Source organism: Vanessa cardui, chromosome 21, assembly GCF_905220365.1.
Source record: "Vanessa cardui chromosome 21, ilVanCard2.1, whole genome shotgun sequence".
Classification (NCBI taxonomy): Eukaryota; Metazoa; Arthropoda; class Insecta; order Lepidoptera; family Nymphalidae; genus Vanessa; species Vanessa cardui.
Window position 1 is genome coordinate 6,268,931 of NC_061143.1, and position 288,358 is coordinate 6,557,288.

The 288,358-nt window shown below is 32.3% G+C and overlaps 18 protein-coding genes across 28 annotated transcripts in view; 11 read left to right on the forward strand and 7 right to left on the reverse strand.

The window, feature by feature from the left end:
* Nucleotides 1-16,999: 16,999 nt before the first annotated feature.
* Nucleotides 17,000-116,103, forward strand: LOC124539044. The gene is made up of 8 exons (XM_047116366.1): nucleotides 17,000-17,281; nucleotides 97,563-97,798; nucleotides 101,677-101,888; nucleotides 110,724-110,899; nucleotides 111,937-112,043; nucleotides 112,474-112,661; nucleotides 114,475-114,587; nucleotides 115,089-116,103. Exons 2-8 carry the CDS (start codon nucleotides 97,596-97,598, stop codon nucleotides 115,311-115,313), a joined length of 1,224 nt encoding a protein of 407 aa, XP_046972322.1. The 5' UTR covers nucleotides 17,000-17,281; nucleotides 97,563-97,595; the 3' UTR covers nucleotides 115,314-116,103.
* Nucleotides 116,104-120,183: 4,080 nt separating this feature from the next.
* LOC124539092 (copper homeostasis protein cutC homolog) lies at nucleotides 120,184-121,367 on the reverse strand. Its single transcript, XM_047116415.1, has 3 exons — nucleotides 121,349-121,367; nucleotides 120,987-121,132; nucleotides 120,184-120,750 (listed from the first exon to the last, which is right to left on the reverse strand). The coding sequence occupies exons 1-3, from the start codon at nucleotides 121,365-121,367 to the stop codon at nucleotides 120,187-120,189; spliced, it is 729 nt and encodes a 242-aa protein (XP_046972371.1). The 3' UTR covers nucleotides 120,184-120,186.
* Nucleotides 121,368-124,729: 3,362 nt separating this feature from the next.
* On the forward strand, nucleotides 124,730-132,214 carry LOC124538754 (protein Pixie). The gene is made up of 12 exons (XM_047115936.1): nucleotides 124,730-124,851; nucleotides 125,081-125,295; nucleotides 125,604-125,819; nucleotides 126,405-126,612; nucleotides 126,916-127,102; nucleotides 127,509-127,630; nucleotides 127,746-127,846; nucleotides 127,973-128,150; nucleotides 129,343-129,464; nucleotides 130,187-130,383; nucleotides 131,103-131,337; nucleotides 132,048-132,214. The coding sequence occupies exons 2-12, from the start codon at nucleotides 125,083-125,085 to the stop codon at nucleotides 132,093-132,095; spliced, it is 1,827 nt and encodes a 608-aa protein (XP_046971892.1). The 5' UTR covers nucleotides 124,730-124,851; nucleotides 125,081-125,082; the 3' UTR covers nucleotides 132,096-132,214.
* A 3,665-nt stretch (nucleotides 132,215-135,879) lies between these two features.
* On the forward strand, nucleotides 135,880-162,684 carry LOC124538697 (annexin B9). 4 transcript variants are annotated; one of them, XM_047115840.1, is made up of 8 exons: nucleotides 135,880-136,040; nucleotides 136,297-136,334; nucleotides 137,088-137,264; nucleotides 153,534-153,738; nucleotides 157,040-157,269; nucleotides 159,073-159,169; nucleotides 160,217-160,398; nucleotides 161,468-162,684. In XM_047115840.1, exons 2-8 carry the CDS (start codon nucleotides 136,305-136,307, stop codon nucleotides 161,516-161,518), a joined length of 972 nt encoding a protein of 323 aa, XP_046971796.1. In that variant the 5' UTR covers nucleotides 135,880-136,040; nucleotides 136,297-136,304; the 3' UTR covers nucleotides 161,519-162,684. The 4 variants fall into 4 exon arrangements, with proteins under 4 accessions (XP_046971796.1, XP_046971793.1, XP_046971794.1 ...); XM_047115837.1 differs by having other exon boundaries at nucleotides 135,963-136,040; nucleotides 161,893-162,684; XM_047115838.1 differs by having other exon boundaries at nucleotides 135,963-136,040; nucleotides 162,247-162,684.
* On the reverse strand, nucleotides 162,223-165,577 carry LOC124538699 (DNA repair protein RAD51 homolog 3). Of its 2 annotated transcripts, XM_047115841.1 has the most exons (7): nucleotides 165,437-165,577; nucleotides 165,190-165,320; nucleotides 164,898-165,004; nucleotides 164,664-164,830; nucleotides 164,218-164,346; nucleotides 163,605-163,796; nucleotides 162,223-162,724 (listed from the first exon to the last, which is right to left on the reverse strand). In XM_047115841.1, the coding sequence occupies exons 1-7, from the start codon at nucleotides 165,479-165,481 to the stop codon at nucleotides 162,692-162,694; spliced, it is 804 nt and encodes a 267-aa protein (XP_046971797.1). In that variant the 5' UTR covers nucleotides 165,482-165,577; the 3' UTR covers nucleotides 162,223-162,691. The 2 variants fall into 2 exon arrangements, with proteins under 2 accessions (XP_046971797.1, XP_046971798.1); XM_047115842.1 differs by lacking the exon at nucleotides 165,190-165,320 and having other exon boundaries at nucleotides 165,437-165,546.
* A 287-nt stretch (nucleotides 165,578-165,864) lies between these two features.
* Nucleotides 165,865-174,395, forward strand: LOC124538742 (mediator of RNA polymerase II transcription subunit 29). Its single transcript, XM_047115922.1, has 5 exons — nucleotides 165,865-166,171; nucleotides 166,553-166,614; nucleotides 166,745-166,829; nucleotides 170,209-170,307; nucleotides 174,176-174,395. The coding sequence occupies exons 1-5, from the start codon at nucleotides 165,971-165,973 to the stop codon at nucleotides 174,290-174,292; spliced, it is 564 nt and encodes a 187-aa protein (XP_046971878.1). The 5' UTR covers nucleotides 165,865-165,970; the 3' UTR covers nucleotides 174,293-174,395.
* A 62-nt stretch (nucleotides 174,396-174,457) lies between these two features.
* On the reverse strand, nucleotides 174,458-186,253 carry LOC124538741. The gene is made up of 8 exons (XM_047115921.1): nucleotides 186,096-186,253; nucleotides 183,397-183,452; nucleotides 183,182-183,316; nucleotides 180,796-180,934; nucleotides 180,159-180,220; nucleotides 179,516-179,650; nucleotides 178,856-178,995; nucleotides 174,458-174,909 (listed from the first exon to the last, which is right to left on the reverse strand). Exons 1-7 carry the CDS (start codon nucleotides 186,178-186,180, stop codon nucleotides 178,864-178,866), a joined length of 744 nt encoding a protein of 247 aa, XP_046971877.1. The 5' UTR covers nucleotides 186,181-186,253; the 3' UTR covers nucleotides 174,458-174,909; nucleotides 178,856-178,863.
* A 91-nt stretch (nucleotides 186,254-186,344) lies between these two features.
* On the forward strand, nucleotides 186,345-189,243 carry LOC124538743 (E3 SUMO-protein ligase ZBED1-like). The gene is made up of 5 exons (XM_047115923.1): nucleotides 186,345-187,060; nucleotides 187,270-187,357; nucleotides 187,444-187,592; nucleotides 187,673-187,888; nucleotides 187,994-189,243. The coding sequence occupies exons 1-5, from the start codon at nucleotides 186,746-186,748 to the stop codon at nucleotides 189,221-189,223; spliced, it is 1,998 nt and encodes a 665-aa protein (XP_046971879.1). The 5' UTR covers nucleotides 186,345-186,745; the 3' UTR covers nucleotides 189,224-189,243.
* A 6,529-nt stretch (nucleotides 189,244-195,772) lies between these two features.
* Nucleotides 195,773-211,593, forward strand: LOC124538847 (biotin--protein ligase). Its single transcript, XM_047116079.1, has 14 exons — nucleotides 195,773-196,818; nucleotides 196,977-197,236; nucleotides 197,424-197,577; nucleotides 199,269-200,121; nucleotides 201,160-201,355; nucleotides 202,044-202,168; nucleotides 203,503-203,635; nucleotides 204,711-204,887; nucleotides 207,299-207,484; nucleotides 208,360-208,545; nucleotides 209,153-209,259; nucleotides 209,781-209,881; nucleotides 210,503-210,719; nucleotides 211,259-211,593. The coding sequence occupies exons 1-14, from the start codon at nucleotides 196,683-196,685 to the stop codon at nucleotides 211,431-211,433; spliced, it is 3,006 nt and encodes a 1,001-aa protein (XP_046972035.1). The 5' UTR covers nucleotides 195,773-196,682; the 3' UTR covers nucleotides 211,434-211,593.
* Nucleotides 211,594-217,023: 5,430 nt separating this feature from the next.
* LOC124538836 (regucalcin-like) lies at nucleotides 217,024-221,776 on the reverse strand. The gene is made up of 6 exons (XM_047116059.1): nucleotides 221,562-221,776; nucleotides 220,774-220,930; nucleotides 220,108-220,305; nucleotides 219,133-219,351; nucleotides 217,757-217,872; nucleotides 217,024-217,270 (listed from the first exon to the last, which is right to left on the reverse strand). The coding sequence occupies exons 1-6, from the start codon at nucleotides 221,643-221,645 to the stop codon at nucleotides 217,034-217,036; spliced, it is 1,011 nt and encodes a 336-aa protein (XP_046972015.1). The 5' UTR covers nucleotides 221,646-221,776; the 3' UTR covers nucleotides 217,024-217,033.
* Nucleotides 221,777-223,272: 1,496 nt separating this feature from the next.
* LOC124538805 (SWI/SNF complex subunit SMARCC2) lies at nucleotides 223,273-240,048 on the reverse strand. Its single transcript, XM_047116010.1, is given in 20 exon segments — nucleotides 223,273-223,809; nucleotides 223,886-223,988; nucleotides 224,069-224,278; nucleotides 225,428-225,578; nucleotides 226,541-226,648; nucleotides 227,579-227,733; nucleotides 228,226-228,415; nucleotides 229,105-229,244; nucleotides 229,649-229,769; nucleotides 230,201-230,342; nucleotides 230,886-231,067; nucleotides 231,556-231,677; nucleotides 232,207-232,364; nucleotides 233,602-233,726; nucleotides 234,776-234,919; nucleotides 235,550-235,704; nucleotides 235,853-236,021; nucleotides 238,217-238,330; nucleotides 239,505-239,624; nucleotides 239,837-240,048. Coding segments are annotated over 20 exon segments (2,835 nt in total). The 5' UTR covers nucleotides 239,954-240,048; the 3' UTR covers nucleotides 223,273-223,700.
* A 4,282-nt stretch (nucleotides 240,049-244,330) lies between these two features.
* Nucleotides 244,331-249,232, forward strand: LOC124538755 (regucalcin-like). The gene is made up of 6 exons (XM_047115937.1): nucleotides 244,331-244,502; nucleotides 245,044-245,179; nucleotides 246,706-246,909; nucleotides 247,705-247,923; nucleotides 248,620-248,732; nucleotides 248,970-249,232. The coding sequence occupies exons 1-6, from the start codon at nucleotides 244,416-244,418 to the stop codon at nucleotides 249,216-249,218; spliced, it is 1,008 nt and encodes a 335-aa protein (XP_046971893.1). The 5' UTR covers nucleotides 244,331-244,415; the 3' UTR covers nucleotides 249,219-249,232.
* LOC124538756 (mitochondrial glutamate carrier 1-like) lies at nucleotides 249,229-268,299 on the reverse strand. The gene is made up of 8 exons (XM_047115938.1): nucleotides 268,131-268,299; nucleotides 267,462-267,522; nucleotides 263,125-263,259; nucleotides 261,776-261,925; nucleotides 255,865-255,998; nucleotides 254,486-254,684; nucleotides 253,347-253,487; nucleotides 249,229-252,265 (listed from the first exon to the last, which is right to left on the reverse strand). Exons 2-8 carry the CDS (start codon nucleotides 267,503-267,505, stop codon nucleotides 252,127-252,129), a joined length of 942 nt encoding a protein of 313 aa, XP_046971894.1. The 5' UTR covers nucleotides 267,506-267,522; nucleotides 268,131-268,299; the 3' UTR covers nucleotides 249,229-252,126.
* Nucleotides 268,300-270,583: 2,284 nt separating this feature from the next.
* LOC124538974 (translation initiation factor IF-2-like) lies at nucleotides 270,584-271,479 on the forward strand. The gene is made up of 3 exons (XM_047116266.1): nucleotides 270,584-270,753; nucleotides 270,839-271,032; nucleotides 271,267-271,479. Exons 1-3 carry the CDS (start codon nucleotides 270,650-270,652, stop codon nucleotides 271,434-271,436), a joined length of 468 nt encoding a protein of 155 aa, XP_046972222.1. The 5' UTR covers nucleotides 270,584-270,649; the 3' UTR covers nucleotides 271,437-271,479.
* Nucleotides 271,480-271,858: 379 nt separating this feature from the next.
* Nucleotides 271,859-278,108, forward strand: LOC124538844 (glutamate [NMDA] receptor subunit 1). Its single transcript, XM_047116076.1, has 17 exons — nucleotides 271,859-271,964; nucleotides 272,228-272,387; nucleotides 272,673-272,795; nucleotides 272,897-273,168; nucleotides 273,244-273,396; nucleotides 273,832-274,005; nucleotides 274,388-274,649; nucleotides 274,734-274,835; nucleotides 274,920-275,031; nucleotides 275,315-275,482; nucleotides 275,638-275,762; nucleotides 275,841-276,075; nucleotides 276,314-276,462; nucleotides 276,693-276,850; nucleotides 277,042-277,214; nucleotides 277,291-277,544; nucleotides 277,815-278,108. Exons 1-17 carry the CDS (start codon nucleotides 271,951-271,953, stop codon nucleotides 277,992-277,994), a joined length of 2,814 nt encoding a protein of 937 aa, XP_046972032.1. The 5' UTR covers nucleotides 271,859-271,950; the 3' UTR covers nucleotides 277,995-278,108.
* A 3,353-nt stretch (nucleotides 278,109-281,461) lies between these two features.
* On the forward strand, nucleotides 281,462-282,936 carry LOC124538786 (pseudouridine-5'-phosphatase-like). The gene is made up of 4 exons (XM_047115983.1): nucleotides 281,462-281,771; nucleotides 281,855-282,073; nucleotides 282,241-282,476; nucleotides 282,594-282,936. The coding sequence occupies exons 1-4, from the start codon at nucleotides 281,720-281,722 to the stop codon at nucleotides 282,771-282,773; spliced, it is 687 nt and encodes a 228-aa protein (XP_046971939.1). The 5' UTR covers nucleotides 281,462-281,719; the 3' UTR covers nucleotides 282,774-282,936.
* A 585-nt stretch (nucleotides 282,937-283,521) lies between these two features.
* On the reverse strand, nucleotides 283,522-286,501 carry LOC124538818 (V-type proton ATPase subunit E). Its single transcript, XM_047116025.1, has 5 exons — nucleotides 286,302-286,501; nucleotides 285,929-286,104; nucleotides 285,028-285,196; nucleotides 284,589-284,783; nucleotides 283,522-284,494 (listed from the first exon to the last, which is right to left on the reverse strand). The coding sequence occupies exons 1-5, from the start codon at nucleotides 286,332-286,334 to the stop codon at nucleotides 284,387-284,389; spliced, it is 681 nt and encodes a 226-aa protein (XP_046971981.1). The 5' UTR covers nucleotides 286,335-286,501; the 3' UTR covers nucleotides 283,522-284,386.
* An 877-nt stretch (nucleotides 286,502-287,378) lies between these two features.
* LOC124538884 (regulator of gene activity) overlaps nucleotides 287,379-288,358 on the forward strand; it is a 6,941-nt gene continuing 5,961 nt past the window's right edge. The window contains exons 1-2 of one of the 7 annotated variants that reach the window (XM_047116131.1): nucleotides 287,379-287,795; nucleotides 288,129-288,199. The gene's annotated coding sequence lies outside the window, so the exon portion shown is untranslated. Of the gene's footprint in view, nucleotides 287,796-287,877; nucleotides 287,994-288,128; nucleotides 288,200-288,358 lie in introns of those variants that run through there. The other 6 variants (XM_047116129.1, XM_047116132.1, XM_047116128.1 and 3 more) reach the window with 6 other exon arrangements.

Genomic DNA, 288,358 nt, shown 5'->3' on the forward strand with positions numbered 1-288,358 from the left:
AATTTCGTAACAGTTTTAGGATTTCCTTCACATTAAACTTATGGATACTTCCTGGGATAGTTATAAATATGTCGTCATTGTGTATAATGAGTCGAGATGGCCCAGTGGTTAGAACGCGCGCATCTTAACCGATGATTGCGGGTTCAAACCCAGGCAAGCACCGCTGATTCATGTGATTAATTTGTCTTTATAATTCATCTCGTGCTCAGCGGTGAAGGAAAACATCCTGAGGAAACCTGCATGTGGCAAGTTTCAAAGAAATTTTGCCACATGTGTATTCCACCAACCCGCATTGGAACAGCGTGGTGGAATATGTTCCAAGCCTTCTCCTCAAAGAGAGAGGAGGCCTTTAGCCCAGCAGTGGGAATCTACAGGCTGTTGTTGTGTATAATTGTATAAATCTCATTTTTTATATTTAATTGTGTATCGATAGTATCAGTTATTCGCCTATCTGACTGGCGAGATCTTCTCAGGGTTTCTTGTATGCGGTTTCTAGTAGAGTGAACTGACACTCTACTCTACTCAACTTAACTCTTTTTCTTTCTCTTTGTCTCATTCTCTTATACGCAATCTTATATGCAATTATTTAAACGTACTTCTATTATTATTTTAACTGACACAGGTTTTTATAAACATTTTTTTTCTTGTCATTTAACTATTCCCAAACATTGTTGAATTGTTAGTTATTTAATACATGATATATAGCGAAAACAATTGCGATCCAACATGTTGTTCTAAGATACAACTTGATTATTTTTCTTTAATAACTCTATAGTAACAAAGGATGTTTCGTAAAGCTATGCTGAAAGAAAAAACAAAAAATAATCCATATCAGAAAATGATATACGACAGTTAATAACTTCACGAATGAAAAACAAAGTAATTTCTAAGAGAATAACACTCTTTGTTTATGCATGTTTCAGATGAGAAAATACGTGATCATGATGTGAGATGACTATGATCAGATATAACTGCTTCTTGTTTTTTTAATTGTACGCCGTATTTACTAATAAATAGGGTTTATGTATATTTAGCAGATTCTCGAAATCTTATAGAAGCTAACTGAATCTTGCCCGAGTAAGAATCGACTTTGCAGAAACGACAATTTAGTGATACAAGTTTTTCTTCCTGTTAATTCAATGACTGCCTCTATGAACGGAGTCTAGAAGCCCACACTTATAAATGAGCTGTAAAGCTATTTCATACATAAAAAAAACATGGTAAATTTAATATTTAAGTTGTTTCCAAGCAAAGGCGTATCGAATAGCAATTGTAAAAACTAGAAACAAATACATGCTTTGATAAATTAAACAAAATAATTTTCTTTTATCAAAGGAACTAATTACGAAACTGAACGTGAACACATCTGGAGACTAGTTAGGAACCCACAAATCTAGCAATTAGAAACTGGAACGCAACTGCAGAATATAAACAGCGAAATTAGCATGGAAACATTCTGTAAATACTCGTACTAGTGTGAAAGCGCCTAATACACATTCTGTCATAGACCAGTTAATTTACTTATTCGTTTATTTATAGTAAAACTTATAACAGCTAATTTTATGCGACATATCTTGATTATATAGAAATATACTCACAAGACTGATCTTAATACATTATTTGAGCCCTAGTAGGAGCCGTTTCCGAGATGCACAAAAAACAAATTTACATAGATATACCTATATTTCTTTTTGTGATATGTATATCAAACTATAGATGCCTCACCTGATGGATAGTGAGTACCGCCGGAGAACTGTAACACCGAAGGATTTACAGGTGCGTTGCCTTCTTCAAGGAACGGATATCGATTCGGAAAACCCGAAAGTAAAAGTTTCTTTCATAAAGTGGTTGTGTGGAATTCCGCACGTCGTAGTTGAGTGGATGAAATAAAGAATTCCCACGCAATACCCTATGATTATAATTATATAATTTCAACAATAACAATGTTTATGTACCAAAATATCTAGACAAGTAAAGTTAAGTAACAGCCTGTAAATTTCCCACTGCTGAGATAAGGTCTCCTCTTCAATTAAGGAGAGGGTTTGGAACATATTCCACCACGCTGTTCCAATGCGGGTTGGTGGAATGCACATGTGGCAGAATTTCGATGAAATTAGACACATGCAGGTTTCCTCACGATATTTTCCTTCACCGCCGAGCACGAGATGACTTATAAACACAAATTAAGACAAAAGGACATTAAATAATTCACACAATTAATTTCCTTGTAAAATTTAAAAATATTTCAAGGAACTTCTTGTTTCTGCTTCTCATATTTCGCTCTCGAATATTGCTGAAGCTGTCAAGTTCTTTTAATGAATATTGGCAAATATATTGAAGCACTGCATCAGACTTCCTTCCGATACATGCAGATGCATTCACAGACCGTACAAAATGAAATGCAAATACATAATATTATGAAATATCAAACTAGATTTGCCGAGACATTTCTACGATACGGAAAAATTAAATTAGGTCGAATGTATTTTTTTTTAGTTGGTGGCTTGCAGCAATTGAGCCATAGCGCATAGATATTGGCATCGTAAAAAAACTTAACTGTTTCTTACATCGCTAATGGTAATGTCGTATACTAAGGTTGTTAGCGAAATCGGGAACTGAGATGTCCCTTGTGCCAGTAGTGACAACTGACTCGCTTAACCTTCAAACCAGAAGACAACAATACCACGGTCGTTTTTGCTTCATGCTTGGTAGAATATATTATTTGAGGGTGCTATCCAGTGGGCCTAAATAGAATTATATAATAAACAATGCAATTGGCAAGTTATGATAATCGTCGACTTTCATAGCAAATATAAAAAAATTATATAGCAAAATATTATTTATTCGCCTTTATAAGCACTTTTGAATAGTCTTGTCTTACTCGTTTGAAGCGGTACCCGCTTCGTGTGTTCGAGGGTGGTCACGGGATCGCTTGCGCATGCTAACGTGACGCTCCAACAGATTTCTAAACTAAATTTCTTTTCGGTTTCATATCCTCAATAGATTCTTGAAATATATACTAAATCTTTGGTATAAAAAAATAATTTCTGAGTTAAATCACTTTTTGAATTGTAGTAAACAATCCAATATTTAAAGGGTTATGGTTATTCAACTTTTACCTGGTGGTAGGGCTTTGTGCAAGCCCGTCTGGGTAGGTACCACCCACCCATCAGTTATTCTACCGCCAAATAACAGTACTCAGTATTGTTGTGTTCCGGTTTGAAGGGTGAGTGAGCCAGTGTAACTGCAGGCACAAGGGACATAACAACTTAGTTCCCAAGGTTGATGGCACATTGACGATGTAAGGAACAGTTAATATTTCTTACAGTGTCATTGTCTATGGGTGATGGTGACCACATACCATCAGGTGGCCCATCTGCTCGTCCACCAACCTATACCATAAAAAAAAATAGATTTGGAATTTTTGGAGCGTTTTATTATATTTTTTCAGTTACTACATATTGTAAAGAATAGCAATCGGAATTGCAGATGCTAAATTTATTGGATCGAAATTTCCATTTAATCTTATAAATTGTTTCAAATGTGTGTGATCATATAATTTACTTGTCATTTTAGTTAAGTGTATAAATCATCGAAGTGAGTGTGCATTGAGCCTAATCCTATCTAGTGCAGCTGTCTGCAAAGTACACAATAATAGTTAGTGCTAGTGGCCGGTTGGATTTAGAGAGGTCCAATAGCAACTGTTCAATGTTCTATAAAACGGTTGCTTGCCAGGCTTAACTTAATTTGTAATTTAAATGTTACGAGATAAAAATAATTCTCTTATAACTTTATACCCGACACTAATTGAAATCACTTTTCAAATTATAATAAAGCTTTGATAAATGCTTAATTAGGTAATACTAAATTTTGACATTTTTGCATATGCTGTATATTTATAGAGCAAACTTTTTTATCATCTCGAATCAATGTGCTCTGTTGGTGTATTAAAGGTTAAATGGTAAATAAGGCAAGGTCAATACTTCCACAAAGTAAATAAAATGTTAAATCTTACGGTTAATGGATTATTAATAATGTAAGTGATGATTTATCTTTGTTAACATAGTGATGTATCTTTACATTTTTTTAAATCACGATATTATATGGATGCTTTTTTGATTATTATCAAACAACATTAATTAGATTCAAGAATAGTTTGACATCATGTTCTGAATATGTGTATGGATGAACGTTACCTCTATTAATTAATTGGTCATGTAACACAAATTGCAGAAAAAATGGCCAGATAAAACCAGACGAGGTAAATCTTAGTCATGTGTATCCATTCATGACTAAGATTTTTTTCGGGATTTAATTTGTACGTCAGTGGTCAAATTAAACTTCGTTAAAAGAGCAAAATTATGGCCCCCATGGCCGAATAATAATGTTTATTGTTATAAATATTAATAGAATAGTGTTGTGTTTAATATCTAATTTTTATAAATAATAAGAAAAAAGTAATCTTAATATATACAACAACAACAACAACAACAACCTGTAAATTCCCACTGCTGGGCTATAGGCCTTCTCTCCCTTTGAGGAGAAGGTTTTGGAACATATTCCACCACGCTGTTCCAATGCGCGTTGGTGGAATACACATGTGGCATAATTTCTATGAAATTTGTCACATGCAGGTTTCCTCACGATGTTTTCCTTCACCGCTGAGCACGAGATGAATTATAAAGACAAATTAAGCACATGAATCAGCGGTGCTTGCCTGGGTTTGAACCCGCAATCATCGGTTAAGATGCATGCGTTCTAACCACTGAGCCATCTTGACTCAATCTTAATATATTATCCATTTAAATTTTATACAGTAAAAATAATTAATAACGTATTAAAGAATCAATGCAAGATTATTCAGAAGAAAAAAACTACTGGAATTAAATATAATTTAATTAATTTCGTCAGATCCACAGAGCATCAGCCGTATCATCATGAAACGACTCCTAATACTTCTTTTTGAAAAAAGTAGAGTCATTCATTCCATGCATCCTTGTACCTTAATCCTTCATCACGTACACTAGAATAAAGACTCGGCCACACAGGTTGTTTTTAAAAATATGAAATCACGTTATTTAATAATGATTAAGTCTACACCATTAGCGAGCACATCTTATCCGGTCCGTGACTGGCATTATCAACAATTGATGAAACCAATAAAGTTGATTATAATACATTTTAAAATAAATAAAAGAAAATAGAGTTATAAAAAGAGACAATATGAAACGCTATTATACTAAAAAGCAATCGTATTGTTATATTCTGGTATAAATACAATGAGCGGCTAAGTGTAATTAGAAGCTCTTGTAATAACAACATAGTTCTAGTATCACGGTTGGCGGCGTATTGACTATGTTCACCTCCCATCGTATATATAATATATATAGAAACATATATATTATACACATAATCATTCAGTTAAACTTCACGATGAAGTTTTTGAATCGTCAATATTTAAATACTAATATTGCGATGAATCCAATAATTGAAGGATTATAGACATTACTATCAAAATCATCTTTTATAAGCACTTTTGAATCGTTATTTAATATATTAAGTGAAGCTACTATTGGTTCGAAATGTACATTCTATAACAAAGAACGGTTAAGAAAGTCAGTTTTTTTTTCTTTTCAACATGTAAAAAAAAAAATATTTTAGTTAGTCAGTTAATTAATTATATACAACTTAGCGATTAGCGACCGAAAAAGACTGTATGTTGTGTTTGTACTTAACTTATTTTTTTGATATAGCTATAAAGTTAACGTTGTCTTATACTAAGTATAATTCATCTCTAATTCCAAATTATATATCAGTGTAATTAACAGATTAAGAACTTGGACGTTCAAGTAATATTTGTCACATATTTTTAAAAGATAATGTCGTCTTAATACCTCTGTTAAATACTGTTAAAAAGAGAGCTGATTCATTTTTCGACCTAGAATATATTATGTGTTTAAGCTGAAGCTTGTTGAAAATCAGCTGGTACTTAATTTGTTTTTCTAACTTACCTCAACAGTAACAGCCTTTTTCACAGCTGGGCTAAGGCCTCCTATTATTTGAGAAGTTTGGAACTTATTTCACCACGATGCTCCAATGCGCGTTAGTTAGTTACACTTGAGGTAATTTCGTTGAAATTAGTCATACGTAGGTTTCCTCGCGATGTTTTCCTTCATCACGGAGCACAAAATAACTTATAAACACAAATTTAACATACGAAAATTCAACGGTGACTAACTGGGTTTGAACCAGCAATCATTAATTAACATACACACGTTCTAATCACTGGGCCACCTTGGCTCTTTTTACCTTAAGCTCGCCTTAGCCTCGCGAGGTTTCCCTTGATTACTTTGGTAATCAAGGGAACTCGCGAGGTAACCTGCATTTATTTTAGAAGCGTCAGCCTTATATCTGTGTTAATGTAAACTATTAGAGCAGTGTGGAGGAATTAATTACAAAAGTTTTTTTTTAACAGGAGGCATTTTCCCAGTTACATGATTCTACTGTACTTCCAAAAATACAACACATGGATGGATATACGATGGAAGTTACCTTTGTGCTATTATTATAACAAATTATTATTAAATGTGTATCAAACATAATTACTTCGAATTTTGAGTTCAAAATATCGGTATAATAAGGCTCAATTTTAAATGTTTGGTTCTTTTTTTTGTTCGAATAATGTAATTTGTATACAAACGCGCTTTTCTATTATTTATGTAGTCCAATTAAATTATATCTATTTTATGTAATAAAATGCATTTGAACTATCAAACTGCCTCGCTTATGTAATTAAAATATTTATAATAAAAAGACGCCCTTTTAAGTACATCATACTTTCGTTCGTATTTTTCAATTAAAATATATGAGACGACAGAGACTATTAAATCGAAATTCCCAATACAGTTATTAAAATAGTATCAAGCCTAAAATCAATTTAAAAGTTAAATTAAATACTTTTTATACTCTGTGTTTTATCTGAAGTAAAGTTCTGGTCTCAACCAACCAAAAAGGAAGTCAAACATGCTGTCGACCGATTACGGTGAAGAAGAGGGACCCTAATCTTAACGCATACATACGGTTAACTTAACTACAAGAGATTAACATTAACAAGCGAATACACGAAGCAGAGGCCGCTCTACTGTTTTTGAATTTGTGAAACGGCGAGGATAAGGTCCGGCCCCTCGCCAAGGCCGGTCTTCCCGACAGCATCGGACTCCCCGAGATACTGTTTCGCTAAATAACTTATATACTTATTTATTTAAAAATGTTCATACCGCGATCTAGAACCTGCTTCATGATTGGTCATCAAGTGAATTTGGTTCCAGTCAATGCACTTGAGCAGCAAAAACTGTTGCGTGAGGAACCGTTATTTTGTCCGTTCACTCAGAGAACGTAGCGAGTCGGTGTCTGCAGCAAAAAATAATTTACTATTGTTAACTATAATTGCTCGTTTCAAGTAGAAAAAAACGAAACAAATTATTTTATATAGTTTTAATCATAGTAATGAATTTTAAAAATAATAATCTATTATTTTAGTATCATAAAAAAAATGTTACATATAAAATAGAAAGAATAAGAAAGTTGTCATCAGAATCAAATTGAAAATTTAGTCAAATAGATTTTCTAAAATGCTCTTAAATTGTCAAGCATTGCGCTCAGAATTTCTATTCAGCCGATAACTACAAGCAAGAAACGCTTTTTTTAACATTTAATTAAACAAATATTATTTCTATAAATTGCATGTGTTGATAATCTTTACAAAACTTAGGAAGCATTAACTCTATTCACTATAAAGAGACAAAATGGTCCAGCGGTTAAAACATGTTATGCTAACCGGGTTCAAACTTGGACATACACCACCGATTTTTCAATAATCTTGTTTACTATTTATGTTTTGTAAATGTGGCACATGGTGCTTTGGGAGGTGGTGGAAGAAGCTCCGAAGTTTCATCCCCAAAAACAGAAAGCCCAAGGTTTAAGTCAATATTTTTTTAAAAATACTCTGCGTCAAAAAATTTCCAAATAAAATAAAATACATTGTGCTAAAAAATACAATCGTATCCTGTTATAAGCGGCTTGTTTTGTTTGCCTTTGGTATTACATTCGTATCCCGCAGGCGCCCTTTTCATTTCGCTTCTTGATGTTTTTTCTATTACACAAAACATGTTGTTACTCAACTCTTTCGTTTCATGTTAATTCTATTCTATTTACTTAACCCTACACGTTAACTTGTAGGGTTAAGTAAATAGTACTGACTATAAAAACTACTAAATATATATTAATCCTATCATCATATTGTCACCCAAACCACAGGTTAATATAAATCATATTTATTTTAAGATATTACTACTTTATTTATTTTTACGTTAATTTTTATTCTGTCTATTAAGAATACCCTTTGCCGTTATATTTGGTAAATTAATATTAATAATTGCAGGTACAATAAATCGATACAGACACAAAGGTACAACAAAAATATCTCTTACACTATATGAGGTACAGAGACTACATTACGAAACAGTCTTCGTTCTCAAATTGACTATGAAACTTCTATAAGAGAACTGAACGACAGCGTATCATATGTTGCAATGTCATATTGCACGAAAACCTTCATAACTCAAGGGGTCCACATCGAAGATGTATTGGAGGGATTGGTGCACAAATGGAAACCAATGATATTCTGAATTGCAGTTCAATAATGGTGATCCACAATAGAGATGACTCAATCATCATCTAACTTTTTTTATGTTATAGGGGGGAGGGGGGCAAACGAGCAGGAGGCTCACCTGATGGAAAGTGATAACCACCGCTCATGGACATCTGCAACACCGGGGGGCTTGCAGGTGCGTTGGCGGCCTTTAAGGAGGAGACGCTCTTTTTTGAAGGTTCCCAAATCGTATCGGTTCGGAAAAATCGCTGGCGAAAGCTGGTTCCACAGAGAGGTTGTGGTAGAAAATGTCTTAAAAATTGCGCTGTTGTGGATTTTCGGACATCAAGGTTGTGGGGGTGGAATTATAATTATATAATTAAACTGATAACCCTCCTGACTAGATGGATCCAGAATACCATAAAGATTAACATCAACTCAAAACAAATTCCAAGTCAACGAAGAAATAATGTCTTACAGTTTAATTCAAACTTTTTATCATCCATATACAATCCTAAAATTAAATTGTTATTCTACCGGCATGAAAAAAAATCACCTTAAAATAATAGTATACTAGTTGGAATCTTATTACTGAAACGAATATCGTGTCGGAACCGGAAGGATGTATTTATTAACTTTGCGAAGTCGGAAACTGGGTGTTATTAGTTTACCTTTCCTTCTCGTTTCTATACAATGATTGTCATCAATTCTTTCAAAAAAATGTATATTTTTCTGAATATACATAATATTGTTGTTAACATATTGTGAATTAACTATCAACATCAACATTTGTACCCAGTTTTCGTCTGGGCTGTATTAATAATATTTTATTTTTCATGTTTACATCACGTTAAATTACTTTTTTATGCTTCTATATAGGTGTATAAATTTACATATTTATTTTAGTAAAGCATATATAACATAAACAAATACACCGTCAGTTGTAAGTCAGCTAAGTAAGTCAGCCTTTCAGCCGGTAAATACAGTGTATCACCACGTTTTACGTCCTTAATAATCCGCTAATCTCGGAATCTTAAATGATAATTCCTTGCATCATTTTAATTCATTATTTCCCTTTAAACTTAAATACTATGATGCAAACTTGTATACCATCGAATAACTGATAAAGTGTGATCTAAGTGGTACCCATACGAGTTTGAAAAGGCTCTACCAATCATTTCATTTTGATAAAGTACGTTTATGGGCACACACCGTTTACAAGCGTTTTTTTTTTTATTATACTCCCTTATACTTCCTTGTTTCGTATGATGGATAAGTAATTTAGATTAATTACATACACAATGGACATAGTGGTAGCGCCATGGCGATGAAAAAGCATGAAGATGAAGGGATTTGGTACACTGCCAAATCCTTTGTCCAGGTGAGAAAAAAGAGAAGAAGAAAGAAATCTTAATTAATAAATTAGGTACATTTTAAATAAATACGCTCGCCTTTTAAATACTAGAAACTTATATAAATAGTATTATAAATGCGAAAGTTATTGTCTGTTACGCTTCCACGGCCAAACCACTGAACTGAAATTGATAAAATTTATTTTTAAGCAAGTTTAAGTCCGAGAAATAACATCAGCTACTTTATATATATATATATATATATATATATATATATATATATATATATATATATATATATATATATATATAAACAGGATTTTAAATAATTGCATAGTGAAAAGAGTTTTCCTCAAAAAATTATAGCAAAGACAAACGATATTAATATTGCTTTATAAATTGAACAGGTGTTTCATTTTTATTTAGACCCTTGTATTCTTTTTTCAATACACTTTATTCACATCAAATATACAATTTACTCCACTAAATATATATTTTTATGAGTTTTCCAATAGGCTATACAGTAATAAATAGGCTGACTGTATCCTGTCCAACCCTACATTAAAACATCTTTCGAGATAGGAAGGGTTCGGATCACCTTTAACTCTTGATATAAACTTATCTATCTTTGAATGGCACTCTTTTATCGATTTATAACCATTACCATTGAATATCTCTCGAATTTATTACAACTTTTACCGTATTCTTACTGAATATCTATGGATAAATTATGAAAAGGTTTTTAAAATTATTGGTTTCGGGTCCGAGCTTTGTTCTATATAAAATTTCATCGCTCAGGTAATTCCTTTATATATCGACTTCGATAAAATCATTTTAATGAACGATTTTTTTTATCTCTGTCTCTTTCCTTCCAACACTTAAGGTTTTCTGGGATGGTTGATGATGTTGAGATATCTGTTTTAGCAAAAGGCCGTCTGAAATATTACTTGAATGTGATTTATGCATATTATATTTGTTGTTATATTAACGGGTATATTGATTTGAAATTTTAAACCAATATCGAAAATTTGTTGGATATGTTTTCCGTTTTTTGTTATTAAGTAAAGTACTATTTTAAAAAGAGTAACGGTATTGTGTAATATATGTCTTACTCCTTGATTTCCCATTTCTTGAGAATAAAGTTTGACTTACTTCATCACACTACCTCTCTTGGGTTTGGTGGACGTACGATACGATATATGGTGACTTCCTAACTATTATTCCAGTCACCACCGAGTGTCACGAGTTTCGCAACAGGAATTTTAAACACATATTAAGCAAATGAACCTTTGGGCTACTTCAGCTTATAAAGAGCTATTCAGAAATTTACAGGTAGGTTGAAATTAATGAATTTTGCTCGAAAACTGGGACGTTAAAAGAATTTACACTGACTTACGTCACCACAATCGATCAGAATGTTATAATTATCAAAAAATATTATTTATACATGAAAGAAAACATAGAAGGATACTTATATAAAAATTGTTTTAGAAGATTTATTAACAATTACATAAATTTTTGTTTAATAAAAATAAAATTCAAACACCATAAATGTTGACAAAAAACGTCATATTTTAGTTGAATTATTTAGACTAAACTTTCTACGAAATAAATTTCATTTTAACGATGACTTTTAAAAGATACTTTTACCAAGAAATTGACTCTTCAACTTCCACAAGATCGTTAAAACCGTGTGTCTCTTTATATGAAGTAGTCACGAAGGAAGTCGGAATTACTGCTCACAAATGTCTGTATTGTATATATAGAAGCAGGTTCATATAATAGGAATGCAGTGCTGTGTTATGTGCTTACGAGGAATGCACGCTATTGACAATCTAGAATTTCGTATTAATAAGCAGAAGAATTCCATTAAATCAGTGTTTGTTTAAGTTTCATTTTAAAGTAATTTATACTTAAAATAAAAAGAAGGTTTTATTGGTGTTCATTATTACAGCGTTTGCGTACCAATGTTTATTCAGATAATACTTACTTACATTTTGAAACTCATAAATTGGAAGGCAGTAAACTATACTATTTGAAAAAAAAAGTTTTATTAAATAAATATAAAAAAATAACTTGGTTATTTTAATAAATGTTTAATGGCAAACGCTTAATTTGTGTTTATAATTCATCTCGTGCTTAGCGGTGAAGGAAATCGCAATGAAGCCTGCATGTGTCTAATTTACATTAAATTCTGACAAGTGTTTATCCAACAACCCGCATTGGAGCAATTTGTTGGAATCGAAGGGAGAGGAGGGCCAGCAGTAGGAAATTTACAGGCTTTCTTACTGTTATAAATTAATAAATTTGAATTTCGAACGCTATTAATTGCCTTAATAAGATGCAATGAAATAACAATACAAAATACACATAGTATACTGAATATCCAGATTTATAATATTTATATTTAATTTTGACACCGAAAATTGTATGCATAAAAAAGCAAAATAAATGCACGACCGAAAGCAAATGTATGAAATAATCATGAGATGAGTGAAGTACAATTTCATCTAACCTAAATAAAAACGAATGAAATGAAAAGATGCCTCGAGTATACAGATTTATACGAACTTATCTTTATTAAAAATACGGGCAATTCATTCGTTCTATAAAATTTTGTCTAATTTCTCAGCGATTCGAATTACTTTTTAACTAATAAGACCCTACGATGGTTCTTAGTTCAATTAAAAATCCCAGATCTTGTTCGCAAATTTAATTTTCATTAACATATTTTTATTACGTTAAATTTCATAATTTACTTGAAAAAATAATTGTTCACTGTAAGTAAGCAAGTCCTTAAATATATACTAAAATTATTCAAAAAAAGTTTCAATAGCCGCATTACTATCGCAATTCCAATGTTCTGACCAAAAAACGAACCAGCCTGTCACCGCAGAAGGCGAGGTGTTACGCTTTTATTGAAGCTTTTCACACTACTACTCCAGGATCCAAGTGTTCAAGTTCAAGTGATCCAAGTTCAACAGCAAATGGGACAAAAAAATAATTTGACATAAGACCATTATCTTTGACTCCTTCATGCATTTAAAGCAGATTATTGCGTCATCGTATAATTATACATTTGACATACATACATTGATACTATAACCACACTCTTTTTACATATTATTATTCTGCCAGACAGCAATACGATGTATGATGATGCGTCCCTAGGGGTGTACAAGGGACCCAATAAATAACAATAATAAACTCCTGGTTAACGATGACTATTATAGTAACTAATAACAACACAAATCCAATGGCTTATCGTGTTTTCCGATCAAGATAACACGAACTCTAAGGCTCTATGGATTCGAACTAAATGAACATACCATCACGCGAAAATCAGCTTTAAATACATAAAGTATTTACAGATTATTGTTAACTAGCCTTTATATAATATAATAGATATCATAATTTTCTTTATTTTTTATTAATAAGCTTTTGTAATCGTCTTTTGCTCGGACCTTTCTGGATAGAATTTATGTGTAAACAAAACTGTATGCATATGTTTATATGCATTGCTTAATTATCTCTCTCATTAATGTGTTTCTATAAGGGGCTATAAATGTGACTTCATAAATAAGGACAGGAAATTCACTTGACTTCAACAGTAAAAGCGCTTTAAGAAATGTAAGTAGAAGGATAAGAAAAGGAAATTAATTTTACGAGTAGCCCCTCATCCAAGTTAAAAAGTCCACTTGAAAACACACTCCAAAACTTCAACAACTCTTGAGGTATATAGAATTAAGAGATTAATAAGGATACACTTTAAGAAAGTTTATACGAATTGCGAAATTCGAAAATGTGTTAGATTTTGTAAGCTACCACTATGTATTCATTAATAATTTTAAAACAATATATCATGGCAGCTTAGTCAAAAATCGCTTAAAGACGAGTTTGTACGTAATTTTTTTTTTACAAACAAAAAGTTTCCTCTAATCGCAAATAATTGTTGTACCCAAAAAAGATGTTTAGCCATATAAGTATAGGTACACACTATTAGTACATACGATTTGCATATTATGTAGATAAAAAAAGATATTTTGTACCTACAACATACATTCAAAATTTATATACTGGAAAAGTGTCTACTAAAGAATTAATTTTTATTTAAGCTATCGAAGTACTGAATCATATTTGGGTGAAAAACACAGTATCCCTTACTGAGATATATAGACGTTCTACGTTCCCACGCGTTTGAGGTTTGATGATTAAGTTATATGCAGGGGCGTGGTTCAAGAGACGAAATGTGTTCAGTAAAATCAAAACAAAATTCATGACAGTAAGTTGTGGTAATTATCCGTATATTTAAATCTATGCTAAAGTAAATTAAAGTAACAGCCTGTAAATTTCCCACTGCTGAGATAAGGCCTCCTCTTCCATTAAGGAGAGAGTTTGGAACATATTCACGCTGCTCCAATGCGGGTTGGTGGAATGCACATGTGGCAGAATTTAGATGAAATTAGACACATGCAGATTTCCTCATGATGTTTTCCTTCACCGTCGAGCATGAGATGAATTATATACACAAATTAAGCACATATATATATAGTGGTGCTTGCCTTGGCTTGAACCCGCAATCATCGGTTAAGATGCACGCGTTCTAACTATCTATATGAGCTAAGATGGCCCAGTGGTTATTGCTAATATTATAAGTTTGAAAGTAACTCTGTCTGTCTGTTGCTCTTTAACTGATATACTGATGAACCGAATTTGGCGATTTGGTACCAAGCAAACGTGATCTTCAAGGAAGGACATAGGTTAGTTTTTTTGCCTAACACATGAAAACCAACTCCAACCAACCAAGTTATGTGCATATAAACTTGCTTTTAATCGTCACTCGCATCGATCAAGCATTTAACACTTACTATAAATTTATATTGTAGTTTCAATAAATTAAATTAAGTCATTTTCCTTTTATTTGGAACCTACGCTTCCGTCGTACTTAATGGACGTACTAACATACTTTGTACATATTTATATATCAGCTTATGTTCTATACACAACAAATCTTAAAGTTATTCTTAAGAAAAAGTTTCACAATCATTTATACTATAATATTTAAATCAGGCGAATAAAACCTTTCTTAAGTCACTTTTTTTATTTACGAAGAAAGATTATTGTAATAAGATACAAAAAAAGTCAGTTAATCTACAAGAGTGAAGCCTTAAGGCTCTATTTGCATTTCGTGTTAAATCTTTTATTACTTGGAATACTTATTATAATTTTTATAAATTTAATTACATTTGCTCTATGCTGATAATTATTATACCGTACTGGCTTTTACGTCGCTTTTATTTAGATTTTTCTTTGGCAGAAAACGTATAGATCACACGTCTGCCGTAGAAAGTAAAAATAAAAAAAAAAACACTTTATTCCACGTTTGACGCATCACATGGTTTCACAAGCGTCAAGCGTTACTGTTCTAGTCTCGTAGGTCTTTATATAGGTTTAAATATGATGTAGTTTCGAATCGTTATATAATAATATCAAATAAATTGAAAACTACCGCTACTCCGGACTGTAGTTATGTTACTTGGTGGTAGGCTTAGTGCAGCTCCGAGTGATAGACTATTGTGCTGCTAAACAGAAATATTATTGCTTTGTTCCGGATTGAAGGATGAGTGACCCAGTGCACTTACAGGCACAAGAAACATAACATCCTGATTGATCGGTGACGCACGTGTAAGTAAAGGCTATTTCTTATAGAGCCAATTTCTATGGGCGGTGATGACCGCTTACCAATAAGTGGCCCAGGAGCTAGTCCACCTGAATTTTCCATTCTGGCACAAATAGATCCACCAACCTGAAATGGTGGAGTAACCTCGAAACGATCTCCTCAAAAGGAGAGAAGATATCAGCAATAGTAATAAAACATTTCAAGATTTTTTTTTACTATTATGTTTCCTTCGGGTTCCAGGATTAATCCATGTCAAACATTACCATATATAAAGGTATAGTGGAGACGAGAAACAAAAAGACAAACTTACATTAGATTTCATAATTCATCATATTACTATATGCACACATACATAAATCATCGTTATTATGAAATCCGGGTATAAATTAGTTTCTGGTTGTATGTAGAGGACGGTATAGTTTAAGGACAAAGGATGCCTTCTGAACACGTGATCTTTCACTTGACCCCTCCAACGTCAAGACGACTTATGTTCTTAAAAGGACAAAGGAGTTCTTTGAAATGTTCTCTTAAAATTTATTGTGAAATAACGATGAATAAATATTAAATATTTTAAATGTAAACCAAATTTATTATCATTAAAACAAAGAAACATTTTCGTGTATAAAGAAGAATACATCTATTACATATCATTGTAAATATTATTTTATCATAATCTATTTTTATAAATTAGACTGTTTTTAGGGTTCGACTCCTCTGTCCATCTGTCCGTCCATCGGTCTATATCTCATGAACCATAAGAGTTAGATAATTGAAATTTTCTCAGATGACATCCATATTACAAACATGGTTTTTTGCCGTTTTTATAGATAAGGGTATTGAACCCTTCTTACGCGAATCCGACTCAAACTTGCGGGTCTTTATTTGAATACTTATGATGCAGCGCGTTTCGAAATAAGTTTTAGTACATAATATAATTCTGTAATTAGTTGAATTTTGGAGCTCCTCTCGCTTTAATGTTTAAACTATTAACGTAACAATCGCTAAAGTTTTGTTCTTGTAAAGTAATATTACAGCGTTTATATGAAAACTTCTAACAAACATATATATTATCTACATCTGAAACTTAGCTCGTACTTTAATATTACGTGCTTAAAAACGAAACTCCAAAATGTATCCGTTGATAGTTAGCTGCAGGCAACAGTACAATGATACGCGATATTCAACGACACATTCACGTTCGGAAGTAGAAACACTGCAATAATAACCACAAAGCCGTTTGCAGGCGTTCATGCCTTGCCAGCCTCTTTCAATTTTCAGCGGAGAAATAGTTACTAGCGACAGTTATCGCCAGAACACGGCACGGAACGCACGTGTTCTGAACTGTGATACACGCGGTATTACTAACTTTATAACAACGAATCACGTATAAAAATGATTCTTTATTCAAACATGAACTAATAAATTCGTTTGTAATAATGTTCGATAACATTTTAAGGTGTAAATAAATAATGTATCACGAGAAACATTTTTAGTATTGTGTGTTCGTTTTTTTTATTATAATAATTTCAATTTAAAAATGACCTGTGTGAAGATACCTTGAATGTGCCCCTCGAGGAATTAACCTAGTTTCAGTGTTGAGTAAGTTGCATCTGAATGGCTTTACTTAAGTTTGTTAAACGCGCACAATTTACAATTTATCTTGTACTTTGCATCAGCTTTAATAAATTATAACGCTTTCAACCCATTTAGGTATAGCAAGTCAAGGAATATAGTTTACACAATTCTATTGCAATTTCTGTAAAAAAAGTCGAAAAATGACAGTTGATTTATGATACATTTAAACAAATATTTAAAATAAGAACAAGAAGCAATTCAAATATTATATTATCACAGATATATCTAATTCGAACTTAAATATATAGGTAATAACTTTTGCACAAATAAGACACGAAATTATTAAATGAAAACAATACTCTTTGCTTTTACATTGGCTGAATGAAATCGTTCCCCCGTCAAATTAACCAAAGCTAAATTCAACGTTATAAACGACAATATCACAAGACCGATAATAAATGAATGTATTCGAAAAGTTTAAATTACTCGGAAATAATCTACATTCCAATTTTAAAATTGGATCAATTCGAAATTGGAATGTAGATTACTTGCAATTGGACAAAACAAAATCAACCAAATAAAATATTATTTACTTCTGAACTTTCTTTCAGTTGGAACCGTTGCTGAGTAAAATGCCTATATCGACCGCCCATCACTCGGTCACTAGCCCTACAAGCATAATATTGATCGTTTAACCCCCATACCTCATAGGGTATAATAATAATGGAATACAAGGTCGACTAATTCCCTCTTGTTAGTTACAAAGCTATACTATTATTAAATGCTTAGAATATTAGATTTATTTAAAATTAAAAATACATAATATAATTATACTTATATGACTAGTAAAATTACAAATTTGATCACAAAAAAGCAATGTCATATAATCTTAAACGACTATGACCATATTGGTTTTGTGTCATATCGATTCATTATATTTAAGTTCAGGATAATTATAGAAGTATATTTGGTAACGTTAGTGGTATTGCCTTACCAATTATACTTTGATAATTATCCATTATAAAACAAAAATAAAAAATTAATTAACGGCCAGTGAAGGCACCACTGGTTACTCGGAAACGTTGGACTGTCTTTACCGCTGCTCAGCATATCACAGCTGAGCATAATATAACAGGATATATGTCATACAGCAAGTTTATGTTTTCTCATGAAGTTTTCCGCAAATTAAGTAGACGAAAACTCAATGGTACTTTGATGGGAGAAACAAACAATCTTATATTAATATTAACATTCTATCAGACTGAGCTTGAAATTTCTTATCTCTTTGCCATACAAATATAGCGAAACATTGATAATACTCAATTATTTCAATATTCCCTTTCGAATATATATTACCGGATCATGACAGTACTGACTTCGAACTTAAGGTTTCAAAACAACACCGCCTTTTAAATAAACTTTTATTTATATATATCACTGATAGGCAGACGATTTCGGATGGTTCCACATTTGGGTTCCACAAAAATTGGTTTAAAAAATTCGCTAGTGGAATAGCTATGGAGATTATACACGGATCCAATCAACGTGACTCTGTACCTAACCACAGTTGTAATCATAACGTTAGCTATCACAAATTCGTAGACAGAGAAAATATAAAAGAAGCCAGACCCATCCTGTAATACATATTAATGATGTTACATAGTTCTCTTTTATTAGATACGGAATATTAATTAATGCCGAAAAACTTGGTTGATGGTGGTATGATTTTGTGTAACATTCAGGACAGAAACCACCAAACAGCTATCTATAGTAAGTATTTTAATAGTACGGTTTGATTGTAAACGATCCAGTATAATTACAGGCAATCACAGGATCAAAATCATATCTTAATCTTTGGTCGGCAATACAATGATGCTGAAAGTACAAAACTAAGGCTCGCACAACAAAGCCATTATTGTTATTCAAATTGATACAAATTAATAAAACATTTTTACGATTAGCGGTACATATTTAATGCCACTGATTCGACTCGTTACTAATTACTTCTCAATTACATTATTTTAATACATATAAATAAACTATACAATGTCAATTTCAATGGCAGGAGACTTCTCCTTATACTTTTATTGATGCAAATTACTTAATTATAAAGAAAAATAATTGACCTTGAATTGACATATTGGTGGAGCTAATATGTATAATCGATGGTATTCATTATTATATTAAGTTTCGATATTCGATGGGAACTTTGGGAGTAAAATTATTCTGAAATTAATGAACTGAAAAAATGTAGCATTGTAAAAATATATTTATCAAGAACTTTTGTTGTGAATAATATGCCTCCTGCTATTGAAATATACTATTTATACAATGATGTAGATAACAGAAATAATATAAAAGATAAGGTCTATTGAATATGCTTTGTGATGTGATATAAAGGTATATATTTTTAACGTTAATAATCACTGTTTTACTTACACAGCAGAGGGAACACGAACATACGTATATTGCAAGTAACACGCGATTTTTCGCTTAAACTAAGCCCCAACTAAATTTATGATTAATTAGTCATGGCCTCTTACTATAAATAATATAAAATAGCCGACATGGCCCAGTGGTAAGAACGCGTTCATCTTAAGTGATTATTGCGAGTTCAAATCTAGGCAACCACCGATGTATTTTTATGTGTTTAATTTGTGTTTATAATTTATCTCGTGCTCATCGGTAAAGGAAAAAAATGTGTGAAAACCTGCATGAGCCTAATTTCAACGACATTCTGCCACATGTGAATTCACCAACACACACTGCATGCTTCAAACTTTCCCCTCAGAGAGAGAGGAGGACTTAGCCTAGCAGTGGGAGTGTTACTATTATTATTACAATAATAAACAATTAATTTTGTGAATTATGATTTGTTTTCGATTTATAATTGAAAGCCAAATGAGTATTTGGATATATAAATGCCAGACATCTACTCCATTGACGCTGTAAAATATAAGATATTGCTCACAATGTCAATATGCTAACAATGTCAATGTTTTTAATATATTGGTCGTCAGACGGAGGAATAGGTCATTTGATGGTAAGTGGTCACCATCATCCATAGACGTGATCACTGTAAGGAATATTAATCATATAAAACTAAACAAATGCACCCCCAACCTTGGCGCTAAGACGTTTTGTCCCTTGAGCCAGTTTTAACTTAAAATCAGATCTTAGCAACGTACATTACCATAGAGCTTGCACAAAGCCCTGCTTCCAGATTTATTTCAACCTGCTAAGCTGGATGTACTGCTGACTTAAACCTTTCTCAAGGGACACTACCAAACTTCTTAGATCATATTTTAGTACAGGCGTACATTCGCTCTTTAATGCCATAACTTTCATAATACTATGGCACGGAATATCAGAAACTATTGAAAATAATTCGGACAACGGAACATTTTCGAGTTTCCGGAGCAAGATTGTTTAAACTCTTCAAATACCAGACATCAATGTGGTAAAACTTATTTGTATAAACTCTTATTATTGTTATAAAAAATGTTGAAAAACTTGCATGCGTAATAAGTCCATTTAAATATAATGATGATATTTAATTAAAACTTATATAATTGTTATATTGGAAATCAAAAACCTCTCTGTGGTCAATTGTGTAATACAATAACAGTAACAAATTAACAATAACATTAATATTTAATTCTACGACATAACAAGCGTAAATAATAATATAATATGTTTAATTATCTATTTCATATAATATATTCTATTTTTTTAAAATATTATAAAAGTAACTACTTTTGAAGGGCACATCCTTTAAGATATTATCTCAAGTCATTTTTAACTGGTGTATGTTTACTTAGTAGTAAGCCTTTTTTCAAGCCCGCTTGGTATGATATCATCCATTTACCATGTAATCTATGGCCAAGCAGTAATACTTAATATGGTTAGCTTCTGGCTTAGCTTATAAGTGAGTGAGCCAGGGTAAAAGAGGCATAGCGCCTTAGTTCCAAATATTAGTGGCGCTTTGACGTAAGGAATGCATTAACTTACTGACTATATATATAGTCAATGAAGGAATGCTTAAAATATCTTATTGCACTAATATCTGTTGGCTGTGGTAACTGTTTACCAGATATTTGGTGGTTAAATGTCCGTGTAACTTAGAACTAAGACAAAGAAAATACATGTCTTGCAACATTACAAAATATTGAATATGACGGGGAGCTGGTAAGAGTGTTTGGTTCGGGGTCATCATCTTCGTCATACATATTCACGAAATAATACAACAAATCGATATCTGAATTATCGTATATTACGACACAACTTAGATGGAGCATCGACAAATTCCCATAAAACCGATTACTGCCGATTTAGCTCCTTATCGCGCCATTCGACGATATTCGTCGCTATAGATTCTCGCGTCAGTTCAGCCCGAGAAAGCAAATCAACGTGTCAAATTGACGAATATTTTAAGTCACATGATAGTACCAGTTACTATATTTGTGTAAAGATCATAGTCAAATAAGAAATAATTAATAATTTGGGAGAGCTCAATTCGGATGTGATCGATTTTACGAATTTTGTCAATGCTACATCTAAGTTGTGTCGTACTATACATTGATGTTTACAATATTTCAAGCCGTGACACAATCTGTCATCTTCTTCTTGACAGCTGACATTCCTTGTTTCTTCCAACATAATAAAAAACTTGACCTCACTGACTATCCAGAATCAAATCTGTGATCTAAGTGATTGTAAACAAAGTATATATTTATGTGATGCTGCAACAAATATAAAACAAATATTCATTTGAAAAACATCTTATTTACTTTAATTTGAATGTATTCAAAACTGCTAAATAAGAGAAATAAAAATTTAAATTATTGCTGAAGAGGAAAGTTTCTCTCATCGCAAAGTTCTCTTCAACATTTGAAGAAACTTTTAACAACTGAAACATTCTAATTGGCGTCGAGTTCTTGATTAACCCCAGACGATATTCTTTAACGTTTCAAATGCAAACAATTATTATAATAATAATTAACTTAATGCCATGTAAACTTATATAAATCTAAACATTATAAGGTGAGTCAAGTGGAACTTAAACTCACCACTAAATATCAGTAAATCAACCGCGATGGTATTGATATAGATACATGCAGTATAAGTATCTTTAAATATACTTAACATCACAATCAAAAATATAGAAATCTTAAAATTAAACACAAAAAAATTAAAATGAATAAACTAGAAATAGTTCTTAAAACACAAATATAAACAATTATTTTATGTGTTCTACAATGAGCGGAATTATGGCTAATTAGTCATCTCTTCCAGACATCCCAATCTAAGAGAAGTTTTTTAAACTACAATGGTAGGCGGTGCAGTGCAGTATATTATTAAGCTTGAAAAAAATTCACTAGCATATACTCATACATACATTCTCAAACTTATCAATTTCTAAGTGAGATGTAGCTCTGGTGATTGCATCGATATCATTACACTATACTGTACGGATATATTAAAGAATAAGGTATCTTGATATTCATATAAATACGCATTATGCAAATAAACATAACTACAAATATTATACTACTATACTAGACTTTATGTTACATGGAATAGAAAACAAATATGTTTATACTGTATTATTTTGCTAACAAATCTAATGTCGCCGTCAAAAATATTCGTTGCTAAAAATCAAACTCAATTTTCCTATCACGCTGCACTAGAAAATGTTTTCAGCTGACTTGAATGCACAATCGATAACATCCCTTCGAAATCTTAGTAATATCATAGAATAACTATTTTTATCGTGTACGACATAGAGCTCAATTTAGCAAACACTGTTTTATATCAAATTAATATTGTTATGCGGCTTTCATATTATGTTTGTCGAGTTTTCAAGATTTTTATCCAATAACAGAAATAAGAAATAATAATAAATTTATACACCATCATACCAATATTATAGAGGCAACTCTGTGTGTGTATGATATTCATCGATTTATTTTAGCTTGTAGTTTCTGAATGGATACGGACTAAATGGTAGGTAACTGGGTTATATTATTTTTAAATATAAATTAGTTGATCAGAAATGTTTCCAGGCGTTTTCGAAAATAGTATAAATTCATAAAAACAAACATAAAAGAAAAAAATCAAAAATCGAACAGAAATAAATTCTCATATAACAAATACGAAGTCCGGTGATATAGCTAGTAAATTAAAATAGTAAAAAAATTATAATTAAAGATACCGTCTGTAAAAGTAAGCCTTACTTAGCAATGGGACCATTACCAGTAATGTGGTGGGTAAGGCTTCCTCTCTATTGGAGGACAAGGTTTGGAGCTTATTCAACCACGATGGGTAATAGGACATATGCAGGCTTTCTCACGATATTTTCCTTCGCCTCTGAGTATAAATTGGAATTAAACACAAATTAAGGAGAAGGTAGGATAAGATGATCTCTAATAGTCTTGTTACGACAATCGCCTTTAAAACTCGGAACATTCGATTTACGCATCACCGGTCACACGAGACGGCAAGCTACGTCATAAGTCAAATATCAAAACATAGAGCTAAATCTTTAACATGTATGCTATATAAATATAAATAATTAAATATGTTTTAAAAATAAATAAATCGCGTAATATGCGAATAAAAAAGTTTAGACGAAATATGAACAAATATAATATGTCAAAACTTATCTCGTTTTGAAGATAAGAATTATACCAACGTCCTTTTAAACGCGGCACGTACCCAAGGCCCCCATCCTGAAGAGGCCCACGAAGAACCAGCATTTTCTCTCACAAGTTTGTACGCAAGAGCCAAGCTGAGAGCCCTAGTATAGCTTGAGACGGCTCTGATGATAATATTAGTAGGATAGGAAAAAGATAAATAAATCGTTACACTAGCTTACTTTGAAGCGTGGCACTCGAACGATGCACACGTTGTGGTCTACACGAGCACGGAAGCCAAAATATATACCATGGAAAATTATCAACGTTGTAATATATGCATTATCCTTCATATGCTTATTATCATTATAAATTAAATTCTTGAAATTACCCTTCATATATAAACAATCAATGTAAAAACTTATATAATATAAGTAAAATATAGTATACACAAATCATATAAAAGCGGCTAAGCGGCTAATAAGCGGCGGCGGTAAGACACGGCTTGGCACGGATGGACATAAGTTTTTTTATATATGTATTTACTTTTTATTTATGATTTTTGTTTTTTGTTGCTTTTCTCCCATATGTTTAACAATTGTCATCCTGTTTCAACTTATTTACACATAAACCACAATTATTTATTATATACCTACACCGTCCTTATGAATACCTCTGTCTATTAGTGAAAAAGTAAAGTAAAGTAACAGCCTGTAATTTTCCCACTTCTGGGATAAGGCCTCCTCTTCCATTAAGGAGGGGGCTTGGAACATGTTCCACCACGCTGTTCCATGCGGGTTGGTGGAATGCACATGTGACAGAATCTCGATGAAAGTAGACACATGCACGTTTCCTTACGATGTTTTCCTTCACCTTCGAGCACGAGATGAATTATAAACACAAATTAAGCTCATATATATGTATGTATAGTGGTGCTTGCCTGGGTTTGAACCTGTAATCATCGGTTAAGCTGCACGAGTTCTAACATGCGGTTTTCACTAATAATCTCAGCTTATTAGTGAAAACCGCAAGAAAATCCGGTCAGTACTTTAGGAGTTTATCGCGAACATACATACAGATGTGGCTCTGTTTTATAATATATAGTAATATTAATAACGTTTTATAAGCAAAACAGGGAATTCCTGTGAATAGGACACCTGGATCTTAGGCAATGTCAAACCAACCAACAAGCGAGAACTTCTCAGCATAATATGTGCTTAATTTGTGTTTTCAATTAATCTCACACTCGACTGAACGATAACGTCGTAAGGAAACCTGCAAATTCTGCCAGAAGTGTATCCATAATTTTTCCTACCAGCAGTGGGATTTACTGTTTATATGCCTTGTGCCATAATTCGCGAAGTAAAGCTAAACTGAATAATGGCGGTCACAATTTTTGGCTACATTAGCATTACGCCACTCGTTTGAAGTTCTGGCGGTAAGCCAAACGCCGCTTTGACACCACGTGATAAATACATGTCCCTGAATAAGCACGGTTAAATGTAAATTTTAACGATATGCACTAAGTTACTTAAACTAGACAGATTTGCGTCATTTACGTTACAATGACATTAACATTTTTTTATGTTAATTTAGAGATGGCCCAGTGGTTAGAACGCGTGCATCTTAACCGATGATTAGGGGTTCAAACCCAGGCACCACTGAATTTTCATGTGCTTAATTTATGTTTATGACTCATCTCATGCTCGGTGGTGAAGGAAAACATCATAAGGAGACCTGCATGTATCTAATTTCAATGAAAATCTGCCATATGTGTATCCACCAACCCGTATTAGATCAAAATATACTCAAAAGTTTCTCCTCAAAAGAGAGTGAAGGCCCTACCCTAGCAATGGGAAATTTAAAGGTTGTTAATATAATTTAAAAAAATAAATAACACTTAGTTGTTGTGCTTTATAAGGGTTTGTCTTAGAGGGTACCGTCCGCTCATCACATATTCTACCTCCAAACAGTTTGCTGTGTAAACTTAGACAGTGTATATTATATGGCTGGCATTGTATTATTGTGTCCGATTTGAATGGTGAGTGGCCAGTGTAACTACGGGCACAAGGACATGTTGTTTAAATTAATAAGGTTGGTGGTGCATTGGCGTTATAGTCACGGGTTAACGTTTCTTAATTCCAATATTTATATAGAGTAGCTTATTATATATTGGTCATTTGCTAGTTAACTATTTGTCTCATTTCCATAGAAAATGGTTTTATGTTTTTAAATTTCGAACACTTTAAATGTTTACTCATAATCGTTTTAACGATTCATGTAGATGCAGATGAAAAAGAATCGTTATTTCGCCGTCTTCCTTAGAAGTTTTTAAAACACTTTTGCATATTTATTTGCCTTAAATTTAAATTATTAATACCGAAATATGCGAGCCGTGTCTCTTGGAAAAAAAAGAGATTACATATCTTGTAATCTTATTTGGCTCTGCATGCCCTAAAACCGCTGAACATTCTCTGAGAAGCGGAATTATCATAGCTGACATAAAAAGTAAACAACATGTTCAACTGCCATTAATGTTCTGTAGATAGATTTAACTTTTTGTTATGAATTATAAGCCATGGTGTTTTTATGATGCTAACAATAGTAATTTTGTTCTGTAAACTTTTATGAATGAATAAATTAAAAAAAAATAGTTCAAAGGACAATTATAAAATACATATACAAGCCATTTTACTTACAATAGAGTATGAAACGCTGCATCTGACGTCTGTTAAGTCATTTATTGTATCAAAACAAATTAAATGAAACAACACAAGACAAATAAAATCTCGCCAAAATATTTCCACCAGTGATTCTCAGATGAGTGTATTTTTTTCGGGCTTGTGGTATATTTATCAGGTATTTTAGCGATAAATTCAATCAAGCCTACTATGTCGCGTGTAGACACACCTGTTACGTAACCTAGTTGAATTGTTTGATACATAGTTTAAAATTTCATGCCGGCGCTACACAAACGCCCGTGGAGGTCTGTATGAAGCTTTAGACGTGCGACATGCTCTTGTTTAAATTTAATGTCATGCAGCATCTGTTTTGGTTAACTGAAATTGAGGCTCGCCGTATTAAATAAATTTTCTTACCGTTCTTTTTATATACACTTACAATACTCAAATTTTTATTTTTTTTTTTAATTATATTCTTCGACAATGTGTACACTGATTATAATTATATAATATAACAAAAGTGACTTCAAATCTAAGTGTCACAATTGCTTAAAGAAGAACACAGAATGCACAAAAAGAAAACAGTCAACATAACATATCCACATCAATTGTGCCTGTAATTAAACTGGCGCACTGGCTGTTTCTTTATCATCATCATAATCAGCCTGTATTAGTCAACTGCTGGACAAAGATCACCACTGAGCCGGATCTTCGGCCCTTCTCATAAACTTACCAACCAACTTCCGGACATCATCGCTCTACCGTGCTGTTACATTTATTGCTGGCTGTTTATCAGTAGAATATATGATGAGCGGGTATTATGTGATAGGTACACTTTGATGAGTCCTTTAAATACTCGTATTACTCTTTTAATAGTAAACGTGCACCACTTACTAACATTTCACAATCGTGTTCTACGGTTTGTTGGGTAGGAGTTTGTTCTCACAAAATGGCTTAGCAGAATACAAAACAACATATTAAATATTCATGTTCGTCTCTGAGAATAAGTAAGCAGGTGAAACATTAATAGCTGGCACGATTTGTTTTATAACGTATGAATTTTTAAATAGCATTAAATTCCGATCAAATTCCTTAAATTGTTAACATTATCGTGATATTCTAAGTTATTTGAGTTAGCACATTCTCTCGATGTTCGCTACGTCTAAATGCTAAAACATCACATGATCCCTTGTTTTAAAGGAGGATAAATATTAAAAAAGGCTGCGGGTAACATACATTAAATTTTTAAAACAAATTCCAAGATATGACAACGGCTCCAGAGCTTTATTGCTTCTGTTCGAGTCATAAACTTTTACGCTAGTATGTTTATGGTTTAAACTAGTATATTTTTTGTCTCTTTTCAATTGTAGCGATATACAAAACCAGCCTGGAAATTCCCACTGCTGGGCTAAAAGCCTCCTCTCCCTTTGAGAAGAAGGTTTGGAACATATTCCACCACGCTGTTCCAATACGGATTGGTGGAATGCACATGTGGCAGAATTTCTATGAAATTTGTCACATGCAGGTTTCCTCACGATGTTTTCCTTCGCCGCTGAGCACGAGATGAATTATAAAGACAAATTAAGCACATGAATCAGCGGTGCTTGCCTGAGTTTGAACCCGCAATCATCGGTTAATATGCACGCGTTCTAACCACTGGGCCATCTCGACTCTGTAGCGATATATATAGATCATATGCTAAATACGTATATTTTACATATTATCATTGCGTTCAGTGGATTATACAGAACACTAACCAACCCTTACAACGTCAATACGCAACCAATCCTGAGGCCTAAGATCTAATGTCCCTTGGGCCAATAGTTACATAGGCTCACTGACCCTTCAAACCCAAAGCTAGCAATACTAGGTATTGCTGATAGTTGGTATTATATTTGATAATTAGGTGTTACCTACTTAAATAGGTTTGTAAACAATCCTACCATAAAATAAATTTATCATTGTCTCCTCTTACTTGCCCCTAACAATATTACAAAGTATTAATAATGAAAATAATTTCTTTTAAAACATAATTAAATGGAAATCCTTAAAGAGCCCCATAATACAATTTTCATATAAAAGTATTACACAGCAAAACTTTGACCGACAATACGGGTGTTTTGTTATTAAAATAAATAACATAATGCTATCTGTAGGGAAAGGTCGGAAGGTAAAAAAGGCGCTTTCGGTTATCCAAGCCATTATCATGTTTCAGGAGCGAAACGGAAGGAAATACAGGCGAATAAATAACACCCAGTACGCTTATGTAGATGACACTTTTGTGTGTGTGTGTGTTTAATTGTGTATCAGTGTATGGTATTACACATTTTATATCCTAAACTACTTAAATATTTATGGTTGATTTAACTACGAAACTATCATTATCATTACATAGATTAAAACAAAGTCGTTTACTACTGTCTGTCCCTATGTATGCTTTGGTTTTTTAAATTACGCAACGGATATTGATGCGATGTTCTGTAATAAATAGGGTGATTTGAGAGGAAGGTTTTTGTACTCGCTCGCCTAGGTCGCTAGTTCTATATATATCTTATATATACATGTGTATACTATGTATATTTTTACGTATACATACTTAGTGTTGTCTTAATTAAAATAAAACACAATTATCATTATTTTATTGTAAATATGATGTACAGTCGGGGTAAGAAAAGGTTCGTCACCTAGATCTATTTTCAGTATGAACGATAATCTGCTTTACCGATCGAGCATATATAATAGTGACTTATATGAATATTTTGACAATTCATTTTGATAAAATTAGATGTAGTCCAAAGATGTTACACTATTTTGAACCAAGTTATCATACTATGTGAGTTTAATTTTATATGCAGTTGTCAGTTCAGTGCTTTAGTTTCAAAAGGTACTAAGAGTTTAAGAATTGATAAAGGAAAGAATTTGAAAAGTGACGAAGGCTTTCTTACTCTGACTTTACATTAGTGTATCGTAATTTATAAAGTGGTATCCTACTCCAGAGAAACCCCTCGACTTCAAGTATTTGTTTTGTTCGATAAATATTTCCGTAATTTTATAATAAGGTTCGTATTATATCTTTTCAAATTTGATTAAACGCATTTCTTGTCTACATTGACAGAAAACCGCCGACGATTCATAAGATCTCACTTATATACTTTCTGGTAAGTTTTCAATGAATGCATTTCAATTTAAAAATCGATTCGGATCGCGCTGATTTAAATCCCCCTTTTCTAATAAAGCTCAAGCACTTTCATTTTTTATTTTTAACTTATTCAGTTTATTACTTTGAAATGAATTCCTTTCGTTGAATATCGAGATATAAAAACTATATGCAGGTCTTTGCGAAATGAAAAAAAATATAGGGTTCGTGAAATAACGTTGGAATGAAGTTAAATAATTATTGGACAACACCACATACATTACTGTCAGTAGCTCCAACTGTAAGTAGCTAAAGCAATTGTGTGATTTTCCATCAGAAGTAACAACGGTACCAGAAACACCCCGTTCCAAGACATCATAGAAAACTAATGATTTTTTTCTAAATCGACTCGGCCGGGAATTGAACCCAAGACATCAGAGTGAATCCATGAGAACCGACGTACACACAACTCGACCACGGAGGTCGTCAAAGTTTATATAATCACATAAAAAAATAATGTTTATAAATAATTAAATTCCAATCTAAATTTTTATAAAAATCTTGTGTGAATTAGCATAGAAAGAGACGGAGAGAAAAAGAAAGAGAGAGTACATATGTACATTCAGTCTGGAGGAGCGCACAATGGTTTTTATATTACTTTATACTTTACTGTAAGCCGCAGCGGACATATTAATATTTCTTCAACATTAGTGTTCAGCTACCACGTATTTAATTAGGAATAAGATTTGCGTGTTTACAATAAATATAATACGAAAAATATAAGTTAGTAGAAAAACGAAGCATGCGAAGACGTCAGTATATGCCAAAGGACGGCTGAACTAACTAGCTTTATAACCCTCTTGACATTTCGAAGTTTATGTATAACAGCGCACTTTTACATCATACCTTATTTATATAGTTGTCCTACCTACTGACCAGACCTTTTATTTAGCACAATTAAACTAAATGGAACGGTGATTTAATCTAATGGGTTATATAAGTCGACTGCAGGAATATTCTGTGTAAGCGCGTGCTTTAATACAATTAGTGTTTAGCACCGCAACAAACTCTTTGGCAGGAAACCTACTCACAAAATAATTAGAACGCTCTAAGGGAAATAAAATGTATATACTGGTTATAATACAAATATCCGATTATATGAAAACTTCAGAGTAAATTTATTGTTCTAAATACAAAATATATAGAGGCTAAATTTAATTAATTAAATTGTCCTGAGAATGCCCAGTGGTTAGAACGCGTCCATCTTAACCGATGATTGCGAGTTCAAACCCAGGCAAGCGTATTATGTTTAAGCGTATTATATTTATGTGTATAATTCATCTCGAGCTCGGTGGTGAAGAAAAACATCGTGAGGAAACCTGAATGTGTCTAATTTCATACAAATTTCGCCACATGTATATTCCACCAATCTGCATTGGAACAGCGTAGTGGAATATATTCCTAATCCGGAGAGGGTTTGGAACATATTCCACCACGCTGGAAGAGGAGGCCTTATACCATTAGTGGGAAATTTAGAGGCTGTTACTTTACTTTTTGTTATTAAGTTTAATTCTTATTGGTATAATCGGCACTTTCACATATAGTTTCACAATAGAGATTACAAAGAAATGAAATAAGAAGATATATAACTTGATTATTAATACTATTAAGATCAGAATGAGTTAAAAATAACAAATGGAATACACGTACAAGCGACTGAGTTAGCACATTGAGCTGAATTTCTTAGTGTTCTACAAACTCAGACTTTTGGCACGAGCTTATGTGATTGAACGGTCAACTATTATTCACATGTGAACTGTTTATATTGCAAACATGCAGTTTTTAATTACTGTAATAAAAGTACTATAATAAATTTCAGGAGGCAAAAAAATAACTTTTGTTAATAAAGCGAGTGGTCATCCCATCCCAGTGTCGCTAGATGTAAAGAAAAACGCAGCATCTAAATTTTCTCTGAAGTTCCAATATTTAAACGTTGAACTACTATTTTCTTGGAGATCGCGAATCTTTCAAATTTCTCTACAGAAAATAATATTATTTATTATAAATTATAGTACGACACAACTTAGATGTCGCATCGGCTAAATTCGTAAAACCGATCACATCCGAATTAAGTACGCTATCCCAAATTATCAATATTTATTCCTCGTGCGAATATCATCTTTACACAAACGTAATAACTTGTAATATCATATGACCTAATATATTTGTCAATTTGACGCGTCCGATATACATGCACTTGCTTTCTCTGACGCGTGAATCTATAGCGAACAAATAGCGTCGAATGGCGCGATAGGGAGCTATTTTTATTGGTTGTGTAAATCGGCAATAATCGGTTTTATTTTCATTCCATTGCATTTTCCGATACTACAACTAATTTGTGTCGTATTATACATTATTTATGTTTTTCACGTAGCAAAGTGACACACGCCCCACCTGGCACAAATAACTTTGTGTTCACATTGTTCAACGTGTCCGACTGCATAGGATTGAAACAGTTGGGTGGTCATGCGATATAGCAATAATTGACTAAATCACATATAAACAATTAACAAAGAAAACAGGCTAACATTTTTTTCAATTTTTAATTAATTTCTTGATTATTTGGTAACAAAACATCAATACTATAACGTTACGTCTTTTTTTACACACATTACTCTGATCCCAATGTAAGTAACTTAAGCACTTGTGTTATGGAAGTAACGACGGTACCACAAACACCCAGACCCAAGGCAACATAGAAAACTAATGATAATCTACATCGACTCCGGGAATCGAACCCGGGACCTCGGAGTGGCGTACCCATGAATACCTATGTACACACCACTCAACCACGGATTTCGTCATTACATAAATATCAATCTTCCTTAATCTTTATATTCAGATGAAAACAATGACCATTTAATGATGGAATGAATTAATACGAATGCAAATGTATAAAACTCGTTTAATTATAAGAATTCAAAGTAAATTGAATTTTCTGCCCAAAATTCATAGGAGCTAAGAGCCAGCATTTGCATTTTAATTGAAATTTCCTTCCCAAATAATTTTTATAAGGATTCTTTATGGTTATTAGATTTAAACAAATTATTCCTTATAATTGAAAAGTTCAATTCTGTATAACATTTATATTTTTCATAAGGAAATATATTTGTATATTATTCTGACTTGATAATTAATTTAGCTACCTTTTATTTTAAACAAATTACACTAACTCTTCTTAATTCTTGATAAAAGTTTAAAGTAATTAACGAAACAACTAATACGTCCTTTCGATTGATTTAGAGCAATAAGGTCTTTCCCAAAAAGACTTAGTAAACTAATCAGCAAATCAACGCAAACCATAATTTATTCTTTTGCTTTCATAATTCGATGGGCAAAATCGATACAATTTCTGTTCATGCATAAGAACAACCGCGGATTAACGTGCAGAGTTAAGGTAATGTAACTACAACAACAACAACAACAGCCTGTAAATTCCCACTGCTGGGCTAAAGGCCTCCTCTCCCTTTGAGGAGAAGGGTTGGAACATATTCCACCACGCTGTTCCAATGCGGGTTGGTGGAATACACATGTGGCAGAACTTCTATGAAATTTGTCACATGCAGGTTTCCTCACGATGTTTTCCTTCACCGCCGAGCACGAGATGAATTATAAAGACAAATTAAGCACATGAATCATCGGTGCTTGCCTGGGTTTGAACCCGCAATCATCGGTTAAGATGCACGAGTTCTAACCACTGGGCCATCTCGGCTTAATGTAACTAGTATCAACATCCAATCTCCTTTTCCTTTCGCCTTTGTTGCTATTGAGAATTATTTATTAGCGCGACCTGAGATTTGTTGACAGGACCAACGAAGGCTACAGGCACAAGGGACATAACATTTTAGTTACTTAAGTTGGTGGCCCATTGACGACCCAAGGAATAGTTAATATTTCTTACAGCGTCATTCTATGGGTGATGGTGACCACTTTCCATCAGGTGGCCCATATGCTCGTCCGCCAACCTAAAAAAACATAAAAAAGGCTAACCGAATACTTAACATGAAACAGAAATTAGAAATCCCTCACAGCAGTCAGAGTACCATTGACCGTAATTAATGACACTCACATTGAATTGGCAGAAAATTATGTGACGATTGAGCGTGTGGGTTGCCCCAGTTGGTTTTGGAACTAGCCCTACAAATTGTTGAAAAAATGAACTGATGTGCGTCAGTTGACTCGTACTATTTTGTTCTAGGCATATTAATACTTAGATCTCATATTTTTTGTGAAACAATTGCTTCCCCACTACTATACCTTGGTCCGAGATGTTAGATCCCAGTGGTTAGAACGCGTGCATATTAGCCGATGATTGGGGGTCAAACCCAGACAGGCACCACTGAACATAAAAATCATGACTATGAACGGGATCAACCAGACTACGTGTTAGGTATAAATGTGGTGGAAAACCAATTTTTTTACGGCTACAATTATAGCCCTTCAGGAAATCATTAATGTGCCCTTACGATAAAGACGGCGTTTAGTTTAGAACGCGTGCATCTTAACAGATGATTGAGGGTTCAAACCCAGGTAAGCACCACTATATATATATGTTCTTAATTTGTATTTATAATTCATCTCGTGCTAGGCGGAGAAGGAAAACATCGTGAGAAAAGAGGAGGCCTTATCCCAGCAATGGGAAATTTACAGGCTGTTACTTTACTTTTATTGCTACACGATTTTATTTTTTTACGTGTACAAAAAGCGAGCTTGTGTAATCGTTACAGTAGATTTAAGATACGGATATAATTCCAAATTGTTCCTGCATTGCCTTTTAATTGCACTTGAGTGGAGGCGAGCACGGGGGAAGGTCGATACGTTATAGCCTCTCTGATCTGTGCAGACAAAGGATATCGGAGGGTATTAGTGGGTAGGGTAGGAATGCCACATAATTCAATCCTCCATCCAGAGTGCTTCTAGTAAAGAATACTTTTCTAAAGGTTTCTAGTTATAACAAATTAGCGTTATTCCGCGTTATTTGTATGAAATTACGAATAAGTCCTCAACTTCATACAATTATAGGATCATCATGGTAATTATATTGAATGATATTTTTCATGACAGTGGCTTAAAAGATCCCTTGTTTCGTTATCTATTATTATAAGACATTACGTATGTTTGAGTAAATTAACACACACACATACATTCCTACACAGTTATTGTTGAACATTACATAAATAGCGTATGATTACTTCAAAACACAATACATACGAACATTTTTCCATTTTCGTATCATAATACCCAACATTAATTTACCGAAAGAAAGTATAACAAAACAAAGTTGTAGATGACGTAAAGGGCAGCGATTTGTATTGGAATAGAGATTGGAAATGACATAACGGACCTTCATGAAACGAAAAAAGACGTTAGATTTTAAATACAATTTATCAGGATTTTTTTTGTAAAAAAATTAGCATTTATGGTAAGTGATTGCCTACGCCCATATACAATGTCACTGTCATTGATATTAACTTCTTGCAAACGTTAATGCGTCGCTATTCACGACAAATACAATGTATTTTTTCTTATTTCTGTAATATTTTTAAACCTTCTCTTTCCTAACAGAGCCCTCTATTACACTGTAATATTTTTACATTGTAAACCTAACTATCAATGCCACGATTGGTATTTTTATTGTTAAGAAATATTGTATATTTGATGTTTGTTTGCTGTTTTATTCTTTAACTAATGAATAAATAAGCCTTTCGGACGCCCATTGGGAATGATGTCACATTGGGTATGAGGTCCCTGAGTGCGTATCACGTGTTTCCTTATCGTACAGAGGGCAACGAAGGTACCAACACTGACTTATCACAAAATATTATATTAGCTCTATATGATAAAATTTAAGCAAACGTACGAGAAAGGGGGTAGTCCGAAATGGACACCTTTAACGCCGTCAACATCAACCTGCAAACTTAAGTCTCGTGAACAAGACATTCGTAAATACCGAAATATCGAGCGTCACCAAATAAAAATAAAAAACATACTTCTAGTAATTAAAAAAAATATTTATTTTAAACTAAATTGTAAATGTGTTGATTCCACTTCTGCAATATTCTCGGCTCTGGGCGATAAATCATCTATTTTCCCACAAAGCTTTGATTTATTGATGTGATATGTCAGGAAAAATCTGAGAAAAGAGAGGTATTACTCTCACAATGGTCGGAATATTCCAATCTCGGAGATTGTTTCAGATTTTATTCCTCTTCAGTAATTCTCTACATTTGGTAAACGTGAGCCTTTAAGTTTGTGGAGGTTTCCTTTAAACAATATATTGAGTAAATAGCTTTGAAACAAACAATACCTACTTAACAGCAATGCTTAGTTGTAATACCTTTATTAATTGAAATCAAATACGGTCATACAAGATTATAAAATTCACGATTGTCACATACTAAATCTGATTTTAAAGCGGAAAACCGTGAAGCATCGATACTTATATCCTCTATGATTTTTTAAAACCTTTTCCGAAACGCGCTGCATTTAAATCTTAATTAAATCTTATATTAGAAATAATATAAGATTTATAAATATCCACTTAGTATTTTTGTAGTAAGGCAATAAAATATCATTTATTCGCTTTAATATATATATATATATCCATGGAATTTAAAAAAAATCGTGACTCCAACTATTACTGACAAATTATTTATTTTTGTAATGTTAAAACATATCCAAAACCCACTAACGTTAAAACGCACTTACAACAAAAAACACAATTAAATAATCAATTCAACCTAAAAATAGCGCACATTAAACTAAAAATAAATTTAAATTTTAAAACAAAATAAGAATGAAATAAAAATGAAATAAATTACTTAACGGGAAAATAGCTTTAAAGCTTTAACAAATTTAATTTAGCGTCTGCAACAGTGATGCCAAAAAGATAAACCGCTTATGGCCTATATATTCGGTACAGTACAGTGTAAACAATTAGGTTTGTGTACGCCATGTATTACAGTGAGACCATTTCTTACGCGCCACATGTTCTGGTAATAAGTTTTATGTATATTGGTTTAGTAGTTTTTCAGTTAGGGAACACGACACTCAAAAATATGTATTTATATTGTAAATGAAATAATAATTAAATATTCTGACAAAAAAAATGTTTATGTTTAGCTGTCAGTGTTTCAATCAATGTTTTATATATTTCTCATAATAATCTCTACGAAATGATAAAGTATTATATACATATACTGTTGTATACCTTAACTTGTAGGCCTAATTAAAGCATAATTTATACAGATAATGCTCATGACGCCAATGCAAAACGTATTTAAATTTGTAATATAGAGTAGCAGTGATACCATTCGCACTAAAATTATCTTCATAACCACATGTATACCCATAATTGTTATAACTGTCGGTTTAACGGTATACACGTTGATATATTGGAATCTCTGTCAATATTCATACATATAGTATATATATATAACTTATACGTATGATAAAATTGTTCCAACGGTGACAAAGTCTATAACTGTTGAAAATCTTATCTCTTAACTAAAACATATTTTAATTATTTCAAACAAACAAAAAAAACAAGTCAAAAACATTCTCACTGAAAATGCAACAGAAGTTGCCAAAATATAAAAGCTTTTAGATTAATGCGGGAGTAATTTGTTGTTTTAGTTTGTTTTGTGAAAATAAATGTTTTCAAACACGAGTATTTCTGTTGAAGTAGATTATAGGCCAGCAATAATATTGAATTATTGGTATTCAACTATCCAATTGAAATGTAAATATTTATAGCATACTAGTAGTTGCCCGCAGTTTCGCTCACGTTGTAGGTTGTTAGATGTCGTGTTTTAGGCAAAAAAGTAGTCTTTCTTGGAGTCTTTCTTTCTTGGTCCAAATTTCATCAAATTCGGTTTCGCGGTTTGGTCGTGAAAGAGCGACCGACAGACATTATACAGACAGATACTTTCACATTTATTATATTATCATAGATTAAAATGTATAAAGTATATATAATGCTTTTGGAGTAATTATTGGAAATTAAACATGGAGTTAATAGCAGTTAAGCAGGAAATTATTATAACCACTATAATCTGTAGCACGATATAGGGGTGCTTCGACCAGAGCAACATTGAGAAATCACATGCTTGGTTGGATCAGATCAACGTACATGCACTTAATCTCCGACGCACTAGGGAAGCGTAGCGCTATCTACACACGCTACGAAACATTCTACTGAAACCTAATAGTGCCGTAGACTTGTCTACGAGCTCTAATACATTGCATGTAACGAGAACTAAACCTCTTTCAGGTAAAAATATATTTAACCATTATTTGATATTTTATGTTATTCCTTTGTTGAGGCTTTATATCTGATATTACTATATAAAAGTAACGACATTATTGAGCAGTATTCTTTAAGTGCTATTCGCATCTGTTACAGCCTTATTTTCACCGCAAATACTGCTGAGCTAAGTCATTTCGCCAATTTATTAAGCCAGTGGCAGCTTCATTAAAGTTTTCCATTTATAGTAGAATCGAACAGTGCAGTTGGGATTAAATTTAATAATACGTCGACTATCATTTGCATTTCTGTGTTTTTTATATTAAATTACCTATTATTATATGGATGTATTATATGACATTATTATCAATATGACATTTTGTTATGTTTTTTTTAAATAGTGTAACTTATGGTATATTTTTTAGATATGAATTACAACGAGGCGTTGCAATTTATTTTTTTATTTGGGAGAGAATTAAAACAACGACTTTTTTAAATAAAATTTTATAAGAATAAAATAATACAATTAAGTTACCGCTTACAAATAAATGTCAGCTGGGAACGAAACTAAAAACAGAAAGTACATATTTAATGCTATATATAGTGTAAGCTGAAGAGTAAATAAAAACTATTTTTGTACTTACAAAGCGATACAAAAAAGTGATTGATTTCCCGCGTTGAACTGACGACAAGTATATATTACTTGAGGTACTCTTAGAGTCAACGAGGGTTAAGACGATTTTATATAAAAATAATTGGTCCCGTAAAATTCGAAGCACTTGTAACAGGATGATACGACGCGAAATCTTTATTGCTAGAAGTGTCGGAAAAGCCACTTCTAAAAACGGATATTTTTCAAACTTTAAACTGTTTTTGCATTTCTTTCCATACGTTTTGTAATTAGAGTTACAAATTGAAGAGAAATATTCCAAGATAGACCTAACATAAGTAATTTAAACTAATAAAAAAGTAAAGCTAATAAAGCTTCAGTATCCTTGTAAATGTTATATTTTATTATATTTATGTGTAAAAGGTAATTATTAAATATTTTTCTTATTCTCTTTAAAATAAAATCATCGTTTTATTTAATGGTAATTTAATTTTGGAAGTGGTCTTCTAGTTCATTACTCTTTAATTATGCTGTGACCTGCAATCTTAATCTTGATTAACGACTTAACAAACTTAATATCTTCGTAATAATGTTATCTTGACTTAATTTCTATAGTGGTCATTCTCCAAAGTGACAAGACGACTGTTGAGATATATTATTGTTTGCAAAAGCACAAATAAGGTCACTCTATCCTCTTACTATCATAATCCGAAACGTGAAGATCGGAACTAAGTTCCGAAATACAGTAAACTCTGCAAATTGCCAAACTCTTGGGTGTTACGGATAACTTGACTGAAAAATCAATATGTTTTTTTTTTTATTATTGAACCCAGACGCCAGCTGGCTAAATAAGCAACAAGGCATTCTTCTACAACCAAGGAACCGTTACGATATGACAGTCCATTTCTCTCAAAAGCCAGAGCCTAAAGAATGGCCTAAAAATAGAAAAATAATCCAGATGTTTTTTCAATATCAAGTTGTTTTTCCTTTAGGCAGGTATGAATCCCATCCGTTTCAAATCGTACGTTTCCAACAAGATTAAAGCCCGCATACTTTTTGGCTCGAATTCCATTTTTGTACCCTTTGAAACATGAAGTAGTTTTAAAAGGCTTCATTTGATATATGGAACCAGTAACGAAAGCTGACATCGTGTCGTATAATTTTCGTTGTGAACTACGAAAGCTGGAGATGAAATATTTAAATGAAAAATATTTGAACAAAGAATTTTATGTTACAGAAATAAATTTTGATAAATAGCTTCGCTTTTTCCGAAGTCGCCGTATTGTTGTAAGTAGTTGTTTATGTTTGTTTTTTTTAATTCCGAATATCGATGTTCTCATATATTATGGACGTAGGTTATTATGGTATTATGGTCACTTATCATCAGATGGTTTCAACATTTACCATTAATTTGCTAATACGTTACTAAAATAATTGAAGCAAAGCGGTTTTAGTTAAAAATAACTTATATCGATAAAAAAAAAAATAAATAAATAAATAAATAAATATGGAAATTAGGCGTGTTATACACACGTACACATTATTTACATACTTTTACAATGAAAAATAAATGTGTTACTAAATATTGTTTATATCTTGGTATGAGGTCTTTACCCAGCTGTGCATACATTTTACCAGCTTCTTAAGAATATTTTTTGCAGCTTGTTCAACCAGCTCCAGAGTGAGTGAGGTTTTCGACACGTGCAATTTTTCCACGTGAAAAATTATAAATGCAAGCTGTCACGTGACATTTCACGATCTTGTTCTGCGGCGAATTTTAACGGAATTGCTCTACAATAGTAAAAACTTTATAGACAGATAGAGTACACTCACGGTTCGGTTTTATTTCACATGTGCATGTCAATAACCAAGTTTCCACAGTAAATGTTGCTGTCTTCAGAAGTTATGCGACAGTCATGTAGCATATTGCCGTTTTGATGGAGAACAGTCGCCGTAAAGTTGGAACTGATTTCGGGAAATATAAAGTTTAATGTCGATGTACACCGGATGATATTCTCAGATGGGTCAACGGGGAAAAGCCGTAACTATTGGAGATTGTATTTTATGACAAGATAGAAAAAAACTATATTTTCTATGTATTATTCGATACAATGAACCGAAACAGGCAAGATTAAAGCGTGGAACTTCATGATATCACTTCATTCTTGGAAGATCACGGGAACAACCTTGAACAAGTAAAGTAACAGCCTGTAAATTTCCCACTGCTGGGATAAGGCCTCCTCTTCAATGGTGGAATGCACATGTGTCAGAATTTCGATGAAATTAGATTAATATTTTCCTTCACCGCCGAGCACGACATGAATTATAAACACAAATTAAGTACATATATGTATATAGTGGTGCTTGCCTGGGTTTAAAACCCGCAATCACTGGCACTGGGCCATCTCAGCTCACTAACCTTGAACAAGCACTACCGAATTTGTTTATAGTTCGTTTCGAGCTGGGCAGTGTAAGATTATAAAGTGATGTAACCTGCCTGTATCAGATGAGCTTCATATAAACCCAACTTCTCCTCAAAGGAAGTTGAGAAGCCCAGCAGCTCAGTAATGTATCAACTGGTATTCACATGACTCGACCTCTGTGGTCGATATAGATTATGATTAGTTTTCTATGTTGTCTTGGGTCTGGGTGTTGGTGGTACCTTTGTTACTTCTGATTTTCCATAACACAAGTGTTTTAGCTACTTACATTGAGATCAGAGTAATGTATGTGATGTTGTCTCATATTTATTATTATTATTATTATTATTTATTATTATTCAATAAGCATAGTAGGATAAGGTCTAGGATACTTATAAGCTATTACTTTGTATTTTTATATTTATAAATAAGCTTGACTCAACATTTTCACAATTTTAAATAATTTAAAGTCACACAAAAAATGTTCCTATTAAATTATATCACAGTAACGTTTAATTTAAATCTGAATTAATCTGTTCAGGGATTAAAGTGTCACGCGTAACAATAACAAAAAGGTGAATGAACTTAATTTCGCGTTTATTTAAGGTAAAAGGACACGAGAATATTAAAATTCCTGTCGTTTTTCTGCGTTAAAAAGCGTTGAGAAATATTTAATATGCAACATACTTAGAATATTTTATTTGTATTAAAATTATACCTCAACAAAGCCATGAACACTAAAAATGATTTGAAAATTTAAATTATTGTTAATAGAAAAAGAATGTACTTATCATTGAAATATTAATACAATTTTTGCGTGTATAATAGATACCATGTTGGTATCAATTGCATATTAATAAAATAGGAAAAGGACCGAAAGTTTGTTTAAAATATAAATCGTGAATCTGAAAAACAATTTATACTGAATTTGTCGGACCCAAAATAATTAAATATAGCATCAGTTAAAACTATACATAAAATTTTAATATTCATCAATATGTAATCTAAATGAAAAGCATTTTGTTTTTTCAACAGAAACGTTAGTTTATGTTTTTATACCGTACCAACTTTTTAACCAATTGTGATGTAACTTCCCTCAGTTGTCCTGTGTCAGGCATGAAGGCTCCTAATGGCCTAAAAAGACTTTTTTCTATTTGTTTATCCTTAAATGTTAACGTTTTCTGCAAACCCCTATTATATTTTTGTGAAGCCGAAGCGGATAAATATATAGTATTATATAATAACAACCTTTGTATAGTTGTACCGTATGTTTTCGCACACCGTTCATCCGATTAAGGTAAAACTTTTTACAGTTCTATTCGATAATATTCCCAATTTTAAGTTTTCTCACATTGTACTATCCACTGGGCCGTAACAAATTGTTTAGGTACTATAAAATTTAGGAAGGTATTCCAACGGTCGTTATGAAATATTGCATATTTTCCGATGCTTAGAAGCCACCGGCGCTCTGCTTGACTTTTATGGCGATTTGAATGAACTCATATATTTGACGATGTTAATGCTCGATACATTTGGACAAAATTGAAGTTTCTAATATTCAAATATTAAAATGACTGTATTTGTTCGATTAATAATTTACTTTAGATGTGTCTATGATTTTGGTAATCTTAATTGTTTCTTCATACTGACTGTACCTACCCCAGTCTCAACATATACGTGGGCAAAACTGTGGGCGGAAACAAATTTAATAAAAAATAATACACAACTAAAAATCTGACAATAACACACACTGAAGCGTCAATACCGCAATGGTTTACCGGTCACCTAGTGATGTAAGAGTCGCAGGATCGATCCTGCTGCCTTTGGCTATTTTTATCCCCTCTCCTAACACATGTAATAAGGTTAAAAGGAGCAGTAAATAGGAATATTACTAATTTCCTAATTAATTTAGGGTATTGGTAGTATTCATTAAAAAAAAAACAAGTAAATAAATAAATACAAATTTTAAACAAACAGCATTTGAAGTACAACGATGGAATATAAGCTTTAAACGTAATTAGGTAATACCAGACATTATTACATTCAAAGCGCAAAGCAAGTACACGAGCATGCAGGCAGTAATAAATTCTGTCATCTCTTTACTTAACTGTAGTGGATAAGTTTAATCACATTCGAGAGCCTATTTCATTAGATCTAGAACCAATATGACTTCAGTAAATAGCTTTTAGACGGACTATAAGTTTAGACTCAGCAGTGATTGAATTAGCTGACCTAAATTCATTGATAACACTCTTTAGCGCTTAAAACATTTTAGGCTAATGGATTAATAATTTCTTTGGTGGTAGGGGTTTGTGCTAGCCCATCTGGGTAGGTACCACCATTTAATATTCTAAGGCAAACAGCAGTACCCAATATTATTGTGTTCCAGCTTGAAGGAATGAGTTAGTCAGTGCAATTACACATACATAACATTAATTCCCTAGGTTGGTGGCGATGTAAAAAATGGTTTATATTTCTTACAGCGCTATTGTCTATTGGTAACCACTTACCACTTGTCAGAAACTCGTTGAGAATTATGAGGTTTGACCAATTTCGGCCACGGTGCCCAATCTCAAAGGTGACCAGCCAACGCATACACATGATATATGTATTATAGTGCACAAATGTGATCAACGCCCTCACTCAAAGAATACATCAGAACCCCAAATCTAACACGAGTGGAAAAAGTTCAGGCGCAGTACCTTCATGCTTCTCGTAGCGCGAGAGTGTATACTTCCAACTTTTAGACTCCGAGCTATTAATGAGAATTTTTCGATAGAGAAACCCAATAAATTCTAATGACTCGACTTAGTACTGGTTTTGAGCCCAGGAGCTCGGTATCAGCAGCCTTATATATATCCACTTTACCAATGAGGCAATATATGTAGTCTATGCCATACCGGTGTGATACCAGATGCCAGACCAGTGATGAGACCAGTATATATTTATATATTATTTTATTTATCTATTATTTATGCACTGAGGAACGAAATTGTGATTCAATATTTATATACATTGACTATTTTTAATTTATATTTGTATATATTTAAGACCTTAATGTTAATCCTTTTTTTTCTACTTTTTTAACTGAACTTTAAAGCATTAAGACAATAACATACAAGATTTACGCCAGTACTTATTATATACAAATTTATTATATGCGCACTTCCCGTCGTACAATGTATTCTTAAGTAGAAATTTGAATAAGATTCTAATTTTTCGTTTGCAATATAAAGGTTCGGCAAAAACAACGCGTAATTTCGCAATGCACTAAAAATAAACTTGCACTAAATAAGTTGTAAAAAATTTTTACATTAAATGATGAACTATGAAATTCTTCTCCACAGTAATTGAAAATATTTCAATAATCATTCATAAATATAAAACAAAAAAATGCCAATACATTCAATATTAAATCCGCTCAGCAAATAAATAATAAAAGTTGTGACATTGATAAAAGAGTTATTTTACAAAAAAATACAAATACAGAAAGCAATTTAAAATAATGTCTCCGAAGACAGCGGTATTTCAAGTTTATATATTGAGTACTTTTATTCAAAACGTTTTGGGAAGGCTTTTCTGGCTGTCGTCCATGTTTCGAGTTGGCACAATGTACAGTCATATGTTACCGCCCCAAAAAAACGCCGGTTCAGAGGTTCGCGGGATTGAATATATCTAGTTTCAAAATTCGAAATGTTTTTACAATTTCGAACGAACGAACTTTACTCGTATTTCGCTGCAACTACTGTTGAAATTTTATTATTTTCACACATGTATTTTAAATTTTTAATAAAACAAATTATTATTAATTTAACATATCGTTAACAAAGTTATCTATTAATTCAAAATTTAGAGAAGTATACCGATGGCCTAGTTGTAAAAGGAGCTTGTAACTATTACCATATTTTGAAATATAATTTTTATTTATATTTTGGACATGATATTGTATCTACTGTTGGTTGTCCTAATGAAAATAAAATATGTGATGGCAGAAAAATCTGCCACACGCATATCACTTATAAACCTTTAAGGTTCATACTTTGCTATATGATAAGTTAAAAATGGGTCGTATTAATTAAAAGTATATAAGATAAAACCTCCTTTGACTGAAATCTCCAAGCGCACATTAAATATGTAAAAATGTACCCGAATATTTTTACCACAATATATTACCGGCCTCTTCAAGCACGTAGAGCCCGCACCTAATAATTTTCCCTCCTTGTGACTGTATTATTTTGAGCCTCCAAATAATTCAGGTCACGAGTCGAGTCTTGGAAATAGCGAACTGTATCAATGATCTGATTTAATTTTAGAAAATACAAGAGCTGTCACTTTAAATAACTTCAGAATCATATTACCAAACATTTTTTTTTAAGAAATAATTAAACAGGCAAATGGGCTACCTGATTAGTGGTTAGCACTATTTTAGACGTATTTTTTTTAAACAATTCGTTAAATGTGTCATTGACTTTGAAACTAAGTTATTGTGAATGAGTAACACTCACCTTTAAAACAGGAACACAACAAAGTATTGCTGGTCCACAATAAGTGAGTGGTACAAACCCAGAGGGGCTTGCATAAAGCCGGGCACGGTCTACAACCAAAAACCAAAATTTAATATAAACCTTAGTTAATAATCCATCTCAATAAGACCTAATAACCCTCTAGAGCACAGCCTCGAGAAATCTTTACACAAACGCGACATCAGAGTCGAGTGAACTCTGTCTGATCGAGCGCGAAGCAGAGCTCACTGTATTGCAGAAAAGTTTTTAAAATGTGGGACTAAATTCATACATACGTAACGCAAAATTTTTTATTTAAAAAAAATATTTATAGTCAGTCTGAGCCACGATTTCCAAGAAGATGTCTAGCTCGAAGTTCGTATATATTCCTAGAATATGCTAGAACCGAGCTGGTATTTAACTAGCTGATCGCTTTACCCGCGCAAAAATAAATCAAACTTCCAAACCTCATTTTACCCCCTTAAGGATCGAGTTTCGTAAATTCTTAACGGATATCTACACCTTTACGGAACATACCTTCCGAATTTCAATTTTGTTGTTAGTTTTTAAGATTTTTTAATTAATCAGGGAACGTTATTTTGTATTTCATATAAATAGATTATCTAAAATAAGTAAACTAATCTGTTAATGTCTTAATATTATTCTAAGACCTCATTTTTTTAGTAAGGAGCTTAATGAGACTAACACAGAAGTTCCCATTCGTGAGGCATAAATGTTGTAAAACACGAACTAAGCTCGTTAAACTGCTAACGCAGTCTAACATACTTGTCTTTACTTGAACTCGCAGCCTTCAGTATCTAAGTTATAATAATAAATTATTATTTTATCTATAAGCGAGAAGAACATGAGAACCACTCAAAGCTAAGAGATACGTTGTTTTAGTATTTGTAAGATGTGTAATCTAATCTATTTCATCAATATACTGCTAGTCGTATACGCCAGCCATTGTTACAACTCTGCTGTTTTTTTATATACTGTAAAAGCATATCTCCCACATGAAGCGGGGGTGGTCATGTGGGACTCACCAAGAATACAACAACAACAACAGCCTGTAAATTCCCACGGCTGGGCTAAAGGCCTCCGCTCCGTTTGAGGTTTGGAACATATTCCAAGAATACAATGGAATACAATGGAACTCGTCACTTCTTCGATGGACAACACGGGATTTCTTGTGCATACAACAATTAACTCAAACAAAAAAAAGATTACGACTTAATCATATTTACTTCAAAAACTATATGAGTCTGTTACTTAACAAGTATATTCCCTTATCTTTCATTTCTGTAATTCATTTTCGCTGGATATAAAGCATTCGAATACCAAGTTTCTTCTGTTCAAAACAACGTCAATAGGATGAGCTAAGCTTCCTGTTTCCATGAATGCCAACTTCCTGACATCGGACTGCTGCTGAGAATTTATTTACAGACAAACCCAAAGACATTTACTGAGCCAAAACGGGGTTACTATCCAGATCAAAGAAGCAACAAATCCATTAAAAATTTAATAATTAAATAATCCATCAAATAGATAATAGTTCTATACAAAATTTGAACTCAGTATTTCGGGATCTAAAGACTTAAAAAGCTAGCGAATATAAGAAACTAAACAATTATCTATACTTATAATAAATCTGTAGGGAGGTCAATTCTGTACATGAAATATTTTTCCAATGAGAGAGTTGAATTGAGATGAGAGGTTGAAAAGGGGTCGATACTGATGGCAAAAATACAATCAGTAAAATTTTTGTCTGTCTGTCTGTCTGTCCGTATAACCGTTATAGAAACAAAAACTACTCGACGGATTTTAACGAAACTTGGTACAATTATTTTTCATACTCCTGAGCTGGTTATAGTATACTTTTCATCACGCTACAGTCAATAGGAGCAGAGCAGTGAAGGGAAATGTCAGAAAATGGGAGAAGTTACTCCATATTTTAAGCTTCCGTCGCGTGTCCAACCTTAATGGTTAAAGCTACATAGAAATTGTGTATTACGGAAATGTTCTCCTTAAAATTATGTAAAAAATATCCCATGACAGCCTTCGTCTATCTTTTATGGTTGACACACAATAACACGTGTCACAAATACATAAATAAAAAAATACAAATACATAAATACACTAGTAGTTCGAAGCTTTCTGATTAGATTTGTTTATTCCTGCGTTTATAACACTCACAATCATCCCAATTTAAAAAAGTTAACAGTTTTAACTATTCCCTAAAAAATAAGCATAGAAATCGGTATAGAAACACCAAAGTTATAAATGTAATACGCTAATAATAAAGCTATCGTGCGTGAATACTAAATCTATACTACACTACTATATAAATCTCTAGAGTCTGAAGTATTCTTTTTATAATTGACTGACATAATTTTTACCATTTTTAGCATTTTTGTCTGTCTGTATGTTCTGCTATAATTCGAGAACAGATGCACCGTGCATCTTTATAAAAATTGGTATACAGGTAAAACATGTGCTTGCGCAAATGATAGGCTATCTATATACAAAAGTGGATGTGTTTGTATGTGTGTCATCGATAAACTCAAACTATTTGATCGATCATTAAGATTAAATGAATAAAGAGATTATGCTATCCTCATTAATGTAACTCGCTACCAGGTAGCGCTGCGATATAAATATATCTACACCGTTCAAACGATTGTCATGAAAATGAGTACAAGTATTTTTTCAGGGATAAAGTATCACGATGCATTTCTATGCCGATCAACCGAAAAGTATAAAATATGAAATAAAAAATGAAAATCATTGATCATCATTGAATCAAATAATTTATATAAACAGAAACCACCATGCCATAGAAGAAACAAAAGATCGGAACATCAACAATATATGCGCAGCGTCATCCAAAAGAGCTAAGGAAACAACACACAACAAGAAATACGTTTAAAAACAAATAGAATCCGAATTTCTACTTTGAGAGTTGCCAAAACAGTTAGTCAACGTAATGATCAAATTCCGGATCTTCGAACAAGCAACTCCATCAAGAGTTACTGAAAAACCTGACGAGGGAGCCCAACGACTGGATGATCAACGATTAAAATAGACTTAGTCAAGAACTAGAACCAATCTCCATAAATCCCGATGTGATCATTGGTTCAATGAATATAGTATGCCCATATTGTCACGCTATGATGTTTAAAATAAACTGCTGGTATAGTGCTACTCCACTGACAAAATGTATTTACCACAACTGGTTGAACGACCAGAACTTCTACGTTAGGGGAACTACTGAGGAGTCTGAATATTTCCTTAAGCATATTAGAAATTACAATTCTTGCTTTGAAATGATATTATCTCGGACTGTACCTATCAAAATATTCTCACAACAGGCTCTGTGACATCGAAGAGTCATGAGATGGATTTTTTTGCTATCGTATAATGATTAGAGATAATCAATCTAACCATATTCTGAAGTGTCGTCAACTGTTTTAACAATTCATTGTCGACATGTACGCTATGGTCGAGCACGAAAGATTAAACTACATTCTATACAACCAATCAAAACTCTGAGCCAAAGAGTACATTTATTTACGCAATACATTATCGACTGATAAAGTAGCTGCTGGTGCTGGTTTGATGCAAACTTTTACAGACTATATAAATTTAATTAAAAATTTCATCGTACCTATATAACATCGTATAAGTTTATCTTATATAACATCGTATAAGTTATGACCGATCTGCAGCCTATCGTGAACATCATTGAAGAAGATGAAATAGATGACGAATATTATTTTTTTTTTTTAAGAGTTCGATTAGATCTCGCATGTTTCTTTATTTGTTTCTTTATTATTTATATATTGTTGATGATCAGTAATTAATTAGAAAATGAAAAATTAAAAATTTATTTTTCTGCGACTAATGCCCAGCGAAGCGGGCGGGTATAGCTAGTAAATAAATAATTTTCTGGCTATAAAAATAATAATATTATATACCTGTTTAATATTATAAGACGTTTATGATAATGAAAGTGAGTTCGTTTATTTGTTTGTTTATGAGGGTTTCAAGCCTTAAGTACTCAAGCAATTACCATGAAATTACAGAGGTACCTAACTTTACCTGACCCCTCAAAAGCAGATGAACTTTTGAATAATTCTTCTAATCTAAAAATTACTGCATTAAAATATTATTTAACACGTATAAAATACACAATGCAAATTTGTTCATATCTCAAATATTTTACGTTATAGAACAAACGAACTTTAACAAAAGTTTTCAAATATATTGCAAGTTACATCTCGCTGTACTCGAAATACCGAAATAAGGTCACATGCTAAGCTGAACGGCGACACGCTCTTGAAGATTTCACAACGAAGGTTACATGCGCCTATACACCACTGCCTCTATGCATTTCTATATCCGAATATGAATCGCATTGTATAAGAAACAATCAAATGGAAAACCCAATTTAGTGTTCATATTAATAAGCACCACGCTATTTTATAAAAGGGTATAAGTACACAATTTTGGTCTTTTAGTTTAAACTTTATTAAAAAGATATTAAATTTATTTTTCAGAAACGCGCTTAAATTATTTATAACGAATTGAACCAATATACAAAAGAATATATGATCCACTTATAAAATGAAAGTAAAAAGACATAATATATTGGGTATCTTTTGCAGACCTTGATATATTATATTAAAAAAAATCGATTCGAATTCTCGCTGCACCAATCAGAGTAACCCAATGGCATATCGGGTATGTATTACTTTTCTCGGTATTTTTATACTGAGCAAAACTACATATAATATTATGTATCTTAGCGATTTTTCACGAACCCCGTTGTCGCAATTTAAATGGCCGACAGATATATGGACATTTTGTTTAAGAATAACAGTTTAACGTGAAACATTTGCGTTTTTCTTATAACATTATTCTATTAAAATAAGTGCAATTATTGATATGTTATCTCTTTGATTATTTATATATGGTAATCAATTTCTTGAGCATACATTTTAAGCCATGATGGCCCAGTGGTTAGAACGCGTGCATCTTAACCGATGATTGCGGGGTTCAAACCCAGGCAAGCACCACTATATGTATTTGCTTAATTTGTGTTTATAATTCATCTTGTGCTCGGCGATGAAGGAAAACGTCGTGAGGAAACCTGCATGTGTCTAATTTCATCGAAATTCTGCCACATGTGCATCCAGCAACTCACATGGGAACAGCGTGGTGGAATATGTTCCAAACCCTCTCCTTAATAGAAGAGGAGGCCTTATCCCAACAACAACAACAACAGCCTGTAAATTCCCACTGCTGGGCTAAAAGCCTCCTCTCCCTTTGAGGAGAAGGATTTATCCCAGCAGTGGGAAATTTACAGGCTGTTACTTTAATTTACTTTTTTTACATTTCAAGCAACAATTGATTCGATATCAATCGTGTTTTGACTTTTTAGATATGTTGCCAGAACTTCTTTAAAGCGATACATAATTAATCTGTATTGTAATATTTCGATTTAGCAAGTATGAGATTATTTTATTTATGCGGATACGTTTTTTTATTATACGTTGAATACTTATCACGTTGGCTGCGGCCTTAAATTTTTTTTTTCATTGCTGCACATGCACCGCGTAACGATTAGGAAACTAAAACTCGATAGGATGCAATCGAATATTATTTTATCAGTGCGGTACGTGGTTAAAGAGACCCCGTATGTACACTATAGCATTCAGTTTTAACAAACATTATGATGTTTGTTGATAAATATATCTATCACTTTCCTACATATCAAATAGATGTTACGGCCTCCGCACTACTGAGGAATGTATGTTTTTCTTAACCGCACCGCACAAGACACATACGAGGCGTATTAGACCTCGCTCCCCATTGAACATGTTAATAATAATTATCACATCCGCTGAAATACATTTACATGCAAAAAGTGCAAATCATACGTTTAGCTTCGTAATAACAATGTGCCACAGCTATATTACAGATTTTATGTCCCTTAAGCCCTTTAATTACAATGACGCTTTATGCGGTAATAAAGTTCAGTGTTTACCGGTTGAACAATTGATGGGGGTGTTAACTACTCATATGGGATAAAAATGCTTCACTATTGGTATCGTGTATAGGTACACCGTGTTTGCTCCTACATATATTTCGTCTCTTGGGGGGGATATCACAGGATCGCTTGCGCATACTTCCTAATGTATATATAACGGAGTCAAATGAGAACCTCGTTATTGGTAATTAGATGGAATATTATCTCTTTCAAAACCGATTATTCTCTTTTTATATGTTTGGTAAAACCTTATTTTTTCTAATGACGGCTGTCGACCTGTGACCGACGCTACTCAAGTCGCTGCCGCTCCCTCTACTTTGCTCAAGAGTACCATAGACGACAGCAAGATTCTTGTAAGTATCAGATAATGCAATAGAGGGCACCTGCGACGTATATATACCGTGACGTCGAAATGGTTGGCCCAACTTTGTGAACCAATAGCCTGTAACTGGTTTACGGTCTCTTCTCCTTTAGAGGAAAAGGTTTTGTCACAACGTTCCTCCAACGTACTTTAGTTTCCTCACTATCTTTTTGTAACAAATAATGCATATGAATCTACTATACCTACTAATATTAGAATCGAACTACCAATTATTATCTCTACTGTATTTTAATATCCGAGCAATCTTGACTCATTATTTAAAAACATTCTTAGAACATTCTTCATGAAATATAATAAAAAATGATATAATTAAGCCTTCAAAATACGTATGAAATTATAATAAGCGAGGTGTAGTTGGGCAAAGCCGAGGGAACGAATGTAAATAGTTAATGTAATTAGGGATCAAGTGTCCGACCCAGATAGTGCTTGTTTATTTTACATCGCTTACGTTATGACATTATTAAAACAGTTCATTTTTGTTTACAGCGGTGTGCTAAGACTAGACTGTTTAAATTCGTAGCTTTTTACTAATTACGGCTCTGTAGTATATTAGAGTTGTCTTTATCAATGCAACGCCATAAGGTAAAATAAATATTTAACAGGTCTCACATAATAGATCTGTTCTCGACTTCGCTTTGGCATTTGATTTGACACAACTGGTCACCTCGCCAACGCGAATACCGGACGTGGAGGATCATACACCTTCCCTGTTGGACCTTCTGCTGACTTCGCATCCGGATGGCTATCAGATTATCGTCGAACCCCCTATGAGCTCGTCGGACCACAGTAGTACAGGAGTACAGTGCCTTTTACGGGCACTACAAGTCAGCAGATTGGGATGGGATGCGGTCCTACTTTGCATCTTACCCGTGGGGGCGGGTTTGTTTCTCGAAGGATGATCCGAGCGTTGTTGCTGACTCTGTCGCCGATGTGGTGCTTCAGGGTTTAGAACTTTTCATTCCATATTCTACGGTACCCATTGGTGGCAAGTCCCGGCCCTGGTTCGGTCGTTTCTGTAAAACGGCTTCACGCCGAAAATTGGAACGCTACCAAGACTGGGCTAACGCATCGGCGTCTCGTGATGCAAACACCAGCACATTCCGAAAGGAATATAACTCTGCCTCTAGGTCCTTCAAAAGCGTGATTTCTGAAGCGAAGTCGAAGTACATTGGCAGAATTGGTGAGAGACTGGTGCCCTTCAGGAACACGTGCGTTCTGGTCCTTCGCTAAGGCTATCCTAGGGAATTTCTGTCAGCCTTCCTTTCCATCTCTGCACAGGGATGGTGAGTCATTGGCCCATACCGCGAAGGAGAAGGCCGATCTTTTAGGCTCTCTCTTCGCGTCGAACTCGACTCTGGATGACCAAGGAAAGTCACTACCATCAATTCCGCGGTGTGATACAACGATGCCAGAGTTAAAATTTCGGCAAAGTGTAGTTCGTAAAGCACTTCTTTCCTTGGGCATTCACATAATAAATATAGCAAAGTTTGCTCATTAACCGCTAAAAAAACACCATTTGACGTATTTCCACGATTTGAGAACATCCCGATAGCCGCTACAGGTAGTATCGGAATACTTGGCGTTGATATTTGGAACACCGTTCAGTTCCGTGGTCAAATGGAAGGCAAAGCCAAATTGGCTTCAAAAAAGCTCGATGTGCTCAGCAAGGCGAGACAGTATTTCACGTCGGCCCATCGCCTAAAACTTTACAAGGCGCAAATTCAGCCTCACGTGGAGCACTGCTCTCACCTCTGGGCGGGTGCTCCCCAGTACCAGCTCCTTCTATTTGACCGTATCCAACGTAGAGGGGCTCGAGTTATCGACGATCAAGCCCTTTCCAGCCTCCTTGATCCTTTGACTTTGCGTAGAGATGGATGGATCACTCTGCATCTTCTACCGAATTTTTCACGGGGAATTTTCCGAGAAATTGTTGAGATCAATCCCGGCTGCTGGATTTCACCTTCGGACATCTCGTAAAAATTCAAAGTTTCACCCGCACCACCTTAATAATAATAATCCATTTCTGCCTCCCACAACCACTTTGTGGGACCAGCTTTCGACCGCGGTTTTTCTGAACGGATACGACATGGGAACCTTGAAGAAAAGAGCGTACTCCTTCCTCAAAGGCAAGGTAGTCACTTTCCATCAGGTGAGCCTCCTGCTCACATGAGCCTTTGCCACCTATCACATAAAAAAAGAAACAATGACCCCCCCCCCCCGCTTCTGTCTGTATGTTCGCGATTTTCATGCGGTTTTCACTAAAAGACAGAGGGATTCATAAGGAAGGTTTAGACATATAATTTATTATGGTTTTTTGTAAAACGTTGTAATGGAACGACAAGTGTTAAACTTATCAAAAAGAGAGAAAAAAAGGATTACAATAAAAGGTGAATTTTTAAAAAAAGAACTTCCACCCGTGCGAAGTTAGGACGGGCTGCTAGTAAATAATACCACTATTAATCCATCATAAGCATCAAAGTTTTGGTCCATCTGTTATAAATTCGATTGCCCACGATAATAATTATGGAAACAATGAAAATACTTTTGTTACGAACATAAAAGTTCGAACAGAAACGTCAGAAGTTAGACAAGTTCTATATTTAATCAGCCGGTTACACATCAAACTTGTACAACTTACCCCCTTGCTAGACAGTTCCCTGTGTGTAACTGATGAGGATCATGAAGTAATATAATTATGTATTAACATGATTTTTTTTAAAAAAAACCAGCGACCCGCCCTGACTTCGCACGTGTGCAATACTGATACTAAATATATTACAGGTTTTTTCTTGTTTTTTTTACTAGATTGTCCACGTACGTACATATTATATACAAAAACCATCCTCTTGAATCACTCTATCTATTTAGAAAACCACATCAAAATCCGTTGCGTAATTTTAAAGATAAAAGCACACATAGAGCCAGACAGCGGTAAACGACTTTGTTTTGTACTATGTATGATTCATATAACCAGTATTAAAAAAAGAAAAGTTTGATCTATTCGAAATCTTTCAGAAATTAATTTCATCGAAGCACTGCTAATTTGATATGATGAAAAATGTTTCTTAGAGTATCAACCATCATCTATACTAATATTATAAATGCGAAAGTGATTCTATTTGTCGGTCTGCGTTCCACCACCGGCATTGAACCTACCACAACCGTCGTACAGTCAAATATTGACGATGTCGTCCGGTCGATTTCGGTCACAGCGACCAGTCAATTACACTGGACATATTATAGAGCACGTGTGTGCGTAAACACTCACACAGCTGCATTTTCTATTTCATCACTCTAATCTGATATGATGGCAAACAGGCGTAAGCTGTACGTGCTGTACGATGCACGCACACTTCCAAATTTCAGACTACAGGCTGTTACTGAGAATTCTTCTTCAGAAAAATCCAATAACTTTATATCGGCCTGACTTCGAATTTGAGCCCAAAGCTGGGATCTATTGCTTAAAATTAAGTTACGAGACCAACGAGGCGATCAAAATATTATCTATACTATCAATTCAAATATTGAGACATAGATAATATTACAACTATTTACGAATATGATATATTCCTAAAACCACAAACCTGCTCCTACTTTTACCCCGTATAAATATGAACAATTTCGGAAATGTTTTGCCCCCAAAGCGTGAAAGATAAACACACATTAACCGAGAGCAATATTAGTGTTGCTTATCTGAATTTCAATCTGAACTCTTCATCCACATATTCTTAATTCTAGGCACTATCGTCTATCGAATTGTTTATAAACCACATGAAAAATTAATTGATTTTAATTGCGTCTGTCATTTCATTAAATTGTTTAATTTAATTGAGACAAACGCAAATATATAATATCCAAATACTAAACATTGTGAGTCATAGCGGAAAAACAGTCAAAATTGGGACCGATTTTAAGAAACTAACCGTATATTTGCATTTTTGGAAAATCAATGTTCTTAGCCTTCAAAATTGTCACGTGGTCAGCATGAACTTCCTTCTAATTTATTTGACATCGACAACTCTCAAAAGAAAAATCAAAAAGCCTTTTTTATTATAAATAATTATATATAATTGTTAGTGATTATAATAATGAATAATTTAACTTAAGGTTCAACAATTTTAATTTATGTTAAGTTATGTTTTAATTTCTTTTTGAGAAGCATGGCTTGTGTTCAATGATATGTCCTTCCAAATCTCATACATAATCAAAAGAGCCCTTTTCAACACGGGTTGACAGGGGACCAAATATCATGAACCTAATTTAAATTTTAATGTGCCTTTTTCACTTATTAATTATATTATCCAAGTAGTAACCTACCTGCCTTAGTCAAGGATTTATTCTAAGATATTATACGAGTACATTACGATATTAAAATGAAGCTATAATATTTTCATAATAATGGCAAAGAACATGATTCGATAAATCTTATACAAGACTCTACAGAGGAGTAAAAAGTGTGAAGCCCTTATTTCCGAATAGAGCATTTAAATTTTATCGTTTAATTAATTTTTATATTATTAGTTAGATTAAAATACTAACTAACTCGGTGGTAGGGCTTTGTGCAAGCCCGTCTGGGTAGGTACCACCCACTCATCAGTTATTCTACCGCCAAATAACAGTACTCAATATTGTTGTGTTCCGGTTTGAAAGTGAGTGAGTCAGTGTAACTACAGGCACAAGGGACATAACATTTTAGTTCCCAAGGTTGGTGGCATATTGACGATGTAAGGAATAGTTAATATTTCTTACAGCGTCATTGTCTATGGGTGATGGTGACCACTTACTATCAGGTGGCCCATATGCTCGTCCGCCAACCTATACCATAAAAAATAACTATTGAGAATTCCTGTTCCTCAATAAATCAACGTCCGAAATCCAAATTCGAAATTAGTCACATTAAATATCAAGTTATTTAATTACAACCTGAAATATGTCAATTCCACATTTTAACAGCGTACTTGAAAATGTTATGATATTTTGGTTAATATTAATTTTGCACACGAACAAATCAAATTAAATAGAACACTTTCTATTTTTTATATTCAATTACTATTAGAAATATGCGAATACGATATTTTTTAACCGGCAACACATTTTATTTTAGATCCGTTTAAATAATTCATTCAGAAAGTCGACAATCCTGCATTTCACAAACCATTACGCAGCATAATAACGAGCTAAATTTATCTCCTAACATGAAGTTGGGATGCTGACAACACTGCATTTTGTTGTTTTGAGGCGTCGACATGACCGTAAAAAAAACAAATGACTGGCCAGTTACAACACAAAAAAATATTTCAACTTTAAAAAAAAAAATACGAATACCATAAAATTTATGCAACATAGCAAAATAAATAAATCACGTCAATGTAAAAGCTTTATGCATATACATACATACGTCCTGACTGCAAATCTATAAATTATATCAAGAATAATTAAGCATTTCTAATCATATTATGCTGAATATCGTGATCTGCTTATTAATAAATACATTTTCATTATATTGTAACATTTATTAAGATTATAATATCGATATTATTTGTTTTTTATTTACAAAATATCAATTTAACTAAATTATTATTTACCGTAGACAATTCAAGTTTTTCAGTATAGCTTAATCAAATTTGCTCGAAAATTCAACACATTTAAATTTGTGACACATTTAATGCTTGAAAGCGTCACAAATCCGTTTGGATATGATTTGAATAAAGAATAATCGAACGTTAAATATAGTTACGTATTTCGCATTTCCCGCCAAAACAGTTACAGCATAGATAGACATAACAGAACATAATATGAACAAATAAACGTCAGTATAAAAATGTGTTCTAATTTTGAATTACTGAATTCAAATATTAAATAACGAAATCTTTAAACCAAGGATTTCGTTCACAGACTAAAAATGTGAAATTGTTTGTGAATGTGTCAGTTGCTAGGTTTTTCTCGTTCCTTCGAGAATTTAACCTAGTTTTGAGTGTCGAGTGAGTTGAAATTTTAATGCTTTACTTAAATGTCTAGCGCACTTCTAGAAACTGTAAATTATGCCACTTGAACTCTGTATCCAGTTAAAAAAAAATAACCATCTCAAAAATAAGCTAACTAGCCCGCAGATGTTCCACTACTGGGATGACGATATCTGTTCTTATGAGTATTAGGTTTTTTCGGGCGTTCCAACACCCCGCTTTATGCGGTTTTGACGCATATTTCTGTCCGAAAAATGCAGGTTTCCTTATGTTATTTTCCTTACCGCCAAGCACGAGAATTATTATTAAACATAAAATACAGTTCCGTGTAGGAATTTATTTCGTATTATCCCATTCCTATTATTTCAGATAGTTTCAGTTAAAAATAAATGAATTATATTAATAAGAAATTATAAAAGAAAAAAATGCAAGGTATAAGTTTGCCTTTCTTTATAGGCTATTATTTAGTATTAAGTGTTATTACAACCAACCAATAGTTAATATAATACTTAATTATTACTTTTTGGTTAAGCAAAAACAAAAATTATAATAAACATTAATTTTCTCGGCTTCGATTAGGGTAACGGAGCTCCATAACATTGGTTATTTAGTATTTTTGTGTTCCGGTCTGAAGAGTGATTTAGTCACTATAACAAACGGCATAAGGAACATAATAGCATAGCTCAAAGGTTGATTGTGAATTATTTATCTTTGATAAGAATGGTAAATATAACAGTAGCATCAGATGGCCTGATATCCCGTCCAGCCTTTTGTTTATGCACATACTTGTACCTATTTGGAAAAAGTTGCTCAAACTACACGCGGTTATATTCGCAAAGATCTGTACATCTCATCGTAGATATCTTATTTATTCTAAAACTTTTTATGAATAAACGGATTATCTGAAACAAAAACACATACATACAAATCGGTATGATATATCTTCAAGTTAACGCGCATGAACAAACTTGTCAGCTTTATATAATAATAAAGATTTCTCCTGCAAAACTCTGTTTTGCAAATAAATTATTGTTTATAAACTAATAAATCATAGACTGTTTTGTAATGCTCAACTGAAAAACGATTAAACCGAAGTAGGTACATAAATCTTTAACCAGAAGATGCAGCGCGAACCTACGTAAAATATTATTATAAAAATCGCTTCGCTATCCCACCCAGTTTAAATTCTATAAAAGTTAACAAGCGTGAATATCATGTTCTTGTTGTGTATAAATAAAGTTATCACTTAGTAAAATATATTTTATATTATAATATTTTCTAGAAATTTTGAGATACTATAAATTTATTATATACTTACAGCGCGTTTTTCTATTGATATTCTACGAACAATATCGTTAATTGTAGGATTAAGTTATAAAACTCAATAATACTCAACCACATTGTGATCTGCAAGAAATAACGAGCCACTTGTAATAAAGAACTTACGGCAATACGAATTTATTGTTAAATAAAATAATACAAAAACGAATAACATGAAATATTCTGTTAAAAGTTCAACAAGCAATAAAAATGTATGTTTATGGTTAGATTTAATTTTTTTTTTTTTTGTTCATCAATAAAACTTATTCAGTGTTTTTTATAAATTATGATAAGTACCAGAAATACAAAGATAGAAAAAAATATTAAGAATATTTTTTTTTAATATACGTTTCAAAACTCAAACTAAAATTACTTTATTCAATATAGATTTGTTACACTTTCTTATTGATGGTCAATTGAAACAGTACCACCGGTTCGGAAAAGAAAATACCCTGACTGGAGAAGAACTGGTGTAAGAAACTCAGCGGTTTTTTTTTGTCTCATATATTTGTTTGAGAATGATTTCGTATCAAATTTGTACTGAAAAATTAATTATAATAAATAAACTAAATTTATTAAATCAGTCCTAAACCGAATCTACATATTTCAAATTATATTACAAATATAAACAGAACCGAAGTGTAAAATTTCAGTTCAAATTGTTGTTTGTTACGAATATTAAATTCAATTGCAAGATTTGAGCCACACAAACTGACAGATGTTATATAATCTTGTTTCTGGATATATGACTAGAAAAGCCGCATTTATGGTAACAAATTTTAAAAAAGGAACTTTATGATATATATGTAACTTGAGGAGATTGATAAACATACGCGTTTTTCCAACTTTTTGCACCTTTTTGAAACTCAACTTTTTGAAGTTCAACTTAAAATAAATTTAATTATTATTCATTGAAATAGACTAATACGAGGTCATTTAAATCGATATTTTACTATCAAATTATATTCGACAAGTTATCATCGATAGGCACAAATATTCGACCCGAAAGAAACAACAGAAAATTGTAGTGATTCTTCAGCACCAATTAAATTACATCAAGTAAAAATGTAAAGTAACAGCCTGTAAATTTCCCACTGCTGAGATAAGGTCTTCTCTCCCATTAAGGAGAGGGTTTGGAACAGATTCCACAACGCTGTTCCAATGCGGGTTGGTGGAATGCACATGTGGCAGAATTTCGATGAAATTAGACCCATTCAGGTTTCCTCACGATGTTTTCCTTCACCGTCAGCACGAGATGAATTATAAACACAAATTAAGCACATATATATAGTGGTGCTTGCCTGGATTTGAATCCACAATCATCGGTTAAGATGCACGCGTTCTAACTAATGGGCCATCTCTGCTCTTTAAATTACATAGATATCAAAATCAATATGAGACTTTATGAAATTCGTCTTGCATTTTTTGCAATCAATTCTGTCGATACAATGTCATCTTATGATACAAATTTTACTGTGAGTGTTTTATTGTTAAGATCTTTGAGCTTTGTTCAACAAGAGGGATTGCTTGATTACATATATATGAATTTTAAACCAAATTAGCATTTATCATTTTCATCATGGCCGTACAATAGTTTTTAAATTTAATTATACTTACTATTTAGCTATACTTTACATGTATACATATGCAGTGTTTGTAATATTAAAATAACCACATTTTACACGGTATACATACCAATATTGTATTTTTTTTTGTCTATCTGTCTGTTAAAACTGAATAATCTCTGGAACTACTAGACCTAGACCTAGACTAGACCGATTTTGACGGGACATTCACTTGCAGAAAGCTGATGTAATAAGGAGTAACTTAAGCTACAAAAATAACTTTATGTCAAATTTAAACACGCACAAAGTTGCGGACACAGCTAGTTTGTGGTTATATCCTAAAATGTGTTATTGTTGAGGCCACCAGATGTCAAGCGTCTATCGATTAGGTCCCAACATTCATATTCCCTTATTGTTTAATTAATACAACCTTAAAGTTTAAAGTTACTTGGTAGATCCTTATTAGCAATACCATTGTTAAGTTATTCGCACCTTACTGCCTAATAGTGTAGTTTTGTATTAGCATGTTCGCAAATTGTCATCAGAAATTCTGAAAATATTCGAATGAAATTCTGCAAATTTTTAATGTCAAATAGCTATATTTAGCATGTTTTTGTTCCGGTTTGCATAATGATTGAGTGTTATTTTAAGCGCGAAAAACATCTTTATTTACATGGTTAAAGCAAAATGAACAGCATGTAAGGATGTGGTTAAGTTTCAACCAGATTCCTTTTCATAAAACGATGAACAATTTCTATTCGAAATAAATACAACTTTTTTTTTTAATTTCAAAAGTAAACTTATTCATTACATTAATGTTGTAAGGCAAACCAAATTTAATGAATATCGATCGCCTTTTTCCACCAACTGTAATCGTAGATGTATTGATTTTGTAACCAACAGTAATTTTCGAGGTCAAAGAATTTATTGATTTAACCGGCGACGTCTCTGATTGAATAAATAACAAGAACGCAACGTAATTCCAAAAGACTTACACATTACATTTACACCCTTTTAAAGTGTTGCAATGTCTCTTATATATATATATATATATATATATATATATATATATATATATATATATATATATATATATATATATATATATATATATACATATATATATCATACAAATACCTTCATAAAAACCATGAGAAGTAAAAATAAACTTTACAAGAAAATTATGTCAAAGCAAAGTGGGAATGGTGCTGTTAATTTCTTATACAGAATATCAGAAAGAGAATGAGAGTGAAATTAATAGAAAAAAAATTAGAAATAAATGATAACGTATGATATAATGATTTTGAATGAATATATTATAGTATCTGTGCATCTGGCATCTAGAGTGACACACATTGCGGAGCGCGACAAAATGAAATAAATTTACGCGCGATGAAGATGGTGTATGTGTGTGTGTGTGTGTGTGTGTGTGTGTGTGTGTGTGTGTGTGTGTGTGTGTGTGTGTGTTTGTGTGTGTGTGTGTGTGTGTGTGTGTGTGTGTACAGCCAGCTAATAATTAAAATATAATATTTTTTGTCTTTTTTTTTTTGGCAGACGAGCATATGGGCCACCAGATTAGTAAGGTAAATTAGTAACCCATAGATAATGAAGCTGCAAGAAATATTAACTACTCCTTACATCGTCAATGTGCTACCAACCTTAGGAACTAAGATGTTATGTCCCTTGTGCCTGTAGTTACAGTGGCTCACTCACCCTTCAAACCGGAACACAACATTTGAGAACATTCCGATAGCCGCTACAGGTAGTATCGGAATACTTGGCATTGATATTTCGAGCCTCGTTCAGTTCCGCGGTCAATTGGAAGGCAAAGCCAAATTGGCTTCAAAAAAGCTGGGTGTGCTTAGCAAGGCGAGACAGTATTTCACGTCGGCCCATCGCCTAAAACTTTACAAGGCGCAAATTCGGCCTCACATGGAGTACTGCTCTCACCTCTGGGCGGGTGCTCCCCAGTACCAGCTCCTTCCATTTGACCGCATTCAACGTAGAGCGGCCCGAGTTATCGACGATCAAGCCCTTTCCGATCTCCTTGATCATTTGGCTTTGCGTAGAGATGTTGGATCACTCTGCATCTTCTACCGAATTTTTCACGGGGAATGTTCCGAGGAATTGTTCGGATTAATCCCGGCTGCTGAATTTCACCTTCGGACATCTCGCCAAAATTCTAAGTTTCACCCGCACCACCTTGATGTCCGAAAATCCACAACAGCGTGATTTCTCAGACATTTTCTGCCTCGCACAACTACTATGTGGAACCAGCTTTCGCCGGCGGTTTTTCCGAACCGATACGACTTGGGAACCATCAAGAAAAGAGCGTACTCCTTTCTTAAAGGCCGGTATCGCACCTGCAAGCCGCCTGGTGTTGCAGATGTCCATGGGCGGTGGTAGTCACTTTCCATCAGGTGAGCCTCCTGCTCGTTTGCCACCTATGCCATAAAAAAAAAATTAAAAAAATAAAAATAAATAAAAAAAAAAAAAAAAAAACAATACTGAGTACTGTTATTTGGCGGAAGAATAATTGATGAGTGGGTGGTACCTACTCAGACGGGCTTGCACAAAGCCCTACCACCAAGTAATTTTTCAACGTTTCATCTTACGTTACAACATGAAAATTACAGTAAAAAGAACGAATAATTAACAATCATATTAAACAAATGAAATACTTGGCAATGAAACATTTAATTAAACCACACTAAATTATATTTATCCATTGGTAACATATACCGTAATTTGAATATAGAACAAACGACTGCAAACTGCGATAGGAAGTTCAATGGATAGTAATTAGCGAGAGCACCTCGTGGATGGCGCATCAAACTGATTAGCTGCAGTCAAGTTAAAAGCGGATTCGCTTCGGCTGAATCTTTTTACTATTTCATCTGATCTCAATATCCCCAGAGGATTCCACTAAAGCTAGTAAACTTTTTATTCGAGTCCTAAAAAAAAATATTGTCAGGTTCTTTTTTTAAATTCGTAATCGTCTAAAAATATCAGAACATCGCTGCCTCGCTGGTTCAAAATAAAATAGCATAGAATTTTCTAAGCGGTTAAGGAAGCAAGGAATTTTGGCACATGTTTGCACCAACCGTAGGGCGTGTTATTTATTCCATATTTTATTTTGGCTTGCCTTTAAAATTACCTTATACAAAATTCCATGGCGCAATTCTGGTTTCCTAAGTGCAATTACTTTTACTTTATAGCAGCGATTATATATGTTTTTTTTATCGTAATAGCTAGGCACACTGGCAAGTGGGCCAGCTGATAATAAGTCATAAACATTATGTTAAAAGACTTTCTATTTCGCTCCAAACTACGTAATAACACCTGTAGTATATAATTTCCTTCGTCGTTTAATTTTCCCCTTGAGTTAAGTCCGTATACTTTTGTTGGTTTTTAGTATTTTTTTTCTGTTATAATTAACGTGTTGGTAGGTTTCTGGTAAGTGGAGTTGATATCAAATGACGGACTTTCACGAAATTCCAAAACGAGTTATATGTATATCAAAGCTAAACAAATTACCTCTTATTAGCCAAAAATACTTTTCAAAACGAATAGCAGCCGTTCTTCCATCGGAATAGATAAGACAACCTATATTTATATTAAAAGCACAAAATTGTGACCAACGAAAACCAAAATATATCTACACAATCTTCTGAAATAAGCCCAACGAAAGGATCCGATCTTATTAAACACGTATTACTATAACTGTTGCTAAGGCTGCGTGAAAAGATGCGTTCCTATTACTAGTTATCTACAACCCTGTTTCAAAAGAATATATACATATATCCCCACAGTGGCAAAACAAACCTTAATAATATGAAAGATTTTTTGGATAAATGTAAACAACAACAACAAAAATAGCCTGTGCTTTTCCCACTGCTGGGCTAAAGCCTTCTCTCCCTTTGAGAAGAAGGTTTAGAACATATTCCACTACGCTGATCCAATGCGGGTCGGTGGAATACACATGCGGCAGAATTTCTACGAAATTTGACACATGCAGGTTTCCACACGATGTTCTCCTTAACTGTCGAGAACGAAATGAGTTATAAGCACAAATTAAGCACATGCATATTCAGTGATGATTGATTGAAAACTGTAAAATTCCCATTCCATTCTAATAAAATAATATGGTCAAGTTTACTAGTCACATTTCTTATAAAATTTTGTTATTGCAATATTTGTTAAATACAAAAACAATATTCATAACAATTTAAACCGCTAATCCCCACTTATAAACTTTGTTGAAAATGCCAAGTTTTAACGAGACGATCGTTCGGTCAAACGACGCTGATTATTAAACAAACTTTAGAAATCCCTCAGGAAATTGATGCTAAAGTTTTAAATTTTTAGTGTGACCATATGACAGAAGGCAAGTTTATTTTCAACACGTCCTCATAAAAATATATTAAAAAACCTGTGTGTGTAACAATATTCTCATATTCGTTGTTATTTTAAAGATTAATAATGGCATTTTTACATGTCAGCGACATTAAAAAACCTCTTAGGAAGTACGTTTGGAGGCGCCCTGTACAAAGTATAAGTTACTAGTACTAAGAAAATTTTTGTATGCGAAATTACATAGTGATCAGTTAAGTGGTTAAAACGTGTAAACGTAACATACAAAAAAACTCATTTTTCATTTATACCATTAATTAGGATGTCATAATTTTAGGGTATAGTGCTCAGAAACTCATACAGTAAGCTAATAGAACTCAATGTTTTACGTCATTGAAATAGTTCTAAGCGGTGCAATTCTGTATGAACTCACTTCATAACTAAGTTAGGAAATGTTGAAAACCAAAGTACGCTTCGATTATTTAAATGTCTAAAAATACTGTCAATGCTGATAATGCAAAAATACTGTAAAAGCTGAGAACGCGTATAATAAAAGCGGGTAACATTTATAGAATAAGTTCACGCACGCACACACTAACACGCTAGTAACTGTATGACTTTGGTGTCAAGCGTTGCTACAACGCACACCAACATAATAAAACAGGCACGTTCGTTTTAATTTCCATTGCTTAATTTGTGTTTATATTTCGTCTAGTGCTCGGTTGTGAAGGAAAACATCGCGAGGAAAACTAATGTGAAGTAACAGCCCGTAAATTTTCCACTGCTGGGCTAAAGCCTCCTCTCCCATTAAGGAGAGGGTTTGGAACATATTCCACCACGCTGCGCTGTTACAATGCGATTTGGAGGAAAACAGTAGGTACCTATTTCAACGTAATTCTACCAACCTGCATCGGACCACTGTAGTGGAATATGCTCTAAACCTTATTCTCAAAGGAAGAGGAGGCCCAAAGGCCCAGCAGTGGGAAATTTACAAGCTGTTGTTGTTCGTTTTATTTCTTTTGTAGTACGACACTCTTGATATATAAATAATCTACTAATATACGCTGCTTTCAATCGCATATCCATTATATGCTACAGTTATCGCATATGACTGACTGACTGACATACGTTTAACATATCACTTCCCGACATTTCAATTCACGGTCACCACTGAGTCTTGTATTTGTGTTGACAGACTATAAGGATTAGGTACCTAGATTTATTTTAAGTTTCCCTAAAAGACATATAATCTTCATATCATCATAGAATTGTTTAAAAAAATAGTTTAAATAAAATAAAAAAATCCTATTAAATTGAAGCAGTTGCTCAAAGAATATAATTTCAAATACCTTAATGTAATTATAAATAATGTATACAAAGACTACAGATCATTTAAAAACTCCAATAAGTGTGTATTCAGTATGGAATAGAAACCCTCGAACAATGAAGGGTACAAAGTGCCTTGCTATTTCTACAATCTTAAACGGAAAAATAGATTGCCCTGGCTTATTGTCAATCTTCTCTACAAGTGTCCATAATAATATTCGAGAAAGCGTCACAATCGCCTTCCGCACATACCGAAATACGCACACTATGCTAATAATAATTCTGTAATTCAACGCTTGTCACGATCTTTTTTTTATGATATAGGTTGGTTGGCGGACGAGCATATGGGCCACCTGATGGTAAGTGGTCACCATCACCCATAGACAATGACGCTGTAAGAAATATTATATTATATTATAAATATTAACTATTCCTTACATCGTCAATGCGCCACCAACCTTGGTAACTAAGATGTTATGTCCCATGTGGCTGTAGTTACACTGGCTCACTCACCCTTCAAACCGGAACACAACAATACTGAGTACTGTTATTTGGCGGTAGAATATCTGATGAGTGGGTGGTACCTACCCAGACGGGCTTGCACAAAGCCCTACCACCAGTGAACTGGAATCGTAATAGTAATCTGGACCTCTATGCAAATAAAAATGCATCGCAACACACACATTAGAATTGTAAATACGTTTGATTACTTATATACAAATATATAAAATAAATAAATAAATGAAAGCTATTCACTTAAAATCATTTTGAAAAATTATTAATGTGATTTTTATACGTTATTAAATGTGTAAGGATATTTTGTTACTTTCAACTTTTAAGTAGTAAGTTATTATGAATTTTTGGACATTTTTAAATATAGTCATTACTTTAAAATAACACTGTCAATAGAAATAAATTCGACGTTATTATCTCCTACCCGGTTATCTAAACAAAAGCTATTCACAATTCAAAATAAAAATGTATTGTGTGTAAATAATATAGAATAAAAATGATATTTAAAGTCTCATGCTTACCTAAGGCCATTCTTGTCTATTTATAGAAGCACCTTCCCTAACGTATGTCCCTCTTTTAATGGTTACTCGATATCGGTCTGATATTTATTATGGAACATATTTGTGTTGTATAGCTGGACAGCTTATATGTTTGAATGAGTATCTCAAGAGTACGAAACGAATTTGAATAATTTCAGCATTACATTGTCGGTTCATAATGGAGACTAGGCTGTATAATGTAGGTTATGATCAAATGAGGCGGATCAGAAACCCGAAACATCAATATTGATATAACCATGTGAAATTATATTATTATTCACACTATATTATTATTTGATCTAGTAGGATCTATAGATATAAGGCCGCAGATCTTATAGCTCTGAGTTCAAACCTAGGTTTAGACGATAAAATGTTTTGTTTCTCTTAGAAAAATTCGCAATATCTCCCGTTCCCTATTTGAGTTGGTTTGGTCGGATTTGTCATGGGAATATCAGAGTAAGGGAACAGAGAGTGCACCTGTATTGGCCTATGAACTTGGGCACTATAATAAGCCCTATGTAGGTCTCTATTCTCCCTTGAGATTAGGCACTGTGGCTGAAGTCGGTCATGGCGACATCATCATGTTTAAGAACGCCGAAACTATGGCAACACAGCTTGTAATACATATAAATGGTTATTAGCCAATAATATAAGTGTACACTTCAATTCAAAAACAGCATAACTGAAACATTTTTCTTCGCGTTATTGATAACTATCTTATTAACTATTAATAAAAAACTATTAATAAAAAACATAACTATCTTATTAAACAGAAGACAAAAGAAAATTCGCAAGATTCACTAACTGGTTTTGTAACTGTTATTAGTCTTTACGGTATTTCATGTATCTGGCGCCGCGCCAAAGCTGTGCTTTGATGCCGAGCATTAAACATAATACCGAATTGAACTATGGTTAAACTACCCCCATGTCACATTACAAGTCTAATACTGCAACTGTATAATTTTATTTATAAACGTGTTAGAACAATGATCTAGTATATAATCTGTCAGACCGACGGACAGTTGATTTCTGCTGGGGCATACAAATTTCTCGTGTAATACTACTCTGATGACATGATGCATGACATGATACTACTCTACGAAAGTCATTTTGTCCATATCTGGAACAAAGGTAAAACAGATGATTTTATTTCTACTAAATAGATCAGGCAAAAGATCAACGAATTTCTGTAATGATACGTAATATTTTTAATAGTCCCACTCCAGATCCTGAACAAAGTACCGAAACCTATAAATCCCAGATCATTTTTTTCTCATCATGGAAACCGTCAGACCCTCGGGTTCCAGGAAATGGGTTATGTAGGATTCTTACCCACTGTGAGACAAAACCGATTGCAGTATTTGGCGTGGATAGATGCAATAAATGCATACAAAGCAAGTTTGAATAGACCTACTATTCTATTCTGTTTCGCATACATGGAATGCAAATTAATATAACCCCTAACTACTAACATAAAACGGAATTTGCATGAAGTAAATTCACTTATACGACTATTTGCATTTTATTATTAAGTACATCACTTTACAATATAGAATACTCGTTTATATTTTAATTCATTTAATTAAAAGATATAATGGTTATAGTTACAGCCTGTAAATTTCCCAATTCTGGGTTAAGGCCTCCTCTCCCATTAAAGAGAGGGTTTGGGACATATTCCACCACGCTGTTCCAATGCGTGTTGGTGGATTGCACATGTGGCAGAATTTCGATGAAAATAGACACATGCAGGTTTCCTTAAGATGTTTTCCTTCACCGCCGAACACGAAATGAATTATAAAAATAAACACAAATTAAGCACATATATATAGTGGTGCTTGCCTGGGTTTGAACCTACAATCATCTGTTAGTAGGGTGCACGCATTCTAACAACTGGGCCCTCTCGGCGCTATTATATTTCTTAATATAATATAATTTTGAGATTTTAGTATGAATTTATTTTTCTTTTAGTATTTTTCCATGTCAAATAGCTATTTTTAAAAAAAATTGAATCGTGTGATTGCTTATTTGAAATATCGTAGTAGATTTAATGTATACATTTTAAAGTAAATCAATTTACTAACCAAACTACAAAAATAAATTGAACGACGTACGTAATTTCACTCTTCAAACATAATCAAGATTTCTTTCTCGATTCCAGACTTCATTTCCTTGCAGCAGTGATATCAAATCGAATTGCTACAAGAAAATGACATTTCAGTTTGCAAATATTTATAAACAGAGAAATACTTTAAAATACATATACACTATGATGTTGGTATATTGTATACTGTATTAAAAGAATATTTTTTACATAGTATACAATATACCAACATCATAGTTTTTTTTTTCATTTGAGACAACATCACATACCAATGTAAGTAGCTAAAGCTCTTGTGGTATGGAAAATCAGAAGTAACGACGGTACCACATCACCCAGACCCAAGACCACAAAGCAAACTAATGATATACCAATTAATTATGTTATATGAACCTATGTAGGAGTGGCGTACCCATGAAAACCGGTGTACACACCACTCGACCACGGAGGTCGTCAACAGAAAAATATAAATAACTTTGAAACAGTAACGAATTACTATTAAAGGTGGCACGATACCTGTATTTTTAATTGAGGTTTCTCTCTCTTTGGATGGAGATATAGTTCAACAACTTATTTACGTGCTTTTTAATGTCTCTTGACAATTATCCGTATACAGAAATGATAACGTCTGCTAAGTTTACTTCATTATCTTATAACTATATTAAATTACTTTAACAACAATAAACAAAAGACATATATAATATAACATTTAAAATTTATTAAATCCGACAAACATGTTACAAAGTTGAAACTACTAATTAGTACATACGTTTGTTTTGAATAGCTTGTACTTCATAACATATGTGGTTTATAATTCTTTAAGTAAGGGCGCTGTGGTGAAGTTATAACAATGAATATAAATGTCGAATGAAGCACGGGGTCGAGTGTCTGACCTATATTGCCATAATGTTTCTAAGTTGGATTTAAAATATGTAGTTTTATAAAATATAACTAATATTAATTAAAATTTATTTGAGTGTAATTAAGAGAATCAATTCTATCGTGTCCTGACTATTTGTTCCACTTATTTTTTTTGTTAGTAATGTAAGGTTTTTATTAAGCCTATTTAGATCAAAACATATATACACACATACTAATAGTTCATTTTTTAATTTATGAATGTTAAAAATTTATTGAATACTTTTTATAATTTAATAACTTTTGATTTATTTGTAACGGCGATTTCTTAACATTTCAATATGTTTTCATATTATTATTTTTCAGTCCGTGGTCATTTTATAATAGGCAAATAGGCTTTCAAATAGGTCATCTAATGATAAGTAATGCAACACTACCCACTGATATTGGCAATGGAAGATATATTAACCATCCCTCACATCGCCATTCCGACCTCTAACACAACCAATTACCTAAATTTACGTTGAAATTATTACATAAAGGAAACACCGAACGAGTAATTTCAACTATTTGGATTCAAGAGACATTAGTTTATGTTGTTTTAACTAACAAAGGTCCCTCTTACTCGTAATTTCTGTAGTTGTTACCAAAATAAACAGAACGAACAATTGTCATCACAACTGACACTATTTACATACAATTGGGTACGTTTCATTACAAAGACAAACATCTCCAAGGACCTTATAAGACTCAGGATCTTAGTATAGGTTCATTAGTTCTCGGAGTTTAGTGTAAACGGAACTTTAGGCTCCATATAAAGTCCTCAATTATCGCTAATTATCTTCCCAATGTATATTTGGATTTGAAAAACCTCTTGTAATACCAATTGCCATACAGAAGATTGCCCTTCTTGGAAGTTCTTGATCTTGTCCAACAGTTTACTTCCCTCGATTGTAATGATAATGAAGGCATTTATTCTCTTAGGCGGGTAGGTACAGACAGTTATATCTCTATTTTTATACCTTCCGATACTTCAGCTTTTAAGGGTGAAATTCTCATAAATGAGTCATAATTTTATTTATCTGATACATTGTTTATACATAATCTTTTGAAACGATGTTTTATATTTTGAATACATGAATAAAAATATTTTACATTTTTCAATTAATAGATTAATATTTTTTACACTCAATACAAAACAACCAACTTTAAACAAGTAACAACAAAAAGAGTCCGTGTATTCACATGAAAACGTTTTACCACTTTATTAGAATTTAATCAAATATAATTGTAAAAAGTCGTTGAACCATTTATCTGCCAGTTTTACTGTGGATTCTTGCTTGGTCTGAATGGCGTTCGGCCAGCCTGACCGTGATAACATTTTCTTTCGTATGGATAGCCATTATAAAGTTTTAATTTACAATCTTCTTGATAGTCGCAGTCTGCAGCCACGCTGCGGAGTAAGTAATGAGTAGACGGCAATCCTAGCAGGTTAGAACAAAACCCTACCCCAAAGTAAAAAATATATAAGATAAATTGAGAACCCTATTAATCATAATGTTGGTTATAATTTTCGCAGCTTGTAAACATACATATACATTAGGCTATATTTAGGCCGTCAAATTAGGAAGGGAAACGCGCAAGTTGTTTCACAGGACATTACCCAGCATAATAATGAGATACTGAAATTTATCTTCCGCAAAGGGTTGAGAAACCTTTAGAAACATTTCGCTTTTCAAGGGACTTCACCGCACCATAAACGTTGAAGACATGACCGACTACTTTAAGACTTTCACGTTATTAGACTTGGAAGTTTGAAGTTTTCTCACCGTGACGGAAAGAGTGCTTACACATTTAACGATTTTTTTTAAATAATGTAGTTTCTTATACATTATTTCAAGCAATGTCATATAAAATTCTTTATTCGAAATATGTAACATATTATTTATCTAGTGTAATCCATAGCAAAAGTTGTCACATACTAAAGTAAAGTAACAGCCTGGTAAATTTCCCACAACTGGGGTAAGGCCTCCTCTCGCATCAAGGAGTGGGTTTGGAATATATTCCACCACGCTGTTCCATATAATAATATAATGTCACATACTAACATATACCTATATACTAATATTGTAAATGAGAAAGTAATTACTAAATACTACACTACACTGAACCGATGTTGATGAATTTTTTTTATAAAGCAAACTTGAGCAAGCAAATTTATACGTATATATATGCTATCAGCTGACGGCAAATCCCTAAAACGTAAGTGAATCTGAGGTATAGTTATTCGAATATATTCTGGATTAAATCCAAAACCCTTTGAGTTTACTAACTTTTATATATTAGTAACTGATTTGTAAAGTTATAATATGCTAAAACAAAAAATGATTCTAATTATTGCAATTTAGATTTTGAATTGATTTAGAAACAATTTAAACTTTGAATTAAATTCTGTATGCTGAATTATTGTATACAAGACAGGTACATTTTTAAATTTAAATTATGAAATGTCAGCTGGCGTACAAGACTTTGTTTTGATTGTATTTACTGACTAAGTTTTGCATAATTTTATTTAGCATCATATCAAATTAGCATCATATTCAAGTATTCAGGGTCGCCGGATCTAGTATAAATAAATGGCTATTCTTAGGAAAACTTAAAGTATCGATTAATTCATTAGTCGCAGGTGTAAAATGAACCGTCCAAAACTTATTCATGGTTAATTTCACTTCGTTGCTTAGCGTAAGTTTTAAGTGTTATCGACTTTTTCAAGTTGAGGCACTTGGCTAAAAGAATTTAACTTTAATAAACGATATACTTAGCAACTGTATACAAATAAATAATGTGCATATAAAAAGTGCATGTAATAATCTACTGAAATACTTCCTATTTCTGGAAGAGGAGGATTTAACCCAGTTTTAAGTGTAGGATAAGTTGCGTTGAGGAGAGTTGAAACTTTAAAGGAGTTCACAGTTACTATTTTTCTTGACGAATGTACGTCTATTGTCTAAAAAAAATAATAGAAATGTGTTCAAATATTAAACTTCTGAATAGTCTGACTCTCTGTAAATAACTGGAACTTAAGTATATGAGTCATGTCAGTTGAAAACTATTTTGAAAGTATGCTTTGCTAGTTACTTACAACAAATAATACATTTTTTATGTGCAATATTTAGGAGTACGGGCAAATAGTAATTGGTCATCACTGACAGATATTGACGCCTTAAAAAACCTTACCAGACATTACACCAATGCACTACCAACTCTAGAAACTGAGATATAATGTCTCTTGTGCCAGTAGTTACAATGGCTTACTGTTTCTTCAAATCATTAGACATCCCTACTAAGTTTTTCTGCTTTTCCGTATAATATATTATCACTGGATGGTATTTAACCAGCTGAGTTTGCATAAAGTATATTACCAACCTTCTTGGAAGGAAGTAAAACTTTATATAGGAACATATATAAATATGTATATAAATATTGATTTAGGAGATCGCTCATTTAGATAATACAAAAAAAGTTTCATTATTTATTATGGAGATATAATTGCTCAAAATAACCGATGTGCTGTTTTTATATTATCCGTTTCTGCTGTTATGATACGACAATTTGAAATTAAGAATGTATCACGTCACGTTTTTAATTATATACAGTTTAGTATTAGTTTCATTTCATTTGCGAGATGCTTAATGAGCACTATCATTGCAGTAAATAGTATCAGTATCAAAATATAGTTTAATCGAGAAGTTATATACTACTATTACTATATTAAATGAAAACCTTTCATAGGATGGCAATGTAGATTCTACCGGAAAACCGCAGCAAATATTTAAGTTTACTTAATGCAAAGCATGATAAATAATTGAGAAAATAATTTATTTTCGGATAAACGACGTTGTGTTATCAGTTTAGTAAAAGTAATATTATTTACTTTTTGGCTATCTAGATTTACTTTAGTAAATAGTCGTTTAAAAGCATCGTCTAATTTATAAAGTTTTTTATGACTATACATAACCATTGCTGAGTAATTCAGTTTCAAAAAGCCTCATTCTATTAATAACACTTACAACATATCACACATATACATATGTATAAATTTTGCCTTGATTTGAAGATAAGAGATCTCCGTCAACTCAATGAAGTTGTCGTTACTCGCTGTCGCAGTCTAAAAAGTTTTTATTGGAAAGTTGAAAAATCAATTCAAATCAGATAAAGGTTTATCTGAATTGTTTCAGAAATATTAGGCTTTCTACAGAAAAGATCATTTAAATTGCGTAAAAGATCGTCCTTAAATCAACCGTTTCACTGGAGAAGGTTATATTAATTTATATGTTTATAGCAGGCTGCGACCTTTTGTAGCTTCACGCAACGACTCTAGAGAGCCAAACAATGTACATAAATATCAACCAAACTAAACAGAACCTACATAAAATGAATTCGTGTTTATAAAACGGTCTTGTATTGTCTAAAGCAACGTAGGCGAAACCGCGAGGAAATGTTTGTATTTAAAAAGCTCTTGATCTCGTCGTCCAAATTGAATAATTACGTTTGCATTAAGAAGTTAATTTATAAAAGGAAGTATCAGACTGTTTAACTTAACGCTACGACCCTAAGTTCCTTTATAGTAAACTTACTCGTCAACATGGAAAGTTGGAAGAAATGAGTAAGTATAATTGTGATAATCTTTTTTAATAGAAAACATTAGCTTATATCAAGAATTATCATGTATTATTATTTGAGATGTGAATAGATTTTATTAGATTTTTCTCATAAGAGAATGTCCGGAAGAAAGTAATAAGACTGGCCTCTAATTGTATCTAATATTAATAGTAATTATTTAATAAATTCTACCCTTAAACATAATACATAGATTATATATATCGTCCGTAATACTTATCTTGGATGTATCAAATCATATGCTATATGTATATCGTCACTAGACAATTTCCCCTAACACGAGATGGCCTGGAAGTGATCGCTCTTTTGAGATAAGATCGCCCTTTGTACTATAAATCAACTTATGCGAAATTTCCGCTATTTTTTAGGACGGGCTCATCAGTTCTTGATAGCAGTTGCAATAGTATTCAATATTGGTACTCTAAGAAGCTTTTACCTCTTCTGATTCTCGACTGTGCTGCCTAATACCCATTCTATACCAACTTGTAACTAAAAGAACATAGTCACACTCATATAAAGACGGGAGTGTCTTACTGTCATATTTCTACTTCAGACGCTAAGAAATATCATGACAAATAGCTTACATTCTTCAACTCATTTTTGACTTTTTTAATTTTCGAACACTACAACAAAACAAATCAAAAATAAAATCAGGGTCTAAAAACATTTTCATGAAGATAATACGATGTTCACAATAATACGCTACTTATTATCGCAATTTCTGGAGACTATAAAAAACGGACTAAACCTATAATTCATCCGACTGTACAATATAGAATGCTATACACATCAAGTCATGATGAAGGTTTTACAGGAAAGCCGAAATAATATCCCGCAACAAACAATCGACAAATTGATTGCTCGTCCGCCAATACTCGTTAAAAAGTCATAGCCCATTGCGTAATGGATGATTAATTGATCATTTCGTGTACCACGTATTAAATTTTATTTAATTTGCGTCTACTTTTTATGATAATTAAATCTACTGTCTTAAATTTTGGGTTTATTTATGGTTTCTGTTTAAATGACGATGTCGTTAAATATTTTATAAGATATTGGATTTTCAACGTCTGGAATAGACGAACTAAATTTTAATTATTGTTATATAGAGGAATATTAGTGTTATCTAGAATTACACAGTATACATTTTGAATGGTTCGTGGTATATTATAGTTTGGATATTCAGAAGCTCTGGTATTAACGCAATTTGGATCAATTAAATTGTGGTTAGGAACAATCAATGTCCATTAATTCCTAACCCATATTTAATTGACGCTCAGTATAGTCTATGAATTGGAATAATTTAGTACAAAATCAATATGTATTTAATAGCGTTTATATTTAAGAAAATATTACAAACTGTATTGTATTAAACTGATATAGAAACACAACTAGTTTGTTTTTCCGGACTCACCCATAAACTTCTTATCCAGTAGATTAACCATCTTATTACAAATAATAATAGATGTGGGCAAGTTAGTGTGTCAGATAGTCCTTATAGATATAAAAATCTCTGTCTAATATTCATTACTTATACCTCCTCCAAAATGCACTGGATCTTTGGCTCGAATTTTATGTATATAGGTTAAGAAGTTTTTCAGCCCGAGGAACACAATAATATTAATTTAAACAATAAAGTATCGCCTTTAAGCGCCATTATCGACAAAGTCAAAAAAATAAAGCTAAATAAAAAAATACTGTATTGGTGTCGATGATTTTTAAAACATCTTTAATTTTTAAGCATTACTATTCTGAATAATATTAAGTAATGATAAAGGCCTGCAACGCACTTGCAAGCACCCCGGTGTTGCCGATGTCCATGTGCGGCGGTAATCACTTTCCATCAGCAGAGCCTCCTGCTAGTTTGCCTCCTGTGACATAAGAAAAAATGTTGATCTTTGTCATCATAATCATGTTTTTCCATTCAGTCATGTCCATACCCAGTTAATTATTGTCTGAAGTTTTTTATAATTCTATAGCCAAAAAAACTTGAGAAAACTTTTAGTGATATACCTTTACGACCATAAGATGGTTTAAATGTTTACATGAGACATTGAATGAACTAAAAAAAAACAACAAAAAACTTCGTTAGTTACATTTGTACAACACGTATAGCTCCCAAAACATACTTGATCTTGGTTTTAGATTACTAATATATTAAGACATCAATAAACACCTATTAGTTACTATTATAGAGGGCCATAAACAACAATTACCTAATTAACAAGAATAGCATTATAATTCATAGATATAATTAATCATAGCCCATCTGTTTCCCAATACATTAACGTGTCCTAATAGATCAATGAAGACAATTTAGATTTACTTTAGTGCTATTCGATTTGACGCCAGAACAGACGGGCAGATACGAACTTGTACTAATTGCTTTGAATCGGAATTCAACTGTACTGATTGTATTCGATGCAGTGCATTCAGATCAGTTTCGTAAAATAAATTGGAAACGTTATACACAAGTATTTACCATTTAAGAATCGAGATGTTTCACGTTTATAAAATATGCGATGCGAATCTTAAGCGAAGTTTTAGAGTTAATCTGAACAAACTCAACTGAATTTGATATGTTTAAACTTAGGTTCGTGATTATTTGTCTCATGGATGAAATAAATCTGTATCATAATGATGAAAATTAGCCACATGTGACCATCAACCTGCTGCTTCGAGCTTTTTCAACGATAAGGTGGGGAACTAAGATTGTTAGTTGGACATTTGCAAGTACTTTTACTAAAGCATTAAGTCAAGGATAAAGACACAAATGTTATAAATATTTTTATTAGATAGTTATAGCAGAAAAAACTTACCTACAACACCACATGGTGTACATGGTCTACAATATCACAAGGCATTTATAGAGCTACTTTTTTAAAATGTATTGCCTTACGTAAAATGTAATGTTTATTATTTTTGTATGCAAAAGTTAATTTAAATACTCAATTTCAAAAGGTTACATATATATGGTCATAAATATGCAACATATATGATGAGATTATTAATTAAACAAGAACCGATGAAGCAGACCAACCGCAAATCAATTAGATTTGTACTTGATTGCAATCAATTTCATGCCTGACCACTCAGCGATACACGAAATGCAGGTAAAGCTCTATAGATACCTAGGATCAATCAATACATATGTATGGACTGTAGACATTGTAAATATAAACACAAATTAAACAGATAATCTCAGCAGAGCATGAATGTGGGTTCTTTGGTTAAGATTCTCATGATCTATTGACATTTCCAACTTGACTTATCTTATGCTTGGTAAAACTCACTTTTGCATTTATAGTATTGATTAAGTTTTTGTCGCTTATGCCGGTAGTTATACTGGCTCACTCTAGAGCCTGTAGAGTACTGTTGTTAAGCGGTAGAATCAGATGAGTGGTAGTACCTACCCAGACGGGCTTGCACAAAGCCCTACTACCAAGAGATACAACATAATTTTAGCAAAAAAATGAGGTTCAAGGTAATTAAAATCAACTCTTTTTGTTATCTGGTTTCAATGAACACAGTTGTCGGCAAATACTCCTGCCATGATTATCATGCAAATTTAATTCACACCGACATGATTGATAGATATCTCTAGCTATTATAATTTCAATCAACAACAATAATCATGAAATGAAATCTGCAGATGTTTTGAAATATAATATTTTAAAGTCATCACGTGATTAGGCGTTTTGTTTCTAGTGTAACCCCTAATAAAAATAATTACTTCGAAATATACAAAAGTTCGAAATTATTTATTATTTTTTTTTAGGAAATCCGTTGCTTCGTGAAAAAAAGCAACATAATTATTGGTAGGGATTAATTTCGCGTGTTTATTATCCTGATTGAAATTTTGAAAGCCAATTAGCAGGAATAATAAAATTCTAAAACACTTTCATAGTATAATGAAACATTAATATTTCTACTTCAACCCATATTTCATGAGACTTTGTACTTAAAAAAGTATATATGTTTTTAGTACTCTATAAAGCGTAATACTGTGAATGGGTCAATTGGGATTACAGATTGAGTGCAATGTCCTCGGTTAAAAAGTCGCAATTCCATTCATTATGAATGTATTTACGCCTCCGCATTACGGAACGAATCCTTTTCCAAACTTCATGACTCATTGTATAATAGTATATCGTTGCTCTGGTACTTTACAAAGCTGCAGATTCCGTTCATCTAGGTATGTGAATGGCCATGCCAAGCCATTAAATTTAATTTTAATTTTTACTCTCAGTAATATCTTATTAACTGTTTGACAATTGTCATTGTTATGCCACTTTAAATAATAGCGCGCCTGGTAAGTTTTGTCACGGTGACTATTTCGTCACTCTTGTCATATCCGTGAATATGTATAGATACAGACACAAATGTCACCCAATTGTCACGTCGTAAAGTGCACGCACCTCCATACATATTCATGGACTCGACAAGAGTGACGAAACAGTCACCGTGACAAAAGTTACCAATGCGCGCTAGTGCTTAAGCCTCTGTAAACTCGGAAAGGCGTCCGTTTTGCGTCTGATCACTTCGGTCGTATCGGACTGTCGAATCCAAGACCTTTTGTGAGAGATTAGAGTTTACTAATGGATAATTACTATGCTATTAGGTTTTATTATATACCATTGAGAATTTCCTAAATTCAAAATACATGATCAAGCTCAAAAGCTCAACAGCAGCCTGTAAATTCCCAGTGCTGGGCTAAAGGCCTCCTTTCCCTTCGAGGAGAAGGTTTGGAACATATTCCACCACGCTGTTCCAATGCGGGTTGGTGGAATGCACATGTGGCAGAAATTCTATGAAATTTGTCACATGCAGGTTTCCTTACGATGTTTTTTTTCACCGCTGAGCACGAGATGAATTATAAAGACAAATTAAGCACATAAATCAGCGGTGCTTGCCTGTGTTTGAACCTGCAATCATCGGTAAAGATGCACGTGTTCTAACCACTGGGCCATCTCGACTCTCAGATACATGATCATCATCGTCATAATAATTGTATCTTACAGTTAAGGCTTTACATAGGTTTTATGTATAGATTATTGCAATCATTTGACTTGATAGAAATGAAGATAAGCAACTCTTTCGTTAATAAAAATACATTTTAAATATCAACATTTGTGTAATACTATTTTTCATTCAATTGTACAAAAGTTTCACAGATTTTATTTTAAAAAGAATCTCTCATTTTCCGTCCTCTGTGATAAGGTCGTTATCGAAATGCAACGGTTCGAAACGGGTCGTCGGTGCCCTAGAGGAAATTACATTGTGTCGTCGTGTGAAGTCTCTCAGACTTTGATAGTCCTGGTTGCACCAGTTTCCAAGTTCTTTTTAGTTTATTTAAAATATATCCTCATATAGGCCAACTGATCATAAGTAATCACCATCACCCAGAGACATTGCCGCTAGTAACAATATCAACAACAGCCTGTAATTTTCCCACTCAAAGGCTAAGGCCTCCTTTCCTGCTTCTCGTCAAAGAGATGAGGAGAAGTTTTGGAACACATTCCACCACGCTTTTCCAATGCGGGTTGTTGGAATACACATGTGGCAGAATTTCTATGAAATTAGACACATGCAGGTTTCCGCACTATGTTTTCTTTCACCGCCGAGCACGAGATAAATTATAAATACAAAGTAAGTACATGAATATTCAGTGGTGCTTATCTGGATTTGAACCCGCAATCATCGGATAAGATGCCGCTAGTAACTCTTACTAGCATTTCTTTCCTACTTTATAAATATATTTATTTATATGAATTTAAATTTGTAACCATAGATTAATACAGTAACTATTTTTAATTCTTAGTATTTAAATCTTCATTACAATTAATTGCTGTTGAAACGCTTGGCCCTTGGAGTAGTGGTGCAAAAAGCTTCATCAAAAGTATAACACCTCGCCTCATTGCCTCCACTGGTGACAAGAGGGCTGGTTCGTTTTTTGCCCAGAGGATCGGAATTGCGATTCAACGGGGAAATGCTGCTAGCATTCTTGCCACCATTCCACGCGGTCAAGATTTATACAGTAACTAGTTTTAGTTCATATTTGTATATATATATTTAAGCATTTAATGTTGTTAATTCTTATGTTAATAAAATAAATATATACATTGACATTAAAAAAAAAATTACAATTACATGTATATTCTACAATGTAATTCAGTCATGGACCAATCAGTGATTCAATTTATGGAACTGGTCAATTAAAAATTCATCCGCCAAGCGCTCGGAGTGTTCACCAATTGGGACGAACTTCAATCAATCTATTAAAAGATAGTCTGACCCGGATGGAAACCTTTTATAGCCATCTTCAATAATAGATACTTGTAGCCGATCGATCTGACTCGTAGGTGGAATTGGTCGTATTCAATACCTGCGAATGTAAGGCAACATTTCTGGTGAATTAAGAACATAGAAAATAATTTTCAATGTATGTAATATTCTTTTCTCCGGTCCTGGTCCTTAATATGTATGCACTAGTAAGTGCGTATTCCTTTACTGTGATAATCTGATGGGAAATATCCAACACGAATGGAAAGAGTTCCAGCGCAATTGTTTTACGTGCCGTCTTAAGCACTAAGATGTAAACACTGCTCATTTTCAGGCTCTGACGAGACCAAATAACTATGCAGGACCTAAGAATCTACAGTGCTATAAACCAACAAGATAATAATTTTGCAGTTAATGGATACATAAAAACAAAAATTAATCAGATTTTGAATTCAAATAATTATTAAGAATAACCAATACTTAGTCGCATCACACATACTTTATTAGGGATGATACTTTATTATCAAGTACAAAGTAAATCTCGACAGAAGATTGGGAGGGAGCGCAAACGAAAGCATCACTGAATTCGTGTTCATCTTAAGCATATCCGATAAGTCTTCCAAACCTGTTAAAAAGGCTAATAGGTCGTAAATTACCAGTAGGAAATTTTCAAGCTGTTACTTTTTTACTTTTACATAATCTGTTCTTGTCGCTGCGTTTAATTTATTAATTTATTTATGAACCGATCACATGTAGCTGAATTGTTTTTGGCATGTTTTCAGAAAAGTGATACATTATTGTTAACAATGTGAGTAATTAAATCATAATGAATACATATCCCGTGACAACATAATTGGACTGCGTAAAAACATGTTTACGTTTAATATAAGCGTTAATGATTTTAATTAAAATCATGCATGACAAAAACTTCCCATGTTTGTAGATAAAAGGTGAAGTCAATTTTAATTTATAAATAATTGTAGTACATTTGGAACTTGCTTCTACAGAAACTACTAACTAGCTGCTACTTGCTTGAATAGAAGTATAACATAATATCTCCTGAGAGATTATCTGCATTTCCATAATATGTATGACAACACTAGGATTATGTGTAAGAGGAGCAATGCCAAGTATAAAGAGTACTTATAAGCATTAATCTGAGTCTTAGTCTAAAAACAATACAAAACGTTATATGAATTATGCCGGATTAGAACACAACCACTTCATAAACGAGTACAATGCCATCTTTAGAATATATTGGTAAACAAATATTAACCAAATTAAAGTAAAGTAAAGTAACAGCCTGTAAATTTCCCACTGCTGAGATAAGGCCTCCTCTTCCATTAAGGAGAGGGTTTGGAACATATTCCACCACGCTGTTCCAATGCGGGTTGGTGGAATGCACGTGTGGCAGAATTTCGATGAAATTAGACACATGCAGGTTTCCTCACGATGTTTTCCTTCACCGCCGAGCACGAGATGAATTATAACACAAATTAAGCACATATATAAAGTGGTGCTTGCCTGGGTTTGAACCCGTAATCATCGGTTAAGATGCACGCATTCTAACCACTGGGCCATCTCAGCGCTTTTAATTACATATCTGTAATATAAGTCTGGAAAATTTTGACGAAAAACTTTGATTTATCTCTTTCTCTCATCATATATTTAGCATTCGAAAGAAAAAGACGCATTGTTTAACTAATAATCTCTTTAAAAAAATCTTATCAAAGCCGTAATAAAGCATCACATAAATATATCATTTCTATAAAGCGAAATGAAAACTAAATATAACTTACACGAATACTTGATTTCAATGGAGGTCAAAATAATCGTAAATTAGTAATGATATAGTTTGGGTTGGTAACGAGTACCTTTGAAGGATATTATTCCCAAGGGCTGCGGTAAGGTTCGTTCCTAATAATCTTAAGTGCTATTGAAAAAGAGTAATGTGAATGAATATTAATAAAAAAAAATAACTTTTGTGATAGTATAAAAAATAGTCGCTTATCGCTGTCTGTACCAGTGTATGCTTAGATCTTTAAAATTACGCAACGGATTTTGATGCGGTTTTTTTTTTTGTATAATACATGAACTATATAGTAAAGTAACGCTAATAATTTTAGAAGTTTCTAATATGATGTCGTAAGTAAACAAATTCTTGAGAATTTTAGTACAGATTGTTAGTGTTTAATAAATAATTATTATAGAGACCTAATTTTATTTATATATAAATAATGATAGTGGTCGACAACACTCTTGCAAGCTGGTGATAAATGTATACCAATCAAATAAGTACAAATGCCAATAAAAAAAAATTGCAAGTTCGATCTTGACCGCTTGGGCAATTGTCACCCCCACTCTCTAACAAAAGCTTAAAGCTTAATTGGTGTAGTAAAAGAAATATTAGTAATTCTTTAAAATACGTAGTTTTGTAAAAAAAGGGGCTCTGAATGAAGTACCTATACATCCTGTACTCTTGAAATAAGTATAGTAGGAATACCAATTAAATAACACTATTTCGTTCCAAAATTCTTTATTTAAATAACATTATTGCATAAACACATTAAAAAAATACACAAACACTAAAAATTCTGAAAGTGAACACACGAAAACCGAATAGCGTTCTGAAATTCGACTACCTTCATTGCAATAGTAAAAGCATTCACATTTTACTCACGTGCTCCGTGACTCAGTACGTACTGTTTTGTTCTCACGATACACGATAGCGATATACCAACGTAAGTGTGTAGTTTATACTACCGATTGGTAAAACTACTGGATTTGGGAAGACATTTCACTCCTGTAAAGAAATACTTCGAATAAATAACTAAACGTAAATATAAAACTATTACTTTGATATATCATTAACCTGTCATAACAATCAATAAACTTTTTTTTTATAGTAGTGCAAAGGCTATACTTGGTTGTAATAATTGGTCACTACCGCAATGACGCTGGAAGAAATATTAACCATTTTTTACATAGCTAATACATCAAAAATCTTGAGAGCTAAGGTTATGTCCCTTGTGCCTGTAGTTACACTGTCTCACTCACCCTTTAAACCGGAAAACAACAATACTAAGTATTGCTTTTAAGCGGTATCTATATTATCTGCTAATTGCGTAGTACCTGCTGGGTATGTTACCTACAAGTAGAAATAACTGGAATTTTTTTTTCTATTAAATCAGAGGGTATTGAATTAGGGAAAATGATCATTTGTTAGAACAATGACGACCTCCATGGTCGAGTGGTGTGTATACCAGTTTTCATGGGTACGCCACTCTGAGGTCCCGGGTTCGATTCCCGGCCGAGTCAATGTAGATTACTATTAGTTTTCTATGTTGTCTTGGGTCTGGGTGTTTGTGGTACCATCGTTACTTCTGATTTCCATAACACAAGTGCTTTAGCTACTTACATTGGGATCGGAGTTATGTATGTGATGTTGTCTCATATTTATATTATATAATGTACTTCATAAATACTAACCAATATTATGCGAAAATGAGTCTGTTTATTCATTTCTTTATTCCTCTTTCACTACTGTTTTATCATGAACTGTTAAGTTGGCGTACTGTACTCTATACCCCCTAACAGAAATTGAAAAATGTTTACTACCTGCAAAATTACACCATATTTACAAAAATATTAATCATTTACTGCTACTTTTTAAATTGGCAATTTAATTCTAATCAAGTTTTTGTGTTACGGGAATTGATTGAACATTATGTTTTTATAAAAAAAAAAAAACGTGTTTCCTGAAATCGACGTTCAAAGCAAAATAAAAACCTAGCTCAGTTTTGTTATTCGTTTTTAATAGCTGTACGCTAAACGAGTCCGAAAAGTTATTAACTTTTAAAAAAAAATAACTGCCGTAACAGGCATTTCTATAGATATGTTTTTTGCTATCGAAAAAACAAATCGTTCGCTCAACACCTGACCTATAAACACGAAGCCACAACCTTTGCATATTATATTATTGTCGATCGATTTTTTGTCGTCACGGAAGTATTTCAGGGCTCATAAGGCAGGGGTTACACTGTACGACAGGGTTCGGCAAATGGTGACTGCGGAGGGTAAAATACTGAACACTTTATCTATTTGTTTTTATTGTACTATTGTTAAAACTTGATATTCAATAACATTTTCCACTATATTTCGTCGTCCATTAGAGTCTGGCATATTTTAGAAGCGATTCGTTTTCGTAACATTTAAGAATGTATTGTGTTTAAAATTCATCTCGTGCTTGGCGGTGAACGATAACATCGTGAGGTAATCTACATGTGACTAATTTTATCGAAATTCTGTCATATGTGTGTAGTGCGAGCGTGATGAAATATGTTCCAAGCTTTCTCCTCAAAGGAAGAGGAGGCCTTAGCCCAGCAGTGGGAAATTTACAGGCTGTTGATGTAAAAAAAATATAAATATTTAAGAGAATTGTATACTAGGCGTAATTTAAAACCATAGCAATCGATACGATTCATAAGATAAAGTCCAATTTGAGGTTACTGATAAATAACGTTCCGTTAAATATAATATACCAAACATACTTCACAGTTATTCGAAGTAGGTATATATTATTTTTAGAATAGGGTTTCTCACGTGGGCGGTGATATTGTACAACACACACGCGGCACATTTAGTAAACCTCCATCTGTCTCCGAACAAATGAAATAACAAATTAAGTAAAAGTCCACCGAGCTAATAAAAACCACGAAATAATTTTACTTACACATTGCAGTTATATTTAAGGAGAAAGTAATTCAGGTCACGAATACACTGCAAGGGAGGGTCTTATTAACAATTACTAAAAAGTGCCGCTTATAAGAATATTACAGTAGCGTGTTGCCGTGCTTGAATTTTCCTTAATAATTCCGAACAATATTACACGAGATATGTAGCGGAAACATTATTTCAAATTAGTTTCTGTTGTCCTAGATTGAAACAGTGGTCATTGTACCTAATATAATTACCAATGGACGTGGAACGATTCCCATTCGTTTTAAATATAAATTACGAACAAGATTACTGGTGTGGGGTTTTGTGTAGAACCGCCGGGGTATACAATTCGTCAATAATTCAACTCAGTCATACGTACTTTATATTGCTGTTTTCACTAAATGTGACTGAGTATAAGTAGAGGCAAAAGGAAAACAACATATTACACTTAGCCATATCCCATAGAAGATAACTTACCATCATAAAGTCTTACCTTCCTAAAATATTTATTTCATGCATGCTTTACTATTATAGCAAAAGATGAAAAGGTCATGTTTTTTTTACGATCGACGAGTTTATTCGGATATTATTTCGGTTTCTTAGATTTATTGACATGCACTATGTAATTGAGATTGTGGAAAAGCGTAATTACTGATTTTCTTGTAAGATCTTCGCAGATATATACGATTTGGTTGTTGTCTTTACTTAGTATAAAACAATGTTGCTTTCTCTCCCTACGTATGCTTAAATCTTTAAAACTACGCATCTGATTTTGATGCGGTTTTTTTAATATATAGAGTGATACGAAGGGAAGGTTTTTGTATATAATACATAGATAATATAATTAAATAACACTGATAATTTTAGAAATTGACCCGTGCGAAGCCGGGCCGGGTCGCTAGGTTTATTCTAAATTGCATTCTTTAACATGACGATACGACGTATTTTATCAATCCAAATCTTAAATAAAGAATTGTATTGTTTTATATGTGTTCTTTTTTATCAAAGGTAAATTACACAACTTAAGAGGTCAATGTCCGATAAAATACCGCTCATTCCACTTGCAGAACTATATAAATTCCACCAGTTACTCAACACTTCCCCAACAATTTGAAGGGAGCAATCAATAACATAAACTTAGAAATCAAGTTTCATTAAGTAGCGAAGTTTGTCCAAGTTACCGTTGGGGACGAAATTCCGTTGAATTTTGATCGGCTACTATTTTCTCGTCATTGCATTACAGACCTAAAGCCAATACAATATGTGCTTTCATTGTAAATTTATTACTAAATGTAGTAATAAAAATCTGTAAGGTACTAAAACCCGACCCAACTTATTGCGTTAAATCAATAATAATTTATAAAGGTAAAGAGATTAAGAGAACTTGTAAATTAACGCGCTTATATTAAGAGCTGTGTAAGTCGGATTTGAAAAAAAATATACATATTTGCTGAGATGGCCCAGTGGTTAGAACGCGTGCATCTTAACCGACGATTGCGGGTTCAAACCCAGGCAAGCACCACTATATATATGTGCTTAATTTGTGTTTATAATTCATCTCGTGCTCGACGGTGAAGGAAAACATCGTGAGGAAACCTGCATGTGTCTAATTTCACCGAAATTCTGCCACATTTGTATTCCACCAACCCGCATTGGAACAGCGTGGTGCAATGTGTTCCAAACCCTCTCCTTAATTGAAGATGAGGCCTTATCCCAGCAGTGGGAAATATACAGGCTATTACTTTACTTTACTTTTATACATATGTGAGTGTTTCTAGATAAGCAGCAAGATAATAGTAACCAGCCAACCGTCACTATAGTTTTCATATTTCATTCTCTCCTTCTTCAAGAACTCTTCTTGTTTTATTTTTCACAGATACTGCTATGTTTTTGTCAAATTCAAAACCAAAATATCTATTAAATAGAAATGCATTAAGCTTGATTATTTTATTGTATAAAATCTACCAACTATTCGTATATACATACATACACATCGGACTTAAAAAGAACCGGTGAAAGAAACTTAGTCGACTTTTTTTCATCTCAATTTTAACTGTGGTAAAATACAATAACAAAATACTTTTTTTCTTTATTTGAATTAGCTATGCTATCGTTTCATTCCCGAAGGGTACAAATTTATTACTTTTGTAATCCTTTAGCGTTATCCGTTAACAAACGTTTTTAATGATTATATTGTAGCTCGCTTGAAAAAATAGGACAAATATACTGTGTTTCTTAAGCTTAACAATGCATGATTTTAGCGCGATTCAGTCCAAATATATTTATCTCAAACAGTATTATTAATATTTCTCGCCAATTTCCTACAATATGTCCGCCATTTTAAGTAGTGTTTACTAGATAGATAGGATATATTCAATTTTTTTTTAAATTAAAGAGTAAAAAATAAATCAACAATACCAGATCAAATAACAAGCTCCTTATTATAAAAGATATATATCGCGTTTCATAAAATAATAGACGAACATATTACGTGTGAGAAATGTGTTATTTTACAAGCTGAGTTCTTGAGTTGTGGCCGAAGAAAATGTTGATCCCAAGAGGTATTGAAATTATACCACGCTAAGTTTTACTTCGCTGCAGCTTATCCGACTGCGGCAAAACTAATGATGACATTGCAATATTATTTGTCCGAGTTCCATTTACTTTACCTATTTATATTTTTTATAATATAAACATTCATGTAAATACATATACATTATAATAACATGATAACAAAATAAGTTAAGATAAGGTGGTAACTTAAACTGTCCGAAATAGCACTGCGGGTTAAAGTGAGAGAAGCCTGCTTCCTTCTGCCGTATTCGTAAGAGGAAGAGAAGCAAGATAGACTAGCGGCGTAACGCGTTACGTAACGAAGCGGTACCCACTCATAAGAAGTTAAAAATGAAACATCACAACAATATTTTTTATTTCACTTAAATAGAGTCAGCCATCGTTATTATTTCTTTTTTTATAATTTTATTTATATTACAAGGCACATTACTCTGATCCCAATGTAAGTAGCTAAAGCACTTGTGGTATTGTCGCTTATATGGTATGTCCCTTTTCCCTGAAGTAGCACTGCCTCACTCAACCATCAAATCGGAATTCAACAACCCACAGCATTTAGGTTATAAGGACGATTAAATCAGTGTAACTACCGACACAAGAGTTGTTAATATTTCTTACAGCTCAGATTTCTAAGGACATAAATCATAAATAATAACTTAAATCAACTCTGTCCACCTTTCATCATCATCATTATCAACCGCCTTTTTTCGTCCACTGCTGGACATAGGCCACTCCAATAGCACGCCACTGTCATCGATCTTTGGCTACTCGCATCCAGCTCGTGCCCGCCGCCTTGCGTAAATCGTCACTGCACCATGCCCGAGGACGTCGTGCATTATTTGTCTCTACGAGATCGCATCAGAAATGAGGCGATCCGTCAAAGAACCAAAGTCATCGACATAGCCCACCGGATAAGTAAGGTGAATTGGCAGTGGGCCGGCCATATTTATCGCCGAACTTATAAACGTTGGGTAAAACGTGTTCCAGAGTGTCCACCTTTAAATGAAATTAAAACTTATATACATTATTTGCGTATTGCTATTTTAACAATGCTTATTGGCGTATAACAACGACAAAACAATATCAAAATATTATACAAACGTTTTGCGCTGTAATTAAATGATTACCAATTCAATAATAAACATTTTATAAATTAATTCCCCAAATGTTTTGTGTATTTATTTAAAGCTTAAAACTATTTTCGTGTTAGCTATTTTACATAATTACGACTACTTAAATATGCTAAAATAAATTTGTATGAAAATCACAAGCTTTTCACGTATTACGATTTTTTTCTTAAATAAATCCAAAATGTACTTACTTATAGGTTACATTTTATACATCTTCTGTTATGAATAGTAAGTTTCATCATCATCATCATCAGCCTATTTTTGTCCACTGCTGGACATAGGCCTCTCTTAGTGCACGCCACTGTGGTCTTTCTCCGGCTACTCGCATCCAGCTCCTGCCTGCCGCCTTGCGTATATCGTCACTCCACCGTGCCTGAGGACGTCTTACATAGACTTACTATCGTGTAGGACGATAGTAAGTCTATTCAAAACAAATATAATGCGTTCATTCTACTATAAAAATAGTAAATTATATGCTGGTGTTGATTGAATTAAATGAGTCCCAGTATTGTATCTAAGCTCTCCTTATAATTACTTTAGGTGTCATAAATTTCAACCTGAACAAAAACTAACTCAACCTATTGCTTAGAGTGAACGCTATATAACAAAAATGTCGTCGAGCAAAACGAGTGAACTTATATGTATGTTACATTATACATGAAAAGCTAGTTTAATACAACATATTTCTGTGTTAAGCATCTAACCCTACGGTTTTTTTGGAAGCGTTCGCTTGGAAATCCCGGCAGACAAATTGATATTCAAGTACCATGTATACGACTATAACACACCTACCCTTTTGTACAACAAATATGCAGTATAGGACTATAACAGCTTACATCCTTTCTGAAATAATAATCAATCATAATGTAAATGTTTGGCAATCAGATTAGGATTATTGAGGAAATCTGGTAAAAACTATCAAAAGATGTCAGTAGCTTTTTCATTTATTTGCAATCATGTATTTGCATAAAACCTGAGTCTTAGATAAGTATATAGTAAGAACAATTTAACCAAAAAAATAAACGACTTTAACCAAACTGTAGTATCCCAAAAAAACCATCAGCTCACAAATGACAGAGTTCTGAGGTAATAAGCGTAAAAAAAATACAATGCGGTTATATAAATTTTAGAAACAAGCTTCATTTGAATACTTTATTCATATATTTCGAGAATTTCCCAGTTTAATCGCTATCTCAATTTATTGAGCAAAAAATAAAGCCTCCTGTCTCCTAAAGGAGAGAAAATTCATGTCATTGTTATGTTTATTAGATTTTTAAGAAATTATTTGCATCATTTCACCGTGGTCCATAATAATCACATTAAATGTACACAAAGGACATGCCGGCTCCGTGCTGCATGTCGCTTTTAAATGCAATTAGGTTCCAGTAGGTGTGTGTCAGAGCAATGTGCAGGCGACAGGTAGAACAAACAAACGATATTGAAGTGACGGGTAAATTGATTACCTTCGTAGCGCTACAGCAATTGGGTTAACGTTGTACGAAGCTGTTACTTTATATTGGTGTTAAATTTACCTTATTATAAAAAAATAATGAAATGATTTATTTATAATAATTCTTAGAGAAATATTTTCTTGAGCATGGATGTGGATGGATATAGAGGTAGAGGACGACCAAGAAAACGATGGATGGACTGTGTGAAAGACGATATGGTTAGAAAGAATGTTACTTGTGAGATGACGTCTGACAGAGAAGTATGGAAGGAGAAGACATGCTGCGCCGACCCCAAATAAAATTGGGATAAGGGCAGGATGATGATGATGATGATGATGATCTTAGAGAAATATTTTCATTCAATTATCACGTTCGACTTGATTACTTATAACAAAGTTTTAGTTTACCGTAATGAGAAGTATATTATAGATTATCCAAAATCTTGATCAATGAGATTATGTTACAATCAGCTGTATACTTGTAAAAAGTATTTATTTTAGGTGTGCATGTAAACTGTGCAAGCCACACCACTATAGTTAATTTCTTAAAGAAGTGTGTTTTTCCATAAATTAAATAAAATAGATTAAAAAAACAAGTTTGATGTAAAAACAAACATGACTCTATAAATTCGCTTATACAGTATGTTTTTTAATTTTTAATGTTTTACATGTATAGAATGAAGTATTTAGAGAGTAAATGTGCAAGAATGCAAGATGTTTGACTCTCTAGGGCACTGACCAGTAATGACAAAAACTGGACAAGTGCAAGATTGATTCTTGTTATATATCTCAATAGCACCAAATCTAGGTTTAAGTTGTACTGTTGTGTAATTTTTGAGACTGAATAAGAAACGATACGATGATGGTAAACGGCATATTACACTCTCCTCGTATCTGCTCTCTACTCTCTTATGTTCTCTTGGCGTGTGAACACACATTTCGTTGCTGATGATCGTGACCACATATGATTCGTTTCCATTTGGTGCGGTCATATGCGGAGTGAACCGCACGGTACATGCTCCCGCCTGCCGCGTTCTTACCAAGTCAGACAACCTTATAGACCTATCCTGGGCACGTCTGCCGTCCATTTTGCCAGGGATGTTTTTTTTCTCCAGACTTTGATTTGTAAACCGCACGATGTGTCCAAAGAAACTAAGGGCTCTTCGACGGCAGATTTCAGAAAGCCGTTTTTACGTTAATAGTAATCAAATCATATATTAACAATGCTATTCTTGTTTTAGTATATTAATTACTTTGGATGTTATTTTTAATTACTGAAGAATTATTTACATTAAGGCCTTAATTATGTACAAATAAAAAGTAAAATTTATTTTTGTACAAATAATAACCGCATGGAATGGCCGAAGAATGCTGGAATTTGTTCCCTTTAATTATATATTGTTTTAATAACCATCTACTTCGATATTTAATGACGTAGAAATTATATAAAAATGTGTGGTTCAATAAAATGAATTAATATAATTTAGTTTTGTTAAACGGTAGATAATAAGTAACTTTAATTAGGTTATGAATGTTTTATTTATTCCCTTAGAGATGTATTTATAGAAAGCATAGTGCACTTAGTATGGGTCGTATCACCACATAGTATAAAACAAAGTTGCTTTCTCTGTCCCTATGTCCCTGTGTATACTTAAATCTTTAAAACTACGCAACGGATTTTGATGCGGTTATTTTTATAAGATAGAGTGATTTGAGAGAAAGATTTTTGTATATAATACATAGCCAATATTACTATATTGAAACACTAATCAAGAAACACTAATTATATTAGAAGCTTGTAATGCAATGTCGCAAATAGATAAATTCAGTAGTATATTTAGTATCAGTTGGCGCCCGTGCGAAGCCGGGGCGGGGGGTAGCTATTATAACAATAATCTCGTTTGTTTCAAAGACATCTCATTATGTAAACGGAGCTGCTAGCGTGTCAGTCTGCAGCCTCCGGCACACGACCTCGTTCGAGAAGTTTCGAGAGGCTTCGTGAACTCTTGTTAAAATGTTATGAACTTTTATACCAATGCAAGTGTCACCTTTAATTTCGTTTATTTAGTCCGAATAACTAAGAACGCATAACCAGGTGTTATGGATACGTGGATCTTAACTGAAAATTACTGGTTCATACCGGAATTTACGGGTGCTTTATATATATTTATAAATAACCTTATTCTCGGCAAAAAAGCCTGCAATGTTTGATTAAGTTTTCCCACTTGTATATATGATGGAATATGCTATAAATCTTCTGTAACCCTTAAATTGAAGGAGGTCGTTTCGCAGCGCTAAAACCTCTTTATTGTATATCACAGATATTTTTACGTTATTGATTTTGACAAATTCATAAGGGTGTGGTGTACAATAAAGAATATTATAATTATTATTAACAGATAAGGAGCTCTGTCACAAAGTTTATTAAATTAATGTTTACATTTTTAATTACAACATTTTTTTTTGATTAATCAATTAACAATCAGTTACAAAAATAGTTGAAAAATACAAGAAATGTCAATCCATGGATTCAAATATGGCTTTCATTTCAATGGAGCTTGTTATTAATTTACTTTGTAATATTCTTGATCCATTAGCGCAATGGACGTCTCATTTTATTATTCGCAAGCCAAAGGGCAAATTTTGTAATGGTCCTTTTTTAATGAAAAGATAATATTTACAAACGTAGGCTGTCATTTCTAAAGGCGGTCGCTGTTTTTGTTCTAAGCTCTCTCTCGTCTCCATTACCAAAAAACATAATAAATATAAACGTTTGATGGTACGATATCAAACTATACTAAAGAGAATACTAGAAATTCTAGAATGCCTCATAACTTTAGGATGATTATAACCAAAACTAGGCATTTATTGCTTTTGTTTTGTCATTTATTTCAATTGAAAGTAACTGTGTTTTGAATATTGATTCTAACGAGAAAAACGCAATATAGTACTGTCATTTCGAATCGAATCGTCGAAAAAAAAGCAAATAAATGAAAATGAAATTAACCAGCCATTTTTTTTATATGTTAAAATATATATACCTAGAAAAACTTAACTTGAGTTTTTTTGAATGCATATTTTGTATGTATATGATTGGACTAATAAAAATTTGTTAGTCTTATCAGTCATAAATCTTTGTCATCAGTCATAAACAAAGACAAGGTCTGCTTACTGTAAAAATACTGCCTCAAACGTTTTGATTAATAATAATTTGCAACTGTACATGTACGTTATATTTTATAAATTTAGCAAACGACGAACGTAAGTGGTTATGAACTCACAAACGCGTGTAAATTACTAACACGGGAGTTAAAAAAACGAATTGGTAATATTGGCGAATTTCAAATAAATTAAAATAGTTGGCGTGCATACGTTGAATTCCCAAAACAAGATACGATTGTGAATAAAATACCGAATGGATTGCATGCTCCAATATTAATTACTGTTATTGGTTCTGTTACAAACTCTAATAGAATGTTACGAATTGTTTGTAAAATTATACACACCTCATAAACTAAGTTTAACGCCGTTTAAGGAATTAACAGTAACTATGGCTTAGCTTTTCATAATTCAAAAAAGAGCAAATCAAACTGTTCTAAAAATTGCAAGCACAAGTGCTAATTTAATCGTCATATGATACGGCAAATCCCTGACACATCCTAGATGTTTCAATGATAGAAGCAACGCTTTACATTCTTATCAACATGTACAATGAGGCTTAAGAATATACTTGATGGTAGAGCTTTGTATAAACCCATTTGTCTGATATTCTATCACTAAACAGTAATATAATATTATTCTGCACCGTTTTGAAGGAAGAATGAACGAGTGTAACTACTGGCACGAGGGTTATATCATCTATGGTCCCAAGGTTTCTGGTGCCTGTAGAAGGAATGATTATTATTTCAAACGATGTCTATAATTGGCGTTGGTGACCGCTTACAAGGTGACCTACAACAACAGCCTGTAAATTCCCACTGCTGGGCTAAAGGCCTCCTCTCCCTTTGAGGAGAAGGTTTGGAACACATTCCACCACGCTGTTATTGGAACAACAACAACTACGCTGTTCCAATGCGGGTTGGTGGAATACACATGTGGCAGAATTTCTATGAAATTTGTCTCATGCAGGTTTCCTCACGATGTTTTCCTTCACCGCCGAGCACGAGATGAATTATAAAGACAAATTAAGCACATGAAACAGCGGTACTTGCCTGGGTTTGAACCCGCAATCATCGGTTAAGATGCACGCGTTCTAACCACTGGGCCATCTCGACTCAAGGTGACCTAGTAACGTAAAAAGAAAACACATTAGTTTGGAAGCTGGATTATAAATTAACGACACATAAGGTATTCACGAAATAAGATACAGTTACAAGTGTATCTATATTAAATATTATTACATTGGTTGCCTATTTTCCAAAGTTATGAGAGATACAATTTTTTAAGCTTATCCACCTATCTAGTTAAACGGAGTGCCGTCTACGTAAGTAAACGGATAAACTTTAACAGAAGTCACTATGAACTGAAAATAGAACGCCTAATACACACACGAATGGAACGAGTATTAGATCCTGAACAAAATCGAAAGTTTAATCGACGGAACCATTGTTAAAACTTATCAAGAACTATTCTACTAGAACCAAAGTTTGTTTGTGAGATACTTACTTATAGTTGAGATGCTTATACATATTTGAGGACATATCGTATATATTTATACTTATTGTACAGTCAGAGTAAGAAAACCTTCTTCAGTTTTCAAATTCATTCCTTATCAAGTCGTAAACTCTTAGTACCTTTAGAAACTAAAGAACTAAACTGACATCTGCATATAAAATAAAACTTTAATAGTACGATAACTTGGTTCAAAATAGTGTCACATCTTTGGACTACGTCTAGTTTTAAAGCAATATGAAACCTTTTTAATAGCGTATTTATCATTACGAATTCTACATCAAAATATGTCTGTCAGTGTCATATTTTCTCGATCGGTAAAGCAAATTATCGCTCATATTGAGCACACGAACATAGGTCTTAAGGTGACGAACCTGTTTTTACCCTGACTGTACATAGGGTTTACTTAGATCACATACTTGGATTTGATATGTATTGATAATATAATTTATATATTGATGTATAATTTGTAAATTCTATATTTATATATATTTATTAGTTTTAGTTATAGATTCATATTATTTTACACTAGCCACCTCATATTCTATGAGCTATCCTAACCTGTGAAGTTGCCTGGAAGAGATTTCTAGGTAGCAATAAGTACGCCTAAATAGTATGCTTCTGTTGTTTTTGAGCCATGCTTTATTTATTTATTTTCTCTGTGTAGTGTCTAAATAAAGGATAAACTAAAGTATAGTTTCATACAAGTATCATTAATAGATAAGTCGGCATTTAAATATAGACTCAACAAGCATTAACTTCCACTAAACAAGCAATATATAACTATAACAACGTTTAAAGTGAAATAAAATAGGAGTCACTTTTATAAATCCATTGAGAATAACATAGACTGGAGGCGGGCGTTTTCTAAAAACCCAAGCGACAGTTGAAATGAAAAATTCATATCATAGCACGAGAGTTACAGCTGCGTTAGCATAACTTTGTTTTTTTTTATATTCATTTTTATAAATATATAAGGGGCACGAGATGCGAAGCCTACGACTAAGTTCGTCGGTAGTGTGAAATTTGGTTACGTATTTGTTTCGTAAGCTAAATCCTTAGTCACGTCAATATTTAAGAGAATTTTTAAAAGGTTTTCTTCAAGATTTTATGTCCATACTCATACATTATTTTACAAATATATCTGATGGTTTTAAAATAGCAACAATATCGTATATTTGATTACATATATTATTATTTTTTTGTTTTATTTTAAATTTCGAATTTTATTCGATCGAGTTTTACATGTCATGATCTTGTACGGTTTGTAATGACTGTTCGATTAATGCAAGTATGCAAAGTCACGCGAGGGGCATGGCATTGCATACTAGCATTAATCGAATCGTATTTAAATTATATGTACTTGACTTATACATACATATAAAATAAGTTGATATATAAAATAATTTATGCTCCTGAATAACCTTCATACAAATAAACAAAGTCACGTAGTAATTGAGTTAAAAAACATTCTTGAGAATATTATAGAATAATTTCAATAGTTAGTTGAATGTATAAAATATTCTATAAATTATTTTCCAGAGGCAAACAGCGACGATGACCGTCCACGTTGAAATATGGAGATGAAACGGCATGATAAGCCGGGCAGCTTGTCGCCCGTTAACCCGGCTGTCAAGAAAGACGAGGCAGGCAAGACGTCAAGATCTAGTAGCAGAACGGAAAAGGAAATCAAAGCTGACAAATCGCCCAGTGATGATGGTTTGAAGAGAGAACGGCGACTGTCCAGAGCTAGTGAATCTTCGAGGGACACGCTTGAAAGGTAAACTATTCTGTTCAACAGATTATTAAGATTGCATAAATCAAACCATCATGCAATATTCATGTTCACTCTCACTGGAAAGGCTTTTTTGAATCATTTTTTTTTTAAGATTCAATTAAAATAAAAGTTGCCTCGTGTTTCTTACTTAAATATTAATAGCTATTTCATTTTTTTTTTTTTGCTAAAAAGGGTAAGTTTTATACCAAACTGCTCGAGTAGGTACGGGTTGGTTCCACACGTGGTATAAATTTATCCGATAGATAAACGTTTCCTCACGATGTTTGTCTTCATTACGATCAGGAGAAAAATAAACATACGAAAATTCAGTTATCAGAAGAGATCGTTTAAACAAAGAGATCGTTAAAAATCGTTCTAAACATATATGGATTAGTCTATGTGTTATAATTTTTGGTTTATCCCTTTTATTTATCAAAACGTAATTGATAACTGACAAATACGTTGTATGAAGTATAAATAATAACCAATCACAGAAAAGTTACGAAGAGGTACTTGTACACCCTTCAATGGAAACAGTTGAGGCTCGCAACGGCCACAATTAAAAATGAATACTCTCATAGAAATAGTTCTGAATAAAAAGCACATTTTAATTGCACAAGTTTTTCTATTTTTTTCTAATAGTAAAGTACACTTTTATTTAGCTTTAATTAATCCTTGGTTTATGAAGAAAATAGCTTTTAGGTAATAAAAAATTACTACATATCTTATTATAATAGACATATATAGATATATCTGTGATAACTATATCTTTATTGTTGCCATTAAATAATAAAAATAATATGAAATAATTCTTATTTTCACATTGAATAATTGATTGCTTAAGACAAAGAATCAATTAAAATCCATATACAAGTTAACATTTACGATTTTTTTTCGTTACTAAACTAAATAATTAAAAAAAATAAACTTCAAATTAATCTGATTGGTCAACAGTGCAAAATGTCACATGAGTTTATGGAAAGCAAACAATAAAAATTCTTATATTATTCTTTAATTAAGAAATTATTGATTCCACTTACAAAATGCCATTCCACTTTTCACATGCATAAAGAATGATTTTCGTGATAAAAAGTAATCTATATCTCTGATACCTACTCGAACTATTTGTATGTCAAATTTCATCTACATAGATTCAGCGATTTAAACTTAAGGAGATAACAAAGAAGCTATTCTCGCATTTATATTATTTGTAAGGATGAATGAAAATGTTCCCTATTTAAAAGGTACATCCTCCAGGTCTTTAGAAAACAGTTAAATGGAGTAATTACCGTAACGAGGCAGCGAACATGTTTTAATTCCCAGCCGGCGAATGATCGATGAGATACAAATTACAAATGTGTCGTTAATCTCGGAAAGGCAATGACTTGGTTAAAAATATTATGAATCATTTCAGTCAAATTGCCCACTTTTCAGCTGTACGATATTTAATAAAAAAAGGTTTTTTTTTCAAGCCAATGATCTTTCTTTATAGATGAAAATATTCACACTTAAAGAACTCACATTTTTATTACAATTCTGCGAGAATATAAACGGTCTGAAAATTAAATGGTCATATATAAATTAAAAAAAATGTTTGCTTACTGCGTTATACTGCTCGATTGGCATAATTTGGTCATTTGAATGGTATCTTTTATTAGCATTGTGTCTTATTATTACTTTGGATGAATGCTCTAGTTTTTTATAACTTACTTTTTTATCAAAGATGTGGTACTTAGCTTCACAATATTTTTACAGCAATATTATGTATACAATAATATATATTGTATAAATACAGTAGTAAAGATAAACTTCTAACACAAAGTTTGCAAAGTCCGACTTTGCAAAGTCAATACAAAGGTATTGCATTCTGTATTAAAAATCCGAAGGCTATTGGTAAACATATGTACTCTTATATCTAGTATTTAAAATATTAGTTTTGCCCGTGGCTTAGCCTTTGAGTTAAGAAATATGCTTGTAGGTTTTAGGTATAATGTAGCCGATGTTTTCCTCGGGTTAACCTTGCTTCAGACCATAATTCGTCAAATTCAGTTTCGTTTTTTGGTAAAAAAGTAGCAGATGAGTTAGTTAGCATACAAAGTTAGCATTTATAATATTAGTATAGGTATATGTGGATATACAGGAAATATTGTATAAATATAATTTAATTTAATTATACAAATGGAATTAATTAGTTGAACTTGTCTGTACTTTGTGATACATTCCAAATTGGTTCCTTATCCGGCGTCCGAGAAGAAATATATCACTTCATCTTAAAATTGTAGTATAATAAGCCTAAGAATTATTAACATGAAGTCCTTTAATAGTTACTGTGTAAATCATGACCGCGTGGAATGTTTCATATTAGGGATAATTTCCGTTGAACCGCAATTCCGATCCTTTGGGCTAAATACGAACTAACCCTCCTGTCACCAGTGGAGGCAAAAAGACGAGTTGTTATGATTTTAATATTATAAAGTGACAATTCAGAAGAGTTTATAAAAGTCTACTTGAATAAAGAACATTTTGATTTTAGAAACAGGTCCAGTAATATAAAAAAATTACGTCGACCTCATATAATATTTTAAATTATTGTATATTTAATAGGCTTAGATATATCAATTAAATATTCAATAAATTTAGATTTCAGAGACGCCTGTATACCATAGGAGATAGTAGGCAGCTTAATTAACGTCATGCAAGCCAAAGACTAGATTAAACTAAAATGAGAAACGCTGACGCTCTTTTGAAAATATTCCCTCTGAAATTATTGTAGAGGTCGTAAAATAACACTCAGATATGCTGAGCATTTTTTTTCACTTTCTATTAATGTTTTTACCGTCGAGGATATGCGAGACCATTTTCATATGCATATTTTTCAATTTAACACGTTTAGTTTTATTATTTAATGAAGTTGTCGCTGCAAGCGCTTTTCATATCGGCTTCATAGTTTTGTATCACCAAACAACTGAAGCCTAAATAAATTTATAATAATATCTCTTTAAAAATATTTTATACGGCATACAAAAATGAACATGTTTCCGCCTTATAATAATTAAAATAACGTGTTCTTCGAATTTATTTGATATTGAATAAGCACAGTTTTAAATAACAAAAATTTCAAAAATATTCAAAATTTTGTCTTTTTTATAGACATTATTATTAATTAGAAATTAAAACAAACGTATGTACCTAATATTATTTCATAGAAAGCTATCAAAATAAGCACTGCGAATATTAAAAGATATAAATTTAAAAGATAAAAGCAATCTACTTTTATATTCCTACAAGAAAAGGAAGCTTGCTGCGTAAACGAGCACTTTACAGTACTTTTTTTCAAGAGGCTTCAAGTTACACGGCTTCCACTAGTTTATACACAAATATTCTTCGCGTTTTAAACATTATGTAACCATTATATAAACTTTCAGTGATTTTATTTATAATGCTATATAGTGTATAATTTTCACTATACTATATTAATTTAAACGACTCATAACATCATAAAATCTTTTTACTTTATAATATTCATTGAAAGTAGAAATTAATCTGGTATACCTGTCACCTGCAAATTTAAGGTTATTTTATTTATATGAAGTTGACGTGCCAACTCGAGGACAGTGGCTTAGTGTACTAGCACAAGTTTCGCACATTAGGCAAATTCATGCTCGTGCCCGCGCACGCATACTCGAGAAAGCCCGTATGCTTACGCAAACGCGTTTTGTGTACTACTTTTCTTACATCTATGCAATTTTATGCTCTTAAAAAGTTAGTCGTTCGGTTTATTTTTTATATTTCATTTCAATCAATATATAATAGTAAGTTACGTATTTATATAATGCACAACATGTTAATTATATATCATTCACAATAGTCCTTTTCCACAGACAAGATTCAAAATCATCATCTCTCAGTCCAAAAGTATCACGAAAATACTTCACTAACTGGAAACAAGCATGCGATAAAACAAAAGATAAAACCAAGGAGTTGCTGAAACGGTGGAGGACTTTGCCCGAGGCTGAGGGAGCGGAGGACCAAATGCAGGCGGCAGGGAACAGTGAGGAAGAGAAACACCATGGGTGGAGTGTACACGTCTGGAGTAAGTTCATTACTATTGTTTAATGTTATTAAAGTGTTTGTCTTCTTAATAATTTCTAAACCTCTTGTTTGTAGCACTTTACTTTTGTACTCAAATATTATAACATTCTATTTTAACAACTAACATTTCAAAATTCCTGGAATTATATTATTGGTACTTGGTATTGAAATTAGCTCGTTAAAACAAAAATTCGAACTAATTCTTCAACTTAATGATATAAGTATAAATGAAATCAGATCAAAATTAAATTTTCGTTACAATATAACACTGTACTACGGGAAGATATATATGCATATCCATTATTAGTATAATTTATCCTACATAAAAATCAACGAATACCATTTTAATTTAAATCAAGTAGAGAATAACACGCATTACCTAAACATATTTTTATAAAAGGCATTATTTTTATTGTAATAGAATACAAAAATAACGAAATAAACTATTTATATGAATACAAAATTTTGTCTATATTTTTATGGTAAAGTGATAGATGGACTAGCAATTAATAATAAGTAGTAACCAGTGCTTATAGACATTTGCACTGCGAGTAATATTAATCATACCTCAAATCATTCATCCAAGTCTAATAAAAACGTTTTATTTGTTCGTAATCATGAAAAGCTGCCAAACGTGTCGGTATGAGGCTGTAACCAATCTACGCGGAATGATTATAGGCCATTATTTTTTAAATTCCCTTGATCCGTTCCACTTCTATTATATAATATCCAATGATCGGTAACATAACATAATGTACCCTATTATAATTTCAAAAACTGTTTTACGTAGGTACATGATGCAGTAATAAGTCGCATTTTAAAGTGTAAATGTGTTGGACGACGTTATTTTTTTTGGCTGTGTAATTAATTTTAATAGTACCAAGAGGACGCATATATTTCCACCATTGTCATGAAGGATGGAGAATACAATAAAAAGAAATGTACTAGCGTACGCATACACAAAGAACATCGATCGGTGCATTCAAAATAACAAAGTCAATTACATCCATACATTAAAAACTTTAACAAGATATAACTGCACTCTATGTTGACATTACTGACAGTGACAAAAGCATTTTAGCAAAATCCAGTTGGCTTAATATAATGAAAATTTTCAAAGATTTTTCAATCACTTTCTGCATTCAAAATAGACAATCTGAGAAAATGAGCAACGATACAAAACAAAAGGAGGCTGTTGAGAAAAATCAACCAAATAACCCCAAGGTAAAGAAAGAATTGAAAATTCGCGAGAATATAAAAATAAATACCAGAAAAAGTAATTTAAAAGAAATAGGCTACTATACATTTAAAAATATGATGACTAGGAACGTCAAATCCCAAATAGCCGAAAGCAGAAGAGTTATTAAAAGAAAGAAAACAAGCAAAGGGAAAAAACAAATCAAGCATTGATCGTTCAGTACCTTAATTATAGCAAAGAATTACGATTAATCATAATGAAAATCAAAGAATGAACAGTTCATTATTGTACCGCCGGATAGATAAATAAATTCTTCATCGAATGGTCGATTAACAGGAACTTTAAACTTCAGATAATGTACTGTACATTACTTATTTTTATTTTAACATTTTCAAAATTTGTATTTTCCTAAATTATATTGATGGCTCGTCTAATTATTTATTGTTAAATATGTTGTATGTAAATCGTTTCTACCTACTTGCTTGTGTGATTATATATGTATATGAAAATCTGTACTAATAATATAAATGTGAAAATAACTCTATCTGTTGCTCGTTCCCTTTTGATAAAATTCGGTAAGAAAATTTGTACTCCAAAGAAGGACATTAGCTTTTTTGCCTAACACATGACAGTCCCCTAAAACGCAAGTGAAGCCACGAGAAACAACTCGTAAATTATAATACGAGCAAAATTATTGTAAAATGAGAAATGTTTGCAATGGAATGTGCAAATACTTGCATTTGGATAATGCTTTTGTGAAATATGACACGATTCAGCGACTGCAGTTTATACAGGAGCCGTGTTTTATTCTTTGTACTTTCTCGAGTCGCAGTGAATAAAGAAATATTCGAATGGATGTTACGTTTGATTTGTCTTCTGTCGTGAAATATTTATCTTACAAATGCATCGTAGAAGTTATCCTTTCTCTAATCTGAGATCTAAAAATAACAATGGAAGGATTTATTTCAGATTCAAAATTTGTAAAGCGAGCGCACAAATTGTCTAAATAAAATATTTCTATATATAGGCCGAATCATAGCTATAATAAACCGTTCGATACTTACGTTCCTTAATTTATGACGACGAAACGTACATCAAATACGATTTAAAAGTACTCGTGGGAAACTTTATTGAAAACCCCTGTCCATATGGCTGAATTTATGGGGTATTCGTTTAATGGCCTCGAATAATAGCTGCCGCATAATATACAACACATATTTCTAGTGAACTACATAAAGTTTGTGTGTTTTGATAATATTAATTGCGATTCATATTGTAAATGTGTATGTGAGGCAGATTTTAACGTGAAAGAAAAATCATTAAATTCAAATTACCTTATTTACAAAAAATATATTGCTTTATCTGTATTAAGATTAATGGACTTGGTATTGTTTGACAAAAAGCCTTGAAGTTTGCTTGGGATTACTGTTTTATTTTTAGAAAAATGGCAGCCAAAGCACCATGTCTATTCTGCCATGTCTAGTCATATCTGGCTACTACAATATACATTTTTTTTTTCGAATATGTCCTGTATACCTAATTGGTAAAATAAACCAATTTAACATTTTTTATAGCATTAGTAATGTCCCATTATCAGGAATTACTAATATTCCTTTTTACCCCTCCACTTAAACTTAAAACTTTAGGAGAGGGAATGACAATAGTCCATAGAGTCAGGATCGTTCCTGTAACTTTTTGCATCCAGGCTAGTCGACCCTGACGCTTTCGACGATTGAATATTGGCTAATTATTTTCGACCTTACATTTTTTGTTGTTTTATTATATTTTTAAACGCTATTACTTTAGACAGACGTTCTCATCATTTACTAAAAGTGGTTAAAACATTACCAATCCAATTCCACTAGAAAAAGATCAGGCGCTGGGCCGGCTCTATGTGCTATCGTACAAAATGGAAGTGTAATTTGTAACGCCTCGCTATATGCTACGCCGAGCCAGGTTGAACCGAGCCTAGCCAAGCCCGTCAAGCTGAAGCCAAAGCCAAGCCAAGACAGAGCTATGCCACGACTATTGCAACGTAACAGAACAGAAAAGAGGGTTGTCGCGATGTCAAAGGGTATACAGAATATAACAGAGTTGTAAAAATATAAAAATAAAAAAAAACAATAATAAGAAATATATATAACATAGTTGTTATTGCCTTTCGTTTCGAGTTTCTAGAATTTGTGTCGCTACTAAGAATTCTCGACAGGAAAATATATTTTTCACAGCCTGACATTGTTCGGTCGGTTTGGATCCGAGTACCTCGCGTTCTGCAGTCTTTTAACTAGACTAATGAGATGGGTAGTACAATAACTGGATTGCTTTATATGAAACTTGTTTTTGCAATGTTATGCTAATGTAATTAATTTGGTTCATGTCTCCATACGTAAATGTTCGGAGCACGCAAACTTAGCTTCCATTGTTAGCCATCAAATTATTTTTGTTTTCGAGCCAGAATTTTGAATTATGAGAGTGATGTCTGATTTAATCGTTATATAAGGCGCAGTTCAAGAGATCCTAGATTCAAACCCAAGGTAGAGCCGTTAAGAGGTAATTAGGTTTTTCTGGTTGGGATATCTGGCAGTCTGTAGATTCTCGTACTTTAGAAAGCATGTAAAGATGTTGGTTCTGCCCTCAAATTCATTACGCTAATATCGGATTTGCCGTATTTTCTGATTATGAGAGTGCACCGATTATTTGCGTACACGCTTGTACTGTATAATATGTCCTGCGTAGTTCGTTGTCTCCGTTAAGATTGTCTGCTATGATCGAAATCGGTCAGGCTCAGGACGTCCTAATCGTCTTATCTACTAGGAAATTGTAGAAGTATTGATAGAGGAGACTTCTTTATTTTTGTTTTTTTTTTATTAATAATAAACCTGTTGATTGTTCCCAGTTCATTTTGTACATTTTATTTTTATCTGATATTGACATTTACAAAATTACATACCAAAAATCACTAGATATTCCCGTTATTATATATTATTTTGTTATTATATATATTATATTTTATTGTTTAAGTTAATATCAATAATTTTAAAAATTGAGATCGACCTATCCGTATCACTACTGCATTGTCAACGTCATCTGGTATAATAATAGCTATAATTTTTAATTTTATATTTCCCAATGAATTGTATGCAGCAAAAATATATTTTTGACCAAAAAAAAATGTGTCGCATCAAAATATAGTTCGTGGATCCCCTTGGTCACATCTAATCACAATGAGCACGCATCTTCTGAAAAATTGATGGACCTCAGCCGTATACGTCAAATTTGACATTCGTCCATTTTGTTCCACTCTATATAAAAAAATAAGTGTTCATCTGATGACCAATAAATTTTTACTCGTCTTATTATTACTACTATTATTTACTGTTATATTACTGTAATACATTTTCTTTCTTCATACCTAAAGTTCCTGGTACAGTGAACAAAGACGCCGTGTACGCTCTCGAAAGTTCGCGTCGAGGCATACAGAGGCGTGGGTTTACCAATAATCCATGATAATATTGTCTGTATTAGTACGTAACACTGCAACAGCTCTGAAACTTTGCAACAAGCAATATTTAAAATAATTTATATTGACTTAATGCAATTAAATATATACGCTAAAACTTTTTTTTATGTACTTCAAACTATGTTATAAAAAATGTTCATGATATTTTTCCCATTAAATCCTGACCTGTAATGTAAATACATGATGATAATGATAAGTATATATAGTATCAGCAAATTAATTCTTGAATGAATAATTCAATTTTTAAAACCGTGCGTGTTTAAACGACTGTATTGCATTTAATAAGTTGATTTTGAACGGGAAACACGTTGTAAATTAGTGGCAGGACTTAAACAGACACATCGCAGCCATGAAACTGTTAGCATTTTGTTTTATCATTTTCGAACTTCATCAAATTGCTTACTGCCACAGAAGTCACCGATTATTATCAACTTTACCTATCAGACCGTTACGGTACTTATCACAAGACGAATATTTTGATAGGATTGTCGACATAGTGAATTCTGCCGACAAATTGGTGAAAGTAACTTGCTTAGAAAATATTGCTTCAACCTCAGAACTATATGAAAAATATGGCTACGTGATCAATTACACAGTAAACGAATTGGACGACATGAATATCCAAGTGAGGATAAAGAACCGAGTACTTTACACCATCATGCGTCAAGACGGAAAAACGAATGATTTTGTTGATATCAGGATACTGCCCAAGATTTTGAACATTCATGAAGCAGTATGGTACAAAATGTATAATGAACTTAAGGTATTGATTCCTTACAGCGTTGAATTTGGTGAAAAAGTACCGGATACATGTGTCTCTGATACATCGATATTTATTGTGCCGGAACGTGTATCCGTAATTGATATTAAATAAGTGTCTAGAGCCAGGCCACTCTTAACCCCTGGTGCAGAGAGTGCAAAACTTTGGGTGACGCCTCGCAAATGACTGTCAAGTTTTGGATAAAGGGACAGGAGGTGGTATCTTAAAAGTCTTTTATTTCTGGGTCGAAGATATTACACAGTACACAGCTTGCACCGGGACACTTATTGGACTTAAGACAAGGCAGAAAGACAAGCGTTTCATTTTAATAAAAATAGAAAATGTGTACAGGTTTATTATTAATAAACAATATTTTGATATTAATTGTGTCTTTTCTACCTTTTTTAAATCCAATGCAGTTTTTCTTAAAGACTGTGTATGCTATTTCATGGTGTACGCGAAGACCATAAAAACTTATATTTCTGTTATAAGCGTGTATTTTCTTTCATCATCAAGCTTCCTATGTAATTTATAAATCCTGTATTGCACTATATATTGTACTATTATACAGGTATATTTATCAAAACTAATCGATCTAATTATGATTACAATTGATTTTGCTTCTGTTAAGGTCAAAGTTGATATTACATTTCTACATAAAACATTTGCATTCATCGAGTATTATTTTTTATTTACATAGCAATTATTTACATTAAATATTTAAATAAGGTTATACGAATCAATATTGAATATATACTGTATAAATGAGCGCGTGGAAAGGTGGAAAAAATGCTATCAGCGTTTTCCAATTGAATCACAATTTTAATTAGCATGTGAAACCAGCTCTCCTATCCCTAGTAGTAATTTATATTACATTTTTAGAAAAACTGATGTACTATCTATGTATAACGGAGGCAAAAATATAACAGTTTTAAATAAATTTATATTTAATTATCAACATATTTATGGGAATTATATTATTGTGTCGCCCCAACACTTTTGGACATATTTTGATAATTATTCGTGAAAAAGAATTAGTTCAATAGTTTTATTAATTACTCACACATATGCAACATTTAAATAATTTTAACAAACATATACAAAAGCCAAACCACTAACGCTAAAAATATCTGTAGTGGGTAAATTGACTTGACCGTGAGTGTCTAATTACCAATCAAATACAAAATACGAGAACAGTCGCATAAGGTAATTTTAAATGTGTGCAGGACAATTATTAATAACTTAATTAGCGATAAATACAATTTTCCCTCTAAATATTACTAATTTGCCCATTAATTTGACGACCTCCGTGGTCGAGTGGTGTTTACACCGGTTTCCATGGGTACGCCACTCCGACGTCCTGGGTTCGATTCCCGGCTGAGTCGATGTAGATTATCATTAGTTTTCTATGTTGTCTTGGGTCTGGGTGTTTGTGGTACCGTTGTTACTTCTGATTTTCCATAACACAAGTGTTTTAGCTACTTACATTGGGATCAGAGAAATGTATGTGATGTTGTTTCATATTTAATTTCATTTATTATTTAAAACAAAATAAGTTATCTCCAATCATATAAGGAAGATCGTGTAACTTCGACATTAAATTCCCACGAAATCATTGGCTGCATTCTTGATAGTTTATGGTATTTATTATGAATTCGGGAAAATATAACGTTATATATGTCAGCCAAGTTGTAATTAGAAATTTTAAAGCAAAAAGTAAACAAAAATATAAAGTAACAGCCTGTAAATTTCCCACTGGGATAAGGCCTGCTCTTCCATTAAGGAGAGGGTTTGGACCGTATTCCACCACGGTGTTCCAATGCGGGTTGGTGGAATGCACATGGGACAGAATTTCGATGAAATTAGACACATGCAGGTTTCCTCACGATGTTTTTCTTCACCGCCGAGCATGAAATGAATTATAAACACAAATTAAGCACATATACATATATAGTGGTGCTTGCCTGGATTTGAACCCGCGATCATCGGTCATGATGCACGCGCTCTAACCACTGGGACATCTCAGCTTTAAAGCAAAACTAAACATAAATAGATAAGTGGAAAAGTGATGTATTATAAATAAATTAATTAACCAATAATTGTTTGTAATATAGCGCATAGACAAGCGCATGGAATTATTAAAATCTACTGGTTTTTTTATCTTTACTATCTTTTCGGTTGGAATAATTGTATTTTAATGTTACTCAGTCTATAATTTGGATCTAATATACATAAATTTTATTTTAAACTTTTTCATCGAATTAATTTCATCGAATGTTTATGTTTGTATATAAGTAACCTTTTTATTCCCTTTAGTATTTTACAGTGGCAACACAGGCATCTGTAAAGATAACGCTTTCATTACTATTTGTTAAAGATAAAGTCTTTAATTTTTGCTGATAATATACTACATAACGACTAATGTCGCACAAATTAGACTAAAATGAACAGTTCACTTACCATAATACGACTTACGAGTATATGTTTACATTATTAATTCCGATATAAAATGCTTAACCTGGTGTAATAAATATGAAAACACTGACGAAGCATATTGCTATATATAAGCATGGATTAATAAAACTGTAACGTTATTGACTCAATTTTCCTCTTGTCCTAAACGTAGTATGTATACTACCATTTCAGTTACCAAATAAACACATGTCCAATTTAACTTTCACACAATGGTTTGCGCAGTGCGGTGCTGGATTGGATCTACTGCCACAGCCTAAGTAGAGCTCTTACATCCCAAAGATATTTAAAATAAATATAATACGAGACAATATTTTCTGCATAATAGGGCTGGTCCAACTGTGGTCGTTATGTTATATATTTTTTTTATTAATTGATTCAAATATTGCTTATTTTATGTTCAATTAAATTTTAAAAATTAAAATTAAAAACTTTTGTTCATAGAGGTGCGTGTGAAACATTCCATTTGCGGAAATGTGCTATTTCGTTTTCGTAAGCCGTAATCCCATCTTTATTAAGGAAAGCAACCTTCACGGGAACGATATAGAAGCAATTTCTGCGACCCTACTCTTTGAAATGGTTGAAAGGGAGCAACCGTTTGTGTTCTAAATTCACATCATTTTAGAACATTAAGCGTAAATTCTTTAGATACTCACAGTGGAATCGCGGATTTTTTACTGACGAGTTTTGTATGAAAAGCGTTGAAAATGTTGAGTCATTCTAAATTTAAATGTTCCAAATCATTGGTATCAAAACGATGTCTAATAAATTAGGTTCTAAGATATGTTTACAATGCCCTTTTTTGTTTTGTTCTCATTTACATTCTAATTAAAATATTTATGGACCGAATAAGAAAATAAATATCTGTTATTTATTGGTTTAACAGCGACCTGGGTAAACCGATGCAGTGAAGATTTGGAGTGCTTAGACCTAGAAGAAGAACAACCTTTGGCTCAATTAAGTTCTGTACAAACAGACAAAATGACTCTATTTTTCACCGAGCTTCTAGACCACGACCGAGATGACGTCATCTGTGATCAAGACTTCGACAACTTTTTCGAGGTAAGTATTAGTTGATTAGTTTATGATAACTCTTACAACATATTTATTCTTATATATAGCCGAACTGACTAGTTCGTCGTTCGATAAGACTTTATCATTTTACACAGAAATAGAGCAGGTACCCTAAATCTTAAAGAAAAATAAAAAAATCAAATCAAAGGAATTATTATTAAATTTGCTCGTTCTTAACCCGCCTTTTAACTTAAAATTGATATGAGATATATTAGGCTTAACCGCTAATAATAACAAATATATACAACCTGTATATTGTATAGTTAAAAATGCCTATTCAATGATCTCAATAAAGATTTATTCAAACTAGTACGTTTGTTAATATAAAACCAATAAAAAATCAATTGAATCAAAACTACGACAGTTAGCGTTGACTTTACAAATAATTCCTTCTAAGTCTACTAATAATAATTTTCTGTCACAAGATTCAAAGTAAAAAATTTCTTTGATATAAAATTTTAAATAGATATTTTACTATTCTTTCACAAAGACTTTTCACTCTTTTTTTCAATTATCCAATGTACAAAGTAAGCCGTAAAAATTGTCATGAATTTGCATTTTATAAATTGAATTTTTAAACAGTAAGCCTTTCGTTCTGAAACGGCTCTAATCGGATTCCATGATATTTGTTAAAACCGTGGAAAACATCTGATTACCTTTTGTTCGTTTGAACAAAGAAATGTGTGCTGTTATGTCAGATTGTTTTACATATATAATTATTTTAATACATTTTTTTTCTATGATTAAAAATATTAAAAACATATACCTATTTATTGGCAGAATATTTTGCGATTTTATAATGCATTTTAATTTAGAGATAGAAGTACTTTAAAGTTGTTTTAAAAACTAAATTTTAATACGTCTCGAGACAATGAGTACAATAGTTAAAAGCGATTCCATAATTAAATAACGTCATAAAAAAATATGAAATATTACTTAGTGACGGAAATAAAACAGTCCTAAGCGTTTTGTAACTACGAGTAAGAAATTGGATCAATTAAATTAATTTAGCGATGTATTCACAGAAGCTTGCCCACTTCGCCGATTGGTCGACGAACTCGTCCGAATTTCACATACTCTTGGAAGTGAAGAGGGAATTCATCGAGAATTTTCTCAATCCGTTGCCCCCCAAGTAAGTTGACTGATCTGTTCGCGAAGGTAACCAAATGGAGCGCCATAACGAATTACCTCAATTTATCGGCATTAGAGTTCGTTTTCGAAAATTTAAATATTATACAAATGCGACGTTTATTACGATGACTTTAAAGACACATGAGTAATTCATAATTAAATTATATTTACTTGTAACCATATTAAATACTCGACTCGTCGCAGCGGTTCTTATTTCCGACTAGTTCGAATTGACACATATTTGTATTACTAGTAATTTATTATTTACTTTTTAGTGTTACTGTATAAACTGACAGCTATTTTTTATTTAAAATCTTTTCTTATATATACTGCACGTGTTTATTTAATAATGATTTTTATGCTATTACTAGTATAACTTAAAATACAATCAAACACGAAAATTTATAGACTGTACATTTATTAATGACCAGGTTGGCAGAATTACCATACTACAGAAGAGTTTGCGGACCTGAAGCCGGCGGTATGCCAGGAAGAACGACGCTCGAAGGCTGGTTGGCACGATGGGCTATATATCTCAGTGAAATGCGACGATTCGTCGACTTGCCGCTTTACCTACAATACCTCTGCAAGATTTTTTTTCACGTTGTAGATCGAGAAAGTGAGTATAATATAATGTAATAAATATGAGACAACATCACATACATTACTCTGATCCCAATGTAAGTAGCTAAAGCACTTGTATTGTGGAAAATCAGAAGTAACGACAGTACAAACACCCAGACCCAAGACAACATAGAAAACTAATGATAATCTACATTGACTCAGCCGGGAATCGAGCCCGGGACCTCGGAGTGACGTACCCATGAAAACCGGTGTACACACCACTCGACCACGGAGTATATCGATTATATAATAAGTAGGACTAGCTGAAAAGCAAATGATTAAATATTTACGGTATATAGAGTAAGTAATTTAATTTATAGCATTAAATCCCGTGATTTAAAATAAATACATAGTAAGTCATAGTTTCGAATTTCGCAATGTTAATATATCTCTCTTGGGGCGTGGTATTCGTTTTTTAATAGAGTTCACAGTTATTTTTAACTTGGCCTATCAAACAATTTAAAGCTCTTGTCATAAAAAACATTACTCATTATAAAATAGTATTTAACATAAAATGTGTGGACACAGTATTTATTGATTTCTAAGCAGTAGGTGTATATAAAATATATTGTTCTTTACTGAAAAACTTTGTGATTAAAAAGGTGAAATAGACAAATACTCACTGACTTGCTTCTAGGTAGGTTTCTGCGGAACCGTTGGTAACTTTACATTTAATTCAATATTGTAACATGACATATATATAGTATGACTGTATAATGACTAACATACTTACATTTATTGTAATAATAATACAAAGGGCAAATCCAATTAATATAAAATCAGAACGCAAATGTATTTTGATTATGAACCTCATTACGGCAATATGAGAAAATCCCAATACTAATTATAAGGAGAGTCATTGGTAACTTGTTTGATATACGGATTTCATTACACACGAGTACGACCTTTTAATTGACGGCTCCAACGAAAGAAATAGAACAAGCTAATTTCGTCTGAACACGAACTACTGTGTACTTTTCTCTCAGTGAAAAAAGGAAGTGGAAAATCCTATAATTTATACAGCTGATTCAATGATTGATTAATTAGCTACTCTTTTATGAATAGAGGTTGACCGCTTATGTTATTTAATTAAAAAAAATCTTTATTTGTAAAGGAATTAAAATTAGCAATGAACGCTTTTAATTTTGCTCTAACAGATTTAAACTGTTGAAGGAACTATTCACTGGAACTTCTGAAACTCTCGTAGCTAACTTTCTTTAAACGTTTTATCCTAGAAATTTTCAAGTATTTAAAGATTGAACTATCCTGGTATATAGACAAAAAATGTAAAGATTTAAAATGTAATGAAAATGTAGATAAATTAAAAACAAAAATCCACTAAATGTTAAATTTTAACACATTAAAATGGATAAAGAGTGTAATCATTTATTCATATACTATTATTTCAGTTTAGTCCCAGCATTCTAATCTTATCAGTAGTATACATAATATATTATTCCTTTAGTTTCTTAAATCTATATGAAGTTACATTAAAAAAACCAGTATTTTTTTACAATCCTATCTTATTATAGTACCTATACGATGTTTCTCTTTAATTTCACTTTTGACTTCTGACCTTATTTTAACTAGTAATTACACTGTATAATTGTTTAATTATGATTACCAGAGCGTCCTCGACATACGTCCTTATCATACCTACATCTTCTATCGACCTTTCAAATATTATAGACTAATAAAAGTTATTGAGATTTAGGCACAGGCAATTTTGCAATTTATTTACTTACTGATACTATATTCCTAACACTAATTAATTTATTATAATATAATTAATGATTGTTTATCCTTAGGTGCAGGAGAAATAACCAAACCAGCGCTCGCCGCGTTTTATCGCTCCGTGATCGGCCTGCCAGCTAACAGGGTTGAAGAAATTATTGATACAGCATACGACAGAATGACCAGTGTAAATATTAATATACTTTATTTTTGTCTAGAAAAACAAGTCTATTACAATGGAAATATTTGGAGGCACCATTATGTCCACTAATATGGGGTGAAAATGCAAGATAGATGTAGATATTTTCCTTCGGAGAAGGGAAGATAAGTACAGCCAAACTATAAGATATATATCAACTACTAAAATCGTCTCCCGTCGACTATTCGATTATTTATAAATATAATGAGTAAAATTCCCGAGGCTATATTGAACCTCTATCTCTATCTCTACCGTAAAGGTAGAGCTTTCTGTTAGCCCGCCTTAGTACCACCACGTGTAGACATTCTTTTGCCAATCAGCAATGCTTAATATTGTTGTATTCTGATTTTGCAAGCTAGTAAAATCTTAAGATTACTCATGGGTTGTTGGGGGCAATTACTTAATATCTGTCAGTGTCAATGTCTGTGGCGATGATGGTCACTTTCGATTAGGTGGTATAATCCTAATTAATCATAAATGTTTTTTCAGAATAGCTACCTAATCCTCGATTATGGTACCTACGTTCACTGCTTCACTAACTGGTTGATGGGGAAGAATCCCAATGGCCCTGGGCAATGGGTGCTCGTTCCACCGAAGGATTCCCTGCCGCAGCCCCCGTTCCCTGTAGACTACAGCGCTTTAAACACCGAGCCAGCGAAGTTAGAACCGTATGCTCCTGACAAGAAGACTAATAGGCACTCAGTCATTGTATAGTCAATTTTTACAGATAATAATTAAAATACAATATAAAAACTATAAGACTCGTTATAAAATACTGTTAGTAACACTAAATACACTTAGGACAAGCTATTTAATGTAACATTTAATGCACAATTGATATAAGAATAGTTAATTTGGCAACTTATTTTATGTAAACCAGAATAACGAAACTGATATTACCTGTTAATGAACGACTATGTGTACTTAATTAATTTTCTTGTTATTGAACAACGATGTTGCCACATTTTTGATTGCAATAACGAATGCAGTGCTTTTTTAAAAAAAAACACCTTGTAAAATATGTTATTTATTTTACTTTATTATTTCAAATGTTCAATAGAAATAAACTTTATTCTAGCTATAATAGGACACGAGTTAGTAGAAAATGACTTACATAATATTAAAAAGTGTTTATGCACTAAATGTAACTAGTTGAAATTATAAGATATAGATTAATGAAAAACAAATCGCTTGCATATAAAAATAATCGCTTTACCCTTAACTTGTGCAATTTGACCAATTTGACATTAGGTATTTAGGAGCTTCATAGTGTAATTATTGTTGTATATAATAATTAGTGTAAAAATAGAGGTATTGTATTGTAACATATAATTTATGTTACACTATACAACCTCGGTTGCACGACACGGTAAACAAGAACTGCCTTAAACTAAGCGTCTTCACATTTCACGATACAGCCTTATTTTGTACCTTAGACGTAATTTATTGTAACTATTAGAATAAGAAATTCACTTGGATCCACGTAAATAAATTAAGCCTTTACTATGTTCGTTTTATTTTCTCTAAATCTCAGTTTACAAAGAAGTATTTTTATTAGAAATCAATCATAAGGTACATAAATGGTTTACTTTCTTTGATTGATCGTATTAACCAAACGAATCAAAAGATAATTTTGGAACGTATATGAACATATATATTTCAGAATTGCATTGTCCTTTTGGAAAATTCGGAAAAAAGGTCTTATCTTATACACACACACAGAGAGACTTTATACGGGTATTCAAATTCACCCTATTGACCATTTTTTTTTGACATTTATAAAATTCCAAATAACTACGGATGTTTCTTTTAAATTTACCATGATTGATGGGATGGAAAAGATGGAGTAACGCCACCCAAACAAGTCACGCCTCAGTGAGTCTTTGAAAAATTCACTCTACATCAATCATTCCAAACAACCGTATGGCAGGCAAATTGTTGTACTTTCGTATTTTGAGCCGTGTAATTCTGGAGAGGAAGTTTCGAAAAACGGTGGTAATTGGTAAAACGGTTCAAATATTAATTTATATTGAAGCAAAGCAAATTTTTCCACTGTTGTAAAAAAAATCTGGATCTTTTTCAACGTTATCATGCAGCATCGTTATCGCTATCGTTAGCAAATATTAATGTGGCAGGATTTAATCCGACAAAGGCAGATTTTCTCGCGATCATTTTTTCAACGTCGAGTACAAATTGAATTGTTAACATACTCCTATTAGTACATAAAAACTCAGAGTTTTTTTTATGTTATGGGGGCAAACGAGCAGGAGGCTCACCTGATGGAAAGTGATTACCACCGCCCATGGACATCTGCAACACCGGGGGGCTTGCTGTGTGTTTAAGAAAGGAGTACATTCTATTCTTAAAGGTTCCCAAGTCGTATCGGTTCGGAAAAACCGCTGTCGAAAGCTGTTTATATACAGTGATTTTGCGTGAGTTTATCTTGTGTCATGTCAAGAACACGTCTATAGCTGCAGGGCTTTTGACTCACGACCTTCGTTTGAAGTCCATTTTTTACGTCCACTGGACCCGACTGGCCGTTATTTTCGTGTATATTTAATAAATATAATACGTTAAAAATATGTATTTGCAGTCAAGTGCCCGAAATGCATATAACCATAAATTGAACGTCAGACTAAAGTTGTTACTTTTATGTTAAAGGTCATCATAATAGGAGTCGTTAAGTCTTCGCTCCGATATTGTATCCGTTATGCTCTAGGGTACTAATGGCACCATTACGCGAACGCGCGAATATTTCCCCAAAAATATGACGTGATAAATTACTTGCGATATTTATCAATGTTGTTTTTTATTCATTATTAAATCCATAAACTAGACGTTGGTGGCTTTACTTAACATAAATACTAATATTTATTTTTTCATTTGTCCATAGCAGCCTGTAATTTTCCCACTGATGGGCTAAAGCCTCCCCTTCATTTGAGGAGAAGGTTTGGAACATATTCCTGTTCCAATGCGGGTTAGTGGATTGCACATGTGACAGAATTTCGATGAAGGTACACACATGCAGGTTTTCTCGCGATGTTTTCCTTCACCGCCGAACACAAGATAAATAATAAACACAAATTAAGCACATATTTATAGTGGTGCTTGCCTCGATTTGAACCCGAAATCATCGGTTCAGACGCACGCGTCCTAGCCACTGTGCCATCTCAGCTCATTATTTTGCACGTTAGTAAAACGACATTAAATTCACTATTAATACATATTGACATAAAATATATTCACTTGCAATATATAAGTACAAGAAATTTTAAAAATGCAATGTTTATAATGGGTTAGATCGTGGAACGCTTTTTTTATTTGTACGAATTCCCTAGTACGCCCAAGGGATAGATTTCAAAGCGACAAATTACAGATCATACCGAAAGATAAAAAGTTATGTTTTCTGAAAAATAAAAACATCTATCTTAAAGTTAATAAAATTTACCGCAATTATAGGCTTAACTCAAAGAAGAAAAATTAAGAATTTCTTATGTCATGAGTTTAATATAGGTACTTCACTAGCTCATCATAGGATACGGCAAAGGGAAGCCAGGCAAATATATTTTATCTATATCTAATTCATGGCCTATTTCTTTTACTTTTATTTATAATGATCAAAATTGTTATAATGATAAATAAAAGTAAAAGAAATAGGCGATGAGTTGTTAAGATTCACATCTAAACAATTCAACGCACTTAAGTTTTCATGTTTCCTTTGACTTTACAATTGATCTGGTCAGAAAAAATTTTGGGAAACCTTCAAATTTCGAGTGAAATTCTGCACATGTGTATTCACCAATCCTTAATAAAGGCACTTGGCGGTGTAAGGTCCGAACTTCCTCTTATAAGGCAAGGAAGGATTTAACAGTTAACATAATCAGATTTTTTTAAATAATCAAGCTCAAATGTATCTCTATCCAAATAAGCACTATATATTTTTTTTTAATTTAAAATAGTCAAAAAAGTGACCATTCTTCTTCACCACGTTGGTGTATAATGATCACTAATTAATTATTAAGAACAGTTTAACTGTTTATACTATATACTGTTTGTACCTACTTATTACTGCAGAGTCCTCCAACACTAGAACAGAGATTTCGCCAACAAAGTCATTTGGAGTACTGCCATGCTATATATAAACCAGAATCAAATATAGTAAGATTTAGACAGATAGTTTTACTAATTTTTACCAAATGTTATATACCTTACATAACAGATTATATCCACTTTTATTATTGCATATATGATAATAGCTTTAAAAACATATAAAACTACAATATATGACTAGCCAACAATAAGTAACGTCCCTTTTCCTGGTAACGTATATGCAAATTTTGTGATGATCGCTTTAGTAATCGAGAAGTAAAAGCATTGGGTTAGGATAGAATATATAGACAATAAGTAGCATCTTTTTTTATACTCTTAATGTGCACAGAGTACCAAAAATCATGGAGTTTTTAAACAGTTTATTCATTTTTTTATATAAATGTTTAATTTACTCGCCTTTGTTGTGTAACGTTGAAACAGACTGTTGGCCATGCTAGATAATAACAATATACGAAATATGTGGCCGTCACGGGACGCTCGGCAGATGAGAATCGTCGAAATTTATAGTTATTGGAAGAATTTATAATAAAAGAAAACCGATAAGAAAATAAATTGAGATATAATATTTCGTTAATAAAATAGAGGTACTTAATTCATTTCTCATACAAATATAACACATACCAATCAGCGATGAAAGATATACCTTTTCTAATATGAATGAATCATGGATTTATTTATTTAAAAATAGTATATCGAAAACTTATCTGCTTCAAAGAAAATTAAGATACATGGGGCGTATTTTTGCAGCGCCCCGGGGCTGCGCTAAGGTTGAATCCGGTAGTGCACTGCACAGCATCCGTATTATAACCAAGGCAAAGATGTTTCACATTGTATCTCTATTATTGTAGTTTTATTTTTAAAAGTATTTTAAAAATACAAATATATGTATTAATAAACAAGGAGACGTATTCTTTGTATTATATCATTAAAAAACCAGCACCTTTCGGAGGTTTTATAACATGGTAGACGTCTGTCAACGGTTTTGTTGGTGATATATTGAGTTATTAAACAAATTTATTTATAGAGTCGAGATGGCCCAGTATTGAGTCAAGATGGCCCAGTGGTTAGAACGCGTGCATCTTAACCGATGATTGCGGGTTCAAACCCAGGCAAGCTGATTCATGTACTTAATTTGTCTTTATAATTCATCTCGTACTCAGCGGCGAAGGAAAACATCGTGAGGAAACTTGCATGTGACAAATTTCATAGAAATTCTGCCACATTTGTTTTCCACCAACCCGTATTGGAACAGTGTGATGGAATATGTTCCAAAAACCTTCTCCTCAAAAGGGAGAGGAGGCCTTTAACCCAGCAGTGGGAATTTATAGGCTGTTGTTGTAAACAAATTTGAATAATGGCAGTTCAAAATGTATTCCATTCCTTTCCTTTTTCTTAATTAAAAGTTAATTAAATCGACAATCTCTTGTCATTTCACAATTATTTCACACTCTTGATTGTATATTAAAAATACAAAATTTTACGTTATTTTTTTAATTTGTTTAACAATATTCTCATCTGTAACGTACATTTCATTACCACCCATATTCAAATCCCCAACTTCAGGCAATCGCTTTATTCTTTTACAGGAACTATGAATAATACTAAAACCAGACTTAAAAAATAACGTAGCATTATCACAGTTTATACCAGCTCCGGGCATTATTTCTATTTTATCATTGTAGTTTTTTAATAGGAGATCAAGTAGTTGCAGAGCTAATTCATCAGCAGCAGAGGGCTGTTGTCCACTGGTAAGTATTCGTTTAAAACCCAAACTAATAATATCTTCAACAGCAACTTTAGGTTCTTTACAAAGATCAAATGCTCTATGAAATGTAACTGGTATAGGATGTGCATTGTTCACAACTTTAACACAATTCACTTTGTCGATTTCCTGTTCTTTTGTTAGCGCACCGAAGACAAATCTATCTACGCCAAACTCTTTATAAACTTCAATGTCAGCGAGCATAGTTTCCATTTCATCCGGTGTGTAACAAAAATCCGATCCTCCTCTACATCTTATCATAACATTTACTTTTGGAATCTAAAAATAAATTCTAGTTAATTTTTTTTTATATATAAAGGCTTACGTTTTATATTTATGGAATAAAAATATCAAAAGGCACACCTCGTGATTTATTAGGTTTTTAGCTTGATTTTTCACCTGAAACAATGTTGTAATATCATTTTATAAATTAAAAACATAAAAATCGTGAATAAATTCCGATATCAGGATGTTAAGAACATTTGATTAGAACTAAAGAACTGTTACCTACTGACCATTCGCATAATCTCTTTAACAAGACCCGGTGTTGGTGTGAGACCTCCCTCTACAAGTGAACTACATACTTCCAACTCATCCGCGCCTCCATTAATCGCATTTCTTGCAGATTCTAAGCTATCGATACATACTTCCAATTTAGTTCCTGTAACAAAAAAAAACCGTTATTAGGAATTGTCAAATGGAGAAAAAATATTTGTGGCCTTGACTTTCGTACTTCAATAACACAGATATAATACATTTTTTTGTAATTTGGTACCAATCGAATTATAATCGTATTATCCCGACTACTTCCTAGAGGCCTTTAAAGCAAGCTTGAGAGTGCTTCTTCGTCAGGGCGGATTTTTATGGTCACAGTTACGCTGCTTGGAAGACCCCATTCTCCATGTTGGTGATACGTATGGACTTAGTTCTTTAGAGTGTGTGTGTTCCAAGGTTCGCCTCTATCTATAGAGTAGAGAGATCCCACAACGTTGACTTTGAAACAAGCCAACTGTTTGACCATCTTAATCGGATTCGCATCCTACGAGTAGCCGTAGCTTTTGCCGTCCGACAATGTTGCTTTGCTGCCACCGCTCAGAAATCTTCTAAACAATACTCTTTGCTTTAACTCTGAGATAGACAATTGTAATACGCTATCACAAACAATACCTCACTGCAGCACACTGGTCTTCAGTGTTAACACGCCTGTTCCAACTACCTCTTTCTACAGGTCGCTTGGAGACCGGCTAATGTGCAAGCGATTTCCATAGAAGAGATTGGTGTGACCTGACAAATAATCGGCCAATATCTATCACTTCAGTACTTTGTAAGGTGATGGAATAGATTTTACACAACCAACCAATCCATTAATGATCAGATCAATGTCTAAGCTAATAATAAGTATAGACTTCGACAGTCTGTCACGGAAATCTTCTCTTTAAGTTGCCGATATTCGGTCTGTTGGAGTCCTCCAGAATTCTGTGTTTTCCCTCCTAAAATTTTCTTTTACACATAAATAATATGCTTACCCTTGAAAACATACATTGCTATACCCTTAGTACAGTTGTAAAGAGGAGAGAAGTACAGACTGGAAATTGAAGAGAGGCGGAGGAATATTGTTGTGAATGGTGCTCTGGTAATCTTGTTGAATTAAAAGCCAAAAAATGTATGTATGCACTTTATTTATGCGCACACTGCATTTACCATTTTCCCTTCCTGTTCCTTCCCTATGTGGTACTACTCTTTATACAAATAGTAAGATATTCACGCTGTGTATAGACAATTGCTGCGTTCTTAACCCAGCCTCTTCTTAAAACAGCCTTACGAAAGCTCGGGGTCCTGAACAAGTTGATGTGTTTGTTCACGCCACAATTGCTTTTGGGACAAATCACTACTGTAATAGTGTTTTAATGAAATAACAAATGGGACAGAAATCCTTGAGGAACAAATGATCTCTGAGTATCTGTAGGAGTTCACTATAAAGCATGTTAAATATTAAATTGACTTTTCAGAGTTAATTGCAATGCTGAATTCCAGTAACAAAACAACCTGAGGATTTTCATAACATATCCCCTGAGATCTGCGCAAGTACATTTACAGTGACACAGCTAGATCTATGGCCATATTGCCAAGGGTTTAGAAGGCACTTAGATTTTATGTATTGAATTTAGTACTTATGAACAATGTATGTTTACATTTAGTATGAAAGAGGAAAGAGAAGTAGATTTTGGAATTTTATATTAATAAAAGAATAATATAACATTTTTTCCATTCAGCCATGAATAACTAAATAAAATGAAAATTTGGATAAGTACCAATACCAATATTGAAATGAGTTCTAATAGGATAAGATGTATCATTCTAGAACATATTTTTATTCACAATAGCAGCTGAAGTTACCACATCAATGGAATTCATAACTTGCATAGTTACTGGGTGGTAGAATCCTAGTACACTAGATTATATACACATTTTATTTATATTCCTAAGTGAGTTTTTTTTTTGGGATTTCTTCATTTTTTACTTGGTAATAATTGTCTGGATGCTTTTTACATTTCAAGTTATAAGTATAAAGAATTGTTGAAGTCAATGTGTATTTTTCTAATGTTTTAGAATAATCAGTGAATGTAAACATAATTTTAATATTTGGAGTAAATAAAGAGTTATTGTTTATTGGAGGTTAACATTTTCCCATTTTTTTTTAATTCCACTTTATTACATTGTTTGCAAAAAATATTTTGTTGCTAGTTCTAGCACACCACTATATCCAATTAGCTCAATTAATACTTGAATTGAGCCAACACTCCATTAGAGCAGCTACTTTAACTAAGCAGTTTGAACCGTAGTGAAAAAGTAATAACATTTTTACTTGGTGGTAGGGCTTTGTGCAAGCCCGTCTGGGTAGGTACCACCCACTCATTAGTTATTCTATTGCGAAATAACAGTACTCGGTGTTGTTGTGTTCCGGTTTGAAGGGCGATGACCCCTGTGCCTGTAGTGTAACTACAGGCACAGGGTCATAACATCTTAGTGCCCAAGGTTGGTGGTACATTGACGATGTAAGGAATAGTTAATATTTCTTACAGCTTCATTGTCTATGGGCGATGGTGACAACTTACCATCAGGTGGCCTATATGCTTATACCACCAACTTATACCGTAAAAAAAAAAACAAATTTTTAACTTTACCTTTTTTCTTGGTTAAAAACTTACTTGAATGTAAGTTATAAGGAGACTTCAATTATATCTAGACTATCGACCATATTATATCATTAAATTAATCGATTAAATTAAATTGTAAGTTCTCTTGATATTTATGGGGTAAACAAATTATGGGAACTTGTGAATGTCTTTTTTTTCAACACTTTCTTCAGAACAGAATAAATAGTTTTTAAAAATGATGTTGAAAAAACATGTTATTCCATTTATAAATGAACTCACTCTTTAAGTGGATGTTTTGGGTCATCTTTTTTCTTTTACTTCCAGCCAATTTCTCATTTGCAACAGCTTATTGAGATAAAATTACGAAGATTATTAGCTATTATAAATTCAAAACAGAAATCACCGTTTTGAAAACGAATATGAAGAACACAACAATAACACAATTAAAGTAACAAAACAAACGAGGAAAACATTAAATCACCATTAGAGGGAAGAGACTTGACAGTTGACTTTGATACATGATCACATCGATAATATATACACTTATACTATTAATTATTATTAATTTATTATATTATTTTAGGTCTAGATAAGCAACTCAATATTTAAAAAAGAGGTTTACGGGCCTCGGCCACTAGATGGCGGTTGTTAGTTTTTCATTCAATCAAAATAAACTTTATTCAAGTAGGCTTTTACAAGCACTTTTGAATAGTCATTTTACAATTAAGTGAAGCTACTCAAGCTACCACCGAAGCCTTCTAGCATTGGGTAGGGTAAAATTACACATTTTGTTTTTTGAGCATTCAAAACCAAATGATATGTATTTTCAAAACTCCAATAATTATTATAAACGATATATATTAAGATATTTCAGTCATAGCTACGTCTAATATTAACAAGTATAACTAAATTAGGCGTTGTATAGAAGTTCATACTTCTATAATATAATTTTATAATCTTTGTAAAATTGTTATTGATTTTGTATCTAAGTAATTTTATTATGTTTTTATTATTATTTAGAATTAACTTAAACTAAAGTATTAAATTACAATAAAATATTATTCTAAAGTGTTTGATGTATTATCCGAACAATTCTGCTTTTTTTTAATTTGGCGTTTCACTTGAACGTAACAATCTTCAATATTGTTCCTTTTGACATTACGAGACGTAAGGACACGCGAACGTAGGCAAAGTCTAGCCAACGTTCGCTGTATTTTATTAGGTATAATGATTTTTTCTAGTACATTATAAATATTAAAAAAATAGTCTTTCAAATGAAACACTTGCAATTATTTTTTTTCATTGTTAATTATTAATTAAAGTCTACCATATGATAATTGTTGAGGTTATATTAAGATTTCTGGATATCGTGGCATATTGAACAAAATATATATTAAAAAGGCAAATACAAATTGTTTGTTTTGATGTAATTTGTGTATTTTAATTAACAGTGATGTCTCGAAAAAAAGCCTTTGAAGAGACAGATAAACTTACACGTATCGCAATTGTGAATGCTGATCGTTGTAAGCCCAAAAGATGTAGGCAAGAATGCAAGAAAAGTTGCCCTGTGGTGCGTATGGGAAAACTGTGCATCGAGGTGACTCCCAATGATAAGATCGCTACAATTTCGGAGGAACTTTGCATCGGTTGTGGTATATGTGTCAAGGTTTGTAACATGTCACAGTACACTTTCCATCATAATATTCTTAAATACGATTTAAAACCCACAAATTATCCTTCAGTGATCATAGATAGATTACCTACTTTATTAACGTCTATAAATAATGAGGTTGTATTTAAACATCTTTGTAATTTAAATAATTAATAGCTTTAACATCTAATGTCATAATTTATGATAATATTGTTTTCCTTATGTAACAAGAGAAAACCAAATTTAGGGTACAAGTTATTGTTAATGCATGTTTTATTAAAACAATACTATGTACACTTATATAAAGTAATTAATTCTTTCAGAAATGTCCGTTTGATGCTATCACTATCATCAATATTCCATCAAACTTAGAGAAGCATACAACACATAGATACTCAAAGAATTCTTTTAAACTCCATCGTTTGCCAATACCTAGACCGGGTGAAGTACTTGGTCTTGTTGGTCAGAATGGTATTGGAAAATCAACTGCTTTGAAGATTCTTGCTGGAAAACAGAAACCCAACTTGGGTCGTTATGCTGTAAGTAGTTACTTATATATATTAGGTATTTTCTTATATCTTTAATTCATTTTTAGTTAAGATATTATTGCAAAGTATGGTAAAGGTACTTTATGGTACACAAGATGATGCATGATCTAAGTAATATTTACAACATAAATCAGTATAAATCCTTAATATATTGCAACTACTGTCAGTTTCTGACAAAGCAATGCATGCATGTTCATAAGAGTTATTAAAATTAAGTCCTTAAACTGTAAATTAAAAATAGTAATAATTGGTTAAATATTTACCTACTCAATACAATAATTAATTTTAAAAAAGCAAAGCACACCTAAAATACTATTATTTTTTTTTGCAAATAATGCTATAGTGAAATGTTGAAATATTATGCTTACAACATTTTGGCTTTAGTAAATATTACAATATCTCATGCTTTACACTGACTTAATTGCTGCATATTTTACTTCTATCTTCTAAATGTAGAGTTAATTAATTACTGGGTAATTCATTTAAAATATTAACATATCATTTTACTACTTACACTGTATATTAATTTACTGTACATACTCTAGGAAAGAGATTCAATTAAAATGTAATTATCAGGACCCTCCAGACTGGCAAGAGATTCTGTCTCATTTCCGTGGCTCTGAGCTTCAAAACTTCTTCACTAAAATCCTTGAAGATGACTTAAAAGCTCTTATCAAACCCCAATATGTGGATCAAATCCCTAAAGCTGTCAAAGGAACAGTTGGACAATTGCTTGATAAGAAGGATGAGAGAAAAAATCAACCTGAGATATGTAAAATGCTTGGTAAGTGTTACATATTCTATGTCTAGTTTTCGCCTGTAGCTTCTCCCACATAAATTATGACCATGTGTATGGGGTAGTAATACCCTAACCTTATCTCTGTGCCCCTGATAATGTCCACACAACACTTTGTGATGATCAGTTGGGTAGTATAGATGTGAATGCATAAAAAAATGAATAAACAAAGCCACTTCTGCATTTATAATACAACAGTTAATAAAATACCTATTTATTTTATGAAAATATACATGTTGCTTTTTATATATTTAATTTATAAAATACAATTTCAAATATTTATCATTATAGATTTGACACATATTCGTAATCGAGAAATCGCAGCATTATCTGGTGGTGAGCTGCAACGTTTTGCTTGCGCCATGGTTTGTATACAAAATGGCGACATATTTATGTTTGACGAACCATCTTCCTACTTGGATGTCAAGCAGCGTCTTAATGCTGCCAGAACTATACGCTCGCTCATAGACCCTGATAAGTAAGTTTTATGATAATAATTTGCCACAAATTGTGCTGTTGGCAAACCTTTAGTCATTTATAAATATTACTACTAATAAGATTAGTTACAGCCCTATTACTAAGCACTGTCTTTTTTATGTAAGTTTATATTTTCATAAAGAAAAACTATTGGATTCCTTGACAGATCCTCTTAACAGATTGTGGTCATTTTAAGCTTAAAAATGTTAAATAGTATGTTTGTATAAAAAATCAAAATGAAAGTTGGCTTTACAAGCTTTATATTCCATTTTAACAAAATATTGTTATTAAGTATGAAGGTACTATCCATTTTAACTTAATAGTCTTAGAAAAAATTGCTAAAATCATATTACTTTATGCAATTTAGGGCAATAATATACATTAAAAGTTTTAAAAATTGTCAACAGGTTTATTATTGTAGTAGAGCATGACTTGTCAGTATTGGATTATCTGTCTGATTTCATCTGCTGCTTATATGGTGTTCCTGGTGCTTATGGTGTTGTGACTATGCCTTTCTCTGTTCGAGAAGGTAAGTAACTGAAAAAGCTAAGAAATTATAATTACTATATATCTGATGATATACTCATATTTCTATTCTAATATTTCATATTAAGATTATTATTATAGCTAACTAACATTTGCAGGTATAAATATATTCCTTGATGGGTTTGTGCCCACTGAAAATATGAGATTCAGAACTGAATCTCTTGTCTTCAAAGTAGCAGAATCTGCTACAGAGGAAGAGGTATGTGTTATTTATTTTATAAAAAATGTTAGTTTTAAATGCAATGGCAGCAAAAATTACAAAAAAAATCTGTTTTTTTTTAATTCTCCATTCACAATTCATTAAAATTTCAAAATATTTATACAGATAAAAAGAATGAACCATTATGAGTATCCAGAAATGAACAAATCAATGGGTGATTTCCATTTACATGTGGCTCAAGGAGAATTCTCAGACTCTGAAATATTGGTATTGCTTGGTGAAAATGGTACTGGTAAAACAACATTCATCAGAATGTTAGCTGGTAACTTGGAGCCAGATGAAGGTAATATTTATTATTTTTATTACAAATTTACTTCTTATGAATAGAAAATTCTTAATGATATAGATAACTATTATATATTTTAAATTATTATTATAGTTCAGTGCAGTAGAGAATCGTCTCTCATGTAGACGTAATTTATTTTTAAATTAGGTTAAAATATTAAGACTGGCTATAAAGGGTCATAATATTTCAAAATGAAAAGTTATATAATGGTTTTCGATTCTGAACTCGTGACTACATTTTTAGAGCGTTGAAAAATTTTAAATCGAGTACCATCATACAATAAATAAAAAAAAAATTAAATAACAACTTTATGTAATTATTAACATTTTATATTGTCATAAAAGGTGTTTTATCAAATAATGTACGTAACGCAATACGATTCAGAATTTTTTATTTTAGTCAACGTATCTGATCGCGTATGACGTTATAATGTGGCAACACGAATTAGCTAACTGTCAAGTTTTCGTCATTTGTCAAATGTTTGGTTTTGTCGTGAAATCTACCAAGGATTTACTTTTAAAACGTTATCCTTACTTTCTTTGAATGTTATTGTCGTGAAAATACGCTTATTTAAATTTAATTAATGAAAATAGTGCAAAAAATGTAGATGATATTAAACAGTGGAGGTTATATAGGCTAATGGTAAATTTAATTGTGTTGATGAATAAAACGTTGTTAACTCTTAATAATGGCTAGAACTGAATTATTTGATTTATTTTTTCATCCTGTGTTTCAAAAGTGTCTGAAACATGCTGAATCATCTATCACTCCTGAAGGTATAAAATGATATAAATTTCTCACATTAGAGAATCATATGACTGAATATGAAAAGAAACTCATAACCATATGTATAGTTATAATATTTTTAAAATTGTTAATTTAATTATAGTGACATAATATATGACCTACTTAATCTAATTAATGGCTGAAATACAAATGCATATTACTAGTTTAAAAAAGCTTTTTTAATAATTGAATACAATAAATTTATTTTTTTTTACTCAACTATATGAGGCTTTGCTACATTATCCTATAGGGTCTTTATCTTTAAAATTATTTATTATTTTAAACATTGTACTCTTCCATTTATTTAAAGACTTAAGTTTATTTCATATGCGAGCAATCAAAACACTATAACAACAAAATAATTTAAATTTACTAACTAAATAATTTTGATAATTCATCGTAGGTGCAAGCCAACTACCGCAGCTACATATTAGTTATAAGCCACAGAAAATATCTCCAAAATCCCAAGGATTAGTGCGCAGTTTGCTTCATGACAAGATAAGAGATGCATACACACATCCCCAGGTAAATACAATTAATTGAAGATATTTATAATAAAAATACATAAATATTATATGTTTATATTATAAAACAAAATGAAATTCATGTATGTCATGTAAATAGTATGAATTTAAATGGGGATGAAACTGCATAACAGTATAAGCTTCTTATGTAATAATATTGTATACTTAAATAGAAGTATGTTGCATCTTCCGATAAAAGTTTCATGTTAATCGGGTTTGTAGTTTCGTCCATAAGGCATACAAAACATTTCTATTTATAATCTATATCATTTTATTGGCAGTATCTGAAAATACAGAATAATATAGTCTACTAATTATATTCACTAAAATTCTTGTTCTATAGAACAAGAATTTTAGTATAATAGTAGTAGAATATTAGTTAGAAGGTATATATACCTTCTGTGCTGGTTCTGTGAAATTTCATCTGCCTAGCGGAATAGATAAAACCCATCTTCCTAACAGCAATTATCCCTTGTCTGGTTTGGTCCTTGTCAATAGATCACATTTTCTAGTGTAATGGCAAATGGAATATAGTTTGCAGGATATTGACATTGTATAGCATAGTTTGATTTTTATATTACCATCTAATATCTATTCTTGACTAATCATTTACCATATAAAAGCCCCTACCCTTGATTTCCTGTTACAAATAGAAATAAAACTTATATAATGTATTAAAAATATTTCTTTCTTTTTCTGATATATTGATGATGTCTATTTCAGTTCATAACCGATGTAATGAAGCCAATGAAAATTGAAGAAATTATGGACCAAGAAGTGCAAAACTTGTCTGGTGGTGAGTTGCAACGTGTCGCACTGGTGCTGTGTCTCGGAAAGCCTGCTGATGTCTACCTTATTGATGAACCCTCTGCTTACCTCGATTCAGAACAACGTTTGGTTGCTGCTAAAGTCATTAAAAGGTAAATAATTATTTAAATTTTACTGTACATCTGGCAAATTTGGAATAATTGTTTTGTATGATCTTTGAAGACATAATAACTCATAAGATTTTGTTACACATGTTGTCTAGGGTACTGAAAAACAGAGGTGAAGGGAAGAAATTACATTTCTAACTTCTATGTAAATAATAACAGCATTCAATTAGTTTTGTAGTAATCAATAAAACTGCTTATGTTTGTGCAGTAATGTACATGTGCTATCTATATTTAATTTAACTTAAATGTTGCAGTATTTATTGTGCTAGTTTAATGAAACGCTTTTCTCTAAGTTAGTTAAAGGTAATTAATAAAATAATAAAATATTAAAAATGTGGGAGTTTATATGGTTGGATGATTGTTACTCAATTATGCCAGAAACACTGAACGGTTCTGAATGAATTTCAGAATAGAGGTAGGTTATGGTCTGGAGTATCGCACATGCATCATACACCTCTCCCCCTTCACACGAAAGCAAAACCGCGAGCAGAGACTAGTTATCAATTATACTGATAAATGATATTTGTCAAAATTGTACAATGTTTAATTTTATATTTTATGTCCACACATTAATACTTCACATATTTTAAATATGTATGTGTGGATAGAATTTATGGTTGACTTTGTTTACATTACTTGTTTGGTTTTTTTTTTTTTATTATTTTTAGTATTATAAAAAATTTACTATTCTATTTCTTCACCAGGTTCATCCTCCATGCTAAGCGAACAGGTTTCGTTGTCGAGCACGACTTTATAATGGCCACATACCTTGCGGACCGTGTCATCGTATTCGAGGGAACCCCGTCCTCTAACGCAACTGCCCATGCCCCGCAGTCCCTGCTCAATGGCATGAATAAGTTCTTGGAATTATTGGGTATTACATTCAGAAGGGATCCAAACAACTTTAGACCTAGGATCAATAAACATTCTTCTGTTAAGGTATGGTTGCTTATTTATTCATAAATAAATTAGAGCTAATTTTAATAATTACAAATACTAATCCACACAATCAATGAATGGTCAAAAATACTATTACTTTATATTAGATAAATTTTTAATGAGTATCCTAATAATGATTTAGAAGTAGTGTCACTATAACTAACCTACCGAACTACCCAAAGAAGGATTTTAATGTTTTCTTGTTTCATGTACATATGTGAGTTTCTTAACTCCACCACAAAAATTAAATGATGGAGTAAATTTTGAGTGTATGGATATATTAATAGAATTCTTAAATCCCAAAAAAACTGACTTTAGATTAATTAATCTATTCATTCATAACAGTTTAATAAAGTTAAAGCTTAGCTTTGATTTTATGTTACCCTAATAGAAAAAATATATATAATAACGATAAAAATATTTCTTAGACTTAAATGAATATTTTTAATTTTAATTTTCTAAACCTGTTTGATAGTGTATAGGTACCACAGCATTAAGTTTATCAAAAATCCAACAAAAAAAAAAATGTATATTCAAAACTAAAATAATAGTTTCCACCATTTTTTTGTCATAAGAGTTTAATGTTTATATTTATTTTTATTTACAAGTGATATTACAACTAGATAAGAAAATTAATGAAAAAATGATTATCATAAATCCTTATAATTATGTTATTATATAAAAATGCATGTTTTGTTTTTCTTTTACAGGACATAGAACAGAAACGAGCAGGCCAGTATTTCTTCTTGGAAGACTAAATGCTACTATAAAGAATATTTATATATATTGGAGCAATTGTATCTGTCACAATGTTGATGGTCTGCCATCTGTGTATTTCCAAATAATTGTATTACCGTAATAAATCAATTTTATACAATGTTTTTTTCCTTATTTCTCAAATATTTTAAATGATTTACTTAGAAAAAAAAATAGTATGCGGGATTTTAAAATTATAGCAAGTAGTATTATTAACAATAACATATAAAGAAATTTTAATTTAAAGATTTATAAAATTGCACAAAACTCGTGATCAGTTTTGTTTTTTTAAACCACAAATGCTTTTTTATCTATGTAACAAATTATCATGTTATAAAAAAAACAATTGAATAAAGGTAAACTCTCGTGTAAACAATTATTATGAGACGTGACTTTTTTGTATTTAACGTGTTCATTACATATATCTCTATCACATTATAATTAATGCTATAAATCGTATATTATTTCATACGGATTTATTTAATTATATCCTCCTGACGCCTAAGCATTTACTCAGTTCACTTGCAACAAGGACCGAATGTACTTTACATAGCAATAAACTGTTTTTGTTACAAAGGCCGAGACCTTGCCAGTTAAATAAAACATAAACTAGGGGTTCTCCCGAGTTTTCACTAAAACAAATGTTTCTTAACATTATTTGACGAAGACATTAAGCTTACATTTGTTTAGATATTTTTTGTCTTTTATAAAGGACTTCAGGTCATTAAGGCATAAGTAGGTTAATTGTATAAATAAAACAAATGATTACATTTATTCATATAATTTAATGTAATGTCACAAATGAAGTACCAAACATAAATATATTTATTTATTTTTATCAATATAATACAAAAAAGGTTACAAGACTACCCAATCAACATATGTCAATCTTCAAATGTCGTACTCTTGGTAAACCAAAATATCATATCATCAGTGGTGACATCAATCATCAAGATCATATACTTCAATGTGTTCCGTAGCTGAAAGTAGCACAGCCAGCACGCCGTCTGCCCCGACCTCGACAACCAGTAGTCCTCCCGAGGATACTAGAACCGCTTCGACCTCTTGACAAATTGCTATCAACGCTGTCTCAACTGTCGCTCGTGCTTCATCTGCCGATGATCGGGATTCATTGTTAGAAGCCTCAGCGAAATTTTCATCCTCACTCGAGTTTTCAAACTCGGAGTAATTCAATAATTCCGCGATATCGCTGGTTCGTAACGCTGAAAATAATATTACGCTACTTTTGGTATGAACGCCGAATGTGATATACATACGATCAATTCTATATATTTAAACTATGAATAACGAACGAAGTGCCTTTCTATAGGTTTAATTTATTTACGACTGTTTATTTAATATATTTTTTTTGTATTTCTCCCCAAAAGTACGCAAATTCCAAAGAATATTTACTAATTTTAAATGATGTAAAAAAAATCTTTAAAACAAGTGAATTTAATAAAAATATTTGAAGTTTTACTAACCCTGTCGGTGGCGTGCCGTCATCTTCCTGAACTCATGAGCACGCTTCGCAAGAATGGCCGCCACTAGGTTTGATATTTCTTTCGTAATCCATGGACAAACTATCGCCATTGCTTAAATTTCATTGGCTACAAGCAATCACTTGACCAATACTTTTTTAGCGGGTGAATACAAACAATCGGGAATTAATGCTACATAAAGGACGGTCGTCCGATGTCGAAATAAGAAGTTCGAAAATATTCGGCGTTTAGAGTACGATTTATTTAGCACTTTGTAAAGTACGCGAGGTGTCAGGAGGATATAGCTACAAAATTTGTTAGCTCTTATACATACATTACCAGTTTTCGACGGTATATACACTCTACATTGATTATACTCATATTATACTTATAGAGACGTATTAAAGTCGCTAACCGACATTTAGCGACTTCATACAGCCTCCATTAAAACTGCACGGTAGCTGCAAACTTTTGAAGCAGTTTTAACTTGGAGAGCGTTTGGAGTAACTGCATCGAAATGGTTAAAATAAGATATAAATTTGAGGATTCTTCGCCAAAAATGTTAATTATTGATGGTGGTGTTACACATTGTAGATCATCCGAAGGAAGATTAAGGATGCATATTGTTTGCAATTTTGCAAACAATATCTAATGAAACCATGTAATCGGTGTTAAAAAATGTTGACAACACCATAATGAATCATCAACTCTTATCTATATTTACAAGGTGTTCAAATTTTAAGTGTTAATTTAAAATATGGTCGACATTCGATACAGGCACGGTATTCAAAAAAATTAAAAAAAGTAGCTTTTTAATGACATAGCATAATAATAAACTTATTTAACTCGAAGTGGTAGAGTTAAAAAATCTATATTAAAAATAAGGATTATGTAATTAGTTACATGTTTTGTTTTAAAAATCAAATAGAGAAGCTTCGGAGATTAAATCGACATTATTACAAAACAATTTTACCGATAAAATATAGTTTTACATAATGACACAACACTTAAAGAATCGATGGACGATGTCACACACCTTTACTATTCATAACATCTTTATTCTTTACCATCATATACGATATACGTCGTCATATTTTATTCTATGTTTATTACGCAGACTGATTCATGATTTCTCGTTAGGCTGATGATCTAATAAGTGAATAAGATCTGTGACGATCACCGCGTCATGTCATACCTTTGACCCACGTAACAAATTGAATTGTACACACATATTAAATGCTATAAAATTAGGTATTATACTTCCGAGTGTTGATATTAGTCTTATTAGATATATTTTGGTTTATTTTTATAACATTAGAAAAATCAATTGTCATCTCATTTCAACTTAAGCGTGAAATTAATTGCACTAAAATAACAAAAATAACAATTTATGTATTTGAACTAGGTATTTTTTTAGAGCATAAATGTAAACCTACTTAGGTTCATTTACAAATATTAGACCTATTAAAAAGTAATGTAACTCCACTGGGTACAATGGTAGGTACATACGTATATAGTATGTATGTATGTATGTATAATTGGCTTAGGTACCCTTACTTTGATTTTCAATTAAGAGTAATAGCGAAATGTATCGTAGATACGTTCTTTCGAAAACGTAATTAATAGGTATTTAAATGATAAAATCTTTGTGGAACCGTGACGGCCGCATTTAAATTTTAAGCCTTATATGAAAATTTATTTATTTTTAAATTACCGGCTAGTACTTATCCATTTCTTTTATATTAATTAATTTGTCTTCTATAACTCTACAATAAACTAAGAATGGAAACAAAACTCTTTAAGTTAAAAGACAAAAATAAAGCTTTTAATTTCTGCAAAAGCTTTAAGGTTTCCTAAATTTGTAGCGCATGAACCTGTTACCGCGATATGAGTCGCTTAGCCTTAGGAGTGTTTCCCGGCCGGCGCGGCGGCCCCGTAGCGCGGCCGCGGGCCTGAGCGACGCCAATGACATCATCGCTTACGTGGACCAGTGTCTGTAAACATTTTTGTAATACTAATTCACTTTAAACGTATGATATGAAATGCAATATATTGAATTTTCCCATTATAACTCATTTACTTTCATTATTCATTAAATAAATTTTAAAGATTACAAAGAAAAAACATTCAAGTAAACAATAATACAGGTGGTATCCATAGAAATTATCGTCCTGAAATTTTATGTCCAAATATTCAATACTATTAATCTTTTTTTTAATGTGGCTTTTATTTGTGCCAAGAAGGCACAGATTATTTCGCCAATGTCACGTGCGAACTATTAATCTTTTGTTTAACCAAAGGTTGACAAGCCCTTATCTATTGCAGTGAGTGAGAGGGCGAACAAAAACGCCACGATTACGATTCCGCCCGACCTCTCCGAGAGTTCTCGACTAGCGACGTGTTCGGCGGTGTTTATTTCGGAATTCACTAGTGTCTTGGTTGGGTGTGTCGCTGATTAAATTAAAAGTATGTATTTTTAATTCAATTTCTCATTAAAATACATAGTATATTTCAGTTAATAATAACAATAAATCATGTGTCGCTGTAGTTTTCATTTTTTTTCACATAAATATTGATAACTTACAATTCTGTTTGCAAAACGAAAAAGCCGGTTCGCGTGAATCGTGATTGTAGTTTATTTTTAGTTTGTATAGCGTAAATGCGTTCCAGTGTTTGGTTTTGAAGTTTTCGCGTTATTACCTATACTTATTTTTTGTTATAGAAGACATCATGAGCGGACAACAGTATTACCCGTACAAGGTAAGTTTCCTCCTACATTGTGGATGTGAACAATCTATAGTGGTATCGATTCTTATGAGATGATGTCATCTTTTCGGGGCAAGGTTACCGCTAAAGCGGGTTTTATTAAGAGAACTAATGGGTAAACAATTTAAATATAGAGGGGAAATATACTTACAGGTTTTAGTTAGTGTAGCGTGTGGTTAAATTTGTTTTAAAATTATTTTCTTACTTCCAAATCTGCCAAATCAATGCCATATAGATGGATGTAAAACTTTTATACTTTGAACGGTATTCCTTATAGTAATATAACATAATGCATAAACATATACCAAATATGTAGGACAAATGCTTTTAAATATCCTATTTTTACTTAACAAGTCAATTAAATAAAACAGGAATTATTTAAACAAAATTATCTCCAAGTCACCTTAGCTGCAAATTTATTTGATAACACGTAAGACTTAACAGATACAATAAAAGAAACAAACAATAAAATAAAATTAACTCACTTTCAGCACGGCTGAAATAAAACCTGCTAAGATTTTTATTAGAATTTTGCACACCAATCATATTAGTTCAAGAATAACTTTTATTTTTCAAAAAATGACGCGCTTCCATAAAATTAATAATAAAAAAACTTACTATTAGCAAAAGTACTAGTAGTAATTAGATTAAGAGTTCACGCAATGATGTGCATATATTATGTAATAAAGCCGGAATATATTATGTAAGTATAGTACTTAATAGAGATACAAATCTTTTTTTTTATAGTGTACTCCCACGGTTTACCCCGCGGAACCTTTCGAGGCGGCCGCCGATGCGGAGACGCTCCGCAAGGCCATGAAAGGCTTCGGTACCGACGAGAAGGCCATCATCGACGTCCTCTGCCGCCGTGGTATCGTCCAGCGTTTAGAAATCGCTGAAACCTTCAAAACTAATTACGGAAAGGTAATTTTTATAATATTTTAAAGGTCAATTACCTCATTTACTCCATGGTATGGTTTACGATTATGGTTTCAACGCAAACCAAACTGGTAAACTTATTTTGATTATGATTTGTTTGTAATGTTTTATTTCATGACCTGCAAACATTCAATAAGTTATATACGAGTTTTTTTTTATGTAACAAATAGTAATTGTCGTCGCTGATCGACTATTACATTTTTTTTATTTGTTTATGCCTCAGAAAACTTCCGTTGTATACTGCATAGTTGATTGGATTACATGGGCATTATATGCCGGATCGGATATCACCTCACATATTTAGGGCTACTATTTTTTTGTAATGGTAACTTTAACAAGTATTGCCAAAATCTACTATGAATGAAATTATTGTGCTAAGTTTACCTACACTTACAATTTTTATGACTCATAATAAACTAGAGATGTTTCCGAGAAATTTAATTTTGTAAAATGGTGGCTTGTAAGAGCTTACTTGAGAATATTTTAAAATAAGAATTTAAGATTATACATTAATGGTCGGTTTTTAGTTAAACTTCCGTTTAGCGTATACCTCTGATTAATTTAAGATTTAGTAGACGTGTCGATTTCGACGAATAAGATACCCACTGTTATACTTTTAATTGGTTTTGGTGTTACATAAATAATTTCACACTTCAGTATTGTTATATGAGCAAATTTTTCGTAGCGAATATTTTACTTTCTGAGAAATATGTGGTTGGTTAGTAAAACACTCTCGCGGTAAGTCAATGAACGGAAAGACCTACATTCAAAGCTATGCTACCTACATAAGCGCAACTAAACACTTGAAACCTGCAATGCAGATAATAACCAATAAAATAGAATAACAACATACAAAATGAAATATATTTCCTATATCACTTATGAGTTTAATATAATATAACAAACCATGAAGTTAAATAAAAATAAAAAATTTATTAAAAAAATTACGATATTTTGGTAGAATTGAATGAACATTTTATAATACAGATAAATAAACCTGTAAATATTTTTATACTTTGTTTTTCTAGCTCAGTGTTATATAATATCAAAATCGATAAATATTTCATTCATGTTTCGTTCATTAGCCGTTAATGTATCGGAACTCGATACCGTTCTCGTATCGGTAAATGTGAAATCACATCAAACATAATACTTTTAAGAAAATACCTTAACGAGACTACAATTGAGTCAATTTTCTTATAGTCTGCTTTAATTGATGAATCATTTTGTCCGATAGCGGATGGAGATGATCGCTTTGCAAAATAGGGTTAAAACACGCAACTGGAACATTGACAATCATAGCAGTTGCAATACATTTAAGATTAATCACAACTTATGTATTTATTAACAAACAACTTTTATTTACTTCGTGGTGCTTTGTACAAGCCCGACTGTGCAGGTACGTTTGGTACTTACCCTTTCTTTGATCACATAGTGTTGTAGAATGTGATTAAAGTGTGGGACCTACCCAGCTATAGGTACTTAATATTATTGTGTTCAGGTTTGAAAATGGGTAAGCCAGTGAAACGGACACAATTGACACAGTAAATAAGTTTAGTAGTGCATTAGTGTATCTTAGTGTTAATATTGGGACGGTGGTGACAGTGGCGGATTTACCAATAGGCTAAGGACCTAGGGCAGCAGATTTAGTCCAAATTTGTTATTATCTAACAGAATTAAAAAAAAAAAAACAACTTATAATTATATGCATACACATAACGTGCGTAATCCGTATACTTGTATCTAGTAACTGGCTGAAATATCACCTAGTTTATAACCATACTAATAACGGGAAAAAATCGATGCAATGAGAACGATAGAACACAAATCATAAATGTTGCAAAAGATTTGTAAATCCGTCACTTGGTGGTGACCATTTCTGTATGGTGACCCATTTGCCAAACTACCTACTGTTACGTAGAAGAATAAATAATAATAATTTTAAAGGAATATTTATGATATATTAGTTAATTTTTTAGTATGCAGACGGACATTTAAATGTGTGCCATACACAGTTGTGTGCCTTAAGTGCGTTATAATATTATCTACTCTATATATATTTGGGTCTAGTTTACCTGGCTGTTTGTAAAGTAAAACATGGCATGAATAAAAATTCATTGTAAGGTATCTCAGAATATATATTAGTAACAATGATATTTGTTCAAAGGCTACAAATATATTGGCCTTGATAATTTTTCCTCATTGACTAAGTACTGAGTCAGACTTGCTACGATAATAGTTTGGGGCATTGTTTGGACTCGGAGTCTTGATCGTTGTGATTAATCTCAACGTAAAACGACAAAAACGCACGTCAAACATTTAACTGCCTTATTTTTTAAGACGTTTAAGGGGACTACAGGAGCTAATTGCCCTTGAGAATCACGCGCACACACTTACACTAACGACAAAAACGGCATGTCCCCGCGCGCACTACGCTTAGCGAGGCGGCGAGGTTACGCCTGAATATTCCAACAGATGGCGCCGAACCGCCGCGCGCCGCGCCGAGCGAAAGCGAAGCGAAGTCAATTCTATCAATTCTATCAATCATAGATTTCATAAAAATAGACAGGACAACAGAATTATTTTAATTTCTTTGTGTCATTTAAAAAATTATGATAAAATTAAACTGAATTAATTAAACTTAAATTATTATTATTTTATGTACAAAAAATAGTTACTTTAAACATTTTTTTCTTTAATTTTTACTGTATCAATTCAATTAGTTGTAATACTAAATATTAAATCGTACCTATTTTTAAATTTTGTAAGTTTGTTAAGCGATTTATTAAATAAAATTGGAACTGTTCGAACTGACAAAAAGCGTAGAGTTTGTTCGTTTTTCTAATATCGGTACACAAAGAAAAAAAATTAAGTTAAAAAAGTCAGCATCAAAAAGTTACTATAAAAATAATATCGTCAAGTCGGTTTAGTAGAATTATTGGTTAACTCGGTCAATCACAGTGGGTTTAGTCATAAATCTCATAAAAATAGTTTGGATATTAGAATTATTTGTATTGTTTTTGACTGATATTTGAAATAAAACTGATTCAATTAAATTCAAATATTTTTATTTATTTTTGGTTTAACAAAAAAACAAATAAATTTCGTTTCAATTTTTTTATTAAAATATTTTTTTTAATTATTCGTTCGTCGTCGCTCGTTATTAAAATATCTTGGATACTTACAATCAATATTTCACCCACCTTCACTGAAGCTACGAGCTAAAATTTTTCAATTGATACTATTTCCAATCTTTAAAAAATATTTAATTACGTATATGACACTTCTAAATATTTTAGTTCTTTGGTTCACAACAATTACATATTTCAAGATGGCCCAGTGGGTAGAACGCGCGCATCTTATTGCGGGTTCAAACCCAGGCAAGCACCACTAAATATTCATGTGATGTGCTAATTTGTATTTATTTTTTTTTTTTATTATTAAATTTCATCCATACATAACTATATTTCCTATTATAAACAAAATTGATAAAATTAAACTCTAATGTAATAGAAATAGCTTCCGTGTTATTTTTTTTCGATTTTCTTAATTCTGAAAAAATAAATGCATAGTTGTTAGGAATTAAATTTTAATAATTAAAAAAAATATATATATATATATATATATAGTCCATTAAAAATAATAAAATTTTAGTTCAGAGTGCGGGGATCGAACCCGCACATTCTTCTTGGACTTGCTTGGATTGACCAAATACTCCATGGTGACTGTAAGAATTCTGTCGAAAAATCTGATTCTATGCGAACTAATTGCATTGTTTTTAATAAATGTTTCCAATAATCATTATTTATAAAATATATATATATATATATATATATATATATATATATATATATATATATATATATATATATATATATATATATATTTATCCCGCAAACAATTGGCCGTCCACTGAAGGCGAAAATGCATTTAAACTGACGTCCACCTGCTTTTGGCGTCCGTATACCGGACGCCACTTTTTTAGCCGGTGGCACTGAGGTCCTATTCATCCTAGCTAGCCGTAGTACAAAAATCGACGGAAGCTAAAAGTCGCTAAAATAGTTGAAATAAAATATTGAAAAGTTCCCGAAGAAATCACCGCGCAGGTGAGGCGCTGCCGCAGCGCGTATATCGCGCACTGTATATCTAGGGGAATTCCTGACTACGGATTCGCGTATTTGACGTCCACAATTGCGACGTTGCCAACTCGTTCATTAAATCTGTTACATGTACGTACACGTTGCATAATATTCGGCGCTTGATTGTTGTTGATGATTATTTACATCAGTGTGTGCAAATAAATTCACGTGCATTGGAACTTGTTGAGTTTTGCTTTGAAGATGAATTCTCGAGGACTTCGTGGTAGAAAAATCTTAAAATTAGTCGAAGAAAATACTTTGGCTACAGGCTTTACTACAGGTATGTTTTATTTTCTGTATCTAAGTTTAAGGATCGGTATATGTATGATCTCTTATAAACATTTGATTACTCATATTGTCACTTTCTTACATCAATTGTTTCGCAAATGTCAAAATGAGACAAAACAAAATCAAGCGTTTAAATGTTTCTTTATTTTTTTATGAATGGGGACTAGAGTTTTTCTATTTAAACGCCTTATAGAACGTCAGTTCGATTTACGCTGTTATTGTGTCGGTATCTAATCACACCCTATAAAATACAATTTTCTTAAAACGTACCTACCGAATTAAATTATTAGATTTATCTAACAAAATGGTTATCTTTGCTGATATTGACAGATTTTTGAACAAGAATTACTTAAAATATATTTTAAAAAAGGAATTAAAGTGGCCATGGTATTCAACTCATTTCATATTGCGGGATAAGTGTTTAATTTGTAGAGTGAATTCAAGTTCTTTTGGAAAACATAAACATATAATTGTCGACATGAACAACAAATTAAACATCATTTGGTGGTTAGAGAATAGTGTCTCTTTCTGTCATAATTGTAACTATTTATTGTACGATCACTATCCAACTGATGAATGTATAATATGTGCCGAATTAAATAATTAAATAAAGAAAGGTTAGTACCTAATACATTAATATTTTTAAAGGACAACAACAATAACAAAAACAGCCTGCAAATTTGTCACTGCTGGGCTAAGGCCTCCTCTCCCTTTGAGGAGGAGGTTTGGAAAATATTCCGCCACGCTGTTCTAATGCGGGTTGGTGGAATACACATGTGGCAGAATTTCTATAAAATTATAAACATGCAGGTTTCCTCATGATGGTTTCCTTCTCTGCTGAATATTAAGTGGTTCTTGCCTGGGTTTGAACCCGCAATCATCGGTTAAGATGCACGCGTTCTACCCACTAGGCCATCTCGGCTCATAGTATTTCAAAGTACATTTAAGTATAAAGATGTAGGCACCTATTATACTTAAATATGCTATTCACTTATAAAACGTCAGGATAAAAATAGTCTACCTATTTGTATGTTAGTCAAAGGAGTAAACTACTGCCATACAATACTTCACTCTAATTCGTTCAGCTTATTCTGCGATAAATTGTAAGAAACATAAAGATTATTATTACTTAAATGTAATATTTATCGGGGATTTATGTATTAATTCGGCGTCTGTATATATTATATAAATCCTACGATCTTTTTGGTGTCATCCATGTCGTGCATCAATACGACGTCCCAAGTTCCTCTTTTATGTTCCAATTCGACGTCCGTATATTTATATATAACATACATACTCGTACATCCTACGATATTTCAATCCACAATTCACGACAATGAACTCCGGAGAGTTAAAGGCAAAGGCTTAGTCATAGTCGAAATTTGAATTTTTATTTTATCTAGGATTTTTTCAATATAAATAGTTTTTCGCAGAAAATTAAATATGATACTTGACTAAATCATTAATAATTTGCATTATTTCGCGCCTGAGAAGGGTGAGATACAGTCACAATAGCATTCTGACAACAGTAGAGTAGAACTAAAACTCTCCGATTTTGAAAAACTTTGTCCGCACGTTAATGTTTACTAACACTATTATGTATAAGTTTTTTGTTACTAACACTACTATGGTTTAATTTTAAGGTTCGAATTAAAGATATTATTATTTTTATTATTTTGCAGATGAAAAAAGAAGAAACAGTACCAAAAAAACAAATAGAGGACGTAATAAGAAAACAAGTAGAGATGCAAAGCCTGTTCAAGCAATCGATCAAGATATAAGTGACAAAAATAATACTTTGTTAACAACTGTCCCAGTCAGTGCACACGTGGACGAGCCTTCAAGTTCTACTCGTTGTATTCTTTCAAATATTACCAATATCTCGGGCTTTAATGCGTCTATTGATAACACTGTTGATCGTTCCATATCTTCAAATATTACTCATATATCAAATTCCTATGCGTCTCTTTTAACTGAGAACCATGAAAATCCTTATGATTCTTCCATTTCTTTAAATGTTAGCCATAACGTAAAATCTTATGAATTTCTTTCTACTCAGAATCAAGAAAGTGTTTCCTGTAGTGCAGCAGGTCTTAACAGTTATTTGGATGTGTCTTTTAGTGACATACCTGATTCTCAGATACATAGTTTTTGCAAATCATCTGACACATTATCTGAATCCTTTGTGAATAATTTTCTTATGGATTCTGAAAAAAAAATCTCAAGTGACCCTACTAACATCTCAAGTGTAGTTGTTTCTGATGTGCCTCCGCCAGTAGCACTGGATCTTCCTACTATCTCGATCAACGCTAGCTTACCTGATTCTAAAAATGTAGAGGAAAATCCCACCTGCCTTTTAAGTAGTGATAATGTCGAGCCTCAGCCAATAACAGTTGATCCTGCTACTACCTTGAATCACGCTAGACCCAGAAGAGAAAATGAGAAAAATTACACCTCCCTGTTAAGTACTGATAATGTCGAAACTCCACCAAAAGCAATTGAATCGTCTATCTTAAGCCCTATAAGACACCTTGATCCTGCTGATAATACAATTTTAAATAAGCCTACTTACGTCTCAGGTGTAGACGATATAAAAAAGCCTCCGTTAGAAGTCCTATGCATAATATCAGATGACCGGAATCAAGACGAGACGGTACCATGCTTTGACAATGACTCTGACTTTTCTAAATCTTCAAATGATAAGAATTATGAACCATCATCTTATGAATCCACGTCAGAATCTGGCCAAGAAATATCAATGGAAACCGAATATTTAGATGATGCAAACCCAACAGAAAAAGAAAAAGTGTCGTTGAATGAAGATTGCTTAGGGCAAGATTCGGAAAATAATCACGAAACATACAAAGAAAATATAGAAACAGAAGTGCTGGAAAATCAAAATACATCAGACAGTAATTTGAAAAGTAAACGCATTAGAGAAAGAGATTTTTGTTACTACTGTGAAAATTTCATTTTAAACTTTTCACGACATATGATTCGAAACCACTACGCCGAACCTGAAGTACAATCAGCATTAGCACATCCCAAAAATAGCCTTAAACGTAAACAAGTTTTTAGCGCTTTAAGAAAAAAGGGTAATTATGTGAGTAATTCGCAAACTGCATTGAAACCCGTGAAGAAATGTAGGTTTTCTGAAAAGACTGACTATTTACCTTGCTCTAAATGTCTTGGTTTTTATTCAAGGAAACAACTGTGGAAACATATAAAAAAATGTGATAATGCTGCTTCTACAAACAACGCACAAGTTGATGCACAAAATTTTCTTGTACGTTACGTGAAAGTCGACAACAATCTAATGAAAAACGTATTTCCTCGTATGAAACCAGACAAAATATCATTAGTAGCTAAAAAAGATAAATTTATTTGTATGTTTGGAGCACAGTATTTGAGAACACATCGCGAGGAACATTTTATAACTGTTGTTTCACGTAAGATGAGGGAGTTAGCGAAATTGCTTGTAGAAGTAAATAAATTGAAACCGGATATTAATAGTCTCGAACAAGTATTAAAACCACAATACTATGACACTTTAGTACAGGCAACCAAAGTCGTAGCCCGATATAATAACGCATCACAAACATTTGATGCACCGACATATGCCATGAACATTGCTACATCAATAAAACAATGTTGTAGTATAGCTTTATTGCACAGTTGTAAATTAGAAGCCTCAGTTCAAACGGCTTCTGTTCAAGCAGATTTAAAAACACTATCAAAATTAATTGAGGAGAATTGGAAGTTTGATATTTCCAGCCAAGCTGCTGATGACCTGAATGTGAAGAAGTGGAATAAAACCACTATGGTGCCACTTGCTGCTGATTTAAAATTATTCAAAGATTATCTTTGTGGCATGTCAAAACATTCATCCGATAGTTTAACGCAATCCGAAGGAAAAACGAACATTGAAGCTTTCAATAACTTGGTGGAATCTACATATTGTCGCGTTCTTCTATTGAATAGGCGTCGGCCCGGCGAATTACAACGATTAAAATTAAGTGATTATAATGATCATGGCAACGACAGCAAGCAATATGAAGAATTTGACAAAGTTCTAACTACGACTGAAAGAATATTAATAAGTAAATTAAAAAGAATAGTGATCCGTGGTAAAAGAGGAAGAGGGGTGCCAGTACTGTTTAGTACTGAAGTCCAAGAAGATTTAAAAAAAATATTATCAGTCAGACACATGTATGTTGCAGATGATATTAATTTGTTATTTGTAAAGGCAGGCGGATCAACTGTTTGTGGGTACAAAATTTTAGAAAAATATGCAAAAGCAAGTGGTGCTAAAAATTATAAGGCTTTAACATCCACGCGACTGAGAAAACATTTAGCAACAATGACCCAGTTATTTACTATGACTGAATCAGACCTCGAACAACTAGCTACTTTTATGGGTCACACCCTGAGTGTACATAAAAATAATTACAGGTTACCTAGTGACATATATCAGACTGCTAAGATTTCTAAACTATTACTATTGATGGAAGATGGGAAAGCAGATCAATATCAAGGAAAAGCTTTAGATGAGATTGAATTAAACTTAGATGAAGAAATCACAGGAAACGAGATAGATAATCAGGAAGTTGTTGATTTTGAATTGGAAGAAGCAGGTCCATCGCAACATAGTAGTTTGATTAGAGATGAGCCAATTGCTGCTCCTTCCCAAGAAATAAGCCACAAGACATCTGCAAAAAAAAAGAGAACACTTGTTCCTTGGACAACTGAACAAAAAAACGTCGTAACACAATATTTTAAAGACCACATTAAGTATAAAAAACCTCCCAAACGAGCTGAATGTGACGAATTAAAAAATAAATATCCTACACTTTTTCATAACAAGGACTGGCTTAAAATTAAAGTATACATACAAAATATTTATTCAAAAGTTTAAGTGACGATTGGAGACTTTCGCTGATATACAGGGTTATTTTAAAACCTTCATAACTTCACACGAGTAGATTACTAACATTATTAACAACTTTTGTTCTACGACTCAGTACAATAATCTAAAAATTATTTTATAAACTTTTATTGCACTCTCCTACACTTCATAAGTCTTTTTCGTGTTAGATTTTTTATGGTGTTTAATATATCAAGATATTTAAAAAAATGTTTATATTTCAATATAACTCAATAAATGATTATATGAATAACAATTAATATTTATTTTACCATTCTAGTAGATCTAGTAATCGTAACATTGTTTTTTTATTAATTACACCAAAACTGAACACCTAAATGCTAATTTTGTATCTAGATAATTGCAATAAACAATTGTATATATTCATATATTTATCAATATATCAATAATTTAAAAAGCATTATACTCTATCATAAAATTATATCATACCTTAAATTGTAACATCTCGCTGATACAGGGAAAAGAGTCCTCTATAAGGATTTAGGAGCTTCCATCACTTATATACCTCACTATAAATCACGTAATTACAAATAATGATATGAATATAAATATAAATATGTAATAGAAAAGTCAAAGTACCTTCTTATTGAATAGCAATTTTATTAATATACAATTCAAAAATATTTTAAAGCTAGATATTATTATTACAGTATTAATAAAAACATATAATAAATAATGTGAATCTTTTTATAATTATGTAATAATAATCTTACTGAATCTGTCACGCGTATAGATACGAACATTCGAGCAGTGACTGAATTTATTCATAAATAGATAATAATTCAAACTTATAATATAAAGTATGTCTGCCTGTCTGTTATCTTTTCACGCTTAAACTGCTGTAAGTTTCTATAGGCAATCTATATATGCTAAACCGTTTTAAATTAAATGTAGTATGAAGATAGTACAGACAAAGGATAGTTTTCATCCACGAAATCATCCCCTAAGGGGTTACTGCCTTAGAGAATGATTTCGTGAAAAGGGGTGGAAGTTTCTGCAACCTTTATATGAATCGTGATGATATATTGGTATCTGTACTGTTAAGTCTTCTGTTATCTGTGATTAATAGTTTTTATTATTTGGTGTAAACGAACCAGCGGAATCTTTGTACTTTGTCCGCACCCCAAAAACCATGTGCGGATGCCCAATAGCTATATACGGACTCCCAATAGCTATATACGGACGCCCGATAGCTGTATCCGGACGCCCAATAGCTAAATACGGACGACCAATAGCTATATACGGACGTCCAATAGCTATATACGGACGCCCGATAACTGTATCCGGACGCCCAATAGCTATATACGGACGACCAATAGCTATATACGGACGTCCAATAACTATATACGGACGCCCAATAGCCGATCGATGGCGATCTTGATGCATACGGTATTATTTGAGGTGGTACTGTGTGGCTGCAAGCTACTGTAACTGTAAGATGAAAGCACTGCTCCCAGTAAATTCATTTCATAGTTAATACAATAATTTTGTTAATTTAAATATGAAATTTGATAGGTAGATTTTTTTATGACATACAGGACAAAAAATTTAATTAAAAATTTCAGAATCCCTGGCCACAAAAACCATAAGCTACCTTTAAAAAGTAAAAAATAATAAAAGAAAAATAATCCTAAAGTACCTATATGTATAAGTATGTATTAATATTAAAAAAAAAACTTCGTGTTGGGGGACCGCTCTTTTTTCGTTTTACTAGGAGGAAATGCATTTACGCGTTCCGCATATAGGTACTTTAGGATTAATTTTCTTTTATTATTTTTTACTTTTTAAAGGTAGCTTATGCTTTTTGTGGCGGGGTTTCTGAATTTTTTTATTTTATACTTTTTAAAGGTAACCACAACAACATCAGCTTGTTAATTCCCACTGCTGGGCCAAAGGTCTCCTCTCCCTTTGAGGAGAAGGTTTGGAACATGTTCCACCACGCTGTTCCAATGCGGGTTGGTGGAATACACATGTGGCAGAATTTCTTTTTGAAATTTGTCACATGCAGGTTTCCTCACGATGTTTTCCTTCACCGCTGAGCACGAGATGAATTAGAAAGACAAATTAAGCACATGAATCAGCGGTACTTGCCTGGGTTTGAAACCGCAATCATCGGTTAAGATGCACGCGTTCTAACCACTGCCATCTCGGTTAAAGGTAAACATCCTTATGATATCTCTGGTTAAATTGTAAATACATAGGTTCTTGTCGATTTAAAACATATAAGTTAAGATTACATTTTAAGGTCCATCTTATTCTTTTTTATTCTACTTACTAATTAATATTTTTTGTTTCTTAATTATTATTTTTTTTCTTATAATTTTATTTATTTACTAATGTTGTGTATGATGTACAAGTCATAACCTTTCATTTTATACCCCACTTGAGCGTTTGCAGACATTCGGTTCTTCTTCCCCACTTTAACCCCCCATAACTTTTAAACGGCTAAACCGATTTTCATCAAACATGTCTAAGAACACTCGCCCGTAAAACACCTATAATACAAAAACAAACTAAATTGAAATCGGTTCATTCGTTCGGGAGCTATGATGCCACAGACAGACAGACAGACACGTCAAACTTATAATACCCCTCTTTTTGCGTCGGGGCTTAATAACAAAACACCGAAGATTTATTTATTTATTATTTAAAAACAAATATAACAACAAAGTAATATGATAGAGACAGGATATCAGTTTTATGGGCAGCCACGTGAGCTAAGAGCGAAAATGAGAGACATGATCATATTTGCGCAAATATAAAAATGAATCTAATATAGAAATTTTAAAGTCGCTTAAGTTTTTCGCTGATCCTCCGTGAAATCTGGATACCAGTCGTCGGCGTAATCAAAGATAGGAAGCAAAAGCTACGTATTTACATATTGGGCATCCGTATATTTATAAACCTTACGAATATTCGAACAAAATAAACGTTGAAACTGTTTAGTACAGAAAAGCGACAGGAAAAGAAAGAGACAGTAAACATAAAGTTGGCAACGTCGCACTCCCAAATACAGTCCATTCTGTGAGGACGCTAAATAATCGATGCCATAGGTAAACTATGATCAATATATCTAGGATGGCTAAAATGTATCACCATGGTTGTGGGTTCAAAAATGTTTGGGCATAACTGAAAGACGAATATCGCGAAATCTTTTTTTATCGGAAAACGACGTATCCCAAGGGGCTGGAATTCAAAAAACTAAGCAATATTCATTAAGAAATTTTAAGTAAAGTAAGGGGAACTGGGGGACGTCGTAATGATGCACCACGTGCATGACGCCAAATAGGTTGTAGGATGTATATATATATATATATATATATATATATATATATATATATATATATATATATATATATGTTTACTAATTAAATACTCTTACCTTTTCATATTATCTTTCATATGTTCGGCTTTTTAATTTATATGAACGTTTTTTAGTTTTCTGCACAGATTGTACTTTATTTCCCATGTTTACAAAATTAAACTTTATAAAAAATAACTTAACCAAAAAATAAATGGCTAACTACAACTAGACTATTTTAACTTAATATATTTATTTACATAAAAGAATAATATTCGACAATTAATTTACAATTAAAATTACACAAAAATAAAATCTACGAGATTTTATTCGCAACGATGCGGTGAAAAGAGCGACACGTCTGTATAGCAACAGGCCTCGGCCGGCAGTGTCTGTACGAGGCGCTCACGCACACATGCTTACGCATTTTGGTCGAAAATAAGAAAATCTGATTTAAAAAAAATCTATTGATTTTACTAAATAATTAGGATAATAAATTTTTAGTATATTGTTTGTAGAATAATCTGATAAAAGACCAAAATTATTGAAGGTATATAAGTGTAGTTAAAAAACAAAAAAAGACTTTTTTAGAGGTAACTTTGCGATTTTTTTCTATCGTACCAAATTAATTACATCATGTTTTCAACACAATGTATAACTAGCATCTATCCTGAAGATTAACATATATTTTTTTCATTTGGTTTATTGCATTGGATTATATACTTTTTGGCATTTTAAAACTTGCATTTAGCTCATGTAGTCCCCTTAAAAACCAGTTTCACTGTCGCATATATATTTTAACTATGTAATAAAAATATTTGCTAGCGTATATTTTATACCACACACAAAACCAAATAATCTTTACTATTATAAATGAGAAAGTAAATCTGTCCGTCTGTTACGCTTTCTTGAATAAACCACAAATGACAACAAACTTTTTTTTACTTTTGTTTGTGACGAAAGGGCACAGCTAATTTCGCTAATGGGGAAGACACGATTAGACTTATTATGGCTTGTCCCATGCCATTGGTTTGCCACTCCTTGCATTTTAGTTTTATCTACAAATACACTTCAGATATATAAAGCAATTTAGACTGTATGAAAACACACGAACTAAAAAAATCCTACTTATATCCTACGTACTTTATAATAAGGTTGCTGAGGATTCCTCTTCCGCTTCCTCATAATGCGAAAGTTCCGCAACATTTTGGGTTCCTCAACCGATACCGCATCCCCATAAATAAAAATTTATAATCCTTATACGGAACGGTACGTGCTTTTATGGGTAAAAAAATAAAAAGATCTGTTATTTATTAGTCTAACTTGAATCATTTTGGGGTCATATATGACACTGCTAGTTATTTTCTTCGCTCGATATCGTAATCTTATCATTGTTTACATACTTGTCAAGTTGTCACAGCCGACACTTTACAAGTTTGCAAAAGGTGTAATGACTTCAGATGTCATTATTATAATTATCTTGTCATTAAAGAAATCGAGGCGTTTTAAACCGTGGCTCCAATGATATTCTAATAAACAGATATGTTATACCGTTTAGGGACCGTTTATTTTACTTTTCGTTACAAGCAAAAAGGATAGCTTGATAAAAACAATAAGTAAAAGGGATAACTAGATGTTTTAATTACGCAAAACGTATTACTACGTAATTATGATGTATTATAACGTATTACTCCGTAAAACAACTAAAGGCAAACGTCCCAATTAGGACGTTTTCTAGTCTTTTTGCTCGTTAATGACTGTATATCTGTTTACTACAACATCATTGCGTGGCTCACAATAAAAGTATTTCTGTTTCCTGATATATGCGCACAAGGTTTTTTTAACATCCAGTACTAATTGATTTCACGGTTTGTCTAATTTTTCATTTTTTTTAATGATACCTCGCACATATTATTAGCCTGGTTATATTTTATATGAAGTATTCTAATCTAACGGAAAGAGTGTCGAGAATACTGATAATAATATAACAGGGCAACCCATCCCTATAAATTCAGTCTAAAGTATTCTCCTAAACTAAATATATTTATAAAAACTTAACCGATAAGTAAAGTGTTTAAATATGTATATTAACCATCGTTTCAACAATATAGCCTTATCATAAAAATATACATGAAACGATAACAGTTGGGAATAATTAACGCATACAGTAAAAGTCATATTATATCACTAATTATAATAAGTATGTTCATTTTATACATTTTTGTTCTATTTGTGACCGAATAAAAAAAGGTTTAATGACCAATCAAAATTTTAAAAAGATAACACATCGAAAAAACATACAATCGTTGTGTTTCCAATCGATAGGAAAGCAGTTTATCGATCAGAATATGCCTTATTATAAAAAGGTCTTTTAAAGGTCGATTTTACCGATTTTCTCAGTCGAACGTCATAAAAACTCTTTTGCATGATTAAACTAGTTAGGTATGTTATAAAAAACATCTTTGTTATCAAGGTCATTTATGGCAGCGCGTTTTTGATATTAAGAGTGGTTAATATCTTTAAACCCATTACATGCGTGCTTGTGATTCGCTATGACGAAATGTAAGGTGAGATGTGAGTAAATTGAAATGAAATGTGAAGTGAAAAAGGCTGTTACTAATGATCGTTTACTCATTCGCGTGTATTCATATTTCATCCACTTACGAAATGATTTTACATCCACTTTATTAAATGAAAGACGCGGTTGGATAGACGAAAGCGGAGGGGTACTCTATTTTATAATATGTAGTCGTAATCCCATAGACAATTTCTACTTTCATTAATGAATTCGTACTCACATAGTTATACTTTTATTGGCAATGATATTCTAATAAACAGATATGTTATACCCATACTAAACAACAGAAAAATGTGTGCCGCGCCGGGGACCGTTTATTTTACATTTCGTTACAAGTAAAAAGGATAGCTTGATAATAACAATAAGTAAAAGGGATAACTAGATGTTTCAATTACGCAAAACGTATTACTACATAATTATTATGTGTTATAACGTATTACTGGCATAATTATGATGAAAACGACTAAAGGCAAACGTCTCAATTAAGACGTTTTCTAATCTTCACTTTTTGCGCGTTAATGACTCTGATTACTAGAATATCATTGTTTATTGGTAAATATGTATTATCATTCTGTTCTCCGGTTTCTCTTTAATAGTAATTTAAATTATGCGCGCGATGCTGTTATGACTAATCTAATAATAGTCTCTTATTTACATAAACCTACTAGTAGAAGATAATACAAAACATACCGGTACTACCTTCTAGACCATTCCATTAGAGTTACTAATATAATAATAGTATGAACTATTACAATTCTTGAATATTAATAATTATTCTGATCTAACTCGGATATCTAATCCAGACAATGAGGCCTTATTGATTTGTTTGATAAAATTTTTAATCGTTAATACAGATTCTAAAACCATCCTTTTATATTTATAATAATAATACTATCAAAATATATCCATGAAAATTATGTATGTAAACAAATACAGATTATGTAGTTATTTTATAACACGTTCAAAAAGGTTGTAGTCAAATTCAAGTATTCTTTTTTAATAGGACCTCATCAGTGAACTCAAGAGCGAACTCGGCGGTAACCTCGAGAACGTGATAATAGCTCTCATGACTCCCCTCCCACACTTCTACGCTAAGGAGTTGCATGACGCAGTCGCGGGGATCGGAACTGACGAGGAAGCTATCATCGAAATCCTTTGCACCCTATCCAACTACGGAATAAGGACTATTTCAGCATTTTATGAACAACGTAAGTAAATATTGCTATTTTACTCTGGTGCGATTGTCAATTCAAAAAGCATTTTTTTCCGTTTTAAAACCCGTCAGTTTAATATCTCTAAAGTGGTAAATTTTAAAAGTGTAATTGGAGTGCGACAATTATGTAAAGTTTGAATAAAACGTTCCTAATGTTAGATATTTTTCTTCGATGTTTCAAACATCAATAAGAGTATTTCAAGGTCAACTGAGAGTTCAAAGAAAATATGTAACATGCAAAGGCAAAGAAGTAACAAATGTCCTAATGCAAAATGGCGGCATAAGGCCTCGTGGTACAAAGGGCCTCGCGCTCGAATTTTGAAAAAAAAGAAGGGCCTCGTAAATTCTTGCCCACATTCAAATTCGATCTTGCACCGCCACTGGTAACAAACAGCCACGGTGCAAAGGGCCTCGCGTCCGAAATTTGAAAAAGTACAAAATTACCATGGGGAACAGAGTACTGAAAAAAAAACAACAAGGGCCTCGCAAACTGTATCTTGCCTACATTAAACTGCTTCTACCATACATCTTGAGACTTTAACATAAAACGGTTTATAAGTAACCTAATTAATTGTCTCATCAAATTTGGCTTACTAATGTGGAATGTTACAGAACACTTTATCAAATTTAAATAATCCGTTATAAACAAAATATTCGTTTCCGTCAAATCCGCTATTAATACCGGATACCATTAATTATGTTCGTTTCAATGTACAATCGTGGGTTCATTTATACATTTATATTAAACCAGTTTGTTTAGAAATCTATGATCGTACAATTTTCTTAACAATTTGCGATTTCGATTTGATAACTTTCTACTAATTATATCAATATTAAAATTTATTACATTCCAGTTCATGGAAACATCATGTCAATCATTTAAATTTGTCAATACACTTATTAACAATATAATCCAATGTAATATAATATATTAAACTTTAATATTTATATATCTTATAATGTTCCTTATACTCTTATGATTATCATAATCATCTAATTTGTTGCTTTTTATTGTGTATAAATTTCATCTATAACAATTAAACTCGTTCATTATAACAATGTATGTTAACATAATCAAATACTATATTATATATGTATGTATTACATCAATGTGATTAAATTAGGTTAAAATTTTTTTTTTTGCTAACCGTATTTTCAAGTCAATTGACAAGTTGAGGTCATTGACATTTCTATTAATATTGGAATCGCTTATAAACTGGTTGCACATTTGGCCGCTTTTAATTTTGTTTCCAAGAAAACAAAACTGCCGACAAAATTTTTGTACAAGAACATGAAATGCAGGCTGTTATGATAATAGTTTAAATTTAAATATTTAAACCTTCTCCGAAACGCGCTGCACTTTCGGGTGAAAAATTTACCGGCTTTTAGTTGTTTTTTTCAGTGAAGAGTTACAAAAAAAACCACAATTCCTCAATTTTAGAAATATGTGATCTTTAGTAAATAAGCTTGTTATGAAAAATTTAATATTTATTTCGTTGAGTACATAGAAATTCTATCGCTAATTTTGCCAGACAACTGGTATGGAGGCAATGTGAGTTCTACTTATCATTTCGTAATTATCATATTTCGGGTAAATAACTCGAGCTGTAATATCCATTTCCTTTCATAATTAATTCACAAACAAATATATTAATATTCAGATTGCCATTACAAAATTTAATATGTTGTCTCAATAGTTTATAGTTTTAAATAATTCTTTGCAATTCATCTCATAACCAACTCAAACACATTACAAATTTAGTAGTGCTTGCTTGGGGTCGAACCCTCATACACCAGTAAGATTCACTCTTATGGAATGAAAAAAAAAACTTCTGAAGGTTGCATGCGATGCGTCTAACACGTAATGCACTGCGCAGTGCATAATTTACTTAAAATCTATTAACCATACACCATAACATTAACGTGTTATTAAAACGCAAACGACTTAGTGCAATACATCTAACAGAACTTACTTTACTCCATAAATCAAATCATATTACATATAAACTTACCTTACATTAAAAGTAAATATTTAAGTTTAAAATACCTACATGTAAACAGGATAGATCACGAGTTGTGATCACACGTTCGACGTTGTTGCGTGATGCTAATCTATAATAGTTTTATTTTTAAAATCAATAATATGATTGTTATATACAGTAAGCATTAAATGTGAAATGAAATGCACTTACGCATTAGATTCACCCAATACATTGTAGAATAGGTTGTAATAACTGCTTTTCTTGTTGAATCTCGATAACGACTATTTTACGTGAAAGTATTTCATTAAAGACACGTTCTGTTATGTATATGTTCTTTATTTGAATAATCAGATTACTTGACAGCTAGTAAGAACAATAGAAAGTATTTTATCGAGTAAAATGTAAATTATTATTATACATGTCAATTAATGTGATAAGGTTGTATAATTTTATCTTATCTTTACTATAATTATACAATCGAAAGTAATGTCTCTGCTGTTTCTCTTCCACAGCCAAACCTAACTAAACTAATTCGATTAAATTTGGTATAAAGTAAGCCTGAACCCTTGGTTTAAGCTATTATTTATCTAACATCAACCCCTAAAAATAGTATGTTATAAACTTTAATGAATATTTGAAGTTAAAGATTGATTATAGTTTAGTTAATTTTAATATAAAAATAAAACTTAAAATACAGGGTAATTGCATTGTCATCACATTTATACGTATGCAAAGTTTCGAATTAATTAGACTTCTGGAAATAGCTGAAAATCGCGATCAAATATTCTACATAGATACATAAGTACAGCCCAAACTTATAGAAGCGTGTTAAAAATAATGAAAGACTCATGTTATGTTTTGAATTATTTTCAATTAATGGAATTAATGTGTATAATACAAATATTATATTGTTTTATATATTGTTATATTGGCGCCGGTCGACCATGAGTTAGTAGGTCATTTGGTACGAAATGCCGTCATACACCATTAGCATTCATAGCCAATGGGAAATTTGCGTTCGTGAGCAAAAGTAATTAGACTAATGAAATTGTTTAGTTTTACGTGTAGAACAATTTGATGACCATGTTTTTTTTTTTGCTTTTTCCATAAAGCAAAGCATTAAATTGAATATTGTATTCAATTCCAATAATTATTAGTAATTGGATATAAAGAGTTCTTTGTTTATACAAAAATGAAATATAGCACAGATTATGTCAAAAATTATTACACAGATAATTAATTTATTAAAACAAAATAACATTTTTTTGTGTTCCAAATTTTATCTATTGTCTATTTGTTTTTTTTTTTTTTTAGTATATGGCAAGAGCCTGGAATCGGACCTTAAGGGTGACACCTCTGGCCACTTCAAGCGTCTATGCGTGTCCCTGTGCATGGCCAACCGTGATGAGAACGCCGGAGTCGACGAGGGCGCGGCCAAAGCCGACGCTGAGGCGCTGGCGTCAGCCGGAGAGGGACAGTGGGGCACAGACGAGTCTGTCTTCAACTCCATCCTTATCACACGCTCTTATCAGCAGTTGAGACAAGTGAGTAAACTAAATGCATTCCAATATTCGATATTTAAAAAAGCAATCCGTAAATAACTACTGCTTATCTTTAACTAATTGCATATAAATATATTTCAAAGAATGTTAGAATAAAGGTCTGTTCATCATTAGAGTTCTTCTCAATACCTACGAATATTTAACTTGGAACTTCTCACGCTTGTTAAATTGAGTTCTTGATTATATTACTTTAATGAATAAAATTAAATAACTTTATTATCTTATACTTACCTACAAATATATTATAAATATTTGTTGTAAGTTTAAAAAGTAGATTGCAAATCTTAATAATAAAGCTTGAATCTTAAGAATAAATCAGTCATTGATCGTGTATGAATCACCTAAATACGTATATTATAAGTACTATAGTAATACAAGTGATCGAAAGCCAGAAACATTGACGAATAAACTATAAATAAATCGCAAGCAATCAGAAAAACATTCTTGTTAAATCAATATGGAAGTATTTTCCTCATTCTATTCCGTTTGGTATTCTAAAATGACACATATTTCAATTTTTTTTTAAATTATTGTTGTAAGCTATATTTTTATTTTGTGTCATTTAGGTACGAATAGTGTACATTAATGAAAATAAATATAACAAAGACAATAGGCACCACTTTTATATACCAATGTCAATAATTATGCTATTAAATATCTGTGCAATCTGTCACTCGTGTGGCAGTTGTCATATATGTAAAAAAAAATAGTTATCACATTACATACAGCCAAATTCCAATTAGACACACATGTTAGACGCAATTACGTATAGTACGACACAACTTAGATGTAGCATCGGCAAAATTCAAACCGATCACATCCGAATTATCGATCATATCCGAGTACGCTATCCCAATATTTATTTTTCATGCGAATATGATCTTTGCACAAAGGTTATAACTTGCAATATCATATAACTTAATATATTCGTCAATTTGACACGTCGATTTACATGCACTTGCTTCCTCTGACGCGTGAATCTATAGCGACGAATAGCGTCGAATGGCGCTATAGAGAGCTATTCTATTGGTTGTGTAAATCGGCAGTAATCGGTTTTATTTTCATTCCATTGCATTTTCCGATGCTATATCTAATTTGTGTCGTACTATACATACAGCCAAATTCCAATTAGACACACATGTAACACGCAATTACGTATGTACGTGTAAAATATAATTAATTCGAAAAATAAACGCTGATATGCCGAAAGTCTCGCTGACTCACTATCATTATGCATTAAATAATTTAATGATGGTCACAGACGTCTCATGTATTATTCATATATTCATACAATTTTAACAATACGATTTGTTAATTAGCCTCGATGGCTCAGATGATAAAGAACGTAGTGTCTGCATCATAGTTTCAATTCAAATCAGTACATTTTACATTTTTGTTGTTATAAAGTTAGAAGTATAGCATACACAATCCACATGTAAATTGTAAATGTTCCACCTTATGTTATTGTTAAAATTTTGATTGATGCACTGTCTAAAAAAATATTATAAAATGATTAATTTTCGGTGTAAAACAAATAGTCATTAATATAGCAGGTTTGGTTGTCACGAAAGTTAACTTCGATTTTTTCTGTAGCGCATCCAAAATCATCATAGACTCCCCCGGTGCCCCGTAAAGGCAAAAAGGAGGGCGGGGAACCAAAACTAAACCAATTTCTATATTTGATATGCAATAACTGGTTATTTATGTCCAGTCCTTACCGAATAGTCCAAAGAGTGTTATCATTATTCTGGTATAAGTTACATTAGAACAATTGTGTGGTTACAGATCTTCGCTGAATACGAGGCCTTGACCGGCAAAGATATTGAAGAGACAATCAAGAAGGAATTCTCTGGAAGCGTCGAGAAGGGAATGCTTGCTATCGGTATGTATATTACTCACAAAAGAATACAATACATTTAAGCGAATTAAAGTATCAATTTCGTAAGACTTTCTCTTATCATGAATTACTAACTTTGTTACTGCATTAAAATACTTGTTTCATGAATTTCTAATAACGTCATCGAAGACGAATAACGTTATTTTCGTCTTCCCAAGTTATATCTATGACGGTTAATCTCAAGAGTAGGCAACTCCGCAGAGCACATTATAGTGCATACTTATACACGCATTTGTGTCCGCAAATACAGGAGCACTCTATTATCCGATGGAACGGCAAATGCGTCATGACAGAACAAAATGCATCACGTGCTTTCCGAGAAAAAAGTAACGGCCAGACCTTGATTTCAACCCTAGGAATTTCGGGCTTATAGATCGAACAATGAGACAGTCAAATATTAGATAAGATATAGATACAATAACAAACATTCCCTTTTCTGATAGGTACTTCACATTATAAGTAAAAAAGCGACATTTACATTAAGTAATTGCTTCATCACATAGCTATTCACAGATAACACAGAAATCGGTATTTCGTTTTACAAGGAATAACAAAAACTGTAAATGATTCTCATAATGAGTCATTAATGACGTATAAGAAGTGAAGGTTAGATTGTAACTAGAATAGGAAGTCAACTGTGACCTTGCGATGACTCATGCAGCCATTATATACAGAGCACGGAATTGCTTTATAAAAAAAAAAACATGTTTTGACTATTGCTAAAAATAAACCGACCTTATCTTTTATCTTAAATGATTGCACTTTTGTATTCTTAGATATTGCTACGAGAAGGTATAAGATGTCATATATTGAAACATGCTTATAAGCAAAGACTAAAATGGAATCCTACATAGGAACCTACATAGGAAAACAACTAACTGGAAAATATTTAAAGTCATGAGCGGATACAATAATTCATTCGTTTCAGTCTTTATTTCATAACTTTAATATTATTTTCTTACTCCAAAGACTCGCCTGTTATGCCATCAGTTTATTTATTATTTATTAACGATGAAATTATTTATTTTCTAGTCAAGTGTGTGAAGAGCAAAGTTGGTTTCTTCGCGGAACGTCTGTACTACTCTATGAAGGGTCTGGGAACCAACGACAAAACCCTCATCAGAATTGTCGTAAGCCGTTCCGAGATCGATCTCGGTGACATCAAACAGGCTTTCCTAGACAAGTACGGCAAACCCCTGGAGGAGTGGATCGCTGTGAGTAACATTCACTTATTTATATTCGTAGCAAATATTTTCCATACATTTTTAATAGTAGCTGAATTGGATGCTATATTAGTTCACTGTATATACTTTGATAGCTACCAATACAGTTTATTAAATAATTGAATCACATATTGGCTTTTTAATGTTTATGTAGTGAAAAAACTCAAGGTGATTAACCCACATTCATCACAAATAACAGAAGTCATTAGTTGTGTAGCGGGGCTATAGTCATTCATTAGATTTAAATATTTTTTATCAAACTAACCCAATTATTATTGTTGTTTTGTGTTACTAATGGCATGTAAAACCTAATTGTAAAATTTAAACTATTTTCAAGATGCTGACCCATACTTTCTATGATATGAATAAAATAATAAATAAGTTAATTATATAACAGCTTTACTTTACTTTTATTGAATAATCAGCATGAGACAAAATCATGTCACTTTATATTTTTTCTCCATTTATTAAGAATTCTCATCATTCTCAAAGCAATAATTGTATATACAGATCTGTTTATGTATTCCATTATTTTTTTTTTATATGTAAATCTAAATACAAACCTCAACTCCTTATAAATAGTCAGTTGTTTTGTGTTTTAATATGAATATTAATTATTTTACAAAATGTGTTTTCTAACGATGGTTTTATGTAATTCAATGATAATGTCTTAAAGCGTGTATGTTAAATTGTTTAACATTAATTTGTTTATTTATTTACCATTAAATAGAAAAAAGTTATTAAAATACTCAAAATGTAGTGGGATTTTCATACCACATTATGGAATCAGCTAATAGTCGCTTTTAAAGTAACGAAGACTGACCTTCTCTATAATAGGCTTTTGGTAATATCTGCCAAACAGTCTTTGACATATAAGGTGTTTTTAGGAATCTAACTCAATTATCAAAATCGGGTTAAGGTAGTAAATACAAACACGGGTATAATTACTCTCCTTTGCTATAATCGGGGACCAAAAAAACAAGCATCTTTTTACTGCTGATTATTGCTTTCGACAAAATAATTAGACAGCGTTCAGAATAGTGAAACATTTTGATTGCAGGGCGACACTTCCGGGGATTACAAGAAGGCTTTACTGACTCTTGTTGAGTAAATAGTGTTGGCAAGGATGGTCTTGGAGACAACGAATGAGATCACCTAGATTTTAATTCACTACATTCTTTTTGTCAATTGTTAGGTTCTTAAGAGCTAGGGTACGAGCACACTGAAAACAAACTTGATATACTTTACCCTAATAGTCTCAAAGACGATTATTGTAAAAATTGTTTTCAGTATGACCAAACCTTAGGTTATCCATGCCGAGTGTAAATTTATTTTTTCATAAAGATCTGTATATTTTGCTTATGTTTATCATTGTCACGTAACTTTCTCTGCACAGTAGCTAACAGCTTAGTGTCGCGAGTGCATGGTGCCTGGTACCTCAGTGTGGAGGTTGCTTTTTTACAAGTAGTTGTTCCCATTTTTCAGGAGGAGATGGAAGGTTCACTCGGTTATCTCCTATCTACAATGTCTTACTAAGGCTACCCTACCCCAGACTAAATAAGTTGTATTACAGCCGCCACTACCATGTATGACCTGTGGTGTAAATATTTATAATCTGTCGTACCCTATTTATGTGTTTTGGTACACTTTACTTATTGATGCATTTTGAAAAAGATTATTATGTTTTTTAAGTTATATTAATTATTTAATCTCATGTGTGATTTATAATCTCATGCTAATCTCAATGCACGCTGTGTGATGTATCGATAGAAATTATGGGCCAGTTTCGGTATTATTTTTGCTACTGTTACAGTGTTGGTTTTTTCAATATCTTTACAGGATGACCTAGATGGTGACTTCAGGAATGTGCTAGTCACACTTTGTGCTTAATCCTGCAAAATAAATTATATATTTTATTTGCAAATTATAAATTATTTTTCTATAAATGTTTTAAACAATGCATGTTATCGATTAGTTCTATTACAGAAACAAATGTAATATTTTGCAGGATGATACGAAAGGAGACTACAAAAGGGTGTTACTCACTATTGTTTCTTAAGAAAAAGCATAATAAGACTACAATGTACTGAATGTTTGTATTATTGCACTTAAAAAGCTAAGTCCCGATGTGAAACTGCCTTTATATAACTGTTGAGATGTGTAGAAATAAAAGCTTGATATTTTTGTGAAAATGAGATATTTATTGGTGCTGTAGTTTTGTTTACGGTGTATTATATATACATAAATACATTATTAATAAAACTATGTATGTTTCAATCGTATTTTATTGGACATCCCGAATACCCTCGTGTGTTATCTGGAAAAACAATTATTTACATTATTTATATTACCTTCGTAATTTGTTCAAAATATTGAAAAACGTTAAAGATAAACGAAATAATAGACCAAGGTACATTTTCGCGCTAAAAAGGCAGATAATAGATAAATGTCATTATGGTTACATTTTAATGGTCTCTAATTATTACTTATTAAAACTTGGAATATTTGCTTACGAAAAGTAGAATTGTATCTAAAGAATTCTCCAATTTTTTATTTAAAAAGTTTTACAAAACACTAATCTTGGCAGTGTTTCAAACATTGCACACAATTACTTTGAAAATTATTCAGCATTCTTCTGGCTAAGACATTCCACATCAACTTGTCAATCAATTATATCCAACATTTAAGTAGCTTCTTTGTAAGTGCTCTTTTAACATATGAGCTTATATACAGCCAGAGAAAATTTGAATATAAATACAAGGCATGACAAAGTTATATGTAATATTTTTGTTCGAATATTTAGATGTTTTGATGATTGATGATTTGATTATATTAGCCAGAGATACAAGTCAGAAATAAAAAAATAATAATTAAATAATAAGAACTATGTCTATGATGGTTAAAAAATATTCTTAGAAGTTTGTATAGATTTTTTTGTATTCTCCAAGGAAATAAACAAATAAATATTTCGACTAAATAGGATCCAATTGTCAACGCACTGTTTCCAGTAATCGAAAATACCTATCCAATTAAGGGAGTCATTTTGTAAATACCTAAGAAATTTCCCTGATCCTGTATTATAATTTCAATCAATTAAAATATACTTTATTCAAGTAGTCTTTTACAAGCACTTTTCAATCGTCATTTAACAATATCTATCCTTTAATATGATAAAATAAATATATTGTATTGTTTACTTGAAACTTTCCAACGCCTTCCGCTACAATATTACTTTTAAGAATCGCAGCTAGTCTTATATTCTCTAGGGGCTCTGGAGCGGAAAGAAGAACACGCATGTTACAACGATGCGACCAAGTGTCACCTAACGAACCAACTATTGCTCCTGTTGATAGACCTATTCTGGTGGTCATTTCATTTGTTAAAACAACCTGAAAAAGAAATTACATTACACGCGAACATTAGGTATACAATTGCAAAACGAAATACTTGACCGATTTATTTATACAATACTCAAAACAAATTAAGATTAAGCAATTTACATTTAAATAGAGGACCTATTTAGTAAGGGCGCCGCCGATGGATGCTACCACGAAGAAACAACTTAATAATTTTTTTGTCTTCTCATTAATATTTGTTTCTTTTTCCCGAAAATCATATGTTTTTAATTTCAAATTAGAACAAGTATCATAAATTTATACTTAAAAAAAACTACTTCAGTTATTTTTTTGTGCCTATATAAAATATTCTTGTAACAATTTAATGTATTTTAAATTTGTATATTGGTGTATAAATTTGTAGAAAAAAGTAAAATTTGATTTTAATGTTCAATAACTTAAAAGCAGTTCTCACAGCAATTTGATTTTTCAATGTCAGCTTCTGTAAATCTGCCATCAATCTAAATAGCAATCCTGTTCTCTGTTTCATAGAGATGCCGTCTTTAAATGGAAATGCTATTGAATCTATGACTATGAGTTTCACCTAAAATTGAAATAGTATGTTACAAAGGTTATTTAATACTAAATAGCCTTGTATCATTTATTTAGCCAGACATAATATGTCTGTATGTCTAGTCAAATAAATGATGACTAGTCTTAGTTAAAGCAGAGAATGTTTTGATATAAACAATGACAAACAGATGGACTAAGTACTTCCACACAAGTAAAGTAGCATAAAGTTCAGCGGGAGCAAGCATAGTTCTCATGGAGAAGATAATAAAGTTTACTTATTTGTTTATATCTTAACTAAATAAATAGTCTAAGTAAATGCCATTGAAAGTTACTATAAACTTATATTACATTTGGTTTATCCCTTATGAAATTGGGTAGTTGATATAAAAATGCACAAAACTTTTCAATTCCAATTGCTTTGACATAATGAAATTTCTTCAAGGCTTGTTCTTCGCTTATTGCTATTGAAGAATCCATAATCCTCTGACATTTTGCTAAGCTAGAAAATAAAATTTCTACAGCACAAAATATAACAGTTCATAGATTATGATAGATATATCAATAAACTATATAAATACTTACCCTTAAATCTACTTAATGTAAAGTTTGAATTTGTGTCAATGTAAAGAGCTTCTGAATTGAGGCCACCCAGAACTTCAGGTATTTGTACAGAGGCACATAGTTGCAAACTATAAGCAAATTTAAAAATGACATTAAAACATTACTTCATTCTTGGTTCATAAGTTTATTTGGATTTTCGTTAAATATTAACAAAAATAAACAGTGTGAAATAGACAGTGTTAATAACCAGATTAGTATATAATTTACATATGAATAATAATTTTTTACTCGTAAGTAGTCTTAGTATTCAAACCATAGTTGTGTTTTCCCAGACCCGGGTAAGCCTAACAATTCTATGAGAGAACCCAATTGTATTCCGCCAGTACCCAAAACTTTATCAAGATTTTGACTAAATGTTGGTATTGAGGGTAAGCTGGTTTCAATCTGGAAATAAACAGATTTTGTAAGCATGTTCTTCGTTATAATAGGTTTTACAATAGTCTTCTGTTCTTATTTATTAGAATATTATTGATGGGTGTTATTGTAGTTCTATAACTTACTTGCCACAACTCTGTTGCATTATATATTTTAAATTCAGAGCTCATTCTCAAATAGATGTCCTTGATGACTTAATTCTTATGAGTATAAAAACTTTATGTGTTGAAGCATAGGCTTAAAATAAAATAAAATCAAAAGTTTTTACTTGATTGAAAATGTTTGAAAACTATTTTAAATTTTCATACCAGTATTACCAGTACACCAACTTTGTTAAAAAACTAGCTACTTGTTAGTATTGCCTCTGTTGTGAATTTGAAAGATACTCTTGTGAAAAGTTATGTTTTATATATAATAATCTTAAAGTTGAAAGGAATAGAAAAAAAAGTCAATAGGGGACTATAATTAAAAGTAAATTAAATAACATTTCATATACATTTTATAAATTAATTAGTTGTTACAATATTGCACCACGAAACGTCAAAAATTAAAATTTATCGTGTCGTGTCACATTGACATTGAAGTTCTAAGTCAAAACAAAAATACTAAAACATTGCAATTACGGGATTTCTAAAATAATATCAAAATACACCAACATCATGAATCAAATGAATATGCACGTGCCAATGAATTCAGTAGGTGCTAATCCTAACGTTGGCATGCAATTGCCAGTATCAGTTATGCCAGTGCCTTCGCCCCAACAAATGCAGCCAGCAATGCCTCAACAGCCTCAACAGGATAAGATGGATAATATATCGAAAGTAAAAACATTGATGGGTTCCTTACGTGAATCCTTACCTGTGAGTAGATCTAGTAAATTAAATTCAATTGTAATGGATAGGCTATGCTAAAAAATATATCTTTAAGTATATCAGAAGAATACAAGCAGAAATTATATAAAGAGAGCAAGTAAGATATTTTATTTAGAGCATTATAATTTAGTACTGTAATATCAGTACTGCAATGTCCCCAAAAGGGATAATCTTGGCTCGGTGGGAGTCACACTTGAATTTTGAAAAGGAGTTCATTCAAAGTGACTTTGAGTTATATTTTTGTTGCTTTATAAAAAGAAGGAACCCTATTTAGTAATCCTAACTTGAAGAACATTTTGCTTTTCAAGCTTATTATAAAAAATAATCAAATTTTGCAATTAATTAAATAACATAATTATATTTTTACAGATGACATTGAAATCAGCGGCACAAATTCTACATCAAAATTACAACATAGATTCAAATACTCAGTAAGCATTCTAAAATTATACATAAAATAAAAGAAAAAACAATTTATTCCTTTTTAGAAATATTAAAAAAAAAAACAATGAAATCAGCTATTTGTAATTTCTTTTTAATAAATGCAATATTGATCACCAGGAAAGGTATGGACAATCCGGTGCCAAGATTTGATAAAAATTTGGAAGAATTCTTCTCACTCTGCGATCAAATGGAGCTACATTTGGTAAGTAAATGACAGATTTTTGTTCATATCAAGTATTAGTAATGTATTTAACAAACAAATATCCTAATAACAAAACACAACAGACTTAATTTTTATATATTTATTGTCAGTTATCAACAAATGCTTTAGAAAAAAGTAGAACAATCTATTTAAAATAAGAGACAATATTTTACCATCCATTACATATCTATATATACTATGTGATAGAAAATATAATACAATATGGAAAAAGCTTTTATGTAGTAAGTAATGTTTACATACACTACTAGTATCCATAAATACCTTTTAATATCCAATAAAATGGCATTGAAATGACCGAGGCATGTCATCTTGTTATAATCAGGTGATCAGGTGAAAGCAACATTGATAATCCTATAAACTGTCACCTAATTGTAATGATCGTTTGGAAATTTCTAAATAGTTTTCTTATATACCTACAGTGTTACTATGTAACAAACCAAGTAAACATATGTTTGAATTCATCTTAGTGCAACAATTAACTTATTGACCCGGCAACCAATCAGAATTACTTATTATAGACCCTTATCATTGATGTCTTTGCTTGACTCTATCACTCCAACAAATAACAAGCAATGTACTTTTAATGGTAAGGCTTTGTTTGCATTAGCAACTTCTACTTTCAAATATATTTTTTTTTGTGGGTATAATATTATTTGCATATTTTTGTATAGACAATAGGCTATTTGAAAATGCGAAAAATAAATTGTGAATTATTGTAATCAGTGTATGTTATGAGTTTAAAAATGGTTACTTACTAACGAAACTTGAAAATAATACTTAAATTATTCAAAAATCAATAAATAAAAATGCATTTTTTCAAACGTTTGTCACGTGACATAAAACGCCATTGGCCAAGTTTATGATGAAGTCACTTTCTTGTAAACCTTGCTTTTCTACTATATGTACCACAGATTAAAAAACAGCAAAGTGACGTCACCGACCCTATTGCAGCGCCATATTGTCCAAGTAGCGTTTTCGCGCGTTATTTAAATATGGAATTTTTAATATGATATTTTTGGAAAATATGTACTGGAAATAAAAAAACAACTTTTACTGGGTCCCTTAACCTCTACTAAATAATATAAAATGGATTTTAAAAACCACTCAAATAGCCTATTAAAGTAAATACACTCAGACTTTAGTTGAAATAACAGAATAACCTTTTTTTTTAACCTACATTACTGTTTACACTTTTTAAGTGGAGGATGACGTAAATGCGATTATTTAATTAAAAAGATTTTAAGTATTCTAAGAAGTTTATATAGCCATAAAATAATAATTTAATTAATTTCCTATACTCATATTGGCAGATTTATGATCCATTGACTAAAAGGTCACATTGTCACTGAGGTTATAGTGCAATAACTTAATAATGATAATGTGATACTTAAACATCTCCCCCATCCATTGTCTTAAGTTAAGTTCTAGTTATAATTACGGAAGGTCCTTTTATCGCTTTTGTTACATTTGTACAGAAATTTATAATATTAGCTATTTATTAAATTTGTTTGTGTCATCTCCGTGTCATAAATTTATGCCAGTTCTCAAAGCGATTGGTTGATAAACTGCAGCGCCATCTAGTAATTTTAGTAATTAGTAGTAATCGATTACAAAAAACAATGTAAAAAGAATTTATGTGCCAACTTTCTAATGGAATCTATTCTCTATCTATATATATGAAATAGTTATACTAATATTTAATCGTATAGATTATAAAATATGAAATGATTTTAAAATATAACATGTATCATCAAGTGTGGCAGTAGCTTTATATTTCGATCACATTGACGCGATATGTCGTACGATTGCGTAAATGAGTTTTTCTGCCTTATTTATTCCTTTATTGATGAGGTGTCTTTACATAATAAAAAAATATGTGTAAAGCTACATTTCAAAGACAAAAGAGTCTTATCTGAGCGAAAACTTAATGCGAATTTACAATACAGAGCTATTGTAACTTATAAGCGATAAATTATATATGTATACAATACTGTTGATTTTCAAGCAGGATATATTAATTTAAATAATTGTATTTAACTAACTTGACTTTGTATTTTTTAAATGTTGAAAAAGAGTAACTATTGAGTTTCTTGCCGGTTCATCTCGGTAGAATCTACTTTCCGAACCGGTGGTAGCTTCACTTAATTGTAAAATGACGATTCAAAAGTGCTCGTAAAAGCCTACTTGAATAAAGTTTACTTTGATTTTGATTTTTGACTGTGTTTCTTATTCCAAATATCGTTTTTATTGTGCCTAATGTAACAAATTATGAATCTGAAGGCAGTGTATTGCTTTCTGATAACTTATAAATATTTATATATCAATTCCACGCAGAGCTCCATTGTTAAGATAGTATAACATCCGATCGGATCATGTCAGACTTTATCTGATAAGTTTGAGTCTGATTGAATTAATTATCTCAGCTTTGCAAATTAGAGCCTTCGTCTTCCTTCCTATTAATCTGTTGCTTAAGTGTACTATAACTCGCAACCTCTTACTCGATTTATAATCCTGCTTTTCATAATTATTTAAAGTTCTTATATAAAATGCTCCTGTAATAAAAAATCTTAGTGTTTTGCGAATGGCAAAGTTCGTACAGCCTGTTGAATCCCTAGATATAAAACGGTCCTTCAATTTAAATGCGGTCCTGAAACCTTCATACTCGCTGGGAAGGCAATTTTAACACATATATTTTTTAAATAGATATATCAGAATAGGGAACATGCAAGTATAATATTTATAAGAAATGTTAAACAATTATAAAAGAAGGGCCACTGCAAGGTTTATATCATCTCTTTTTAACTTGAAATCAGTTTTGTGTCAGAAAGTCCAGTCAAAAACAATTTATTTGAAAACTTTGTTGAAGTGGATGAACATATTGGCACCAAATATACGTCAATACGGCTTTTTTTCGGAGTATCGATAGTACGTTGTAAGTTTTTACAAAGAAGTATCTCAAAGGTCGAGAATAAATACATAAGTATGAAAGCCAGTGAGGACAAGTACGATCAGAGGGCTAGTGAGTAGTGACAGACAGGAGTGACGTCATACGAAATAATGATCCGCGAATATTTAAATTGACATTTTGAAACCGAATTTTTTGACGTACATTACAGTGTTTTAGTTTTTTAAAATACTTATAGCTTATCCTATATGGAGTTCTTTAAAATTAACACAAAAATAAATCGCATCTTCCCTATTATATAATTTCAATAATGTTATAATTTTTAATGTAATAATGATTACCACTAGTAGTTGAGTCGAGATGGCCCGGTGGTTAGAAGTCCAGCAGTGGCAATTTACAGGCTGTTGTTGTTGTTGTTTTTGTTGTAACACTAGTTTATGTTTGTTTTTCCAGAGGACGGCAATAACTTGCATACAACAAGCGCAGTCAGCTGCTCATTACCTTCCACTCACGGTCATACCATCGAGATTGGATTCAGGACCAACAAGCCAGGTATGTAAAACTGATTATAATTAATTTATGAAATAATATCGGTGACCTGGTAAAAGGGCCAATACCAATAACCCTTACTTTGGTAAGACGTTTCGTAACTTGGTTGCTGGCAATTGCGGCTATGGATGAAGATGAGCGTTTGAAGCCACCTGAGGCGTTGTATCAGAAAACCCGAACGAATGTATCACTAGTTGAGCATGATATGAGATGTATCACTGAGCCATTGTTAAATCGTACCACCACTGATCCAGAGAGTGGTATTGGATCAGACTCGCATATTTACAATCACCTATCCCTGAAGAGCAATTGCCGTAAACATTGCGTCGAAGATTTTGGTCCATTATTGTGTCCCTCTTTTTTGGCTCCCCGAATTCTAGAGTGAGCTTAAAGCTCATTGGGGTTTCTATCTATTTGAAGATGGTCTATGTAAGAATACGACTACTAAAGATTAGTCAATTAACTACATTTTAAAGTTCCTATACAAAATTATGGTAGATTTTCGGCGGCCTGCCTTGCATCAACCCTACATTTAAGTGCTTAGTGTCTGCTGTTAAGGGATTGGTGTATAACCTACCGCTTACGAAACAACGCATATATTTAAAATAATTTATTCTTACAAGCTGGCCACGTAATATGAAACAGTGGATATTTTTTACCAAATGTCAGTTAAAGTAAAAATGTCATGTACTTATTTATAACATATTTACAAATACTAAACAACATCGATTATCGACAAGTGTTATAAAATATTGCAATAAATAATATTATTATCTCCAAGGCTTCCGCGGTCTATTTGCGTAGCTATGTATTAACAGCGGTCATACTCAAACAGGGCTACCAATCGGGATTACTGACAAATCCATGTTATATTTTAATATTTTTTAAATATTAAAGATATTTCGTGATACGATAAACCGATAACGACCAATCGTAACTTTTTGTTAAATGAAAAACCCTAAGGAATGTATGCGTACCATTTCATAATCTCTTAAAATTCTAATTTCAAATAGAGAATCAGAATTTATATTTTTTTATAAAAAAATACCGATATTTATAGCTAAGGTCTATTTCAAATAGTTTAGCGCCATGATGTTTTTAGTACGTGACGCATTTATCTTGTAAATGATTTATTATGTTATTTTGTTTATTTAATCGTATTGATTATATAAGCAGTTATTAAAATGATTGTAGTTTTCCTTTATTTTGTGAAAGTTCCGTGGAAAGTTTATTAAGTATAAAGCCGGACTTAGAACAGAGAATATTTACCAGAAGTTCTCAAGACACTTTCAGACCTCACATTCACCTTTGTGTATTTATTACAGTTTTACCTATACGCCGTGACCTATAAATAGATAAGGTTGTAGATCATAATGTCTGGCTTCTAACCGGTGTCGGGTCAATAAAACTCTATCGGAACTTTATGTCATGAATTTGACTTTAAGTTTTGATATTGATTATTATTTCCGGTCTGTCTGTTGTGCTGTATGCACACATATTTTGGGCTCTGTAGGTATACAGAGTCGAGATGGCCCAGTGGTTAGAACGCGTGCATCTTAACCGATGATTGCGGGTTCAAACCCAGGCAAGCACCGCTGATTCATGTGCTTAATTTGTCTTTATAATTCATCTCGTGCTCAGCGGTAAGGAAAACATCGCGAGGAAACCTGCATGTGACAAATTTCATAGAAATTCTGCCACATGTGTATTCCACCAACCTGCATTGGAACAGCGTGGTGGAATATGTCCCAAACCTTCTCCTCAAAGGGAGAGGAGGCCTTTAGCCCAGCAGTGGGAATTTCCAGGCTGTTGTTGTTGTTGTAGGTATAACTTATTTAAGGGAATTGGCTAGCACGACATCCTTATTATGATCATTATTATCAATATCATAGGCATTGTTACGATACTAGTTCTATGCAATATGTTCTCCGGTAAATTAATTAGACATTTGTTGTGTCGATACATCGATTGACGTTCAATTTTGATAGAAACTAATAAAACTCTTTTTTTTTTAAAGTATTTATCGCATTTCAGCCGATAAAAGTTTTTTTGTTTATAAGTGTTTAACAAATAATATCGGTAATTAAATCCTTATATCCTTGCACTAAATGATTGTGACCGTCGCGTCGCCGTGACGCCTGCGCAGTCAGCATTAAAAATATAGTACACGTCCATAAACAACACACTGTTACCATTTATTAATTACTCCAATCTAAAAATAAAGTGTTTTGTACAGATGTGTTTTATGGAATATTTGTGTTTTCTGATATTTTATGTATGTAATAGCGTTGACACTTCTGAATTAATTTAAAAAGATCAATCATTCCTGCCGTTTTTTTTAATTATTTACATGTAGAAAGGATACCATATTTTTTTTTAATTGTGTTTTATTCTTCAGACACTCTATTTTGATTCATTATATAAGTATTAGGTAGATTTGTTATTCTTTCTCTATTTTATTTACACTCATACTCATTCACAGTTACAAAGCTAATCGTAGTGAATAAGATATAATTAATCGTATTTCTTAGTTTTTATCAGCTCAGCTAAGGTACAATTAACTTAACTTTTTTATATCATAAAAAAAGTAAAGTAACAGCCTGTAAATGTCCCACTGCTGGGTTAAGGCCTCCTCTCCAATTGATATCATAATAATTGATACTTAATATTGATTTAATGAAGAATTTAAGAGGAAAAATAGGTAGTATCGTTGGTCATACATAAAACCTATTACCAATTAAAAAAAACTTGATTTGTTCAAGCCTGTCTGTATAGGTACTCAAACATCATATATTATATCGCCTAGCTATTCATAGTATTGTTGTGTTCCGGAATAGAGGGTGAGTGAGCCAGTGTAACTACAAGCACAAGGAACGTAACGTCATAGTTCGCAAGGTTTGTGGATCATTGGTGACGTTAGCAAGGAGAATGTTTGCCTGTGAAATGTCGAATTGGATTCGGTGGTTTATCTGTGAAAGCGCAACAGACAGGCGGGGTTACTTTCTAATTTATAATATTACTATATCATTTATTATTTCTTATCTAAACAGTTTTGTTTTGGCTTGCTGTGACCAACACTGCCTCTAAAAATAACTGATTAGTTATTGTAAACAAGCACATTTTATGTCGATGGTATACAATGTTTCATTTTTAAATTCAGATTATTATGTAAACGTGTTATGGATGCTGTTTTAGATATAATAGATTTGGCCATACAAATTTTTCATCCACCCAACAAATCTTAATTTATTTTCATACTTTTTTTTTCAAATTGATATATGTACTTGTATCATTTATTTTATCTATACTTGATGAATTATCAATTAAAAGACAAAAAAATATAAATTCACTAATCGTTTGCTTCCAATTCACTACACTGAATTTAAGTTGTGTAATGATTACATTCAAAATGAAAATGTCCGGAGTTGGACTAATTTTTCACCACATTTTTTTAATATCGGCTGTGATACTGCTTATAAATGTATCAAACTTACTAATAAATTAAGAACTATTTTAAAAGTACTTCTTGTGTGTAAATGGTAAATGGTGTGTAAATGGCTTCTCTGTAGGTTTGTCGTTTTTTAACGCCATTATCGAGAAAAAAAATTTATCTGAAATTTATTAACACAATAACCGACAATTCTTTTTATCTAAATCAACAAAAAAAACTAATCAAAAATCATGTTTCCTTCGGGAAAGATCTAAGTTGTTATTATGTAACGCATAGTTAATTACATAAACTAAGTTCGAAGATCAGATGAAAGTTTAAGTAGATTTGGTTTTAACGAGTTTAAATACATTTGTTAATAATTATTAGTTTATACTTTACAATTCAATAATTTAATAACATTTAAAATTTTCATCTTTACAGGAGACAACTTTGAGCTACCCGCAGTATTTGAATACAGTTCGGCTACAAATATCGTATGCCAAAGATATTCACGATACATTGGTCGCCGCTGCTCAAAACATCTCGCCCGCTGAGTGACCAGAGAGAAATTAAACACATTCTAGAGTGAAGAATATTTATTGTATAATCTGTATCCATTAAGCCTAATTTACGCTAAATTAATAAAAAACAATTGAATTCATTGGATATTTTTCTGAACAATAATTTTATATATACTCCTAAATAACTTTTATAAGTTGATACACATTTTTTAAATAGCGTCTTAATTATAAAATATAACAAACTATTTATTTATTTACAATAATTATATAAAAATATTTCCACTCTTATTTCTAAAACAGGGCAAATTAAGGCACCAATATAATTTTAATAATTTTTGAGATCATAAATATTCTTATAAATTGAAATTTTATACAATAACATAAGTAACGAACATGACACAATTTATAATCATTATAATAAAAAAACACTACAAGTACACAGATAATAAAATACAATAACATGATTTAATTACATTTTAATTGGAACCGGCCTCATTGAAATATACGAAATAGCCAAATATAATAATGGTTATAATTTAAAATCCTACATGCTAATTTTATCACAAAAATAAAATACTATCAGTCTTTAAAATAGAATCATTTAATTAAATGCCAGTTTTCATATCTTCGCAAGATCAGGAAGTGTGGTGTGACCTGTAATTAATAATATGGTTTTAATAGAGTTAGATATAGAATAAGCGGACTTTTACATAGGGTGAAAATATAAATAATTTGTTTTGAAAACAAAACTAGGTATGTAATTGTCAACATAACATAATTCTATTGGACAGGACACTTAGTGTTGCCATCGCAATTACAATGAAAAAAAAATACATAAGTTATAAATAAAAGAGCAATAGATAGATCGATGGAGGGTTAAATAAAGTATAGAAGTGTGTGTGTGGATTCTATTTCGTGGTTAAGTCTTGTCAATCAATCTATTCAAGATACAACTTACATCATGGGATGATGTAAGTTGTATCCTTTTGCACGACAATAGCATATTTATTTTTATTTATTATTGCAGTTATTGTAGTGAATGTAAGTTTATATAGTTGCAATATTTTTTAATTCCGTTGCTATCATTTATAATTTTGACCAAGAAGTAGAGTAGAAGTTAAATATTTGACTACCACTACTAGTTCTACAATCAATCCGCATTGGACTATTATTTAACTTCAGTAGTGCTTATTCAAGTTATAGTTCTCAAAACATCGTTGTCATATAACTTTAAATGTTTTACTGATTAATTCGGACTAAAAACGATATTTACATTTGGTTATAAATACAATGTTGCTAGCTTCAAATATTCGTTCGTTTAGTACATTATATATAAGTATGTCGTTAGGAGCATCTTGACAGATATGAATCACCTAGTCAGCCCTTGGGGGGCTGTAGATAGAAGAAAGGACATAAATCGCTCTTATCAAGTCCTCGCTCCTCGGCCTGTTGTTTGTGTACGCGACCCGAGATAAAGTTATTATTGTGACATAAATAATTTATTGATGAGTGCCGTGGAATAATACGGGCCCAGGAACTGTGTCCGCGGCGACTAAATAAAGCCAGCTTATACATTTCTAGACGTTTAGTGAAATATTAGAGATAAGTTATCGTCCGTGACCTTCTCTATTTTGATTTAATAAATAGCCTATATTTATAATTCATAATAAGTTTTTTGAAGAGTTCCATTTTTATTTTATTTATATGACAACTTTTATAAAACCTTTAAAGTCAGTTTAGTTTTATTACCATTATAAACTTATTTCCTCGTTTAATTACTATTTACACTAATACTTAGCCGAGAACGATCTCGATATACCTATTCAAAGACAATAAGATTTAGACAAAAACAAATTTACTACATTTACTAATATTACTAAAATTTAAAAGCTTATCGTCAAATTGGATAAAATTGAAGTAAATATGCACATATTTTGTTAAAAGTAATTTTAATATTAGTTAACTAATTAATCTTATAAATTATCATATACCTACATCATAATTACTTATTCTTACACTAAAATTGGTAATCGATGTCACGAAAATCTATTATAGATTTAGCTGTGGGTAGCAATACTTCGCATCGCAACCGAAATGAGATAAAATGTACTTCCTAGCAAGTTTGTTGATAAAGTTCAGTTCATTTAAATTATGCCTAACTACTAGGAATCGTTATATAACGTTATAATAATAGATAAACAATAATTGTTATTTATTGCTAAAATGAATTTTCGAAACGTATTTCGTTATAGTAAACTCAGCATACTTTAGTATAGTTTAGTATAGTACTGCGATTCAGATTTGTAAAAAGAAACATCCTAAAACAACTGTATGACATTGAAATTTCTTATCTCTAATTTCTAAAAGTTGAATGGCCGTTGCATGGAAACATGAAAAAATAATACCATAGAAGTGCTAATATTACAGCGATAGTATAACATTACTTAATAGTTCCGGTTGCTATGTCGATTAAAGTGGGGACAATCACCCTTTGTGATAATGCTAAATGGACAATACATTTTAAATTATCTCCTTGACAACAGGCTGCTTTTTATTAAAAATAGAATCATCAGATTGGTAACATTTGCAGATGTTGCATGAAATTTGGATAAATTTGAAGGTTATATCGACTATATACTAGTGTGATTAAAGTAACAGTCTTATTTCATCTCGAAAGATGAATTATGAACTAAAGTCAAGCCCATAGAAAATCATTCGAGTTTACAAGGAATCAGATCCGCAGTCTTTTAAATCTACGTTCATCATTAAACTATTTCGTCAGTAGTTCTGTTAGATAATAATTAAGGAAGTTTTAGATACAAATGGAAATGGTATGACATAAATAAAAACCTTAATTTTGTCATTAAAATGTATAAGAAAAACTTCCAACAAAAGTTAGAAAGTTTATTATGTATGAAACATATGACTAAACTAATAATTAAGAGATAAACCAGCTAATAGCAGTTAAGATATCGGTGGAGCATAAAATGACGTATACAAATGTACAACATAATAAGCATGTTTTCTTCCTTACCAGTACTAGGCATATTGGTGTGAGCATGTTTTCTTTATACATTGTAAGTTGACCGTTATCAAAACAAACTAATAAATCAAAACTGTACCTATACTTCAATGGGAGGAAGAGTATTATATACGCAAACAGTTTTATACTATAATTTTACTTCGAAAGTTCTGATAGCAATTCGCCAACTTACAACTACCAAGCCATGGTTTTACGAATTATTAATATCACAGATCATTTTGGATCTTATTCAATATCACGCCAATATCTTTTAATTTACCTTTGTAATATTCTGGCTGTACTTTAAATAATACTATCACTGTTTTTTAAATACCTTCTTTGATTTTTTTTTTCAGATAAACAGTTTTTCTAGTAGGTACCTATTTTGATATTATTAGTGAATATATTTCAAATTATGTTATAAGCGATTATCTAGGTGTTTAAATATGTAAGTATTTTATATATAGGTAACATTAAATATAAATGGTCTTGAGCCAACAATGAAAACTTTTAATTGTTACTAAACGATATTCGCCTATCATTTCGCGGTCGTCGCGCCGCGCCCGAGGTTGTTTCCGAACGACGCAACGTTCTATTAGGATGGAACCGTCTCGAAGTTTCGTCGAGTCTTCGAAAGCAAAATCGAATGCTTTAATATTTACGAACTCAATTTATAGACTTGATATTCTTGAGATTGATTTCTTAATTTTAAACTAAACTCATTATACATGTAATGACTGATTTATTAAAATATATTTTTGGGTTATTCTGATTATAATTTGTTCATGTTATAATGTTTATTCTGAGGTTCAAAAAAATGCTATTTTTTGCAAACGATAACTATAGTAGCGACGGAAAAGTTGTATGTATGTATATATGTCGAGAGAGTGTCGAGTATGGATGTAAACATTTATTATCGACTTTTGCAAAGGAAGTCCTTGTTCCTGTTTACTTAATTAGTTTTTTTAATTAAGGCACACATTACTGACCTTGTTATGCATATATTATGTTTGGTTTAAGAGTGCGTTTTTTATGCAAGTAAGAATGCTATGATTTTTGCGCATAAGTACCTATATTTCTTTTAAAATATAATTTTTCATATTTCAAATTCTCGTTATTTTGTATTTATTAATGTTAGGTACGTAGTTATAGTAAGTACTAATCAAGTATCTACTAAAGATGTTATAATGTTAAGCCTTACGATTCCGAATGTATGAATGCTTTAAGTTTAATATGATATTGGATATATAATTCAAGATCATATAAATAAAACATTAAAGTATTCTTTAAAATCAGTGCAGGCTACAATTTTCTAGGTGCTTAATTTGTTTATATTGTCATTATTGTGTATGTAAAATCATCAGAAATTTTGGCCTCATTTTTAATATGAGACAGATTTTCTTGTGATACGTTTCACGGTTAAGGAGCGTGATGGAATATTTTGCGAAGCAGGGAAAGATCTTTGGACATTTTCTTTTAATTTTTACTGAATATAACAGAGGCCATCGAGATGTCAATTTGATCAAATTGAGTGAAGAGACTGTTTTTGTATGTCAGTTGATTTCAATCAACACTTACCATCATTTTCAACCGAAGACTTGCTGTGCGGCGTAAGTTATGTGCAAGAATCCGTCTGCGCTTCGGAACTGGTCATACGCTTGAGCCATCGTCATGCTGTGGCTTACGAGTACTTTGTCGTTAACTAGCAGATATAACGCCTGTTATACAAAAAGAAGAAAGAAGTAGATAAATACATTTAATTAATAAAATTAGACAACAATTGGGCTCTAACAGGAATTATTAAATGTCACCTTTTATATTTAAATGTAATTTTCAAAAACTTCAAATGATGAAATTTGGTACTGTTAACGAAAATATAAATGTAGTTTTGATATGGTTTATAATGATATCAAAGAAATTCCTACATTTTTTTAAGTATACGTAAAAAAAAAAAAAAATTGTCAGTCGTGTATATTTTTTCATCTCAGTTATATTTTCGGTGTAGTATTTATGGAGTAGCCTTTAACAAAAATGTTTCTGTTATAATTATGCACAAATTACACTGAAATAAACAGTCTTTATTTATATCGATCTGTAAAAATGTGTCATTACTCATAAATTGAGCTGGTTTTGTTGCGAATTATTTACGACTTGAATGTCGTATCACAAAACAGTGACCTAAGCTATTAGCAAATTGTTTTGCCCATTGAACTAATTAATTTACTAAAATAAACATACCTGGGAGTCTCTTAATTTCATCTTAGTGCGAATGATGTACAGGAACTGGGACATAGTGAGTTCTTGCGGCACTAGGAACTTGTTCCTGCCTAATACGGGAACCTCTCTTTCTCTGGCGTACCTCTCGACGAATAACTATATACAAGAAATACAAATAAAAATTACATCAAGAGGAAAGGAAATACAAATTTAAAACATGCTCTCTTTACTAATTTTGTTCCTGTGTTTGTAATACAAATATGATATGCTTGTTATTAGATCTAATCAATATTTGTGTCATATAAAAACTTTTTTTTATTGAAATTTAATAATACCATGTTCATTTGTGTTATCTGTTAAACCTTTTATTATCATTAAGGTCAGCTCCTTGTTTTGGTACGGGTTATATTTAGATATTTATCAAAGTGAAAAAAAAACTTTTGTACCATATAATTTTAAAAATAGATTTTATGGATGGATATGACATCGTTGTATTGATAACGTATCTTGTTTTTTTCTATATGATCAAACTTTTTGTCATGTTATTTTTACTTTATTTTGTACATGAATTTTATGGTCCATGCTTATATTATCTTTGACAAATTAGTAGTAAATGTATGATAATTGTATGAATATTCAATGGCAACTTCAAAGTTTGACTCACCGGAATTTTATTCGGAAATCTGTCCCTTATTACTTGGACTTCCTTGTTAGATCCCGTCATATCTGTGAAAAACAATAACGATTAAGAAACATGTTTTTTTTTAAGATGTAGTTTTATGATAATTATTTTGCAAGTCTGTAAAGCCAACTCCTAAAATATATTTATGGCTAAATATAATGTAATTATTTTCTTTAAAAAGGGTCTTTATAAAAGGTAGTGAATACCTACATAATTTTATATACTATTATACATATTATAAACGTTAAAACTAGTAGCACGCATTTTCGCATGATGCGAGTACAAATACAATAAATTATTATGTTAACTATTAGTTTTGAAGCTGTGGTGAAAATTTTATATTAATTACTAACAATTTTAGAATAATTTAAGTACCTAAATAACGTAAGTACCTATACAAATATTCTGTTTATAAACTATATACAAAATATCTATATAGGTACTTAAAGACACAGTTCGCCGTGCGGGTAAATTTTCCATCTGACCGTAAAAGATCACAACTGATCCTACATTTTGGCGCTGAAATTTACACATTTCAAACGCACAACGACACACAACATAATTGGTTGACAATCAGAGATGAAGGTTCTGAAGAGTTTGTTTCTGCATATTTACTTACCATCTTGGTACCCGAAAACTTCCTGAGATGCGTAGGTAACGTAAAGAAAACCATCCTCGTCGCCATACAGCTCGTACGCTTGTGCCATGGTTAAACTCATGCTCAGCATAGATCTGTTGTTGATTATCAGGTACAGAGCCTAGTAATTAAAAAAACTAAATTACTATACAGCTAAAGTTATATTTTTTAGTTTAATTACCCGTACAACAGCCACAAAATTATAAATTGTAAATTTCCCACTGCTGGCCATAACATATTCCACCACGCTGTTCCAATGCGGGTTGGTGGAACACACATGTTCCTCACAATGTTTTCCTTCAACGCCGAGCTCGAGATGAATTATAAACACAAATTAAGCACATGAAAATTATGTGGTGCTTTCCTGGATTTGAACCCGCAACCATGGTTCAAGATGCACTCGTTCTAACATCTGGGCCATTTCGGCTCACAAATACTTACCCGTACACCTCGTAAAATCTATAAAATAAATTTTCATAGATTTTACGATTCACGAGAACAGTAATTTAGAGAAGACAGCGGGAGGTACAAAAGGGACGATTTGTTTTTTTCTACTTCAGCTAACATAATTTTATCTTTCGGAGCTTTTACAGTTTACTACACCGTAAGGATGCATTTTTTTGTCTGATGTGATACTCTGACTTAATGCATGTGAAAGTATGTGTTACACAAGTGCCAAATATGTAGAAAACGGCTGCTTTGTGGTATATTTAAACGCTGAACACTTAAATTATGAACATCTATGATCTACATATATAACACATAAACTTTATAAAGTTATATAATTTCAAGCTTAATTGTCAAGTATTTATTATGTAAATCGATATAGTAGATGTGTAATCCCTACACCAAATATTGATAAGTAATGTTAATTATTTTCTTGTTTAGAACTGTTTGTAATTGATTATTTAATCGTGATTTAGATAAGAGAAATGTTTTTCTCGCGTGCGTCAACTATCATGCGACTTTCAGGTACTAATTATTACTAGTTGTTTATCAAGATCATAACCTTTTGAATCCGTTTAAACATATATCACTTGTAACTATTATTATCTGTGCTTATTCATTGATCAACAATATTAATTAATATACAAAAACAAAACATGCAAACAACTACAACTACAACAACACGATGTCAATATGTGCGATACTAGATAGATTCCTTGGAACGGCGACCTTATACAATTTTTGGCTTTATTTTAGACTAGTAGTTGCCCAAGGCTTCGCTCGCCTTTTAGGGTGTTTGTTGTCATGTGTCAGGTAGAAAATAACCCTATGTCTTTTGTTGGAGTTCAAGTTTGCTTCATACCAAATTTCATCAAATTCGGTTCAGCGGTTTGGTAGTGAAAGAGCGACTCACAGAACTAATTTCACATTAGTGGTGCAAAAAGCTTCATCAAAATTATAACACCTCGCCTCATTGCCTCCACTGGTGACAGGAGGGCTGGTTCGTTTTTAGCCCAGAGGATCGGAATTGCGATTCAACGGGGAAATGCTGCTAGCATTCTTGCCACCATTCCACGCGGTCAAGATTTATACAGTAACTAGTTTTAGTTCATATTTGTATATATATATTTAAGCATTTAGTGTTGTTAATTCTTATGTTAATAAATAAAAGTAATTTTTCATATTTCACATTTATAGTAATAATAGAGATTATACTATTTTATTATTTTTAAATATAATACATAAAAACAAAGTACAACTATTAATATATAATCTAATATTGTAATGGAGGTAGTCGATAAAGTGTCGAATCTACTGTGGGTAATCTCTTAAGTAATCGTATTTGAAAGAACTCAAAATATTTTTATGCTCTCCCACGCATGAGAAAGAGATAGCAATATATTTAAAAGGATAGCAAGTCTTTAAATTCTGGAAAAAACAATCTATTTTTGGACAACATAATGAGCACCAATATAGACTTCTGTCAATTTTTATGACTGGTGACTTTAAACTTGAAATATTTCGTATTTTTTTGTTATTATATTTGTGTGTGTGTAGAAACTGTATATATTAACATGTTAATATGATTTTGAGAAAAACAACCGAGCCTCATTTGCAATTTTTTTGCTGCGATTTCCTTAAAACCTATCGGTACGATAGAATATCTGATGTTCTACCGCTAAACAACAGTACTCAGTATTATTGTGTTCCGGTTTGCAGGGTGAGAGAGCCAGTGTAAGGCTCAATGGACCTAACAACTTAGTTCCCAAGGTTGGTGGTGCATTGGCGATGTAAGAAATGGTTAATATTTCTTACAGGGCCATTGTCTATGAGCGGTGGTGACCACTTACCATTAGGTAGCCCATATGCTCGCTCCACTAACTTATGGCATAAAAAAAATTAATTAAATTTGACTACTCACTTGATTTGGTTTTATTCTTATTCTGTTACGTATAATCACTAGGAATTGAGACATTGTAATGTCTTCCGGTACAAGAAACTTTGTTTTGTCCAACGTTGGTAGATTTCTCTCTTTGTGATATCTTTCTACAATGAGCTAAAACAATGAATAAATAATTATTTATAGATTCTGTAAGACACTTCTCAGAAAATAAGTTATTGTTAGAGATTACTTACCGGTATTTTAGTTGGAAATTTACTTTTGATTGCCATTACTTCTTCTTTTCTGCTGACTGAAAAGAAAGAGTTTGTTAATAATTTAAGAAAACCAAAACACCAATAAATATCAGCTTGTTCCTAGAAAAATCAAAAATAGTTAATAGAATAATATTTTAATTTAAGTAAGATAACTTCGCTCATATACGTACATGATATAATATGTTGCCCATTATTTATTAAATACATAGTACATAATATATTGAATAATGTTAATTTTTTTTAATAAACGTTTTCGTATGATTTTCGTTCTATTATTATACAACGCAATTTTAACCGCGCTTTTCCCTTCGTGCGTTTGCGCACTCTGCGCCCTTAAATTTATGCAAAAAAAATTCAGACGAATTGATAACCTCCTTCTTTTTGAAGTCAGTTGAAAACTTACATCATAGTATGCTCTGTTGCCGCATAAAAGATTAAAGGTTTTGTATTTATAATAAAATAAAGAAGTGAGTAGGGAACTCAATATCAATAATATTAGTGAGGGAGATGAGTGCTGGTCAGTTACTGAAATAGGAATGTTATTCACACTCAAAACTATAATTTAACACCGTACAGCACGCTATATTATGCCTTACAGCATTGATTGCACTCTTTGTTTAAACTGAAAACTTATAAATACGAATATTTATTCTATGATTAATGATACGAGACAAAGTTTTTGTTAATGAATGTTCCTAAGGAAATTGTTATCTTTGTCAAATAGTACCAGATGACCAGCACTTGTCGTATACGATACACAGTTTAATATAATTGAGAGGGCTAGAATCATAGGTACTTATGATCTGTAGAAAAAACATACTTATGTTTAGTTATGTAATAATTTTATTTGTAGCACAACAGTTTCAACTTTCATATAATATGAATATTTTCGATATTTTGTAACATCGACTGTCTAATAAATCTCCTTCTTGTCTCCATGCTACATGACAAAGGCAAAATAATCTGATTGTAAAACCAGGGAACGAATTGGATTGAATAGAATCAGTAATTACTTACTAGTTTCTTTTATATGCGGGCGGCTGATCGCTTTGCAATAGACATGTTGATAAAACGCCTAATACTTATAAATAAATGAAATTAATAACTAAATTTAAATAACACAATTATCAATGTATTGAATTACATTACTATTAACTATAAGTATCAATTTTATCAATTTGAGAATACAGTTTAATTTTGCCGTTGAAGAGTATTTTTTGAAATCCTTCATATTTTTCTATGATTTCCTAGTTATATAACTAATACTTGGGTATATATTTTTATTATTACTTTACTCTTATTATATTCTATGAAAGTTTCCTGACAGACAATGAAAAGAAAATATATGTTTCTATTTTTAAAACAATATATTCTGAATAAAAATGACAAATACGAATAGCCAGAACATTAAATGCTTTCAATATGAATTAACTTACGAGTTACCTGAGCTTTAAAAAACGTAATGGGTGCCAAAGATTTAAAAATCTAAAAGGGACTAGATACTCCTCAAATTTTTAATCTTTATTGAATCAGAACCATAACCGGTTTAGGTACATAGTACACACTAGAAGAGGGAAGCGAGACACACCCGATGCGGCATTATTTAGATGTTTAGAACTCGAAATTATTGACACGGGCCCTGAGTCACGTATCCAAAACACAATCATTTAAAATTAATTAGGCAACTACTACGTAAATTATGATAACGTTACGTGCAAATAGTGAATCCTAGTTTATTCGTATTTGATTATAATAAGTGCAATCAGTATTTTAAGTTCAATGAACTGGCGTTATAATTGCAATTAATTTAATTTATTGCTTTTAAAGAGCTTGAACTTAAGCGACATTCTCATAAATATCTAGTTTAATAATGGAATAAAAAACATATTTCAACCTTTAACTAGAATATGACATATATCGTTAATATTAATTTTACAATAAAATGATGTAACACAAATAAGTAATTTATTTAACGATTTTTTAATAAATGATTTAAAATTAATGATTTATAATTATAGATCTGTTGCTAATTCCATTTTTTCATTATTTTATAAACGTGTCTTTAATTTTATTGTATTAATTTAATACCGATCGTCATAAAACATTAAGTGCAAAGAGTCAATATTCCATTATAATTATATCAAAGCAATACAGTTATCTCTATTAGCTATTAAATATTATTTAACATAAATAATGATTCCTTATCGAATGAACAAACAACCCAATAAAGAGTGTTTATAGTGTCTTAACATCGAGTAAAATAAAAGAATTCCCTAATAAGTAAGTAATTGTAAGTAGAAATATAATTACTTTTTGTGTTATTTCAATTTTAAAGTTAAATATCTGTAGGTCTTAATTTTTTGACTTTTCGCCCATCCAATTAGTGTTAAGGAGTTGTTTGTAGTAGTAGAAGTTTTTTGAGATTGCTCTGAATGCGACTAAAAGCGTCGATAGACATCCATATAAAAGCTCTCGAATGTTCATAGGAGATGGCACTATTATATACAGTAAAAATTTACTAACATGAATATAACGTAAAAAACCAAATAATGCCTTCAATTTTTTTTTTAATAGTCTATTATTTTTTTAATAATTTTTGTTCTAATAAGATTCGTAGCTTTAAAAGTTCCTTTTAAGAGTTTGATTATTTTGAAAATATTAATATAAATTAAACTCACCGAAAGGCTTTTTTGTTTTAAAACACTGTTTCACATTGTGGTTCACATCGTGTTTTATAAGGGTTGTTATAAAATTTAACTCCATTTTCGTAACTATCGCGGGCACAGTGATACGCGTTACTCCAATATCAAAATCAATCGTCCGCTCGCGACGCTGTCTGAAGCTTGACTACGGTAGGCTCGTCGAAAAAATATCGATACATCGATATATCGATATTATTTTTTCAATGTATCGATATTTTTGAGCGATATTTAATGTTTCGATGTATCGAGATATCGATATAAAATTACGAGTATTGAAAAGGTATAAAAATCGATATTTTTTATAATTAAAAAATCCTAAAAAAGAATACTTTTTTTATACTAACATTTTTTAACAAATTACATTTTTTTTGTCTTTGGTCGACTTGATTTACTGCGTTTTAATTTGGTACTTAAGTTGGCTTTTAAGTTGGCAACTCTGTCTGTCAATGTCATTTCGGTGTCAGTGTCTGTGCTTCAACTATCCGTCCGTCTGTTATCCGTATTATAACCTCAACGCGAGCGTATTTCTGCCTGCATTTGAGTTGATTATAGTTCTCAAACAATCTAACTAATTAAATCAATAATTAATTCACGTATGTGAACAAAATAATTCGAGCATTCCAGTCATGTCTAGTGTTGTATGGAACTTTTTCAAAAAAATAGACAGACAAAACGTTTCATGTAATGTGTGTGGGAAAATATATAAAACCAGTGGCAATACGACGAATTTATCTACACATCTTAAAAATAAGCATCACCATGCGTTTTTGCAACTTAAAAATAAAAACTCAAGGTCAAGTGAAGTGAATATTACACCAAGAACAAGAACTAGTTCACCTGTTTCGTCTACTAATTCAACTATTACCAATACTAATAAACCTGCTGAGATAGAAAATAACTTCATGGAATTGTCTGAAATTGCGATTTACGATGATACTGGTGTAAGTATTTTATTTGTGAAAGATCAAACGTAGCTTTAGAATCTAAATATCAATTGTTCATAACCAATAACCAGTCAACTAATGATGTGTAATTACTAAAAGTATCGATATCGATAAATTAAAATTTTGGTGTTTTCACTTAACCTTAATACTATTTATGACGACAAGTGTAATGAAATATATACAAAATATTCAATAATTTTTTTCAGACTGAATCCTCCAAAGATGGTCAGAGTAAAGACTTGTGGAAACAGACTACACTCATAGATATGTTTGAAAGAAGTTCAAGCTATGAAGGTATTTTTTTTTTATATTAGATTACTGTATTGTTTACATTTTAGTTCTATGAGGATGTTCTAATTTTATTATTTTTCTCAATTTAGCAGGGGGTCATAAAACTAGCCAAATAAATCAAGCTTTGATCTACATGATTTGCAAAGACAACATGCCTCTATCTTGTGTAGAAAAATCAGGATTGAAAAGATTTATGAGCGTCATTTGTCCACGCTATAAAATTCCATCACGAACTACTGTAAGCGAACTATAATATTAAATTATTATCTTATCCTTTTTATTTTTAAATGTTATTTTATTATTCATTTCTCATTCCAGATAACTGGCCTCATGGAACAACGATACGCCACTACCAAAGCCATTTTAAAACAAAAATTAAGTGAGATAAATAATATTGCTTTAACAAGTGATATATTAACTCTTACTAACTCGACACGAAGTTTCATCGTAGTGACAGCACATTTTCTTAACACAGCTAATAACTGCACTCCTGAGCATGAGATGGTGACATTGACAGCACGAAGAATGTATCAGGTAAGTAAAGTATAAAATAAATGCATCAAATTATAAAAAATAAAATAAATAGTTAATTATAATAAATTTAATAAAGTGGACTAATATTGGTCTTCTTTCCTGCAGGCGCACACAGCTGATTATATAAAAGAATGCTTTGAAAATATTACCGACGAGTTTACAATAGAAAAGGATTGCATCTTATCAATTACCACTGATGGTGGTGCTAACATGGTTGCTGCAGTGAAGAAATTTTTGGAAGATGGAAAAAGAATTCCTTGCATGGCGCATTTGCTGAATTTAATAGTGGATGGCGCAACAAGAGATAATGCACCAGTTCTTGAAATTGCCAATCGTGTCAAAGCCATTGTTACATATTTTAAACAATCTGTGAACGCAATGGACGATTTGCGAGCAGAACAAGAGGGACAAAAGAAAGAGGGAGAAGTATTAACACTTATACAATCAGTAAGCACAAGGTGGAATTCTTGTCTTGATATGTTGGAAAGATTCAATACATTATCAGCTATTGTGGCTAAGATTTTAGCAACTAGGCGGAATGCACCTGATATGATAACTTCTTCAGAGTTAAGTGTCATACGAGATCTGATAATATTGCTTACCCCATTTAAGCAAGCTACTGAAGAAATTAGCGGCGATCAGTACGTGACTTCTAGTTTGGCGATTCCCATTGCAAACTTACTTCAGAAAGGACTTGAAGAAGTAAAACCTTTCACTGAATTTGGTGTTGCTGTTCAGAAGAGTTTGCTCAACTTAGTTATTGCCAAACTAGAACCACTAGAGCGACATTTACATCTTGCTATAGCAACAATTTTAGACCCTCGCTTTAAGCGTATTCATTTTAATTCAGCACTAGCTGTTTCCACTGCAATAACCGCATTGTCAAAAGAAATACGTTTAGAACATAGACGTAGAGGACAACTTTCGCCTGAACTCAGACCCACAACCACTACCATAATTCCAAATTCAGAAAATTCTTCGCCGTCGTTGTGGTCCGGACATGAAAAAATTATGATAGATATTGCTGCAGCAACCTCCAGTTTACTTTCAACCTGTGATGGTATGCCTAGCGAACTAAAGCAATATCTAGATCAGCCTATAATACCCAGAAAAGAGAATCCTACAAAATTCTGGTTTGATTGTCGTCATTTTACTCCAGTCCTTTCCGACATAGCTCTAAAGTATTTGATATCGCCTGCGTCCTCGGTTTCCTCAGAGAGAGTGGCATCTGCTGTAAATCTCGCAGTACCCAATAACAGAAGTCGGCTTACAGCCGAGCATGTAAATCAAAGAGTTTTTCTTATGTCTGTATCAGATAAATATTGGTTTGATTAATAAATAATTAATATTTTTTATTGTTGTCCTTGATTTAAAAAATTTAAAAATGATGTCTATTGATTAGTATTTATCTAGTAATGTAAGATGATTGAAGTAGATTAGGCCAAATAATTTTTTTTTCCTATCACACCGATATATCGATATATCGATATTTTTAAATAAAAATATCAATATCGATATTGATATATTCAAAAATTATCGATACAATATATATCGATACTTTATTGCATTTCCGACATCCCTAGACTACGGAAAGTAAATAATTACCCATTTGATTTATTTGTGAATTGATATAAAAATTGTAAACAGACACAACTAATCACCTTTATGTTAACCGTTTACACATAACCGGAGCATCTCATTCATATAGCAGGTAGTATTATTTTTTTATGATAGATACTTCTTGACACTTTAAATTCCTTGCCCTTTGTTAATTTATTGGTTACTCCTGTGGACATTAGGTGAAAAAAATATGTGTAACAGGTTTTATAGCTTTTACGTCCATGTTTTGAAACGATTTTGAGTTCCTAATTCAAAAATAAAATCATCATCAATTCATCATCGTCCTAAATCCGTCAACACTATTTGGTATTTGCAAAACCGTTGCAGATTGCTGTACATTGAAAGAACAAGATTTTTATGATAGTTATATATGCATGTTTTTGAGCTTACTTTTACTATTTGTCAATGAATCTATTTTTAACTAACGAGAGCTTGTTTTTTTAAGACATTTCTAGATGCTTCTCACGGAAATTTCAATCATACTTTCTCGAATAAAGAATATACAACAGCTTACTTTTGCAAACGAATTTCTTAATGTTATATTTTTAAATTGGAACATATTAGGGGTGCGCATGACCCTGAATGTATTTATGTCGTAGGGGAACGAGTGTTAGCTGCAATAAAGACATAAATAGTTCCTTTTTAACCACTTAACTTTTATTTGGCTATCTTTTCAAGGCTAAGATAAAGTTATCCAATAAATGATTCCTACTATACCTATTATTACTATTTATACTATAGGACCAACTAACTTACCTACAGCAAAAAAATACCCAGGTTATCTCCACTTATATCGATCATACTATAAATTAATGTGTAAATCTGTCTGTCGTATCCTCCCATACTGATAATTTTGTATTTAGTGTTATTCAAACCTAAACATCATAATTATGTCTAAGCTTGTTTGTAATTACTTGTACTTTAATACCGCGCTTGAGCGTACATTGTTTGTCAAATCGATTATGATCAGGGTTGTCGTATAAATAGAATATTAAAATTTCATATGGTATCATATCAACCTTAAATAGTTATATAATGAGTTCAAATAGGAAGCGAATATATCTGTAATCGCAAGAAAGGAAAGATTCATAATTGATCGAAACACAGTGAATTTTTCTCAAAATACCTTTGCAATATTGACATTACATGCAAGTCCCACAGATGTTATTGATATGTGGTGATGGTGATGGTATACGATGATTCGTATACCATCACCATCACCACATATCACTATCTACTACTATTACTATGTTGTTATGTTTATATGTTGCAAACTTTCGTAATGTAAGGCTGGAAGTTGGTAAAAATATAAGTACAAAATATGTTATAAACCAAAATAATAGCATCTTACATTGCGCTAAGAACTCTTCATATTTTGAGAATATTAGAAGCTGCTGGTGCTACTGAAATTAACACAAATTTAGCACATAAAAATATGTGCTAACGTATTGCCATTACGGCCTTTTAAAACTAGGTATATTTTATGGACACCGAATATTATTGTTTGTCGACGTAAATTTAAAGAAAGTTTCTACAATTCTACAGCGCAGGGGTCTCCACTCAAAGGAACTTTGTCCTGAGTAATTTGCATGACAAAGGGGCATTACAAAGACTGGTTCAGCGCCTAGAACCACATCGCTCCCAAATTGTTATTTATTTTTTAAAATGTACCCCTATTGATTTTAAATTAGAAAAAGCTTTGTAATTATCATGTTTTTTTTTCTATTGTTATTCATGCATGCATATCGTATGGTTTTATTCACATGTCCATATTTTTTTGTGTAGATAATTAAGTTCTTCAATTAATACCTAATCTGGAACGGATTTCGTCTTTGTGAGTATTAAAAATACGCCAATACAATACGATATTTGTCTCGTTCTTTCCTACCAAATCGAGAAAGAGACACGCAATTTAGTAATCGAAGTTTCGAGGCCAGACCCGCTTTATATTTGAATTATATAATAACTTAAAAAAAGTGCACTCTGTTAAAAACCGCGACACGTTGACTAGACGGCTCTCGTTTATATGAATAACAATGAATTAATCATAGCGCTTTAAAGCTGTCCCAATTTCTTAACTATTGTGGTTGCTCAAAACTATTAAAAAAGAAACTTCCAGAAGGAGACTGAAACAAGAAAGAACCCACAGAATACCAAAATCAAGGTACGAGGCGTATTCTTTTTTTTTTATTATTATTCTTTATTGCACAAATAAAACATGTACAAAGGGCGGACTTAACGCTATAACAGCATTTTCTGCCAACCAACCCAGAATAGTGTAGGAGAGTAGTCAGTAGGGTGTGCACAGAGGTTAAAGAAATTTTCTTCTTAATCTTTTCCTCTTTTGTCTCATCCAAACGCGTAACACATTGTTTAATATGCAAGTTAATTGGCTTTTTATTATATATTCATTTAAAAGTACTGCTGGTAAACAATTCATCATTCATAATGGATTTTAATTCATTTCACACTTTTTAATCTGTATCACCTACTATGTTCAACCAACGAACGACGTGTCCGAAAAGTTTTTAACCTTATATCGGAAACTTTATCGAGACCTTATGACCGCGTTGTAAGCGAATGCTATTAATACGTTTGTAATTATCATGTGCCATGTTAAATATTTTTTATACGAGAGATAAATAGGAAAACAAAATGAGAATTTAAAGAAAATTACCGCAATGTATTTTCTCTTTTTGATTATATACATGAATAAAATTAAATAATAATTAAGTAAATTTGGTACTTATCTTATGTATAGTTGGTATAGACTTGGAAACAAAGGGATCTTTCTACGAAGATGTATAGACTGTCACTACTTCCTTTTGCAATAAAATTGCATTCGTGACACGCACTAACGTAGGTAAAGCACAGTAGTAATTTTTGATATACTAAATCCATAAATATTTTTAGATGTTTCTCGTAAAATAATTAATATTTATATTAGAGACGAAACTGATTGGTTTTTTAACACCAAAACCAAAACCCGGACATAGAATCAAGGAAGTTTACACAAGGAGTTTCTAATACAAAGTAGTTAAGTGAGAATTAAAAAAATAGCGAAAGCTCTATAGCTTAATCAAATAATAAGGTAATAGTATGACCCTGATCAAAGTATTTTCTTGGAGATGACAGCAACAGTCTCCAACAAAAAGTACCACAACACAATCATAAGGTATATTCACTGTGGTCGTGATTTTGGTTTCGCTACAGGTTGGACAAGCAAATGTGGCATCAGGGACAACGGTGCTATAATTTCTTTTATTGCCAATACCCCACTCCTTGGGAAATAAGATGTTATCTTCCTTCTGCTTGTAATTAGGTACATTGGCTCACTCACCCTTCAAAGCGGAACACAACAATATTGTTAACGAAATTGAACAAAAGAGATCCAACGACAAAAAATTTAAATCTTGCATCGGATATGTAACTACTTACATGAGTGAGGGAAGGTATAAGTACTAAATATCTTTCTTATACTCATGATAACATTTAAGAAATTTAAATTTCATGGTGATGGTTATGTATTTAAGGCACTAATATATATGATGCTGTAGCCATCACTATTTTCGCCACGAATCTTTAGAAACTAGGAGTTATATCCTAACTGGTTCACTGACCCTACAAACTGAAGCATAACATTGATAATATGGTATAATTATAATACCGTGCATAGATTAGCCATAGGCGTTTTCATAAATCAAATTATTAGTTAAATTAGTAAGTTAATGTTTATTTTAGGAATTAACAACATTAAATGCTTAAATATATATATACAAATATGAACTAAAACTAGTTACTGTATAAATCTTGACCGCGTTAAATGGTGGCAAGAATGCTAGCAGCATTTCCCCGTTGAATCGCAATTCCGATCCTCTGGGCAAAAAACGAACCAGCCCTCCTGTTTGATGAAGCTTTTTGCACCACTACTCCAAGGGCCAAGCGTTTCGACAGCAAATGGAACAAAAAAAGTAATTAGATATAATACACGAATATTTAGTTATTTTTTTGGCTTCAGCTTTTTCCGCAGCGGCACCGGCTCTTAACATTTTTTCTCGGATATGAGATGGGGCCAACGTGTCAACACATGTAGCGTCCCACACAAGGGCCCGACCTCGTTCCCAGGGAACCAATGTTAATCCATCAAGTCTCTTACCATCATCACGACTAATTCCACGAGGCTCAATAAGAGCAGGAACGTCGATGTTGGCAAGAGCCCTTTTTATTATGTCATTAATAGAACCGTGGCGGAAAAGCCTACCTGAACTCCTTGGGCAAGAGATACCATGTAAACCGAAAGAGTCTACCTCCTTTCCACGCGGGCATCTGTGTTCAGAACACAGAGGTGTTTCCAGTCGGAGACCAATCGATATGTGAAAACATTCATTATCTAGAAGTGTACCAAGATTTTTAGAGGGTAATGAATTCAACCAGTGACTAGACAGACTAGACTATAAATTTAGATTTTTTTCTAAAGCTTTTTTAAGGGTGGCATCGATTTGATTGGTAAGACTAGGATATTTCCAGATTGGGCTCGCACGTAGAATGTACATTAATTTTGGAACAAAAAGGCAATATTTTAAGATTGTATAAGCTATATGAGAATTTAAAATGCCCAGTCTGTCAAAATTGTCCGAAAATATTTTAATTTTATCGTTAAGAATAGGCTCTATGCCCTCATCAAATAGTAGTGCACCAAGGAGGCAAAGTGTATCTTTATGAAGAATTTTAATGTTTTATTAAATTTATCTATTGCCAAACTAATATTTTTGTGAGTTAAATTGTCCGTAAAAAAATTTCACATTTTGAAAAATTCAATTTAAGACCAATTTTATCAAATTGGTCTTTAATTTTAATTAAATCTTCAATAACGTCATCTACTTTACCTCCTATAGTTCCATCATCTAGATACCAAACGTTTAATTTAGATTTTAAATTCGAAATGCAGCTATGAATACCTAAGCTAAAAAGAGCAGGACCCAATGGATCTCCTTGCTGAACGCCTACATTAGAATGAATAAATATATAGTTAATGTTACTAAGAATAATAGTTGCTATTTACGAGTACATAAAAATAAACCCGGCTAAATCTTTCTCGTAGATCTGAAAAAAAGATGAATAATTACATTTATTAGATGATGATGGGGATAGGTTAGCATTTAAAAATTGAAAGTTATCATATACAAATATGAATGGTCTGATGTTAGCGATAATCAATCAAGATTTTTAATCGATATTAAAAATCTTCAGCATCAGAAGAATCAAGTGGTTCATCTATACTAATATTACAGATACCCAATAACCGAATTTGATGAAATTTGCAAGGAAGGACATAGGCTACTTTTTTTGCCTAACAACAACCAACCCTTAAAATTCAAGTAAAGTTGCGGGCAACAACTAGTAAACTATACATGAGATGGGTCATAGAGATCTTTTCATCAGAATGGGATTTATATAGTTTCTGAGAAATATTAATCATATCTTATATCGTCAATGCAATAAACTACCAATTAAATACAATCTGTTGATGGCCTAAAGTGTTATATTCTAACTTCTAAGTGACTGCTTATAGACCAGGGGATGGTGACACAAAATATTAGGTCATTTGTACCAGTATGGCGGTTCTTCAGGGCCTAATTTTGTAGAGGCAAAAAGGAAAATGATGTTCATAGCGCTCGCACCAGCGGCACAATCGCGTGGGCGATAATTGAACGCGCCGGATAACTAACGAGTGTCGAACGATTTGTTCAACAAAAATGCTTGCATTTTACTCATACTTCTCGGGTGTAACTTACAGCCCGCCACCTATACCGACTCGTCGACGATTAGCTGTGCAAAAATTAGCCTGGTACAAATGGTTGAATTGTTTTATTTAAATTAATGTATTCACGACAATTTTAGAGATTTGTATTTTTTTAATTTGATTTGTATATATAATGTCGTAAATAAACGCATTTTATTCAGCTGACTGTACCTGCGATAGATAAAAATAATTTATATATATCTATACAAAAAAGTCTACGATTGTATGTCTACCTCTTAAATATAAATCACAATAACCTTAATTTATCTTTCACTTTTTACGCAAAATAGTGGCTTATTTACAAAGCGATTTTAAGCGATTATCCTATTAAGTACCTTAAATACATTGGTCATTTAATATAGACTATTGTAGACCGCATATAATTTAAATGATTCTTATAGAATATATTTCATATTTCACATTTTATATGCAGGGTACAGCGGTGTAAAAAAAGCTGTGAAGGTTGTGTATAACGACATTCTGTAGTACGTTTAGTACAATATTGTACCCAGGCGAAGACGGCGCGGGTCGCTATTTTTATTACATAACATTTATTTAATTGCTTATATTTTCGATCTCATTTTAAATATACTAAATATTTTATTATGTAATTTGCTTATAATGATATAACGTAGAATTGTATTTTTAAACAAAATATCGATAATATTAATTAATATTTGTTGTGTTCCTAATTCTTTTCTATGTGTCTGTTATGCTAGAGAATGAATATATGTTGTTTTTAAATTTTCGAGGACAAAACTTGTACTATCTCATATATCTTGTATTTATACATTATATAGCTTTGCATCAACAACAATTTATTTATTTAAATGGTCATTCTAACCTTGATGTTATAATTTAATAAAATGAATGACTCCTATGTTTTTACATAATTTCTACTGTTTCACGCTGAACAATCATGATAACTTTATAATTAAATCAGCAGTTTCGATCATGTATAACGTCATTATGTAATACAGTTTTGTATACTGGCAACCTGCAATTGACTTTGATAGTTATGTGTAAAAAGTCATAAATGACATTTAGTGTGTAAAATCTAGAGCATTTGGAAAATGCGAAATTAGGAACAGAATTTCAAAATTGTCTTAATTTTTATCACTATAAATGAAAGATTTCTAAGTTTTTTAAAGTTTAAATCTAAATGTCTATTGGATTAAGTACCTATTGGTGATTCTATTTTATTTTTATATAATCATTATTAGATTATATCTGCATAAAAGATGGACTTTAGAATCGATAATGAAATTCTTACGAATTTTTGAATTTAGTCCAATATTGTATTGATCAAACTGAGTGACATGGTTTTGTGATTCGTTTAGAAGTGGTGCCTTTGATTAAAAATCAATAAGCATGCTTTTTACACCAATTTACATTGCAATGACTTTTATTAAAACTTGGCGTATCCGTTCGTTTCGAGCTCGACTTTTAGAATTTCTAAACGGTAATACGAGTGTTGCATTTTGCAAAGTGCCCGAAAATGCAGCAGGTACGTAATATCCAATGATTTATTTAGTAAACACATATAATACATAATATTTTTTTTCAATTTCGATTTGATTTCGAAGTCATGAAAAAATTTACCTACCACAGTAACTTTTTCAGACATAATAATAATATGTTATATATATATTCTAAATATTTCAGAAACACCTACTCTTAGTTCGAAACTCTGTACAAATCCCAAAAACGCATATTTATGTGATCTTCTGGACTACACTAATGCTTCAAGGATATGTAGTATGAAACCAACTCAGTGTATAGAAATCAATGACTGGGTTTCTTGTGCGGGAGGGCTACCTTTAGGGTCGGAGGATGTCACACCGGCATCTGAATTAGATCTTGAATTACTATTTGAGTGTGAAATGGACCCACATGAAGATAGCTCATATCACGACATCATTCGTGTAAGATCATTTTATATACTGTTAAACTGTCACTATTTAGAATAAAATCATTATATGTCATTTTTATTCTTAATTCATATAACACATTTTAATTTTATTTTGTTCCAAATAATCCTATTATGTAATCTATGTAATTGAATCTTCTGCTGACTGTCATCCAAAGTATAATAAACAATTTTTGTTTTAGTTGGAAACAATGGGAAAGCCGATTGCTTGGAAAGCTGGTTCTCATTTGGCAATAGTTTTAAAAACTAACATGGAAAATCTTAGCATGGTTGGTTTTCATTTCGTTGGCGGAGAATTCATAATTGATCACAAATTACCAGTTGTTAGGATACAAAGTATGTATGACTATTTAGTTTATTTTTTAATAAAAACTATATTTACACAAGAAGTTCATTGACTTAATCAGAATACAGAATACCTACAGAATTATTCACAGATCATAATATTAGTGAAAATAAAGGGACATTGTCTATCAATGCAGTCGAAAGGCTTTGTACACGGCTTCTGTTGGTATCTCCAACTTCATCTTCAATTAGCAAAATTAAGTATTCTTGTGTTTGGATTTGAAGGGTGAATGAACCCTGTGTAGGGAACCCTCACCATCAGGTGTTACATTTGGCAGTGTGCCTACTCATTTAAAATAAAAAATGAATTCAATTAAGAGCCAAATCACACTTTGTTTATTCATGATTGATAATACCCTTCATTGATTTTGGCTATCACAGCTATTTCAATAAAGAAGTTATGTCTAAACAAATGTGTTCACTCCAATAACGCCAAAGGCCTACTATTGAACTTGTCTTTAATACATGCACGCACAAGACCTGGGTTAATATACTTTCCAGAGCACAGGAGTGTAAGCTTTCTCATTCGGGGCAAAGAAATAAAACATAATGACTTTATTAGCCTGACCCATACTATCTGCCTAGGATATTAAGATGTGTTTTCTTTGTAACTAATTACTAGATCAATAAGACAGTTGTGTTTATTCAAATGTATGTCATATAGGCATTTAAAAAGTATAAATAGATATTAAATCCAATGTAAACTGAGCTCACGGTCGGTATATAAATGTATTTAAGTTACTTTGGCAACACCATAGTCAAATGACTGTCATTCCAGAAGCTGCATATGTGTACTTGGGTTTAAATTATAAAATAATTAAAGGTTTTTTATGTTTTTATACTAGTAACTCGCCCTGCATTACCAACACTAAATATATTACAGAATTCGTTTCTTTATGATATCCTGTTAGAAACTTCTAAAATTATCAATGTTCTCTAATGTATTGTCATTCATCTCGAATCACTCTTGACTATTAAAAAGACCGCATCAAAATCCGTTGCGTAATTTTAAAGACCTAAGCATACATAGGGACAGACTGCGGTAAACGATTTTATACTATGCAATGATAATTATGTGCATGTACATATGTCTAAAGATATTTCTTATTTTATCAAGTAACAGGAAATGCAGAACATAACGGTAGTTTCCTTAATTTGCTCGAAGGTATTTTGCTCTGAATGTGTAGTTTCCTTAATAGTAAATATGATGTCCAAGGACAGTTTTCATGTGTAGTGTTGCTAAGTTAGACGTAGTTTACTAGTGCACGCTTGTAGGGTATAAACCATCCTGCTATCATATGTTACACTGTCAAGCAGCAGTGCTTTGTGTTGCTGTATTCCTGTTTAAAGGGTGAGTGAGCCAGTGAAAAACGAAGGTCATAACAACTTAGTTTCCTAGGTTAGTTGTGTATCGGAGATATAAGAAAATGTTAGTGTCTTACGACGACGATGTCTATGGGCGGTGACCACTATTAGAGGGCCCATTGGCGCGTCCGCCACCTATGTATTTCATAAATAAATAAATACAAAACAATTATCTTTATTTGAATGATAATCGTATCATGGCTTTGTTCGTACATCTATCCTTTTTATTGATATTGTTGATTTAATATTGTTCACAGTGTACAATATACTTTAGAAGACCTTATTAATTTCCGATTTATATGCAAAATATTTTTCAGCTGTTCAAATATCTGGGGAACCAAACAAAGCTACTGATTTATCGATGAGAGGTCTCCGAAGTGAAATACAACACAGTCTTAAACTGTCCAGGGAAGAATTTCAGTGGCCTATCCACGCAGCTCTCTTACGTAAATTATCCAAGGTCGTCGACATCAAATCTGATAGAAGGAGTATCGTGGAAATGAACGGGGGGAGTGACAAAGTCTATGATACACCAGTCGGAAGACGAAATGTTACTTTGACTGATGTTAGTACAATAACCACGAAATCTTTATCAGACGAAGACATAAAAGAACCGGAAACTTCTAAAGTCCTTCTTCAACCAGAAGTTAAAGTACCTGAAAAATCGCCGGATACGATATCAGAGAAACTCATAGATAAACCACAAAAGTCACCCGAGAAAAAACTCGGTGCATCCCCTGAAAAGATATTAGGGAAGTCACCGGAGAAGAAAAATTTAGCGCCTGAAGAAGTAGTTGTTGAAAATGTCACCGTCGAAATACAACACAACATAACACCAAAGAAGTCTAGTCTGAAATTAGATTTAAAGAAGGGAACTAGTCAGCTTTCATCGTCATTGCTCAACATATCGAGTCAAATCAAATCCATAACAACCCATAAACGAGTAATAAGTACGACCGCACCGAAACGACCTCAGAGTCAAATGGAGACGAGCACTTATATACGAGAAGAGACTCCGAAGAGCTCACCGTCTCAAATGACGCCAAAGTCCACGAAAAGTTCCCGTCCATTAGTGAATACTAAATCACCGAACGTTTTAATTTATTCGGATAGTATAGTGGCTAGAGATAACTTAGAAGCGTCTCTGAAGAAAGTTTTAGATTGCGATAGGTAAGTTTATTGCTCCGTTAATTGTATGGTAATATCATTATAGCGCAGGTGCAATGTCACTCCTATAGCTCTACAATTACTAGCATGAACGAAAAAGTAAGAAGTCTTCACTTCTTACTTTTTCGTTCATGCTTGAATCGACAATTTCATCGCCTTTACTCTTTGCATAAACAACATATTTCAATACTAAATTTGGATGTTTCGCCTATGTTTTCTATTCAAAGGTTACATTATATAATATGTAGTTCATATGTAGATTCTACGCCTACTTAGTCTACGCTTGCTTTTGGTTAGTTGTCAGTTATTAGGCATAAAAAGAAGCCTTTGAGTTAAAGCTTGCCCCATACCAAATTTCATTAAATGTGGTTCAGTGGTTTGCCGTAACAGAATAACTGACAAATTGACAGACAGAAATAGTTACTGGCACATTTATAATATAATGACGACCTCCCTGGTCGAGGGGTGTGTACACCGGTTTTCATGGGTACGCCACTCCTACATCCCGGGTTCGATTCCCGGCCGAGTCGATGTAGATTACCATAAGTTTTCTATGTTGTCTTGGGTCTCGGTGTTTGTGGTACCTTCGTTACTTCTGATTTTCCATAACACAAGTGCTTTAGCTACTTATAGTAGGACACAAATTAGATGTAGCATAGGAAAATGCAATGGAATGAAAATAAAACCGATTACTGCCGATTTACACAACCAATAGAAATAGCTCCCTATCGCGCCATTCGACGCTATTCGTCGCTATAGATTCACGCGTCACAGAAAGAAAATGTATGTAAATCCACGCGTCAAATTGACGAATATATTAGGTCATATGACATTACAAGTTATTACGTTTGTGCAAAGAGCATATTCGGATGAGAAATAAATATTGATAATTTGGGATGGCGTACTCAATTCGGATGTGATCGGTTTTACGAATTTTGCCGATGCGACATCTAAGTTGTGTCGTACTATACATTGGGATCAGAGTAATGTATGTGATGTTGTCTCATATTTTTTATAATAAAAGCGATGTCGTCGCGGTAGATACACGGTGTACAGTGTGTCGCGCGAGGCTCTGTGCGGTGGCGCGTGGCGCGGGCGAGCGGCGCTGGTGGCCGTGGCGGGGTGCGCCGGCCGTGCCGCGCCCCTTCTTCTGGCGCACCTACTAGACGGTGGTCGCCTACTAGCGCTCTGTTCCGACCTCCTACACACGGTGTTGCCACACTACAAGACCGCTGAGGTACGCCTCCTGTCTCCAATATTTCCTCGAAATTTTTTTTAAGTTTCTAAGATCTAAGGTCTGAAGCTAATTCAATGTTTAACTCTTAAATGTGCTAAAATATGCTTTATTTATGAGAAGATTAAGGCGGTGTGAATACTATGTAGCGGATGAAAAAAATCATAAACCAATCCCTTTATCCAAATTATTTTTATTTTAAAACTATAATTGATGTGGTATGTTCAACTACTAAACAAAACGTCTCACACACATTTCAAAACGCAATCCTTATTACTGTGCAATATTGACGATCTTGATCGAGCCTTGATCTGTGACTCACAATTTCAGTATACCGAAGTAGCTTCCAAAAGACAGCGATGAAATCAGTTTAGGTCCCGTTTTGGCTTAAGGCAGTGATTATTTTATATCTAAAATACTTCCATCTATACCTTTGCCAAAATTCTGAATCGAAAAAAATACTGATTATACTAGTGATTCATACATCTTGAGAAAAACTCAAGATGATATCTTACGAAATAGAGAAAAAATGTCTTTAATTTTTCTTTACCATTTCAATATCAGTTTAAGTGCTTCGAAAAATTTGAAAATATGACAAATATCCAAAAAATGCTAAAAAATAGTATTGATATTACGTATTTACAAAGTCGAATCTTCATATTATTTACGATTTAGATTATCTTCATTGCAGATCAGAGAAAATGAAGTGGTTCAGTTCTCATATGATAAGTGGAAGTCGGTCAAGATGAAGCACCACATATTCTGCTATCAAGCTTCGCCCGCTAAGAAACAATTTTCGACTGAAAGCGATAGACAGTAAGAACTTTTGCATTTACTTCACGACTTGTCTCAATATTTTATCTGTGTTTCACGTGTCGATGGTAGCTTTAAAAGTGTTTTCTTTTTTATTGAGATGATTGCCACAGCAGAAAATACTAAATTGGTATCACTGATATTTTTTTTAAATTTTAGTAAAGGAATACTGTTGCGATCATCTTATTGATTATGTGTATTGAAAGCTCAGTTCATAGGATCTGAGGTTGCTATGATCTGAGGTCTGAAGCTAATTCAATGTTTAACTCTTAAATGTGCTAAAATATGCTTTATTTATGAGAAGATTAAGGCGGTGTGAATATTATGTAGCGGATTTGATAAATTATGAAAAAAATCCAAAATAAACCAATTTCTTTATCGTGGAAAAACGGCTTAAGTACTATTTTTATATACCCTTGACTGAGAGACTTGATACATGTTGTGTTTAAAGATGGAACGTGCCATCCTTTATAATGGCTTTAAACTTATCCAAACATCAAAATCTGGAGTCGAACTCATGACCTTAACTAAAAACATGGTTACGCGGTTACTCTTTTAAATATAAATCGATAAATATAAATAACATAGCCGTAATAGAGAAATGTGTGTTTTATTTTAAGCGTTTTAAATGGTTTTCCAGAGCGAGTCAGGACGCTAATATGTGTTGGTACGCAATAAGCTTTTATTATACGTATATAGATAATCACAGCTTCGTATGTAAATATCGCTAGCGTACGACTTTACTTGCTATCGATGTGTAGTGACGTCATGTGCCTCTTTTGTTTTTGTATTTGTGTTCGATATTTGAAATAATTTGTATTAAGAAGAATGAAAAACACGACTGCCTTGAATTTATAGCCAGTGTTACCCGATATGATCACAATACCCATATATTTTGTTCAGGTATTCAAAATTTACGGTGAAATAATCTCACATACATACATACAAGAAACTTGAAAACATTACACTCTTTTTGGGCAGTCGTGTAAAAATGTTATAGGTTATTTAAACTGCTAATTGCTTGTTATGTTATAAAAAAATCGTATTATGCATTTGTATTGATATCTCCGTCGATAAATCTTTGACAGTTGACTTTTCAGTTATAAATTCAAAATAAGCGAATACTAGTAGTAGTTTGGTTTTGTAATGTTACGAAAAAATACTGATTAAGCATGTGTAGAGACATATTAGAACATTAACATTAACAAAACGCTTTTTTACTTAAAAAAATGATCTAACAATGGCTCTATTATATGGGCTGTAATAGTGTATTGCAATTGAATCCTTTTGAAAAACGAAATTTGGGCTTTTGTTAATATAAAGAAATGCATATTCAGGCCATCAAAGTATACGGGCCATCCAGGGCACGAACTCGATATCCAAGTGCTGGCGTCTGAGGAGACGTGGCGTACTCCATCGTTGCTGCAAGCTACGGACCTTACCAATAGTGGAGTCGCGATATTCTCACAGGTAACTTCCGATATATTATATTATTTAGCTATCTTTCTAGGATATTGCACTTTTGGACATAATTAGCCTTTGAAATACGTTATTCTGCGTTCCACAAATCACGAAGGCGATGTTTGCTGACGCAGTCCACACTATAAGTCATTTGCTTTACGGTCACCGATCTTATAAAATACATGACCACGTCATTCCAATATACATACAAACTGTACAAGATTTATGTTTAGTTCTGATGTATCATTGGATAATATACTTTGTGATTTTTATCCTTCAAATATGCTCCAAGTATATTTCGTTCTGTGGAATGTCGAATAGAAATTGGGCTGTTTCCTAAACATCCGAGAGTCAAAATTCCCCATACATCAAGACTTCTACCATTTAAGTAATAACAAATCAACGTTTTTGACCGATTTATATTGATAGCTATTGTAGCGATGGTATATAGCTTTCTCTAATTGCGGCTAAATACATAAGATTATGTATTTAGTAGAAATTGATTTCATATCCATGCGGTGTGTTGTGCAATGCCCATGTTTCATAATACACCAAAGCCATACACAACGGTCGATACATTTCTTCGGTATTCTGTAAAATTTTTCGAACAGAACTGATTTGGTCTACGGAGCTGTAGCCTGTTCGCTAATTTTGATTAAAAAATATTGTCCAATTGTATCTTCAATTCTATATTTAATATTTTTTATTAGTTGATAATTTTACAGCTCGTTGCTGTACCGGAAAGGCAGCCATATCTAGAGGAATAATTCGCTGTAGATATTTATGAAAAAAAAACAGACCTAAGTGTTAGTCGGACTGGGGCACCGTTATAAAAAAAAACAAATGTGGCAAAGGAGCATTCTGATTTTTAGTATTTATTGTTTGTAGTGGCAACAGAAATGTATCAAAATAACAGCTGTCTGCCTATAACTTTTCACGAGATACAGCCTAGTTACAAACAGACAGATAGACGGATGGACAGCGCAGTGTTAGTAATAGAGTCCCGTGTTACTTCCCTTTTTGGTACGGAACCCTAAAACAATTTGTACGAACTTGTAGCTTATTACTGTTAAATTATTTTTAGATTCATCTAGAAGCAGATCCAAGCGACTACCTGGGCGAAGAGGGTATCAAGAGCAACGAAGCTAGGTTAGAAATCCTGCATAAGATCCTAGGGGACATTCTAGGCCTTCACGTCAGAGATACACGAGACCTAACCCAAGTGGAATACACGAAAGGCTATTTCCTAGGAAACCACGTGGTAAGAAAGTTTATATAATAATAAATAATATCATTCTCATCGCCATCTTTGTTTTGTCATGGTAGCAATTGCTGTTATTTGACATTTATAATTTAGTATCACATAAACATGATGATTCAATTCAGAACGCTTTAATTATCATCATATATCACTAGACTATCGTTGTTATTGTGTGTTAGATAATAAATGTCAAAATTAAATAAGTAAAAGAACGTTAGTTGTTATGTGCATACGTTAGAATTGTAATATAAAAGTCTGACATTAATAAAATATGATTTAAGAGCTTTTAGAGACGCCCCCATTTGGTATGTTTTTTCATTATATTATTATGTATGAAAATTCAAAAATACTTCAGAAATTTTTGGTTTACACGAATTCGTATCATACATACAAAGAAACACGTTTACATTTAGCATACTTTAAAAAAATTAAATCAATATAATACAATATACATAAAAAAAGGCACGTATCTGTAGATTTGTATATAAAAAATATAACTGTTTAGGGGAAGTTTGGGATGGCTGATCGTGGTCTAAGTACAGTAATCGTAATTGTAAGCTGAATGTAAACGGGTTGAATTACACAAGTATTGTAGCGATAGTAAATTTATATGTTTTGGAATTCGAGTCTCTAAACAAAGTACATACGTGATGTGTTAGCAACTTCAGATACTGCAATCTTTGTATCAGAAAAGTAATTCAGGGTAATTTGACATTTTTCGTTTCGAATTCGAAATTTTAAACAATTTTATGTTGATATAAAAAAAAGGTAGCAGTGAAGTAGTCTTTAAACATCCGACTCTCGTTGTGGGAAGGTCTTGTTGAGGAAACGTGCAGATTTTCTTACGATGTTTTCCTTTACCGCCAAGCACGAGATGAATTATGAACACAAATAAAGCACATGGAAATTCAATGGATGTTGTCTAGCTTTGAGTCTGTAATTATAAGTTGAGTGAATGTCCTAAGCACTTGGCGGCTTATGTTAAATAAATTTGACACGTTTATATAAAATCGTTTTTGAGTTATGAGGAGGTCAAAAGTGGCTCCAAATGGTTCGTTTAATTTTACACAGGGTTTTGCTCGCCAGTTCTGTTGAACTTGGCTTGACACGCTACCGTGTGTCTATATTGAAATTATCGTGCAGTTGTTAACACTCAGCCATACATATACATTTGCAAACCACAGATAAACCACTAATACTAAACCATGCACCATTACTCGTTGGAAATCACCCTCACTGAAATAATAATATCAAACGTATTTTTCACGTACATCCCTCGATCATAATCACGGCATAAGTCATATAACTATTATTCAAAAATGGAAGTATCGTTATCATAGACAATAGATCACAGACATGCACAGATAGCGAAGTGGGTACATAACGGTGGTGTTTGTTAGGGCGGATGGGCGGCGCGGTCGGGCGGGCCGGGCCACGTGACGGTGTGATGCCCGGTGAGCGACAGCTCGCTACTTGTATCGCTTGCTTTAACGAGATTTTATGAATATTATTTAAAAATAGAAGACAAGCCACTCGTTTGCTTAGACATTAAATTTTTAAAATCAGAACTCATCTAAGGAGGTCTCAATTTGAAAACTTTACCTAGAAAAAAAAATAAAACCGTTTAATTGTTATATTGAGCCCACTTTCTTAATAGTAAAAAGGTTTTATTGAATAATAAATATATTGAAAAACAATATTAATCCATTAAAGTTTTAAGTAGGGCTAAAAAGAAGATCTTTATAAAATTTAATTTAAATTTACTTTTTTTTGTCTTAAATATTCCTAAAATCTCAGTTTGCGTGTGCATATGCTTTGTTGAAAATCAAAGCTTAGAGCACCTAGCATGTTATCTAAATCAAAACTATTTACAGCACTGATTTATATATCTTTGTTTTTTTTTTTCACATGAGAAAATAGAAGTAAGTTTGCAATTGAATAAATTTTAACATAAATAAAATTATTGCTATTTACTATATAACAATAAAATCCGCTATTTAAAAATGTTTCGTTTTGGTAAAGCTTTGCGTGTTGCTTTTAAAAAATTGCTAGAAAAAGGCAAAAATAAAAAAAAAATCTTTAAAAATGTCATTCTCTCTTTAATAGTCTGTGGCATGTATGTATTAAACCGAGGTCTTTTCAATTCTAAATTTATTGTTTAAATTGAAAACAAAAAATCTATTATAACAAAAATTTTAAATCAAATTTCTGGACACTTGGCTTTTCTCGTAATATAAATATGCTTCAATATATTTATCTTATTTAATAACTTATACATTGGCAAATTACGTCTTGGTAATCAATTTTAAAATATAAATGGGTTTGTGTCAATTTCCTCAAATTTGGACATTAAGAAAGCAATTGTTATTTAGTTTTGAATACTAATATGATTGACTACGTATTTCTTTTAGCAAAAAATGTCGCTAGTGGAGAGTTGGTGTCCGGTGGTAGATGGCAAGCGTATTCAGAAACTCGACGACTTGACGATACAGTGGTGCATGAGAGACGAGACGCCCATCCAACCCCCCTCCGAAACCTTCCTCCCTGTTCACATGTACGAATGTCCCGAAAATTTCTCGACCGTCGAATACTTTGATGTAAGTTTGTCTTTTATTATTTCATACTTAAATATAGTATGACACAAATTAGATGTAGCATCGGAAAATGCAATGGAATGAAGATAAAACTGATTACTGCCGATTTACACGACCAATAGAAATAGCTCCCAATCGCACCATTCGACGCTATTCGTCGCTATAGATTCTCGCGTCAGAGAAAGCAAGTGCATGTAAATCGACGTGTCAAATTGACGAATATATTAAGTCATATGATATTACAAGTTATTACGTTTGTGCAAAGATCATACTCGCATGAGAAATAAATTTTGATAATTTGAGATAGCGTACTCAATTCGGATGTGATCGGTTTTACGAATTTTGCCGATGCGACATCTAAGTTGTGTCGTACTATATATCTTTAAACGTTACTTTATTAATAAGGTCCTCTTAAATTTATCAATTCAATTATATGTCATTAAATCCTTTTTTTTCTTTCAATGAAAATGGGCCACTTGATGTGACCACATCACCAACACCGATAGACATTTGCGATGTAATATATTGTAAAAAAATCATTTATCTCCTGTGCGCCCCCAAACTTGGCCTATTACTATGTTCCTGTCGTCGCATTGGCCTACTCGCAAAGAGTATCAGGAGCGTGGTGTTTACGGTGTCGGCTTGCAGAACCATGTGGTCTGTAACAACAATAGACATTTGCGACGTAAGATATTGTCAAAAATCATTTATATTCTGTGCGCCCCTAAACTTGGCCTATTATTATGTCGTCGCACCGGCCCGCTCGCAAAGAGTACCGGGAGCGTGGTGTTTACGGTCGATATTCCTATTACTATGTTCCTGTCATCGCACCGGCCCCCTCGCAAAGAGTAAGTGGTGCTACCGGTCTCGGCTTTCAGAACCTGTCGTCGCGGCACGTGGGGCGCGCCATGTTGTACGCGGACGTGGTGTCGTCGACCTCGGCGTGGGCGCGCGCGGCGCGGGCGCACGGCGCGGGCGCGCTCGCTCGCCGCCAGACGCGCGCGCGCGGCCGCGCCGGCAACCGCTGGATCACGCCGCCCGGACAGGCCGCCGTCTCGCTGCAGGTGACCCCCCCCCCCGAACCCTCCTCAATCCTCATTGTTCCTCTGCTTGAAAGTTTCATCTGCTAAATACTAACGATACAAGTCGATTATTATTGATACTTTTTAACACCCTAGTGCAACAACAACTTTATAAAAATTTAAAATTTACAGGCGTAAATTCCCACTGCTGGGCTAAAGGCCTCCTCTCCCTTTGAGGAGAAGATATGGAACATATTCCACCTCGCTGTTCCAATGCGGGTTGGTGGAATACACATGTGGCAGAATTACTATGAAATTTGTCACATGCAGGTTTCCTCACGATGTTTTCCTTCAACGCTGAGCACGAGATGAATTATAAAGACAAATTAAGCACATGAAACAGCGGTGCTTGCCTGGGTTTGAACCCGCAATCATCGGTTAAGATGCACGCGTTCTAACCACTGGGCCATCTCGACTCTTAACAACCCCCCCTCCCCCCTAGTACACAATTTGAAATATTTTCATTATTAACAATTTCAACAAAATTGTGCCGAATATTCCTCGTCGAAGACCTCAAACCGCAGCTATGTGACCATAGATATGTGGTAAATGAGTAAGTAGATAAAAATAATGATGTGTTGGTCGTCAGGTGTACCGGCAGGTGTCGGACACGCTGCCGCTGACGCAGCACGGCGCGGCGCTGGCGGCCGTGCGCGCGCTGCGCACGCTGCCCGGATACGAGCTGCTGGACATCAGGTCACACACACACACACACACACACACACACACACACACACGCACACACACACACACACACACGCACACGCACGCGCACTCACACACACACACACACACACGCGCGCCCTCACACACACACACACACACACACGCGCGCCCTCACACACACACACACACACACACACACGCGCGCCCTCACACACACACACACACACACACACACACACACACACACACACACACACACGCACACACACACACAAACACACACACACGCACACACACATACACACACACACACACACACACGCCCTCACACACACACACGCGCACACACGCACACACGCACGCGCACACACGCACACGCACTCACACACACACACACACACACACACACACACACACACACACACATACACCACACACACACACACACTGCATGTGAAACAGACACAGCACTGATTATACCAACAAACAACACTTTATATATGATTTAAAGTATCGAATTAATAATAATAATTAACCATTTTCGTTTCTAGAATAAAATGGCCTAACGATATATACTACGGACGTGACGTAAAGATCGGTGGTACCATCACAACAGCCAATTGTATCGGTGAAGATGTTATTATTGAAATAGGTATGTACATTTAAATACATTTAATATACAATATACATAACATATACAAGGCCCATTACACATTCTTTCAGTATTAGTCTGTCTGTCTGTTTGTTTTGGCTAATCTCTGGAACGGCTGGACCGATTTTGACAGCATTTTCACTTGCAGAAAGCTGATGTAATAGTCAGAAATTTAGGCTACTATTACGAAGTCGCGAATACAGTTACTCATTTATTTTAAACATATTGTGCGTTACATTAAAGAAAATAAATGATTTAAAATTTACGTTGATATTGTTTGTAGATTTTAAACATCAATATGTATCGTGTTTTTTTTTATCTTTTTGAAGTATCATGCTTGTCATTCGTGTCGCATATTAAAAAACGCTCGTTAAAATCACGTATTGGCTATAATATTTATAAGGTTTTCAGGTATTATTTACAGGTTTAATTTTCTGCCTTACATTTTAATATTTATTTATCAAATAATTAATACTAGAGCTTCATATGTAATCCAATTCAAAATAATTGATACTTTTAAGAATGCTTCAAAATTCAAAAGCATTTACACATATATAATTATACATACATGTTAGAACATTTAAAAAAAAACAATGATAATAAATCAAATCTTAATTCCAGGCACTGGTGTAAACATATCGAACAGTGTTCCAACAACCTGCGTGAACGATATTATATCGGAGTACAACAAGGCAAACGGGACAACACTAGCGCCGATATCGATAGAGAAGTTCCTTGCTCGATATTGCTCACAGCTAGAGACGATACTGGAAATATTGGACCAAGAAAATGGCACCGAAGCCTTCTTTGAACTGTACTATCAGTATTGGTTACACGAGTAAGTATAATTTATATTCGTGTAATAATAATAAATTAATGTGAATTACACACACATTAATTTATTATTATCAGTTAATAAACCTTAAACTTGTGTGTGTGACCACGAATTGTTTGAAACGTGTTTGTGTTTTTTAAAAGGTATAATAAGTGTTTATTAAACTGCAAACCGGATTTGTAAAAGCAGATAGCACGAATCTGCCAAATATTAATTGCAAAGTTCTTTGCATGTAACCCAGACTTATGTTCATTATTTTGCCAAAAAAGCACCAAATATTAATATCTGTTAGCGTTGAATGAATGCCTGTCGTATTTATGGATATGGACTGTTATTTATATAGGTGTGACGTCACCAAAATGACTGACAGCGTTTTTTGAGGGAATAAAAAGGTTTAAAATTTCGTTTCATTTTTGAGCAAGCAAGTTTATTTTTCCAAAATATATTTTTGTGGCTTTTTATTAGAATAAACAACATATTGAACAACGATTTTATTTACAGTAGAATACCCTATTGTCATGAAATTTGTTTTTATTTAACAGTGGGGAAGAAATAAAAGTGAAGAGCTCTGATGGAAGCAGTCCAGTTCAGGGCACGATAAGCGGCTTGGACTCCGCTGGTTGGTTGCTAGTGAAAACCTCCACCGGGGAGATCAGAGTGGCACCGGATGGCAACACTTTCGACATCATGAGCGGACTTATTGCACCAAAGTTTTAAATTATTTTTAAATAAAAAATTTAATCATTATGGGTTTTATAAGTAGTAAGGTCTTCATTTAAGGAGAATTTAAGTGTAAAATTAACTTATTTGGATAACAATTCGGGTTTATGAAATAATTAAATATATTACTTTTAACTCCAATAGGAGATAAGTTCTTTCTGTTGGCAATACCACGTTTATCAATGAATAAAATAAATAAAAAATGGCTACGTAAAGCAGAGTTTTAATAGATAGAATATTTTGAGGGAATATGTAGGTTATGTTTTCCATTATCTGTTAGTCGGTTGTTGGAAATGTTTGGTAGACATTGGAATACATTTATGCCAAAATGCAGCAACACTTATTGAAAACAATATAATAGGTTTTTTTTATATATGCCGTCTATAATCCTCTATATGTACCATACATTTACACTTTAGAACCTCTTATTTATATTATCTAAGCGAAAGATTCTATTCGATCGATATCGAATTCGAATATAGATCGAATGATTTCAGAATAAAATACATTTTATGCAACGAAATATGTTTGAAGAAAGATCTTGGTTTCAATTGTAATTCCAGTTTCCAAGACCTAAAGTGTTATACTTACACGCTTATATACTAAGAACTGTAATTCTTGAGTTGTTATTTAGAATCCGAGAATCGAGATGGCCCAGTGGTTAGAACGCGTGCATCTTAACCGATGATTGCGGGTTCGAACCCAGGCAAGCACCGCTGATTCATGTGCTTAATTTGTCTTTATAATTCATCTCGTGCTCAGCGGTGAAGGAAAACATCGTGTGGACACCTGCATATGGCAAATTTCATAGAAAGTCTGCCACATGTGTATTCCACCAACCCGCATTGGAAAAGCGTGGTGGAATATGTTCCAAACCTTCTCCTCAAAGGGAGAGGAGGCCTTTAGCCCAGCAGTGGGAATTTATAGGCTGTTGTTGTTGTATTTAGAATCCAAGAAATAGTATGCGGCATTAATAATATGATTATGATCATTTTGGCATAAATTAATCCAATTTTTATATAGATTGTGTACGGAAGAAGCGCACGATACGATTCTAAAATTATACAAAAAAAGACATACGATTACACACTTACACACACATGTATGAAACAAATAGTAGTCAAAAAATACAACATAAAAATTTATATAAAATATTGTCATAATAAATATGAATATTAAAACGTAATGCAAATTATGCATCTAAAAAGTAATGTTCTTGTAACGATGATTGATATAACCAATACTAAACTAGAATGTGTCGTATCTAGTGGGGTTAAGGTAGATAGTTGTGTAGCAAGCGATTTTAGGCGTCATATCATGTAGTATCAGACAGCCGTATCACTGCCAGCGCTCTTATATCGGATTTCGGTAAGTATTGTACGCTAATGTAGTTGATAAAATATTGAAATATATTGCTTTGAATCAATTTTAACAAAGTGTAAACAAACTACGTTTCAAATCCGCATTTTTTAGTTTTTTTTTTTTTTATTAAGATGCTAAATTAATTTGTTTATTATTTATGGTTTGTTTATTTTTTGTACAAATTTGATTCAATCAATCTATTTTTTTTCCTCTTTTCGAACATGCACTAAATGACATTCAACTAAAAAATACGGCCTGCGTTAGATAAGATAAAATGAGTCTTAAATAATAATGCATAACAACTAGATAGGTGTATGTTGCAATACCTTTGCCTTATCAAAATATTTAAAAAAATATGTGTTTATTTCGGCTCAGCTTACTGAGTTGGCTCCTTTTGTCACCCAACATTATACGTGAAAATTAAATTGTCATTATTTGTTTAATTCTGTAATTCTTTTTAAATAATGCTTTATTAGAAATATCAAAACATTTTAAAATATAACCTTAATCCGGCATAACAATGAGTCATGTGCGAAAAGAGGAATACGATTTGATTTCATAATTGTCAATTATAAGCTCTCGTTTGAGTGAGAATCTCGTTAGCGATCGCATATGTATTCTAAGTGTAAGTAGTACAATTACCCTATTCCCGCGAAGATTAAATGTTGATGCTTGTTAAAGTTTAAATAGACAATGTTGCCACTAGTATAAGCGTCTACCTCAGTTATGCTGCTTCCATATTGTACCCAGTTGTCGTTGAAAACATAGACAAATATATGCAGATAATCCTTAGCTCTACATGTTGTAATTTTGTTGATGTTCCTTTGAAGTTATTTATTTATAGTTTATCCCAATTACAAGTGGTTGAATGCGCATCTGAATGTGATTTGTTATTTTGGTGAATTTGAATTTTATCAAAACGGAACTGATATATTTAAGTCAACGAGTTTCTTTTTCCGCAAGATTGTAACAACCAATGATATTCTAATAAACAGATATGTTATACCCATACTAAACAACAGAAAAAAGTGTGCCGCGCCGGGGACCGTTTATCTTACATTTCGTTACAAGTAAAAAGGATAGCTTGATAAAAACAATAAGTAAAAGGGATAACTAGATGTTTGAATCACTCAAAACGTATTACTACATAATTATGATGTATTATAGAGTATTACTGGCATGATTATGATGAAAACGACTTAAGACAAACGTCCCAATTAGGGCGTTTTCTAGTCTTCACTTTTTGCGCGTTAATGACATATCTGTTTACTAGAACATCATTGGTAACAACCAAAAAAATAATGTTAAATTTTTTTTCTTAAAAATATCTTATGTATATCTCGGTGCCTGTATATTTATTTGAATAAATTTAATATTATTAATATTTCGTACGGGATAAAACTTTGTGTCTATATAATTAAAATTAATGAAAATTTATAAATAGATTATCTCTTATGAATGTAGTTATATTGGGTTAAAATTGTTCACTTGAATAATATTTTAATAATTTTATTATAGAAGTAATGCCAGGTTTATATTTTTTATTATTATAAATTGCTTAGTTCGATATAGAAATTGTGATAGTATTTTTGGTGATAATAATTTTATATATAGTAATTTGAATAGTAAATGTTTGTTTTTTTTTTAATATTATAGAAAAACGTTATTTGAAAATATATCTTTAAAATAATTAAACGCTTTGAAAATATTAAAAAAAAAGTAATAAAAAGCCTTTATAGAATTCCGTATAAAAATTTACACAAGACGTTGACAATTAGTATTTTTTTTTACTTGTAACACTTAAGTCTGAAATAAGGTTATTGAATGTTGTTACCGACTATAGATTTCTCTAATAAAATTTACCAGATTTGGTAGTTAAAATAATTGTTATGTATATTTAAAACATAAATTATATTTATGTTAATGAAATATTGTCACGATTGTGCAAACATCCACATAACATGTCTTAATTTATTATTATTTTTATTAAACAATAATTTGTGTTGATTTATGGACAATTCAACCACATTTTTAACAAACAGTAAATATTTAAAATTTTCTGATTAAATATCTGAAATTTCACAATTTACCGCACTCGTTGTAATGTTGTAAATATATAATGTATTTTAAAATACGAATAATAATATATAATTGTTGTTTGTTTTAACTATTTCGATGAATTAATTGTGTTAGGGTAAAATGTGCCTAAAATGTAATTAGTACCACATTACGTGGTTGTGAGTTCGTCGATAAATTCGTATTTTAAAACATAATTCTTAATGTCTCGGTGTGGTTGAATCTATTTAATCTTTTAAAAGATTGTTGATCTTATTGAAAGTTTGATAATGCGAATGTCATTCTCTATTTTTAAGAGCCGTTACTTTATCAACAACCGAGCCACCTTTATTTCTAATATTTGTATGTTTACACGAGCGCACGTTTTTCAGAATATTCACGTGTTATAATGTTAAGAAACCTTGCCGTCGTTTCAGTTATTATAGTCTACTACATAGAAAAAAATATTTGTAATAAATATTAATATTTTTTTATGTTTTTTGCTTTATGACATCGAATTGAAAATAATTATGAAACTATTTAAATCTTTTGTATACATTCAATGCAGTAGATTATAATTAATACATAGTCAAGATACAGTCCAGAAGGTTGGTTTCTGTTTTTAGAAGGTATATGTTATTAGAATCGACTAAGGTAAGTAAGGCAGTGGCAGTCACCCCTACTGCCCAATAAAATTGATTTTGTAAGAGGGACTTGTCACTTTGTTTAGTACCATAAAACAGAAAAACTAACAAACATACTTATATCTAGTCGATTCTACATTTACAATAGTATAATTAATAGTACAGTTAAACAACTTTAACTTTAAAATGACACTTTATAATTGGTCAATATCTAAATAATCTAAATAAACTCTTTGATTTGGGGAAGCACTGAGTTTCTGAATGGTCGCGAAATTTTTAGTGGTTATGTGGATACGTATTATAAATAAACATTTAATACTCATTAATTATTTGTCGTAAAAAATATAGCAAAGCTATTACCAAACCGCATTAAATGTTAAAGTTCATGGTTTTATATTTTAAATTTTCTGCCATTGGAATATACCATACTATTGCAAATCGTGCCGACCTGCTCATATTATAAAACAGTCTTATTTGCGGTGCAACTAGCGTATCCAAACAGCTCTTTCCTGGGACAACGGTTAAAGATGGTGACGTGTTGACGTAACGACTCTTAATATCATATTGTTCTATACTTTTAGTTGTATTCAACTGTTGTTCTCTACAGTGTTTTAAACTTTACTAATAAACTTTCGCTGTTGTCATGTGTTCTTTGTTGATATTGATGGAGTCTAAAACGTTGTATTTCTTGTTAAAATCCACTTTATAAGCGCATGTTCTATAATAAATTTATTTCTGGTCAATAAATGTTTTTTATTTTAACTTTAATATATAATGTTTGATGAACATTATTTTATAACATATGTTGCATTCAATAAAATGTCTAGCAGAAAATGCTGTAGATTAGAATTTTTTTAAACTTATTTAAATTGTTCGGTCTATTTCATTAATCATAGAGTTCCGAGACTCTTCAGAATGATTTAACTGTAGTCTATTAGAACAACAAGAGGATAAAAGCCAAATAAAATGCATTTCGCATTGAATTAGTCTAGAGCTTGAATAGTTTATGATATTCATTACGATATTGCGTTATTGGCACTTTGGAAGACAAATTAAGGACAAAAAATATTACTAGGGCACGCTATAGCAGAGCTTTTAACAAATCACGTGACATAAATAAAACTAAGATTAGTTTATCTTTATTAATTATTTGATTTAAATAGACTAAAATAGATATTTACATCTGAATCACAATATATTTACAACAGCTTTATCTATTTCACAGTAATATTGACAATTTTAGTAGAATCAATGATAATATAATCATTGTATAATGTACAAAGCGTGGAACTAGGACGTATTGACTTTCACATATTTTCTTCTTCAGTCCAAACCAGAGCTAACTATACGTTTAATAAAATTCTGTAAGATGACGATTCAAAGTACATTTTCATTTATTAATTGAGTTGTAGCTATTTTTTTATTTCATAAATATTTCATTCTAATTTTACATGGAAAATAAAACAAAGCTAATGTTCTATTTGTTACGTATTTAATTCAGGTAACTCAACAAGTGTACGCGTCTTGTGTATTTGTTTAGTAGTCATCAGCATTGTCAAATCGGAAGGAATAAGCGGGAACGCCCCGGCTTCCTGTTCCCCGTATAGTGAATATAGCGCCACTCAGCGGCTCGTTTGCGTCCAGTTTTGCCTTCGAAGTTGTCACAAATAATTCGTCAAGGTTCGGTCCGCCCCAGCAAAGAGACGTCGTTCTGGACACCGGTAGCTTGTAGCCGAAAACGATCTTTCGGCTGTCCGGGTCGATGTGTAATACCTGAAATTGAAAGTATGCCAATGATAGTTAGATTTTCTTAAATACTAATGGTTTCTTTCGATGGCGCTCGCGTCGAATAATCTTTTTTACTAATTCCGTAATAATTTTTTAGGAATGTGGGATTTTTGTTGTATATTATTAGTATTTATATTATAAGCCGAACTTATTGCGGGTAGTTGGCGTACCTTCCGACTCGTATAAAAACGACCGCTCGATAGACTGCAGGTCACTTTCTCATCAGTCGTCGGTCGGTAAGAATGTCGGTACTTTCACTGCTTAGCAGTAAGATCGTTATTTTATAATTGTGGTTTTGTGTTTATTTTTGTAACGGTTGTTTGTGATTGCTCAATATTTTGAATTACTGTTAAAAATTAAGATTATTTTTAAATAAATTAGCTATAGGTTGGTTCAAATATTGTATTTTTTTAAAATTATTTTTCATTCTGATTGCTGAAAATATATATTTTAATCGAAATGAAATCTTACCGTGCCGCCGAACATGACTGCGACCCAGAGGTGGCCGCGGCTGTCTATGGTCATACCATCAGGGATCGCGTCTTCGTATCCGTAGTTTGCTATATCGATTATTGTTCTTCTTCCGCCTGCAAATGACAATAGATACGATTATTAATTGAGTCTATATGGCTCAGCGGTTCGAACGCGTACATCTTAACCGATGATTGCGGGTTCAAACCTAGGCAAGCACCACTGATTTTTCATGTGCTCAATGTGTTTTATGATTCATCTCGTACCTACTCGGCAGTGAAGAAAAACATTGTAAGGAAACCTGCACGTGTCAAATTTAATTCTGCCACTTGTCCATTAACCGTAGAATATGCTCCAAACCATCTCTTCAAAGAGAGAGGAGGCCTTAGCCCGAGAGTGGGAAATTAACAGGCTGTTGATAACGATTATTTAAAACAAAATTATCATAAATAAGACTAATTAAATATAATCACGATTATGTTTTTATAGCAATTAATACAAAGACCAAATCTCGATCTAGATAATTTAAAAAGATCACAAGCCATCATTTGTGTCGCGAATTTAATGTTTTTAGACCACAAAGCGTTGTAATCTAGCAACGCTAGCTGATTAATGTTAAAATCCGTGACGTGATTTGAGGTGTTCATTAGTAACTATAATAACCAAAACATTTGATTAATTGATACGAATTTACTGATGACTATTGATATAAATTGATTGATCATTATTGATTGATCTCATCACTCAATTCATATCAAAAAATCAATTTATAATTACTTTTTAAATCTCTTTTATATAACAATACCGAACATCAAGATAATGTGTTAAAAATGAAGTAGTGTATAATACATGCACTTTTCTTAAGATAAGAATAATATTGAAATTCAATTGCTTATCGCTATTATTTGACTTTTAAGGGTACCTTCTTCTACTATATATTTCTCCTTAGGTGAAATAAATCACAATTTGTCACATGGTTATAGTACTTAGTAATTGATCATTTAAAATTATTTTTATATTTATTTATAACATCGGTCGAACAAGACTACACCAAGTATTACTTAATATAATATTTTCATAATTTATATAAGTACTAACAACCCATATCAGAAATTCCTCGTTTAAAAATTTTTATTAATGAATTTGTTGCAACAAAGAATATTTAATACATTATTTTATTTTTAAGTTGATTGATTATTCATTACTGTTAAACAAACAGAAATAATTTTCAATTTATATAAGTACTCGATAAATTATAATAAACGTAGCGTACTAAGAAATTCAATAGAAGTTGTAAAGTTTTATGTGCAATATTTTACGGCAAAAAAAATATTATTATATTTGTTAACTTTAGTAAAACTATACTGTATTCTTACTTATTTCTCCATTAACTGGATCAAAGTCAAATGCTTCAATTTTCTGAGTCGGTGAGTCGATGTAATACATGATAGTGTTGTTGAGAGACCACACGAGTCCATTGGAGATGGATACAGGTCTGAGATGTATCCGCGGCTGGGTGAAAGATTGCTGGCTAATGCTGTAAAACGTGGCCTTGTCTGGGAGCACATCGTCGCCTGATTGAGGACCCTTTGTACCTGACCATTAAAAAAACAATACCATTCATAAAAAACAAATATAATTATGAGTGTCTCATTTTTTCTCATATCTTTCGATAAGGTTGAAAATTAGTAAGTAATGTTATATAACATAATTTAATTATATATATTTGAACAACTCTAGCCATAAGTCAAATCTCACTTGCCCGAGTTTTGTTTGCTGCCTGTAAGAGATCGTTGTTACCGATAAGGCTATCTTTGCATGTAATTAGACTATCTATGCATCCGTGAAACTTGTTAGCACCATTGTAATTGAGTGCAATATTGTTTATCTATCTATCAATATTATATATTCACAGGAGATTAAGAAAAAAATAAATATAATACATAATATTCGTAAAGCAAAAGTTTCCATCACCAGAATGTTTCAAAATCTATATCGAAAGGTTCTTGGCACTCGAGCAAGGCTCCCAATATAAAGCATGGAGGTTAAAAAATTAATTCAGGAAAGCCAATTATATATAGAATAAATAAAAGTGGTCTTCCTCCCTTGTGTACCATAGATTAGATTTATTTACTGTGTTATTTAAACTTTGATTTGCTGTTGGTAACATTATTAACTAGGTCAAAGTTAGTACGAGTAGACGTTTCATTTTTAAATTTTGTTTAATTTATGGTATTATTTTCATTTGAACTGATCTTCAAAGTGTGTCAAAAACACAGGTGTTTTAAAAATCATAAATTGTATTTAAAAATTTCCATTCTTTTTGTAGATATGTTAAGTCGTACAATTACCTGCCCAGAATCTCCCTTCAGAATCTGCTTTTCCCTCATTGATCAGATTCTCTGGAAGACCCTCGTCCACCGTCGTTAGTAACCGGAGGGCGGCGTCACCGGATACCTTCCAGTCTAAGAGGTAGAGGGCGGAGCGCACTGCGACTAACAGACGACTCGACCCCGATACCAGAGACACTACATTAACTTGGCCATATCCTGTGAAAATGGCAAATAAACGACTTTATTTGATGCTTAAAAACCAGCATTACATTACATTTATAGCAATAGACAGATCCTTTTGTATAAACGGAATGATTTTATCGATTAACTGATACGATTTTCGATGTTAAAATTACGCCGTGTTCTACTTATGCCTATAGCTGGAAGACTCTGGGTCTTTTAGCGGAAAAAGCACATTATTTCAATGTTATATTACTTTGGCTCATATGTTAGTTTAATTATTAAGTATCCCTTTGTAGTTACAACTTAAAATATTAAAACGTAGACACATACGATAGAACGTAGATATACAGAACCAAGTTAATTAGAAGCGGAAAAGTTTGCATAAACCCATGCACTCTAAATTATTATATGATTTATAAATATTTAAGTTTGAGTAAATATTTCCTTTATCTACTAATAAATTAAAAATATATATTTTTTAAATAAAGTAAATGTACAAACCAATATGTTTGGTAAAGATTTGCCCAGAAACATAATCTAATCTGTGCACGTTCTGCTGCAGCGCATCTACGAAGTATAGAGATTGTGACTCGACGTCCCACACCGGACTCTCCGCGTGCGTAAATAGTGCAACTCTATCGGTGTCGCCAGATGATACCTTGACCAATCATATATTGATTTTAAATTAAACATTTATAATCAAAACGAGATATACTGATACTTAAATGTACTTTTGAATATTTTATAGAACTACCTATTTCGATGTAGATTTCACAAACAAATCGCTTTTCAAAATGTATGTGCTTACTTTAACCATTTCATCACATTCCATTTTCCAAATTCAATTAATTTAAAAATTAGTACAATATTATAGGACCAGCGATTCTTTCAGTGATTTTACAACAGGATTATAAAAATTTTCTTAAGTTTAACGAATGTTTCTTAAGTGAAAACTAAGTTTTAATGAAAAACACATCATCAGACAGTATCTAAGCCATTATGAATGTAAAATTAATAAATTAAAAAAAAACTGTCACGCTGATTTTCTATACCAGATGTTCAAATGTATATTTTATTTCACTCTGTACTGGTTGAAAAATATTATTATTAAATAAATTATATATAAAAAAAATTCTATTAAAACATTTATTTTAAAAATATTTAATGAAGATTTAGATTTTTAACTTTCACTTCCCTTTTTCTCTTCTTTAAACTTCATCTAAACTAAATAATAGTATATTCATTTATTTTCGAAATTAAAATGGTTTTTAATGTAAAAAAAAACTTACCATAGAAATTTTGTAATGTTGTAAATTTTTTGCTAGAGCGCACCCAAAAAGGCACAAGATAGTTAATGAAAAATTAAGAGACATTTTGTGAAAACACTCCAAGCACGAGTTTATTACACCTGCGATAATTACAAAAAGCCAACAACTGACATTGTTCTCTATTGCAATTAGATTAAAAAAATGTACGTCCACTTCGGTGCAGGTTGTTCAAATGTATGCAAAAAATGAGCATTACGTCTGGACAATGCGTTGTAAAACGGATAAAACGCACAACAATAAAATCAGGGTTCGATGATATATGTATATATAAGTGGACGAATTATAATTATATAACAAATAATTTTGATATTAATACATATATCATATTCATTATTATCATTGTACATTCGATTATTTACCGAAATATTGTTTTATTTTTATTATGAAGTCGTATAAGACCATAATTACCTTTATTATTATTTAAAAGGCTCTCAGATTTCAAGTAAAATAATATATAGGAAGACTTGAATATTCGATAGCAAAAACTATTTTGCTTTGATTTTTTTAATGGAATATTAAAATATTTCGATACTATATGGTACTAATCGAGATTTTTATTAGTAATTTGAAATTGATATTAATCACCTTATATTATAGGCTTATGTTACTAAATTACTTTAATTTTGTTTTCATTTTATATTTTTTTTATTAAAATATAATATTCGAGATATTTACCATCTTCTCGTGAACAAGACAATCGTAGATAATGTCGAAATATCAAGCTTCACCGAATAAAAATAAAAAACATGGTAAATATCCCGAAATGAATAACTTTAGTAATAAAAAAATCATGCTAATTTAAAATCTTATATTTAATATCCGAATATAAAAAACAATATTTCATTTTCAACCCTAAATAAAACACATATTCATATTAATTAGCATTTATTTTATAACATGACGTTACAGGTAATTCCTACGAGCTTACAATTATTTATCTATTTACAGTTTACTCAATGCAAAATGACAAATTAAACTTCAATAACATCCTATATTAATAGTTAATACATTAATCGATATCTGTTCTATGTTAATATAGACAATTCTAAGAATGAATCATAAATACTCTGAGAATTGTCATTTTTTGTCAGAGTAGAAAATTACATGAATAATCCATGGGGAATTTATCGATTTAAATAAAAATGACAAAATATTAACTTTACTTATAATTAGCAATGAAAATGGTATTAAGTATGTGCTTTATTCTTTATCGCAAAAATGCATATAATTATCATCGCTAATCAATTTACAATCACAAAATTATACTGTATTTAACGTTTTTAGAGATTCTATGTATATTTTTTTATTTGTATGAATAAAAGGTTGCAAAAATAAAACACCTCGAAATCGTGTTTAGAGTTTAGTAAGATAATTACTAAGATACGAAACACGAGTTCCTGTCTTTTTTTAATAATAATAATAATACAATACTTAGGTATACTAATTAGCAGTTTATCGCGACTTCAAAACACCATGATTTGTGTGCATTGTCCACGATAATTATACGAATGTAACGCATTATTTAGTATTAGATATTTTTCGTTTTATTATTCATTGTTTTTAATAAAATTTATTCAAAAAAGAAATCATTTTTTCCGTGTAATAAAATTTATTATAACCTTTGTATTGTAAATAAATAATTTAATTGATTTATGATGTAAATACTCGTTTTAATATTTTGATGAGTTATAATTTTTTCAAGACACAATTAATCACGCATTATCAGCGAAATATCAGGATGTCTATCGTATCGGAACTCATCACATTAATTTCTGATTGTAATAATTAGGTTTTATTGATAACGTTTTTCAACAACTGATATTGAATCTTATAGGCAAATTTAAATAATACCAGTGGGGATACATTCGACACAAGACGTCCAACACAAAACGCAAAATCTGACAAATTGAATCCCGCAAATTTATCCTCATCTATAGAAATTTGTAAATTTACAGGACAACGGTAAAAAAATTGGAATACACGAGTAATAATTTAAATGCGCTCCATACATTAACATCATATTTCCCACACCGATATCTAAAATATCCATTCGTCTCCAACGGGCGCTTGGGGCGTTCGGGGCGCTCACAGGGCGGGCGCTCAGGCGTGGTGCGCGGGCGGGGGCTGCGGCGCCTCTGAGGGCGGAGCCTCGGGCGCGCCGGGCGCCGCGCTCGCCGCCACCACCGCGCCCCCCGACTCCGCCTGCAGCCTGCGCACGGAACCACACGTTACTCCCTCGCACATCATTATTAGGAAAGGAGTTCCGATTTGTAACGTTGTTTTACCTTTGAATGGCGTGATTTCTCGCCCGGAATTCGGCCGCCTTCAACTGTTCCAGGTGGAACTGTTGACGTTCCTGTATCAGCTGTTGCCGTTGATACTCGAGACCTAGAAAAAAAATATTGTCAGGATCTACGAAATGTAATCACGGCAGAAACTAAATAGTAGCGAATGACTTAGATCCTGACCCTCTCGCTCTCTCTCCATGGTTGCCTCGAGCTCTTCAAAGTGTCTCAGCTTGATTTCCAGCTTCTTCATCTGCGTTTCTACGAGTAAAGCCACGAGGGACTTTATCTTGCGCTCCTCGACCCCTGCGAGATGTTTCGCCTTCACGGCGGCAGCGGCGAGTGCTGCCGCTGCCGCTGACTGTACCTTGGAGTCTACCGCAGCTGGCGCTTCTGTGATACAAATACATTTTTGTGTCACTTAATTAAAGAAAAATTAATGCTTGCCAATTATCGACATATAGCGATAAAAATATGTGTAATTATTTGTTGACTTAAAACATATATATTTGATATGACAAATTATGGATTTACCTAAAAAATTTGCACCGAAAATTTCAAATCAGCATTTTTAACATAATAAATTACGTTACTAGGAAGTTTAAAAAAATTTAATGCTTGCCAATTATCGACATATAGCGATAAAAATATGTGTAATTATTTGTTGACTTAAAACATATAAATTGGACTTATTTGATATGACAAATTATGGGTTTAAACAAAAAATTTGTACCAAAAATTTCAAATCAGCATTTTTAACATCATAAATAATGTTACTAAGAAGTCAGACGGAATTACATTCAATTTTTCTTTCACAATTACACATTAGTAGTTTACTCGCTTTGCTATCTCTCTCGTTTATACTACACAGTCCTTTAGTCATGACTGTGTAGTATAAACGTCATTGTTGTCATTGTTTATGTATTGATTGCATTGTTGAATCGATTTCGGTTTTCAATTTGAATTTGAAAAAAAAAAAAATTATGCTAAAAATGTAACAAGCAAAGACTTGCTAATAATTTTAATTTTCAGTTCAGCGTAATACTTAATAGTGAATGAGGATCACAACAGCCCAAGTTTACCATTGAATATACATTTATTAATCATCATTGACTATGGTTAGAAAGAAAGTTACTTGTGAGATGATGTCTGACAGAGATGTATGGAAGGAGAAGACATGCTACGCCGACCCCAAATAAAAGTAACAGCCTGTAAATTCCCACTGCTGGGCTAAAGGCCTCCTCTCCCTTTGAGGAGAAGGTTTGGAACATATTCCACCACGCTGTTCCAATGCGGGTTGGTGGAATACACACGTGGCAGAATTTCAATGAAATTTGTCACATGCAGGTTTCCTCACGATGTTTTCCTTCACCGCTGAGCACGAGATGAGAATCAGCGGTGCTTGCCTGGGTTTGAACCCGCAACCATCGGTTAAGATGCGCGTGTTCTAACCACTGGGCCATCTCGACTCTCCGACCCCAAATAAAATTGGGATAAGGGCAGGAGGATGATGAATGATCATCATTGACTATCCCAACCAACCTGGGGGCGGTGTAGCATCATCCTTGGCCTCTTTGGCCTCGTCTGCGGGCGGCGCTTCAGCCGGTTCCTCTTTCACCTTCGCTTCGCCCTCCCCATCAACTTCCATTGCTTCTTGTTTTACCTCTGAGCCTTCTTTCTTCTCTACTGTGGGTGAACAATTTATTTATTTATTTAATAAGTACACTTACAATATACATATTAATTGATGGCTTACACAACATCCAAAAAAAGAAAAACAACTTCTGATATGTACATCGATTACAAGTGTACATAACATTCATAGTGTATCGTGTCAACATATTTGTTTAAAGTTGAAATTAAAACATATTAAACAATTAAAAAAAAAAAATTACCTATGCTATCGTCATATAAATAACAATAATTTATCTCGCAAAAAATCTACAGACATTTATGAGCAAAAAATTATCACCAAGGCTATAAGAATTTATTCTTAGGCAATAGGCTATTTGACAATGCGAAAAATAAATTGTGAATTATTGTAATCTGTGTATATTATGAGCTTAAAAATGGTTATTTACAAACGAAAGTTGAAAAAAATACTTAATTTATTCAAAAATCCATCAATAAAAATGCAAATTTTCAAACGTTCGTCACGTGACACATAACGCTCCTGATTGGTCGGCCTTATGACGAAGTCACTTTCTTGTAAACTTTGCTTTTCTACTATTTGTACCACAGATTAAAATACAGCAAAGTGACGTCACCGACCCCATTGCAGCGCCATATTGTCCAAGTAGCGTTTTTGCGCGCTATTTAAATATCGAATTTTTTAAATGATATTTTTCGGAAAATATGTACTAGAAATAAAAAACAAAACTTTTACTGGGTTTCCTTAACCTCTACTAAATAATATAAAATGGATTTTCAAAACCACTCAAATAGCCTATTAAAGTAAATACACTCAGATTTGAGTTGAAAAAACAGAATAACCTTATTTTTTTTAAACTACATTACTGTTTACACTTTTTAAGTCAAATAGCCTATTCTGATTTTTATCATAATCACTTTTAGGTAACATTTTAAGTTGAATATATTATGTAGCAATAATCAAGGGTTAATCAAGGGTTAATTAAGGGCGGCGGTACCCGCGGGCGCGGCGGGCGCGGTTCCGGCGATGCCGGTGGCGGCGAGCGCGGCGGCGGGCCCGTGCGCGCCGGCGGCTTTCACGTGCGCCTCCATCATGGCCGCCGGGACTTCGTCCTGTGCAATGACATGCATGTTACACAACTGACATATTTGAGCACTTTATATAATAATAAATTTAACTTAGACCCTGATCAGTCAAAATCATCAACCTAATAAGTATTCTATAAAGTAACAATTTATTTAGAATTACTAAAATTTAAATTCCAATGTATTGTACATTGCACACGCTATTCCCATTCGTACATGTTCTGATGTGCTATGATGCGATATAATCATATAAGTATATAAAAAACATAAATGTCCAACAAATTAATGAATTATTCTTTATTGCACACCACAAACAAAAAAAAAGAAAGTAACACAAAATTAATAAAATACAAAAAAAGAATATAAAACAAAGAAGTACATTAAAAGTGTTGTACAACGGGCGGACTTATGGCTTATTAGCCATCTCTTTCAGACATCAAAGAGAGATTTCAAAACCATCGGCGTAGGCGGTGTAGTCATAAACTTACATACAAATATTTACACACTAATACTTATACTTTCTACATATACAAATATTATGTATAAATAATATATATTTCTATCATACACTAATACATACTTAAGATAATAAAATGATATAAAAATACATAAAATAACATAATAAATGTTATATAAAATAAATCAAAAAGTCGTCTAAATTATTGTTTAGGTAACAGTTTTTTAACAGCTCTTTTAAAAGCTGAAATTGATGGAGCCTTTTTTAGTTTACTGGAAGGGCATTCCATATTGTGTTCAGGCATTTTAAGTGTTAGGTTAGGTTAGGTTAGACACTTAGATCTTAAAAACGAATAATCTCCAAGAAATTCAAATTTTTCTTTTAAATACGTAGGAAAACTATAGTCAAATAGCGCACAGTACAGAAGAGAAAGAAGGCGAAGACGTATAGGAAGCCACTTGAGTCTTGAACGATATTCGAAGACATGGTCACATGTTTACCTTAATAGCAGAAAATTCGTCCATAGCAGCTCTAGTGGCCTTGGAAGCGATGCGCGGGTCGACTACGGAAGCCAGGAACGCGACCGTACTCATCACAGGATTGCCGGTCTTGCTGAATGGAATGGGCTGGTAAGCCAACGGACCCAGGACACCACCTGTGACAAAAAATATTATTTAAGTGAGAATAAATTCAACTTTCAAAAACGTTACTGATTTTGTATTTCACTAATTGATTAACAGTTTTAAAATAATTATAGCATCATTTTAGGGTTGTAAATTTGTATACAATCAATTTGAAACAAGTCAATACAGATTTTAACTTTCAAATAGACATATTCATACATACTATACAGATCAGTATATATATCTTATAACTTAATCTTGACGACCTCCACGGTCGAGTGGTGTGTACACCGGTTTTCATGGGTACGCCACTCTGAGGTCCCGGGTTCGATTCCCGGCCGAGTCGATGTAGATTACCATTAGTTTTCTATGTTGTCTTGGGTCTGGGTGTTTGTGGTACCGTCGTTACTTCTGATTTCCATAACACAAGTGCTTCAGCTACTTACATTGGGATCAGAGTAATGTATGTGATGTTGTCTTAAAAAAAACCTATTATTTAAGGTCATATAATTAAAATAACTTACTAGCTGAGGTATCATTCAGATATGGGTCTTCAATGGGCAGTCTCAGGAAATGCAGGATACACTCGTCATGCGTTCTGGAGCCCACGTGCGCCGCCACGCGGTTCCAGTCGTCTCGGTGCAGTTCCAGGGCTTCCAGCAGTAAGAGGGTCTCCTGTTCTGTCCATTCGCGTCCCCGGGCGCCTCCACGATACTGTGATAAATCAAACTTATATGCTAACTGTCTTTATAAGGCAAGTGCAATATGAAATAGCATTAAATAACTTTCATATATACATACAATACGATTACTATATATATTAATAATATGATTGAGCAATCATCGAACTATTCCAAGGATAAAAAAAAAATAATTATGTTGTCTTAAATTTTCGCGATTATTACACATTTAAATAAAACTAGTTATTACGGATTTTAACGTGGGTGACCCACGTGACCACGAACGCTGTAAAGTGCTCGAAACGTCGGGATGTCCAAAATAATTAATATACGCGATTAAAATCCGTAATAACTAGTTTTATTTAAAAAATAATTATTTAATAACAACAACAACAACAACAACAGCCTGTAAATTCCCACTGCTGGGCTAAAGGCCTCCTCTCCCTTTGAGGAGAAGGTTTTTGGAACATATTCCACCACGCTGTTCCAATGCGGGTTGGTGGAATACAATGCTGGTTTCCTCACGATGTTTTCCTTCACCGCAGAGCACGAGATGAATTATAAAGACAAATTAAGCACATGAAACAGCGGTGCTCGCCTGGGTTTGAACCCGCAATCATCGGTTAAAATGCACGCGTTCTAACCACTGGGCCATCTCGACTCGACATATTTAATAAGGTGATTACAAATATATGATGTAAGAATATAATCGTAACAAGTTACTTGGTCGATCTTGAGCCCGGGCGCGGTGCCCAGCTCGATGGTGGGCTCCGCCTTAACGCTGGGCTCGGGCTTGACGGGCGCGCCCGCGTCCGCGCCGTTGGGCAGGCCGGCCTCCACCTTCGGTACCGCTACGTTCTCTGCTGGAATACGCCGCAAAAGTAGTTTATCGATTTATACGAACGGTTCATGACATGACATGGTCCTACATTGAGAGCAAAAGCGTATATAAAACAGTTTAATGGTACATTATAAGTAGTATGCAATATTTCTGCAACTTTTGAAGCTGAAACTTTACAAAATGCAAATTGCAATGAATAAAGAACCTTCTTAATGGTGACAATAACTTGTCGGGTAGCTTCGAGGGTTACGCTATGCAGTATTTGGTAATTTACCAAACATAAATTCCGGTTGATATAATATCAAAAATGTAGAAAATGTATCAAACTAAAGTATAGTTTGATTAGTTTTAGATCATTTTAATATATCTAAAATTGCGGTTTTCATCGAACATTGAAAATAGATACTATCGACTTTATGTTCATACCTGGTCTAGGTTGAGTAGGTCTCGCCTGCAACGGCTGCAAGCCGGACGGTGTGTCGGACAACACGTGGAAGTGTGACGTGGGCGGCGGTCCCATGGCTGTCGGGCGAGACTCCGTCTCCACCTACAATACACGAATTATATTTATAGCTTTCTTGGTGGTAGGGCTTTGTGCAAGCCCGTCTGGGTAGGTACCACCCACTCATCAGTTATTCTACCGCCAAATAACAGTACTCAGTATTGTTGTGTTCCGGTTTGAAGGGTGAGTGAGCCAGTGTAACTACAGGCACAAGGGACATAACATCTTAGTTCCCAAGGTTGGTGGCACATTGACGATGTAAGGAATAGTTAATATTTCTTACAGCGTCATTGTCTATGGGTTATGGTGACCACTTACCATCACGTGGCCCATATGCTCGTCTGCCAACCTATACCATAAAATAAAAAAATAAAAATAGCTTACAATATATGACGTCACATCATAATAACCAATAGGAGACATATGACGTCACATGACAGTGACATGTGTTTGAAAATAGAATCGGGGGGCGTGACCTGGTAGTTGACGAGCCCCCACTGCTCGAGGAAGCCGTGCACGCGCATGATGGCGCACACGTCGCCCGCGAGGTTGCGGCGACACGCCGTGCTCGTGAGGTACTCCGTCGGGTTGAGGCGGTACGTGTCCAGCATGAAGTTCCTGCGGGAGACGAGCGATGTGTGAGACATTGATGGTTGTTTAAAGAAGAAAAATCACTTTACATAATGTTGTCTTAAATATTCGCGATTATTACACATTTAAATAAAACTAGTTATAACGGATTTTAATCGCGTATATTAGTAGTAGACTACCTACCCGGGTAGACTACCTACCCGTGACCACGAACGCTGTAAAGTGCTCGAAACGTCGGGATGTCCAAAATAATTAATATACGCGATTAAAATCCGTTATAACTAGTTTTATTTAAAATCACTTTACAATTTTGCATGCATTACATGAAAGTAGCCTGAAGATCATTTTGACTGTTTTTTTGTCATTGCCCATATTTTACAAAAATGGTGTAATTTTAACATTACTTTGCAATATTTAGAGAAGAATTAATAATACACTGTTAATTTTAAAGTATATTATTAATGTGATTTCATCTAATTTATAAAAAAATACATTTAAGAAACTACCAATTTTTTTTTTTATGGTTAGAGCAACAGTTTATTTATTTAATACTCTTAAAAAAACACAAACCTATACGCCAGATATATCTCGGGAGTCTTCGATTTGTTTTTGTTGTTGAAGAACTCAGGCAGCGCTCTCTTCTCGATGGTGTGTATGGAGTTGTAGTCGAACCACGCCGAGTACGACGGCACTACGATGTGGTGAGTTTGATCCGTCACGTTGTCTTCCAACTCTTCCTTAGTCAACATCTCCTGTCGATTTTGTCGTTTAGTTTTAAATAACTATTTTAAGTTCAAACTGACTACTGCATTTCTATTAGCTTTGAAATAATGTTTAGCTACATATATTTTACTAAGTACGTTAAATTGGCATCAAAACGGTCAATGAATTTACGCATTAGGTAAATTATTTTTAATAACATTAGAAATTTGAAAGTAACCCTGTCTTTCCGTTTGTCGCTATTTAACGACCAAACCGCTGAACCGAATTTGACGAAATTTGGTATCAAGCAAAATTGAACTCCAAGAAAGGATACTCCAACATAGGCTACTTTTTTCCCTAACATATGACCACAAACAACCAACATCCCTGAGTATGAGCCAGCCATGGGCGACTACAAGTATTGCATATATAGACACTGTAGTGACGTCACAAAACAACCAACATCCTAAAACGTAAACAAAGCCATGGGCGACTATTAGTTTTGCATGTACTGTAGTGACGTCACAGCGCGCGTTACCTGCGTGTTGGAGTCGCTGTGCTTGCCCTGCGAGTCGTCGTGCGCGTCCATGGCGGGCGCGGGCGTGGCGGGCGCGTCGGGCGCCGCGCTCGCCTCCGCCGCGCTCGCGGCCGGCGCCGGCGCTGCGGACACACCCGAGAGTCACGCACACACACACACAAAAACAATATCGATTACAAGTGGACTAGTATATTTAAAAAAAAGGCTAATTTCATCTAACGCACACACTCACAACGACAATATCGATTACAAGTGGACTAGTATATTTTAAAAAAAGTCTAATTTCATCTAACATATATAATTATATACAAAACCATGCTTTTGCATATAAAAATTATAAGCGAGGGAATTTTTGATAGTTACTCGAATAATAGAGATTTTGATTAATTTATTATATTTGATAAATGAGTCGAGATGGCCCAGTGGTTAGAACGGTGTTCAAACCCAGGCAAGCACCGCTGTTTCATGTGCTTAATTTGTCTTTATAATTCATCTCGTGCTCAGCGGTGAAGGAAAACATCGTGAGGAAACCTGCATGTGACAAATTTCATAGAAATTCTGCCACATGTGTATTCCACCAACTCGCATTGGAACAGCATGGTGGAATATGTTCCAAGCCTTCTCAAAGGGAGAGGAGGCCTTTAGCCCAGCAGTGGGAATTTACAGGCTGTTGTTGTTGTTGTTGATTAATTATTAACTAACTGTCAGTTGAGCGCTCGCTCTCCGGTGTGGGCGCGACGTCAGTGTTGTCTCTGGACGCGTTGTCCTCTTCCTCATCGCCGTCGTTGTCGCGGCGTTTCGCCACACGACTAAAATTACAATTGAATAAAAACACATATAATTACTAGCATCAATGATTTTCTAATAAACAGATATGTTATATCCATACCATGGGTTTTGTAATAAGAAATGGAAGATTATTTCGAAATCCTAGAACAAAAATTATTTTATTTAATAGCTTGGTCAGGAGTATACTGGAATACGGAAGCGTTGTTTGGAGGCCACATTATGCAACGCACTGCCTAAGACTTGAGAGGATACAGAAACGTTTTCTTTATCATCTAGCTTTCTCGTTAGGTAAAGGGAAAATGCTTTCTTCTTACAAAAAAAGATTGGAATTTTTCAAAATTCTTTCACTAAGTGATCGGAGGGATTTGTTGGATTCAAAATTTCTATATAAAACATTTAACAACAACTATGATAACTCGTTTTTTATATCAAAAATTAAATTGAATGTTCCCATTAGATATCCACGTAAACCAATAACGCCATTAGTAAGACCTTTCCGCAAAACTGTTTTAGGAAGCAATTCACCTGTATCTCGCTTATGTAAAATTTTGAATGAGCACAGTGCTGTTTTAGACCCTTTTGGAGACTCATCAAACAAGTTACACAAAAAAATATTGTCAAAATTGTCAGCTAACTAATTTTTTTTTTTTTTTTTATATTTGTATGTTATTATTTTACTATTATTGTTAATTCTTGTCATTTTTAATTAACCTTGATTTACTAACAATTAATAATTTGTAAGTTTGTCATCTCCAACTGTATCTTTGCAAGTGGTATTCACCTTCATAGGTAATGCATTTAGTTTTAAGTTGTATTAAAATTGTATACCTTTGTACGTGTTGATGTATTTACCACTGGTGAATCTTAAATAAATAAATAAATAAATACTAAACAATAGAAAAAAGTGTGCCGCGCCGGGGACCGTTTATTTTAGTTTATTTTTACATTTCGTTAAAAGTAAAAAGGATAGCTTGATAAAAACAATAATTAAAAGGGATAACTAGATGTTTGACTTAATTATGATGTATTATAACGTATTACTACGTAAAACAACTAAAGGCAAACGTCCCAATTAGGACGTTTTCTAGTCTTCACATTTTGCGCGTTAATAACATATCTGTTTACTACAACATCATTGACTAGCATTAATTCGCGAATAAAGTATATTATTCATATGAAAAACTGTATTTATATTTCGAAATAAAGCTGGTTTTAATATCAAATGGGTCATTCTTGGAATAACTCAATTGTTCGTACCTCTTTCTCTTCCCGTGCTTCTGTGGCGGCGGCGAGGGAGATCGCTTCCTCTTGCCCTTTTTACTTTTCCCCGATGGCTCGGATCCGGGAATCAGATCGTCAACGGACAGCCTCAACTTGTGTACCTGAAATATACATTAATATAAAAATACAAATAAAGGTTTGAGGAATTAAAAGGAGTTCCGTAACATTTTTTTCCGAATGGTTTATTTTAAGAAACATCAAATGGGACCGTTGTTGGAAATATCAAATCAATTTGTTTATTCAATATAGAAACATTATTAATCTCAATACTCAGCGATAATTTTTTGCCAATTTGTAATTATTTACTATTACATCAGTTTTACATATTTATATTTTTTTTATTCTACATATCACAGAGAAAGAAACGAGAGACGATCGTTTCTCCATAATAATATATCGTATACTCACTAATTGCACGTATATAACACATAACGTTTTGCAAACAAGTATTGTTTTACAAAGCTTTTTCACTGGAAGATGCTAACAAAACACATTGAAGATATTATATATAGACAACCTCCGTGGTCGAGTGGTTTGTGCACCTGTTTTCAAGGGTACGCCACTCGGAGGTCCCGGATTCGATTCCCGGCCGAGTCGATATATATAATCATTAGTTTTCTATGTTGTCTTGGTCTGGGTGTTTGTGGTACCTTTATTACTTCTGATTTTCCCTAACCCAAGTGCTTTAGCTACTTACATTGAGATCAGAGTAATGTATGTGATGTTGTCTCATATTTATTATTATTATTCCCATCGTGGTATGCCATCAACCATAAATGTTTTACAAGCAAGTATTTCTAAAAATCTTTTTCACGGGAAGGTAACTAAGAGATATTAAGACGCATCAACTATAACTGGTATCCAATGTATAATGCGCTCTACTATAGATGTACTATGGATTAATATTAATTTAATAATTAATATTAATTTAATAATTGTATTAACTTAAAAATTAACTAACATAACTGTATTTTTTTAAATGTTGAAAAAGAGTAACTACTTAGTTTCTTGCCGGTTCTTCTCGGTAGAATCCACTTTCCGAAGCGGTGGTAGCTTCACTTAATTGTTAAATGACGATTCAAAAGTGCTTGTAAAAGCCCACTTGAATAAAGTATACATTGATTTTGATTTTGATGTGCGAGCGGGTCACCTTCTTCTTGCCGTTGGCGTCGACCTCGTAGTCCTCTTCGTTCATCCACTCGTTGTACTGCGGCAGGTCGAGCGCCCACGTGGCCGCCACGCGCCAGGGCTCCGCGCGACTGCACTCCCAGCTCGCGCTCTCCGGCACCTCCACCTGACACACACAATCGCCAAATGACAATATTTGCCTATCTGACGTCACAACATGGCGGCTCATGTTATAGGTCACGTGATATACGGACAATCGCCTATTCTACTACATTCGAAGAGACTACTTCCAAATGACAATATTTGCCTATCTGACGTCACAACATGGCGGCACATTTTATAGGTCACGTGATATACAGATTAAAATTATGAATTTTAATTTTGTTACTATAAAATATTAATGCGCTTTCGAAACATTTTTTAGTATATTTCTACATATACATATATATTTTAACTTTTATCAAATATCATTCATTTTTTCCATAAAAAATACCTTATTGTCAATATAAGTAGTAGTAGTATAGTAACAGCCTATAAATTTCCCACTGCTGAGGTAAGGCCTCCTCTTATATTATGGAGAGGGTTTGGAACATATTCCACAACGCTGTGGAATGCACATGTGGCAGTTTCGATGAAATTAGACACATGCAGGTTTCCTCGCGATGATTCCTTCATTTAATTTAACAATTTAATATTTATATATCGGCACAAAATATATTGAATTTCCTTTAAAGCAAGTCTCGAGTCGATATCGTTCAATCAATGACGTATAATAAAAGTTTCATGTAACACTTGCCGGTAGGTCAGACTGTGCCCAGGTGTCGTGGCTGTCTGGGAAGTAGTACCAGTGTACGAGAACGCTGTTCCCGCGTCTGAACACTGGTCGAGCGTACTCCTCCTCAAGGGGATCTACCGCGGGGTAAATTATATGCGTTGCATCTTCTTCGTCCTCTGAAAACATAAATTTTCATTAATAAAAAACCCCTTATATTAGTTTCCTCAGATATTATATTAACCGTTAAAAATAACAGTTCATCACAAACTTTAAATATGTACGTATAATGTATATTTTCCAAAAATTAACTTAAAAATGTCTCACCACATATTTCTCCCTGATGATTTACAATGATATCCTTGACTTTGTTAGCTGTTGCTTTGTCTACTTCTGGACGTATGAAGATGCAGGGTGAGCGTATCACTTCAGCTCCCAGGAGAGAAGATTCGATTTCCATCATCATTTGCACGTTCAAGTCTTTACGGGACGGATTCTGCAAATGGAAGAAAGAGGGAGAGGGGAAGAGAAGAGAGGGTGTAGTGTTAGTAGATGATACTATCTCAAAATATTTTAAAAAACAAATTCCATCAGAGACAATTCATAGCTTTTAAAATTTTATCTTTATGAATAGAACACATCCATAAACAATCTTTACAATTATTATACAAATTAAATTTCAAGCAAATAGAGTTTGTAAATTAAAAAAAAAAAGACATGCAACAATGAAAAGTGAGTCACAATCCCAATTCACATAATTAGTGATAGACACAAACTGTTATGAAAACACATGTAACACAAACATTTCGTTTTATTCAAAAACAAATGATTCCACATTTATATCCCAGAGATCCCAAACAGAAAATGGAACATTGCATGAAATGAGCATGTGAAATGAAAGAATATATACAGATTCAGATGTTCAGGATATTGTGACAGATGTTACTAAAGTCCAGATGCTGAGAATTGAATTATTATATTATTATAATCATATCATTATTTATTGACCCTACTATCCAATAATATGATTAAAAATCATTTATGTTAACTGATAATAATCTTTATAGCGTTGCATTAATTCAATTTTAAAATTAACAACATAATACATTACATCAACTCTTGATTTTTGAAGAGATTGAGAATTCGATCAACAAACCAGCATTCAGTCAGGAAGGCTCTAACTGAATGGTATCAGCGGCCGGACTTTAGACCAGAATATATAACTATTATGTGTACCATTTGTATGTATCACTTGTGCTTTCAGACCACTAAGTTACAAAATAAACATGTATCTTATAATTCTTTTAAATTTAACATTCATAGTGCTATAGGAATAATTTCAAGTGAATTTTGTTTTTACTGTATTCTGAAATTTTATACTTTAAAATGTCTTAATTAAGAATTAACAAAAATAGGACTTATTTAAATTTGAATAACTAAACATCATGCTCTTAATATTTAGAAAACTAGTGCTGTTGTAAAATTTCTTTTTATTACAAAAAAATTAACTCATTCGAAAATATAGTAATTTTGTTTACTAGTGTATTGTGTAATGTAATTGTTAATGACTTATAATATCATACCCACAATATCGTGCGATTGGGCAACGACACGCGTCTCGCGATTTAGGCATACATAATAATACTAACATTGAAAAAATACATTGGTAAAGAAGGCATATTATTCAATACAAGATTACAGAGACACTAAAAAAGTGCGGAACTAATATATTACATACATACATACATAATTGTATTTAACTAACATGACTTTGTATTTTTAAATGTTTAAGAACTACTGAGTTTCTTGCAGGTTCTTCTCAGTAGAATCTACTTTCTGAAACGGTGGCTTCACTTAATTTTTGAAAGTATACAAAATTATTAATGAGAAATAAATTAAATAATAATATTGTTCTTTATTTTATTAAGTAGTTAAACAAGCGAATATACCACCTGTTGGTGGGTACCTCAATAAACATTGGCTCTGTTTATTTATTTCCAATTGTGACAACGTGAGATCAAGCATTAAATATATATTAATTAGAATAGGCCAGGGCTCTTTTTAAGGTAATATTTATTTCATTAAAATAATTTAGGTATAGTTATATACATTATGTCACGTGAAATGGCCTATAAATGCATGTAAATCAATAAGGCTAGTAATTTTTTAGGCATTCCACGAATGCCTTATAAAAGCCTAAATTAAAATTGTTCAATACTATCCCTTATTATTTTTTTCTAGCATAGTAAAGAAATAGATGCATACATACTTTTTATTAATTATATATCTTAATTTTCGACACAAAAATCGTGAATCATGAAAATATACTTTTCTGTAGCTTCATATTCACATCCATTTCTTTCACCTATATCGATAGGTACGTTTTCGAAATATATTACGAGAATGTAAATAATTATGAGACTAGATTCAGCTTTCCGTTGTTTTCTTTCTTGTTAAATATAAAAAGACATTGTCAGAGTTTTATAACATACAATACCCGCAATGTATTTTTTCTGTTTAAAATATACATAATGGCTGGACCATTTGTGCTAATTGTATATTTTTATATAATAATCATAATACATCGCGAGATACGTGTCAATAGATGCATTGTTATGCCTTGCGGCGGGGCTGCGGGGCGGGGGCTGCGGTCTGCGGGGGCGGTGAGCGAGGCAGCGTGCGGGTGCATACCTTACCGACCTGGAAGTCGAACTTGCGCCACCGTTGCTCCGACTTGAAGCGGAACATGGTGGCGAGCACCGTGCACAGGGAACCGCCCGGTTTCATGTCCATGAATACTTTCATCTAGAACAATAACAAATTATTATCATTACTTAATTTGTAAATATTAAAGCATTTTCTCCAATCACTTTAATGTAAGCAAAAATCTTTACTTTTTCTTTAAATCTTAACCAAACTATGTTGTTTGCATTTGATAAAATTTTTTTTTTACTTCAGGGTTTCTTTATTGTTTCATTTTATTCAGTATACTTTGGAGCATATGTACTGTCTGCATTTTAGAAAAAAGTTTGTATTTAAAGTGTTGTGGTTGTGGTTGTTCTACCATTATAATACGACTAAAAATATACACCACCAATTACGAAGAGCCTGTATCGCTATTATATACCTTCCCAAATCTGCCAATTGCTTAAAAAACACTTCAAATGTTACAAACCTGCGATTTCTTATGTCAGTATTAAAATATAGGGTTGTTAGTTTTGTAGTAACATTAAAGTGGTAATTAAACATTTTTAAACTTTTATTTTAAGCTAATTTTTATATAAATTATGTATTGACCGGCGAATAAAATTTTTGGATTCTGTATTAAAATAATTTTTTTGTGTTTAAACAGGAAATTATGTTATAATGAATATAGTTGTAATTATAATAATAATATTTTTTTATTAAGAGTGTATCAACCCTAATTATGATGACTCATGATTTGTTTACTAAAATTCCAGATCAAATGTGGCTGGAGTATAGGTACAAGAATTAATAGATAAAAGATGATCTTCTAATATGTTTCTAATACATAAACTTCACATTTTATAAAATAATTGTATAAATCTGTATTATGATTATATATATTTGTTATTCACATGGAATAATAATAATACCAAATTTAAGCAAAGTTTAATTTGTCAATAGTGAAGTTAGATGAGCAAGTCATCGAACAGGTCAGCACTATAATGGTTAATCCATCAACAAAACATAAGGCCAACATAAGATTTGTTTTAAGTCTATTTCTAGCCATTTAGAACCTTTTAAAAGGTTCCTCAAAAAAGGTTGTATATATTCTTCAGTTGTCTTAGATATATAATGAAACACCCTATATCATGTTTGTACCACAAAATTAATTTGTGTGCTAATTATTTAGACCATGTTTTTATTTTTTACTCAATTAGACTATTTTCACCTCATAAAAACTTATTTGTTACACAAAGAGGCAAACGTAACATGTTGAATGATTTATACTCACTGGAAGTCTCATAAACGGAGGATCAGTTGCATTTTTTCCTAGCTTGTTTTCCTGATATTGGATAAGCTGGATGACAAGTTGAGCCAGTCCCTCCTTGGTTGGTGGATCAGTTTGGACATGCTATAAATCATAATTATCGACGTTGTTAGTAAAATTATTAAAAAAAAATACAAAAGTAACAAAAGACACTTTCTTATTTCAATAATCCATTTCAAATATTTCACATTATAAGCCAGATGTAATTGCGAAGCAAGATTATTATTTACATTTATTACTTTCATTTATCTTCTACAAGAAATACTGTGTAATTATCAGTAACATCTCTTATTTACCTTTTTGCAGTTTTTCTGTAACCACACACGAATTTGGTCAAATTGACTCAATGATTCCGCCGACTGAAAGAACTCTATATTTGGGCCCCCATCCTTCTTAGGGCCTAGAGTTGTCATTGTAGTGAATAATTAAATTCACTTTCTTATTTAATCACTAAATACACAAACACTATTCTTACAACTTAAATGTAACCAAATGTAAAAGCCAAGCGTCGCTAGTCGCTACAATACATACACCGACTTTGATTTTGACAACTATGCCACCAGTGTTGCCAGTTGTCACTCATTTGCTTTTATTTTTATTTTCTATCGATGAAGCATTAGTATTGCAATATACTGCTTATGGAAAAGATTGTGTTATTTTTTTAATTCGTGATTTACCTATACGAAAGAGTAATTAATGCTGTAACTATTAAATTTAAATAAAATGAAGTGTAATAGCTCTGACATTAAAACACAGTTCTCACACAGAATGCCAAAGATTTTTTTAGACTTAATTAATTACATTTCTAGAATTATTTAAACTGCTACTTTGGCAAATGGTTCTTTGTAATGCTATTAATTAAATTGATTTATTATAATTTTCCCTAATAACTCTATAAAATTTTCAATATGAAATAATACAAATGTGATTTTATATAATGTATTCTCCAATTATTTACAATGGAGAATTTTCACTAATTTTGATTATTAGCACTCTATAATGTCTGTCAAAAACAAAAAATAATAGTCAATTATTTTCCGAGTTATAAATAAAACAAATTGTTACGCACGACGCGGGCTGCGGTGTCGGTGTGACGTCATTGTACAACACGCTCGGTTCGCCCGCGATTGCGCGCCCGCGCCGTCGAAATTACCTAAATACTTTTAAAAACGTCCAATCACAATACTAGGAAATCATGTGTTGTACCTAAATGTAAAAATACAACTACCTATCCGCCGGAAAAGTTGTTTTTTATAGTTCCAAAAGATGTTAAAATAATTGATAAAAGCTATGAAGCTTATTAGATCGATTACAATAGCTTTTTCATGATATATCTCATCGCAAAGCTCGATACCATCGAACATGTATTTCTCATCTATATCATGCACTACCTGAGGAGGGGAATAAGAAAGGACGACTGGACGACCTACGGTCGACAAAGTAGACGGGGCGATAGAGGCAATTTATTCTTTTCTGAAAGAAAACTCCTACTAATGTCAATTTCTTGTAGCGAGTTAATGAACCAAAAAAATTGAGATTTCGTTCCTGAATCAGAACGGTTGAAATACCATTGCAAGAAAAGTATGGAGACGACATTCTCATAATAGAAAATTAAGGGCGTAATTGCATGGTGTGCTTTCGAAGTACCGGTTTCAAAATACTCTTTGCAAAATGGTACGAAGAAAAAAAAGGATAATCACGAATAAAGATTAAGAGTTATGCGCGAAGGTGCTGCGATAATCAGTGAAAAAGACCAAAAACATGTGACAAAAATGACCACGTGTAAATCAAAATCAAAATAAACTTTATTCAAGTGAGCTTTTACGAGTACTTTTGAATCGTCATTTAACAATTAATTGAGCTACCACCGGTTCGGAAAATAGATTTTAATGGCAAAAAAATATTTTTTCTATCAAAATTCGTGTTTTTTTTAATCGAAATCTCGATAACGATGAGCGATACATGAAATGAATAGGGCCTTAATTGTAGATTGTACAAAAAGCAAAAAAAAGTATTCCATAAAAAAATTCGTATCTCGATAGGGAATCGAGTTATAAAAAGTGATACTAAGCGGTGCGCTTCCCGCGCGGCGCGTTGTGAAATGACGTCACAGCACGCGCGCGGCTGTTAGCGGGCCTCGATATTTTTCGAAACTTTGAATGCCTATAAAATCAAAACTACTAGGTATTTTTGACTAAAACAAAAACTAATGTATTTGTATACATACAGGCTTTACTGAGAAAAAAATTCAAGTGATTTGACATACCTTGTAACTTTCTCCATTATTTTAACGTAAATAAAATATTGTATCTTTAACTAACTTGATATCGTCAGCAAAAATGAAGGTCATATTATTTTCAATAGTATGAGCAATTTCACACGAGAGCGAGATTGCTCCTAATGACATCATTCGAAAAATTCTTCCCATAAAGAAACCCGTTGAACATTCCTCGGCATTTATCTGCAAAATAATACTTCAAGTTATTAGACTGTCATCTTTATTATTCTTGAAGATACACGAACCCTATCTATAACAATATATTACCATTTTACTGGCTAAGGCCACCTCTCCTCTTGAAGATAGGGCTTGGAGCTTATTCCTCCAACTACTCCAATACAATTAACAGAATTATTAATAAATAAATATTTAAACAAATAAAGTATCTATTTAAAAATTCATTGGCATTTGCTTGGGTTAAACTCGTAATCTTCAGTTAGGAATTACGTATTCTGGCCACTGTTCCTTCGCAGCTCAAGAATATTTATTAGGATTATGTGTACATATAACATCAATAATTTAAATAAATACTTATGTATAATTAAGTTTAAATTGAGAATTGTTGTTGCATTACAATAAAAACATGGGAAGATCGAACAAAAACGAGTAGGAACTTATTATTATAATAATTACACAAATTGTAATTTTTCCTTGTATCCGTTCGATTAAATATAATTTAGATGAAAACAAAATTTCAATCTATGGAACTATGTATAATTTTTGAAAAAAATATTAGGGTTATATTTTGCGAAAACTTCAATATAATGATGAAAAATATTATTTTAATAGGGTATTTCAAATGTTTTATGAAATCCATAAATCCATCCATAAATTTTATATAATAGTTGTAAATAGTTGTAATTATCAAATGGAATATATTTTAAATTATAAGTTAACTTTCAGCTATAACTATAAAAGTATACTTAAAACAGGTGCTTATAGTGTACATCATTTACATACCAATATCAATTGGTAAACCTCAGGAAAAGAGTAATGATTTCTTGGCTGTTCTTTTCGGAAGAATCTAAATTTAAAAGTTGGTTTACGTACTTATCAAGTAAGAGGAATATGTATTTTGATTTTTCTCGTCAAAGTTTGTGCTTTTATACTTTGTCTAGCAGATTTTAATTATGTATGTATTTATTTAAATAAAATCTTTAGGAAAATATTTCTTAGATAACATTAAAGAAATTCTATTTTCGTTTGTGATTATACAGTTAATAATAAATAGCGAACAACACGCGGAAACAAATGATATTAATTCACATCTCTGAATAAGAATGACTTGCGAACTAGCATATATTGCGTTATTGCGAACATTATTAATAGCTCATTGTCGAAGTCCAATTTAAGTAGACAATGGTTAAGCTCATAGCGCAAAAAAAACATACTGTATTAATATGGTCATCGATGCGAAATTAAAACCTATTAAATGAAGGTTTTTGATATGCTTATAGAGTGTAATAAATAAGTCATAATTCAGCATGAAATTAATTATTTGTTATTAAATAAATCTGGATAAACAAAGCCAAAGGTTGCAGAAGAGTATTCCACTATAATAAAATTCTAGTTACTTATCCCTTGATTTAAAAATTGTTAGCCACCTCTACTTCTTTTTAGCTTATCGGTTTCCTAGCAGACTTACAAAAAAAAACCGTAAATTAGGTACCATTATGTAAATCTCCCACTGATCGTTCAGATCCTTTTTTCGTTATGAGAAAAAACTTTGTTTTTTTTTTTCAATGTATTGAAACACATGCAGCAGATTTTCATCAAACAAAAACAGCCAGGCAGCCTGGCTGCTTGGCTTTTAATGGGCAATCATATGTTAAGATTAATATGTTCTAATTTCATTGGGTCATCCTCTTTTAAGGCATGTTCCGCTCATTAATTCACAATAATAATAAACATATCTTACCTTCTTGAAATATTTATTTTAAAATAATCAGCACTTAAAATATTGGATATTTCATGAAAAGTCTTATCTAATCGAAGTCGACTCTATTGATCTACAAAAAGATATAATTTCCTGAGATGCGAAGGTTACGACCGTGGATTCACAGACCGCTGATCCGTATCAAATCATTTGTAAAGAAAATGTGAAAAGATTCTACAGCTATTTAAAAAAAAGATCTACCGCTTAACGTTTTAACATTAAAGCTTGATACTGAAAAATGTTTATTTTTATCCGTTTGATTAAACTAACATTTTACAAAAATATTGTATTATATAGCATACGGTTTTTATTTAATACCTATAAAATCCATGCTTATTAGAATCAGGTTTGCTATGAATTAGATATGTATATTTCTTGTGGTACCTATATAATGTTAACGTAATACTTAACACTTATTTTTGTAACATTTCCCAAACGAACACAACGTTTTGAAACAAAAGTAGTCAATATTATATTATATGAATTTAACATGCACTATAACCAGTAATTGAATCTCGTGTAATGATGAAATTAAAGGTCGAACTCCTGTTTGCACAGCTCTTGTATCGTATTAAGCAACATCTAAGCATTGAACGAGTAGCAGCGAGACAAGTGAGACGTTTTTACGAATTGCACACGCAAAATTATTGTGAATACAAACATGTGGATAAAAATTACTGTTTTGACTGTGTTCTTAGTGATCATATCCGTAGGTGCATTCAGGTCAACTACACCACTTATAAAGAATGTAAGTACGTTAGTAATATATATTTTAGTGGAATTTTAATAAATAGTATTTGTGTTAAGGCTGAATAAGTATTATAATCACTACCAAGTTTATAACGATATTGAAGCTTTCTCAGTAACTTTTCGACCTTGTCACACGTTAATTAAAATCTTATTGTATAAACGTTTATATTTTTTTTATTCATTATTTTTACGTATTTCTTCTAACCTCATTGGTTTGTTTGAAATATTTCTTCTTCCAAATTCAAATCCAAAGTTCAAATCCCATATGTGATAAAATGTTTTTTTTTAAAAAACCACATAGAACTGTGATATGTATATGCCTGAAATCTTTCCGGTCTTTCATATCGATTTAAATTCTCATAGTATTATGAGGATCAGGAAATAGACAGTGTAGTTGTTATTGTGTTTACGGAAACATTTCTAGGGATATCTTGCAGGGATGGCTATTTTCATTTTCTATAGAAAAACCATTCATACGAGATCACGACATCGTACGAGATTTCAGTTTCATAAATCCTGACAACATTTATCTTTTATAGGTATATCGTGGTGGGGAACACTTCGAAGGTCCACACTTTGCAAAGGATGAAGGAGCTCTGTATTGGGTCGACATTTCGCAGCAAAAGGTTTATAGACTTGACGTGGACACGGGAAATGTCACTAGAAAGGACATAGGTATATATAATATTTTAATAAAATATAATTAATCCTGTGTGGCAAATGACGTAAAATACCTATATATTTTTGATTCCCTCGTGTGTGCATGACCTACATTATTAGGTATAAAGCCACAGATCGTGTTCGATTGGCCTTATTATCGGATAATGAGAGTTAGGGAAATTACACATGTGTTGGTGCACATATATGTACAAGTTTAAATAACATGTTTTGCGCCGTTGTCTAGTCTCCCGGTCTCCTTGTATTCGAACTTTTCCTAATCATAAATCCATAAGTATGTATATCTCAAGTATCTAACAGAAAAATAGTCTTGATGATTCCATACGCTTTTGATATACATATTTGATACTTATCCAGTCATTAAAAATAACCATCGTAAAGACTAATGGAAAAAAAAAATTCTTTATCTGTGAAATACTTTTTTTATCTATTGCGGTTAAGTTCAGTTATTAAGTATTGCAATCATACGATAATTTTTTAAAACTTATTTGCGTACGTTAATTTAAAAATAAATTAAAAAGACGTTTTTGTAATGAACTGGTTTTTATAAAAAAAAAAATGTATATTCTTATAAAAATAAATTTGTTTTGCACAAATAGTTGTACTGTATATAAAAGGTACCTACTACTAATAGCACGTTTGGAATTCTATTGATTTGACATTTTTCATGATTTGACAATTCAACGTTCGGGATTTATCCAAACATTCCCATGTTTGGATAAATCCCGAACGTTGAATTTCGCTTTCGAACATAATGTCAGAATTCTAAGTTTTATACGCAAAATTTCGATTTTTGAAACCTTCAAAGAAAAGAGCCTGGTCATTCATCAGCAAATCGCTCGGTATTCTTGTATAAGTTCCCGAAAGAGGGATAGATCTGAGAACCTTCCCCTTTTTCTTACGTGACATCAGATCCTATTAATTTCTTAAAGTAAATTTGAATTTTAATCGAATCTACTACAACTATATATACTTTTACAAGTCTTTTTTTTCTTCACTTAGTCGTATGCGTGTGCCAAATCTTGTAACTGAGTTTCATCAAAGCATTAGTGATTAGTAGACATCGGATTATATGCATTTGGATATTTGCATATGCAAATACATATAATACTATTTTTAAAGCGTTATTGCATATTGGGGTATTCCGTCATTACCAGTGCTTATTTCCGTAGAGACACATGTTAGGCTTGTACTATAATAAACCCCGGTCTTGACGGGATAAAGAAAATTGAAGCCTTCGTCAACGGTACCGGACAAACTCTTCCTGAAGAGGTATCTGCAGGAATTGCGCCAAATTTCAAGTTTTGTCCGGTAACGTCAGTTTACGTCGAAAGGTCATTTTCAGCATACAAATTGAATATTAAGTGGAAAAAGTCACAAATTTGCTGTGGAAAACCTGGAAAAATGTATTACTATAATTTTTTTTTACAAAAAGTGTTTACAACAAAACAATCTAATAAATATAGAGCTTATTTTTTTGTTTTGGATTTTAGACATTAAATATATTTTTTTTATCATTACAGGATATGGTCCAGTTAGTATTGTAATAAGAGTAAAAGATTATCCCAAGTTAGTGATAGTGACGTCTAGAACGGAACTATACTTTCTGTCGTGGGATGCGAAGGATGAAGATACGTCACTAAGACTACTGAGTGCAGTCGATATCGGCTTACCTGACAATAGATGTAATGATGGAAAAGTTGACGCTAAAGGAAGGCTTTGGCTTGGTAAGATTTATTTTATCTATATTACAAAATTCGAAACAAGACAGACTTTTTTAAATTTTAAAATCAATAATAATGCAATAGTAACATATAAGCAGCATAAATATAGTGCAATAACATAGTGTATTTAAGTGATATCTATACTAATAATATAAAAGGTAAAACATGTGTATTTGTATGTAGGGTGTAATTTCCGGAACGCATTAGGTATCAATTTAATTTTTTTTCTCACTGTTAGTTGGTTACATTATTCCTGATAGCTATAAAGTCGTGCGAAGGCAGTGCGGGTCGCTTGTATATAAAAATATAGATATAATATAAATAAACATGAGACAACATCACATACATTACTCTGATCCCAATGTAAGTAGCTAAAGCACTTGTGTTATGGGAAATCAGAAGTAACGACGGTACCACAAACACCCAGACCCAAGACAATATAGAAAACTAATGATAATCTACATCGACTCAGCCGGGAATCGAACCCGGGACCTCGGAGTGACGTACCCATGAAAACCGGTGCACACACCACTCGACCACGGAGGTCGTCAAGATGGATGGACGATAAGAAAATATACTTATTTTTATTATTACTATATTGGCATATTTTTTCCTTATTTATTACTTCATATATATGCTATGTATATATATCCACAAGTACTTGTTTTAAATCCAAATAATATCATCGATAAAAATTCGAAGCCCTATCTCATTCGCGATTAAGATTGACGAGAACAAGCTTTAAAAAACAAAAACTAACCTTAATAATAAGTTTGTTATTATTTTTTTTTAATATAGGAACAATGGGTAAAGAAGAAATGGGATCAGTGGAAAAAGATCAAGGATCACTATACATGATAACAGAGAACAATTATATTAATCCTGATACAAAAGTACGGCCGGTCTCTGTGTCGAACGGTCTAGCTTGGACTGCAGATAATAAATTCATGTTTTATATCGACTCGACCACAAGAAACATTGATGTATTCAATTTCGATTTAGAAACTGGTACTATTAGTAAGTAATTTTTTTTTGTTTCGAGAATGTTCTTGTTTCATTATTTGATGCCCAAATTGATACTTTTACTATAATTTTATTTTAATTATTTGGTTGCTTAATTTGAAAGAGCTTCTTTTAATTTTTTTTAATTAGTTTTGTGAATATTTAAAAAAAAAAATTCATTTTGAAGCATACGTAATACAATATGTTTTAAAAGAAAGACTTAGCTAGTACCTATATTTTTTCACATAATTAACTTTTTAAAAAAATAAAACTGACTTCAAATGGTTTGTAATCGGCGGAGATATTGCGTATGAAAAAGTTCGTCCCCAATTTTCCACCCCTGGGGGTTTTTTTTATTATTAAATCTAAATGGGACCACCCTTGAGGTATTACCTAAAAAAAGATTAATTTATTTTAATTATATTAAATTTTATTAATAGTAAAAGATTTGTTCAAATCGGTTCATAATTGGCGGAGTTGGCGCATAAAAGACATAGAAAAAAAACATACGGGTCGAATTGAGAACCTCCTCCTTTTTTTGAAGTCGGTTGAAAATTACGAAACAAAATGACAAACACTCCAATATTAAATGTCTAATATAACACAACATAACTTGTATGGAAATTAGTAATTCCTATCATTAAAATGGTAAAATTTATATATTTAATAACGAAAAAGAAAAGTAATTTAATATTATAATATACATTTCAGAAAATAGAAGAGTATTGTTCAGTTTCCAAGCAAACAACGTCACTGGTGTTCCCGATGGCATGACTATTGACAGAGATGGAAATCTATGGGTAGCGTGTTATGGCGGCGGACTGGTAATATCATAATTAATAAATTAATACATTTCAAATAAATATTAAGGAGTTTGTCAGGGTTTCCTAATCCAGGATCTTACAGTTCAAGATATATTTTAAAAGTCATATGCATTAAAATCAGAACATACTTTATTGAAGTAGCCTTTTACAAGCACTTTTGAATCGTAATTTAATATCTTAAGTGAAGCAACAATCGAAGCTATGAGCGAATATGTAAATTGATATTAATATTTTTAGGTTATCAAAATAGATTCAAGAGCTGGTAAATTAATGGAACAACACAAGATACCAGCCAGTCAGGTGACTTCGGTGATGTGGGGAGGATATGATTATTCTGTTCTCTATGTGACCACAAGTAGTCGTGGTCTCAGTCCAGTTCAAAAGGCTCAGGAGCCAGAAGCTGGCTCTCTATTTGCCATATACAATACAGGAGCAACAGGGTTCCCTGAAAATCAATTTGTCTTTGGTAATGCTGATAAATATTAATCTATGTCGAAAGTTACCATTGATAAAAATACTGTTATATAGTAAATAAAATACATATACTAATTTGACTGAAAAACGATATGTTGATGTATTACAATAAGAATAATAAAAAAATATTTAAATATCTTAACATTATAATATCAATACCCTACCCTAATAAATAAAAAAGTCTGTATACATCTATTTAAAAAAAAAACTTTAAATAGTTTGTATTCTTAAGTAGACCAATGGAGTTGTGAATAAAAAACCATAGACAACTTTAATAATAATTTATTGAACATCTATATCTAAAACAGTTTCAATTTAAAGTAACGGAAGCATGACGCCATTATAATACCATGACTACATTCCACGAACATCGATTTTATTATTTCATATTTTATTTTGTATATTTTGAATACGATATCTAACTAAACATTTTTAAAACAAATCATATCTAGTATTGTCTATTTGACAATATATATTTAAATATCCAAATTATAGTAGCAAGCTAAAGCATGGACTAATTTATTGTCGCTAAGGACGAAATCAATTTCACTAAATAGCGAAATTAAGTTTATTATTATTGGAATTAAACGGAATTTTTAATTAACATAATTTATACGTATAAATGACTAGCTAATGTTTTGTCTTTTATTGGCACTTCCCGTAGCAACAGATTATAAATATACGTAACAAAATATTAATTTAATTTAATATCAATTTAAAAGGCGTATTAATACGTATTTAGTTATTATACAGAATGTTACGCAAAGCTTCATAAACATGACAAAACATTAAATTTAATTGCTTGTTTGAGTAATATGGTAAACATGAGCAGACATTGGTAATAAAAATATATTTTACAGATAATATACAATTTATTTAACGTAATCTATTCTCTTTTGACTGGATTCGGTTTATTTACGGAACGTACTAACAGGTTAAATTAAGAAGTCACTTCTCCTGCTATATCATTTGTAATTAATGGACACAATAATCGACTTCATAATAAACTTTTGAATTGACACGGATTACTATCTAGAGGAAGATGTCTAATCAACACTTACAATACTTACGATTACGTCTGATATAATTTTATTATTATTATTGTCAAATCGGTAATTGAACGACATCGAAACCGAGAACGTACATATAATTACACATCGATACATTTATAAGACCACATAAATGTCACACAATTAGTGGAAAGACGATAGCTTTGAAGCTATATTAATATATTTAATAATATCAATTATACGGCAATCAGGAGTTGCCAGTAAAAAAATAACATTATTTTTGTTTAAAGAGTTAATATGTTCACTAAGTTTCATTCTGATTCAGTATCATTATGTCTTTGGACAAAAAGGATTTATGTCATATAGGAACGGTATGAATACGCGATCAATCATTATACAAACATATATGTTACCCTTTGGATAAGCTCTTATATTACACGTATTCGTTTTAATACCTTATATTCCGTCGAAATAGATGTCAATAACGAATAATTAATTTATCTGGCATTGAATTCATTTTCGTTATACAATTAAAAAAAAAACATTGTATATTGTAGTCTGTTTTTCACGGCAGTATAATTTACGATGCCCAAGGCGTTATCTATTCTAATAAAATTAATAAATCTTTATAAAAATTAAATGCACACAATTTATCAAAAACCAAAGCTAGCTGGGGACTAAGCATTATATATCACCCGGTGTAAAAAAACATTACATGCTGAGTATACCCTATAATATCAACAAGTAACAGCTAAGTGCAGCAACTAAACGCCTGAAGTTACAATAATGTATCCATTTCTCTTATATTTGGAATTTTAAACAGATGTTTTGATTAATTTTTGTAACATATAGCTCTTTAAATCTTAACTTTTTTGTCATATGTTAGAAAGAGAGGTATGACTGCCATTTCAACAATACTCATCCCATTAATATCGACCAGTACATACTAGTGTGATTATTAATATTCAGAAATCATGTCAAACGGTAATATTATTGTTAGATTAGAAAACATATAGAAACTGTAACTGAGAAGCGAAAAACATTGTGTTATTTAAAAATGGCCGTTTTGAAAGATACATTATTGTATTGCCAGTTCAAATAAATGTCACTTTAAAGTTTCATAGAACTCCTACTGACATACAAAAATAAATTCATCATTAATATAACAAGCATTTTATATGCAACACACAGAAAATTTTGCTTTGTGTTTAAATTTGTAAGTTTTCAAAATAACCATGAATATTTAAAGTTATAGATAATTAATTTAAAAAAGACATATTTTTTTCTATTCCGATAAACAATATACTGCCTAAAAAATCGACAAATAAATTAAATATTAAATATTCATAAGTTAAAACATTAATCGCACAGCACAAATATTAAAGTTAATTTTTAATAATAAAACATTATAATTAAAACTGAGTCATGTTCAACGTGACTACACAAAATTAATTTACTATAAATTAACCTAAAAATTTGCTAATTAAAAAATATAACACATTCTTAATTTAAATTAAACAAAAATAGTGTCTTTGTCCTTCGAAATACATAATATTAAAACTTGAGACATGGAGCAATGTGACCGAACTAAAATTACACGCACTATTTTATATTGAGTAAAATTAAAAAAAAGCTAATTTCAAAAATGGAACCATTTTGTATTTAGATATATTTGACGAGTGCATTCAATTTATCAGCCAAACTCTCTTTATAAAGTCCATCTCAAAACACTACAAATCTAACGAATATTTTATCTATACCTTTGCCTGCCGCCATATTGTTTTTATAAATGCTAAGCAATAAAAAAATATACATGTGCGTTTTTTTAAAATAAATGTTTTGTTACTGTGTTGTGGGGTACGGATGCAAACTTATTACAGGCGGGGCAAGTTTTATACTGCTGGTTTTTTTTATTTGATGCCGAGGTAGTTTTCGGCTAATCCTATGTAGTAAATAGATTGCGCTATGCCGAACAGTGGCGCAATTACTATCATTCGACAAGCCCCTCCCTTGAAGAATGCCGTTGGACCTTCCTGCATCATAGTTTTCCTGAAAAATTAAATCAAATAACTTTCTACCTATACTTTTGAAAATTTCTCTACGATTTGAAAATTAACTTTATATAAACAGTTCATGGCATTGTCAAACACTTAAAACAATAACTAAAACTGAATATTTTGCTAAATTACTACTAATTATAATTTTTCAAACTTTACACATCATTTACGTTTTACTATATTTATAAATAAATTAGAATATTTTTTTGTAATAAGCAATGGAAAAAGTACTACTGCAATATGAATAAAAAAAATTCCAGAAGGCGCAACGCGTTTCAGGTAACTTTACAAAATGATTATTTATGTAGCTACACTTCGCAGTTTCACACAAGATTTAGAGTAGGCTAGATACCATATGTTCATTAGATTGTATGAAAACCGAGCGTGTCATCTTTTCATGTCACCCCAGTTATTCTTGAACATAATAAATATTTAAAAATTACTCAGGAGCATTTAGGTGAATAATACCACAACAAGCCTGTAAATTCCCACTGCTGGGCTAAAGGCCTCCTCTCCCTTTGAGGAGAAGGTTTGGAACATATTCCACCACGCTGTTACAATGCGGGTTGGTGGAATACACATATGGCAGAATTTTATGAAATTTGTCACATGCAGGTTTCCTTACGATGTTTTCCTTTACCGCTGAGCACGAGATGAATTATAAAGACAAATTAAGCACATGAAACAGCGGTGCTGGCCTGGGTTTGAACCCGCAATCATCGGTTAAGATGCACGCGTTCTAACCACTGGGCCATCTCGACTCTTTCAATACCTCAATTGCCTTGATTTAGAACACTAAAATGTTTTTATTTAATAATGGCATAAGTGCACTACAACAAATTAGAGTAGTAGCACGTTAAGCTTTTGGACAGCGCACACTTCAGACAAGCTTAGTCGGACGGCTTTAAGTATCTACTCTAGTATCTATTACGTTATTACGTTATTACTCTAGTATATTTTACGTTAGTACGATTTGGAGTAGACTACTAGTCTAGAGACTAGTAATCTACTCCAAATCGGCATTGGTGACAAGCGTGAATTTCTTGTATTAGTAAAGAGAAAAATAAACTCACGTGACGCAATCCACTATGGACGTGTACTGTCTCTCGTTGGAGCCCTTTGTGATGGTCTGCATGCGAGTCTTGACAACGTCCATAGGGTTGACAGCTAACGCGGCAGTGGAACCAGCAGCGCAGCCGGAGAGGAAAGACCACCTGGAAACAATTAATATATACAAGAACTACCCTCTTCTCAAACAGGACCGAGCGGAATCACATAAATACGGCAGAACGCTTAGTAACGGTTCGTGCCGATACACCTCTCGAAGAGGTAATATTCCGAATAGACTCAGGCGACCTATGCACGTCCTGAACGACACAGACGATAGCCTCACTATCGCAAACAAACCATTTGTAGGGAATAACACACTACACACCACACACCCACAGCGTTTCCGCCGGCGGAAACGAGGACCCAGTTATGCGACGTCTCGGAGGCGGCCGAGACGTCAGTAAATTCACTCAGTGTTAGAATCACTCTCCACCGATTTCGTTCTGAGCCGAGGTGCGATCTCATAGGAGACACCCTCAGGACGAACTTTTGTTTTAATTTAGTTTTAATTTAGAGCCCCGCGCTCAACCTCAGGGCAGGGGACATTAGTTCTCGCCCGAAAGTCAGGTGACGCTGTGAAGGCCAGTAAGGCCAACAGCAATACACAACACAACACACAAAAAAAAGTAACGGTTTAATGTTCGGTTTACTGTCGGTCGATTAAGGTCGAGTCTGTTTGTATCGGTCGTGGTATTTACTGTTCTTACATACATACGTACTAATTAACCCTCTATGTATTGAAATATTCTTGTAACCTATTAATGTTATGTAGTGATGGTAATTGTGTTCTTTTTTTTATTTAATTTACAACATCCACAGGATTGCAGATGTCCGTGCCTTTTTTTACATTTTATATTAAATTACATTTTGGCGTTTTATATTTTATACTAAACATCAGCAGATCTTCGCTGGAAATCATTTTTGTCGTCTTCTTGGGAGACGTGGCCCATGGCTTGTAAAAGACTTACAAGCACTTTTGGATCGTCATTTAAAAATTCAGTGAAACTAACACCGGTTCAGAAAGAAGAAGATTAATTATTAAGAATCAATAACAATACAGTTGAAAATCGTGTGAAAGAGATAAAGTATGTTCTATAGTTACCAGAATGGTGGAGGATCATTAGGTTTCTCCCGGGGTCCGAGGTCGCTGAGCGTGGCGAACATCGGGAAGTACACGATACTGAACGACACGTCCCGAGCGGCGGTCGCGGTCACTCCCTTGTACAGGCCGAAGATACCGCGCTCTTTGAGAAGCTGGCGCGTCAGCTGCATCGCCGTTATGCGCTCGAATTTGCGACCCTCTGGAAAGAAAATTCATATTTTTCTTTTAAATATTAAAAAGTATTTCTAAGCACTTATAACCGGCCAGTAGTCGCCCGCGGCTTTGCTCCCGTTTTAGGGCGTTGGCTGTCATGTTTCTTGTTTCTTTACTTGGTTGTAGGGCTTTGTGCAAGCCCATCTGGGTAGGTTACCCACTCATCATTTATTCTACCGCCCAATAACAGTACTCAGTATTGTTGTGTTCCGGTTTGAAGGGTGAGTGAGCTAGTGTTACTACAGGCACAAGGGAAATAACATCTTAGTTCCCAAGGTTGGTGGCACATTGCCGATGTAAGGAATACTTAGTATTTCTTACAGCGTCATTGTGTATGGGTGATGGTGACCACTTACCATCAGATGGCCTATATCCTCGTCCGTCAACCTATACCATAAAAACAAAAAAAAAAAGCATGTGTTAGGCAAAAAAGTAGCCTATGTCCTTTTTTTGGAATTCAATTTTAATTCATTTGGAATTCAGCGATTTGGTTCGTGAAAGAGGGACGGACAGACAGAATCACTTTCGCATTTATGATATTAGTATAGATTGTTGTTACACTTATGTTAAAGAATCAAGATAAATAAAACTGCGAGCCAAAATATAAATAAAACTATATATATAACATCAATCAAACTACGTCATTTCAATGTCATCGCCCCAAATGACGAAACTATCACCGGTACGCCGCCGTACTTTAATATAGTAGATAGAAACGAATTACATAGAATGTCAAATTAATATCATGATTTATGTGATTACGTAATCAAATTTTATATCATCTGCCACCACAAATTTAATCGGGGAATCGCCAAGTCTAAGCGCTAGGATTATTAAGCATCACATCACTCTCGCCCAGTGGTTAGAACGCGTGCATCTTAACCGATGATTGCGGGTTCAAACCCAGGCAAGAACTTTATATATGTGCTTAATTTGTGTTATAATTCATCTCGTGCTCGGCGGTGAAGGAAAACATCGCGAGGGAAACCTGCATGTGTCTAATTTCATCGAAATTCTGCCACATGTGCATTCCACGAACAGGCATTGGAACAGCGTGGTGGAATATGTTCCAAGCTCTCTCCTTAATGGAACAGGAGGCCTTATCTCAGCAGTGGGAAATTTACAGGCTGTTACTTTACTTTTACTTTACTTTACATCGCTCTCACCGGCTTTAGCTTGCGCTGCGACTCTTCCCGCGTCCTGCATCTGAATCTTCAGCAACTCCATGGGAGTCGTGATCACGATTTGACACGCGCCCGCCATACCGCCAGCAGCCATCTGCCGCACTATTGGTAATGATCTGTATATGGGAGTATAATAACTTCATTACATAGCATAAAGCAGTCACTTACCGCTGTCTGTCCCTATGTATGCTTAGATCTTTAAAATTACGTAACAGATTTTGATGCGGCTTTTCTTAATAGATAGAGTGATTCGAGAGGAATGTTTTTGTATATAATGTATGGACAATATAGTAAAGAAACACTGATAATTTTAGAAGTTTCTAATGTGATGTCGTAAATAAACAAATTCTGTAGTATATTTAGTATCAGTATTACAATACTGAAGCGATTACCCGTGCGAAGCCAGGGAGGGTCGCTAGTGGTCTACTAAAGTAATATTAAAATTAGAAACATCAGTACATTGTATTAAGGGTATGAATACGTTTTTTATTATGACATCAGTTTTTTTTCACTCTCTACCTGTTGACTTCCAGGCAGGATACATTACATACATATATAATTGTATTTAACTAATATGACTGTATTTTTTAAATGTTGAAAAAGAGTAACTACTGAGTTTCTTGCCGATTCTTCTCGGTAGAATCTACTTTACGAACCGGTGGTAGCTTCACTTGAATAAAGTCTATTTTGATCTTGGGCAAATATTATTTTATTCCTTTTTTTCTTTCGTGTATCGGTGTATAAATATGTATTTATATTTCTTAATTGTTATCGTTATTGAATAAAATTTAATTTGTATTTATTGTAATTTTTTCAATTTCATACAAATACCTACGTATTTGTTCGGTATTAAAGTTCAAACGATAAGCATCTTAATACTTAACCTTGCAGTGATGAAATGTTTGAATGATTTGTTAATAAACTTCTATTAATTAATATCAGCTTGAAAATATTTCATTGGTAAGCGTAATCAAGAAGCTTCGAGAATGTTTGCAGTTTGCAAAACAAACTGCTTCAGTCAGAGTTGTCAGAGTTTCACATTATTTTGTAAAGTCAAATTAATAACATTATACTCAATTATGTGTGTTCCGTTTTACAAATAGAAATATTGGACAACATCACATACATTACTCTGATCCCAATGTAAGTAGCTAAAGCACTTGTAATGTGGAAAATCAGAAGTAACGACGGTACCATAAACACCCAGACCCAAGAAAACATAGAAAACTAGTGAACGTTTTAGACATCGACTTGGCGGGTAATCCAACTTCGGAGTAGCGTACCTAATAAAATCGGTGTACACACTACTCGACCACGGAGATCGACATAGGTTTTATATTCACGACGTCCGTTTTATGATATCACGTGCATCACGTAAAACACGTTTTTCATTTCAAAACCGCACATTTTTAGCGATTCTCTTTTGTCTAAATATCCAAAAGGTCGTATGTATATAGCAAAGTAATCACGGATACGTCACATATTTATAGTTAAAAGAAATAATATTATAGATTACTCAATCAATTAAGTCAAGTTAAAAAATCTTAAATTAGTTTTATTTTTAATAAGAAATACATAAGGAAAATCCGAATACAAAACTATTAGTCTTGGCTATTTGACAATGCGAAAAAATGTCTAATATTGTAATCAGTCATAATTTTTATAATGGTTATTTATTAACAAGATTAAAGTACAGGCAAGTGACGTCAACGACCCCATTGCAGCGCTATATTGTCCGAGCAGTCTTTTCGCGCGCAGTTTAAATATGGAATTTTTAATATGTATATAATTTTTCGGCAAATATGTACTACAAATAAAAAAAAACAACTTTTACTGGTTTCCTTAACCTCTACTAAATAATATAAAATGGATTTTAAAAACCAGTCAAATAGTCTATTGTTTTTTTTTTAAATACGTCACATACCTACTCTTATTTTGTTATCTAACGTGAGATATAATTCGACCCTTTCTCTATGACAGCAGATTATATAATATTAGTCGTTTCCTGAAGCTCGCTTTCTTAATATTTGATCAATTTCGATGGCGAGAGGAGTCAATAAAAATAAACAACGTTGGCATTGATTTGACAAGTCATTATTTGTCGAGATCTAATATTTCTAATATAATCTATACATAAAATGAAATTGGAGTTTCTGTCTGTAATATTAAAATAGCTCTTTTTTACCCAATGCATATGTATGAATACACGGTACATATACTAAAATATATATTTTTTTTTACAATTTTGTCTGTTTGTCTCTCTGTTTGTTCCGGCTAATCTCTGGAACGGCTGAACCGATTTTGACAAGACTTTCACTGGCAGATAAGTGATATGATAAGGAGTAACATAGGCTACAATACATTTTTTTTGTTAAATTCAAACGCGTACAAAGTAGCGGGCACAGCTAGTCAATAATAAAAATAGTATCTATCTTCTATAGTAGTATTTATGTATTCCTGTAAAAAATGTGTGTTGAGTGCCAGCGTAATTGATACTGGATCTTTGGAAGTACAAATAAGGTAATATACTTATCTTAACAGTAATATCAACTCATTTGAACAGTATTATAATTAAAGATATATCAATCAAGAACTGTTTGTAGTTATTATCAATTCGTTTAAAATATAGGTATGTTTAAGATTTGCTTATCTTGGCTGTTCAAGCTATTGAAATGTACATTATACAGTCGGAGTAAGAAATTAAGATCTATTTTCGTGTGCTCAGTATGAGCGATGATCTGCTTTACCGATTGAGAATGACATATTCCGTCACAATGATTTGATGCTTAGATTTAAAAGATACTAAGAGCTTTCGACTTGATACAGGAATGAATTTGAAAACTGACGAAGGTTTTTTACTCCGACTGTACATTGGACGTAGTCTCCCATTGCACTTAATATGGGATTTTCCACTTTATCAGTTATTACTCAATACCGATTCCGAATAATCTTGATGTGCGAGAGGACTGATAATACATAATGCTATTCTTACACATACGAAATTGATCTCGCATTTTTGTTATCTATATTTAGGCGGCAACACGATTTTAGACTTAACACCCGCTGTTATCATTCACATCAATTATTAGGTGATGAAGCATAATTGAATGATTATGCACTACTACAAAAAATAATGATTACAATTTTTCCTTTTTACTAGGTATATTTTAAAGCCAACCGCATCACGTCAAATTAATTGGAAAAGAAAACTTGACAAATACAATTTAATCTGTATTTTCTGCTGTCTTTACTTTTCTCTCCCACGCACACTAAGACTATGTTAACGGATAAGCGTAATATTTACAGGCGATCGATAATCACAACTGGAGACCTCCTGTAATTGGAATTGACGTACGATTCACGGTGAAGTATCAGCTGATAGTAAAAACCAAACTAGATTGAAATTAAAGATATACATATGTATACAACATACGTTTTTTGCATGTTGTACACGCCTCTAAGTGGCTTACATATTAGTATTTAAGACTTAGATGTTTAAGATCTTATTGTGAATACTGTATGTGTATATGTTATGCTGTTGGTGTGTCTAAGTAAATAAATAAAAAATAAAAATAAATAGTCTACTTACAATGAGACGCTCAAATATTATTGGAGTTTATTTTTTTTTTTATCAATTATAGTTAGGATTCATTCATCTTTCTATTTATTGTTGGTTTTTTTTTCTTTTTAATTAAACGCACGGAGTATTACTTTGAAAATTGAATTCTTGCCAGATAATGATTACAATTAACACAGTGTTCTTAATTATTTTGAACACTATTGGTCGAAGTCCAAATTAATATGGAACAAATTTTTGCTTTTCGTGCAATAGTTGTCATTCAAAGTTAGAATGGAGTCAAATCAATTAAGAAACAACCGAAGAATGAACAAAAAAATTACTTTGGAAACGTGTTATGTGGCTTCATTGAATGTCAACAAAACTTGTTTTATTAATTTATGTGTTACTAACTCACTATTGTATTGTACCCATATTTTTTAACTCCTTGCGTGAAGATAACAAATTCAAGATTATATTAAAAATGTACATACATGAAAATCCATATTGGATACAGAATGGTCCTTCATGAATGGGCATAATGCCAAATGCAAAAAAAACGCCAAACTCACGTGCAGATATTTTAAATTTAATGATAAACATTGAGACTATAATTTACGACAAACTAGCAGGGATTGTATTTCCAATCAATGAACCAACCGGCTTTTGACTTTTGTTAATTATTTGATTTGATAGATATAAGCTCTTGTTTGGTCGGTATAAGATAAATAATTACGCATAAATAATTATATACACAAGATATAGTACATTCTTGACTTCACAATATAATTCTCTTAATGTAATGAAGTTCCATGCTTTATGAAACTAAACGCACTAATCCCAGCTGTTTAGGCTCTGCAACTACTATTCCTACTACACCAAAACGCAATATATTTAAAAAATATATATCATTTATATAATTTGTCATTTAAAGTTAACAACTAACGAATACATAGTCGAGATGGCCCAGTGGTTAGAACGCGTGCATCTTAACCGATTGCGTTCGTTCAGACCCAGGCAAGCACCGCTGTTTCATGTGCTTAATTTGTTTTTATAATTCATCTTGTGCTCAGTGGTGAAGGAAAACATCGCGAGGAAACCCGCATGTGTGCATGTGACAAAATTCATAGAAATTCTGCCACATGTGCATTCCACCTACCCGCATTGGAACAGCCTGGTGGAATATGTTCCAAGCCTTCTCCTCAAAGGGGGAGAGGAGGCATTTAGCCCAGCAGTGGGAATTTACAGGCTGTTGTTGTTGAATACATATGTCAATGTGAATTTATTTAAATATTTTTATTAATAAAGAGGAACCAAGGCTACTAGATATACCCGGATATACAAAGGATGTTCTATATAGCAATCCTAAGCTAAAGGAGGGCAGAGGGAGTCGAGCCGAGCAATGTAACATTCCAATAATGATATCATTTGGCACGATCAAAATACTTTTACCATGAAAACAAACGAATATAGAACAATTGTTAATCTTATTCATTATTTATTTTTAGCAAGCGAATCTTGACCTTACGTAATACGTCTCTAAGATCGCAAAATGGAAGAGTTGTTAATAAAATGTATATTTCCAGTATAAAGAGTATACAATACGATGGTAACAAATATTGCCTACTTAAAAATATATTTCATCTCTGCCCTCAAAATGGTAAATATTGGCTTTAAAGTCATCTAAACATATTCGAAAGAGATGAATCATCATGAATTGTAATCAGATAAGCGGAATTTCATTCTCCCTTAACATAGATAGCCGTTTCTTTTTCAGGCGCACGTTTTAATACTTTTTCGACGATCTCTGCCGCTATGGCTTCAATTGGCTGTATTCAATCGATCCTCGACCTTGTTTAAATAAACCGTGCCACTGACAAACTGTGTGGTAAAAACCAAAATAAGAGACTTAAACGTATGTCATCTGATCTGTGTGTCTGTCATTATGATTTAAGCGGATTTCCATTGCTTGATCAATAACGATTTATTATTCTACGTCATTACATTTTAATAACGAATAACGCCATAGGCTAAAACAAAATATTCATACTTTTAGTTTCCAATAAGATCATAATAAGTAAATTTACCTACGCCCACCCCTTCCACAATATTTCGCCGACTTCTTAACCTCCCCCGATAACATCCACACAAAAACGCGCCACCCTTTCAAACCTCCTCAGGGTGTCAAGACAAAAGATTAGCTTTTTTGGGTACAAGCTTGAAGTATACCCAAAAAAGCTAGTCTAGTACGCTTTCATACTGATATAATATCAAGCTATTCTGAGCTATAATTTTAAATATCGCATAGGCTCATATTAAATCACAAGAAATACGCACCCATCAGGAAGAGCGAGATGGTAACGAAACAAATCGTTGGCCGCCAGCTTGATTGCCTTCTCAGGAGTGATTAGAATGATGTTGACTGCGGACCCTCGATACATACCGAAGTAACCCTCCGCTCTGTATGTCTGTCTGAAGCAATCCAACCTGCAAGATGAAAACGTTTAAGATCACGGTAATAAACGCTATCGAAACAATAGATTATTCTCATAATGTTGTCTTAAATTTTCGCGATTATTACACATTTAAATAAAACTAGTGGTCGTGGTCACGGGTAGACGAACGCTGTAAAGTGCTCGAAACGTCGGGATGTCAAAAATAATTAATATACGCGATTCAAATCCGTTATAACTAGTTTTATTTAAAAGATTATTCTTAAATGTTTAGTGGTAGTAGGGCTTTGTGCAAGCCCATCTGGGTAGGTACCACCCACTCATCAGATATTCTACCGTCAGATAACAGTACTCAGTATTGTTGTGTTCCGGTTTGAAAGGTAAGTGAGCCAGTGTAACTACAGGCACAAGGGACATAGCATCTTAGTTCCCAAGGTTGGTAGCACAATAACGTTGTAAGGAATAGTTAACATTTCATACAGCTTTATTGTCTATAGGTAATGGTGACCACTTACCATCAGGTGGCCCATATGCTCGTCCGCCAACCTATACCATAAAAATAAAAAAAATAAAAAAATAAAGTTATTGTCAAATGATTTATTAACTGCGACCACGTGGTCTTAGCTTGGTGATATATGACGATAATATTTTGCCCGATACGATAATTTTATTCTGATATTGCGCAATTATGTGCGCTTACGCAAGCGTAATCTCTATTTAACAATCCCCTTCACTCTCACGATACGATGTGATATCAAAGCCGACACTTCTGAAAATACTTCTGGTACAGTCGGGGGTAAGAAAAGGTTCGGTCCCCTTAAGATCTATTTTCCTGTGCTCAGTATGAGCGACAATCTGCTTTAGCGATGACGAGAATGACATATTGCGTAGCAATGATTTGACGTTTAGATTCAAAAGGTATTATGAGTTTAAGACTTGATAAAGGAATTAATTTGAAAACTGAAAACGGTTATTCGACACAAGAGAGTGTGTAATTTGATAAGTTCCAAAACTCTGGACTGCAACCGAATTTCTTGAAAGAAAAACCCCAAAATTTATTTATCCAACCCGTGATTTGAATCCAGAATCTTGGCATTTATCAACCACTAGAAACGAGGTTTTTGTCCCAACTATTTAAATGTCTTGTTTATGCTGGACATCTTTGAGAAGTTCCTCCTGGTCATACTCACCATATAAATCAGTTAAATAAATATACCAAAAAACAATAATTACATGTTCTTATATTGTCGTTCGCCATTGGGTCCTACGGTCTGATTCTGTAGTCGAGTCTTCACCAAGTCCAGTGGGAAGACTACGGACACGCCGATAATACCGGCAATGCCTCCATTGATAATTTTTGGTAGCAAACTGAAAACAAACGTCTTGTTCTAGAATTAATCATTAAAAAAGAGAAACAGTACATAACTTGAATATTACATTACACAGTAAGCATTTTCAATTAAAGTAAGAAGTAAGGATTTTCGAAAATCGATATATATTACAGTTATTAAATACGGGATATTTACCATGGTTTTTATTTTTATTCGGTAGAGCTTGATATTACGACATTATATGTATACGAATGTCTTATTCACGATGTATCGTGCGAATAAAAATAAAAAAAACATAGTAAATATACCGTATGTAATAACTGTAATAATAAAAATAACCATGTCAATTTAAAATCTTAAATCGATATATGATATAATAATGCGAGCAAATCATAATCAGCATAAAAAAACGATTAATGTAATAAATTGATTACCTACTAGATCGTGTACAATATGTACACTATGGTTACATGTAAGGCAGTATTATTTGTCGTGAAAACCTACAATCGATACTTCTAAAGAATATCTAATATTATGTATCTGTACCATCTCTCATGCCTAATTCCTGACCACCCAATTAAGATAGCACGTGTTTTAAAAGTTTGTTTTGAAGGCTTGAGGACAAATAGGCTACCTTTTGATGTTATTTCAATTATATATTTTTACCACTTAAAGCACATATGTTTATATTTATTTGGCTTCAAAGTGTACTGTGAGAAAAAATGTATGTTTTGGACCGATTTCAAAGCATTTCAAAAATTACAGTTTTCAAATGACATTTTCCTTTAAAAAAATAGGGTTTAATAAGAAATTTAATCTCTTTATCACATCGAAATAGTAACTGTATCGAAATAACTCAAATTAACAGAATCAATCAGTTGTATACATATGAATTGATAAAGAAAATATTCAGTGTTATTTGATTTGTATTAGGTAAAATCTGTAAAAACGATTATTGCGAATAGTTTGTCAAAAAAAATTTATAATAAATTACATTTAATGGTATACTTATGAATTGCGGAAACCGAATTTCTTCACGAAATTAGGCAAAGGTATACAATTGAACGTATCTAAGAGTGTGCATCCTGATAGAAGGTTTTATGGCAACTCGCAATATTTTACGAAAAATAATATAATGAAGAGATCTAACATCACTTAACTCTTAATTAAATAGTTACACGAGCTCACTCCTTATTCAAACCGAATAATATTAATGTTCGGCGGTAGAAATCTTTTCCGTCTCTATTTTGTCTTGTCGGCCTTACCAATCTAACCATTTTCATCTATAAATGTAATAAAATTGGAGTGTCTGTTTTTAATATTAAAATAGCTCTTTTTACACTTTATACACGGTACATATGCCAAAACAACATTTTTTACTATTTTTGTCTGTCTGTCTGTTTGTTCCGGCTAATCTCTGGAGCGGCAGGACCGATTTTGACAGGATTTTCACTGGCAGATAACTCATATAATAGGGAGTAATAAACCATAAGTGCAGAGGGAGTACGGCCCTCGCAAGGTGAAGGACACCTATCTTAGCATCTTCAGCCCCTCCAATATTACTTATCGCACGACATCACATCCTACTAGAATAATACGATGCGCCAAAAATCCTTCAGAGGGATGTCTCATAACGTAAAAACAATACTGTGTTAGTTTTGATGGCAAAATTCGGTTTCTGCATTTCGTAAATCTAATCCATATTTTTATTTAATTCATAATATTCAAACTCAAATACAGCGTAAGACATATTCGCGGCAGTTAGAACACAGTAACAACATTGACAAGCGCGCATACATCTATATGTCTGCGTGGTGTGTGTTTCAGGTGGCACAGTAGAGATATTACATATGCGTGGAAAATTATACTATATAATTTTACACGGCCATTAAACAAAATGACTGAAAATGTTTTGATGTATCCAAATTTCATTTAAATAAATAAAACCTATCTATTTTTATTCGCCACTCGATTAAGTCATTAAAAATTTTTGGAAATAATTCAATAAAACTTGATGGCACTATGCTACGAATTAAATATTATCATTCAGCAATTACCACTGTTACTAAGCTACTAAGGACGACGTTTTTTCTTTCAATGCGTTAATATAAAGATCAAATTACAATAACACATTACGATATGATCCACTATACCCGTCCCTCCTCTGCCGCCAGTAACAATATACCAGACAGCCAGTATGTAATATGCAAATAATACATCTTATGTAATAAATGAACTTGCTACTCATAATATTATGATCAATTAATACAATTTTAAAAGAAATTCATGTAGAACATTTCGATCTTTCTCAGATTTATTTTTGATGCAATATGTGTTCTACTATTGTACATTTATTTTTAATTTTAAGCATACAAATAATTTTAAAAAAGTAGTACAAAAAGTGTTATAGCACTTATTTTGTGAGTTCCTTTTAGAACAGACTTCAGTAATAATAATATCAATCAATAATCATATAATTCATAGTCACAATTCTACAATGTCAGTAAAAAGATAAACTATCCTTATTGCAAATACTAAAATAATTATTTTATATAATTAATTATATTCACATCCATAGCTTACTAAAGAGCAGTTTTTTTCTGGTAACAATATTATCACAAAAAGTCATACAAACTATTTTATTGTAAAATGTTTTATGGTTAAGTCCTGGCAAGGACCCCAGTAAAATGTTTGTTAATTTTTTTTCTCCTTTTAAAATAATTTAGAACCCATAACAGTCCAGTGTAACGTCTTATCAGATCACTGTTGTATTAATCTCTTATAATAATCAAGTGTATCAATCTATACCAATCAAAGATATATTGCTTATTTAAATATAGGAAAAATGTCACATTTTACACATCAGCAACAAGACTGCGAAGAAATATATAAAATAAAATACCCTAACCAGCAAAGCCATGGTGAATGCTTGTCAAGTATTAAAAAATATAATACAATACTATCATCTATCTATTTTTAAATATCATATATAAATATTAGCATATTTATCTGGAAAAATCCCCATACACTTGTACATATTTACTGCATACATTTAAATATATTGAAATGACAAATAAAAATATCAAATGTAAAATTTTGCGAGTAACATTGTTACATAATGTTATTTTAAGGACTTAGCAGAAAACAATGGTATTTACGAAGTCAAACTGCTTATATACGAAATTAAACTTTATTTTGTTCCTAATAGGGAGTAATTTATGTTAATTTAAATGACCTTTTTAATCTATTACAAGCTCATTCATTACAATTTGTAATACATGTGTTACTACTCTATTCAATGAACATAATAAACAAGCAATCTTTTTAAGAATAATCACCATTGAATATTATTAACATTATTGACTCATTAATGTAAATTCGTAACATAACTAGCCAATCAATTTTCAACTAAGTTAACAAGACTAGAATGAATCTAATTTTAGAATAGTATATATGTACAGCACAATTCGTTCCACATTAACTGTGACTAGTGCCTGTGACCAAATGTGCCTCTTAAATTGTTTAAATGAGTTTACATTTATTGTAATACACAGTTGTATGTAGTTGTATGTATGCAGGGGTTGCTCAGTCCAAATGTCAATTCATATGTGATATATATAAAGAACAGTAAATAAAAGCACATGTCAATTTGCATTACTCTGCAAAACTGGTTCTTTATTTACATATCTTCTTATATACATGTCTATTAGGTGTTAATTTACTATTGATATAAAATATTAACATACCCACTAACCATTATATAAAATAGTATGTATACATTTTAATATTCCTTTTAAAGTGGGGTCATTAAAATATTTTCATACATAAGTTTTTAAATTATATGTAACTAAATGTTTATTCTTTTAATTGAGAAGTGTTTTCATTGCACATATTTGTTTAAAAAAAAAAAACTACACAATTGAACAAAATATATTTCAATTAATAAGAAGAAACGACAATAGCCTAAGGGGTCAAAACTGATCATGTAACTTTGAAATAAGTAAGCCCACCCTTAATTCAAACTGAAATATTTATAAATAATAGTATGAAATTTAAAAATTAACCATTAATTATCAATAAATATGATGTTTTACATTAAAAGATAATGGGAAAGCGAACTCAAAGCAATATTTAATTTTAATAGTATTTGATCAGTATATTTAAAAGGGATTTTTTTAAAATTACGATTAAAATATCCATAATTTTATAGGCACACACTTAAAAATAATATATACTTACTTAAACTGTTGCGGGGGTGGTGCATTTGGTTTGTTACCACTCATTCTTAATTTTTAAATACCTGAACAAACAAAAAAAATTGAAAAAAAAATCGACTAATCCAAACAGTAGTAGGATTATACAAATACATTTCATTCTTTATACTTTATAAGTAGGCAGGTTAAATTTTTATTAAAATTAAGGCCTATAAATAGAATTTAGAACTCTTTTAGGTGACTGCAAGGTTAAATGTAAAGTATTTAATAAGTAGTAGTAAGTATGTTTTAATAAATGTTACTTATTATTTCCTGAAAATTTTCTGAGATATTAATAAGTTGATAAACTTTTTCTGTACTAAATGATGCTATTATTAATTGATACTTTTGCTAAAAATATTACTGTTTCCAAAAAATATTGTCCTTGTCTAAAATGAACAACTCTATATCGTTAAAAAAAATATATGATAAAGACAATTTCATTCACGAAAAAACTGAATCTGTCTCTCTTCGGCATTATTTAAAAATACTGATTACGGTATGTTTAATACAAAGACATAATAATAAAAAACATGTTCAGTTTTTTTGACAAGACAACATAAATTGATTTTTTTAAAAAACATTAATTTGAAACTCAAAACAAAATGTTTTTTAGTTTTTACGTAATCTAGACAGTCAAAAAATTCATACATACCTCTTCTTATTTACTACACACACAATTTTAAATACTCCAAATAATTTTAATCAGAAAAATGGCATAGCGAATTTGGTCTTTAAAAATTCTAATTATTGAACAACCTCAATCGATAGCTAGACAACCGGAAGAGGTTTTGCTGCAATTCCTATTGACATGAAAATGTCACTATAGAAGTAAAGTAGTATTGCCAGTACATTTTACGGCAATACCTTATTAGGTATTGCCCTAAAATAAATACATAATGATTGAATGTAACATAAAATATGTACAAAGTAGTCGTATGGATTACTTTGTATTTTTTGATAATACTTAATTATTATCCAACTATCTTATTTTACTAGAAGTGTTTTTACGACCATTACAGAAATTGCGTATGAAAAAAAAAATCTATTTTCCTTAACACTAGATTAACATTGTATATACATTAAAAATATATATTAGCTTAGCCTAGGTGCTATATTTATGTTAATTTAAATTTTAACGCAATAGTGTTGATATGATCCTTATAATATTACAATTCAGAATGAGTTCAACGACCGCTGTACAATATTAAATTAGTTTATGAGCGTATTTTCCCGTTTATTTATACATTTTTCTTCTTGATTTTAGTTTGAGTATTCTCTTTTAAAATTAACTATTTAACTAACACGAATAAAATGAAAATTCTCTGCTGTTTGCTTAAATGAATCAAATATCTAAAAACTCTGTCTATCAAACAGAATAACCAAACAAGTTTTGGTGCATAATCACTAAATAGTACAAAACAAAATCGCTTTTTCTGTCCCTATATCCCTACTTTATTTTCTGTCTCTATGTCCCTATGTATGCTTAAATCTTTAAAACTAGGCAACGGATTTTAATGCGTTTTTTTAATAGATAGAGATTCGAGAGAAAAGTTTTTGTATGTAATACATGGTATAGTAAAAAAACACTGATCATTTTAGAAGTTTGTAATGTGATGTCGTAAATAAACAAATTCTGTAGAATATTTAGTATCAGTATTGCACCCACTGCGAAGACGGGCGGATCACTAGTAGAAGATAATATGCTTACCATAGTTTTTCAGAGTAATATCTCTGAATAGTTAGTTTAGCGAATACCTTTGGATTGACTCTATCTCATTGTATCTCGCTTCTATCATCATAAAGAACGAACAAAATGACACCGATGACATACGTTATCCTTCTACCCATCATTAAAACACACACCACCATAAAATTCTTCTTTCATCTTAAATTACTGCTACGTATATAAAACAATATTATTCCATTTAAACTTCAATAAATGAAAGCTTGGTTTAATAGTAGAGACCCGAAAAATTGACACTTTTTCTCATTTTATTTAATATTTTATCATTATTGATTGATGATAATAAAAAATATATTACATTCCTTGAATTGTAAAGAAAATTAATTATAATTTGTAGACGATGTACTTAGCATTAGGTATGTTACATTATTTTTAATGTCATATATATTAGATAAGTCCTAGGAAAGTAAAAGACCTGTTATTAAATTGTTTATATCCAATTATGACCATCTCCTAGGAGGACAATCCCTTTCTTTTATTTTATGACTTCCGCCTTGTATCAGTATATAATGGTTGATTTAAAGTCTGTTACCAACAAAAACAATACATCGATCGTCATAATATCATCACTTACAATGTCTTCAAAACTATTGGTGAGGATATCTTTAAAATATAATGATGTGATGCGCCTGTTAGAAGAACATTAATATATTATACACTTACTAGTTTTGCTTTTTTCAATTCTATAAATTGTATTATAATTGTTATAAATTTCGTAACAAAAATAAAATAATCAAATTTAATTTAGCAACAGAAGTAACGCAGTACTAATGAAGTAAAAAAAAACTATAATAAACTTTATAATGTTTAGGTATTTTTTACGGCATTATTTGCCGTTTGTGCTGCGGACAAGAATACTGAGAAAAGGAGTGCAGCTGGTTGGGATGTGACTGGTCTTATCCCTGGCTTAGTACAAGTAGCTGGCATGCCCATGCCGAGCAGCGGTATGTAACTATTTGAACTAAATTGATTTATTAATTATTATTTATTCGCAGAGTCGGATTTAAAGGTGTGGAGGCCCCGGGGCTACAAAGCAGTGAGGGCCCTAGACAAACAGAAGCGTGAACACCCTAATAATTATATTATTATGAATTAATTAGTTTTTTTTTATTTCAATCAGTAAGCTATGAATTGTTTCGTATTTGTATCGGTAACTTTTAAAATATTAAATAGTAACATTATTATAATTTGACTATATCTCAGTATTTGTTAACTTGCTGAAACCTGTGGCCCCCTCTCATGTGGAGGCCCCTCCTCATGTGGAGGCCCCAGGGCAGTTGCCCCGGTTGCCCTCCCCTACATCCGGCCCTGTTTATTCGTAATAAAATTGTATACTATATGTAAAACTGTCTCAAGGTTGGTCATCAGAATCTAGTTCCGACGTTGCTGGCGCTATAGCGGCTGCGAAGGCTGCAGCTTCGGCTGTCATGGCAGCACAGAAGCAAGTCGCTGCTGCTAAACATGCAGCACTGGAACAACAAAGTGCCGCTAGTGCTAAAGAGGCAGAAGCAGCTCACGCAGCACATAAAAGGTGAGTCTAAATAATATTTGTGTTCATCATGGTGATCATTATTTTTAGTATGGTATCTTGATTATATATCTGAATATATTTTTAGTGAAGAAGCTTCAAGATTAGCTCGAGCTCAAGCTCTTGAATCAGCACAAGCGGCTGTACACTCGCAGGCTCAACTCGCTGCAGCGAAGGCTCGCGCCGCCGCTGCGCAGAAAATAGCGGCAGCGCGAGAAGCTGCTGCGGCTATGGCAATTCAACGAGCTGCCCAAAACCAAGCTGCTAAGCTCCAAAATGCTGGTAAAGATTTTATATTGACTTCTTTTACATCCTCTATAAAAAAAAAATTAACTGTATCCGCCGAAACAGTGTGTGTAACTTGACTTGACTTGTTGTTACCTTATTAACTATTTTTGTAAGCTATAAATAAAATATTAAGTTGTACTCGTAAGTACGTGTATGACCACTAAGTACTATATTTATTTATAAAAATATATTAAATAAATTTATTTGAATAACATTTTAAATCAACAGATTTGGAGGCTTTGAAGCTCTCAGTGATACAAAGTTCAGGGGCCGCTGGTGCAGCTGGCGCGGCTCAACACGCGGCTACAGCCGCAGCTGCGGCACTACGTCCAGCTGTATGGAATCCCACCTGGAAAGCTGGCTGGACTCCATCTGCTGCAACTTGGACATGGTCTTAAAATTATTATTAAGAAATTAAATAATATTTGCTTCGCACAGTTGTGCGCGTTTTGCTTTTTTTTATTTTATAACAATTTTTTATTCCATACAAATAAAATAATTTAGTACAAAAAGCTTTTTTCTTTTATACAATATTCTTAAAACGTGACTGGGATACGTACTTCTATAATCATATTACTACTCAACGTCTAATTAATTTAAGTTCTTATGAACCCTTTGATGATAATGATTTTTAATATATTACATTTTAATATTAGTTTGATAATGAAATTATACAAATAAGTTTAGAAATAACCTAAAAGTAGTGATTACATACTCTTTTATACCTCCTTATATCCTAGAAAATTGATTGGTACTCAATACGGCTGCGCCGTTGCCTTGGCAACTAGGGATGAAGCTCCATCTGTCGTTACTTCGCAGCTTCCGACAGACGTTACGTAATAATGTTTTCTTATTTTCTGAGTGAAATAAGTTCGATAAAATGTGAGTGAAGTAGAAATATATTTCACAAAAATGGATGACAAACGGTAAGTAAAGAATCGTAAAAGAAAGATTTTTTTAAATATTTGAATAAGGATAACAAGAGGAGGTATAAAAAATATTTATGTGTTTAACAAGTATAGCTAAATTTATTATAGATTATATATGAGAAAAGTTTTTTTTTTAATTTATCAACTATTATAAATTTTAGTAATAGTTATGTTCGGTCCATTTTATTAGTTTAATAATTTAATTATGCTCTCAAAGAAATTTTTACTGAAAAAAATGACATTATCACTATTATTCACAGAAAAATGATTTTCATACATCTCATCCTAGCGGTAAGCTGCTGTCTTAACCAAGTAGCTGGTCAAATAGATCGACGACGATTCTCGAATCCTACGTATTATAATGTTGGAGGTGTACTCTCTAGCAATGAGTCCGTCACTTTCTTCAAGGATACCATTTCGGTACTAAAATAATTCTGAAATATATTTAAAAACTGCAATATTATTAAGTAAATATTTTAATGTTTTCAAACTTTCTAAAATGCCATAGCGAAATAGGTGTGATTTATAGCCAGATATGTGATATGATATGTGATTCAAATTATAAAAACAGTACAGTTTGAGTTTTGATATCTCCATCACATTGAATTATTGATTAAATCTAAATATGAGTCTTAATAATTATACATTTTAATTCAAGTGAACATTTTAAGATACAATATTTACATGAATATTTTGGCATTCCAGAATCTAAATTTCAAAGATAAATACGTACCACGAGGTGTGACCTATCATGACTACTCAATTCTAATGGATCCAAACCCAATAAAAACGGCGCTGAATGTTTGCAAAGACCTTATAGCTCATCGAGTAAGTAAATACTGTTTAAAAAAAATAGCATATTTCATAACTTTTTAATAATTATTTATTAGTTATATTTCTGAATTTAAAAATACAAATATCTTTAATAGGTGTACGCTGTTGTCGTCTCTCATCCGTTAACTGGTGATTTGTCACCAGCTGCCGTTTCCTATACAAGTGGCTTCTACCACATTCCGGTAATCGGTATATCATCCAGGGATTCGGCATTTTCCGATAAGAATATTCACGTATCGTTTTTGCGGACGGTGCCACCTTATTCACATCAAGCGGATGTATGGGTCGACGTTCTTAAACACTTTAATTATATGAAAGTTATAGTGATACATAGTTCTGATACAGATGGAAGAGCCATTTTGGGAAGGTATATTAAAATACTTCCAAAGAACATTAATTTAAGTAATACGAGTATAAGTAAATAAATATTTGCTCCCTGTAGGTTTCAAACAACGTCTCAAAGTATTGATGAAGATGTGGACAGGAAGGTCGTCGTTGAGCAAGTCATTGAATTTGAACCTGGCCTTGATTCTTTTAGTGATAAGCTGATAGAAGTTAAGAGTGCGCAGGCAAGAGTATTTCTTATGTATGCCAGGTACGTTTCAATCTCTATTATTTTTAATTAATTTAATGGATTTATGATAATTATCATTTTACAGTGCCTGTATAATTTATTTATTATCATTAATTAAATTATAGCTGAGATGGCCCAGTGATTAGAACACGTGCATCTTAACAGATGATTGTGGGTTCAAACCCAGACAAGCTCCGCTATATATATGTGCTTAATTTGTGTTTATAATTCATCTCGAGCTCGGCGGTGAAGGAAAACATCGTGAGGAAACCTGCATGTGTCTAATTCATCGAAATTCTGCCACATGTGCATTCCACCGACCCGCATTGGAACAGCGTGGTGGAATATGTTCCAAACCCTCTCCTTAATGGAAGAGGAGGCCTTATCTCAGCAGTGGGAAATTTACAGGCTGTTACTTTACTTACTCTACTTTACATTAATTTGTATGAATTTTAGCAAGACTGATGCTGAAATAATATTTCGGGATGCGACCTACTTGAACATGACGACAACAGGTTACGTGTGGATGGTGACAGAACAAGCCCTGGACGCTGCTAATGCACCTGAGGGCTTACTCGGACTGAGACTGGTCAATGCTACCAATGAACATGCCCATATTCAGGATTCAATGTACGACGGATAATGAACTATTTATTCGTGTCGTATTTCTTGCCATGTCTTTTTAATTATTTAATATCCGATTAGACATATTTTTCTCGCAACCTATTGTACTGTTGTAGTAACATGCCAAAAATCTCGAACCTTTAAATAAAACTAGAAAGTTTTAACATTGTTTCAACGTTGGATGAACGATGCGTAAATACAAAAAAAAATACTAGCTTCGGGTAGCGATTCTCTTTCATAAAGTGTGATTATATTAGCAGTTCTACAATTTTGTAACACATTTTTACACGGTTTCGTTTTTTTTTTATACGGTTTCGCTTATATATAAATATAAGTACTTCTAAAACACGAATTAATGGTGTTTTTCAAGTGATAATATTTTTTTCAGATATGTACTCGCGTCAGCAATACGCGACATGAACACTTCAGAAGAAATTCACGCTCCTCCGTCTGATTGTGACAATTCTGGTTCTATCTGGAAAACCGGACAGCTCCTATTTGATTACACCAGAAAGCAGAGTTTAGAGAACGGAGCTACTGGACACGTCGCTTTTGACGATCACGGTGACAGAGTACACGCAGAATATGACATGGTGAATGTGAGGGCCCAGGGAGAACACGTGGCTGTTGGAAAATACTTTTATTCCAAAGTAAGTTCGAAACGTAACAAGGCTTAATCATTCCAGCCAATGCATTTGAAATGATATACCTACCAATCTACTCTTTTGTTACAGGAAACTCAAAAAATGCGTTTAGAACTCAAGGAGAATGAAATAATTTGGATGGGTCGTAGTTCATCAAAACCAGAAGGGTTTATGATTCCTACACATCTCAAAGTAATTATTTAACGCTCATAAAAGTGCTTGTGAGTACGATATATTTGTAATAGAATTTCATGTGATATTTTGTTATTGTTTAAGGTTTTAACAATAGAGGAAAAACCGTTTGTGTATGCTCGCCGTGTTGACGATGAATTAGAATGTACGGTGGAAGAAGTACTGTGTCCCCATTATAATGCTAGCGATGAAGCAGGTGAATCTATGCGATTTATTATTGAATTGACTAAAATTAAACAAACAGACCGAGATATTCAATCCCTTTAACTATATTTTAAAATACGCTGTGCTTCAGGAATCAAATGTCATCCGTTCATAATATGAATCATATTATCATCTCTTTTAAATTTGATCAGGTATTTATTTTAGCATTTATATTTCAGAACATTTACAACAAAATATATCTTTTTTCCTTTTACTTTCAATTACGTCATTCAACGGTAGATTGTCTTAACTATTACGTGGTTTCATCATTCTAGATCAACTTTATTGCTGCAAGGGCTTTTGTATGGACCTGTTACGGTACTTATCGAAAGCGATCAATTTTACTTACTCGCTAGCTCTATCTCCTGACGGACAGTTCGGAAATTATATAATTCGAAACTTTTCACAACCAGGAGCTAAAAAAGAGTGGACGGGATTAATAGGTATATTTCCAAAAAAATAAACTAAGCTGACTAAATTTATTTAAAAAAAAAAAACAACTGAATTAAAAAAAATCTAAGAAGGGATTAATGTAATTACGATGTAATGTTGGGTAGGTTTAAGAGAGTTTTACTTGATATTTGAATTACTTTTATAGGTGAATTAGTTTACGAAAGAGCTGATATGATTGTCGCACCTTTAACGATTAATCCGGAACGAGCTGAGTTTATAGAATTTAGTAAGCCATTTAAATATCAAGGCATCACAATTTTAGAGAAAAAGGTGAGACACAATTCTGAATATTGCTATAAATTAAGCAATTAACGTAGATATGTAAAATTCTGCTATCATTTTTTACAGCCTTCACGATCCTCAACCCTCGTATCGTTTTTGCAACCATTTTCAAACACGCTTTGGATATTAGTAATGGTTTCAGTACACGTGGTCGCTTTAGTGTTATACCTTTTGGACAGATTTTCTCCTTTTGGGAGATTTAAACTAGCGAACATCGATGGTACCGAGGAAGATGCTTTGAATTTATCTAGTGCTATTTGGTTTGCGTGGGGCGTTTTACTTAATAGCGGAATTGGAGAAGGTACTATATAGGATAAAAATGTTTTTTCTTTTTTTTTTGACCATGGCTAAAATTAGTTTTAAAAATATCAAATTTGATTTAGTCTTTTGCTGTCTATTATTTAAAGTCAACTTGCGATTTAATTAAATACATATACATGGTACATTTCAGAATATGTACCTACTTATTTGAACAAAGCAGCGGAAATCTATTGAATAAGTGAAATTTATTTTAATATTTAACAATTTAATACCTTAAGGTACTCCAAGAAGTTTTTCTGCTCGTGTCCTCGGTATGGTTTGGGCTGGTTTTGCTATGATCATCGTCGCTTCGTATACAGCTAACCTGGCAGCTTTCCTTGTACTCGAAAGACCTAAAACAAAGCTAACTGGAATCAATGATGCCAGGGTAATTATTCTCTATATATCAATGATTACATTTTATTTCCATGAAAAAAAAATGATACTTAAATATGAATATCTGTTTTTAATTTTATACCGACTATACGATATTAATCATTCGATTTTATTTTCTTGAAAAAAAAATGATACTCAAATATGGATATCTATTTTTAATTTACTACCTACTATATGTAAGATACGTAGAAGTAATCCAACTATTGCTAAGACCTATTTTAGCTTCGCAACACAATGGAAAATCTAACCTGTGCTACAGTGAAGGGATCTGCTGTAGATATGTATTTTCGGAGGCAAGTTGAATTATCGAACATGTACCGAACGATGGAAGCGAATAATTATGACAATGCTGAACAAGCTATACAAGACGTTAAAAATGGGTAAATAGAATCTTAAGATTACATTTCTTAGACTAGGTTTGATACAGAACACTAGCAAGTAAATTATAAAGTGTAAACAATTATTATTATTTAATATATATCTATTAACGATAAAATATTTTCATAAGAATAATTATGTTTTTGTATTTAATTGGAACACATACCTAAATATTCCCAAAATTTCTTTAAAGGAAACTAATGGCGTTTATCTGGGACTCATCGAGATTAGAATTCGAAGCTGCTCAGGATTGCGAACTAGTAACAGCTGGTGAACTTTTTGGACGATCTGGATACGGTGTAGGGTTGCAGAAGGGATCTCCATGGGCCGATTTAGTCACACTCGCTATATTGGACTTCCACGAAAGTAATAAAATATAGAAGTTATTAATTAATTAAAGAAATTTTACTGATTTTTTACAATACTGTCAATTCTTTAACAGGTGGAATAATGGAATCTTTGGACAACCAATGGATACTTCGCAATAACATGCTTAACTGCGAGGAAAACGAAAAAACTCCGAACACATTAGGTCTGAAAAACATGGCAGGAGTGTTCATATTGGTTTTAGCGGGCATTATCGGAGGAATAGTCCTTATCGTGATTGAGGTGGTGTACAAACGTCACCAAATCAGAAAGCAGAAGAGGATGGAGATCGCGCGCCACGCAGCTGACAGGTGGCGCGGCGCCGTTGAGGTAAACCGAGCAAAGATACATGCCATGGACCACATCGACATCAAACGACAAATTGAAACAAAAATGTAACCCGCGCTTCCCCTTCTTGATAACGATTCACTTACAAGTATTGTTAACGACCAATATTCTTACCAATAAAAATATTTATCTTTCGTTTAGATGCTTAATTTGATAGTTGCCCCAACCGGAATATCATCGTGGTTGTAAGTAGAAATGTGATTTTGTAATACTAATGGGATGTGCCGATTTTTGATTATAATTATGTTACAGAAGCGAAAGTCATTGCGGGCGTCTATTTTGCCATCGCAGCGTCGAGCAAAGTCGAATGGGGTGAAGGAGACGGGAAGCATCAGCTTGGCGGTTGATAGAGGCGTGCGACGTCGCGACGAGCCACGCATACCGCGCTACATGCCTGCCTACACACCAGACGTATCTCATCTTGTAGTTTAAACTTGTTAACGTAAAAGATATAAGATTCATATTTATTAAAACTTAGTTAGATTCAAATCTTTTAACGCGTCTTCAGTCTTCTCCTGAACTCTGTTTCTCCGCGGAAAAACGACAAAATAATGGCCTGAAGATTGACGGATTTAACCGATTAGGTGTTGCCAAAATGAATACAATATTGTCAATCTAATGAACACTATTCAATAGAATATTACTGAATAGAGCAATCATACTGAATTTGGCGTAAACTTCTATATTCGCACGCTCTAATCTCAGCACATTTAGCGTCATTTAGGTCCCGTCGACATGTCAGTTCCACGACTCCAGTAGAGTTTGTTCGCTTAGATACACGCAGACCGTGGACAAGGTTCCCTTGTTAATTGCAAGATCGATCTGTAACCTTCTCAATCTTCAGTAAGTAATTGCATATACAGGCTCTGCTCTTGTGACAACTGAAGTCACAGAAAGATCGAAGAAAATATCCTCAGTATCCCTTTCAGAAGCAGGGTCTCTAGTTTCCGATTGACAAGTGACTCAAATAACTCATGTTTGAGTCCCCATCTCTATCTCCCTTCTCGGCTGCACTTGGTACTTGCACTTAACAGTGTCCTCAAGGGTGTTGAACGCCCGCACCAATCCCGACGTACTCTTCCCTTCGCTCTAGTCCTTGAAGTTTGCCTGTCTCAGTGCCCCGTCCGTACCTTCGAAACCTTCAAAAACAGCAGTTCGCCTCTTGAAGTCGAGTCCGGCCGGTTGGAATACTGTCTCCTACTCTGTTCTGTTAATCTAGGAGTTTCTAAAATCTTGTATGTTACCTTCTAACTGAGCCTGCGTTGGCTGCGAAGCAGCTACCTCGCGCTCAACCGATTCGATGTATTCATGTAAAAATAAGAGCACTATCTAAAGATTTTAAGTGAAAGAAAGGATATATTTTTTTGTATATTTCAAGATATTAAAGCCGACTTCGTATAACTTCTGTTGGACCTAAGGACAAAATGTCAATTTTGGTATATACAAATCATATAATATACACATTATATAAATACATACAAAAAATTATGTACTTTATTAAGTAGTTGAGATAGAACTGCGTGTATTATGTTTAAGATTATTAAAGAACACCAAATAAACAACGATTAAGAGAGTAAATGTTTTAGTTAATTTTATTACCTTTTTTCGTTTAAAGGTTATCTCGTATCTACTGCTGTTTTTTAAATCCTAAAAGTTATAACAGTTCCCTAAATGTTAATAAAAATGTACTCGAATTAAGATAAAGATATTCCCACTACGTAATATGTTCATTTTTATTAATATTTTTACATTTATACATATCATGTCATCTTTATCGCAGATATGACAAGCTTGAATCTGTGATAAAGTGTCAAGGTGTAAATCACAAGATTCATATTTTCATGATATTCATAACTAGCGGCTCGCCCCGGCTTCACACGGGTGCAATATTTATATTAAATATAGGTACTACAGAATGACCAAAAGCTATCCACTTTGATTATAAAGACTATATACAAAGTTGATAGCTTTTGGTCATTATACAACCCACTGTCATCACACAGTGTCCCTGCATTTGAATTCTCATATATCTTCGAAATTATTTATAACATTCTTCTGTAAAGGGTCATATTGGTCAAATCAAATATATCAAATTTCTGATATTTTGATGATTTTTTTGTTTTTATGTTACCGGATAAATAACCGGCTAATCTCTGCAAAGTTTGGACCGATTTTGACAGCACTTTCAATGGCAGATAGCTAATGTAATAAGGATTAACTTAAATTTTTATTTTAGAATTATGCATAAAATAATTAATAATAAAATCACTCTACAATGCAACCCGCGGAGCACTCCCGCCGCCGTCATGTTCGATTCCTCCCATCAACAGCTTAATTACAAAACTTAGGTAGTTTTTACAGAATTAATAGGAACAACATATACATACATAACTTTTATGTTAAAATCAAACGGGCACGAATTCGCGGGCACAGCTAGTTATACATACATGTAACGCTTCTTCTGAAATCTCTATCCATTAAAAAAAAACGCGTGAGTACTGAGTGCTACATAAGGAGGATATTGCCCATAATCGCCACGCTGGGCAGGCGGGTTGGCGATCGCAGGACGTATTCTCGCACCGATAACGCTGCTGCCCGTCATCGGCCTGTGGCATTTAGCTACACCTATTTTGTTGATGGATATACCGCCATCAGTCGATCGCCAGAGCTTCGTTTGCTGATCGGCAGGAGGCACCACGGGCAGGTGAGATTGGCTTGGGGCACTAAGGTATAGTTTGCGCCCCCTTACATCCCCTATAAATAATGTTCTTCCACTTCAGTGCTAGATTTAAAATAAGTACCTAATAAGTTTTAAAGACCTCTGAAAACGGTGGCGGTGACCTGATGTTGACATTTCAATAAACACCGAATAACAGCAACAACATACACAACTTAGACTGATTCTATACAAATAACTACCCTATAGAAATGCTGGACCTGTGGGTGGGTATGTTGAGGGAATTACAGAATTCTTGCTGCAATCTCTACTTATTTTAATATTGCATAAACATAAACAGCCTATAAATTTCCCACTGCAGGGCCTCTCCCATTGAGGAGAATTTTTAGAGCATATTTCACATCACTGCTCCTATTCAAATTCGACTTGGAATAACGAACGACCTCAAAAACAACCCTGTATTATATACTGTATTCGATACCTAAAGTAGAATAGATACAGTATACATTAAGGTTGATTTAAGAAGTAGATACCTAGGTACTGACTCGTAGACACCATAAATTTTACGTGTTTCAATATAATATAAATGTAAGCACTGTTAATATTTTTACTTTGCCTAGTGTCGTAGTTATTTGATTAAATTCTTAGTTCAATGGTTTCTATCAATGATGTTGTAGTAAACAGATATGTTATTAACGCGCAAAAAGTGAAGACTAGAAATCGTCTTAATTGGGACGTTTGCCTTTAGTTTTTTACGTAGTAATACGTTATAATACATCATAATTACGTAGTAATACGTTTTGCATAATTAAAACATCTAGTTATCAAGTTATCAAGCTATCCTTTTTACTTTTAACGAAATGTAAAAATAAACTAAAATAAATGGTCCCCGGCGCGGCACACTTTTTTCTAAATAAAACTAGTTATTACGGATTTTAACGTCACGGGTACTGTACCCGTGACCAGGAACGCTCTAAAGTCCTCGAAACGTCGGGATGTCCAAAATAATTAATATACGCGATTAAAATCCGTAATAACTAGTTTTATTTAAATGTGTAATAATCGCGAAAATTTAAGACAACATTACACTTTTTTCTATTGTTTAGTATGGATATAACATATCTGTTTATTAGAATATCATTGGCTTCTATTTATTTCAAACCTAGACTTTAATTGTTAGGGCAATTTGTAAAGTCAAAACAATGTCAGTTGTCATTTTCATTGTCAATCGCACATGATACTGAATACTGAGTCACTTTAAATTTAGAGGTTGATTTATGTATTATATATTTTCATAGTCTAAGAGTATCCATAAGCTATTATATACTAAGTCTTATTTAAAAAGTGTTAATTTAATATCAGTTATACCATATGAGATAAAAAATTGCTACAAGAATCTAATTTCTTGAAAATCGTTTGTCATATTAGGGCAAAGTAAAATAATTATATTATATAAATTATATAAAAGTTCCTTTTAATCATGACTAAACCAGTAACACATGTTCTGTTTGACATGGATGGCTTGTTATTAAGTATGTTATTTATAAAGAGAAATAAAGTAGGTAACAGTCCAAAATGTAGTTACGATTTTATTCTTATTATGAATTATTTTCAGATACCGAGGATTTATATACGGTAGCATTTCAAAACATTGTTTCAAAATATGGTAAAGTTTACACATTTGATTTAAAATTAAAATTAATGGGAACTCAAGCTCATGAGGCAGCACAAAAAATTGTTTCTGAACTGCAACTACCAATAACACCAGAAGAATTCATAGATGAAAGTAAAAAACAGTTTGAAGTGTTGTTTCAGGATACCAATCTTATGCCAGGTAATTAAATATAAAAATAAAATGTATATTATGTGTAGATGTTATATGCACTTGCTTATAGACAAATATCTTCAAATACTTAGTGTAGTCTTCATTAGTCACACTTGGTTTCTTTATGTGTATAGTTAATTGTAAATTAAAATTAATTATATTAATAATTATTTCAGGTGCAAAGAGACTTATTGAGCATTTACATAATAAAGGTATACCACTAGGGTTGGCAACCAGTTCAAGTGAAGAAAGCTATCATTTAAAAGTTGATAAGCACCACCAAGCATTATTTTCTTTACTTCCATACAAAACATTTGGCTCTTCAGATCCTAGTGTTAAAAAGGGAAAACCACATCCAGACATATTTTTAGTAGCTGCTTCAAAATTTCCAGAAAAACCTCAAGCCGACCAGGTATTTTGAACTTTTTAATCTAAACATTGTTGTTAGTGATAAAATAAAAAAAATTAAATATCTTCATTTATATAAGATTGTTTCATCATATGTTAAAATTGTTATGTTTATTTCTAGTGCCTAGTCTTTGAGGATGCTGTTAATGGTGTAAAGGCAGCAAGGGCAGCTGGCATGCAAGTTGTTATGGTTCCTGATCCCCGAGTAGACAAGAGCCTGACAGAAGAAGCTACTATTGTCTTACAAAGCTTAGAGGATTTTAAACCAGAAATATTTGGATTACCACCATTTGATGATTAAACAATAAACCAAAAGAATTTAGAAAAATTATATTAGATTAGAACAATTTATAATGACTCCATTACTTCTAAATGGTATTGGAAATGTTAAATAGAGTTATTATATGTATATTTTGTGAAAACAAATTGAAATTTTTAATATATAAAAATTGTTTCACACATTTTTTCTAGTATTTTTATTTCAAGTATAAATCTAACTTTATAAAATTTACAATAATAAATAAAAAAAAAATTGTAAGAAAATAATATATGTTTGTCAATTTATCTAAATTTTTTAAATTTAATAAGGTTATTTTATTGTTGATCACAGATTCACAGATAGTATTTTTTTAAGAATACTTTATAACCAAGAGTAATAAAGCACTAAATGTGTATATAATATAAGAGGGGGTGCTATGGATATTTCATTTCAGATCTGTATTGTATATGCATATATATACAGGATATCACATAATCAGTTTCACACATGGATCTGTAAGGATATGGAATTATTTTTGATAGTTTCGGTTACAGTAAGAGCCACCATACTCCATTTCTGGTATATAATGTAGTTATGCACTGAATACGCTAATTTATCTATCTACCAGTGGAAATTTATGATATGGCCTTAAGTCTTTTTCTTTTCTAGGTTGTTCTTTATTTTGTAGTATTTCTCAATGTAAGGTTTAGGTAAAAAAAGTTTTCAGAGGACGCTTTTCTGCATTATCACCAAAATAACTTTATAACTAGGGTATTAAATAAAAAAACCATATTTTTAACACATCTATATATTTACATAAGAATTTTAACAGTGCCATAATGGGAGACATACATAGCAAATTTTAGCAATTTATATTCGAAAGCGAGCCAAAACAAAATATTTGCCAGGATAAAACAAAGTAGGAATGTGATGGGCGACTGCAAGATTACAGTATGACACTACACTGCAACCAGTCAAATCTTTACATCGATTTAAGTAGACACAGCATAGGATGCTGCTGTCAAACCAAAATCTTACAGTCATCAATAATTCCTAATACTTTATTTATTAATACATATAATTAAACATATTTCAATATTGATCTGTAATTTAACATTTTAAAACATAAAATAAAATTCAGTTGTTGAACTATAAAGCCTCAGCAAATCTAGTGCTGATAATACTGTATGTAGAAGGAAGGTTATAAGATGCTTCAGTTTTAAAAATCTATGTATAGAATATAGATTATGTATATAGTAAAGTATTCTTAATACATTGTTTCAAATCCTATACTACATCCTCTAAATACATAGACATTGGGCTATGAATGAATTGCTATAATAAAATTTAAATTTTTCTTTGATAACTATTAGGCGAAACTAATGTACAGAAACAATTGAAATGATTCATTTAATAGATACAGGACCAGGCATCAGTAAAATCACATGACCACACATATTTAACACGTTCTGGCGACTTAACTGTGTCATTAATAAGAATATATTCTAAACAGCGATAAAATTGTACGCATTATTATATAATATATAATTAATTAGGCAAAGGAAAACACTTATTGTAACATTATTTTAGTTCTAAGAAAATTTAAATAAATTGTTAGTTATAACAAGTGGATATAGAGGTCACCAATAAACTGTTTAATCAGTGAATTTACGGTTAGGGTTACGTCCAAACAGAGCTGTACGGATCTCAGGCAGCAGCTGCTGGGCAATGAGCTCCAAGCGAGACTCCAGGGTGTTGCAAATCTACAAAACACACAAAAAATTATTAAGATAAGAGGAATAATCTATCTTATAAATGTATAGTATCATGTGACAAAAACAATAAATTTCTAATTACCTTGATGCGACCCTTAGCTGCAATGAGCTCAATACCTCCGCAAGTGTCTGGAGACAGATAATTATCTGGGTCCACTTTGAGCTGTGTATCCTTCTTTATCTTGGCTTTGTAGTCTTGCTGAGCCCTACCAAAGAGAGATTCCACAAGGCTCTTGTCTGCCTGTCTGACACGGATGGTCACTTGAGGTTCGATAAGCTATAAAAAGAAATATAAGATTTAACAAGTACTTAAAATTTCATCCTCATGTAACTTATTCAATAATTTTAATAATAAGACAATATTTATACTGAATAAATAAATAAATTATCAGGTTACAATTATAAATGTCATTAATGACAGTTAAGAGTAGTAATACTACAGAGTAAAATGTATTAATATCAAGCTTATTGTCTGTTTCTAATTATTTAGTCAATAAAATTTATTAGGATTTTTATTATACCTGGAAGAGAGCCTGAACAATGAGTGTTACAAGAAGATCAGAGTACAGCTTTGTGTCACTTGGGACCTCAGCCAGACGCTTGCGGGCCTCGTCAAGTACATTGCGTACATGGTCTTCACGTACTTTGAGTACCTTCAGACGGGCTTGGTTCAGCATGTTCGAGGAATTGCTGCAAATCATATCTCAATGAATATAAACAATTTTAAAAATTACACTGATTATGACAATATACGTAAAAAGCAGAAAACTATAATTTATGTAAAACACGCAGACATCATTTTTTAGACAACTAGGCCTTGTTATTTGCTACATATTGTTTAGTAAGTAAAAGCCTAAGACTAATTCTTAAACAAATTTCATAGATTTTTCAACAACTATAAACATGATTAGTTATCTCTAAGATTAGATTAAGGGAGTTCTAAATCTATGGAATATACAAAGCATGAGAGGAATCTATATATTATTTGCACTATCTTTTTCTTATTAAACATTAATTGATCTCATATAAATATTCATAAATTTAAAAAAACTGTAATTCATTATAGACTAATTTCATCTATATAATAAATACCCTTGTTTAGAGAATATAAAAAAAATTCAAACAAGCATTTGCCTTATATAATAATTGAATATTTGCATGTGACTATCAGTAGCACACAACTTTACACCAAAAGGTATGAAATTAGTTGCTTTTTGTGAAGAAATTTTAAATTGATTACCAATGCAACCAGTCATGATTGAGAATTTGTATTAGTCTTGATTAGCAGACTTAATCTAAAGTATTAAAAAAAATTAATTTTAAAATTATTGTCGCTCGAGATCTTCTTATTAATTAATCATTTCTTAAATTTGTACTTAGAACATAGTGAAATGGACAAGATTCATAATCAACTAAACCTACATCTTTTTTTGAAGTTCAACTTGTTTTTCCTTCTTTTCATAGTATTCCATGATCTTAAGTCGCTGTTGTTGAACAAGACGGCCTTTTTCAATATTGAACTCCTCTTCAGCCTTTGCATCGATTTCTTCGGCCTTTTCATTGGCCTCTTGTTCGATGAAGGCCATCATATGTTTGATCTAATAAGAAAAAAAAGCAAAATTTGACTAAAATACACCCCGTAAAGCTCATTTTTGAAGAAATATAGTGGTATTTTCTAGAATTAAAGATAGCATAAAACATCGGAACCCGTGGATCAATCATTCTGACAATTTTCATGTCGAATTACGACGTGTAAAAATTCATGAAATACTGTTTACTTTATTCATATTTATACCTGTTTTTGAACATCTGCATCGCTGAGCGCCATGGCTGATAGATATTTTTTAACACCACTAACACGAAAAACGGCCGATATTGAGCCAGAAATTAAAAAACTGGCTAGTTGAAGTAAGTCGACGCCTATCAGACGTGCTTTTTCATTGAACAATCATATGATCATTAATGTTGCCATTGCTGACATGTAATTTCCACTACGATCATAGACAATCTTTTTTTTTAACTACCTATCATTATAAACTAAAATAAGAATGTTTTCCGTATTCACTAGATGCATTTATCATTATCGTAGATGCTATGGTTACTATGGATTGATGTTAGGAATGGTTTATTAAGTTAACCGACATGATACTTGGTTAAACATCTTGATAATAGTTTTTTTTTTGAGCCTCATAAAAAAACTTAAAAAATAATCAGTGTTTAAAAAAAATATAACGCTTAAAATGTTTCTAATTTTTGAATGGATTAACTTAAATAAACTTGATTTTGTATCATGCATTTGCATCGTAATACTAACATAATATACTTAGTGTATATTATTTGGAGGTACTTCTAAAACAAAAAAAAATCTAAGCAATTCAACGATAACATATATTTTATACGGTAGGTGTTAATTTAATGGTTATCTTTTATTTCAAATTAATGAAATTTCAAATTAAGAGGAAGAAGTTTACAATGTTAATAAAACACTATGAAAAAGCGATTAAATAAAAGTAGTACTCCTCCTAAGGTTCGTAAATAGGATCCATTTGCATAATATTTATAATATAATAAGTTATCATTTTGTATCAATTTCCATTTTATACGACAGAACAAATTAGTGAATAAAATGCAACATATGATCGAATTTACCCTAATTTGAAACGATGTTATTTAATGCAATAACCCTTAGATCGTGATCATTTTGATTTAATCAATGCAATTCCTTAATATTGTAAATATGCTTTTACTTTAAAAATAGAAACTTCATAAAGACACATAAAAATCAATAAAACCTATCATTATTAGAAGTCATATTATATTACATACTTTTAACGTAGATTTTTGGTAAATAATTAGGTAGTGTTTTTGATAAAATTAACTGTTTCCGCTTTTAACAATATGGCCGCCAGTTGTTTAGGGTAATGTGGCGTTCGACAAATCCGAGTGAAATTGTTATAATTTATTTTAGCTACGTAAAGATGTACACAGTTTTAAGCATTTTATAGCAGTGTTTCATGGAAAGGCTGTATTAAAAATACTTAATAGTTGGTGAATAAAATTCTAAATGCAGAGAAATTGAACAGTCAACAAACTTTTGTTTATTTCGTCGAGTGAATTTATTTATTTCGCTTGAAAAAACTTGATTATGAAACAACCTTTTGGTTATTAAAATAGTGAAACAAGGACTGAATTTAATATATTAGGTAAATACCATTTATTTATAAAGAACTGAAATTAGAACGTCTTCCAGTCGCCATTGTTTGACAGACGAATAAATAACCATCTTGATGTATGTATACCTACTTTATTTGTTATTATTGACTGCTCTTATCATAATTATCTCTATTAGAAAGACATTATGAGATTTTCTCATCAGGACTGACTTAAATAGTGTCTACAAGCTCATTCAGCTCATAGTTATCATCAATACGAAGCTGGAACTGGATGATATCGATGCTAACTTTTTCCTCTTCTTTTCACATTAGAGGTTAATTTTAATAAATAACATATCATGAGCATTGAATAAGTCATGAATGATTGTATATTTGACGTAATACTTCAAAATGAATTCAATTATGGTGATATTTAAGTGACATTTAATAAATTTTTTCATATTTGTTAGGTCAGAATTAATGTGTGAAGAAATTTTAAAGTTTCGAGTATTGGAAACAAACAGACTAACCAATATGAAATGTTAGTATTGTAGAAATAATGATAGTGATGTTACTATTTATTATAATCATGTACAGTAGTGGAATTAATATATTATTGCAACATTTATAATGCTTTATTAGTATTAAGATAACTGACAAGTAACCTTTGTTTGTTATCAAACATGGTAATAATAATTTT

Coding starts and splice junctions, on each gene's coding strand:
- LOC124539044 (XM_047116366.1), top strand. CDS start 97,596: ATGGAGATGAAACGGCATGATAAGCCGGGCAGCTTGTCGCCCGTTAAC. Junction 112,044..112,473: donor CTCAATCCGTTGCCCCCCAA/GTAAGTTGACTG, acceptor ATTAATGACCAG/GTTGGCAGAATTACCATACT. Junction 112,662..114,474: donor TCACGTTGTAGATCGAGAAA/GTGAGTATAATA, acceptor GTTTATCCTTAG/GTGCAGGAGAAATAACCAAA.
- LOC124539092 (XM_047116415.1), bottom strand. Junction 120,751..120,986: donor TTAAAGAGATTATGCGAATG/GTCAGTAGGTAA, acceptor ATTTATTTTTAG/ATTCCAAAAGTAAATGTTAT.
- LOC124538754 (XM_047115936.1), top strand. CDS start 125,083: ATGTCTCGAAAAAAAGCCTTTGAAGAGACAGATAAACTTACACGTATC. Junction 128,151..129,342: donor TAACTTGGAGCCAGATGAAG/GTAATATTTATT, acceptor AATTCATCGTAG/GTGCAAGCCAACTACCGCAG. Junction 130,384..131,102: donor GCTGCTAAAGTCATTAAAAG/GTAAATAATTAT, acceptor TTTCTTCACCAG/GTTCATCCTCCATGCTAAGC.
- LOC124538697 (XM_047115840.1), top strand. CDS start 136,305: ATGAGCGGACAACAGTATTACCCGTACAAG. Junction 136,335..137,087: donor AACAGTATTACCCGTACAAG/GTAAGTTTCCTC, acceptor TTTTTTTTATAG/TGTACTCCCACGGTTTACCC. Junction 160,399..161,467: donor CCCTGGAGGAGTGGATCGCT/GTGAGTAACATT, acceptor TTTTGATTGCAG/GGCGACACTTCCGGGGATTA.
- LOC124538699 (XM_047115841.1), bottom strand. CDS start 165,481: ATGAGCTCTGAATTTAAAATATATAATGCAACAGAGTTGTGGCAA. Junction 164,831..164,897: donor TACATTAAGTAGATTTAAGG/GTAAGTATTTAT, acceptor TTTGTGCTGTAG/AAATTTTATTTTCTAGCTTA. Junction 163,797..164,217: donor CATTGAAAAATCAAATTGCT/GTGAGAACTGCT, acceptor TTTCTTTTTCAG/GTTGTTTTAACAAATGAAAT.
- LOC124538742 (XM_047115922.1), top strand. CDS start 165,971: ATGAATCAAATGAATATGCACGTGCCAATGAATTCAGTAGGTGCTAAT. Junction 166,615..166,744: donor AACATAGATTCAAATACTCA/GTAAGCATTCTA, acceptor ATTGATCACCAG/GAAAGGTATGGACAATCCGG. Junction 170,308..174,175: donor ATTCAGGACCAACAAGCCAG/GTATGTAAAACT, acceptor TCATCTTTACAG/GAGACAACTTTGAGCTACCC.
- LOC124538741 (XM_047115921.1), bottom strand. CDS start 186,180: ATGGAGTTAAATTTTATAACAACCCTTATAAAACACGATGTGAACCAC. Junction 179,651..180,158: donor GATTTCCGAATAAAATTCCG/GTGAGTCAAACT, acceptor TCTTGTATATAG/TTATTCGTCGAGAGGTACGC. Junction 178,996..179,515: donor TGAAATTAAGAGACTCCCAG/GTATGTTTATTT, acceptor TTTGTATAACAG/GCGTTATATCTGCTAGTTAA.
- LOC124538743 (XM_047115923.1), top strand. CDS start 186,746: ATGTCTAGTGTTGTATGGAACTTTTTCAAAAAAATAGACAGACAAAAC. Junction 187,061..187,269: donor CGATTTACGATGATACTGGT/GTAAGTATTTTA, acceptor AATTTTTTTCAG/ACTGAATCCTCCAAAGATGG. Junction 187,889..187,993: donor CAGCACGAAGAATGTATCAG/GTAAGTAAAGTA, acceptor TCTTTCCTGCAG/GCGCACACAGCTGATTATAT.
- LOC124538847 (XM_047116079.1), top strand. CDS start 196,683: ATGCTTTTTACACCAATTTACATTGCAATGACTTTTATTAAAACTTGG. Junction 197,578..199,268: donor ACCAGTTGTTAGGATACAAA/GTATGTATGACT, acceptor AATATTTTTCAG/CTGTTCAAATATCTGGGGAA. Junction 201,356..202,043: donor CACACTACAAGACCGCTGAG/GTACGCCTCCTG, acceptor TCTTCATTGCAG/ATCAGAGAAAATGAAGTGGT.
- LOC124538836 (XM_047116059.1), bottom strand. CDS start 221,645: ATGTCTCTTAATTTTTCATTAACTATCTTGTGCCTTTTTGGGTGCGCT. Junction 220,931..221,561: donor AACATTACAAAATTTCTATG/GTAAGTTTTTTT, acceptor TGATTGGTCAAG/GTATCATCTGGCGACACCGA. Junction 217,873..219,132: donor TCCAGTTAATGGAGAAATAA/GTAAGAATACAG, acceptor TGTCATTTGCAG/GCGGAAGAAGAACAATAATC.
- LOC124538755 (XM_047115937.1), top strand. CDS start 244,416: ATGTGGATAAAAATTACTGTTTTGACTGTGTTCTTAGTGATCATATCC. Junction 244,503..245,043: donor CTACACCACTTATAAAGAAT/GTAAGTACGTTA, acceptor TATCTTTTATAG/GTATATCGTGGTGGGGAACA. Junction 246,910..247,704: donor TAAAGGAAGGCTTTGGCTTG/GTAAGATTTATT, acceptor TTTTTAATATAG/GAACAATGGGTAAAGAAGAA.
- LOC124538756 (XM_047115938.1), bottom strand. CDS start 267,505: ATGAGTGGTAACAAACCAAATGCACCACCCCCGCAACAGTTTAA. Junction 255,999..261,775: donor CATCTCGCTCTTCCTGATGG/GTGCGTATTTCT, acceptor TCCCATATACAG/ATCATTACCAATAGTGCGGC. Junction 253,488..254,485: donor AATGATCCTCCACCATTCTG/GTAACTATAGAA, acceptor AATTGTTTCCAG/GTGGTCTTTCCTCTCCGGCT.
- LOC124538974 (XM_047116266.1), top strand. CDS start 270,650: ATGGCAGCACAGAAGCAAGTCGCTGCTGCTAAACATGCAGCACTGGAA. Junction 270,754..270,838: donor GCTCACGCAGCACATAAAAG/GTGAGTCTAAAT, acceptor ATATATTTTTAG/TGAAGAAGCTTCAAGATTAG. Junction 271,033..271,266: donor TGCTAAGCTCCAAAATGCTG/GTAAAGATTTTA, acceptor TTAAATCAACAG/ATTTGGAGGCTTTGAAGCTC.
- LOC124538844 (XM_047116076.1), top strand. Junction 274,650..274,733: donor GAAAATACTTTTATTCCAAA/GTAAGTTCGAAA, acceptor CTTTTGTTACAG/GAAACTCAAAAAATGCGTTT. Junction 276,851..277,041: donor ATACAAGACGTTAAAAATGG/GTAAATAGAATC, acceptor ATTTCTTTAAAG/GAAACTAATGGCGTTTATCT.
- LOC124538786 (XM_047115983.1), top strand. CDS start 281,720: ATGACTAAACCAGTAACACATGTTCTGTTTGACATGGATGGCTTGTTA. Junction 281,772..281,854: donor CATGGATGGCTTGTTATTAA/GTATGTTATTTA, acceptor AATTATTTTCAG/ATACCGAGGATTTATATACG. Junction 282,074..282,240: donor GGATACCAATCTTATGCCAG/GTAATTAAATAT, acceptor TAATTATTTCAG/GTGCAAAGAGACTTATTGAG.
- LOC124538818 (XM_047116025.1), bottom strand. CDS start 286,334: ATGGCGCTCAGCGATGCAGATGTTCAAAAACAG. Junction 286,105..286,301: donor ATGCAGATGTTCAAAAACAG/GTATAAATATGA, acceptor TTTTCTTATTAG/ATCAAACATATGATGGCCTT. Junction 284,495..284,588: donor CAGCTAAGGGTCGCATCAAG/GTAATTAGAAAT, acceptor TGTGTTTTGTAG/ATTTGCAACACCCTGGAGTC.